Raw genomic sequence first — 288,358 nt, 5'->3', positions numbered from 1 at the left:
TAAATACAAACAGCAGAGAATAGGCATGGGTACTTAGTAACCACTTAAAAATGTGTTTAATGTTATTGTTCTTGTTCTTACTTGTGGTGATGAATAATCTTCAAATTTCCAAACCTTTATAGTCTCTCCTAGGGCTTCCCTTATGGCTCAGCTGGTAAAGAATCCACCTGTGATGCGAGAGACCTGGGTTAGAGACCTGGGTTCGATCCCTGGGTTGGGAAGATCCCCTGGAGAAGGGAAAGGCTACCCACTCAAGTATTCTGGCCTGGAGAATTCCATGGACTGTATAGTCCATGGGGTCACCAAGAGTCAGACATGACTGAACCACTTTCACTTTCACATAGCCTCTCCTAGTGCAGAAGCAAAAGTCAAAAGTCCTCTCTTTGAAAAAATTAGAGGCATGTATCTTTGGAAAACAAGAAATCCTTCCAGGGTCACAAGTAACAAAGAATAAGTTGTGCCTAGATGTTGTATCAGAGAGTAAGAAAACACTCAGAGATGAGGATGTGCCAATGGACACAGAAGCCAGCCTGAAGAGGCTCCTGCGGCCAAATCTGGGGGGATAAGTATCAAAATAAATAACAATAGTAACAGATTGTGCTGTGTATGCTCTGTGCTCAGACCTTCAGTTGCGTCTGACTTTTTGTGACCCCATGGACTGTAGCCCACCAGGCCCCTCTGTCCCTGGAATTTTACAGGCAAAATTACTGGAGTGGATTGCCATTTCCTCCTCCAGGGATCTTCCTGATCCAGGGATTGAACCCGTGTCTCTTACTATGTCTTCTGCATTGGAAGGTGAATTCTTTACCACTGTGCTACCTGGGCAACCTCAGTAACAGATTATGACTGTTAAATAAATTATTATGACCATAAAATGAACTAGGAATCTGTGAGTGCACATGTATGTTACTAAATAATTAAATGAAGAGAAGAAAAACTCTTCCTTGCAGTTGAATGCCAACTGAGTAACCCCAAAGAAATGACAGAAGTAGAAAAACTTGAATGTGACAAGTCAACATCACATGCTACACATAGGCTACAATAAGAACACAGCATGGCTTTTATGATGTTCTGGTCTACATCCTATATTCTCAGTGTAATCATGAGGAAGTATCAAACCCAAAGGAGGGAAACTTCCCTGGTGGTCCAGTGGCTAAGGCTTCATGTTCCCAGTGCAGGGGGCCTGGGTTTGAGCCATTGTCAGGGAACTAGATCCCACCTGCTGCAACTAAAGATCCCGATCTCAATGAAGCAGCCCTGAATGGTGGCATGAAGCAAGATCTTAATCCCCTGTCCAGGAATTTAACCTGGGTAGCCTGGATGAGCATAGAAGGCAATGGCACCCCACTCCAGTACTCTTGCCTGGAATCTCACATGGATGGAGGAGCCTAGTAGGCTGCAGTCCATGGGGTCATAAAGAGTCGGACACGACTAAGCGACTTCACGTTCACTTTTCACTTTCACGCATTGGAGAAGGACATGACAATCCACTCCAGTGTTCTTGTCTGGAGAATCCCAGGGACAGGGGAGCCTGGTGGGCTGCCATCTATGGGGTCGCACAGAGTCGGGCATGACTGAAGCGACTTAGCAGCAGCAGCAGCAGCTTGGATGAGAACCAGGAATCCTAGCCATCAGACCAGCAAAGGTTAGAGGGCTAGGAGCTATTTTTCCCTGGATCTTTTCCCCCAGTGAAAAATGCGTTTGTCGTGGAGGCAGAAACTGCAAATGCAAGCATGAAGTGTATTATTAGAGACAAAGCACAAGAGGGAGCGCAAAGAGAGAAATGGTTTTTGCCATGGGACAGAAAGTAACAAGGCAGAGATGCGCATCCAGAGAGTAAGGGTGTGGGCACCCCCTAGTGAGGAGGGATGCAGTAAAGAGGTGGTTACATCATTTACATAGTTCAGTTCTTCCCGGTTTTGTCTTCCTTCAGGTCAATTATCCGGATTTTTTTCCCACACCTGACCTACCCTACATGGATGTACAGGCACTCTTCAGCCAAGATGGATCTCCAAGTGAAGGCTTCTGAGAGGAGGACTCATTATGACCTGGCATTACCCCTTGACCTTTGACCCGCAAGAAGCATTTCTGTGATTCATAGTGTCTCCCTTGTCTAAAAGGGGGGGGGGGGGGAAGCAGAGATCCCTTAATCCTTTACTCAAAGAGGGCTTTGCCCTTCTTTGTCATTGCCATGACTGTTACCTTGACTATTGCCATGACTATTATCTTAAGGTGTTTACAAGAGACAAAGACTGGTTATTTACCCTGTCTCTGTTGCTATTTCTATTTCGGAGGGCAAACAGGAGGCTGACTATCCTAGGAGTCCACCTATCTCTTGTCTCAGAAAATGCTAATGGTTGTAAGTTCCAGGCAGAAGCCCACTTCTTCATGCCCCATGAAATGCAAGCAGGAGGCCAGTTGCAAATGTCTAACCTGGAGCCCATCTATCTCTTGCCTCAGTCCTGCTCACCACAAGAAAGATAGAAGATCTCATGTGCCACAACTAAGACCTAAAGCAGCCAAATAAGTAAGAATTAAAAAAAAACCCAAAGGATGTACTTTCTATACAATGACTGGCCCACAATCTCAAAGACTGTCAAGGTTGTTATTTCAGATTGAAGGAGATTAAAGAATCATGGCAAATGGATGAAAAGCAGTATCTCCTCTTGGCTCCTTTTATATAAAGAGTCTGACAAAGGTTATATAAGAGTTCTTTGTGTTTTCCTTGCAAATTTTCTGTAAGTCTGAAATTATTTCAAAAGAGAAAAAAAAAAAAAGGACAGCTATCAGGAATACTATGTAGCCATTAAAAATGTTCAGTATTGACACTGAAAGTACGATCATCAACAATGAAATAGATAAACGGGACTTCATCAAAATTTAAAACTTTGGTGCTTGATAGTGAGGACACTATCAAGAAAAAGACAACTCAGAAAATAGGAGAAAATATTTGGAAAACATATATCTGATAACAGATTCATATCCAGAATATAGACAGGACTCTTACAATTACACACCCACACACCCACCCACCCACACACACACAAAGAAAGACAACCCAGTTAAAACATGGACAACAGTTAAAAAAAAGAGAGAGAGAGAAATACTTTGGCATAAATTTAATAAAATAAATCCATAATCCATGTGAGAAAAAGTATAAAGCAGTGGTGGAAGACATCAAGGGAAAAGCTAGAAAAATGGAGAGATAGTCCATATACACGGATAAGAAGACTAAATAAGGAAGATGTCAGTTTTTCCTAACTTGCTCTTTAGATTCAATGCAATCCCAATCAAAACGCCAGGAAGTTATTTTGTGGATATTTTCAAACTGATTCTAAAGTTGGTATGAAGTAGCAAAACAATGAGAATAGCCAACACAGTTCTGAAGCAGAAGAACAAAATCAGAGAGTGGACACTACCTGATTTCAAGACTTACTAGAAAGCTACAGTAATCAAGGCAATGTGATATTGGTGAATAAAGAGATAAATAGATCAAAGGAACAGAATAAAAGTCCAGAAATAGACTTACATCAATATGTATAGTCAATTGATCTTTGACAAGGAGCAAAAGGAATAAAATGGAGAAAAAATAATGTCTTTTTAACAAATGGTGCTGGAACAACCAGACAGCCATATGCAAATCATCTTTATCATCATCGTCATCATTATCATTTGGATATAGAGTTCATACCCATCACAAAAATTAACTCAAAATGGATTATAGACCTAAATGTAAAATGAAAAACTATAAAATTCTTAGATAATATAGAAGACCTAACCTCAATGACTTCTGCTATGATGAAGACTTAACATTTTTTTAAATGTTTATTATTTATTAACTGGCCATACCATGAGGCTGGCGGGATCTTAGTTCCTCAACCAGGCATTGAACCTGGGTCCGTGGCAGTGAAGTCTTACCACTGGACCACCAGGGAATTCCATGATGAAAACTCTTTAGATCAAACACCAGAGGCACAATCCATAAAATAAATCTGTACTGGACTTCATTAAACTTAAAAACTTTTGCTCAGCAAAAGACACTGCCAAGCAGATGCACAGACACACCACAGAGTTGGAGAAATTATTTACAAAACGCATTTTTTTTGTTTTTTTACTTTTTAAAAGTTTATTTATTTTTTAATTGAAGGATAGTTGCTTTACAGAATTTTGTTGCTTTCTGTCAAAACTTAACATGAATCAGCTATAGGTACACATACATCTCCTTCCTTTTGAACCTCCCTCCCATCTCCCTCCCCATCCCACCCGTCTAGGTTGATACACAGCCCCTGTTTGAGTTTCCTGAGACATACAGTAAATTCCTATTGTCTATATATTTTACATATGGTAATGTAAGTTTCCATGTTACTCTCTCCATACATCTCACCTGCTCTTTCCCTCTCCCCATGTCTGCAGAGAATAAGTTCTTTCTCTATGTCTGTTTCAGAGAAGGAAATGACAACCGACTCCAGTACTCTTGCCTGGAAAATTCCATGGATGGAGGAGCCTGGTAGGCTGTGGTCCATGGGGCAGCTAAGAGTTGGACATGACTGAGTGACTTCACTTTCATTTTTCACTTTCATGCATTGGAGAAGGAAATGGCAACCCACTCCAGTGTTCTTGCCTGGAGAATCCCAGGGACGGGGGAGCCTGGTGGGCTGCGGTCTATGGGGTCGCAGAGTTGGACACGACTGAAGTGACTTAGCAGTAGCAGCTATGTCTGTTTGTCCATTGCTGCCCTGTAAATAAATTTTTCAGTACCATTTTTCTAGATTCTGTATATATGTGTTAGAATATGATATTTATTTTTCTCTTTCTGTCTTCACTTCACTCTGTATAATAGGCTCTAGGTTCATCCACCTCGTTAGAACTGACTCAAATGCATTCCTTTTTATGGCTGAGTAATATTCCATTGTGTATACATACCATGATTTCTTTATCTATTCATCTGTCAATGGACATCTAGGTTGCTTCCATGTTCTAGCTATTGTAAATAGTGCTGCAGTGAACAGTGAGATACTTGTGTCTTTTTCGATTTTTATTTCCTCAGGGTATATGCCTAGGAGTAGGATTGCTGGGTCATATGGTGGTTTTATTCCTAGTTTTTTAAGGAATCTCCATACCATCTTCCATAGTGGCTGTATCAACTTACATTCCCACCAACAGTGCAAGCAAAACACATATTTGATATAGGATTGTTAATCTAAATATAAAAGAACTCTTAAAAAGAAACAATAAGAAAACAAATCAGAGAATGGGCAAAAAATCTGGACATCTTACCAAAGAAGATCTGTGGATGGCAAATAAGCAAATGAAAAAAATGTTCAATATCATATATCATTAGGAAGCTAGGTTAAAGCAATAAGAAGATACCACCACACGCCTTTTAGAAAGGCAAATTTCTAAAATACTTACAAAATCAAAGGCTGGTAAGTGTGTGGAACAACAGGAAATCTCATTCATTCATTGCTGGCTAAGATGCAAAGTGGTGTAGCTACTTGGAAGGCAGTTTCTGGCGGTTTCTTACAAAACATATTCGTACAATATGATCCAGCAATCATGCTCCTCAATATTTACCCAAGTGAGTTGGAACTTATGTTCCCACAGAACACATGGAGGAAACGTAATTGCATATTGCTAAATGAAAGAAGCCAATCTGAAAATTCTATACAGTATGCTGTATGATTCCTGCTATAAGACATTCTGGAAAAGGTAAAACTACAGAGACAGTTAAAATGTCAGTGATTGCCAAGGGTTAGAGGGGAAGCAAGGATGAATAGGAAGAGCAAAGAGGATTTTTAGGGCAGTGAAACTGTCATGTAAGAGACTGTAATGGTGGATGTGTCATTATATATTTGTTAAACTCAAAGAATGTACAACACCTAAAAGTGAACCCTAGTGTAAACTATGGACTTTGGTTAATGATGTGTCAATATCCGTTCATCTTTTGTAACAAATGTTCCACTCTCATGGGGAATGTTGATAATGAGAGAGGCTATGGATGTGTGAGGGCAGGGGCTATATGAGAAATCTCTGTACCTTCCACTCAATTTTGCCGTGAACCTTAAAAAAAAGTCTGTTTAAAAAATAAGAACATTTGTGTCTAAGTAGTAAGAAAATGACTGTTCATTTTTATGTCTGCTAACATATATTGAGAGCTACTGTGTGCCAGGCATTGTGCTAAATGCTTTACATGTATTACTTCACTGAATTCTCACATTAAATCTTGTGTTTTTCCACCTTTGCAAAATTTCTTCAATAAATATATTACTTCTATAATGAGAAAACTTTCTTTGTAAACATATATGTACTTAATAGATCCTATTAAGGTGAAGGTCTTCAGATTGGTGAAGATCCTAGGATTTAGTTGCTGTGAAATTTAGTTCAAAGGATTGAGGATATTTTCCTTGGAAATGGGAACTTAAGAGTGAGTGATGATGGCTATCTTCACATATTCTGAAAACAGTCAGTTGGAAAAGGAATTGGACTCTGTCTTCATAGCTTCAAAAAGTGAACTAGAACTGCTGAGCGAAAAATCCCACAAAAGCAATTTAGGGCTTTGTATAAGGATGCTTTTCCAGAAAATTCTATCCAAAAAAGTAATTCATCTAATCGGTGATTGTATATGGATTTATGCAACTAGAAAAAGTTTGGAGGAGTAGGAGGAGCCTGAAGTCATTTTCAACTCTGAAATTAGGTCTTTATTTATATTTAATGAAGATTAATCAGAAAGAAGAGCCAAGGTCTACTCTTTTTTTATTGTTGTTAAGAGGATGCAATTCTGTGTGAACCATGGAAAAAATAGTGTGGTGTCTGGGCAAGCAAAGAATAATTGTGAAACTTACAAATTGCTTCAATGCAATTTTAATACTGTTACCAGGAAAGAAGGACCATTAATAGTACAAGGGGAAAAAGGCCTATTTATGTAGCATTTAGAAAGATGACAGAATACAAGACTGATTTGCATCTTTATTCATTCCCTCCTTCAGGTCCAGTCTGTCTGCACACCCCCGCCTCCTTCTCCCGCCTCCCTTCCTCCTTCAGTTTTTCCCACTTTCCTTATCATCATCTTTTACATTGTTGACATTCTCTTGCCATGAGACTCAACTCTATCCTTCTGGGCAGCACCGGTAAGCCACAGCTCAGAACGGCTTTATTTTGTAACGCAGAGACTTCTACGGGGTTAAGTTTGTTGAGCAACAGATCTACCCAAGATTCTGTTTCACGGTCAACCTTTTACTGTGGGATACCAGCCTCCCACTCCTGAATCATAGGCTCTCACACAATAGGAGTCGTTGAAGCCCTCTGTCCCCAGGTCTGGTGGCTGGGAAACCCGGCAAAACCGCGGCCCGCGCAGGGCACCTTCAGCTCCGAGGGAGGGACCCGGCCGGCGAGCCAGCCCCAGGGCGCCGGCGCCCACCCAGCGCGGCGCTCCAGGACCTTCTAGGGGCTTCTCGACTTTTCCTCAGTTAGCCAGGGTAGGGGGGGTGCTCCATCAGCTCCAGTATTCCTCAGCACTGTTTCTCTGCCAGTTTCTTCACTCTTACCTTCAGCATCAGCCCCCTGCTCACTCCGACCCCCCAGAGGCCCCCACCCCGGCCGTGACCCCGAGGAGCCTCTCCTCGCTGGGACTCCTGAGGACAGGGTCCTGCGCTGGGTCCCCAGAGAGTCTTCCCCCTTCGCCCCCCTCCTGGGCACCCGGGCGAAGGGCAGCGGGGGAGCCCGGGAAGGGGAGCGGGAAGAGGGGACCGGGAAGGGCGCGGGGCCAGGCGGGAGGAGAGGAGCAGAGGCCAGACAGGGGCTCTCGGTTTCCCGGGGTCTGATTGGAGGTTGGCCCGATGAGTCGGAGCTGGGGGCGCGCCCATCTCCGCTGGCTCCTGCGAGAGCCGCCCGCTCGGCCCCTCCCCGGAGCCGCTTTGTCCCGGGTGACGGCGGCGGAGGTTGCGGCGAGCAGCGGGCGGGAGGCAGAGACCCGCCGACCCGCGGAGCCGGAGCCCGAGCCCGGGAGGCGGGGCGCGCCGCGCACGGCCCCACGCCCAGGCCCGCGGGCACCGCGCCCGTCCCCGCGCGCGCTCGGCCCGGCCGCCAGGTGAGCAGCCGCGCTGCGCCCGCAGTCGCCGGCCCCGCCGACCGACCGACCGCCCAGCCGTCGCCTCCGCCTCCGCCGGCGCATCGCGGACGCCCAGCAGGTCGGTTATGTAACGGCGCCGGCCGGCTCGCCCCGGCACCCTGTCCTGTCCTGTCCTGCCCGGGGCTGCGCGCGGCACCGGGGCCGGACCGGGGTGGGGGGACCGCGGCGGGGGGCGGCCGAGCGCGATCGGGGTCGGGGGCTGGGCCGGGTGCGGTGGCCGTGGCGGTGCGGTTGGGGGTGGTCTGCGGATCCAGTGCTCGGCCCTGGAGGCGGCCGTGGGGACCGAGGTCCCTCGACCCCCTCTAGAGGGCGCGGGTCTCTAGGAGCCCCTTCCCCATTCCTCGTGGCCCAAAGGTTCGCCTTTCTAATAGCAGCAGCAGGTGCATGAATTGGCGGAGCGAGAGTGACGCCTGTGGTCTCCGGGACCGAGATTTGGAGAAGGGATGAGGGGAGGTGGTCAGATCGCAGAGAGCGAACGGGAAATCGGAGCCTCTTTTCCCAGCACTTAAAGGAAAGGGCTGGGGAGGGAAAGGTGCTTTGAGGCGCAGCGGGCTGGGAATTGTCCTGCCTGGGATTAGCGGGCTTGGGTCATCTAAAAATAACTTCAAGTTTGAAAAGTGAAATAGAAGGGAGCACAGCGTGCCGAGTTCCTCCTGACTGTGGGATGCTTCGCTCTAGAAGTCACCGGAGGGAAAACAGGCAAACCCCAGCCGCCTGATCCCTCTCCTGCCTCCCGGTCTCACTGGTTTCCAGGGTGTCTCGGTTTGACTTTTAGTTAATGATTTATTCTCCAAGGCACTGCTGTCTTTCTCTCATCCCAAAATGAATTACAGCAGACTGCATGCTTTGAATCTTTCCTGTTTCCTACATTAGGGTAGAAATGTTTAGTGGACATTTAATGAGTCTGCTGCCAAAGCTTTTTTTTTTTTTTTTTTAAGTATCCTTTTAGTAAAAACAAAAGTTTCTGAGCTCCCTTTAACCTATGTCCCACAATTGGAGAGGGAAGATGCTAGAGCATTCCAGTCCACCTTTCTCTCTTCCCTAAGTCAGAATCCCACCTGTCTTGCAGAGGCGAGGCTTTAGGAAAGCTAGTATATTTTTTAATAACACAGCTCAATTTTTAACACCTATAACATCAGCAGGAAACACAGAACAAATATATCGCAAGCACAGGGAAACACTTGCTAACTGGCCAGCTCCATTCCAGGAACACTGTGAAGTAAGAAAAGCCTAGAAGCTAGAAAGGATCAAGAAGCAGATAAGCACTGACTGTGGACCAAGGCAGAGGAGTGAACGTTTGGCTGCTTTTCAGTCTCCGCATTGATTTTCTTTAGCCTTAGAGCTATTATCTTAAGTACAATCAGTGTGTTGCATTAGTCTAAAATGTGAGTTGCTCTTTGCTTTCAAATCCGCTGCAAACCAAATCAGCATTTATTGAGCACCTACTACTTGAGTCCAGTTCCTAGCGTTTTATGAGGGAACATGTCCTCAACTAAAGTCACAAGATTCCAGGAGCTTTCAGAATGCCTTGTTTGCAGCTGCTGCAGAACCAAAGGAAGTCTGGGAGGAGGTGGCACTCTCCAGCGAGGAAGGGTTAACAAGCATAAGTGGGAACTTGGGAGTTCTGTCATTTGCAAGTACACATCACACTCTTTTAAAAATTACTTGCATAATCGTTTGCATTAGTCATATATATTATAGAAATTAGCTTTATTGAGATCAACTTTGTTAGTTTGCTGAGGTCTCATTTTCCCATTCCTTTTATTTTCTGTGCCATCCACTCAGTTTATTCAGCAGTTAATTTAAGTACTGGGTGCTATGTAGTCCATGTGTGTGTGTGTGTGTGTGTGTGTATATACATACACACACATATATACGCGCGCATGCGCGCGCACGCTCAGTCATGTCCGACTCTTTGTGACTGCATGGACTATAGCCCGCCAGGCTCCTCTGTCCATGGGATTTTTCAGGTAAGAATACTGGAGTGAGTTGCCATTTCCTACTCCAGGGAATCCTATCCCACCTGCCCCACCAACCCCACAGGGATTGAATTCCCATCTCCTGTCTCCTTCATTAGCAGGAAGATTCTTCACCACTGTGCCACCTGGGAAGCCCATGTGCTAGAGGCTAAAAAAATGAGGCCTTTCTTTCAGAAATCAATCTATCAGAAAGGATAAGAAAATAAGTGATCATCATAGTGAGTGTTTAGTGGAGATAGGAACAAGCTCAGTGAGAGTCCAGGAAAGGAAGGGTGCAGGGAGTCCGAAAGAGCTTGCAGAGAAGTTCATGTTCAGACCGGATCTCGGTAGAGAAGGAGCTAGGTGTTCCACATTAAAGGAAAGGTCACATTCAAAGAACTGGTAGGTGTTCTGCAATGAAGAGGTGGCAGAAGTGTTTGGGAGGAGGTGTTTTGGTGAGCCTGGGCTATGAATATACCTTGCAGAGGAGGAGAAGCCATGCAGCTTTTATGGGAGAAATGATTTGATCTAATTTGTCTTGCAAAAGTGACTTCGGAGGTGGCAAGTAGGTGGGGTTGCAAAGAAGAATGAGCTCAGATTTTAGACCATTGGAGCAGTCCAGACAAAATAAAATAAGTACAATTAATTGTGCCTGAACCAGGTAGAATGGGGACGGAGAAGAGAGAACTACAAAAAGCCATTTCAGAGTGAGAATCACTGGCTTTAGGTCACCAAGTGGCTGGTGATGGGGAAGGAGAGGCTTAGATGTTTAGATGGATGGTCAGACTTTTCACTGAGATGGGAAGTCAAGGACAAAGATTAGGTTTGAGAAAGATGTGAAATTTTAAGTGAAACTTTTCTTCTAAGATTAGGAACAAGACAAGGATGCCCACTCTTGCCTCTTTTCTTTAGTACAGTACTGGAAGTCCTAGTCAGAGCATTTAGGCAAGGGAAAAAAGGCATTCAAATCAGAAAAGAAGAACTAAAACTGTCTCTGCTTGCAAATTACATGACATTACATGTTGAAAACCCTAAAGACTCTACTCAAAAAACTGTTAGAACTAATAAGCAGATTCAGTAAAGTTGCAGGGTATAAAATCAATGCACAGACATCAGTTGCATTTCTATATACTAACGTAATGAACTATCAGAAAGAGAAATTAAGAAAGCAATCCCATTTTGTAATTGCATCCAAAAAATGAAATGCCTGGGCATAAATTTAATCAAGGAGGTGAAAGATATATTCCCTGAAAACTATAAGACAATAATGAAAGAAGCTGAGGAAGACACAAATAAGTGTGATGAGGAGGTGGAGAAAAGGGTACCCTGGTGCACTGCTGGTGGGAATGTAAATTGGTGCAGCCATTATGGAAAACAGTCCTCAAAAAATTAAAAATAGAACTGCCACATTATCCAGCAATCCCATTTTGTGTTATTCATCCAAAGAAAATGAAAATAGTAATTTGTAAAGATAGCTGCACTTCCATGTTCTTGACAGCATGATTTATATGAACCAAGATATGGAAATAACTTAAATACCTGTTGATGGATGAGTGGAAGAGGAAAATGTGGTGTGTGTGTGTGTGTGTGTGTGTATATAGAAATGACTTCATATATATATATGTATATATATATATATATATATACACACACAGTAGAATATTACTCAGACATAAAAAAGATACCCTGCCATTTGCAACAACATGGGTTCACCTTGAGGGCATTGTTAATGCTTGAGGGCCAAGTGAATAAGTCAGAGACAGTTAAGTACTGTATGATCTCATATGTAGAGTCTGAAAAAACCAAACTCATGAAAAATACAGAGAATAGATCATTGGTTGCCAGAGGTAGAGGACAGAGGATGGGCAGAATGGGTGAAGGTAGTCAAAAGGTACAAACTTCTGGTTACAAGACCCATATGTTCTGGGAGTGTAATGTTCAGCATGGTGACTACAGTTAACAGTACTGTATATTTGAAAGTTACTGAGAAAGTAGATCTTACAAGTTCTCGTTATAAGGAAAAAATTTATTCCTATGTAAGGTGATGGATGTCAACTAAACTTACTGTGGTGATTATTTCACAATATATACATATATCAAATCATTTGGTATATACCTAAAACTAATACAATGTTTTATGTTAATTATATCTCAATAAAACTGGTAGAAGAAAGGAAGTACAGTTGATCCTTGAACAATGCAAATTCGAACTGTGATTAGAGATCACAAAATGTGGAACCAGAAGATCTGGGGTTGGAGTCCCAGCCCTGTCCAAACCATTTCAGCTTCCTGCCCTTGGGTGAGTCATTTATCAGTTCCTTTGTTTTTGAGGCAGATATAGCAGTACTCGGATTTTCCACTTGGAGGTGGGTGAGTGGGGCAGCATAAACCCCTGCGTTGTACGGAGGTCAACTGTAAACGAGAAAGAGTGATTTTGAAAAGGGTGGGAGATTCTAACTCTGAATATACAAATAAAAATACTCTGGCAGGCAGTTTTATGTTCAGAGTTAGTTTCTTCATTCCTGGTGCTAGCCTCCACTCGTCCAGCTTACCTTCATTCCTAAGACTGGCTGTGCTGCTGCTAAATCGCTTTAGTCGTGTCCGACTCTGTGCGACCCCTTAGACGGCAGCCCACCAGGCTCCCCCATCCCTGGGATTCTCCAGGCAAGAACACTGGAGTGGGTTGCCATTTCCTTCCCCAATGCATGAAAGTGAAAAGTGAAAGTGAAGTTGCTCAGTCGTGTCTGACTCTTCGAGACCCCATGGACTGCAGCCTACCAGGCTCCTCCGTCCCTGGGATTCTCCAGGCAAGAGTACTGGAGTGGGGTGCCATTGCCTTCTCCAAGACTGGCTAGTGCTGCCTTTGGAGAAGAGGAAGATGAATTTGATAGCAGGAAGTTGTTGCCACCTTCTTACCCCAGAATGAAAGTATTAGCTGTCAATTATCTGAAATTGCCAGGTGGTGCTAGTGACAAAGAACCTGCCTGTCAATGCAGGAGACATAAGAGATGTGGATTGGATCCCTGGGTTGGGAAGATTCCCTGGAGGAGGGCATGGGAACTCACTCCAGTATTCTTGCTTGGAGAATATCATGGACAGAGGAGCCTGGTGGGCTCCAGTCCTGTGGCTACAGGCCATAGGATCGCAGAGTCAGACATGACTGAAATGACTTAGCATACACTCATCTGAAATTATCTGTAGTAGCGATAAGAGTAATAATTTTAATGATAGTAATAATATCTAACATTTATTCAGAGCTTACAAATGCCAAGCACAAGAAAGTGGAGCTGCACATGGATTATCATGTTTGATCCTCATGGTAACCCTATGCTGCTGCTGCTAAGTCACATCAGTCGTGTCCGACTCTGTGTGACCCCATAGACAGCAGCCCACCAGGCTCCTCTGTCCCTGGGATTCTCCAGGCAAGAACACTGGAGTGGGTTGCCATTTCCTTCTCCAGTGCATGAAAGTGAAAAGTGAAAGTGAAGTCGCTCAATTGTGTCCGACTCTTAGCAACCCCATGGACTGCAGCCTACCAGGCTTCTCCGTCCATGGGATTCTCTAGGCAAGAGTACTGGAGTGGGTCACCAGTGCCTTCTCCGGTAACTGTATAAGGCAGACACTATTGTGATTCTCATATGATGGATAAGGGACCCAAGGCAAAGAGAGGATACCTTATCCAGTTTACACAGATTGTGAGAAGGGCACCCAGAGTTCAAGTTTGGGCAGTCTGAGTAGCCAGTATGAATTAATAATATTGAACTCATTCCTCTTTAGCCTACAATGTATATTTTTATCCCATGTTTGAGTGTTTGTGACTGATGCCACAAAAGAGAACAGGACTGAGTGAGAAGTTCTGGCTCTCATCTGGGCCCGGCACCTAATTTGTGGGGTGACCTCTGCAAAGTCCCATCCCCTCTCAAGCTTTAGTTTTTTAAATCTGTGTAGTCATGGGGGAAAAGATTGACCAGATGATCTCTAAAGAGTCTCCGCCTTCTGAAGTCCTGCCATCTGTGTCTCACATTTATACTATTAGAGTTGTAGATTTGGGTTAAGATCATGCTCGCCTCGTCCCTTTCAGAATAGAAACAGGACCTATTCCTGGTCTAAGAGGATGAACTCAAGTGATGGCCTGTTCATAGCAGCTTGATGGGAACTATAGTGTCCACAGTGCCAGAGCTGATGGGGGTGTCTGAGGTTGGGAGAACCCAGTTCAGGCAGGGGAAACCCAGGCTGGCACGGAAGTGGAGGAATCTCCACAGTCACTGGCCAGTTTATTTGAGACATGTCACTTAAGTTCTGTGAGATTCCATTTCCTTATCTCTGAATAATGGGGGCGATGAATACCTGTGTTGTAAGGGTGTTTGTTGTAAGGCGTGAAACAGGCTACGTGGAGCGGACACTGCGCACGAGGCTGTCCATCTGAAGATGCTCAGTGAGTTGGGCGGGGGGCAGTGTTCCTTACACCTCACTTCCAGGATAACAAACGTGCAGAAAAGGGAGGTACAGTGTTTCCAAAGATAAGCTCCTCTTACTTTGCAGTTTAATTGGAGGAGGAAATGGCAACCCACTCCAGTATTCTTGCCTGAAAAATCCCATGGACAGAGGAGCCTGGTGGGCTATAGCCCATGGGGTCGCAAAGAGTTGGACACGACTGAACATGCACTTCACAGTTTTGCTAAGGGCCACTTCTTAGTGATCACCATTTATTTCTCTGTCTCTTAGAAAGTAATAATATATGTATTATTACTTTTGGGACTATGGAAACACACAGAGTGTTAAATACCTTTCAAAATATGGATCTCGAGTTCATTGATAAATTACCCTCTTAGATATGAAATGTCAACATTCCACAACACAAAGTTTTAAGCTCATCTTTTGTCAGATAAATAGGCCAAAATTGCTGTGAAGAAGTAGTATTGCTTAGGGTTAGTGACCCTGGATTCCACAATTGTGGCACCGCACGTACGGGAGACAGAGTGACTTCCTACCCAGTGTTTGTGTGCATGCGGTGCTTCTGAGAAGCTTCATGAAGAATTTTCTGTCTTTGCTTTAAAAAATGTTCACTCTTCTGGAGCTTTTATGCTACAAACGGCCAGGTGTCACGTTGTGGGTAAAATTAATTAAGCGAGTTGCGGATTCTTTTCAAAAGGGAGAAGCAGCCTTAGACTCAACTGAAGCTGTTCTGAAGTCCCTTAAAGCATATATGTGTGATTATGAATGATACTTTCTAGAAGTTAAAGACAAGTTTCCAAAAAGAGCTCAAACTTATGGCAGTTCAGAAGGCCCATGGAAAGTGTTTTCTGTAGTCAGGATGGGAAGGGACTTAATTTTCATGTCTGGTTTCCCCATCTCCACTCACTTTGAAGCAGGGATGAAACAAGGGGATTCCTGAGCTTTGGAATGTACGCAGAAGAAGATGGTAGAGTGGAAGCTGTTGAACAAAAGACTTCTTTGGTTTGAGAGCTGTACCCTAGTTTCTGTTACTGTTGCCTTAGTTCTTCGTGGGAGTCACAGCTTTATGTCTCACCTGATTGAGATATGCCCAATACTAAATATTGTAAGTTCTGTGAGGGCGTGGACCATGCTTTTATACTCCTCTTAGGGTGTTAGGAACAGAATATAAAAAGCATGGACTTGGCATGAAACAGCCTGACTTCCCAGCCTAGCGCTGTCACTTCCCAGCTATGTAACCTTGAGCTTCCCATTGACCTAACAGTCACAGGAGCTGGCATTTGCTGAATGCTGCCCCTGTTCCAAACATGATTCTAAGCAGTCTGCATATGTTATCTCATTTGATCCTTACAACGACTCCCCCACGTGAGTAGTAGCATCACTATTTACAGAGGAGCACGCTTTGAGGATCAGGGGCCATGAGCCACTCAGTGCTTGGACTCTGAGTTGCAATTTTCTTATCGGTACAATTAGGATAATAATCCTTGATCTCCCAGGCTTGCAGAGTCGTGAGGGTGAAATGCTATGAATCTTCCAAGGTGCACTGAGACACGGAGTTCTCTGCACCATTGTTAAGGGTGATTGTCACAGTAGGGACCTCCTAAGAGCTCAGATACAGTCGGGCCTGATATATTAATAGCACCAGGTCTGTGAGAGGAAGGAAGTTCACTCTATATAAAATGCTTTTATAGAATGCATTTTTCATAGTTATAAGGTGTTAGTTATAAGGTGTTAGTTTCAGATGTACTTCAACGTGATACAGTTATACTTATATATTTGTATATATATATTTTTTCAGATTATTTTTCCCTATAGGTTATTAAAAAATAGTTTCCTCTTTTTATAAATGGCTTTATTGAGATATAATTCACATACCATACATTTACTCATTTAACTTGTACAATTCAATGTTTTTAGTATATTTACAAGTTGTGCAGTCACCACTGTAATCTAATCTTAGAGCATTTTCACCCTCTCAAGAAGAAACGCTGTACCCATTAGAGTGATTCCTCATCTCTCTTCATTCCATGACAAGCACTAATTCATTTTCTGTAACTCTATATTTCCCCATTCTGAACATTTCATATAAATTCCATTTCATGTGTATTCTAGAATCATACAGTATATGGCGTTTTGTGACTGGACTGTCTTTTTTTTTTACTTTTTATTTTATATTGGAGTAGAGCTGGTTAGCAATGTTGTGATAGTTTCAGGTGGGCAGGGAAGGGACTCAGCCATGAATATATTAATACATGTATCCGTTTTCCTCCAAACTCCCCTCCCATCCAGTCTGCCATATAACATTGAGCAGAGTTCCCTGTGCTATACAGTAGTCCTTGTTTATCTATTTTATATATAATAATGTGTGTGTATTATTCACAAACTCCTAATTACTCCACCCTTCCCCCTGGGGTAACCCAGGTAAGTTTGTTTTCTGTGTCTGTGAGTCTCTTCCGTTTTGTACATAAGTTCACTTGTATCCCTTTTTTAGATTCCACATGTAAGTGACATCATATGATATTTTTCTTAGAATGTGTTAAGAAAACTGCATTTCCTTCCCCTAGGCTTTGGTAGTCTTATTATGATGCCGTATCTTTCAAGGGTAACTGGCTTGTTGTCAGTACCAAGACTCAACCAGGCTGGACCAGGAGAAGGCTGATCAGGCCATGGAACTGAGTCCTGCTGGTGAAGGGGGCGTGGAGAACATGGTTCAGAGAGAGAGGAGGCTGCCAGAGGGGTGTTTCTGTATAAACAAGGAAGGCTGAAAGTCAAAGACAAGGTCAAGGGAGGCATAGGCATGCTGTGGAGGGCAGGAAGTCATCACCGGGTTTACATCAAGTTTACGTCAAGTGTGAGTGACAAGTGGTACTTGGCATCTGCTCTAAAAAGCTAGAGATATTTCCCAGTGTCTGCTGGAGTCTGTCCACTCAGAGGAAAACCAGGGACCCTGCGCCTTGACTCTTCAAAGTAATTCCTTTTTCTCAGACCTGAGTGTGTGTGTGCGCGTATGCTCAGTCGTGTGTGACTCTTTGCAGCCCCATGGACTGTAGCCTGCCAGGCTTCTCTGCCCATGGAATTTCCCAGGCAAGAATATTGGAGTGGGATGCCATTTCCTGGCTCCAGGGGATCTTCCCGACCCAGAGATCAAACCCACATCTCTTGCATCTCCTGCATCGGCAGGCAGATTCTTCACCACTGTGCCACCTGGGAAGCCCCTCAGATGTATGTGCTTTCTGTAAAATTCTCAGAAGACATAGAATGGTATCAGTTCAGTTCAGTTCAGTCGCTCAGTCATGTCCGACTCTTTGTGACCCTGTGAACCACAGCACGCCAGGCCTCCCTGTCCATCACCAACTCCCAGAGTTCACCCAAACCCATGTCCATTGAGTCGGTGATGCCATCCAACCATCTCATCCTCTTTTGTCCCCTTCTCCTCCTGCCCTCAATCTTTCCTAGCATCAGGGTCTTTTCAAATGAGTGAGCTCTTAGCATCAGGTGGCCAAAGTATTGGAGTTTCAGCTTCAACATCAGTCCTTCCAATGAACACCCAGGACTGATCTGCCTTAGGATGGACTGATTGGATTTCCTTGCAGTCCAAGGGACTCTCAAGAGTCTTCTCCAACACCACAGTTCAAAGCATCAATTCTTGGTGCTCAGCTTTCTTTATAGTCCCAACTCTTACATCCATACATGACCACTGGAAAAACCATAGCCTTGATTAGACGGACCTTTGTAGACAAAGTAATATCTCTGCTTTTTAATATGCTCTCTAGGTTGGTCATAACTTTCCTTCCAAGGAGTAAGTGTCTTTTAATTTCATGGCTGCAATCACCATCTGCAGTGATTTTGGAGACCCCCAAAATAAAGTCAGCCACTGTTTCCACTGTTTCCCCATCTATTTACCATGAAGTGATGGGACCGGATGCCATGATCTTAGTTTTCTGAATGTTGAGCTTTAAGCCACCTTTTCCACTCTCCTCTTTCACTTTCCTCAAGAGGCTCTTTACTTCTTCTTTGCTTTCTGCCATAAGGGTGGTGTCATCTGCATATCTGAGTATTGATATTTCTCCCGGCAATCTTGATTCTAGCTTGTGCTTCTTCCAGCCCAGCATTTTTCATGATGTACTCTGCACATAAGTTTTTTTTTTTTTTTTAGTTGGAGGCTAATTACTTCACAACATTTCAGTGGGTTTTGTCATACATTGATATGAATCAGCCATAGAGTTACACGTATTCCCCATCCCAATCCCCCCTCCCACCTCCCTCTCCACCCGATTCCTCTGGGTCTTCCCAGTGCACCAGGCCCGAGCACTTGTCTCATGCATCCCACCTGGGCTGATGATCTGTTTCACCATAGATAATATACATGCTGTTCTTTCGAAACATCCCACCCTCACCTTCACCCACAGAGTTCAAAAGTCTGTTCTGTACTTCTGTGTCTCTTTTTCTGTTTTGCATATAGGGTTATCGTTACCATCTTTCTAAATTCCATATATATGTGTTAGTATGCTGTAATGTTCTTTATCTTTCTGGCTTACTTCACTCTGTATAATGGGCTCCAGTTTCATCCATCTCATTAGAACTGATTCAAATGAATTCTTTTTAATGGCTGAGTAATATTCCATGGTGTATATGTACCACAGCTTCCTTATCCATTCATCTGCTGATGGGCATCTACACATAAGTTAAATAAGCAGGGTGACAATATAGAGCCTTGATGTACTTCTTTTCCTATTTGGAACCAGTCTGTTCCATGTGCAGTTCTAACTGATGCTTCCTGACCTGCATATAGATTTCTCAAGAGACAGATCAGGTGGTCTGGTATTCCCATCTCCTTCAGAATTTTCCACAGTTTATTGTGATCCACACAGTCAAAGGCTTTGGCATAGTCAGTAAAGCAGAAATAGATGTTTTTCTGAAGCTCTCTTGCTTTTTTGATGATCCAACGGGTGTTGGCAATTTGATCTCTGGTTCCTCTGCCTTTTCTAAAACTTGCTTGAACATCTGAAAGTTCACAGTTCACGTATTGCTGAAGCCTGGCTTGGAGAATTTTGAGCATTACTTTACTAGCATGTGAAATGAGTGCAACTGTGTGGTAGTTTGAGCATTCTTTGGCATTGCCTTTCGTTGGGATTGGAATGAAAACTGACCTTTTCCAGTTCTGTGGTCACTGCTGAGTTTTCCAAATTTGCTGACATATTGAGTGAAGCACTTTCACAGCATCATCTTTTAGGATTTGAAATAGCTCAACTGGAATTCCACCACCTCCACTAGCTTTGTTCGTAGTGATGCTTCCTAAGGCCCACTTGACTTCACATTCCAGGATGTCTGGCTCTAGGTGAGTTTGAGTGATCACACCATTGTGATTATCTGGGTCATGAAGATCTTTTTTGTACAGTTCTTCTGTGTATTCTTGCCGCCTCTTCTTAATATCTTTTGCTTCTATTAGATCCATACCATTTCTGTCCTTTATTGAGCCCATCTTTGCATGACATGTTGCCTTGGTATCCTCAATTTTCTTGAAGAGATCTCTAGTCTTTCCTATTCTATTGTTTTCCTCTATTTCTTTGCACTGATCGCTGAGGAAGGCTTTCTTATCCCTCCTGGCTATTCTTTGGAACTCTGCATTCGAATGGTATAACAAGAGAAAATTAAAATCGCACGTGTTACCATGAGCAAATGATCATTACTACTCACATTTTGGTGGATTTGTTTTCAGTGTTTGTGATAGACATGTTTTCATGAAGTCGAGTTCATACAGTACATAGAGTTTTGCATCCTGTGCATTTCATCACACATTTTAAACAACTTTTCACGTCAACTGTGAGCACTGTTTTCAGTAGCTGCACAACAATCCCATGGGTGACGTCACCAAATCTATTTACTTTCTTCCCTGTAACATTTAGGTGGTTCCCAGTTATCCAGAATGTCATAAATAATACTTTGGTGAACATTTCTGATCATCATTTATTTCTGTATTTTGGATCATTTGCTCAAGCTAGAGGGTTAGAAGTAGAATTATTGGCTCAAATAGATGGACCTTCTTAAGGTTTTCTCTGAATTTTGATGTTGCTTTTCATTGTTTTTCCAGGAGGTTGTACTAGGTATCTGTCCCACAAGCAATGCATGAGAATTCAGTTCTCACCTCTGCCCTGCTTGTCAGCACTCTTTCTGTTGAAGATAAGGGATGGCTGGTATTTGTGCTTTCCAAAGATGACCCCTACTGCTTAACCAGGGCTTTAAAGAGGTTGGATTTTCTTTGTGGGAGTCGAGGATGGTGGGTAACATCTGGTAGATTTCACATGCTTGAGTGTTTGTAGGTGTGTTGACTTGAATGGATTTCTTTCTTTCCTGGTGGTTCTGTTATCAAGGGCCTGGCATGTGGATATGTGTGTGTGTGTGTGTCTTGTTGGACCACTAAAGTTGACTTAAACTAAGTATAATTAAGCAAACTTTGCTTAAGTGGGAACTAGTTCAGTCTGCCTTTCAAATCCTGAAAAATTAACAGTAAATCAGTTCAGTTCAGTTCAGTTCAGTTGCTCAGTCGTGTTTGACTCTTTGCGACCCCATGGACTGCAGCACGCCAAGCCTCCCTGTCCATCACCAACTCCTGGAGTTTACTCAAACTCATGTGCATTGAGTCGGTGATGCCATCCAACCATCTCATCCTCTGTTGTCCCCTTTTCCTCCTGCCTTCAATCTTTCCCAGCATCAGGGTCACGTGAGTCAGTTCTTTGCATCAGGTGGCCAAAGTATTGGAGTTTGAGCTTTAGTATCAGTCCTTCCAGTGAATATTCAGGACTGATTTCCTTTAGGATGGACTGGCTGGATCTCCTTGAAGTCCAAGTGACTCTCAAGAGTCTTCTCCAACACCACAATTCAAAAGCATCAATTAAAAAAAAAAGCATCAATTCTTAGCACTCAGCTTTCTTTATAGTCCAACTCTCACATCCATACATGACTACTGGAAAAACCATAGCCTTAACTATGTTGGTAAAGTAATGTCTCTGCTTTTTAATATGCTGTCTAGGTTGGTCAGAACTTTTCTTCCAGGGAGCAAGTGTCTTTTAATTTCATGGCTGCAGTCACCATCTGCAGTGATTTTGGAGCCCCCAAAAATAAAGTCTCTCACTGTTTCCACTGTTCCCCCCTCTATTTGCTATGAAGTGATGGGATCAGATGTCATGATCTTAGTTTTGTAATTGGTGAATTTTAAATCAACTTTTTCACTCTCTTTCACTTTCATCAAGAGGTTCTTTAGTTCTTCTTCCCTTTCTGCCATAGGGGTGGTGTCATCTGCATATCTGAGGTTATTGATATTTCTCCCGGCAATCTTGATTCCATCCTGTGCTTCATCCAGTCCAGCATTTCTCATGATGTACTCTGCATACACGTTAAATAAGCGGGTAACAGTATACAGCCTTGACATACTCCTTTCCCGATTTGGAACCAGTCAGTTCCTTGTGCAGTTCTAACTGTTGCTTCTTGACCTGCATACAGATTTCTCAGGAGGCAGGTCAGGTGGTCTGGTATTCCCATCTCTGTAACAATTTTTCACAGTTTGTTGTGATCTACAGTAAATAGACATGCTTATTTGCATTAGTTCTATTGTAGCTTTCGTTCATTTTCACTGGTTCCCTTCTACTGTTGGCAGGACCTTTGGGGCAAGCTCCAGACAGGTGTTTTTTCTCTTTTTTTCCACTTCCATGAAATGAGATACTAGGCAGAGTAAATCATTTTGAAGAAATAACAAGAGTAATCAGTTGTAATCTCTTAAAAAGTTAATTAAATGGTCATTATGCTAGGATTTTAATTTTATGACTAATCAAATTAAAGTAAAGTTGCTCTTTGCAACCCCATGGACTGTAGCCTACCAGGCTCCTCCGTCCATGGGATTTTCCAGGCAAGAGTATTGGAGTGGGTTGCCATTTCCTTCTCCAGGGGATCTTCCTGACCCAGGGATCAAACCCTGGTCTCCCACACTGCAGGCAGACACTTTACCAAAGCCTCTGCATTCATTTTAAGGCTTCTATCAGCTCTGCTGATTATATTGACTAGTTTACTGAGCTAAACAGTCAATTTGAATTATTTTTCCCCATAACATTATCTGAAAGACAGGCTAAATTAATATAACTTATTTTTTATTTTGACTTCTGTAGCTATTCAAGATAAAAGCCAAGAGATGGGATCTGGCCAGGACAAAACAAAGTCCAGTTTATACTCCTGTTTTGAGGTTTAATCCTTTGTACTGAAAGAAAGTATTTGATTACAGATATTATTCTATGAATTTTGGAATGGAGGATGGTAAATACAGATACATTAATGGTAGTTCAAACAAAATTTTATTTGTTCAAGAACAGAGTCTCAGCCTTGACAAGGCAAGTGAAAGCAAAATGCTAATTCATGAATATGTTAATTTTTTCCTGCTGTGGGCATTAATGATATTCATTTTATCTTTTCTGATGTACAATCAACTATTTATAAAAAGGTTAAATTTTGGTCAGGGAGGATATTCAGCAACTTACATACCATAAATGTGTTTATTTGGGGTTCTTTATTTTCTTATTTTTCTGTTTCTTAGTGATCTCTATTCCACACACAGCTGTTGTTTAGCATTAAACTTCAAAATTTGACAAGGTGACATTTAGGTGCAGCTCTGGATTGAAATATTTGCTTGGTCAGCTTTTCAGGGCATACCTTCTGACCTTGTGTCCAAGAACCGCAGCTCACCTGGGGGTTCTTTTTCCTTTTTTTTCTTTTTCTGAAGTGTAGTTGATTTGCAATATTGAGTTGTTTTAGGTGTACAGCAAAGTGATTCGGTTATACATACATATATATGCATATAAATATTCTTTTTCAGATTCTTTTTCATTATGATTTATTACAAGATACTGCGTGTAGTTTCCTGTGATACCCAGTAAGGTCTCTGTTATTTTATCTATTTTAGGTATAGTAGTGTGTGTCCTCAGGGATTCTTGGCTTATAACCTGAACCTTGGTTTGGTTCTGCCTCCTAAGATATCATGGTTGGGGAGAGGGGATCTCCTCATTCTGGTTCACAAACAACCACACTGAGATGTCCAGTATCATTCTGGAAGGTCAGGAAAGTTTACCCAGTCCCTGACGATGATTTGCAAAGGTTGTGCTGGGTGGAGGTGAGATAAATGATAAACCTGAACAGCCCCCCTCTGCTCCCCTAGAACTAAGTTGCTTGATTCCAGCCTGCAACTACTTCTTTGAGGCTTTCCTTGAAGCTGGAAACAGGCCATGAAGACCCTGAGGATGGCTCTAGGTTATGTGCTAGTGAAATCATTAATAGTATACAAGGGACAGGAGACAGGCAACGGTGGCACTTTGGGAGAACCCAGCTGCATGGTTTTGCCTGGGGGCTCTGCTTCTTCCAGGTCATTTTTATTAACCTAAATACCTCCCTGGAGGCCACAGACAAGCACTGAAGGCAATGACCCTGTAATGTTCATAAAATGACCTTCACGGTCTCCACCTGTGGGAATCTCCACATGGCGTGGTTCCTCATGAGGAACTTTTCAGTTTCTTTAGAATTGTTTTTAAAATCTCATGTTTAACCAAGGCTTTGTCTTGGATGAGAAGGACCAGATACCATGTTTTCAGTACTTCTCACCTTTAATTTAACCCCTTCATCCCAGATCAACCATTACAAGGTCCTTATGACCACACCTGGCTGTTGTCTTACAATTCAAGCCCACGTGTGATACTCTCAGAAGGTTATTTTATCCGAATGAAATCAGAAGTACCTTAGGGGGTATCCAATCCTAGGGCTTTATATGGTTGTATAAATTTCAAGGGCATATAGAAAGAAGGTCCAAGAATAATAAAGATTCAGTTCAGTTCAGTCGCTCAGTCGTGTCCGACTCCTTGCGACCCCATGAACCTCAGCACGCCAGGCCTCCCGGTCCATCACCAACTCCTGGAGTCCACCAAACCCATAGAGATGTTTATCTAACTGATATTTGGGGCTGTTTTCAGTGTATCTGAGGGCTTGACATGGTGGGTTTCCCAAATGATCATGGCAGCAGCCTTCCTGCTTTGTCCCCACTCCCTGACCCCATCCATCAGGAGCTCTATTTGGATTACTCTACTTCTAGAGGAGTGATTCCAGATCTTGGCAGAGTCCTCACTCTGACTCAGTTCAGGAACTTTTCCATTTAGAATCTGTCCCTAAATTCTTTTCAGACACCTTCATTGCATTGACCCCAAGGTGTTGAAAAGCTAAAGTAATACTTCTTCCTTCCAAAAGAATGGAAAATCAGATAAACGTAAAGTTATTCTCCCTCCTACCAAAAAAGAGGAGCTATGTTCAGACAGGAGAACATAAACACTTAGCTAAAGGATAATACTTTTAATATTAAAAAAAAGAGAAACTAGTAGTCCTTTGAGGTCATCCAGGTGTAAGAACATCTAGTAGACATGGTTCATTATCTGGTCGGGTGAGAGATCACCTCTGACATAATGGTTTTGGCCAGATGATTTTTGTTCAGTTTGAATTATTCATTTTTTGATCAAACCAGTTCTTTTAGTAATTTTCCAAGTTATCCATAAAATGATGTCTGCTGTTGCTTTTGGGCTTCAGATATTTGTATATATATTCTGAGATATTTGCATGAAGCATTTTTCAGATCCTAGTCATCGCTGAAGCAAACCATTCCTATATTGTTTTCTCATCCTAGGATTGGCGATGGTTTATTTATTTATTTTTTTTGACGATGGTTTATTTTTAAGACATTATGCTAATAGCATGATGAGCTTATTCCTCTTACATTGTAGAGTTTCTGTCAGTCTTGTCTGTTGTCAATCATGTGAGTGTAAATGCTGCCAAATATATGCATTTCTCTTCCTAACTGCAAATTGACTTTTTTATGGCCACTTACTAGAGCACCCCAGGAGAGCAATAATAATGATTGAGCCATCACTGCTAGAGACCAGATATCATTTCTTCAGTTTCCTATTCTAATAAATAATGAACTGCCAAGTTGTTTATCGATAAATCAAATGTCTCTGTAATATTAATAAATACAAGCTAAAAGCAGTTGCATACAATTTACAGATATAAGATGTTTTAGAAATTCTAGACATGATAATCCATCATGTCTTTTACAAATGAGGACTAGTTTACAAATGAGGACTAGTTTAGAGCACATGGCAACTATGTAAAATTATAATTGGACCTTCTCTTGTCTCTGCTTCTTAAAGTTCTAGCCTTCCTTCCACCAGGAAGGAAGAAATTTTCTTCTATCCTTCTAGTTTCTTCTGGTTGGTCTAAGAATTAAATGGACATGAGATGGACTAATAGGAGAAAAACACAAGGTTAGTATATTGTGCACATGGGAGAGACCGAGGAAGAGTCTGGCCCAAACAGCTGAAACCCTCACCATCAGCTGAAGACGAAAGAGGATGTTGGGAGTAGTGACTGGGGACCTCAGAAGGGAGGAAGGCAATTCACAGAGAGAGGGGAAAACAGATGTTTGGTAAACAAATGTTTTCTGGGCCAGCTGGATTCAACGTGACACAGAGTGGACTCTGATTTTTAAAAGTTTCCCCCACCCTGCTTAGCCCAGATATTTAACTTGCAGATATTTCTGGTGATGGTCTATTCCTGTAATAGGCCCTCTATCTTAATTCTTCAGGCAATTAAAGAGAAGGTCAGAGTTTCTTCCTGAGCCTTTTAGGCCTTACTTGTTTTCACCTGGAAATAGCCTCCAGGCCAAAGAGGTGTTTTTGAGAGAGGAGACATTTGGGGGTGGCAAGTATTGTCCCCTTGCACTTCAAGTTCTGTCTTTTCTGGATTCCCTCCATCCCTGAGCCCTCAAAAGAGCCATCACTCCTGTTTTAAAGGAAACTTTTTATTTTATATTGGGATATAGCTGATTAACAGTGTTTTGATGGTTTCAGGTGGACAGCAGAGGGTCTCATCCATACATGTTCATGTATCCATTCTCCCGCAAACTCCCTTTCCATCCGGGCAGCTACGTAATATTGAGCAGAGTTCCCTGTGCTATACACTACGTCCTTATTGCATCACTCTTTTTTTTTTGTTTAATCTGTTTTTGTGGCACATACATAGTCTAACCTTTGTAGCTCATTCACGCATGTATCGATTCATTCATTCATTAGTTCGTTCATTCATTCATTCCTTCTATGAACTAGGTGTGGTGCTATCCTCTGGGGTATAGAAACCAGCAGAACATAGTCCCTGTCTTCAGTGAAGCTTAGAGTTTAAACTTTAAGCTGTTGTTTTATTTACGTACCTTTCCTCTGGATGGGTAAGTACCCTGCAGGTGAAGACCATGTTGTGACCACCACACCTGCAGTCATTACAAGGGCTTGCCTATGGTGGGCACCCACTTAGTGATGATATGAACCAATCACTGAATCCATCCTGAATCATTCAGAAGCACGGGATTGAGGATTGAATATCTTCAAATGTTTTAAGAGCCTTTCACCTCCGGCCACAATTGCTAACTGTAAAAACAAGTAACTCCACAAGTTTGACTCCTTTCACCTTGTCCAAAGGCTGCTGCTTCTCAGAATCCTATCCAGTGCCACATCCGAATTACAGACGAAAGCATGAACGTGAGTGGTAACAGTGGACCGAACATCCACTGGCAGTCATGGAGGAAAGGCTTCTGCCTCCAACTCAGATTGTTCTGAAATGCATCTGTTTTGGTACAGTGGAGCATCCTTCCCTCTTTTTGTGGAGCTTGGAGGTCAAGTAAGTAAGCAGGAGTGATTGTGGCTGATCATTGAGCACCTACGAAGCACCAGGCATTGGGCCAAGCAGCTTCCGCATATTATCATACAGTCTTCTCAACACCCTGGTGAGGTAGGTTCCATTTTGAATCCCTGTTTATCTATGTGAGGAGACTAAGTCTCAGGGAATTTCAGAAACTTGTCTAAGGCCTTACAGGCAAGCAATGACAGAGCCAGGACCTAGCAATGTTCTATGTCCCCCCGCCACTCCTTGTCAAAGTGGGATTCATAGGGTCATTTGTGGGAGAGGGACTTAGGACTTCTGAATGGTACCATTTAAATTGTGTGGGTTTTTTTCCAGTGAAAAAATAATCTGAAGTAATATTAGCATCTTCTGGATCTTCCAGATGACCACCTTATCATGATGCCATGCCATTTTGGTACCTGAATTTGTGCTTTTTATTTACAATCCAGTTGGTGCCAACACTACTTCAGTTGCTGTGAGCTTACAGGAATGAACTGGTGGACTTATTATGTAATTTGCCTTCAGTGAAGGCCCCGTGATCATCCAGTAATGTTTAATGTTGCTGTGAACGAAGCATCGGGGAGGAGGGTCCTACTGCAAGGTGGGGGGATGGTGCGGGGAACATTCTGAACTCTGAACACCTGCCCTGGAGTTTTCCATACCAGAATCATAATGGGAAAGGGAGGGTTATGTTTAGCAAAACATCATCATCTCAATATTAAGTCATTGGTGTTAGTTTGCATTGGATTGGTTTTTAAATTTTTTCATATTTGGTTAGAGCATTAAGTTGCAGTTTGGAGGTTTTAGATGAGTTGAAACTGTAAGAACTCAGCTGTATGTTTGTACATATTTAAGCATCATTACAATGAAAATCATTTAAGTTAAATTTGGAAGGAAGGCAGGGTGATATTTTTTCCTGAAAAATGTGGTCCTACATTTTTCAAATCTGAGCCAAATTGAATGCCTCTATACTACATGATGAAAACTTTCTCCTCAAAAAAATGCTCCCCCACCCACTGGGGGTCTGGCTTGTGTAAGTCTTTCTTTTGGAATCATGCATTGACATTTCCTTTCAACATGAAAATAGTGTCTGGGAGGGTTGAGGACTGACATTGAGAAAAACTCTCCATTGCTATGGTTCTCCTGGGACGGGCTTTGTCAATCAAGGTGCCTTTGGATTCTTTGTCGCTATAGGTCCTGACTGATGACTGACAGTTGTACATATCACCCATGGTTCATAATCGTTTTCTTATTGCCACCATCCATTTTTGTGAATTGGGCTAGGAAGTGGTACCAGCCTGGCATAGGTAGAGAAGATAATGACAACGTAATGGGATTTTAAAAGCTTCTGGCTTGCAAGATGTCCGAGTCTGTCCAAAATGACTACATCGGTTACCACTTTGGGTAAAGAAAAGGAAAGTCTTGTTAAATGCAGACAGTCAGAGAGGAGGTAATATATGACAGTGTATTTATCCTTAGCACTTTAGTATTGCTATGGATGAATTCCTAGTAAGATTTTGGAGCATTGGAACAAAGGACAATGAGTTTTGATGCTAAGAGAGGAGAGGATAATTTCATAGCTGTGGGAATGCAGTGCAGCTTATGGGCTAAGGTCTGGGAAGCCTCGATATCAAGGCTACATATGAACAGTGCAAACTTTGAGTAACCTTGGGTTGCCTTTAAAAGAGGGGGCATTTTTTTCTGTGTACAAATCACCATCTTTCTCTTATTTAAAGTTTTAATAAAATTTCCCTGTTTTTAAAAAAATGTGTAGAAAAGTGTCTAACACATCAAAATGCCCAATTAGTGTTTGTTGTCATTTTTCAACACTATCTTTATTAGCATTCCCTGACATTCCTAATAGTGCAGAGAGAGCAATGCAGTGGGCACAGTGGGATCAGAGAGAGCAATGCAGTGGGCACAGTGGGATCAGAGGAGCCTGGCTTGTGTCCTGGATTGGCTCTGATTTTCCCATGAGAGACAGGACCTTTCCTGAGCCCCTTTGACCTCAGCTTCCTAGTTTTCATTAAGGTATTGGGCAGAATGATCCCCAAGGTTCCTGCCAGCTCTTTCTTCCTTTGTCCATTCTAGTCTTTGCTACAGATCATCAGAGCATCCTTAGAGTCTGTTTTTCATTAATGATAATGACCATTGGTTATCATTATTATTCTTTTCTTTCTTTTTTATTATTATTCTTTAGATCAAGTTTCAGGGGAATCTTCATTTTGGTCCTGATTGTGCTATTCTATTATAGCTATGAGACCTTGGGCATGTCATTGAATGTCTGAGCCTCAGTTTTCTGCTCTGCAAAATGGGAATTAGGGTAACTGCCTTTTGATCTCATAAGGTTGTATGGGGTCAGATGGCATAATAGCTTTGGAGATAATAGATGGAAAACATTTTCAGCCTCACATACCAGTGCTTTCCTATTGTTTACTCTCTGCTTATTTAGCTCATCTTCTTGTTTCTTCTTTTTTATACTTTGAAAAGGAGTTCATGAGAACCCCTGTTAGAGAAAAACTGAAAAGAGAAAAGAGAAAGAAGACTCTTTTCGGGGATTCACGATATCCCCATTTGACTCTGAAAGCCATGATGGCAGACACCCTGGTTGTTCACTTTGCTGTGTTTTGTTCAGCACATAGTATATGTGCTCTATTCTCTATTTCTTTGTTGAATGAATAAGCATGACTCTTGGCCGTGTTGGCTCATGGAATCTAGTAGCTATTCTGCTTTGCATAGCAGCAGAAGCAACAGTCCTTACTGGGTGCTGGAAAGCATAGCATTTCAACTGCTCTCTTTTCATGTCATTGTAAAAATTAGCCAGAGACTTCCCTGGAGATCCAGTGGTTAAGACTCTGCCTTCCAATGCAGAGGATGAGGATTCCATCCCTGATGGGTTAACTAAGATCCCACATGCCACAGGGCAACCAAACCTGCAGGCCGCATTTACTGAGCTTACCTGCTCTAGAGCCCTCATGATGCAACCAGTGAAGCCTGAGCACTGCAACAAAAACCCAGCACGGCCAAAAAAATAAATAAATAAATGAAAATCAAACAAAATACAGCAAGAGTGGAGGCAGAGAATTGATTATGGAAAAGTAAATTTGAAGTTGCAATAACTGAAGCTTGTCTGAATCACAGTTGTTCTGCCTGTTTGGGCTTCCCTGGTGGCTTGGACAGTGAAGAATCTGCCTGCAGTGTGGAAGACCCGGGTTTAATCCCTGGATTGGGAAGATCCCCTGGAGGAGGGTATGGCAACCCTCTCCAGTATTCTTGCCTGGAGAATCCCATGGACAGAGGAGCCTGGTGGGCTATAGTCCATGAGGTTACAAAGAGTTGGATACGACTGAGTGACTAACACTTTCCTTTTTCCTTTTTTTTTTTTTTTGTTAACTAAGGCCTTGAAAATCATCCTTAACTTCTCTTCTAGTGAATGACACTGGGGAAGTGCGGGGAGGACCAGCTAATCTACCAGCAACCTGATCTCATCTCCTTTCAAAAAAAAACCAAAACACTTCCATCCCACCTGACCCCAGCCCAGAGGACTCAACCATTCACTGCCCACTTGAAGTTAAAAATAACCCACTCATGTTTATTGTCAAGAAATTAATCAGCCTGGGCAGAACATGACATTTCGATGACAGAAGCGTGCTGAAATGAGTACTTTTGGACATGGGCACAGAGATGCCTGTCTGGGGTTCTGTACATGCCTGCCATGTCCTATCCTTCACTTCTGTTGTACTAGTGGTGGGGGTAACAGAGGTTACAAGGTTTCTCCCCTCCTTAACTAGTAAGAGTCCTGAGAAAGCATCCTCCACCCTGTGCAGAAGGACCTCCCCGCTGACCTGATTTTCAGGTGATCAGATATGGACAGGGGGTTCCTGAGTCTCCTCTCAGGTGTGTGCCAGGCACTAAGGGTGAAGTATAAGCCCAAACTGCGTTCCCTCTGTGGTCAGATGAGACTACTCCCTGTTGGAACATGGACTGAGGCGTAGATAAAAGAAATATTTAGATTGAACCTCCTTAGGAGTTAGTGATGCTGGGTGCAAAGGGGTCAGGGGCTACGGGCAGAGCAGCACCCTGTTCCCAGGCAGCTTCTGAGGTTACTCAGCTCCAAACGAGGCAGATGCTGGGCAGGGCTATCTGAAGATCTTCTGAAAATTGCTTTAGCATCAACCTCAATAAAATAAAAGGTTTTCAGATATGTACCTGGACTAAGGGGAAACATTTCCAAAGCTTCTGGGAGATTCTCAGGTGGAAAAACAGCAAGGTCATTTTAATCTGGAACTTGCCAGAAATGGGACAATGTCACAAAACACCTCAACACATCCTTGGAAATCACCAACAGTGATTAAAAAGAACCCCTGCTTTACAAAAAATGTTTTGAAACCATAAGACAGATATGTTCACCTAGAGAAAAATAAGCCTTTCCCCTAAGGATGCAGCTAGGCTTTGCATATCTCTTCTTTTGTTTTTTAATTTTTATTTGTTTGTTTATTTTTGGCTGCGCTGAGTCTTCCTCGTTGCATGCAGGCTTTCCGTAGTTGTGGCGAGTGGGGACTACTCTCTAGTTGCAGTGCACAAGCTTCTCATTGCACTTCTTTTATTACAGAGCACAGGCTCCAGAGTGTGGTCTCAGCAGTGTGGTGCACGGGCTTAATGGTTCCATGCATGTGGAATCTTCCCAGATCAGGGATCAAACCCGTGTCCTCTGCATTGGCCGGTGGATTCTTATCCACTGGGTCACGAGAGAAGTCCTGCATATCCCTTCTTAAAAGAAGATCTACACCTTCAGCTGTCAGCGTTCTTTCCCAGTGACTCACTCCTTATTCCTTTAACTTTACCTTCTCTCTGCTCTCCTTTTGCCAACTACTCTTTTGAAGGTCATGGAATCCCCAATCTGGAAACCAAAGTTACTGTGTAGTCTCCAGCCTCCCCCAACTTTTACATGGCACAGATGCCAGTGACCACCCTTCCTTGCCTGAAAACCCACTCCCCTTGCCTCTATGATGAGGTTTTTCTTCTGATTCTCCTCCTTATTCATCCCTGTCCCTTTCTCACTTTCCAAACCTGTCATCACTTCCTGCATGGGTCAACTCAGTCTGGTACCCAGGGACCAGAGCCAGTGACTTAAACAATAAAAATTTATTTCTCAAAGTGCTGGAGGCTGAGAAGTCCAGCATCAAAGTGCCAGTCGATGTGTTTCCTGGTGAGGACTCTTTCTGCCTGTAGACCACTGTCTTGTTATGTTGTCACATGAGCTCCTTGGGCCTGTGTGAGGTATTATAAGGCCAATAATCCTATAAGACTGGGGTCCACCCTTTAAACCTCAGTTACCATTAATTACTCTCTCAAAGGGCTTCCCAGGTGGCTCAGTGGTAAAGAACCCACTTGCCAATGCAGGAGATGCAAGAGCCGCAGTTTCAATCCCTGGGTCGGGAGCTCCATCTCCAGATACACAGTGGAGCCTTGTATTTGACCAGGAAAACACAATTTGGTCCACAGCACTTCTTGCGGAACCCTGTTGGCAAGGTTCTTACCAACCTACCTACGTGGTGTTCCTGCTGCATAACCCTCTCACTCATAGCTGAGCGGCTTGGGAATTTGGACTGAATTTCTGATGATCACACTCTGCTGCTCCAATAGCACTCCTCACCCCTGCCTTTTCGTCCTCACTGGAAGCAGATTGATGTCTTGGAAAAGTGCACGACAATATGGCTCTCGCCCTCCCCACCAGGTGTCACTCTGGACTCCTGTCGTTTTCTAAACACCGTTCCCTGTGGCTCCTTCCTCCATGTACTGCACCCCACACCCTCCCCGTTGCCCCTCTAAATGCAGGCTGCTTCCCGCTCCCATCCATTCTCCAGTACTGCTGGCTTCCCACAGTTCTGCCTGACTCCTCTCTCCAGCCGGAGCCTTCCTCCCCTGAGTCCCCCTGCTCACCTTTTCTGCCACCCACCTCACTGATTCCTCCGTCTGGAGCCTGTGTGTCCCTGTGTAATTGTAATCTTGGTGCCCCTCCTCTGCCACCTGCTCAGAAGTGGGTCTTTCTGCCCAGCTGGGCATCAGTCATTGAAGTAGCGTCACGGTGGTTTGCACAGAGCAGACTCTCAATACATAACTTCAAAGTAGGAATCTGCAAGCTTCTATGTAATGCTCAAAGGTTGAAATATTATCTCTGTTTTGTAAATACATCCTCACTCTTTTCATGATGAGTGATGTCAAGAGTACCCTGAAAGGATGAAATTGCAGAAGAAAATGGTTTAATCTTCATGGATCTGTTAAATAAATTATTCAGACCTGAAATGGTAGCCAGCAGTCTTTCATTATCCACTATAGAAATATTTCAGTGATTGATCTGACAATGATCAGCTTAAAAAAAATTCCAAGTTAGTTTTGGATAACAGCATGTGGTTTCCTCTGTGAAGGCACCTCTGAGGCCAGAGATTGCCCGGGCTTCCATTGTGCCTGCACTGCCATCACCAGCCTTTATGTTCTGTTGTTATTAATGTTTGGCTCCTGGTGGTGAGGGGCAGAGTTCAGCCCATTAGGATCCTAAGGTTTGGTTGATGATTTATAAGTTACTGTTTATTATCAAAAAGAGTAAGAGGAAGGAAAAAATAGCCTAGGCTGCCGGTTAGACAGTTCAGTTTACTAGACATTTATTGAGTGCCTGTTGTATGCTGGATATTGAGATGGAGTTGTGTGTGTGTAATATAATCTTTGTTATTCTTACAGACATAGAAAACAAACTAATGATTATCAAAGGAGAAAGAGGGGAGAGATAAACTGGGAGTTTGGATTAATAGAGACACACTACCACATATAAAATAGATAAACAGCAAAGACCTACTCTACAGTACACGGAGCTATATTCAGTATCTTGTAATAACATAGAAAAGAATCTGAAAAACAAAGTACATATGCATGTATATGTTTATAGAACTGAACTGTGTTGCCGTACACCTGAAACTAACCCAACGTTGTAAATCAACTATGCTTCCATTTTAAAAATATCTTTCAAAAAATCCTTGTTATTGAGAAGCTAGAGAGGATGGTCATAAATCGATCATTATGGACAGCCAGTTGCCATAAGACATTGTCTATAGCAAAAGGGAAGAGAGGAAAGCATGGATATGCTTTATGAGTCTGCAGATTCACAGAACACACATGTGTATGTGCATTCTAAAAATGTTCTTTAGAAACAGACAAGTGTTCATGCAAATAACTAATCAAACTCCCCTCAAACACGACTCCTAAGAATTCAGAGCCTGGGAAACTACATTATTATTTAAGCAAGAAAGCATGACCATCTGAAAGGCAGGAGATACTTCTGAGGCCATAGCCCTCATAGGCTAGTCCTATGGATGCTTTCTCCCTCCCTGAGTTTCCACAAGCCAATCTGGGTGTAGCTCTACCCTGGGCTAAATCCCCATGTCTTGTTATTTCAGAAAAAGCCCAGTCCTCCTGAACCTTCCTTCTCATGTCAGTTGATTGGTTAGTCTCCTCATTTGGAACAACCCTCTTTATTCCTTCTTCTTTCAAGGAGACTTACATGTTATGGAGGGGATTAAGACCAAGGTTGATTATGATTTTTTTTTAACTACTTTTTGGTTATTTATTTATTTATTTATTTTGGTGGTGCCACACAGTATGCAGGATCTTAGTTTTCCAACCAGAGATCGAAACCCTCCCACCCCCTGCCCCCGACAGTGGCAGCACTGTATCTTAACCATTGGACCGCCAGAGGAAAGGCTGATTTTTTATTTCCGCTTCCCTTTAAGAAGTTCTAGTGAGTCTCTGCTAGGTATCAGGTGCTATGCTGGGGTCTAGAGATACAGTGTGAACTAGATACAGCCAAGTATTTACAGACTTAATTGGGAAGAAGACAGTTAACCAACTACAGTGTAGCAAGATAAAGACTATGATGGAGAAATACAGCTTGATGGGGGATTTATCTTGGAGTGAAACATTTTCAATAATCTTGTTTTTTCCCTGGCTGAGCACTGGAAATTGAGATGGGGAAAGGGTCACAGAGATATGTGACAGTGGTTACACTGACACAGAATTTGCAAACGGACTATTGCTGCGCTTGCTTATTCTTGCCAGCTGCATGCTACAGAACACCACTTCCTTAAAAAAAAAATTGCCTTTTTAAAATATTTATTATTTTGATTTATTTGTTTGGCTTTGTCCTGTCTTAGTTGCGGCATGTGGGGTCTTCAGTCTTTACTGCAGCACTCCGTATCTTTTAGTTGCAGCATGTGGAATCTACTTCCTCAACCAAGAATTGAACCCAGGCCCCCTGCATTGGGAGCGGAGAGTCTTAGACCACCACAGGGAAGTCCCCAGAACACCACTTTTAAAGGAAGTCCTGATATATCCATCTTTAGGATTTATATGTGTGCTTTTATGTAAGGAGTCAGTCTGCCTCCTTTTAAATCTACGTTTCTCTTGAGTCATTTGGAATTTGGAAGGTATTTTCTCAGAGAAACCTCATAAATTATGACCAGATCCCCAGGCTTGCCCAAAAGGCTGTTATATGCATGATGTACTTGAGATAAAGTACTAGATTTCTGCTTTGAGAGATCTTAGAAACTGTTTATGTTACTGTGGGGAAATGTTCAGCATTCCAGATTGGAAAATAAGCCAGAAAACTTTCCCCCTTGTAGCCTTCATGGGGAGAACAAGATTTTCTTTTCTCTATGCGCCTCCTTCCTTCCTGGAAGAATTCCCCAGGTCCAGGTCCCTGGGACATGGGATGGGGGATCCAGTGGATGTAGGGGCTAGCAGGGGGTAAGAGGGGTGTGGGTAAGGTTGTTGATTTTTAATGAAGATTCCCAGTACATTTAAAGTACATGTATCATTTCATTGAATCCTTACAACACACCCATGAGATGTTACCTTTGCTCTGAAATGCTGCTGAGATCCAGGGCTGAGACCTTGCACCTCTTCTCCTACTAAACTCCCTTATTCAGCCCCATTGATTTAAATATTATCTGTGACATAACCCTCTCCCACAAACTCTGAACTCAGAGGACATACTGCTCATCACTTAGATGAATAGTAGGAATCTCCAACTTAACCTGTCCTAAACTGTACTTTTCATTTTCTCTCTCCAAACCTGCCCTTTCCATAGCCTCCTCCATCTTTGTCAATGGCAGCTTTCTGCTTCTAGGTACTGAGACCTAGGTACTCAAAACCTCGGCATTATCTTCAAATCCTCCCCAGCGCCATATCCAGTTCATCAGCAAAATGCTGCTGGTACGTTAAAAATCTCCAGACTCCTATTGCTTCTCACCCTTCCACCTGCCACCTCTCTGGTCTCCATCCTTATCACCTCTGCCTGAGCTGTTGCCAACTGTTTCCTAATTAGTCTCCTCCTTTCACTTTTGGTCGACTCCCCAAATAGCAGCCAGGGAACATTATTTTAAAACAGAGGTCAGTTTATGAAACTTCTCCATTAGAAATCCTCCTGCGGCTTATCATCTCAGAGCAAAAAGCAAAACCTTCTCTGTAGCCTGTGAGGCGCTGTGTGTCCTGGCCTCCTGCTTTCCCTCTGAGTTCATTCTCCCCCCCCCCCCCCCCACCCCTTCCCTTCCTATCACACTTCAGCCACTGTTGGTTTTTTTTTTGTTTTTTTTTTTCCTGCCAGTTGTCTTTTTTTTTTTTTTCCTAAAACCTGTTAAGTCTTTCCCCTGATATCTACAGAGCTCACTCCCTTTTTCTTTGTCACAGATATATTTCTGAGTCTCCTCTCTAAAGTATACAAAATAACAAATGTCCTATACTGCAGTCCCATTGCATAGATTTTAATAGACTGCTAGGTACTCTGAAGGGTGGCTGTGCTCACTGGTACACAGTGGTGACAACGGCAAGAACAAAGGAACAAAGACTGTGTGTGTTGTACCAGACTTCACCCTCCCCACATCAAAGCCAAGGCCAGACCATGTCGAAGTGGTCAGTTAGACTTGCTTTCTTTCCCCCTCATATTATGCACTTCCCATATCTCTCCTAGTGGAGAGAAGGGAAAAAAAGAGAGTTGTCCAGATTTATGTAACAAATGTTCTTGAGTATCTACTGTGTGACTGACACCATCATCTGAAAGGTAGAATGAAGTAGCTACATAAAAAGACAAATAGCAACAGTCTCTCAGAAAGACAGATTGGCCTCAAATACTAATTTTCATCCTTTGTACTGCCCCATTCCTGGTACTGAATCAGGTTTTGGGAACCCAGTCATAAATACTTGTCTTTGATATCTTAATAAGAAGCTTTCGTTTTGTTGGCTGATTTTTCCAGTTAAACATATGGAATGGTGCTGGGTTTGGTTAGAGGGGGCTTCCCTGATAGCTCAGTTGGTAAAGAACCCACCAGCAATACAGGAGACCCCGGTTCAATTCCTGGGTCAGGAAGATTTGCTGGAGAAGGGATAGGCTACCCACTCCAGTACCTTGGGCTTCCCTTGTGTCTCAGCTGGTAAAGAATCCGCCTGCAATGTGGGAGACCTGGGTGGGGAAGATCCCCTGGAGAAGGGAACAGCTACCCACTCCAGTATTCTGGCCTGGAGAATTCCAGGTTGAATTCCAGGAGAATTCTGTGGTTGGATAGCATTACCGACTCAATGGACATGAGCGTGAGCAAGCTCCAGGAGTTGGTGATGGACAGAGAAGCCTGGTGTGCTGCAGTCCATGGAGTCGCAAAGAGTTGGACACAACTGAGCAACTGAACTGAACTGAACTGAACTTGGCTAGAGGAGCAGGAAGAAGGGGCTCAAGTTTTCTCCTCTGATGTAAAGAGCTTCCAGTGTCCTGTTGGAACGACACTGGGCAGGCCTCTCTCACTGTTCTGGTTGTACTTGTCAGGAGCCTGTAGCCTGAAATGGTGAAGGCGCCGTCTTGATTATCATGGTACCCACCATGAAGGTTCAGCTCATTAAAGTTACAAGTGTTTCCATCTAGTCTTTTGGTCAAGTAGAGGGATTATATACATACACTGTCCTCACATTTCATTTCAAGCATGGTCTTTGGAGTAAGGCAGTGTAGAAGCTGGGAAAGGTGGTCACCCATTCTTAAAAGGTCTATTAGTGATTAAGCTCACTTGGCTGCTATTACTTGATTCCTCCACTGGCTCAGTCTGTCTCCCATGACCTTCTGGAGCTTTTCCCCAGAAACCTTCCTACCAACCAAGTTCTGTTCTCACGAGCCTGGCCCCTGGTTGGTTGTTGGAAGACAGAGAGATAAGGTGAGCTGGCCCCTCAGAACAACTGGTCCCAGTTGCAGCTGACCAGAAAGGACTTTCATAAAGGTTTCAGCTTGTTTTTTTTTGTTTTTTTTTTTTGCAAAGCTTGAATCTGGGTCAGGTCTTTCTTGTAAACAACACATGGCACCAGAAGTGAGGAACTAATTATGGATCGTCCGGAATTGTGACTTTCTGACAGTGTGGAGGAAGACTGCCCAGCCTGTGTTGGCGTCTCAGTTGGTGGCCTGGGATAAACAGGCTGCGGGCAGGCAGCTCCATCTAGAGAGGAAGAGGTGTGCTCTTGTTCCCCACGATGCACACGTGCAATCTGCATTTGATCCTTTAGGAACCTAACAGGTACTGTGATGACTGTGATTGTAAGCTTGAGAGAGGGAAGTGGCGGAGAGAAGGGGGTGTTGGGGGAGGGAGGGAGGGAAGGAAGGAGGGAGAAAAAGAAAACATCTGCAACCACAGGAAATAAAAAGAAGGGAAGGATTTAAAAAGTGACTTGGTACCGTCAGGACAATGACTTACTTTCAGACCAAGAGTGAACTGGTGAATTGCGCCAGCAATGAAAAGGGAGGGGGAGAACCGTCATCCTTCTGGATTTAACACAGCAGGAGACCAATGAAAATCTGAGACTCGGGAAGTCACTAAGTTGAGAAAATGGTAGTGAAAGATGAGCAGGGCTCTGCAGCATCTATTAGGAGAGAGAGGGGGGACAAGAGATGGAGAGAGAGAACAGCAGTGGCTGTGGGTCGCGGTAGTGATGTTTCATTGCTTTTGTCTTGTGGACCGGGAGCCGTGCTGGGCACAGACTATTACAGACAGAAGCAAGGATGCTCACCATATGGGAGGTGATGTAAAAACATGAATAAATGGGTTCGCTTTGCCAAATGTTGTCAATAACAACACATGTGCAGACAGGAGGCAGAAAGGAGAGGCTGAGTGGCCCTCCCAGGGTGGAAGATGCTTTGCTAGTGGTGGGGAAATCAGTAAGGGCAGAGAGCTTCCTGGGAAGGAACCCCGGAGCCTGTGGTTAAGCACCGATGGCATTTTTATCCAAGTTGGAAAATGGTGTTCAAAGGAAAGAGAATGGCAGGTAAAACTCAGGCAGGGAACATGGATTAGTCAGCCAAGTTCGGGGGCTGAGAAACTGAAGAAAAGTTCTTCATCTTGGTCCGAAGTTATGTCAGACTCTGGACTTACTGCACAATATGCCTTTCTTTGGAAGTAAACAGTTATCTGAGAGAGATGAAGATGTGAAAGTGTGATGACCGTGAGAATAATGTGTGCCAGTCAGCGTCAGCAGATGCTAACATCTCCTGAGTGATTACTGTCGCAGAACTCTGGTCCCGATATGGGCCCACGAGGATCTCATTTGGGCCTCTCCATTATCCTGAATCATAGCTATGAAAAATGAAACTAACTTGCCTAAAATCACCAAGGAAAATAGCGGCAGAAGGCGGATTCAGACCCCAGCACCAGGGACCACTGCCCCGCTGTGGTCACTCAGCACTGGGACTTGATTGCCTGGATTAGAATCCGGGTGTGTTTGACTTTAGAGTTCCTTTGGGCTTCCTGCTGGCTCAGTGATAAAGAACTCTCCTGCCAATGCAAGAGATGCAGGTTCGATCCCTAGGTGGGAAAGGTCCCCTGGAGAAGAAAATGGCAACCCACTCCATGGCAGTATTCTTGCCTGGGAAATCCCATGGACAGAGGAACCTGGTGGGCTTCAGTCCATGGGGTCGAAAGAGTCTGACACAATTTAGCGACTAAACAACAAGAGTTCCTTTAATCCATATAACAACCCTATGAAGTCAGTACCATGATGGCCCTCACGTTGCATACGCTGCTCAGAGATGTTCAGTAACATGTCCAATGTCCTGCAGCCAGGAAGTGGTTGTACCAGGATTCAGATCCAATGAAGCAATCCCAAAGTCTACACTTCATCTCTCTACAGGGAAAAAGACTGATGACTCTAGGAAAGAGAGGAAGAGATCCTGTGTCATATGAGAGAACTAAGATGGCCCATACTAATCATAGTTAATAATTATCGAGCACTGACTTTTTGTCCCATTGCCCTAAATGCCTTATTGGGTTTGTTGTTAAGTTCTCAAACAGCACTCTAAGGCATAAATGCTCCTGTTTTCCATATGTCAGGGGTGAAGACATTGAATACAGAGGGATTCAGTAATTGCCTACTGTTAGACAGCGGGTATTTTGGGGAGCTGAGAGTCAAAGGCAGGACTCCTGAATTCCATTCAACTCAAGAAATATCAAGGGACTTCCCTGGTGGTCCAGGGGTTAAGAATCTGCCTGCCAGTGCAGAAGACATAGGTTCATAACTGGCCTGGGAAGATTCCACATGCCTCGGGACAACTAAGCCCATGTGCCACAGCTACTGAGCCCATGTGCCTAGGGCCCATGCTCTGCAACAAGGGAAGCTACTGCAAGGAGAAGCCTGGGCACCACAGCTAGAGAGGAGCCCCTGCGTGCTGCAACTAGAGAAAGCCTACGCGTAGCAACAAAGACCCCAAAAGCACAAAGAAATGTCAGAGGTTACCTTCCAGAGTAAGGTCTTCTTTAGCAGCAACAGGAGTTATGGGTGGAAAAGATGCAACCCTTGTCCTCAGTGGAGAGCGGAAGATAAAACTAGGTGAGGTGCAACAAGGTGTCATGAGGGGTACAGACATGGGATAGATTAAGGGGGTCACCGAGGGGTGGCCTTGACTGCTGCAGGTGGGCTCACAGTGGGTGTGAAGGCGGTAGCCCCAGGTGTGAATTTCAGGATGAGCGAGATGTCAGTAGGAGGTGCTGGGGGCCAGCACTAAGGCAGAGAAGCAAGGAAAACTTGAGTGTGTTGGTCAGGACCACACAGCTGTCCATATTTTGATACAGATAAAGGAAGCCCAGCATCACTGCTGTTGTCGTTATTATTATTGTCCTTGTTGACAGAGCTGGAGGCTGATGCCTTGACTTAAGACTTTTTTTTCTCACACTGACAAGAGAGTAAGATCCATCTGGGCAGGAAGACAGTCATCTTCTTGCAGGTGTCCGAGTCTGCTGGGTGGAAAAATCCTTTTTATTGAGTTTACTAGATCTTAGGGAGTTATGGAAGATTTTTAACATTGTGGTGACATGAACACTGAGCTATATTTGAGGGAAAAATTTCCATAGGATATGCTGGGTACTGAGATAGGTTTACTAATCTTTCTTCCTAGTCCCTTTGTGTGTGTGAGTTGCTCAGTCGTGTCTGACTCTTTGCGACCCCATGGACTGTAGCCCACCAGGTCTTTTTATATTTGTATTAAAAAGAGCTTACAATCATGCTGATTGTTATCTGCTAATCTAATTAGAGACAGTGTCACCTGCCTTCTTGGACTCCTAGTGAGTTCTGAGCTGCTCTCCATACCCCACCCCTCCCCTGGCAGCTTTCCTGTCTGGCTTTCCTTTCTTACTAGAATGTCTGAATAACCCAGACCCTTCTTGGCTGTATTTTCCTGAGGGTGCAGCCTCTTTAACTCTCTGCCCTTTCGCCCCAGTCCACTAGGTCCCATCTGAAAACAGAAGGGGAAAGATGACATCTTACTTTGGTTACCATAGTAACCTTCACCTGCCTTGAGGCTCCCTTTAGAAGCGGCATCCTTCTGTGAAGTTCTTTTGCATATAATTACTTGGCTCCTCTGGAGGCTTGGGGCTTCCTTTAAGCTTCTTCTTAGAGCCAGGATGAGAGGGTGATCATCTGCCTCTGTCCTGGGCTCAGGAATACCTCTTCCACAGCGGGGCAGGCATCAGTCTGGGAACAGAGCTGCTGGTTCCCCTTTCTGTCTTTTTGCTTTTAAGAAAAAGGCCATCAGAAATGGTGATTCTGTGACATTATACATTTTTAGAATGAGTTTTACTGAAATGAACCCATCATACTTCTAGACTGCCACTCAGTTAAGAAGACCATGTTTGATTTCTTCTCTTGGTCCCAAGTAAAGAGACAGAGAGCCTCCGTCCATCCACCCTGTGCCCCAGAGGCTGACCCAGGTACTTCACATCCCAGCTCCCTTGCTCTTTGGTTCCCAGTTGAGTTTCGCCAAGGCAAGATGCCAGTGGGTCAGAGAAAGAGCAAGATGGGAACACTGACTTCCCCCACACCCTGTCTCTGGTGGCACTGAGGACTGGCTGTACCCCCAAACCAAGGTCTGCTGGGTGCCCTTTCCACTCAGCCCTCTGCATCCTGGTTCTGGAAACCACTCCGCTCGTCTCCCCTCTTACTGCCTAGGAATGGCGCTAGCCCAGGCTTTTGCACTCTCTTTCGTGGTTTCCCTAGAGCCTGCCCACACCTTTGTCAGCAGCTCCTTTATCAAATTCTTTTCAAATTCTTGAGCATGCCATCTGTTTTCCGCTGGGGCCTTGACTGATGTGATGATAGAACCTCTTCTCTTTTGGGTGAGTGCTTGTTTGTTTCAACAAATCTCTGGTTTATTGTAGGGTATTCTTTATAGAAACAGATTTTCTGGTCTTTAAGAGCAACCTTCTCATCCACAGTCGCTCAGCTGTGTCTGACTCTTTTGCGACCCCATGGACTGTAACCCACCATGCTCCTCTGTCCCATGGAGGAGGGACTTCCCAGGCAAGAATTACTGGCGTGGGTTGTCATTTCCTTCTCCAGAGGATCTTCCCGAGCGAGGGACTGAACTTGCGTCTCCTGTGTCTCCTGCATTGGCAGGCAGTTTTTTTTACCACTATAGACCTGGGAAGCCCCCTCACCCTTGTACCCTTCATTAAAGGCAATGTTTCCTTCCCTGACTCTTTTCCTTTGCTGAAAGCCTGTTTGGAACACATTTTCTGGATGATGTCAATAAGGGCTGCAGAAATGGAATACAAAATTCCATTAACTGCCTGTCCCATCTGACCCTGGGCAAATGTGATGGTTTTCCTTCCCTTTTTGTTTTGTCCATTGGAAAAATATACAGAAAAAAAAAAAGAAAAATATACAGAATTTGCAGGTGGTCTTGGGAGACCATGGACATTAAAACCCTGAAGGTGTAAAGATGTTAGGATGGGTGGGTTTGTAGTCCTGGATTCTGTTGTTGAATCCAATGCAAAAGGAGATGGTGGCAACAGCTTGCTTTTTTAAAAAACTTCATAAAAAATGTATAAGAAGCTGCTTCCTTGGGGACTTGAATTAATTGAATTATTGTCCTGTGGGAGCTTCACGTGGAACAGTGGTCCCAGAAGGTGTCCTAAACGGAGCCAGGAGTGAGGAATGTGGATAATTTCTTTTGAAAAACCGCGAGTTGAACACTGCGTGCTCCTCATTCTTTTAAGACTGATCCCAAATGGGATCAAGAATAGCATGAGGTTCACACCACTCAGTGGGTGTGAAGATTCTGCGACTGAATTAAATAGGCTCCATTATATTTCAGAAAGAGCTCGAATGGGTTTCTCTGGAGCACAGCCTAAGAATATCCTGTCTCTCCTTTGTAGCCCAGGATGGCTGGGATGGTTTGTTGTTGCTAATATTATACTTCAATCTCTCTATAAGATGGACAAAAATGAGCACAAGGCCTACCTTGTCCCCTAGAGGCTCTAACTAGGCATCAAACGGACCTTACCCATAAGGCCAGGCAAAAGCTGAAAGCTGATGATACATCATAAAATGATTATCCTTATTCATGTAAGTTGTTTTCTAATAAGCTTATTTTGTCCCAGGTATCATTAAAGATCATTTAACTTTAGAGCTAAAGGGGTTTTGAACACCGTAAAACTTATATGTCGAGGTTTCTTTTTTAAATTTTTAAAAAATTTGTTTGATGTGTTTTATGTTTTGATTTTTTTGGTCATGAGGCATGTGGGATCTTAGCTCTCCTACCAGGAATTGAACCTTGCGTTGGAAGGTGGTCTTAACCCCTGGATCTCCAGGGAAGTCCCTAGGTTGAAGTTTTTATTCTTTACAAAAATTGAATTGGATTTATTTACCCTTATCTTTGGGGTTTCCCAGGTGATGCTAGTGGTAAAGAACCCGCCTGCCAGTGCAGGAGATGTAAGAGGCATGAGTTCAGTCTCTGGGTCAGTAAGATCCCCTGGTGGAGGGCATGGCAACCCACTCCAGTATTCTGGCCTGGAAATTCCCATGGACAGAGGAGCCTATGGTCCTTGGGTCGCAAAGAGTCAGACACAACTAAAGTGCTATAGTATGCACAAACCCTTATATTCAACTGAAAAATAGCTGTAAGCATTTCTTTCTAGTATTTATTAATGCAACATTACATTCTTAGTTTTGATCACTAATATTCAAGCTGACATGATCATCTTTAACTTCTTCCAAAGTAACATATCTCCCCTAATCCATTTACTTGTTTTTCCGTGAAAACTGAATTTAAAATCAGAATGAATTATTCATTAATCATTTCCATTTATCCTGTTTCCTGAATGTAGCCTTCTCAGCTGGCTATAACATGGAACCAAGGCACACTTTTTCCTATTCATTGCCCTTGTTGCAAAACGCTTTACTTTCCTGTTCTTCATTTAAAAAACCAGATGAGTCGAATCCTTAATATTCTTTTGTCTAAGGCAAAATAAACTTAAGGGTTTCCTTTTGAGTATGTTTTACTCATTTTACTCCCTTGGTAAATAATTATTTCCTTTTTTTTTTTTAAGTCCATGCTTTCTAGTTTGAATAAACTGGAAGACAAAAAATTTAGGCAGGTTTGTTATGAGCATCAGATAAAGGTTTCAGCCCTGAAGAAAATATTTGTTGAAGGTCATATATAAGGTCTCCTTTCTTGAGCACCTTTAAGCCTGGAGATAAACAGAAACTCTTTTCTTGTGTATTTTCTTCCAGTCATGTGTGTGCGCTTAGTCGCTCAGTCGTGTCCAGCTCTTTGTGACCCTCTGGACTGTAGCCTGCCAAGCTCCTCTGTCCATGAGGTTCTCCAGGCAAGTATAGTGGAGTGGATTGCCATTTCCTTCTCTAGGGGATCTTGCCAACTAGGGATCAAACCCAGGTCTCCTGCATTGCAGGTGGATTCTTTACAGTCTGAGCCACCAAGGAAACCCTCTTCCAGTCATGGAAAGATAAAATTGTCAAGGTGAGGAGGGACCTTCAAAAGAAGTGTCAGCCAGACACCTCCCTGGTCCTTGTGCTAGCTTACGGTGAGCGGTGTTGGATTCATGATCTTCGAAGAAGAAGGTCTGACTTCGGGACCAGTGACCAGGCTTGCTCACTCAAGAGCTTTTGTATAGCAGAGTTTTATTAAAATGACAAGGGACAGAGAAAGCTTTTGACATAGACCTCATAAGGGGGACGGAGAACCCCCCTTGCTAGTGTCAGCAAGCTGTTTTATATCTGTTAGAAAGCCGTTAATCAGATAAGAGAGACCCCTCAAGGCTGACGGAGTTTCACCAGGCCTCTCTCCCACAATATGCATTTTTTAAAAAGTAATTTATTTATTTTAATTGGAGGCTAATTACTTTACAGTATTGTGGTGGTTTTTGCGATGTATTCACATGAATCCGCCACGGGTGTACCTGTGTCCCCATCCTGAACCCCCCTCCCCCCTCCCTCCCCATCCCATCCCTCAGGGTCATCCCAGTGCACCAGCCCCGAGCATCCTGTCTCATGCATCAAACCTGGACTGGCGACCTGTTTCACATATGGTAATATACATGTTTCAATGCTATTCTCTCACATCATCCCACCCTCGCCTTCTCCCACAGAGTCCAAAAGTCTGTTCTTTACATCTGTGTCTCTTTTGCTGTCTTGGCATATAGGGTCATCGTTACCATCTTTCTAAATTCCATATGTATGTATTATTATATTGTATTGGTGTTTTTCTTTCTGACTTACTTCACTCTGTATAATAGGCTGCAGTTTCATCCATCTCATTAGAACTGATTCAAATGCATTCTTTTTAATAGCTGAGTAATATTCCATTGAGTATATGTACCACAGCTTTCTCATCCATTCATCTGCTGATGGGCATCTAGGTTGCTTCCATGTCCTGGCCATTGTGAACAGTGCTGCGATGAGCACTGGGGTGCACGTGTCTCTTTCAATTCTGGACAATATGCATTTTTGAGATAGGATGGCACGAGATGTGTCATCCCCCAGCCATATGAGTACTGGTTTGTTGAGCTATTATTAGCCCAAAGTTTGAGAAAAGAAAAAAATTAGTCTTAGGTGGAACCATTTTGAAGAAAGGCAAATTCCAAAGCAAACACATAGTTTCATTAGCATAGCTTAAGAAAAGCATTTCCATAAAGAAACCTCCTTTTAATTTTGTATGGAGAAGGAAAAAAAAAATCTGACACTAGTAGTTTGTTTCCTCCTGCCGCTTAAGGGAAAGATAAAAAATGTCTGACACTTGCAGCCTATTTCCTCCGTTTGGAGACCCCTGGCCTTCCTGCCTGTTACGCTCTCACTTGGATTTTCTCCGTGACACCTCACGAGATAGATGAGGATTCTCTGTGGGGCTTATTCATTGGCTGTTGCTGGGACAGGGTGCTCACTTAGACATGAGGCAAGACATTTCTGTTGTAACCTGAATTGTTCAAAGATCCATGGCTCCTTTTATTAAATTGAATTCTTTCCCTCTGGTTTGACTTCTACTTTCTTAGTGCCATGCACAAAAAAATAACATTTCTTCTTTCAGAGTTTCAAGGTAACTGATGTTACTCAAAAATTCTTGCCTGCGCTTTACTGTGCTGTGCGTCCCTGAGATCCTGTTTCTTAGAGGACATGACTTTTGACCCCTCCGTAAGATGGAATAATTTCCGTTGGAAAAATCTCCAGTTTTTCTGTCCTGAGTAGTACCCAGAATCAAAAGTGTTGGTTTCTCCATGTTGAGAGAACTCAAAATGATATTATCAGAACTTCCCTGGTGGTCTAGTGGTTGGGAGTCCGTCCGCCTGCCAGTACAGGGGACACGGGTTCGATCCCTGGTCTGGAAAAATCCTACATGCCGTGGGGCAGCTAAGCCTGTGGACCACAGTTACTGAGCCCGCGTGCCTAGAGCCCAGCTTCCACAACAAGAGAAGCCACCACAATGAGAAACCTGTGCACCACAGTGAAGAATAGCCCCCACTCGCCGCAACTAGAGAAAGCCGACTGCAGCAACAAAGACCCAGTGTGGCCAAAATGAAGTATACGAAAATAAAAAATTCAAAAAGTGATATTATCACCCCGCCACCCCTTCCAAGATGGCGTTAGCCTTTTTCATAGATCAGACATCACACTATTAATCGGGTGATTTTACTTGACAGTGAAGCCAGCGTGAGCATCTCAGTGGATACTTATTTTTATTTTTCTTGCACTGGCTCTCTGCTGCATTCATGTGCTTATTTGTGATTTCCCTTTCCTTCTATCCAGTTTAAGACTTTCTAGATCAGAACTCATATGGGCAAAATGCATGGCTCCCCAGTCTCATGAGCTATGCCCCATTCCTAGAAAGGTGGGGTTTTTTAGGATTCTATAATTCAGAAATCTGCCTCTCATGCTTATTGATAACACTGTGACAATGATATCCAACAGAATCAGATATCTCTTTGAGTTCTCTTCCCCGGTATATATTAATTATACCATATTTTTTTTCATTTATTTTTATTAGTTGGAGGCTAATTACTTTACAGTGGTGATCAGGATGGGGAACACATGTTAATTATACCATATTTTTTAAAAAAATGTTAGGAATGAAAAGTGGGAGTTTTAGAAAGATTAATTCCTTGAGTAGAAACCCAATAATGTCTAGACCATCTAAGTTTATTGGAGAGAGAGGCTATATTCACTTATTTATGCCACAAATATTTATTCAGTTGCTACTTTGATGCTGAACAGGTATCTTAAGTGTCCAGTGGCTCGTCTTCATGGTAGGAACCATACTGTCTTCATTTCAGTACTCAATGTCTATTTGATAAGTTCTATCATGAAATCATTTTCACAGTATAGCAAAGTAATGAAATCATTGAAAACTTGTCTCTCTCCAGGTTTCCTCTTCCAATGAAATGAATGGAATTCAATCACTTGTATTCTCGTTGTTACTTACTTTTCAATAAACAGTTCTTTTTGCTATTGGTGGTGTTTGGGGGATGGGCAGGGTTGTTTTTTTTTTTAATTTTTAATTACTTGCTTTTGCCTTATAAATATCCTTCCTTTCTAATGGCTCTCCAACCACACTATAGCAAATATTCAGGGACATCCCTACTTGTTTCTCATTTTAGTGACATGAGCTTAATGTCATGGACATTCACTAAAGTCTGAAGCTTGTATACACCCTTAATAGTGATAGGTGGCTGCCTCTGTAGTGCCAGTTCCTCTGCTGCCGATGACCTATGTATAGGAATAAATAACTTTAATCCACGTGTTATTTTGGAGGTTTCAAAAGACATCCACTTGCTTCCTCTCATTTGCTGTTCACAGTAGACAAGGCCACGCTTTTTCTCCATTTTGCCAACATGGAAACCACAGCCCCAAAAGCATACAGCTTACAGTGGGACCAGAACACAAGCAGATCCCTGAGGCTCTTTCCAGTATTTCATGAAGATGACTCTTCTCTGCATCTAAAGAAGGTTTGAGGTTCTCCAGGGGGAGACTTTATATTTTAAAAATGAATAGTGGTTTGTCTTTTCCACAGGCATGTAATGATGGAAGCACATCCTTTCTAAATGTCAAACAACAGAAGAATGGTTAAATAAATTATGACAGATCTATACACTGGGATCCTATGTGGCTATTAAAATTAATGTTTGCAGAGAATATGTAATGATACAGGGGACTGCTTCTGGCCATGTTGGTGTGGGATACTAAACAGCAAGCTCTCGATTTGGTTTCAAAATTATACATAACAAAAATGGTGGGTCTAAATATACCAAAATACTAGCAGAGTTTCTGCATAGTAGGATTATGGTTTACTTTTATTTTCTTTTTATATTCACCTCTGATTTTTTCACTTTTTCTTCAGTGAACTCATGTAATCAAAAAACATACATGTTATCTTAATTATACTCCACAGATTTTTAATTTTAGCTAGAGGAATTCTTTGAGTGGTTCTTGTTACATCTCATTTTTAAAGTTACATTGGAAATGAGTGGGTTAATCTTTGTTAGTAGTTTATATATTTGAAATGAATAATGAATTATTAGTATATATGTATGTGTGTGTATATTTTTTAAAATTTTAATTAGAGAACAGTTGCTTAACGATGTTATGTTGGTTTCTGCTGTGCAAAATAATGAGTCATCCATAAGTATACCTATTAAGTATACCCCACCCCATCCCACCCAGTGTATATATTTTAAGTTGGTCATTGTAATGCATTTGCTGATCTGTTATCTCCTGACAGCGAGTCCTTTTCCCATAATTCATTAATTCAGTCAAACATTATTTGAGGGCTTTCTAGATGTACCAGCCTGAAGATATCTTGGGTGAAGGCTGTTCAGTCTCTGCTCTCAAGAAATACCAGCCTGGTTGGAGAGACAGTAATCACAGTGTAGAATGAGCCGTGAGAGGGCTACACTGGTACTTAGGGCCTGCAGAGGAAGGATGCTAAATTCACGGGTGCTGGGGGAGGTCAGGGAGCCCTCTCGGAAGAGACGCCTTTTGAGCTGAAAGCAGCTGTTCTCTTTTGGATGACCAATCTCAGATTAGAAATAATGACAACATAAGTAAATCTTCTTAAGCTGTGTAGGCAATTGTGGCTGGAGTTCTTTTTAATTACCAGCATCCCTGTTTCTTTCTGTTTATGTGAGTTTGCTAAAGGTTAGTAGCAACACCAAAGCATAATAGTTTTCCTTTGCAGTGATCGCAATAATGTGCTTTTATAGTATTTCCTAGTATTATACATATCCTTTTATGAGTGACTTAAATAATGACTTGATCACTTGTGTTCATTCCTATTTCATTCCTCAGCCTCTTCCTACTTGGCTGAGGAAGGCAGAGAGAGGTTTTTGTTCCTGTTTTATAAGTATAAATGGAGTCATAGAATGATCAATTGACTTCTCCAAATTATAAGGTGAGCAGGTAATGGAACTGGAAAGAGAAACCAGAGTTTCTTTGTTCAGAGCTCTGACTTTAAAAATATTTCCCCTTGTAAGTAGGATAGGTTGTTTGCCAAAAATGCATTCACCTTTTAAATCTTTACTGAAAGTAATGAGCTTAAAATAAAGTCTCATGAAGGTAATCGTATTGTTACAGCTTAGAACAGAAGTTAAGGCTATTTGAGTAGATTAAAATGAGTCCTGAGTGAGGCTTAATATTTGGTCTATTTAATTAATTTGTTCAGCAGTGGATTTTAATTTTCTTTGAAAAAAAGTATAATTGAAACATTCTCAGACCCTTTCGAGAACATTATGGGATCCATTGAGATTAATTTAAAAAATGTTAACTAAGAAGGACGGACTAAAAAATGAGATCAGGATTGACAATATCTATATTTCATGATACTGGATGATTATAACTTTATTATCAGAAGATTTTCTTTTGATCCATTGATGTGAATACAGCGGACCCTTGAACAACACAGGTTGGAACTGTACAAGTCCACTTATCTGTCCACTTATTTTTTTTCACTAAATATGTACTATAGGATCTGGGGTTGATTGAATCTACAGATGTGAAATTCTGTACAAGGAGAACTGACTCTAAAGTTACACTTGAATTTTCTACTGTGTGGTTGGTTGGTGCCCCCCCACCCCACCCTTGTTCGAAGGTAACCTGTAAAACTGTCTGAATGTTCTTAGTAATTATTTTTACTGTTAAAATAATTGTGTTGTTCAGTTGCTCAGTCTTGTTAGTACTCTAATAATAAATGAAAGTTAATATGCATATTACACTGTAATATATTACAGATATTCAGAAAACATCTGAGGCAATAGTATAAATGAATATGAAGGGAAATAAACACTATAAAGTATTTTGTTGATTTTTTCTTCTAATTACAAATATTCATGTATTTTGGATTCATTATGAAATAAAATAAAGCTTAAATCATGTATCATATTTTTATTGAAAATAAGTATTTGATTGATTTAAATACAGAAAATGTTGCATTAATTGGGGTTTTGAGAAATTTAGAATACCAGAATAGTTCTATTATATTTTATACAGAATGACAGTTTTATTTTTCACAGTTGTAGTGATCTGATTTTTGAATTATTACTTCAAATTCTTTAAATTTTGTCTCCTGTTCCTAACCAACTCTAAGAATTTATCTGTAATGCATCTTTTATATTGCCATCAAGCACTGGGATGCCATTTGGACTTTTTTCCTAGGAAAAATGAAAACAAAAAACAACCTCATCACAATACTACAGAGTTCAAGAAAGATATAAGTGCGTGCTCAGTTGTGTCTGACTCTGCGATCCCATGGGCTGTAGCCCACCAGGCTCCCCTGTGCATTGAATTTTCCAGGCCAAGAATACTGCAGTTAGTTGCTATTTCCTCCTCCAGGGGATCTTCCCAACCCAGGGATTGAACCCGAGTCTCCTGCACTGGTGGGCAGATTCTTTACCACTGCGCCATGAGATATAGAAACCCATATTTGCCTGGGGATCTAGAATTTGTGTCTTAACTAAACTGGGTGAGGATGGAGTGACATTTTGCAGTACTGCCTTCCTGTATTTCATCCTGAGGTTCTGCATTGCTGGGACTGGGGAAAATGGAGGCTGATTCTGTAGCCACATCGTAACTACCAGGAAGTCATACCTGGGTACCCATGGGCAAGTTATTTCACCTTTAATTAGTGATGTTTGAACAGAATATGATGACAGGCATGAAAATAGATCCAAAATAAAAATGTAGATAACTGTCATTGAAGTATACAGGAAGGCTGATAAAATCTATTGGATTATGTATCAAAAATTGGGAAAACTCTCCCAACTGGCTGCAGTTGGGTAAAATTTTGAGTGTAAGGGGTGCTGAGATAATAGAATGAGGATGGAGCACAGATAGATGAGATTAAAACTGGAAAGCTTCGTATTTGGGATGCTGAGGGAGAACAACCTGTATACCATGGATTAGTTAGGATCGTACTGATTTTTTTTTTAATTTGTGTGTTTATTTTACTTTAGCTTTACTGTGTCTTCGTTGCTGTGCGAGGGCTTTCTTAGTTGTGGTGGGCAGGGCCTGCTGTCTCATTGTGGCAGCTTCTCTGGTTGCGGAGCTCGGGCGCTGGCGTGCATGGGCTCAGCAGTTACGGCGAGTGGGTTTAGTTGCCCCTCGGCATGTGGAATCTTCCTGGACCAGGGATCAAACCCAAGTCCCCTGCATTGGCCGGTGGATTCTCAACCACTGGACCTCCAGGGAAGCCCAGGACTGATTTTTTAAGATCTGGTGTTCACAAATGTCTTAACGTAATTATCCTAGGCAGAAGAAGGTATCTGTGAGTGCGTGTGTGTGTGTGTGTGTGTGTGTGTGTATCCGCTTTGTGAAAAAATGGTTAACCATTAGAGTTATCCTGATCAGGATTCAGGTGGTCATGAAATAGATTGTACTTCCTTAAATGTACACTTGTACTAATTTTGATCTGCTTCATTTCTGTGGTATTGGAGAGTGAATTCTAGTGTGCCAAACTCCCTGAATTTGAAGCCTGGTCATGCCATTTTCTCATGGACCCTGTCAAAGTTACTTAATTGTTCCTCAGTTTTCCACTCTGTAAAATGGGGATATATGGGTACCAACCTCACAGACTGTGGTGGAGAGTCAGTAGGTCAGTTAAGGCATGTAAATCATTTAGAATAATTCCTGGAATTCAAGAAATGATAAGCATTAGTAGTTATGGTTGTGGTATTGTATTCATCATGTAACTTATCAAAGCACTTTGTGATTTGCATTTTTGTTTTGAGTCCATTTGATTCTCCTAAGGAAGCAAGGCTCAGGGAACCTAGGTAATTTTCCTAGGTCTCCAGTCCAGTAAACACTGGACATCTGAGCTAGTATCTCTAGCCTCAAATTCCAATCCTGCTCAAGTGGGGCTTTTTCCCATAGCAGGGACTGGATTCTTGCCCAGAAACAAATTTGTCTGGGAAGTTGTAACTTAGAGATCAAGGGGAAAATATGAAGAGCCCCAGCCTCTTCTCCTAATCATACTCTGCTCTGCCCCAGACACTCCAGCTATAAGGGATCAAATCCTATTCTAACTCGCGCCCATCTCTGTATCCTCAGGAATGAGGGGAGATTCTTACTTCATTGGGATGAGGAGCCTGGGGCAGCAGGGCCACATCCCGGAAGATGGAGGACTCTTCTTGCTCTGCTGCATAGACAGAGACTGGGCCGTGACTCAGAGTTTCACGGAGGAGGCCTTCCAAGCCATCACGGACTTCACCGACCTCCCCAACTCACTCTTTGCGTGTAACGTCCACCAGTCGGTGTTTGAAGGGGAAGAGAGCAAGGTAAGAAGACTTTCTGCTCCTGAAATCGAAGGAAATGCAGCATCAGTCCCTCAGTACTCCTGTTGCTCCCTTGTGGTTGAGGTTTGGAAGTTTTTGAAAATGCTTACTTGGTGTGCCTCTTGGCATGCATAGCAAGAGCAGAAAAGCCTGTTCTATTATCAGTTGACGTTGAAGGTACACATGACAAGACTCTATGAGAGATTCCATTGAATCAGATCTCATTGTCTGCAACTCAGAGGTCTGTCCAACAGCAAAAAAAAAAAAAAAAAAAAGATTTTAGAAATAGTGACTGCAGGAGATACACCCTTGGTTTAGGAAGCAGATGTTGTTAAAAAAAAAAAAAAAGTTTTAGTTTCCCATATTATTCAGCCCCAGGCTTAATTTGCCTTTCCCCGAAGCCAAGCCCTCTTTCACCCCTACTCTTCCTGCAGTTTGATGGCTTCTTAGATTGGCTTCTTAAATTGGGCCCCAAGTCTTGCAGCATTTATTAGAAAGGGAAATTGGTTGATCATCTGAGTCTTACTTTGCTTGCTGATACCGCAGTAGGTAGAATTGTTTTGGGTGTGTTGTAAGAATTTGCTTGAAAATGCATAACCCTTTGATTTGAAATAATTAGGGAATGAGGTTGTCTATGAAAGGCATTTTTTAGAAAATGAAGCTTCTGTTTTAAGAGCAAATTTGATTCAGTGGAGGTATTCTTGGGAGTCAGGATAAATATTCCTTTCAGAAGTCTTTGTAAAGTTCACTTCGGTTTTCTCTGACCTTTTAAGAGAGTCTGAATGGATCAAAACTTATCTTGTGAATGTGGAATTCTAGTTGTAAATATGTACTTTTAGGCTATGTTGTAAATCATGGCCAATATTTTGGGGGGAGGAAAGGGTCTTTTTTCTGAATTAAAGTATGATTCTGTGTTAGATTAAGGGTAGGATTTATGATTGCTGTTTCATAAACTTGAGTTGTTTTTGCCAACTGCTGAAGTCCAATCTCTGTTGCCTGAACACAGTTACTGGAAGTTTTTGTTCTGGATTTTATTGGTTTTGTAAGCAATCCTGATAGCTCAGAGAATTAAGAATTATTTCAAGCCATATAAAGATAGTTTTATAATGATATTATTTTATAGTTGAGCAGTTGAAATGATGAGCTAAAAACAGCCTGAAGTCCAGGGAATTATATGTGATTAGAATATCCAGAGCTATAATCACCAGACTATTTGAAGCAAGAAAATGGCATATATCCTCTTTGAAAGAAACTACAAATTTTGCTCTTGACTTATAACCAGGTTATAACACAGATCATAGTTTATTCAGAGCAGGTCATCGCCCCCTGAAATCTACCTGACATTAACTATGAAACAAAGTTCTGTATTTTCTTGTTCCATCATCTATTTAAGTATCAACAATCATAAGGATTTTCCTTAGAGGTTTAATGAGGGTTTTGACTCTTTCCTGATAAAACATTTCTTGATTGGTTGAAACAAAAAAGATTTAGGAAAGAGCCAATCTCATTCAAAGGCTCAAGAATGGCTGATCAGCCGAACCAGAATTGGTTACATAGAAAGATGGAGGCTTGGGGAGAGTTCACGGGAATCTGCCCACATCTATTTTGATATTCTGATCTGTGATTGAATAATGGATTACTAAATATTCTCATTTAATGTTTATATGAAGTTGGTACGCCACAGTTTAACAAATAGGATTGGGCTTTAAAATGACCTTGCTAAAATATTGAGGTGAAATCAATATGATATAGTTCCATGGAATAAGTTTCAAATGATGTAGCTCACATTTTTATAGCTAAGGAGGCGAATTTTCTAATTGGCCAATATCTACTTAATTAAACTTACTAAATGAGACAGAAGTCTTCCACTTTGCTGCAATTTTTATAGCCCCTATTCATGAAGAGTCTCTGGGACGTCAAATAATCTGATCCAGATTCAGTTTTTGTTTAATTATATGATCAGAGTTTGGGGTGACAAAGCAAGATAATCAGATACCAAATAAATGGATAATAGAGGCATGATCACTGCAACTCTATTAATAAATAGAAAATAAAATATTTGAGGAGCCTCATGTCTCCCAATTTTACTGCCACATGTTTTCCTTCTCATTCTAGACTTTTCTGTTCTTCTCTTTACCTCTGCTTTTTCATCCACTGTCTTAACAAAACTCACTTGTCCTGTACGTCATTCTCTCAGAATATCCTTCCCACCGTGTTTAAAGTTCATGAATCTGAGCCAGGAATTCTTAATGATGGTAATCTTTTCCAAAGGATGGACATTGGGGGTACTGTTGGTGGAGATAATTTTAGGTAGAGGAAAAACAGTCAAGAAAGCTTTCTAGCACTTGTATCTGCCTGTGGGTAAGGCTAGCCATGGGGATTATCTAAATTATTTGGCTTTGGGAAAATGCCTTCAGGAGCCTGCAGTTATCAGAGAGATAAGACATCAGAAATGATGCTCGGTTTTCATCTCAGAGATCCAAGTGGGTAGGTGTTAAGTTGTTTTGGTGAAGTTCTTTCTTTTTTGGCAAGCCTACTCTTTTAAAAGGATTTTTTTTTTAAATGTGGACCATTTTTTAGAAGTCTTTATTGAATTTGCTACAATATTACTTCTGTTTTTATGTTTTGGTTTCTGGCCATGAGGCATGTGGGGTCTTAGCTCCCTGACCAGGGATCAAACTTACATCCTCTGCATTGAAAGGTGAAATCTTAACCACTGGACCACCAGGGAAGTCCCAGAATATCTACTTTTGATTCATTGTTTCTTGATTCATATCAAGAAAACAAGTTTAGCTTGTTTTAACAAGTTTAGCTTGTTTGCTGTGATTATTATAAAGCATACATTTTAATTTCCTTAGCTTGGTGGGAATTAAGGCTTTTGCTTTCTATTATGATTAAGTCTTGGCAGTAATCTCTATTTTCCCATTTGTCAGAGACACTTTTCCTAAGCCTTTTTCCTTTTTGAGATAGTTTAGAAACTACTGACTTGGCCCGCTCTTAATATAAGTAACACCATAGGAGATGATCTTCTGGTTATGTTTGTTTCTGCTTATCAGCGTGATACATATTCTGATATGCTCATTTCTGCCAACCGATTTAAATTCTAAGTTCTGACATCTACAGAACATTTTTCTTTTCAAACAGCTTCATGAGGCCATGATGTTGACTCCAATTTTCTGTTAGGCAGAATTCTGTGAGATTGTATTTTGATTTGCTGCTTCTGCGAGAAGCGAGCGCATACTTCAGTGTGGTTCGTTGTGGTCCAGATGGTTGGGATTTGTTTATATAACACAAAGGAGAACCAGAGCTGGAGGAAATTGGCATCTGAAACCAATAAATGCAGATTGCTGTTTGCATGCTACAGCTTGCAGCATAAATATTTTTGTATCAAACACATTTAGAACTGGGATCGTCACAGCAGGCAATACCTAAAAGTTATCAGGAGTCGTTCACCTTTGGCATTTCCCCCTGGCTTGCCTTTCTGGATCCAACCGGGCTGCACCAGACAGAGGAGGCTGGAAGGGCACCCTGCGGGCTGCTCTGCGTCTGCACTCAAGATAGATAAGGCTCTGCTCCATGGGATGTTGGCACTCATTGCAACAGTGCGCTAACCATCATAAAATTCTTAGCCAGATTCAGTTTATTAAGGAGAAACCTGAAAGGTGAGTTGTTATTGGCCTCCAAAAATTTTGAATTCATTTAGTTCAGTAACAATAATAATAATAGTAGCAATAGAAACCCTAACATAGCGTGTAGCAAGGGGCTTGGTACTCTTCTGAGCCCCGGCTTTCCAGGTGTTAAGCCTGTTAATCGCCATGACAACCCTAGGAGGGTGGTGTCTTTCTGCCTCCTGGGCACATGGTGGGGTTGTGTTCCCTGTACCACTCTGGCTAGTTGTACCCCGTGTTAAGCAGAACTGGTCTGTGCCACTTCCGCATGAGACCTTTAATTACCGGGGTTGGAAGACTCTTCTTTTCACTCCACTCCGGTGATTGGCACTGTGCCAGGTGAGGCTAGTCAGGCAGCCTGGCTTGTGGACCGAGGACAAGGATGACCCAGAGCAGGGTCCTGGGTGACCTGTGGTAGACATGCAGAGGGACAGCGTCAACAGGAAAAACCTTTGTTGCTTGAAGCCACTGAGGTTTGGGGATTTGTTGTTAGACTATCACTGAGTCCAGCTAGGTTGATACTGTGTATATGATGATACCCATTTTTCAGATGAGGGCCCCGAAGCACAGAGAGCTTGTCCACAATTTCACAGCTGGAGTGGCAGAGCAAGAATTCAAACCTACAGAGTCTGTGCTGTTAAATGTTATGTGACTGCCTCTTCATACACAAATATTTATTGAAAACAGGTACGATGCTTGGCTTTGGGGATGCAGTGGTGCACAAGACAACACAGACTCATTGAACTTCAAGTCTGCCGAAGAAAACAAATAAGAAAACAAACATAATAAATCTAGTGATGCTAAAATCAAAAGAGCATTTAATACGTATTTTCAACTGTACTCACTGCCCTATATACGCATGCGTGCACACGCACACAGGATTTTCTTGTTGTTTTTGTTATGTTTTGTTTTGCTTTTTAAATAAACGGGCATTTCTGCCAACCACTTAAAGACGATATCCTACCAGAAAAGGCATAAGATCAGAGGCCTGGTGCTATGGCTCTTAGGCTTCTTGCTTCTCATAAATGGAGCATCTCAGTGCCTTGGGGGTGGCTGGAGTGATTCTAGGTTCAAAGATACATATCTTTCATTCAACATCACCACTAATAGAATACACCAGCTCCTTCTAGAGCTCAACTGAGGACACAGTGACCTAGTCAACACTGGCAGCGTTATGAGGTCACCCTCGAGGATTATGGAAGGTGAATCTGTTGACTTGCAATTTTTATTTGATTCCCCACATAGGATTTGCTTTTAGTCTGTAAGGGGATGTATATGTTCCCATTGTACTTTACAGCTGCAGGCCCATGATCTCTTTATCTGCTATACCCAAATTTGAAAAGCTCTGGAAATTGAGACTTCATAATCCATTTTAAGACAAAACCTCACTTGACCTAAATCATTCAGAATCTAACCAGGATTGATGAGAAGCTTCTTCTAGTGTGAATATTCATCCATCTCATTGCAAAAATATTCCTGTCTTTAACCAACAGGGACTGCCCCAGACTTGATGGATCATTACATAATGTGAGGCATGCATGCCACATTGTGTTCTAAATTCCTTAATTCTGAATTCCAAACATAGCAGGTCCTAAGAATTTCAGAGAGTGAGTTGTGGACCTGTAAACTATATAAAAATGCACCCACAGCCCATGTTCACCATGAAGAATGAATGTATCACTGGAATCTGGAATGTCATAAACAAGGGCAATTAAATATTTTTTTCCCATGATGAGATGCTTGTGTTGATTAGAGATAAAGGGTATACTGAAGACAGAGTGGGCTCATTCAGTTGGCATGCGTGTGTGCTAAGTCGCTTCAGTCGTATCTGACTCTTTGTGACCTTATGGACTATAGCCCGCCAGACTCCTCTGTCCGTTGGGTTCTCCAGGCAAGAATACTGGAGTGGGTTGCCATGCCTTCCTTCAGGGGATCTTCCCCACCCAGAGATTGAACCTATGTGTCTTATGTCTCCTGCATTGGCAGGCAGGTTCTTTACCATAAGCGCTGCCTGGGAAGCCCTTGTTTAGTTTAATAATAGTAATAATGATAATAGTAATGGCAGCAGTTGGAGCAAGGTGCTGGATACCCTTCAGAGTGTTTTTTAGACATTAAGCCCTTTAATTTCCATGACAACCCTGGCATGGATGCTGCATGGGTGACCTTACTGAGTCAAACTCTGACAGTCTCTGAATCTCCTTCTTTGAATCTCTGCAGTTGAAAGCTCTGACTTTGACCTGTAGTCACTACTCATCCTGCCCTCGTCCTTTTACCTGGTCCCTGACTCATGATCTGTTCTCGGTTGAGACAAAAGACTCCTGGTCCATCAGGGAGATAGACATTGTTCCACGCTCATGGTTTTCTTAACTCAGAGGAGCTTCTGTTGTAAAATATTTATGCTTCTCCCACATATTTTGCTTCTCTTCATTTGGATTTTTCCTCTCTATACTCTGAAGTTCTAGAAGGCAGTCAAAATTTATATTTTTCCTCGTTGTATTTCCATCACCTTGCTGGATCTCAGGTATCATAGATGCTCAGTCAGTATTGAGTTGGATCTCCACTTCAGTGGTGACTAAATGAAGGTACAAATTAGCCAGGATCGGCTCATTAATTAGAGAAACAGCAAAGAGTTGAGTGAGACCTCTGAATGTTTAAGTCTAGTTCATTATCCACCATACGTTGGGAAACATCAGTTCTAGAAATAAAGTTGGCCATTCATAGCACAACATTCAAGTCAAGACATGTAAGACAAAGAGATCTCAAGTGATTTCATAGCAAGATGCAAATTAAATGTCAGTACATTGAGTCCATATCACTCCTATAGTTAAGGTATGACACATATGAATAAACCTGTTTTGTCAGTTTGTAGCTACATGGTATTTTAAGTTTTTAGAAGCAACTGACCTATTTAGTGGGCTTCCCAGGTGGCAGTAGCGGTGAAGAACTCATCTGCCAATGCAGGAGACACAGGAGACATGAGTTTGATCCCTGAGTAGGGAAGATCCCCCAGAGGAGGGCTTCTTGGAGAATTCTCCAGTATTGCCTGGAGAATCCCATGGACAGAGGAGCCTGGCAGGTTCCAGTCCATAGGTCTCAAAGAGTCGGAAACGACTGAAATGACTTAGCATGCATGCAGCCTGACCTATTTAGTAAGCCAAGAGAGTAAAAAAATCTTAAATACGTTTATTTCCATAATGACTCCTAGAAAAGAAAAGGGAGAAATAAGAAAAGAGAAAAAGCAGCAAGGAAAGAAGAAATCCAGTGCTTTAGAAGACCATGGGAAACTTGTTACAGGGATTGTTTAAAGCTGATTGAGAAAAAAAAAAAAAAAACGCTCATGCTAAGGATATGTAGCAAAGGATGAACAATTGGATAATAATTTACCGTAGTTTGTGTTGCTGAATATAGCTTGAAAGAAATTAAGTAAACTGTTGTGACCTAAGGGTGGGGAAGGGATAACCGAGCATTAATTTTAAATATTAAAGTAAAAACTGTTATATTAAATACCAGATATTCAAGGAATATTTTGGAGTCTCACCATTTCTCTTGTGTCAGCCTTGGTGATGTTGACAGATTTGTTTGTTGTTTTCAAGAATGTTTAAATTGTAAAAAGGCAGTGCCTATCATTGTACTCAATACATTACTTCTGTTTTTTCCCTGGAGGAGGACTGGGAGCCATAATTAGTCACCGCTAATCACTTGGGGACACCTGCCAGATGAGAGCCCAGCATGGGCCAGATTTGAAAGCTGTCGCAGGACACTCCCTGGAACCGTAACCTTTCTTGAAGTGACTAAAATATTCCAGAGGCATATTTAGTGGCTTGCTTTCCCACAGCACTGAGTGACCCCCCTGGGGCTCAGGCGCCTGACAAGCCACTCGAAATGCCCCACTTAACAGCCTGGAAATAATTGAGGCAGTGGGAAGAATTAGGCCCGATGCACAGAGAGTTGAGAGTATTTGGTTTCTGTACCAAGCGGGGTGAGTGTGTATTCCTGATGCCACCCGGGGAAAAATGGCTGCCATGTTCTGATGAGACTGGGATCCTATTAAACAGGGACTTGGCGCTTTCTCCCCCTTTTGGAAAAAAGAAGGTACTTGGAACCCAGTGCACATGGCTTTCATCAGAGCTACTGATAGCCTGTTCAGTGACTCTGTGACTTGTTCGATGGGCAAACGCCATCTCAGGGTACACCGCCTGTGGCCAGGCAGGCAAATTTGTGAAAATGCTCTGTTGATGGGGTCGAAAAAGACCTGAGCAGCTGTGGGTGGCTGGGCAGGTGGTGGGCAGGCTGGATTCCATCCTCCTCCACTGTCTTCCTGGACCCGAAGCCCTTGAGAAATGCACAAACAGCTCACCCGTCACAGCAGTGCATGCGTCCCAAGTCGCTTCAGTTGTATCTCTTGGCAACCCCGTGGACTGTAGCCTTCCAGGCTCCTCTGTCCATGGGATTCTCCAGGCAAGAATACTGGAGTGGGTTGCCATGCCCTCCTCCAGGGGATCTTCCCTATCCAGGGATTGAACCCGTGTCTCTTACGTCTCCTGCATTGGCAGGTGGCTTCTTTACCACCAGCGCCACCTGGGAAGCCCTCATCACAGTGGTCCCAGTCTAATAAGATCATCGTCAATTATTTACAGTTTAAGAGGAATTATAGGGGTTTCCCTGGCAGTCCAGTGGTTAAGAATCTGTGCTTCCACTGCAGGGGGCGAGGGTTCCTTCCCTGCCTGGGAAGCTGAGATCCTGCATGCCACACTGCCCAAAACTCAAAAACAAAAAGGATCTACAAATTCAAGGGTAACAATTGCATTCTTTTGCCTCAGAACATTCCTTTTTTAAGAGGTGGTTTTGGAGACGGAGGCCAGGGAAGGGAGGGGGAAGAATAAGATTTATTTATAATTATTTTTCCTTGTACTCACCAGCAAAAGTTGGCCTGGGTTTCACCTGGCCTTTCTTGGCTTTTTTGACTCTGGTCCCAGCTTGGTGGTCATGAAATTCTCAGCCAACTTAGAGATAACCAGAGGAAGTCACAGAGTTTGGACATGAACTTTATAGCTCTGCTAAGGTATCCTTCACAGCAGGCCTGACATTTAAGCTCAATGGATGAGATCAGTGTGATGGATATCAATTCACGTGATACTTTCTCTATGAGACTGGGGGTCATTAGGGTGCTGCTTACATTTGTATTTCATTATTATTTGCTCAATCATACTCCTTTATATAGAATATATAGAATCATAATGTGTAGCTTGTGTTTTTTTAAAATTTGATCAATTTCTAGTAATATTTCAATAATGTTGTATTTTACTGGGAATGTTGTATTTTACAGCATAACCATCATTTTAAACATAAAACCCAGCATCTCTATCAGTGATTTGAAGGGGAGACCCATTGAAGTGATACCTGACATACTTAAGATTTTTCATCAAATGTGTTGAACTATCATATCTTATACATCGTTCAAAATCTACAGTTTCCCGCCAGGTTTGTAGCTATTATGAGCTCCAGGCTATTTAGTTTATTATTAATGCATAGAGTACACCTCGTTATGGATTGTCTAATCCAACTAGATGATTGTTGTCTTTTTTTTATTTTTTAAAAAATTAAGCAAAACTTGTTTTAGCTGTGCTGGGCCTCTGTTGCGGCTCTCTCTAGCTGTGGGGCTGTTTTCTAGTTGCAGTCTGCAGGCTTCTCATTGTGATGGCTCCCTTGTTGCAAAGCAAAGGCTCCAGGGCCCGTGTGCGTCGGTAGCTGCGGTGTGTGGACTCGGTGGTTGTGGCTCACTGGGGCTTAGTTGCCCCACGGCTTGTGGAATCTTCCCGGACCAGGGATTGAACCTGTGTCTTCTGCATTGGCAGGCAGATTCTTAACCCCTGGGCCACCTGGAAAGTCTGATTGTAAGTATCTTGAGGACAGCAGAGCCAGCTCCTCATTTTTCTGTATCCTACGCTGTCCAGCTCTGGACCTAACACAGGCCCTGACAGGGAGGCGGGAGGGCCAGTGAGACTGGGACTGGGTTCAGACGCACTGGAGTCCAAATCCTGCCTCATCTGCATCCTACCTATGTGATCTTGATCAGTTTAGCTTCTTTGAGCCTCAGTTCCCTCTTTGATGAGATGGGTTCACTGTACCTTCATTCTTGGTTTGTTATGTGATTAAACAAGGTGACGTGGCTTGAGGAGGTGGCTCTAGACTAGATCTTTTTGGTAAACATTGGTCTCTTCTTCCCCACCCAGGTAAACCTGGGACTATCTCTGCTTCCAGGAAGGAAGCGCTTTTCTAAAAACATGTAAACCTAGATGAAAGAAAGGTTTCATTTACCCAGCTCTTTGTAGAGTCCTAATGATGTTTTGTTTTGTATCATAGACTTCGATGTCGAGAAAATTAATCTCAATTTTTGCCACAAGAAAGCTGTTTTTGCATTTGTGGTAGGACACATGTAATGTGTGAACCCATATCAGGTGGTGCGTTTCATTTAGAATACAGTGCCAAGAAAACTCTGTTGACTCTGAGGAACTAATATTTTTCTCATTAGGAGAATTATGTAATTTATATAATACTTACTTTTATGTAACTTATATAAATCTTAATTTATGTAAGTTACATAAGTCTTCCCAAGGAGCTCAAAATAAAAATTATTACTCAGGCATAGCCACTCTGTTTTTTCTTACTGGTCTTGATATTATTTTTCTCTTGTATTAACCTGTTTGTATGTGTAATGTAAAGCATTTTTCTGACTTCTAATCAAATTTTATTCATATTTTACGTTCGTATGTCTTATGAAACAATCATCTTTCAACATGTAAAGGAGGCTGGTTGGGAATCACTAAGGTTTATTTTGCAGATACTTGAAATTCCACTATGAACTGAAGAAAAAAGCCACTAAATGGGTGGATTATGTATTTTTAGAATAACACACACACGTGCACATTTTTTTGCTGTAACTCACATTGTTTGGAAGAACAGTTTTTAAACATCTTCAAGGGAGAAATGAGACTTAGCCATCACAATTAATAGCAGCATCTTCCACAGCACATGGACCTGTGTGTTTTTAGAAAACCACCTGATCACATAACTTTTTTAAGTTTGACTCTTAAAGCTAATTGTTATGCTACTGTTAATCTGTGGGAAAATGAACACGTATAAGCCGTTTGCGGATATATGTATTTAAGTTTGTCCTATACTAGTCTGCTTTTGAATCCTAAAGTCCTAGAGCCAAACTATTTCACAGGAAGTTGCTTCAGTTTCCAGGCTGGAGATTTTTCTTCTTTCCTTCAAATAGACCATTTTCCTCCTCAGTATTGTGTTCTCTCCTGTTGCAAAACTTGGAACAGAAGTCCACTTACAATGAATCACTGTGTCAGTGAAGTGCAAGGCGTTGCGAGGAGTACAGAAGAGGAAGGAGCTTAGCTCTTCAAATAGCCTCTTTTGAAAATTTCAGAGAAAGGAGAGTCTCAGGGTCAGAAATTTGGCACTGATAACTCGCTTTCATTACTTCTTTTTTCCTGCAGATGGTCTCGCTGTACACATGGGCGGGTGTGGCCATGGTGATTTATTTATTTATTTTTGCATATATATTTAAAACAATTTTTTTTTGCTTTTCATTTTGTATTGAGTTATAGCCAGCTGATTAGCAATGTTGTGATAGTTTCAGGCATACAGCACAGTGACTCATACATATACATATACACATACATGTGTGTACATACACACATACACACATATGTACATACACATATACACATACATGTGTGCACATACACATACATGTTTGTACATATACATGTACACATACATGTATGCACATATACATATACACGTACATGTGTATACACACACGTACACATGTGTACATGTACACACGTGTACATATACATATACACGTGCATACATATACATGTACACATACACGTGTGTACATATACATGTACACATACATGTGTGTACATATACATGTATCCATCCTCCCCCAAACTCCCCTCTCATCCAGGCTACCACGGAACGTTGAGCAGAGTTCCCTGTCTATACAGTAGGACCTTGCTGGTTATCCATTTTAAATACAGCAGAGTGTACATGTTGATCCCAAACTCCCTGACTATCTCTTCTCCCCATTCTTCCTCCAGCCAACCATAAGTTCGTTCTCTTAAGCCTGTAAGGCTGTTTCTGCTTTGCATTCATAAATAAGTTCATCTGTGTCATTTCTTTCTAGATTCCATGTGTAAGGGATGGCATCCAGCATGTCTCCCTCTGAGTCTAACTCACTTCACTCAGCATGACAGGGCCATGGTGGTTTAGGAAAAAGAGGAGAAAGGGGCTCTCCACTGGGTTTCCCCAGCCGGCCTCTGCCCTGCTGTCTGTCGACAGCCCCTGGCTCCAGTGGGGCTGACAGGCGTCTCTGAGTTCACATGTCTGAGCAAGTAGGGTCCCTTTCAAAGGGCTCCATTTTTGGCATCACCGATAGTACATTCTCTGCAGTGTTTTGAATAGTGCAAAGCCTTTGTAGTTAGGGTGGATTTGAGGTTGTGGAAACAAGTCCCTCAGAGCTGTGTACAGTGAGTGATTCCGGTGGGTAACCCACTCGAGTGAAAACATTTTTATTTAAAAACAACATGTACAAAGCACCAGAATGAGGAATAGCTACAGACTCATAGGAATGACTCTCTTCTGGAGCTTGGGACTCTTGGGAATTTCAGAAACGCATAACAAAGGCATGGCTGCAGCAGGGTCCCCTTTTTGAAAAAGAAACACTCTTGATTTTGAAGGCCGCATGAGAAAGGAACGTAAAGTATATCTTTGGTAACTTTTATATTGATTATATGTTAGAATGATGGTATTTTGGGTATATTCAGTTAAAGTATATTATTAATCTTAAAAGAAAAGGAAACAGCTGCACAGGTAAAACCTAGTGTATTGAATAAGATGCAGAGTTGTTTCCTTATGCCTGTTTATAACACCCCTGGCCCTGACTGTCAAACCCCTGTCTCTCAATTTGTGGAACAGAGCAAGCATCACAAAGAGAGATTGGCTCAGTGGTGTAAGGACCGTTTTATCCGCAAGTATCTCCTGCAGTGTCCTGGAGTCTTTTGGAATGTGAAGGCTATTTTCTGATCAAGAATTCCCTTTTAGGAACTTCCTTGGTGGTCCAGTGGTTAAGAATCTGCCTGACAATACAGGGGATGCGGGTTCAATTCCTGGTCTGGAAAGATCGCACATGCCATGGGGCAACTAAGCCCATGCTCCACCACCACTGGGCCATGCTCTAGAATCTGTGCTCTGTAACCAGAGAAGGCACCACAGTGAGAAGCCTGCGCACCACAGCGAGAGAGTAGCCCCCGCTCACCGCAACCAGAGAAAGCCCACACGGCAGTGAAGACCCGGAGCAGCCCGAAAAGAGCTCCCTTTTTAATGAACATACCCTCAGGAGATACTAAATTCTAAGATATCCTTAGGGCTTCCCTCATAGCTCAGTTGGTAAAGAATCTGCCTGCAATGCAGGAGACCCCGGTTGGATTCCTGGGTTGGGAACATCTGCTGGAGAAGGGAAAGGCTGCCTGCTCTAGTATTCTTGGGTTTCCCTGTGGCTCAGTTGGTAAAAAATCTGCTTGAAAATGCAGGAGACCCCAGTTCAATTCCGGAGTCGGGAAGATCCCCTGGAGAAGGGAAAGGCTGCCCACTCCAGTATTCTGGCCTGAAGAAATTCCATGGACTGTCTAGTCCATGGGGTTGCAAAGAGTCAGACATGACTGAGCAACTTTCACTTTTCACTTTCAAGATATCCTTAAGATATACCCTACAATATCCTATGTTACCTAATCTTCAAACCCAGGGCAGGCCGGTGACCCATGAATATGCCAGCAAGTACTGCCTTAAGCAATCCACTCCATCCATCCATTGATTATTTAACAATTATTGAAGACCTACTGTGTCCCCAGTATTGCTCATAGTCTTGGGAGAACAAAGACTGGGTGAGACGCAAGCCTCACGTCACCTGCTGTTGACTGGGGTCTGGTAATTAGAGGACAAGTTGTCTGGAGTAAGAGGTTGAGGTGGAAGCAGGATGTTATAGGAGCCCCGGAATAGGCCACCTCAGAGGGGAAGAGAAGGCTCTGGAACTTCTGGGGTATGTTTCTATATCTTGTTTTGAGCTCTGCCTTGCCCAGCATCTCCAAATGGACCCACCCTCTGCCATGGAGCGTGCTGGCCGCAGTGACTTGAGGACAGTGTCCTTGGGAGCGTGCTGGCCGCAGTGACTTGAGGACAGTGTCCTTGGGACCCGCCTCTTGAGTCATCAGCATTGTTGTCCTGTCCCACGGGGCCTGTTTGGACAGGACCGTTGATAATTGACCTGGAGAAAGAAATGACAACCCACTCCAGTGTTCTTGCCTGGGAAATCCCATGGATGGAGGAGCCTGGTGGGCTGCAATCCATGGGGTTGCAAAAGAGTCGGACACGACTTAGTGACTTAACAACAACAGCTGATGAGTGAGGGTGGCAGAGGGGAAGAACTGACTTTGACTTTGGCAGGAGCTTCCTCTTCTCCAAGTTCATCCAGCCCTGGAGACAGGCATGGCTGGATGGCCGCATGGATGGAACATTCTGTGACCCACCTGTCCCCGTTTTCTCCTCCAGTGTGCAAAATATTTTCCTTCCTCCTAAGAGGAACTGTGAGCTTACTTATTTTAAAAACTGCAACCTGCGAGGAGAGAGGGTGTTCTCTGACAACATTACATCATTGAAGCCTCTAGGTGTTGAGTCATCATTATTTTTAGGCAGCTCCACGCTTTTTTTGGTTGTTCTAAGAATAGCCCCTGTGTCTGGACTCTACAGAAAGTCACCTCAATACCAATCCTGTCACCGCTCCACAGTGGCAATGGAATGCTTTCTGGATTTCCAGATCCAGGGCACACATTTTAGAATTTTGCCTCCAAAACATTCTGCCCTTTTAGGTGTTCTGTAGTCAACGTGATAACTTTGTCGGATGCTATGACTTGCATTTGGTCACACTTGTGTCAAACATATTTACTGTAAAACAGCAGCATGAACAACAGAGTAAAAAGCATTTGCTCCTCAAATGCTCCTTCTCGTCTCCAACTCAGTGTCCATTTGGTTTGTGAAGACCTTCATCAGTGACGTCACTCAGTTTTTCAACATTTCAAGACCTTTACTTGCCTTCTGTTTTATGGATTAAGTGACTTGAGACCCCTCACAGGCGGGGGACTGCTACTTTTGGCATCTCTGTGGGATCAACTGAAGGAGGCCAAAGTAAATGTTATGCTAGGTTGTTAAACTAAATAAGCATATAAATTGTCAACCATATTGCAACTTGATGACAGGGCAATAAAATGGACTGAGCCAGCCCAGAAATGGAATTTTGTGGGTCAATATAGAGGCTGGTTTTCTCATTGCTTATTGCAGAGCATATGCCCAGATATGATCAATTTATTTTATGTGGCATTTCGAAGCCCATAAGAGCACTAACAGCTCATGAGCCAAGCCAAATGCTGTTCTAACTGTAGCATCAAGGGAAGCAGCTGCTTGGAATACAGTGAGACAGTTATTTGATGTTGCATTATAGTGTATCTTTTGCTCTGGAGGGTGTGGGAGGGTCATCTCATGACCTGGGTCGAAGTGTGACTGAAAGGACCAGTGCATGATACGGGCTCTCTGGCGAGTGCAAGCCGGGAAGACCGGCCTGCGTTTTGAGCTATAGGTGCTTGAACAGAGTTGGATCTGCTTTTATTGTTTCAGAGCTCAAACCTCTTCCCCTCCCGGTCATTTTTGTTGTTCAGTCGCTAAGTCACATCCTTTTCTTTATGACCCCATGGACTGCAGCCAGGCTTCCCTGTCCTTCATTATCTCCTGAAGTTTGCTCAGACTCATGTCCATTGAATCAGTTCATCCCATCTCTCTAACTGGGGAAATGCTGTATAGTATCATTGTGACTAAGAGAGCAGCCTCTGGCATCTATCAGTCCAGATCCCAAACCCAGATCCACTTCTGATTCCTGTGTGCCTGTGGCAATTTATTTCATCTTTCCAAACAGCAGTATCTTCACCAACAAAACAACATCAAGTCATAGTATTTATCTCATAGGTTGCTGTCAGAATGTAAGTGGTATAATCCAGGATGCTTTGAATTGCAAATGCTCGCTAGTAACAATTTCTGCTCATTGGTCCAATCTTCTGCACTGTGCATCATTTACAACTCATAGCACTCTTTAGATTTCCTTGCCCGTGGTTGTTGCCTAACTCATCAAAGAGAAGTGTACTGGTCAGCCTTGTTGTCTGTTCTTGTTACCCTCAGGAGAACTTCTAAATCAAGATGGTAATGGGGAGACCAGATGACCACCTTTTGAAATCTGAACAAATAGTTCATTCATAGGAACCAGCCTGGAGGAAAGCCCATGTACTATCTCCTCTGTATACAATGTCTTCAACAGGCATACATTTCTATCCTGCACCAATTAATTGCCATTCTTATGTCCTCATCCCCCAAGGCTCACTAGAAAGCTTCATTTTCTTTACTGTTGGATGTAAAGTTAAAAAGATTAGATGTAGTCATCTGGAATTTGCATTTATATATGGCAGTGAGAAATGTGGTGTGTATTGGGCTTGATGTTACAGTTTAAATAACATCCTTAGAAGTTTTCTGAAAAAAGAAGTCAGTTTTGTCTCATGATTTTCTCTTCCATTTGGTCTATCTTTTCATCAGTTTCCAGAGAAAACTGGATTGGTCAAGTAGTTGGTGAGCAATTACAGTCATTTCAAATTTTAATTTCAAGAAGCTAAAGTATATTGAATACAAGATATTTTTTCTTTTGCTGGTGTTTTATCCCTGCTTGGTGCCAATTTTGAGTATGTGTTCATTGCAGTTGGGTCCAATTACTTTAGAAAGGATTAACATTTACATTAGAAAGAGAAGGTAAATGAGAACAGAGCCTTTTAAAGGCTGAATATGGTGTTTTTTTCATAATCATTAAGTACATTAAGAGTTTTGCTTAGAAGACTCTCCACTTAATCCAAGCATATTTTTCTAAAGAAAATAGTACAGGAAACATCATAACAAAGTAGATGAATGAAAATTGTTGTTTCTTTGGAAAAGAAACATCATTGCTAAAAGGATTTGAATTAGTATGAATGACTTTGTTATACTTAAGAAACTGATTTGAAGAAAAAATACTTCTTTGGAAAATCCTCTCTAATGGGTGTAGAAAGAATGATAGTTAATGCCATTGATGGTAACCTTTTAAAATTTCCTTTAACACAAGTTTTAACACAAGTTATCATTCATGTAATACTAATTATTGGTTGGCACAAAGTGTGAGGATTTGTATTCTGATCTGTACAGAAATGTCATCATTAATAAATAATGCATTCCAACAGCATACTTAATTGTCAGAGGTTTCATTGCCAGGAATAGGATTAATATGGGAGGCCTAGAGCCTCTTGTGGCCTGATGTAGTTGAAGGTTTCTCCACTTTGGCACTATTGGTATTTTGGACTGGTCATTCTTTGTTGCAGGGGCTTCCCTGTGCATTCTAGGATGTTGAGTCCCATCCTTGGACTCTACTCGCTAGATGCCAGTACATCCCTGCTAGCTGTGACAACCAGAAGTGTCCTCAGACATTGCCAAATGTCCCCTTGGGGACAGCGTCACCCTGGTTGGTTGTTCCTAACCACAGACTAGCAGCCTGGGAATTTCTCAATACCCATTCTAGGATCTCATCTTATTGGATAAGAATCTTTTGTATGGGTTCCTAGGAGCAACAGATTGTGGTTATAAAGAAATTCATAGCTTTTGAGGAAGCACACAAAATAAGTAGTACCAGGTGATACAGTTAAGACATTCATAAGCTGATACAAAGTCTGGCTAATGGACGGACCTAGGGAGTGTCATATTGAGTGAAGTAAGCCAGAGAGAGAAGGAGAAATATCATATGACATCCTTTATATGTGGAATTTAAAAAGAAATGATACATGATCTTGCTTACAAAATAGAAAGAGATTCACAGACTTACTTATGGTTGCCAGGGTCAAGGGATAGTTAGGGACTTTGGGAAGGTCATGTACACACTGCTATATTTAAAATGGATAGCCAACAAAGACCTATTGTATAGCACATAGCACTCTGCTCAATGTTATGTGCCATTCTGGATGGGAGGTGGGGTTTGGGGAGAATGGATACATGTATATGTAGTACTGAGCCCCTTTGCTGTCCTCTATTGCAGCGTTGTTAATTGGCTATACCCCAATACAAAAAAAAAATTTAAAGTTAAAGGAAATATTTATGAAAATGTATCTACTTCATTATAACATGCATTTCAAAGAAAATATATAAATCTTTTAACATAGCCTATAACATGTAAAACAGAAAAGTATAGAATAATGAAATATCAATAAACATATATTAAATGATAAAAAAAAATAAAGTTAAAGGAAAAAAGCAGTCTAGTTAAAGCTTGTAAGTATAGTTCCTAAACTGTCTTGAAGAACAGTTAGTAATTCACTAGTTGAAAAGTAGGGTATCAGGGTAACTGAGAATTTTTACTGTAAACCTTCTGTCTGTCACACCTTTGTTTCTGTTTGATCTTCTATATATCTAATTTTTGAACAAAATTGCCATAATCCTGATCTATAAATGTATAGAGGTAGCTTATAATTTATAACAGTGAATAAATATCAGAGTTTCCTCTTCTGTTTTAATTGGAAATGACAGAAATTTTCAGGTACCCTAAAAGTAGAAGTTCCTTCTAATACTACCTAGGCCTTTCATTGTGGGCTGGGGGAAACCAATGGAAATTCTGGGGTGTGGGCTTTTTTCCTTTCTAGCTCAAGCTTTTGAATAAATATTGGGTGAAAATAAAAGGACCAGTTAATAAGTGGTTTGTTGTTTTTATTTACAGGAGGACTTCAGTATTTGTACTTCTTGTGGATTTAGAGAATAGTTTTAATAATGTCACCCAAGTCACTTTGATCATCTCTAGGAACCTGAAGAAAGTAGGGAAATCAGTAGGCCATTCCGGTATGACCTAAATCAAATCCCTTATGATTATACAGTGGAGGTGATGAATAGATTCAAGGGGTTAGGTCTAGTAGACAGATTGCCTGTAACATTGTACAGGAGGCAGTGACCAAAAACTGTTCCCTGAAAAAAGAAATGCAAGAAGGTAAGGTGGCTGTCTGAGGAGGCTTTACAAATAGCTGAGGAAAGAAGAGGAGCAAAAGGAAAAGGAGCAAGGGAAAGATACACCCAACTGAGTGCAGATTCCAGAGAAGAGCAAGGAGAGATAGGAGGCCTTCTTAAGTGAACAATGCAGAGAAATAGAGGGAAACAATAGACTGGGAAAGACTTTAGATCTCTAATTATTTCAGGATACAATCTACTTCTGCTTCAATGACTATGCTAAAGACTTTGACTGTGTGGATCACAAAAAATTGTGGAAAATTCTTAAAGAGATGAGGATACCAGACCACCTTAGCTGCCTCCTGAAAAACCTGTGTGCAGGTTAGCAAGCAATAGTTAGAACTGGACATGGAACAACGGCCCGTTTCAAAATTGGGAAAGGAGTACATTAAGGCTGTATTTGTCACCCTGCTTACTTAACTTATATTCAGAGTACTTCATGTGAAATGCCAGACTGGATGAATTGCAAACTGGTATCAAGATTGCCGGGACAAAAAATATCAACAACCTCAGATATGCAGATGACACCACCCTAGCAGCAGAAAGCAAAGAGGGAACTAAAGAGCTTCTTGATGAAAGTGAAAGAGGAGAGTGAAAAAGCTGGCTTAAAACTCAACATTCAAAAAACAAAGATCATGGCATACAGTCCCATCACTTCATGGCCAGTAGATGGGGAAAACTGGAAACAGTAAGAGACTTTATTTTCTTGGGCTCCAAAAACACTACAGACAGTGACTACAGGCTTGAAATTAAAAGACGCTTGCTCCTTGGAAGTAGAGCTACGACAAACCTGGACAACATATTAAAAAGCAGAGACATCACTCTGCTGACCAAGGTCTGTATAGTCACAGCTGTGGTTTTTCCAGTAGTCACATGTGGATGTGAAAGTTGGACCATAAAGAAGGCTGAGCACTGAAGAATTGATGGTTTTGAACTGTGGCATTGGAGAAGACTCTTGAGAGTCCCTTGGACTGCATATTCATTGAATATTCATTGGAAGTCCTGAATATTCATTGGAAGGACTGATGCTGAAGCTCCAATACTTTGGTCACCTGATGGCATGAGCCAACTCATCGATACTCATTGATGCTGAAGACTGAAGCTCATTGATGGAAAGACTGAAGGCAAAAGAAGGGGGGCCACAGAGGATGAGATGGTTAGATAGCATCACTGACTTGATGGACATGAGTTTGAGCAAACTCCGGAGATAGTGGAGGACAGAGGAGCCTTGAGTGCTACAGTCCATGGGGTTGCAAAGAGTTGGAGGTGACTTAGCAACTGAACAACGATAGGAACCTAACACCTGAGAGCACCATAGAGGCATATTTGTGCTAGCATTCATGGTGGTTGAGTGCTAACCAGACCAAAAAATCTCTGAGATTTTTTTTTCCCCTGAGTCAATTTATTGATATGTGGTAAACAATAATTTTGGCATAAAGCTATTATTTTTCTCTAGAGAATGAATTTCATTAGCATTAAAAGAGGTAGTTTGTTTTTTTAAAAATAAGGATCTTCCATGATATCTAAGGGCTTCCCTGGTGGCTCAGTGGTAAAGAATCCACCTGCCAATTCAGGAGATGCAGGTTCAATCCCTGCATCAGGAAGCTCCCCTGGAGAAGGAAACGGCAACCCGCTCCAATATTCTTGCCTGGGAAATCCTGTGGATAGAGGAGCCTGGCAGGCTATAGTCCATGGGGTCGCAAAAGAGTTTGACACGACTTTGTGACTAAACAACAGCATGATATCTAAAATTTAACCAGGAAAAAAAAAAACACACTATATATATACATATAGGCTTCCTAGATGGTGCTGGTGGTAGAGAAACACCCTACAATGGAGAAGAGGTAAGAAACGTGGACAGAGCAGCCTGGTGGGCTATGGTCCATAGGGTTGCAAAGAGTAGGAGATGACTGAAGCAACTTAGCTTGCACATATATATATATACACATATATATGTATAATGTATATGTATATATACATATGCTTTATATGTATTTTGTATGTATAAAGGCTTTTATATTTTATATATGTTATAGAAAATACATTTAAGCACACACATATATAAATCAAAACATATTTTTATTCACCTGTATGTGTGTGCTTAAATATATATATTTATACACACATACAAGCTGGGGAGACAATCAAAGAGAAACAAACTGTTTAGCAGTTGCTCGAACTTTCCAGCTGAAAGTTCCTCCCGTAGTCCCTCCTGCTTCCATATTCTGTTTCTTCCTGCACTCATTAATTATTTACGCCAGCCATACTCTTCTGTGCCAGAGATCATTTTCCTGATTGATGGCACCTGGGGCCCTCCACACAAAAGTATTTTAAAGGCTGTATCGGGAAAGATGATTTTTTTCTTTTTTCTCCTCCCTCAATTTTTAATAACCCTTAGATTCTACAGCTAATAGCCTCCCTCAGTTCCCCGTTTGTTGATTCCTACTTCATGTTCTTGGAAGAAATGTGCTGGGAATGTGCTATTTCCTGTCTCTTTGAAGATAGCAACCTTTTCTTTCTCAGCCAGTAGAAATATTGATAAAAGTGAAACCACGCCTAGTAGGTGATGGGGGTTGCAAATACAGACTCCCCACAAGAAGGCAAGTTTTAAACAAAATTAAGGGGACCAGGGGGAGTGAATTAAACTAAAAATATGAGTGCATTTTCACTTTTATCTTCCTCTTATCTCCTTTCTGCCCCACCCCAGACATTTTGTCTAAGTCTTTAATTGCCATCTGCACCCTAATTCATCACTGTTAAAATGCCATCCCTAGTCTAAACTGCCTCTCTGAGCTAGGGATCTGACCTCTCCTATTGGTCGCTCGGGATGTGAAAACTTGGTGTGTTCAAAACTTAACTGTTGCTCTTTCCTGCTACCCGGGTTCCCCTCCACGGTTCCCTGTTCTCCTGGACCAAACCTTCTGCACCCAGTTCCTCAAGTCAGAGCCTCTTCTCTCCTTCACCCTCATCATCCTTAACTAATCCCGATGCTCTTACTTCGTGGGCTTCTTTCTTATTTGATTGTTTCCTTTTATCCCTGGTCCAAGCTTTAGCCACCTCTCACCGGGATGATCATAGGTGTCTCTGTCTCCTACTCGTCCTCTACTCTGGCTGCTGCTATTTCACTTTATAGACGGAATTGTTGTGCTTTTGGTTTCAAAGCTCAAATCTGATATGTGTAAAGGTTCCCCATTTCTTTGAGGACAGAGAGATTATCCTTTATTTCCTAGTCTTCTGAGCCTGGCCCTCAAGACTCATCCACCTCAAAGCTTTTCCCGCACATGGTAGTCCCCTGGGCTCGCTGCCTCCAGCCACATTCTCCAGTCTCTTCTTCTCGATCTGGGAACAAGTTATGTCCCCAGTGCCTTTGAAAGTGCTGTCGCCTCTGCTAGCATCTATCATAGACACCCCATCCTTCTCCCACTATGCCGTTCCCAGACCTCATGAATCCTTGTCTTATACACCTTCATAGCATATTGTTTCTTTTCTTCAAAGTGCTTCTCTCACCATAAATGATATGTCATTTCCATGATTATTAACTAAAATCTAGGGTCCATGAGAGCAGGAACCTGTCTGCCTTCCTTGGCATTTTTAAGTAATTAGCAAAGTGCCCAGACTGTACATTTGCTGAAGAAATGAATTTGTTATACCTTTTGTAGAAATACATACATACATACATATATACATATGTATGTGGTTATATATGGTTATATGGTTATATATGGTTATATATGGTTATATGGTTATATATGGTTATATGGTTATATATGGTTATATATGTGTGGTTATATATGAGTCCCTCTAGATCCTACTTGTACTAATAGAAACATTTCACATGAAACTGATCTATTTCTTTCAGAAATTAAAACTTGGTCACTCTCAAGATATTTTCCTTCTCTGGTATCATAACTAAGGAAACCCTTGAAGAGTTTGGTGCTGTCTGCAGAGGACTTGCCCTGAGTTATTTCATTTGACCCTAAATAGCAAAGATGTGAGTTACAGCGTGTGGAGCACTGCAGTGGTTTGCCAATATGCACACAGATCTATTCATGATCAGAGCTTGAACCGTGTCTTTTAGCTCCAAGTCCGGATGCCTCTGTGGTGCTTAGTTGCCCCCTAAGCAGCAAGTTCAGGGTGTACCCCATAGAAGTGTTTTTGCAGTTGTATTCATTTATCATTTGCATGCTGTGTTCTCCTGTATTGAATGGGATGCTCCACATGCAGTCCCATAATGCAGTGGTCCCTGACCTTTTTGGCACCTGGGACCAGTTTCATGGAAGACAGTTTTTCCATGGACCCAGAAGGTGGGGGGAATGGTTTTGAGATGATTCAAGCTCATTACATTTATTGTGTACTTTATTTCTATTATTATTATTACATTATCTCCACCCCAGATCATGAGGCATTAGATCTTGGAGGTCAGAGACCCCTGCCATAATGGATCTTGGTTTCCATAGTCTTGGATCATCATTTTTTCCTCTACTACTCACACTGTGGTTTGCTTTTTAAAATAATTATAAATCTAATTTATACTCTAGTATTAGATTCTATTTAATTGATTGCCTGATATCATCTCTGAAGCTGGGAGTATCTGCCTTTACCATCTAAATATTTGTGTTCTTATTGACTTAAACGTGACACCTTGACCACATGGATTTATCTTTTCTTATTTTTGCTAGTAAAGACATAGTAGGATAGACTCTACATGATGGAGGAGAATGGAAATAAAAAAACCACCTGTCAAGAGATTTTAGCACATTTTGAGAAGAAAGTACATGGAAGAATGATACCTGAGTTGGTAGCATGGAGAGAGCTGTGAGCTCAGGTGCTGGCAGTGGGGAGAACCTATGAAACCAACTAGCCCACAGGACTTCTGAGCATTCTGGGCTCTGAAACACCAGCTCAGGGAAGGAAATAGGTGAACCGCATTGGCTGGAAAGGGGCACAGAGTGTAGGTTCATTTCCCGCTGTCCTGGGTCTGAAACAGCTTGGTGATTACTTTCCAGGCCAGCGATTGAAAATTCTCTCAAAATTCAAAGCCATTGCTCCAGAGAAAATTGCAGGCAGAATGTTTAATTATTCAATCAAAAAATAATTATTGAGCTCCAACTATGTTCTAGTCATTTATTCCAGGCACTACGAACAGGACAGATTAACTATCCCATCATTCATGGAGCTTATCTCCTAGTAGAGAGAGAGAAAATTAACACATAAAGAAATAACAACTAAGACAGCAAAACTAAACATTAAGTAATACAATTGATAAAAGGTAAAAGAAATCTAATTTTCAAGGGGTATAAATGCCAGAAGGTGACATTGGATCATTTTGTGCCATTTTCATCTTTGATGAGGGAGTAAATATCTTCCCCAGTACCACTTCCCCTCCCCCTACCCCCAGGGGACTTTGATCTTTGTCTCATTGGCCAGCACTGTTAGATGCAAAGGAGGCTGAGGAAGCCTCTATCAAAGAGGAATGGGATGGATGTGCCAGGCTTACTCCTAGCAAGATTCACCTTCCAGCTGAATTGGGACCAGAGTAAAGTGGGATTCTTTTTGTCCAGAGAGAAAAAAGGAATGACTTCTGTGGAATCAACTGACAGTGTCTGTCACAAACTTATGTCTGACCTGCCTGCAGTTTTCAATTGTCCTTTTGTTGGTTTCTTTCACTTCTCTTGAGAATCCAAAGCCTGCTGTTGATCATATGATCAGTACAGATACATTGTTTTCAAGACCATGTATCTCTGGAAGCTGGGTAAAAGAAGCATTTAGAATTCTCTTTGTTATGTTCATCTGATGGGTATGCCGTCATTTATTTATTCAGTACGGATGTTTATCCAGTCCTGATGTGCACCAGGCCCTTGGGAAACAACTTAAAAATAATTGTTAATGTTTGTTGAGCTCTTATTATGTGCCTGGCACTATTTTAATTATTTTACAGATATGAACTCACTTAACTTTAACAACAAGGCAATGCAGAAGGTACTACTATCAATGCTCACTTACCGGTGAGAAATTGAGGCATGGGTTCAGTAACCATCCACGGTCAAGTATGGGTGTGGACCTAGAGAATCTGGTTCTAATGCCCACGCATACAACCACTGAGCTGGTCTACTGAGAGGAAAAGTAGCTAGTCTGTGGAATGCCGAATGAGCACAGCAATAGATGGTTATGTGATTTTTAAAAAGGAATTAGCTATATAATTTTCTGTGGTTATCCATTTAATTTCCCTGAGATTTTGGTTTACATGGTTCATTTAGTCAGTCTTTAAATATTGTCTAAGCATTAATCAAGCCTTCTTATTTCTGGATTTCTAAATTCAAGTTATTCAAAACAGTTCTAGTTATTTCAAAGGCTCAGAAAACCATCCTAGTGATAGAGTCCCTCTTCGTCCCCCTCTATAGGGTGACTTTTTTCTTCTATAATATTCCCTGTGATCCTACATGGAAAGGGCATTCTTATCTCCGTTCTATTGAAAGCAGTGAAGTAACTCTCACAAGGTCACATAGCTAATAAATGGAATCAAAAGGTTTGCTGCCTCAAACCCTGTGCTGCACTTTTTACAAGTGTGCTAGAGCTCAAATCCCACCTGGCCACCAATTAACTGAGTGACCTTGAGCAAGTTATCCAATAGTTCTGTGCCTGTTTCATCATTTGGAAAATGTATATAAGAATAACTAAAGATGAGGATTAAATGAGATGATTTGTATGAAGTACAGAGAACGTGACCTGTTATGTAGTAGGTGCTCAATAAAACATACCTGCTGGTGTGTGTGTTTTCCTTTTCCCTTCTGGTATGCTTATTGGGGGCATTTGTGTTGAGAAGCGATTTTAGTTTTTCATCCTACAGTCCTAAAGCTCTAGAGCCCCATATGAAGAAAGAGTTAGTCACTCAGTCCTGTCCGACTCTTTGCAGACCCCGGAGACTGTAGCCCACCAGGCTTCTCTGTCCATGGGATTCTCCAGGCAAGAATACTGGAGTGGGTTGCCATACCCTCTTCTAGGGGATCTTCCTGACCTGGGGGTCGAACTCAGGTATCCCATGTTGCAGGCAGATTCTTTACCATCTCAGCTACCAGGGAAGCCCCAATATACCTTTTCAGATTTGCATAGCCAGCTTCTCTTTGACTCAACATTGTCTGTGAACCACAGAGGGTCAGCTGCCTATTGTCCTATGTAGATTAATTAAAGTGGTTAGTACTAAAAGTAGTGAAATAGGGTGTCTTTTTAAAATCTGCCTGATGACGAAAAGATTACAATTGGCAAAAAAAGCCCTGTTGTCTTTATTATAGAAACCTTTATTTTATAGGAATATTGCAGATAAAACTTAGAGAAGTTCCTTTAAGTGTAGTGAACCACTGAGAAATGTTTAACATATAATCCTTATTAAAGAAGTAAATTTTAAGTCATAAAGATGGCTGAGCTTCTGAGATCAATAATTAAGGTTTTGAAAGTTGCCTGTTTTTTTTTAAAGGTAAGTAGACACTTAATAGTACAATTCAAGAAACTAATCACAGGAATTCATTCTTTATGCTGTTCAAATTATAATCTAATTTTTCAGCTTCTGATTGGAGAGAAATAAGCAGAGGACATCAGCAGACAGGGAAAAGTATATATATATATATATATATATATGTGTGTATGTGTGTGTGTGTGTGTGTGTGTGTGTAATTTTTTAAGCTGTTGCCAGTGTAACTGTATTTTCATGAGCTCAGTAGCTCTTAAAGTATAGTCTGAGAAACCCCTGGTGGTTGCCAAATTTCTTTCAGGGTCATTATATCTATATCTATGTATCTATATCTCTATCTATAAATCACTTTGCTAGACACCTTGTATAGCATCATTGTAATTCAACTATATTTCAGTAAAAAACCAAGACACTGAAATATTTATAGACTGTTTACTGTGTTCTAATCCTATGAAGATGTAATACTATATGAGATATATGAATATCTCCTTATGATGTCTATAATATTCCCAGCAGCCTTGAGCTCTCCATTCTGTCTTCATGCTTCAGAAGTAAAGTTACTCGGCCCAAGTCACACAGCTAGCCATGGCCGTGAAAGGACTGACCGCAGGTGTGCTAACTTTATTTCCTTCTCTCTGCCCCTCAAAACTCTTCTGTATTCCTCCTGGCTCCGGGCAGGTGAGCATGCAAAGGCTGTGACAGGTATCACTCATCCAAGGAATTCAGCCTAGACAGGTCAACAGAAAGAAGAAAGAAGACAACAAGGAATTCTAGGTGTAGGCAGCAGGCAGGATCTGTGTCCAAGTCAGGTCAGAAGAAGGCACTGGAAGGGCTTCCCAGCTGGCACTAGTGGTAAAGAACCTGCCTGCCAACCCAGGAGACACAGGAGATGTGAGTTCGAACCCTGATTCGGGAAGATCCCCTGGAGGAGGAAATGGCAACCCACTCCAGTATTCTTGCCTGAAGAATCCCATGGACAGAGGAGCCTGGGGTCACAAAGAGTCAGACTTGACTGACGTGACTTAGCAGCAGCAGCAGAAATGGATTGATAAACTGTGTCCATGAGAAAGGCAGCCCATTCCCTGGCTTCTTTTATTCTCTTTGCTGGTGAGGCAGGGCAACTGAGTGGTCAAGAAGGGAGGGCTCGAGCTGGCCTGTTCAGAGTTAGGTCCTGGTTCCTTCCCCCGGGGTGGCACAGCCTTTGGAAAGTGGCTTAGGCTTCCTGTACTTTAGCTTTCGATGTCAACTGAGTGTGATAATATTCCCACCTACCTCATAGGATTGTTTAGATTACACGAATTTAGAAAATAAGCCCTTCAGACAGTCCCCTGCCCTTGGTATATTCTAAGTACATCTATGTAAGTACAAGCAATTTACAACTGATGATTACCTGGGACTCATAAATGTTGATTGGGAACAAAACTGGTGAATCTAGGTCCCAGCAGAATGAGGGGCAGGGCTGCTGGGGTGATGGTGCTAAGTGGTTAGCACACAGCCTCTGGAACCAGACTTTGGCTTCTTAATGGGTCTGTGAGCCTGGATTACTACCTAACCTATCTGCACTTTAGCTTGTTCCTCTGTAAAATAGAAAAGATAAAGAGTGCTCACCTTAATCAATTAAGAAAAGCAGTGAGTTCATGAATATAAGCTGCTTAAGATGAGGGCCTGGACCACAGTAAGTACTCGACCGAGTTCATACTATAAAATCAAACTGTGCCTTCAGTGATTGGAGAACAAAAGTTCAGTCTCAAAAATCAGTGGGAAAAAAAAAAATCAGTGGAAAAAGTGACAAAAATCGTAGCGCTTTGACAACAAACTTTTAAATAGGGTCTTTCAGCATAATAAAAACAATGAGGAAGTGGGGCTTCCATAATTTGCACACAGATGGATAGAAAATGTATGAAATGAAGTGAAGTGAGAGTCTCTCAGTCCTGGCCAGCTCTTTGAGACCCCGTGGACTATACAGTCCATGGAATTCTCCAGGCAAGAATACTGGAGTGGGTAGCTAGCTCTTCGCTTCTCCAGGGGATCTTCCCAACCCAGGAGGTGAACTGGGGTTCCTGCATTGCAGGCGGATTCTTTACCAGCTGAGCTACCAGGGAAGCCCAGAAAATGTATAAAAAAGGCAAAGTTCTGTGTACAGATTCTTGAGAGAAAAAGCCAGTTTTCTTTAGCTGAAGGCCCCTCTGTGTCTCAGGAAGGGGACAGGGCTGGCCCAGGATGTGGCGAGGAGGTTGGACCTTCAGAAGGTAGGAAGGTCCCTTTTCCATTGTGTCTTTTTTCCTTTCTTTGTTGCTTTTTTTCTTCCTCCATCCTCCACCATATTGAAAAGCATAACATCACATCCTTAGGACTGGAGTCTGGAAACCTGAGTTTTGTGCCTGATCTGCTGTCAACCAATAGTGGGACCTGGAAGAAGCCACTTGATCCCTTGGGACCTCAGTCCCCTCATCTGAAAACAAGAAGGCCAAATTAAGTTATTTTTAAAGACTTTTCTTAGGCTGATCCTGGGAATTCATTTAAGCTCCCCAGGAATCCAAATGGTCAAGCACAAATGCTAAGGCCCACTCCATCAGCCAGGCACCAGATCTCCGAAAGGAACCATCTGGAGAGCCCCAGGAGCAAAGAACCCTGACCTCCTGGCCTGGCAGCCCTGGGAGGGCAGCCCAAGGTGAGTGTACAGGGTCCCGAGTACCGCACACTAAACCAGAAGGCGATTATCTGAACACCGGCATCATTCCCCATGAGAGCATCCTGCATCCTCTTCGCCTCCTCATCAGTACCTCATTCTGTGATTCATCGTGTTTTAAAATTAGCTTCTTAATCCCTTTAATATTTTCAACGACTCTGTCTGGAGAAAGGCACCCAGCCGGCACTTAGCTTCATGCAGCCTTTTTACAGCAAATAAATACCAAGAATAGTCTGCCTGCACACCCCTGGCTTCTTCACTAAATCAGTGCCTTTACTCATTGCTCTTATTTTTGTTCTTGGTGAAATAAACCTGCACTTTCGTCAAGAAGCTTGGCTTTGAGATTCTGTGGTTCATTCTGCTTTTAAAAAAAGAATTTCATTTATTTATTAATTTTGGCTGTGCTGGGTCCTCGCTGCTGCACAGGCTTTTCTCTAGTCGTGGGGAGTGGGGGTTGCTCTCTAGTTGTGCACAGGCTTCTTGTCATGGCTTTTCTTGTTGTGGAGCATGGGCTCTGGCGCGTGGGCTCAGCAGTAGTGGTGTATGGGCTTAGTTGCTCTGCAACATGTAGAATCTTCCCACATCAGGGATTGAACCTGTTTCTCCTGCACTGGCGGGCAGATTCTTTACCACCGAGTCACCTGTTCATTGGAACAGGTGAAGCCTCTGTTCATTCTTTATCCTCACTCACTGAGATGGCAATAGATTTTACACCTTTGCTTGAAATATATCCTCTTTTGTTAGTGACAGCAGCCTTTTCCCAGGGGCCTCTGACTTCTTTTCTCTTTACCCACATTTCTTTCTTCTCGACTCCCTATGCATGTCCTGCCCTGAGCACTCACATCTTCTTTCTAAACATTCTTTCTGGAAATTGTCTCTGCTAACAGTGTCGTATCCCCTTTAAGCAGGTGACTTCCCAGTCTTGTATTTTGATAGGTAGATGTGGTTTTCATCAGCTAGTTACTTCTATCATTCACTAGACATTGACTGAGCATCTTGAATGGTGTCCGGTGTTGATGCTAAGGATGTAAATATGGTTGGCTTTTCTTTACTTCCAGCAATCCACATGGAGTCTTTCTGAAGTGACAGACACATAGTCTGATAAAGCCAACCCAGTGTGACAAGTGCTAGGACAGAGTACTTATTAAAAAAGATAAGCTGCTCTTGGAACACAGAGAAATGAGTTAACTAAATCTCTGAGGGCTATCAAAGAAAGGTTTCCCAGGTGAGAGGACATGGGAGCTAGGTCTTGAAGTTTGAGTAGGAGTTCGTGAGTGGTGACCTAAGTTTCCTCTGTTGTATTTGTTCTGATCTTACTGTCGCCTGAAACTCAGCATGCCAAAAGTCAAATTCTCCATCTTAGTCCCTAAATTATATCACACACTTGACTTTCCTATTTCATTATTCCTGCAGTCATCCAGGGAATACATTTTAGGGATTTTTGTCTCTTTTCTCTCTGCTGCTCTACTGCCTGAGGTCAGTCTGCCTGAGGTTGTTTTCATCTGTCTTTGAAATCATTGTCATACCAATTCTTAGTACCACTTTTTCTGGATTTTGTCACTCACCTATTCAAAAATAATGGCAAACTGACATTTGTTCAGTGCTTCAGCTGTGAAGTGTTTTTGTTAATGTGTAACCCCATGAACTGTAGCCTGCCAGGCTCCTCTGTCATGGGCTTCTCCAGGCAAGAATACTGGAGTGGATTGCCATTTCCTCCTCCAGGGGATCTTCCCAACTCAGGGACTGAACCCGTGTCTCTTACATCTCCTGTATTGGCAGGTGGGTTCTTTACCTCTAGCGCCACCTGAGAAGCCCCTTTTCTTTGTTATCTTCTTCTCAAAACAGCCTGGTGAAATAAATACTGTGCTCTTTTGAATCTCTCTGAAATATACACCCAGTATTCTGTGAGCTCCTGGAAAGCAGAGATGGATGACATTCTGTTTATGTCAGCATTTTTAGTGCCTCCTACACTGCTGATTCCTCAGCAAGGTTCAATAAATATTGTATTAGGTATCTCTTCCTCCCTAGTGTCTGCACATCTTTATGTGCCCAATAAAAATTATTTGATCAGAAGACATTGAAATTGGATCATAAAAAAGACAGCCTCCCCCTTACTGCAGGGCTGGTGCTGTGCCTCCACGCACTGCTCAGTGATCAGAGAACCACCTTCTGATGCCGTGACGGCCACAGCCGCAGAATTCTTGAACTTCACGCTCTCTCAGGGATTTTGAACATTCATTGCTTTGTAGACACAAAACCACTCCATGTAAATCGCTTTCCTTAGTTATGCCACCAAAGACCCCATGTACATAATGGTTTGTTTGTATTGTTCTTAACATCAGACTCAATTTAATTGCCTTACATGGCTTTCAGTGATGCTCTGTGATATCACAGACCTAGAGAGTCTGTTTAAACACTTTGGTCTCTCTTGTTTGTTCAAAAATGGTGGGGGGTGGAGTCCTGTGGCTTACAATCTGTGCTCTTCATTTGCATGTCTTATCTCCTGAATTTACAAGAAAACATAATATAAAATAAACCATTTGCAATATTAATGAGTAAGGTAATTTAAATCTGAATCTGTAAGAATTTGAAATGTTTAAACCTGACAACACAGGTAGCCAAATAGTCTCCTCTGGTCTGACATGGACTAATTTATAAAAAGAGTAAATGACTTTCTGGGGGTTGTTATTGTTCTTATGAAATGATAGAACGTAGTAGATCCTGCCTCCTAAAGGCAGTTGACTGACATGAATCAAAACTCTATTTAGAAATGTGCTTGACTTCGCAATAACAGTTTATGTTCTTTCTCAGCCAAAATGCTTTGAACACAGATTTCAAAATGCTTTGAAAGAAATTCAGGCATTCTTTCCAAGAGCTCCTGCTGCCATCTGCTGGTTTTTATGATTCAGCCGCAAACTGCTCGATGGAAAATGGATGAAAGGGTTTGGTAATAACCTGTAAGGGAAGAGAATCTGAAGATTAATATACATAATATGTGTATATATATACGTATATATATATCTTCATAAAAAAAAAGCCAAAAAAGAAAAAAAAAAGTAACAGCCAAGAACGAAAGATTATTTTTTTCAGGAAAAAAATCATTTTGTAATTTCATTGTGTTTTTAAAAAAATAGAAGTGAATACTAAAATGAGATTAGATTACAACTACTTAGGGGGAAAAATGACCTTCTTTTTTTTTAATAGAATCTTGACATAAATATAAAATAAAAAAGAAATTTACCCTGGGTCCCAGGGCTTCCGTTAGTGGAGTAAGATTGTATGAAGCTGGAATATATGCGATGTGAAGCGACTCCAAAATCAGGTTCCAGAATCACTGTGTGCAGATGAGGGGACGTTAGACGTTAGACTGGTAAGTGGTAGGGGGAAGGAGCGAGGTAATGGGAGATGGAGTGTGGAAAAGTCAGAGCCTCAGTGATTGGAGGACAGGGTGAAATAGAAGAATTGTTGGAAAGGTTAGAGAGAGGGGTGCTTGAAATGTCTGCTTTAAAAACTCAGGCTGTTTTTTTTCTGATCTAGTCACAATAGTGGACCTTCATCAGCTATAGTATTTAAGATATTTTGTTGAGGTACTGTTAAGTTGCTTTATCATAACTTTCTTGAAGCAGGGATAATAAAGATAATGATAATAAATTGTCTCACAGATTTTCCATGTCACATGACATCCAGAAGAGCAGGATTTGGGGACGGAGCACTGACCTTAGCCTCAGACCAAGCTCAGCATTCAGACAGCTGGATGTGAGTTTCAGATCATTCACTGAACAGCTGCATGAACCTCCGTCTTCTCCTCGGTGAAAAGGACTTGAGAGTTTGCTCCGTGCGGGGTTGTAAGAGTTAATCGTGTCTGTGCCTGGCTCTTAGCACTTGAGAGCTTTATTTTTATTCCAGTATCATTAAACCTTCAATACAGATACTTAGGAAAGAGTTATAGCTTGTTGCTCTGAACTAACGCTATCCCAGGGAAAATCGAATATGTTGGATTATGACAATGATATATGTATATAAGGAATCAGAGAAAACAGATGGATGTGTATTTTGCCTCAGCTCCCGTGATCTTTTGGGGAACAACAGACTCCAGAAAATAGCCAGAAAGATTAGTGGTCACTGAATAAGAGCTTCTTTCCTTGCAGGATTTACCATAAATGAACAGCTTCTTTCTCTCTGCCCAAATTGATAGGTCCCTCTGACAGTTTTATAGAACTAAATTTTAATATGAGTTCATTTTCACCATCTTTCTTCATCATTTTGTTTCTCTCTTGCCTTTTTAATCAGGGGGATTTGAAACAAATCGCAGATCTTAAAGGAGAAATTTTGTTTGAGGGCTCTTTGAGTGAAGATATGTAAATTAAGTAGAAGGAAATGGCAACCCATTCCAGTATTCTGGCCTGGAGAATCTCAGAGACAGAGGAGCCTGCCCGGCTACAGTCCATAGGGACGCAAAGAGTCAGCAAAGACTGAGAAACTGGGCATGCATGCATGCATGCAAATTAAACCAACAGTGAGACAGTGCTTTTGTCTCTCCAGTGGGTCAAGTGAGTGAAAGAAAATGGTGATACTCAACGGGGCGGGGTGTGTGTGTGTAGTGAATCCTTGCTTGAAGATTTTAAATTGGTACAGTCTTTCTGAAAAACCATTTGGTAATATAGCAAGTCATAAAGAATACCCATGTGTTTTGACAGAGCCCTTTCCATCTAAACATATATTCTAAAGAAACTCTCAGTACTGGGCAAAGATTTAGAAATAAATATATTCATGATGATGAAAATAGCAAATAAGGGGGAAATAAACAAAAGTTTAGCAGTAGGAGAATAGTTTGAAAATGATGGTACTTCCTACAATGGTAAATGCTGTAAGATTGAATTAAAAAAAATAAAAGATATAAAACTGAAGGTTTTGCATGATCCCAATTCTATAAATGATAAGCACAGAAAATTTTATGGAAATAAATCCATCACAACATAAACCATTTTTATTTCAGTGCAGGAGAAAATCAGATGATTTTCATGTTGTTCTCTTTTAAAAAATCTTTATACATATTCCAATTACTTACCACAGCAACATACTAATATTACTTTATAGTAAAAATAAAACATTGAAAGATGTTGGACTTATTGAGAAAAAGGTACAGTACAATGCTAGATCACTTTTCAACCCTTCCTTGTGCTTCCAACAGTCAGATTTCTGCCATCCCTTTTCTATTGAAATTGCTCTTTTAGAGATTGTTGGTGCCTGAAATTGTCAACTCCATGGGCATCTTCTCAGCCCTCAGTTTACTTAATTTCTTAATACATTTTGCACAGTTTATTTGCCTGTTGGGCTTCCCTCGTGGCTCAGCTGGTAAAGAATCTGCCTGCAATGTGGGACACCTGGATTTGATCCCTGGGTTGGGAAGATCCCCTGGAGAAGGGAACTGCTACCCACTCCAGTTCGCTTGGTATCGCTAATTTTCTTGAAGAGATCTCTAGTCTTTGCCATTCTGTTGTTTTCCTGTTTCTTTGCCCTGATCACTGAGGAAGGCTTTCTTATCGCTCCTTGCTATTCTTTGGAACTCTGCATTCGGATGAGTATGTTTTTCCTTTTCTCCTTTCCCTTTAGCTTCTTTTCTTTTCTCAGCTATTTGTAAGGCCTCCTCAGACAACCATTTTTCCTTTTTGCATTTCTTTTTCTTGGGAATGGTCTTGATCTCTGCCTCCTGTACAATGTCACGAACCTGCATCTGTAGTTCTTCAGGCATCTGTCTATCAGATGTAACCCCTTGAATCTATTTGTCACTTCCACTGTATAATCATAAAGGATTTGATTTAGGTCATATCTGAGTGGTCTCGTGGTTTTCCCTACTTCAATATGAGTCTGAATTTGGCAATAAGGAGTTCATGTTCTGAGCCAGAGTCAGCTCCCAGTGTTGTTTTTGCTGACTGTATAGAGACTTTCCATCTTCACCTGCAAAGAATATAATCAATCTGATTTTGGTATTGACCATCTGGTGATGTCCATGTGAAAAGTCATCTTTTGTGTTATTGGAAGGGGGTGTTTGCTATGACTAGTACATTCTCTTGGCAAAACTCTGTTAGCCTTTGCCCTACTTCATTTTGTACTCCAAGGTCAGGTTTGCCTGTTACTCCAGGTATCTCTTGACTTCCTATTTTTTCATTCCAGTCCCCTATGATGAAAAGGACATCTTTTTGGGGGTGTTAGTTCTATAAAGTTTTGTAGATCTTCCTAGAACCATTCAGCTTCTTCAGCATTAGTGGTTGGTGCATAGACTTGGATTACTATGGAAACTAGATACTATACTAGATATTAATGCTAGAGAGTAATGTAATGGAAACAATGACAGACTTTATTTTCTTGGGCTCCAAAATCACTGCAGATGGTGACTGCAATCATCTGCTTGCTCCTTGGAAGAAAAGCTGTGACCAACCTAGACAGCATATTAAAAAGCAGAGACATTACTTTGTCAACAAAGGTCTGTCTAGTCAAAGCTGTGGTTTTTCTAATAGTCATGTATAGATGTGACAGTTGGACTATAAAGAAAGCTGAGCACCAAAGAATTGATGCTTTTGAACTGTGGTGTTGGAGAAGACTCTTGAGAGTCCCTTGGACTACAAGGAGATCAAACCAGTCAATTCTAAAGGAAATCAGTCCTGAATATTCATTGGAAGGACTGATGATGAAGCTGAAGCTCCAGTTCTTTGGCTACCTGATTCGAAGAACTGACTCATTGGAAAAGACCCAGATGCTGGGCAAGATTGAAGGCAGGAGGAGAAAGGGATGACAGGATGAGATGGTTGGATGGTATCACTGACTCAATGGACATGAGTTTGAGCAAGCTCCAGGAATTGATGATGGACAGGGAAGTCTGGGGTGCTGCAGTCTATGGGGTCGCAAAGAGTCAGACACGACTGAGCGACTGATCTGAACTGAACTGAACCCACTCCAGTATTCTGGCCTGGAGAATTCCATGGGGCCACAAAGAGTCAGACACGGCTGAGTGACTTTCACTTTCACTATTCATTTTTTAATACTAGCTTTATTTAGAGGTAATTCACCTTTTGAACATGTACCATCACTTGCTTGTTCTTGGAACACTCTTTTTAAATTGCTATGTCTGTGCACTACCCTGGTTTATTCATTCATTTTTGGGGTCATTGGGAGCCATCAATGTGCGAGGCACTAGTTCCCCTTAACTGTACTCTCCCAGTCCTTTTTTGTCTCCTTTGCTGGGTCCTCTTCTTCTGTCCAGCTCTGAAAGGTCAGCATCCTTAAAGCTCTCTTTGTCTCAACATTGTCCCTGATGGCCGGTCTGTGTAGATGCTCTCAACTCTCCTCAGCCCAGTGTCTCTCCTGAATCTCTTCACCCATGTGTACCATTAACACCCGAAACAGGTCCACAGATGAAATCTCTCCACGTTCCTTGCCACCTGCTTCTGTATTTCTAGGGTGTCCCAGTCCTGCAAGTCAATCATGATCAAAGTTCTAGAGACGCATTTGGTCCAGTTGTTTCCTCTTATTACCTCCTCGTCTATTTCTGTACCGCTCAAGCCATTTCTGTAACCAATGCCCTGGTCCCACCCTCATTGCCTCAGTATCTCCTGAGTAGACGGTGCAGTTGCCTTTGGGAATCCTGTCTCTATCCTCCACACTGTCAGCAGTGTCATCTTCCTAGTGGTAGTCCTGGTTATGGCCCTCTTCTGCTTCAAAACCTTTCTACAGAATAAAGCTCAAGCTGCTTGGCTCAGTAATCAAAAACTTACTTGACCAGGTCTCAAACTACTCCTCCAGGCCCACCATAGAGCCCTGTGACCCTCCTACAGTCCAACCAGATTTGAGGATCCATGACCCTGGACACATCCTGTTCATTTTCCCATCATGGTGCACTTATTCTCATCATTCTCTTTCTCCTCCATTTCTGCTGATTAAAATATAGGCCATTTTCCAAGACCAGTTCAAATGGTCTAGCTTCTACGAAGTCCTCTGTCATTTCCCTAACATTTCCCACCTTTACACTCCCATAGGCATTTATCTGGAAACACCAAGTACTTACCATGTACGCTCTACAAGGCCTTTGCAATTTGTCCATTTGTATTTATCTGCCATTTATACTAATAGCAGCCATTGAGCCTTCTTTATTTTTGTATAATTCATGACTCTAGCATAGGACACTATGCAAAATGGGCACTTAATGAATGTATTTAGCATTGAAAAGGAATTCAGCATCCTAGTGTTTTAATCTCTAATATGGTTTCTAATACACAGAATTCAGGGCCTCCACTGATTGGCAGATTACTTCCACCTCCCTGCCACTCCTTAATCTCTAGATGTTTTTAAATATAAGCAAGCACTCCATTACTTAACTACCGAGGACTGAGTGGTTGGCTTCAAGGTCTTAAGATCAGAATCAAACTGATGGAGAAAAAACTGTAGGACTGATCACCAAGCTTTGCTTTTGTCCATTTCTGATTCCAACCTACCAGTGAATCCTGTAGCATTTCTGTTATTAAATGAAGCCTCATTTTCACTCTGCCAGGGGTTGATCTACCCAGTTTAGTGAGCAGATGTAGTTCAGAGCACTGCTCTGTAACCCTAAAGAGACTTTAATTCCCAGGATCCTCTCGTGGTAGCATCCTCAGCAGGTGTCAAAGAGAAAGAGAGGGTTCATTTGTTGCTCACCTCTGTATATCCCCAAGTTAAAAAAAAAACACCCAATATATATGAAATTGCACTCATACTGTTGATTCATTCCAATGGTTTCCTTCAGTGAAATCTTCCAATTTAGCTAATCCACAAGTCACAGAGGACTTGTAACTGCTCTACAAAACTGGAAGGAATTTCTCATCTAAAAATCTTAGCAGGAAATCCATCTTTCAATAGAATTGCTCACATTTCCTAGTTTAATTAGCCTAATTAATGTATTTGAGTACTGACTAATTATTATCATGTTTCCAAGTTGTGGTCTGTTATTTAAAGCACACACATGCACGCATGCGCACGCGCACACACACACACACTTCTGCTTGTCTTTTCATCCAGTTTGTCTCTGAGTTTTTTGTTTGTTTGTTTGTTTTTTGTCTCTGAGTTTTGATTCAGTGCTGCCTCTCTCCTCATGGGGGGAATTATTTTTTTTAACATAATAAAGTTTTTGTTTCTCTTTTTCTATTTCTCTGTTCTGCCAGTATCAGTGAAAGTGCTTTTCTTTACTAGAAGTTAAATCTTTAATACCGCCTCTTTTATTCATTGCATCTCAGTAAAGCCACCATTTTGGTTAAAGAGAAAAAAATCCTTTCTTTTATGAAGAAAAAGGGTTAAGAGTAAGCATGTTTGTGTGTGTGCACGCCCTCAGTCTTGTCCAACTCTTTGTGACCCCTGGACTGTAGCCCACCAGGCTCCTCTGTCCTTGAAATTCTCCAGGCAAGAATATTGGAGTGGGTAGCCATTCTCTCCTCCAGGAGGTCTTCCTGACCCAGCGATCAAACCTGGGTCTTCTGCATTGAAGGCAGATTCTTTATCATCTGAGCCACCAGGGAAGCCCTGAAGAGGAGGAGAAGCATCCCAAAGTCAGTGTGCAGAAACAGCTCCTCTAGGAATCCCGTCTCTTGCTCCCTGCTTTTGTGGGCACTCAGGATCTGGTCTCCGGGTTCTCCGTGTTATTCTATAGGCAGTAACCATAAGAAGTGGCAGCTATGAGACTAACAAGAAAAGACAGAAAGACTGCAGATACTCCAGGAACATGGATTAAAGGAGAATAGTAACCTGTGGTCACATAATATAGATCTATTGCACCTAGAACATCAGCTGAGGTGGCCGGGCAGGGGCAGGTCCCTGAGTGGGGCTTCTTACCTAAACTGTGTCATTTCCAGGATGCCAAGGATGATGCCCTTGTTCTGTGGGAGGACCAGAGGCCCCTGTGATGCCCTTCTGCCTCCTCTGCTCTTACTGCCTCTCTGAGGCCAGACCTGCCATTGCTCCCAGGTTGATGGATTCGTTCACATGTTTGTTGAACACTCAGTGTGTGACAGGCACTGTGCCAGGCATGGGGGGAGGCGGTGCTTCTGCCTCCATCCCTGCCCAGCTCTGCCCCTCCTTCAGGGCACCCAGCCACTCCCACCTTTCAGACAGCTCTGTTTGCTTCAGTGTCTAACATTTTTCCAGCATAAAAATATGCCCAAGCAGACACCATAACCTAGGTCACCGATTGGTTTAGGTAGGTGGCTGTTCCTGGCCCGTATTGATCAACATTTTCTTGTGACAACCTTTTCATTTGGCTGTGTGGAGCCCATTGATTGGTTGATTGATGCCAGCATTTTGCTCACAGCAGACGTTTAGCTGGATGCACACAGGCAGAGGGAGGAGGACTCTGCCTTTGCTTTCTGAATTTAACTCTATAAAAGACAGCCATTATTCCATGTGACTCCTAACTACAGATCTTTTGAACGCTGAAGGATGAGTTGACTCTTAGTCTAAAGAACAAGGGCCCAAGAGAAGGGGATATATGTATTCTTATGTCTGATTCATGTTGTGTAGCAGAAATCAACACAACATTGTAAAGCAATCATCATCCAACTAAAATAAGTAAGGAAAAATAAATAAGAAAAAAAAAAAGAACAAGGGCAGACCCAGTAGATAACTGCACAGGCTTTGAGGGTAGACTTGGCTTGAAAACCTAGCTCTGCCACTTCATAACTGTCTAACCTTACGAAATTCCTTAGTATCTCTGACCCTTGGTCTTCCATGTGTCAAATGCCAAGAGTGTTAGAATATAGGAAAAATACATGGGATAAGTGTTCAGTAAATAGTAGCTAACATTAAAATAAGAAATAAACATTCTTTGATATCCTTATTTAAATATTGAAAGGTCACTAAGAATTCTTTAAACAGACCATATGATTCATGGGTGAACAGAATTATAACAAATTCTTCTCAGTGTTTCTTAGAAATTTGGGGGCACCTTCATGTGAGTGAGGACTTCACTGAATATCCCATTCAGCTCCTGGCTGATGCTTTCCTGAAGGGATGTTTGGGCCACCTTGAGTCAATGGCACAGATACTCCTTACTCCGTTTTCTAACTCCTTCCAGCCCTTCCACGCCCAGCCTTTGTAGAACAATGCAGATCCATGACTTTCCTGACAACCCACCAGATTCCTCCTGAATCTTAGACTCAGCCGATGACTTTGCCACTTGAAAACTTAAGATTACACGTGGTGGAGAAAGATGTCAGCCAGAAGATAATAGAATTATATCCTATTTTGTTATATGGGTCAAGGCCTTGATCCTGGAGACGGTCTATTACATTAAAAGTCTGCCTTACTAAAACAAAGTAACAACAAGCAATGGAAGCTATATTCTTTGCAAATTCACTGGAAAGTTTAAAACTTGCTGTTAGTTGGCATTACCTGTGTTTCTTTGGCCATTACATCAGGGTATAAGCTGTTAGACTGTTTCTAAATGTTAAAATCTCTCATAGAAATACATTCTTCAGTTAGCCCCTTGGAAAGGTCCTGGAGGCAGCTTTGCCATACAGGGTAACCTTAGACTCATTATTTGAAATCCAACCCTTAGTCCCATCATTTGTTGAATGATCAATGCCAGAAACATGTTAATAGCAGAGAATGAGAGCTCTGATAGCTTCTAGGATCTCCCGTTCACCTGGCATTTACTCTGAACTTTTTGTTATTGTGGTAAAATATGTATAAACATAAAATTTACTATCTCAACCACTTTAAAATGTATTAAGTACATTCATGTTGTTCAACCATCACCACTCTCCATCTCCAGAATTTTTTCATCTTCCCAAACTGAAACTTCATACCCATTGAAACTAACTCCCCATTCCCCTTCCTTCCCCACCAGCCTCTAGCTTTTACTTCCTGTCTCTGTGAATTTGATTCCTCCAGGTCCCTCATATATATATGGGATCATACAGTATTTGTCCTTTTCTGTTTGACTTATTTCACTTAACATGATGCTCTCAAGATCCATCCATGTTGTAGTGTATGTCAAAATTTCCTTCTTTTTAAGGCTGAATAGCATTTCATGGTATGCATACACCATATTTTGTTTTTCCATTCATCCATCCTTAATGGAAAATATTCTTTGTGTCCTTCTGAAGGACCACAGACTTTTCTCAGTGCTTGATGTTCGAAGTAGGTGTCGTCAGAAGGTTAAAATATTTGTTCAAGATTACACACGAAGAAGTGGAGTTGCTGATGAGCAAACTCAGCCCTGTGCGTTCCCTCCTACTGCTGGCTTCCTGCGTGCACCAACCACCTTTCAATTAGTGTAAGGATTCCAAACATCGTGGGTATAAAAGAACTTTGAAAACCCCAAGTTGAGAAAATCTTAAGATCATATCACCCTGGTCAACACTGCATATTTTCCAACTAATATTAATTACTGTGCTTTTGAATTATTCAAAGATTTGCCCTAGAAGTAGGATTTTTCATAAAATAAGAAAATTGTAATTCCCACAGGCTGCTCTTATAAATCTGCTTCTCATCTGGAACCTCACCTCTGCTGGGCATCTGGGAAATAATTTGGATATTGTAGTGACAGGCCAAAGGATGCCCATTATAAGAGCTGAAATTGTTAGTCACTCAGTCGTGTCTGAGTCTTTGCAACCCCATTGACTGTAGTCCACCAGGCTCCTCTGTCCATGATATTCTCAAGGCAAGGATACCAGAATGGGTTGTCATTCCTTCTCCAGAGATCTTCCCAACCCAGAAGTTGAACCCAGGTCTCCCGCATTACAGGTAGATTATTTATCATCTCTAAGCTGGTCTGTTATTTCTTGGGCATGCCTTTTTGCCTGGTGGCCAGAAGGTGGCGACATACCACGTGCTGTTTCCTACTCTTCAGTTCAGTTCAGTTCAGTCCAGTCGCTCAGTCGTGTCCAACTCTCTGCCACCCCATGAATCGCAGCATGCCAGACCTCCCTGTCCATCACCAACTCCCAGAGTCCACCCAAACCCATGTCCATCGAGTCGGTGATACCATCCAGCCATCTCATCCTCTGTCGTCCCCTTCTCCTCCTGCCCCCAATCCTTCCCAGCATCAGGGTCTTTTCCAATGAGTCAACTCTTCGCATGAGGTGGCCAAAGTACTGGAGTTTCAGCTTCAGCATCAGTCCTTCCAATGAACACCCAGCACTGCTCTCCTTCAGGATGGACTGGTTGGATCTCCTTGCAGTCCAAGGGACTCTCAAGAGTCTTCTCCAACACCACAGTTCAAAAGCATCAATTCTTCGGCGCTCAGCTTTCTTCACCGTCCAATTCTCACATCCATTCATGACTACTGGAAAAACCATAGCCTTGACTAAATGCACCTTTGTTGGCAAAGTAATGTCTCTGCTTTTAAATATGCTGTCTAGGTTGGTCATAACTTCCCTTCCAAGGAGTAAGCATCTTTTAATTTCATGGCTGCTACTCTTCAGAAATCTCACCAAATCGTCTTCCTCTTGTCAACTTCAAATATGCCACTGAAAATGAGGTCTGGTATTGATATATTTCACGTTAACTGGTAGCTCAAAACTTTGTCAAAAGTATTTTACGAACTTGTACATAGAGGAAAAATGTTTAAAGAACGTACGAGAGAGTGAAATGTTGGCATGAAAGTCGCTGAGTCGTGTCTGACTCTTTGCGACCCCATGGACTGTACCATGGAATTCTCTAGGCCAGAATACTGGAGTGGATAGCCTTTCACTTCTCCAGGGGATCTTCCCAAGCCAGGGATCAAGCCCAGGTCTTCCACATTACAGGCGGATTCTTAACCAGCTGAGCCACAAGCGAAGCCCAAGAATACTAGAGTGGGTAGCCTGTCCCTTCTCTAGTGGATCTTCCCAACCCAGGAATCAAACTAGGGTCTCTTGCATTGCAGGTGGATTCTTTACCAACTGAGCTATCAGAGAAGCCCCAAAATGTTGGCATGGTTATTAATCATTAATAAGCCCTTGAAAGGTGAATAATAGTGTAAGCACAAATTCAGTTTAAATTTCTTATTTTTCTTATTTCATTCTATAACACTTCTGTACCTACAAAATATAATCTTTAGTTATTGTATTCATATCTGCTTGGAGAATTGTATACTAAATAAAGTGAATATGTAGGACTCTGGGGTTGCATGAGAACCTTAAAAAATCATTTTTGACTATTTTTTTTCTGTACATGAAATTCCTAATATTTATGCACAATGCTCCTAAAGACTCCGAGACAACTTTTTCTTTCAAGTAAATTAGTATATGAGCTTCCATGGGGGCTCAGTGATAAAGAATCCGCCTGTCAGTGCAGGAAGTGAGGGTTCAATCCCTGGGTCCGGAAGATTCCCTGGAGAAGGAAATGGCAACCCACTCCAGTATTCTTGCCTGGGAAATCCCATGGACAGAGGAGCCTGGCGGGCTACAGTCTATGGGATCGCAAAACAGTTCGACATGGCTTAGAGACTAAACAACAACAAAACTTAGCATATAAAGAACCTATTTGATAGCATAGTTAAAAAGGCATCCAAGTGGCAAATGATCTCGGTTTGGATTTTCAGTTTGATATATCCCTCTAAAATTCATGGAACCTGGAATGTGTCCCAGAACCCGGGATTTTATGTGATGATTGGCCCTTTCTTATCGTCTTGACTCCTTGCATATCAGTAGAAGTGAACATGATACAGGCATTCTTTTTTAACTTAATCATTCATTCATTTATTTATTCAACAAGCAAGTATTAAGTGTGCACTGTCATAGCACAACTCAATGCTATAATAGCAATAATAAATGCGTTTGCATGGTGGTCCTGCCAAAGAGGAGAAATTAAATATTTGGATTAGCATCAGCGTTAAATGCTTTCCTGACCGTTTCATATTCCTTATTTCATATTCCTTGTTATCTGGTTGTTCAAAGTGGCTGAATCTCCCCGTCGGGTAGAGCATCGAGGCAGGGGAGCCAAGGAGTTGATTTCCTGCTCTGCATGGGCTGGCAGCCTTGCTCTGTCTGGCTGGCACGACCTGTACTCTAATCTTAGCCGCTGCCCTAGGAGACCTAGGAGTAGCAGTCAGCATCAATCTGTCACCATCACTGGAAATAGGAGACATTCAGATTATACATGCTGTCCTCCAGCTGAATCTTCTGTATGTGGAGGGCAGCACACCCAGGAAACTCCCCTCCCCCCCCCTTTTTTTTTTTTACAGTAGAGGGAGGCCAAGCTGAACTGCTTAGCTAATTAGTCACCATCTTCCATGGCAGGACAAAGAGAACCCAGGTTGCAGGCTGAGCCAGCTGGTCCTGTCTGCAGTGGGCTGCGGAAGAGCCTGCAGGCATCACGGCTGTTTAGCCCCGGATTGGAGGGCTCTAAACATATAAACAGGTAGCTGGAAAAAATATGGAGAGCAGAGAGGTGAGAGCTGCCTGCAGGGAAGTGATAGGAACACTGTCAAACAGCTTTGGAAAACTACCTTTTCAAGGGAGCTGACGGAGGCCACTGAGAAAACAAAAAAATATTCATGGTTCCAGAAGGACTCTGACCAGAAAAATCCTCAGAAGTTATTTTATAAACAGCTCCCCTCCTGAGAGAATAATAATCATGGATGCTTGAAAATATCAATCTCAACATACTGATGACTTGGAAAAATCAAAGCTGCTCCTTTCCAGATGGGCAGTTTCAGGGTTGGCATGTACGATTCCATTTTAACCTCCAATTTCTCATTCTGTTTATACTCCTTTGGGCAAGGTTTCACTTTTTGTGGAGTCTTCCATCAATCTTTTTCTGTATCTTTTTTTCCATCTCTTTTAGGAAGGATGCTTCTAAATGTCTGCCCCTCTATAGGATTATGTAATCTCACCCTTACTTTTTATTTAGTACTGGTGAGTTACCCATTCATCTGAAATTCTCAGGAATCACATGAGGAGGAGCCTTTGGAATCTCAGCATCTCTGTAGGCCAGTGGCTCTAAGCCTTGGCTGTATCCTGCTCACCGGACAGCTTATTAAAACACAGATCACTGGGCCTCACCCCCTAGGGATTCTGCTTCCATACCTTTGCCAAGGGGCCTGATCATTTGCCTGTCTAACTGGTTCCCAAGTGATGCAGATTCTGATGCTGCTGGTCCAGGGACCACATTTTGAGGACCTGTAGATCATAGGTATGGCTTTCCAAACTTGGTTGTACATAAAATCACCTGAATAACTCACAACAAATACAAGTATCTTGACATTGGCACAAAATAGGACATTGACACAGATGAAATAAGAATAACATGACACTAACAATCTCGCAATGGATTCACTTCCCCTAACCCCACCTATATTTTTTAAAATCCTCATCCTTCTAGCCCACCCTCCATGATGCAGTTGCCTACAACAAAAGGAGCTCTTTAATGTTTCTGAGCACTCAGAGTATTGCATTTTCCCCTGTTCTTGCTGTTGTTTGAACATGAAGTTTTTAAAGATAAGGGTTTTGCCTGAGACTTCTTCAAATTCTTTTTGGCAGCTTACAGAAAATATTTTACAGTGTTTAAATCCTCACTTTCTTGCTTTCTCATAATAAATTAAGAGTCTGTTTCCACTAAGATCTTTATTGCTGAGTGGTTGCTGCCTGTATGGGAAAGGTGTCTTTTTAAGAATCACAGTACACACTGCTATTGACTCTTGCCTGTGTCAACCTTGCGCCTAATTTTGTGTCGATTTCATCACCCTGAGGATACTGAAAGGGAGCTGTCTCTGTGTTGTGTTTCTGGGTGTGTCTATAACTCCTTCAGTTCCTCCTCCCCCTGATCCCTAGGCCAGTCTGTGGCTCCCCTTACCAGACAGCATCGGCTGTTGAGGTAAAGAGTCAGTGAGCGCCTTCCAGCACTGGGATGCAATTTAGTTCTAGTTCTTGGCTCTAGGAGCTCAGATATGGAGGTTTAAGGGTCGATTTTGGAGGTCTCTGCCCCCTTTATTAGACAATGACCTACGTTCAGGGACCTAATTTGTGGATATTTGTGGCTGAATCCCCTGGGGCACCTAATTGTATACCTAATTTCCAGCCACAATAGTGTAATTGTTATTTTGGAGGAAACTGTCCACTAATTGTCTAGTTTTTTAAAATAAAAGTAATGGGAACGGAGCATAAACTGTCAGGGATGAAAGTGGCCTTATTTTTATCTATAATTTCATTTATTTATTTACTTTTGGCTGCTCTGGGTCACTGCTGCATGCAGGCTTAGTTGCTCAGTGGTGTGTGAGATCTCCCCTGACCAGACATCGAACCTGTGTCCCCCACATTGGCAGGGGGATTCTTAACCACTGGACCACCAGGGAAGTCCATGATGTGGGCCATTTTTAAAGTCTTTATTGAATTTGTTACGATATTGCTTCTGTTGTTTACACTGTTTGTTTTTTGGGTTTTTTTGGCTGAGAGGCATGTGAGATCTTTAGCTCCCAGAGGAGGAATTGAACCCTCAGTTCCTGCATTGGAAGGCGAAATATTAACCATTGGACCACCAGGGAAGTCCCTAAAGTGCCATTATCAACCCTGAAAATTCCCCAATCTCTTGTAGCCAAGCCATTCAGGGCCCTAGCCTATGTAAATAGAAAATGTGTCTTTCAGAGTGTTCATGGTCAAATGTTATGTTAAAGCAAAGAGTTTGCTAAAAGCAGAGCGGGCACTGAAACCTATTCTCTCTGCGAATTATACATTTGTAAGAGCTCAAAGAAAGAGTTGACAGAAACATTTGCTTTAAATTTCTCTAAAACTTTAACAGCTGTCCCTGGTCTCCCATCAGAATCAGGAATGCCAGGAAGGCTGAGTGATCAGTGAGGACTGAATGAAAGGTTTATTGCTTTGATAAATGTATCTGAAGCCTAAAAAAGAAATGAAAACAGACACAGAAATATCTGGCAGTATTTAATGAGATTTGGAGGAATGGCTTTAGTTGAGAAAATTAGATAATATATCTGTTTTTCACGTTGAATCTGCATGGAGACCCTTTCATCCAAATTCCCCAAGCCAGTTAGAAGATGGTAGCATGAATCTTGACGGATGACAATTTATTGACATGCCATCTTTTATTGCAAAAAGATGTACATTCAGCTATTGTGTAATCTCTGCAATATACTCATTAAAACATAATTCTTCAGAAGACAGAATTGTTCAAACTTTGGAAAAGTACTTTAATCTTGGGATGTAGAAAAGGAAGTGAGAACTGTGGTACAGCCTTATGTGGGTTATTAGCTTTTTTGACAGATTTCATGGGGAAGCTGATACAGCACTGTGATAAGCAATCTGATTACTGTCATATAATTCAGATTTTCTGGGATCTCCCCTCCATTTATCTCCCAGGTTAACCTTTGTCTAACTTAGCAACATTTAGCATCCAACAAAGTGTGTGTGTATTATGTTTAGGAAGGAACTGGCAGGTACAAAATCAGTGTATCTGTTGCACACACATAGAACTACGTCTTAAAAATGTATTGTAGGGACTTCCCAGTGACTAAGACTCTGTTCTCCCAGTGGAGGGGACCCCTGGTCAGGGAACCTGACCACCTGCTGGGCTAAGTGTTCGCATGCTATAACTAAAAGAAGATCTTGCAACAAAGACCTGGCCCCGGCAAATAAATAAATATTTTCAAAAAAGCATTTTGAAGGTTCCCTTATTTTGTAGGTTCTACTACATTTCTAGAATACCTTTTAGTTCAACCCATATTTAAGAATTGTGTATCAAGGTAGTCAAGGACTCTTGACCTGGCTGGAGGGGAAATGACTAAACCTGAGCAAAAGATATCAACACACACTAAGTTAATCAGTGTTTTAAAAGTGTGTGTGTTTGTTTTATGGTATTTAATTTGTCGATTTGTTTTGACCTTAGATGAAAGCAAGAGGTGTAGGGAGTTTTGTGCTTGTTTCATTTTGTGTTATACTTATTTAAGTTGCTGTTGTTAAAAATGCTAAGTATTTGATGAACCTGCTTGCAGGGTAGAGAACAGACTTGTGGACACAGCGGGGGAAGGAAAGCCTGGGATGAATTGAGAGAGTAGCATTGAAACATGTATATTACCGTTTGTAAAACAGATAGCCAGTGGGAACTTCCTGTGTGACGCAGCGAGCTCAAGCCAGTGCTCTGTGAAGAGGGAGGGGAAGTACGTAATCCTGGGGCTGATTCCTGTTAATATATGGCAGAAACCAACATAATATTGTAAGGCAATTATCCTCCAATTAAAAATAAATTTAGATTAAAAAAATAGTCCTCACTAAAGTTGAGTCACTGACGTCAGGTGGATGGATGTCAGGATGTGTGTGTGTGTGTGTGTGTGTGTGTGTGTTAGTCAGTCGTGTCCAACTCTTTGTGACCCCACAGACTGTAAACCACCAGGTTCCCCTGTCGATGGGATTTTCCAGGCAAGAATACTGGACTGAATAGCCATTCCCTTCTCCAGGGCATATTCCTGACCCAGGGATCAAAGCCAGGTCTCTTGCATTGCAGGCAAATTCTTTACTGTCTGAGCCACCATGGATGCCCCCTCAGGGTGGACGGGGTATTCCATCCTGAATGTAACACACACACACACACACACACACACACACACACACACGATTGCATGCCGAGGGTGAGCTCTTTTGAGTTTGACTTGCCTGATGTTCTCCAGGACTTTCTCTGCAAGCCCCAGTTTGTGCAGTGGGCTGTGATGTTTACTAGCTACAAATGTGTCACCTGTTACAGTGGACCCTGTTTCTTTTCTCATTAGTCTGTAAGATTTAGAGGAATAGTGCTTTCAACCTTGCAGACATAAAAAGAAATGCAGGTATGGGCATTGCCATCTTTGATACACTGTGATCATCCAGAAGACCCAGAACAAGTCGATATTACTATGGTAAGTTTCTCATCTTGATGAAAGCACCTCGTTAAACATTCTCATAGCAGTAGTCTTGGACCACTATGAATAGGTCTTTGAAACTTCATTCATTGCCACAGTTTCGAAGCACGGGTCTCTAAAGAACTAGGTTTAACATACGCATTGGTTCCTCATTTTGCGTTTATGACAAATGTAATAAATATTTCCTGTAGACATTTTAGAAAATTGAGGCAATTTGAAAGAAGAATATGAACATTATTCATAATGCCATCACACAGAAAACTACATTTAATTATCTGTTCTTTCCCTCTGCAAATGCATAGGTATATATATTGATCTACACCCCGTTAATTTTTTTTTTTTTTTGCTTAGCAAAACATTGAGGGCAGTTTTCCAAATTACTAAGAATTCCTTGACAAAAACATTTTTAAAATTCGTTTTCTTGGAGAACAGTTGCTTTACAGAGTTGCATTGGTTTCTCCCGTACAACAACGTGAATTAGCTGTAAGTATATATACACGCCGCCTCTCCCTCGAACCTCTCTCCCACCCCGTCCCCACTGCAGCCCTCTGGGGTGGTCACAGAGCCTAGAGTGTTGAGCTCAGCCCTCACAAGTTGAACTGCCTGTGTTATACATCAGCTTCCCACTAGCTATCTATTTTACACATGGTAATGTAAATGTTGACAGTAACATTTTGATTGCCTTCAATTTGTCAATTGCAAGTGTCTGTCAAAATGTACTTAATAAGTCACCTATTCTGAATATTTAGATTGTTTCCAGTTTTCTGCCGTCAAAAGCTATGTTGTGATCAATGTGTTTGTTCCCAAATTCTGGTGCTCATAGATGCCTCTATTTACCTGTAGGATATTTTCCTAGTATTAGAACTCTTTTTTTTTTTTTTTTTGCAGAGAGAATGCAAAATTTTAAAGATTTTTGCACTTGCTAATTTTATGAATCAAACATGTTAGAATAAATAAAGATGTGGTGGATGAAGAGTTAAAAATAACTGATAGCTGGATGAGGACACACAGTTTAGGCGATCTTCAAAACCTACTTGTTCATTATTGTCTGCTTTTGGGTAGGGAGAGTAACTCGAAATGGAAAGTTTTTAATATTGTTGTACATTAGCTTGTTTACATAGAAAGCATCTATTATTATGTTAAATGAATTAATACACGATCTTTTTGAAATAATTATTGACTCAGAAGATTGCAAAAATAGCAGAGAGAGGCTCTGTGTACCCTTCTGCCAGCTTTCCCCAAAGGTAGCATCTTACTCAACTGTGACACATGGTCAAAACCAGGAGATTGACATTGGGATTATTCTATTAAGAAGATTACAGAGTTTACTCAGATTTCACTAATTTTTACGTACACTTGCTGTGTGTGAGTGTGTCTATTTGTAGTTCCTTGAAATCTTATCACATGTGGAAATCTGTGTACCCACCACAGTCACTGCGAGGGAATTCTCTGATTGATCCTTTAGAATCATCCCTTCCCATTCCCCAACACCCGGCAACCACTGGTCTATTCCCCATCTCTATAATTTTGTCAGTTTTAGAATGCTGCATAAATGGAGTCATACTTGGGCATTTATCATGAAACACAGTAGCTTAAATAAGTCTAGAAAGTATATCCTAGGTTACTGTTGACCATTTGGCTATCAGGGTTGTTGTCACGGGGATCAGAAGGGAGAGATAGCTCTTGGAAATGATTAAAACAAACAAAAATGCCTGAAAGTTGGAAACGTATTCTATTCACTTCAGTATCTCTAGTATCATGGGTGATATTCATTATGTGTAACAGCCTGTATGGAACAGTGACTGACCAGTCAGAACAGACACCAGCTGTAAATGATCAGCACGGCTCTGCCCATGGGCACAGCTGTGTCTCCACCCTGCCTAGGACGTGGTACTGCTGCTGCTGCTAAGTCACTTCAGTCGTGTCCGACTCTGTGCCACCCCATAGATGGCAGCCCACCAGGCTCCCCTGTCCCTGGGATTCTCCAGGCAAGAATACTGGAGTGGGTTGCCATTTCCTTCTCCAATGCGTGAAAGTGAAGAGTGAAAGTGAAGTCGCTCAGTTGTGTCCGACTCTTAGCGACCCCATGGACTGCAGCCTACCAGGCTCCTCCGTCCATAGGATTCTCCAAGCTAGAGTACTGGAGTGGGGTGCCATTGCCTTCTTCGAGTACGTGGTACAGTGCCTGGCAAATGGTAAGTCTTAGTCAACTCAGCATGCTGTAACAAAAATACTATATGCTTGGCGACTTGGACAACAAAGATTTATTTCTCACAGCTTTGGAGGCTGAGAAGTCCAAAATCAAGGTGCTAGCTCACCGGTGTCTGGTGAGGCCCCACTTTCTGGTCTGCAGGCTGCATGGTCTTGCTGTGTCCTCACGTGGCAGAGGGCAAGCGAGAAAGCAGACTCTTGTGTCTTTGCTTATAAAGATGCTAATCCCAGTCGTGAGGGCTCCCACACTCATGACCTAATTATCTCACAAATAGCCTCCCTCCTAATATTATCTGGTTGGAGGTTCAGGTTTCAAAGTATGAATTTGAGGGGAGGGACAGTAACATTGAGTTATTTCAAGGTGCCAAACAGATGTATGTTTGAATGAATGAGGAACATCCACACGCCTTTATGGATCCTCTCGCCCTCATCCCTGAGTCTGCCGCTCTTCCGGGTGGTATTCTCACACTCCAGCCAGATTAGGCTGTAGATCTTTCATAGCTCTGAAAGTCATTGTACCAAACCCTGAGGCAGTAACCCTCAGTGTTACGCACTAGAATAAAGAAATCCAATCTATGCTGGGTCCTCCTGCTTCCGTGGACCTTAAATTCACTTTTCTGTTGTCAAGAAAAATGATTCAAGAAATATGACCAAGATCCAGACAAGAAAAATAGAAAAAGAATGTGGAATTCAATCAGAGAACAAAGACATTCATTGAATCCAATTGAGGGATAAAAGAAGTCTGTGGCAACTTGATTAAAGGTGCAGAATTTCCTCCATCAAGATGAGATGATGAAAGGTTTGCATGAGCTTATAATAAAAATTAGGTGAAGGTGTAACTTCAGATATATTCTAGAAAGTGTGTGGTATGCAGAGTTGTGAAACTGAACTCCAGCTGGAAGAACTGGGCACAGGGTCCCTGCTGATACAGCACACAGTTCTCAACAGTTATGAAAAAATCAGCTTGTTCACCTGGAGATTCAGCTTTGAAAGACATGACACCCAGATCTGTGTCTTGGTATTGAACGTGACAGATGAATAAGTGTGTCCTGAGTCTCTGGCCTAGGGAACGTGGCGTACCTGCTAGAGTAAAACTTTCCTCCTAAATTAGGAAGATGACCTTACAGCCCGTGGAAGATGTTAAAGGAAGCAGAGAGATGATGAAATGAGCCAACCTTCATACCCTTAATGCTTTTGTGTAAGTTTAGGAATGCATCTTGTCACCATTAATTTTATTTGTGGTTATTTGTTGTTAAAGGTTTTTGAAACAGTCTGACATATCAGAGTTATTTTACAAACTCACCTTGAGAGTTTTTATTTGGTGTGTGTAGTTAATGTTAGATGTGTTATTTTTATTTTGAGAGGAGTAAAAGAATTTGGTTGCATTTGTAAATTGGTTTTGAATATTTGAGAGAAGCATGTGACACAGCTGATCATCCCTTCCTTGTCAAAACACATCCTTCACCTAGTTCTTGGGATTCTGCTTCACTCATGGCCTCTTCTTGATCCCTTGCTATTTCCTCTTCCTGTTCCCAAGTTCAAGTTCAAGTGCCTGGGACTCAGCCTTGCACCCATCTTCCCTTCTCTCCCTAATCTCAACTCACCTCATGGTTTTGAACACCACAGAAGTATGGATGGCTCCAGAATGCACGTATCTGGCTGGATCTCTGTCCTGAACTCCCGACTCAGATCTTCATCTGCTGCCTGACATCTCTCCCTGGCATCAAAGCGTCTGGAACTTTACCTCTCAAAGTCAAACTCATGATTTATCGCCGCCACCACCCCATCACACCCCAGTGACCTATTTCTCTCAGGGCTTTCCCATCTCAGGAACTAGCAGCTCTTCCTTCTAGTTGCTCAGGCCAGAAGTCTTGTCATCATCTAGGACTCTTCTTCTTGCAAAATACATCCGGTCTATCTATAAATTCATTTAGTGCTGCTTCCAAATAAATTGGAGGAGGATATGGCAACCTACTCCAGTATTCTTGCCTGAAAAATCCCATGGACAGAGGAGCCTGGCAGGTCACAATCCATGAGGTCACCAAGAGTTGGACACGACTGTGCACACGTACACACCAAATAAATAATTCCTACCATTCTCACCATCTCCACTATCTTCCACCCTGGTCAGACCAAGCCTCCATCACTTCTCACCTGGATCAGTGTAGCTGTCAAGAAACTGGTCTTCCTTCCTTGCCCCGATCCCTGCATGGCCATGAGAACCCCCCCAGAGACTCCCAGCGCATCAAGGATAAAAGAGAAAAAAAAAAAAAAGCCTTACAGTACCTGCAAGGCTCCAGGTGACCTTTTGATAGAGAAAATTTAAAAGAAAAGGAAAAATAAAGGGCGTGAATAAAAGTATAGCAGTATCTGAATCAGTGAAGAACTTCCATTTATTGATTCAGATCCTGAAGAATCACTTAGATGTAACCCAGGCCTATAATTAGAAATCTGCAATGTGAGTCCAAGTGTCTTGACTTCTGGAGCAGATTTTTTTTTTATCCTCTAGACTGTTGAGTAATTATATTGCTCTGTGCTTTTATTCCTCTAGCGAACCCAGCCACATTTTAAATGAACAAGTCATAGATGTGGTATTGGCACAGGGAGTCAGGAAAAGTAACATAGGGCTTCCTCAGCATATTTGAGTTTATGCAAATGCCAAATCATAGGCGCTCCACTGATGTCCCTCTGTTAAGACCTGTTTATAAAGACCTTATTTCAGCACCTTTTTGTCTAGATTTACTGCTGCTGAAGAACAGAGTACTTAAATTCCATGGTGCTCAGCACTTGCCAAGGACTTAAATCTGATCGCTGTTCACAACATCCCAATATCACATCCTTACCAAGCAAGAGAAGCATCAGCTATTCTTAGAACAACTCGTTCTTTTGAACAGACACTGCTGGGCATTGTCACAAAGCATGAGCTCCGGATGGTTGACGGACAGTTCAGATTTCAGACATCAGTCATCTTGTATGTCACTTGAGCCTTCAGACTTGAAGTCACAGGCCTAAGGACATAGCATCCAGACATATCCTATTGCCTGCTAAAGAAACAGAGCAAGATCTGTTGTGATGTCAGAGGTTCTCATTTATTCTAAAAATTTGCTGGGAATGTTGGTCCCATTGGAGGTGGCAGGCAGTGTTGGGAGGAGGTACCATTGACGGGCTCAGAAAGCAAATAGAGGAACTTCCCTAAGGGTCCAGTGGCTAAGACTCTGTGCTCCTAATGCAGGGGGCCCAGGTTCGATCCCTGATCAAGGAATCCAACATGTTGCAACTAAGAGCTGACACAGCCAGATAGACAAATAAATAAATATTAAAACAAGAAAGCAAGCAGATGGGAGAGAAAATGGAAGTGGTTCCAAGTAGCAGGAGAAGTAGTACGTTGTCTGGCATCTGGTGGAGAAGCCTGGATGTGCCAGAGAGAGTGTGCAGAGGAAGTCAGAAGTCAGAGCCTTGGAAAATGAAAACTACAGGAGGAAACCAGAAAACCATCCTTTGAGTAGCGAACTGTGACACTTGTCTATGTCCCTGGCAATAGGGGCCAGTGTTCAAGGATTTATGCTAAACAAGGCAATCGATTCCTTTGTGGGAAATTAGAGTATTTAGGAAAAAGCTGTGTGCTGACATGATAAGAAAGGCCCCCCATCTCTTTGCGGGCAGGAGGGCTGACAAAAAGTGGGACCAGCTATTGGTTTTATGAGCACATACTGCAGGCCACTGAGTGTCTGCACTGTGCTTCGTTTGCCTTATCTCAGTGATTTCTTTCAGCACCGAGAGTGGATAAGATTATTCCCCAATCACAGGAGTAAAAACTGAGGTTCAGGGACGTTAAATAACTTTCCCATCACTAGTTTGAACCTTGACTTTAAATTCATAAACATCAACTCCAAAACCCCATGCTAAAACAATATACTAGATTTTGACAATGTGTAAACATATTGGGAAGAATGTAAAGGTCATCTGGTTCTGTTTTCAGATTCCAGCCTCTGGATTACTTCAGGCTGCTGAGAAAATTTTTGATGGTCTGTTGCAAAAATTAGGAAAGTAAGGCCAAGGTTATGAAATTTTAATGGAGTCAAATTTGCTTAGCTTAGAAAACCTTTTTGTTCTGATGTCGTGTCATTCTTTCCTTTGTAGGTCCCTGAAAATTGACCTGTCTTTAATGAAAATATTTTAATAATGGTAGGATTTTTGTTAATGTACTTAGAAACATAAAAATTTGGCAACCTCATGTTGCCACTTACCATGTTTTTTCAATTGTATTGGTCTGAGAAATCCAAAGTTCATGGGACCAGTGACCCAGTTTTCTCTGCTACTCAGCAATTCTCCACAAGAGACTTAAAAGATAGCCAACTAAGTTTTGTTTTTAAGTTCACTACTTTTTTTTTTTTTTTTTTACAAAGTCCTTGCTCTGTTGGGAAAAAGATCCTCCTTTCTTTGAATTACAATCTGTCTTCATCTAATCAATGGTACAACAAAGAGTAAGAATATGCTATAAGATTTGAAGGCCACATGTGAGAGCAGACACCACGTACAGTTCCATCCTTCCTGTATTAGAAACGATGATGGGTTGAGTAATATTCCATTGTACATATGTACTACATCTTCTTTATCCATTCATCAATGGATGGTGGTGGTGGGCTTGTAGACTGTTTCCATGTCCTGGCTATTGTAAATAGTGCGGCAGTGAACCCTGGGGTCCATTGTGTCTTTTTGAGTTATGATTTTCTCAGAGTATATGCCCAGTGAAGTAAGTCAGAAAGAAGAAAACAAATATCATTGTTTAACACATAAATATGAAATCTAGAAAAATGGTATAGATGAACCTATCTGCAGGGCAGGAAGAGAGGCACAGACATAGAGAACTGACTTGAGGACACGTTGGGGGAAGGAGAGGGTGGGACAAATGGAAAGAGTAGCATCGACATACACACACTGCCACGTGTGGAACAACTAGCTAGTGGGGGGGAGCTTCTGAATAACACAGGGAGCTCAGTTTGATGCTCTGTGATGACCTAGAGGGCTGGGATGAGGGGAATGGGGGAGGCTCAAAAGGGCTGGGATATGTGCATCCATATGGCTGATTCATGATGTTGTACACAAAAACTAACACAACTTTATAAAGCAATTATACGCCAATAATTTTTTTAATGAAATAAAAAAAGAATGTATGCTGGGGAATTCCCTGGCTGCCCAGTGGTTAAGACTCTGTGCTTCCACTGCAGGGGTCACGGGTTTGATCTCTGGTCAGGGAAGTAAGATCAATGCTGCTGCTGCTGCTGCTAAGTCGCTTCAGTCGTGTCTGACTCTGTGTGACCCCATAGACGGCAGCCCACCAGGCTCCCCCGTCCCTGGGATGCTCCAGGCAAGAACACTGGAGTGGATAAGATCAATGAGGCTCAAGCAAAAAAAAAGAAAGAAATTATTCTGTTTGCTTGCCTATTGACTGTCTTCCCTGCCCTCCATTAAGTGTCAGCTTCATGAGAGCAGAGACCTTTCCACAGCATCTAGGACAGTGCCTGGCACAGAAGTGGCCAGTCAATATTTGAAAAAAATGGGTACTTTGTCAATACAGACATTCAATAAATATTTGCTCAGTTTGGAAAGGCTAATTCATCTACTTGATATTCATTCAAATATTTGAATATTTGAAGTTAGCTTTCATGTTCCAAATATGTCTTTCTTTTCTAACATTAAGAATTATCAGTCCCAATAGAAAGCCCAGAGATAAATCCACGAACCTATGGACACCTTATCTTTGACAAAGGAGGCAAGAATATACAATGGAAAAAAGACAACCTCTTTTACAAGTGGTGCTGGGAAAACTGGTCAACCACTTGTAAAAGAATGAAACTATAATACTTTCTAACACCATATATAAAAATAAACTCAAAATGGATTAAAGATCTAAATGTAAGACCAGAAACTATAAAACTCCTAGAGGAGAACATAGGCAAAACACTCTCCGACATGAATCACAGCAGGATCCTCTATGACCCACCTCCCAGAATATTGGAAATAAAAGCAAAAATAAACAAATGGGACCTAATTAAACTTAAAAGCTTTTGCACAACAAAGGAAACTATAAGCAAGGTGAAAAGATAGCCCTCAGATTGGGAGAAAATAATAGCAAACAAAGCAACAGACAAAGGATTAATCTCAAAAATATACAAGCAACTCCTGCAGCTCAATTCCAGAAAAATAAATGACCCAATCAAAAAATGGGCCAAAGAACTAAACAGACATTTCTCCAAAGAAGACATACAGATGGCTAACAAACACATGAAAAGATGCTCAACATCACCCATTATCAGAGAAATGCAAATCAAAACCACAATGAGGTACCATTACACACCAGTCAGGATGGCTGCTGTCCAAAAGTCTACAAGCAATAAATGCTGGAGAGGGTGTGGAGAAAAGGAAACCCTCTTACACTGTTGGTGGGAATGCAAACTAGTACAGCCGCTATGGAGAACAGTGTGGAGATTTCTTAAAAAACTGGAATTAGAACTGCCATATGACCCAGTAATGCCACTTCTGGGCATACACACTGAGGAAACCAGATCTGAAAGAGACACGTGCACCCCAGTGTTCATCGCAGCACTGTTTATAATAGCCAGGACATGGAAGCAACCTAGCTGCCCATCAGCAGATGAATGGATAAGGAAGCTGTGGTACATATACACCATGGAATATTACTCAGCCATTAAAAAGAATTCATTTGAATCAGTTCTAATGAGATGGATGAAACTGGAGCCCATTATACAGATTGAAGTAAGCCAGAAAGATAAAGACCAATACAGTATACTAACGCATATATATGGAATTTAGAAAGATGGTAACGATAACCCTATATGCAAAACAGAAAAAGAGACACAGATGTACAGAACAGACTTTTGGACTCTGTGGGAGAAGGCAAGGGTGGGATGTTTCAAGAAAACAGCATCGAAACATGTATATTATCTAGGGTGAAACAGATCACCAGCCCAGGCTGGATGCATGAGACAAGTGCTCGGGCCTGGTGCACTGGGAAGACCCAGAGGAATCTGGTGGAGAGGGAAGTGGGAGGGGGATCGGGATGGGGAATACATGTAAATCCATGGCTCATTCATGTCAATGTATGGCAAAAACCACTACAATATTGTAAAGTAATTAGCCTCCAACTAATAAAAAAAAAAAAAAGAATTATCAGTCCCTTGAGTTGCTTGCCCTGTGATAGGGTTTTCAGACTCTTGCTGGTGATCTGTCTTTTGCACCAACTCAAGAGCGTACATGAAGTTCCTAAAGCGTTGTCCTAAAAACTGAAGACAAGACAGACACCATGGGACTTGGCCAAGGCCAGCTCCAGAAGGTCTGTTCCCTCTCTGAATCTCATTATGTGGCCTAAGTGTTCATTTTTTTTTCCCATTTATTTATTTATTTTTAATTTTTTTTTTATTAGTTGGAGGCTAATTACTTCACAACATTTCAGTGGGTTTTGTCATACATTGATATGAATCAGCCATAGATTTACACGTATTCCCCATCCCGATCCCCCCTCCCACCTCCCTCTCCACCCGATTCCTCTGGGTCTTCCCAGTGCACCAGGCCCGAGCACTTGTCTCATGCATCCCACCTGGGCTGGTGTTTCATATGGTCACCTATAAAGCTTGTAGTTGATGACATCCTCTAAGTCTTGGGAAAGTGAACTTCTCTAATTCTTAAGTCTTTCTTGCATTATTCCTTTTTTAAAAAAAAATTTACTGGAGTACAGTTGCTTTGTAATGTTGTGTTTCTACCGTACAGCACAGTGAATCATATATATATGTGATATATGTGTGTGTGTATATATATATATATATATCTCCTCTCTTTTTGGATTTTCTTCCCATTTAGGCTACCGCAGGGCATTGGATAGAGTTCCTCGAGCCAAGCAGTTGGTTCTCATTAGTTATTTGTTATACACAGTAGTATATATGTCAATTCCCATCACCCAGTTCATCCCACCACCCCCTTTCCCTCCGTGGTGTCCACATGTTTGCTCTCTTCATCTGTGTCTCTGTTTCTCCTTTAAAGATAGATGAGGCCAAATCTTCACCATTTGACAAAACCTAACATTTACACCCTTTATATCTCATTGTGAGTTTTGGCCTACTGAGATCTTTACATCTTGGTCTTTCTTTTATTCATTCATTCAGCCAATAACCCCTGAGAACCCATGGCCTGACAGCCCGTCTCCAAAGCTGCCTCCCCTCTGCCTTTGTGCTACTGTTGATTTGTCATCGTCCTGACCTGCTACAACCCCAGAGTTGACGTCTTCTAATAAGGCACACTCCTGTGATTGGTAGTTCACAGTTATAAACCCTCCACCTTCCATTGTCATCTGGCCCTCCCTGGATCTTAGGATAGAATCAGAGATGGTTTTGTTAGCTCTCGATCTCAGGATTTTAACTGTGGCCTTGGGAACAGAGCAAACTGTCCACGAAAAGGATGAGACAGATGGTGACCTACTCGACCGCTCATGTCAGCCTCCTCTGCAAGGATGCTCACCTTATAATATACATGCTTAATGCAGAATCAGGTCGTAGAAAGCAAACTTACGGTTATCAAAAGGGAAAGATGGGGGGTAGGGTGAGGGATAAATTAGGAATTCGGGAATAGCATATACACACTACTGCTTATACAATAGAGAAACAACAAGACCGACTATATAGCGCAGGGAATTTTACTCAGTATTTTGTAATAACATTTATGGGAAAGGAATCTGAAAAAGAATATATACGTATGCATGTGTAGATATGTGAATCACTTTATTGTACGCCTGAAACTAACACTACATTGTAAATCAACTATACTTCAATTTTAAAAAAATGAAGAAAAATAACCAAAAGGCAGAATCAGGCCCCATCGCCCTTCCCAGATGCCCTGGACTGAGCCATCTCTGGTCTCACCCCCCGCCCTAGCCCAGCCTCTCAGCTTCAGGGAAGCTGCTGTGCTTTTTGAGATCTCGTTCTGTGCCAGACTCTCCGAGGACCTCAATCGATCCTCGCAACAGCCCATAAAGTATAGGTACTGTTATCATCACCGTTTCACAAATGAGGGAACAGAGGCTCAGAGCAGTCCTGTCACTCATCCAAGGATGAGCGTGGAGGAGACGGAGCTGGTGACGCCCCAGCCTGCCCAACTCCACAGAGCACACCTCTGCCTCTGACCCAGGGGCCGTGGGGTCCAGGCCTGGCTGGCTTTTGCCTCAGCATCTTCACACGGGGCTGCCCTGAAACCCTCTTATCCCTCCACCATGCTTTTGGCCACCGTGACACCCAGATTCTCCACTGGGGACTTCACATACATTTCTCACTCAGCCTCCTACAAGGGAGCTCTTGTTACCAGTGTTTGCATATCAGGAAATGGAGAGTCATTTTCCCAAGATCAATATGCTGTCACTCTCACGGCTCCAGGAACCAATTTTACTCTCTTTTCATCTTCCTGCGTCTTAGTTCTCTATTCCAAGTATTCCCCAACACTGCTTATGGCATCCTGTGTTCTAGCGATCCTCACAGAAATGGGATTAACATGACTCAACTGGACTCTGTAAAGCGGTGGAACTTCATGATCATCACATTTTTTGGTCTGAATTTTATTCTATTTATTTCTTCGCTGTGTTGTGTGGCATGGGGGACGTTAGTTCTTCGTTCAACCAGGGATTGAACCTGCACCCCCTGCAGTGGAAGCACCGAGTCTTAACCACTGGACCACCAGGGAAGCCCCTTGACTTTTAATTGTAGCAGGTCAGTAACTGACAGAAATGCATTATGAAAAACAATTAAAAAGAAGATAGGAAAATTCCAAATGTTATCCCATAGAGAGCCAACCTATAGTTGTGTTTAGGCAAAGCAAAGTGAAAAGAACCTGTCTTGTGAAAGGACCACGAGAGCAGGGGGATTATCTTCTTTCAGGGTATCTCATACTCCATTTGTCAGTAACTTGTTGACTGCTGACAATTTTGAACAAAGTTGTCAAGTGGACTGGGTTTCCCAGATGGCACCAATGTTAAAGAACCCATCTGCCAATGCAGGAGACATAAAAGACACGGGTTCCATCCCTGGGTTGGGAAGATCTCCTGGAGGAGGGCATGGCAATCCACTTGCCTGGAGAATCCCGTGGACAGAGGAGTCTGGCAGGCTAAAGTCTATGGGGTCGCAAAGAGTCGGACACAGGTGAGCAACTTATCACACACCCACGTCCAGTGGATTGAAACAATTTCACAACGTTACAGAATCTGTGGCACAGAGTTTATCTTTACTGTCCTCGGTTCGTTTCTCGATTCTTCCACCTCGAGAAGATCATTCTCTGGTATCAGCAGCCTTGCAAATCTCCTCTGGTTCCCCAGTGATCGTAATAAAAATAAAGGCTTTTTATTATGTGAGAGAAGAATTTTACCATGCTGGTAAAATTTGCCTCTCCTCCAAGATCGTCTGACACGGTAGTGACAGTTAGAGGTTGTTTGGCAATCCCGGTGCCCATCTGGAGCATCGCTCCATCAGAACTTGGCAATGTAGTTGAAGACATGAGCCTCGGTCTCAGTGGAGACAGTGAGGCGGGGAATAGGGATGGGTCCTTAGCAGCCTCGGGAAGGTGATAAAACCACTTTATCTTCCTTGTGTTCACAAGCCACATAGAATCTCCAGCTTCGGAACAGCTTTATAGCAAGACAGCCAACACTAACCGTGCACCTATAGAGTCCTGGGCTAGGTACCGAAGTGCGAAGATGAGGAGCAGGTGCTCCAGCCCTGGAGGAGCTGATGGTAGACCAGCAGGTAGGCTGGTACCCAGGCAGATCATTTCAGCATCATCGGTCTTATGGGAGGCAAATGGGCTGGATGCCGTGTGAGTGCTGAGGAAGGCCTTGAGATTCGGGGACACTTCCTGAAGGAGGTAATTCCTGACTTGAGTCTGAAATAATAAATTAAAGGAGGAAGAGACCATTCCAGTGAGAGTGAACAGCATGGAGAAAACTGCAGAGGCCTGAAACATCCCATTAAGCATGTGCTTATTCATTCAGTCATGTCCGACTCTTCACGACCCCATGGACTGTAACCCACCAGGCTCCTCTGTCCATGGAATTTTCCAGGCAGGAATACTGGAATGAGTTGCCATTTCCTTCTCCAGGGGATCTTCTTGAGCCAAGGATTGAACCTGCATTGCAGGCAGATTCTTTACTGTCTGAGCCACTAGAGGAACCCCAGTGATTTTTCCTTTCACTTCTATTTATAGTCTGCCTCATTCCACTGTGTGTGTGTGGGCTCAGTCACTCAGTTGTGTCCAACTCTTTGTGACCCCACAGACTATAGCCTGCCAGGTTCCTCTGTCCATGGAATTTTCCAGGCAGGAATACTGGAGTGAGTTGCCATGTCCTACTCCGGGGGATCTTCCTGACCCAGGGATCAAACCTATGTTTCTTGCATCTTCGTTGGCAGGTGGATTGTTTATCACCCATTAAGCACAGGTAGCTACAGAACTCTTCTATCATCTGAGTGCAGAGGAGGAACCAGGAGAGATGGAGATGACCCTGGAGAAGTTCAGGGAAAGCATTGCTTGCCATCTTCCCATGGGATCCAGATTTTATCTTGTGGCCACAGGGAATCTTTCCAACTTTTTTTTTTTCTTTTAAATATTGTTAGGCAGTATTTGCCTAACCTTCATCCTCTGGCTTTTTGTTCTCCATTTCCTCAAATAATTTCCTGCCTCTAGAATTTTGATTCATTTGCAAGTCTTCATAAGTTTTGCATTTCTGCTTCCCTGTACCAATTGAATTCTGCTTTTTCCTGCTTGGATATTGTTTATAGTGACAGAAAAGATGCACATGAGGAGCAAGGTGTTGGAGCCTCTTTTATTAAATGCAGTTCCTTGGCATTGTGTAGGATGTGGCTTATTCTCAGATTGGGTGCCCAGTTATTTCTGGGGAGTTGGGTCTCTCTTCTATATTTTCCTTGGGTTGGAATTGTTCTCCTGTGTTCAAGTATACATCAAAAAAATTTGAAGCCAAGTAGTTGGTAGAAAAACACTAGAGGAATTTTGTTTACGATTTTTAAAAATGTTTTACCAAGGAAAATTCCACATATGTACAAAGTAAACAGAATATGTATGTGAACCCCTGGTAACCTTCATCCAGCTTCAACAGCCATCAGCATCGTGCCAATCTTATTTCATCCGTAACTCCACCCACGCTTCACTAGATGATTTTTTCAGTGCTTTATTCGCAAGGTAAAATTACATATTGGTACATTGTACTAGTGTATATTTATTGAAAAAAACCCACATACAAGCGTATCCTCACAGTTCAAACCCATGTTGTTCAAGCGTCATTCGTAATAGATTCTTTGTACGGTGTGAACACTGCTGGTCACTGAGTGGGTCAGTGTCTGCCCTGGTAGCTTGAGGTCGGTGAGCAAATTACCCTGCAAACCCAAGTCTGCTATCTAGTGGCCATAGAGCGTAATTTCATGCTGGACCTCAAGGGGAAAGATTTCTTTTACACAGGCTGTTTTTTCCTAACGTTTCCAGGAGGCAATTGTAATGAAATATCTGCTTTCCATTTCCATACACATAGTGTCATGTTCATCTACAACTGGAATTTATTTTGGCATAATATTCTAGACAACTTTCCGTGTAGTCTCATTTTACTTAAACCCAGGAATCTTATAAAAACACAGGGTGACTATAGCATATCTTAAACCAAATCATGCCCTTGTGCACTTTTATTAATAGAACCATTGTAGATAAGCAATGTGATTTTTCTAAACTCACCTGGAGGGTTTTTTTTTGCTGTGTTGGCACCATTTACGCATATGCAGTTGTATTTGCTTGAGTTCAGGGGAGTACAAATTGTTTTCGTTCTTTTGGCAACTGTGATCTTCTGCTCAAGGGGGAATATTTCTTTCCCACCATAGCTTACTGAGGGGTCCAGGACTCAGTAGACTGTGGTTTCCATTACTTCTAGAGAGGAGCTGGAGAATGGAAATCCCATTTTGATTGGGAACTCTTGCTACGTGGGAGGTACTATTCTAGGTAGTGGTCTAGGTATTTAACAAAGAATATATATCATTTGGGGATTAACATATACACACTACTATATATAAAATAGATAATCAACAATGGCCTACTGTATAGCACAAGGAACTATACTCAATATCTTGTAGTAAACTGTAATGGGAAAGAGTCTGAAAAAGTATATATATGTAGTATATATACATATAAGTATATACTAGATATATGAATATATATATGTATATATATATATGGGCTTTCCAGGTGGTGCTAGTGGTAAAGAACCCACCTGCCAATGCAGGAGATGTAAGAGAGGCTTGTTCAATTCCTGGGTTGGGAAAAACCCCTGGAGGAGAGCATGGCAATCCGCTCCAGCATTCTTGCCTGGAGAATTACTATGGACCAGGGAGCCTGGTGGGCCATAGTCCATAGTGTTGCAAAGAGTTGGACACAACTGAAGCGGCTTAGCATACACACATATGCCTTATATGTATAAGAATCTATCTATATATATATATCTCTTATATATTGTTATATCTATATAAGAATCTATATATATCAGTAAGAATCTATGGAATATATATTTATATATGTGTGTATGTGTATATATATATACGTATATGTATATATATATATATATATATATACAACTGAGTCACTTTGCTATACACCTGAAACTAACACAACATTGTAAATCAACTATATTTTAATTAAAAAAAGAATATCATTTAATACACCCAGTCACCTTTTAAGAAAGGGATGATTGCTATTTCCAGTTTACAGGTTGGTCAGTCAGAGCGTGGAGAAGTTAAATGAATTATCCTGGATGTGAATAACTACTGCAAGGCGATCTGATGCCCTACAGTCCCTATCCTTAAACACCTCACTATAGTGCCTCCCACATGAGCAGATAAGAATTGGAAATTATATGTTAGAAAACATAAGCTCATGCCTCTGGTAGGCTATTTACCTCACTGGATAGTTGCTTCAGCCAAGTGGCCCTTGAAAACATGACTTTGACAGGTCAGATGAAGTGTGCCCAAAAGAACTTGGATAGGACAACTGTATGCTGTCACCTCTGATTCAAGATGAACAGGTAGGAACAGGATGTATTGACCTTGATTGGATTTAATTACTGGAATGTGGCCACAGCAGAGAGAGGAATTTCTGTATGCACTGAGCTTCCTAATAGTCATAGTAGACATCACTGGAAACTCACGGCAAATAAAGCTCTTTGCCTGTAAAAGAGAACGGAAATATCCTGTACAATTACTGTATAAATGCTCGATACCCCAAAACACAGTTCAACTTGTACTTCTGTTCCCCACCTGGGTTTGTAGACGGGACACAAATTCATGTTCATTCTTACTGGTTTCATGCATTATTAGCTGGCTCTCAGTTTATAGAGTCTAATTCCAGGAACTGGAGGAAAGCAACAGATAAGAGAACCAAACTAGAAGAACAGTCTTAACAGCTGGAAATTGATGCCCAGAGAGGTTAAGGGGCTTGCCCAAGGTCACACAGTCCACTAGTAGTTGAGCTGGAATGAGAATTCTGGTTTCTAGAGTCTCCATTCAGAAGAATTTTATTTGTACTACTTGCCATTCTGGATTATTCTTTCTGCTGTTCACAGCACAGAAATCCCAGCAGCAGAATACATCATTTGCCTCTCAACATTGTCTGAACTCTTTTAGGGAATGGGATGGAGCAAGACATAGGAAAATGCATTCATATATATATGTACTTCATTGACTATTTCAATATTTTCAACATTCCCATGTTTTAATGTGAAATAATTGAAAATATGACTCCAGGTCTCCTAGAGACAAGAAATCTGAGGGTAGATAATATTGTGTACTCACAATAGTTTTTATAGTGTTTTTCCAGGCACAGAAGTACCACTTTACATGTTTATTTACTTACTCATATTATATAGCATTGATCTGCGAATCAACTTCTCCTCCATTTAATAATGATGTTATTTTATTCTTATTTAAAACAACTAATATTGTAGTACCCAATGGATAAAGCATTTTTCCAGGCATTATCTCTTTACACCTTCATAGCAATCCTACTAAACAAAAAGGACAGGAGGACTGAATCCCCATTTTGCAGATCGAAAATCAAATTACGAAAGGATTACATGTCACAGCTGATTAACCAGACTCAGTTCACTTTACTCCTACATCAGTGTTCATGCTCAGCCTCTCCAGCTCTGGTTCTCTCCTGCAGAGAGTTTCAGAATCCTCTGAAAGGCTTGTTAAGCACCAGCGGCTGGGTTCTGCCTTCAGAGTTGGTGGTTTAGTAAATCTGGGGTGGGGGCCCAGGAATCTGCATTTCTGACAGGTCCCCAGGCAATGCTGGACTGGGGAACATGCTTGGAGAACTGCAGCTCTAGAGCTTTGCCATAACATTTTTGAACATTTGGCAGATAATCAATCCCTTCTCTGTGATACTGAAAGTCGAAAGACTCTGAAAGCTAAACGTTTTCCCCTGAAGGTTGGTGCAATCTCATTTGGCAGCAAAGCCCGACCTGAACTGAGGTGAGGCTATTTATATTCTTTCTTTATCCCCTGGTGTGACAGTATATACTGTTTGCTGCAGAAACGTTAATGCGTTGGATTACCGGGGTGCCCCAGACCTTTCTGGGCGGTGTTCCATAGCAGACACACTATAATTCCTTTTAGAATCTGAAAAACCCTGAAATTCAAAACATATTTAGTGCCGAAGATTTCAGATAAGGGACTGTACATTTGTGCTCACCTGACAAAATGGATTGTACTCTTTGCTTTTAATGTCGCAAAAATGCCATTTTTAGATAGCCACAAAAGGCTACACACTTCAACTCAGTATATACCTTTTGAGACATCTTTTTGGAAAGGTGTTTCAAAAGCGTCTGTCCTTTAGAAAAGCTGCAGCCTGCTGATCTGTAAGGAAAATGGTTAGGTAGTCCTTCCCCCAGTCACCTGGGAAAAACCCAAGGTCATGGTGATCTGAAATGGATATGTCCTGAAGCTTAATTATATTTATAGGAACACCATCAATAAGGACAGTGATGCTTTGGACCAGACTCACTCTGAAGCTTTGGTTTTCTACCTGGGAATGGGATGCTGTGAAGGCTGCAGGTTTGGGTGAGGAGGAAGGAGAGGAGGGCTCAGTCATTTTATTTAATAATGAGTCAGGCTGAAATCATGAGACAGTTATTCAGATCTCCCAAACATCATTTCATTTAAATGAGAATGCTTCTTAGAGCTATTACAAAACCATAAAAAGCATATTCATCAGGAAACACCAACATGGATTGTAACTGGATTATATGAAATTGCCTGAGCTAAAATGAGTTACAGAGCAAAAAATAGTTTAAACCCTCACAATTCATTTATCTGGAGCTTGGAGTTTTGTCTTCCATTCCCAGAATCATCGGGATTTGTGGCCACTGAACGGAGGTAGGTGTGGTCCCCTAGCTGTGCTTTCTGGAACCCCCCTCTTTCCCACACAATGCCCTACAACCCCAGAGTTCATAATTTTCAGAGACTGACAATCAGAGATTGTCCAGAGAGCACTGTGCCTAGAAGCAGTCACTGTCTCCCTCCCAGGAACAAAGTGACTCTTTGCTACCTGTGTTTCTGGCTTTTTTTCCTATTTATTTTTAAGAGGTTTTTTTTTTTTTTTTGGGCTGTGCCACGAGGCTTGTGGAATAGTAATTCATGGACCAGAAACAGAACCTATGCCCCCTGCAGTGGAAATGTAGAATCTTAACCACTTGGATAGCCAGGGAAAACATACCTATGTTTCTGGCCCAGCAGGGTCCTTGCCCCTGTAAGATCTGCCCTCTTGGACACTTAATTCTCTGGGTCTATATTTCTCATTCATCTACTTTTCTATTTTCTAGATCCATGTACACTCTTTGATGAGTGTCAGGACTGAATTGATTGATTGGTCTCCATTTGTCCACTGTCCTCTGGGAGCCCTACTTTGTACATCAGGCCACCAATTCAAATGGTTTGACTCTCTGAGCACTTTAGTTGCAGAACCTTCTAGATGGACCCAAAGAGCAATCTCTCTAGTTTTCCAAAAAGAGTAACTTTCCACTCTGTCAACACTATAGGCCAGTTATAATAGGTCACTGAATGTCTCCCCAAGAGGAATACCAGTTTTGTTCTTAAGAAACTTCTATTCTGGATTTGGTTTCTTCATTTGGAGATAAGGTTTCAGATATCCGAGCTGAGCTTCATTTAGCAGAGATGCTGCAGCCTTGATCTGTGCACTGCAGAACCCCTTGGCATCCTGGACCATGTGAGTGACTGGTGCCCTGAGGCTTCTGCAGTGTACAACCTGCACAACCACATATGGCGGCTCTTTTTAGTGTCTCATACTTCATGAATTAGGATTCCAAGGAAGGGACTTCCCTGGTGGTCCATTGGTTAGGACTTCATGCTTCCACTACAGAGGGTCGGTTTGATCCCATGGACAGAGGAGCCTGGTGGGCTATGGTCCATGGGGTCACAAAGAGTCGGCCATGACTAGCATGCATGGGGAAACTAAGATCCAGCATGTCAAAATAAATAAACAAATTTCAGTTCTCCTTTAAAAAAAGATATTCCAAGATGACAGGACTCATTAGGGGATCAAGTCCATACGTCCCAAGACCTGTGCAATTTACATAAATCCCAGGATATAAATACTTCTGTAAAGCCTGCATGTCTGTTTGGACAAGATCACCATCAGAAGACCAGGTTTCAAGCTCCGGAGGTAGATAGACTATGGTAATAATAGCACCTGCTGTTGTTGTTTCCAATGGCTTAGGCTCTGGGCCAGGTATTCATCAGCTTTGCTAGAGCTGTCAAAGCTGAGTGATGTTTATTCAGTTGTCTTTTATCCCATTCCATTTCCTCCCTGTATTTACTCACTCCAAAGAAGCCATTTATAAATGACCAGCCTTGACTGTTTATAAACAAATCAGAAAACCCATGGCATCTGGGGATATTAGCGAATGAATGGCCATCGGCTTAGTTGCAAGAAATCAATCATCATGTGTTTATTTAGTGCCTAAGTTGAGCAGGATGCTGTGGGGATACAGACATCAGAGGCACAGCTGACGTCTTCTGAGTTCTCGTGCATTACCCATGTGGGGATTCTTTTAACCTTTTAAGTTTATGAGGTCACTCTTAATATCTCTATTTTGTAGATGAGGAAGGTGAAGCATAGACTGGGTAGAGTAATCCAAGGTCATAGGATTAATAAGTGACCACATGTAGATTTGAACCTAAGGCTTTCTGTTCTTCAATTTGTCATTATCACCTTGATTTATTTGCATATATTGAAGAATACTTGCATCCCTGGGATAAATCCCACTTGATCATGGTATATGATCCCTTTAATGTGTTGTTAGGTTTGGCTTGCTAATATTTTGTTGAGGATTTTTGCCTCTATGTTCATCGGTGATACTGGCTTGTAATTTTCTCTTTTTGTGATATTTGTCTGGTTTTGGTATCAAGGTGATGGTGGCCCCGTGGAATGAGTTTGGGAGTATTCCACTCTGCAATTTTTTGGAAAAGTCAACTCAACACTTTCTGATTCCAAATTTTGCCCTCTGAACCAGTATCCTCTACTGTTTTCCCCTTTCTGACATCACAGGCTCTTCAGTTTATAGCCCCATCTTTATAACTCATATCCTAACAGACTGATGGGACTTCAGATAAAGGGACTGCAAATGCTTTATAACAAGCAGGAAGTAAGTTCCTTATTTAGGCCGACCATATAGTATTGATGGCACAATTGGGAATGACCTCAAGAGGAACTCAGCCCCATTAGCTAACTTCAGCCAGAAAAAGACAGCTAGGCCCTTGGCTTTGATGGTCTCCTTCAGTTAGTTAATAATAAATAACTGTACATGAAGTTCCTTGTTCTTTGACTCAGGGCTCCACTTCACAGCTGACTCACCCTGCTGGTTCCATAGGGAATTATGCTCCTCTGAGTTAGTCATGGAAGAAAACATTATGGAAGTTTTCCTACTGCCAGAATGGGGCACTGTTCACATCTGAGTGTCTTCCAAGCTAAAGTCATTTCCTCCCGGTTCTTTGGAGGAGATCTCTAGGGTCTTAATTAAGCCCTTGAACCAGTGCCTGGGGAGTAGCCAGTCTTCCATTTGAGCAGTCTGGTGACTTTGTGGGTACATTCCCCTGAGCTTCCAGCTGGGGACATGTCAACCCCTCCATTCTTCGGGAGAGAATGTGGTTCTACTTTCCTCTCATTTAGATGCCAGCCCTGGCCAGACATATAGTGTGGGGCCTCCAACCTATGAAACCTGGGTCTATGACCTTGAGGGAAAAAGCATTAGGAAGGATAGGCTGGAGGACATGGGCCCCCCGCTCTGCCTTAGGTATATTCTAAGTTCCGTCTTTGTTTCAAGATAGAGTTCCAGAAGGCAGAATCGTGGGACCATTTCTCCTTGTGGAATTGCTTTTGCATTTCCCAAGTTGTTTGGAGATGCAGCCTTATGGAAATCACATCTTTCTTCTACAGTGTTAATTATCATGGAGGACAGAATCCAGCCTGCCACCAAAATGCTCTACACAGATTTCCACACAAGCAGCTGCTTTCCTAACTTAATGGCAAGGGGAAGAAAAAAAAAGAAACAAAATGTTGCTTCTCTTGAAGAGATGGTCTGCTTCCTGCATTCAGATTGCATCTTGTAACTATCATCTTTGCCTTTTAACACCGAGACCCAGAGCCCATTTCTCAGTGATGCCTTTAATCCTTGTGATCTGCTCTGGTCAACTTTTATGGTCTTAGCACTCTAGTTTGATTTCATTATCAATACTCTACATTGATTTTGGAAAGTGTCAGGGGACAGATTTTTATCATTAAACGTTTGCTGAGTGTCAGCTCTGCAAGAGTCATTGTGTGGTAGAAGGCTGAGTGTGTGACGTTCAACAGAGGATCACAAAAAATGACCTTGGACTTGAAAATAATGGCATCCGGCACTGACTATATTTGTACATACGTGCTGTGTGTGTGGTGCTTAGTCATTCAGTCGAGTCCAACTCTTTGCGACCCCATGGACTGTAGTCTGCCAGGCACCTCTGTCCATGGAGATTCTCCAGGCAAGAATACTGGAGTGGATTGCCATGCCCTTCTCCAGGGGATCTTCCCAACCCAGGGATCGAACCTGGGTCTCCAGCATTGCAGACGGATTCTTTACCAATTGAGCCACCAGGGAAGCCCTGTATATATGTATGTTTGTTTATTTGTATTAGGCTATTTGAAATACTAGAAAATATAAAAACTATTATGTATTTAAGAGCTGAGTGATACCTTTGAAAGGTTAAACTAATAGTATGAGATAAAATATGATGATGTAGAGAAAGGGGCAAGTGGGGAGGCCTGAGATGGATTCCAAGAAGATGTTTAGCATGAAAAACCAGTGGTAGAGGGCATGTGTTGTTTAGTCGCTAAGTCACTTAGATGTCGACCCACTCCACTATTCTTTCCTGGAAAATCCCACGGACAGAGAAGCCTGGCAGGCTACAGTCCATGGGGGGGGGGGGGGGGGGCGTCACGAAGAGGCAGACATGACTGAGAACAACAAACACGCCATGTTTAATTAGTCATGAAAATAAGGGAAAGTGTGGAGACAAATGCAGTGATACATTTTCCCTTGCTCAAGGACTAGTCCTGTGTGAAAAATAAAATACCAACCAAATAAAAGCAGGAGATTCTCAGGTTTTAATGTTCCTTGACCCAGCAGCTTTACTTTAGCTTACCTGCCGACAAGCCAGTTGCCTATCAAACAACAGTACTAAATTCATAGTGATTTCTTAGGAACTCCAAGAGAGGAGTCTTCATGAAATAACACTGAATTGTCTACTGACCTCACTTTTGCTCCCTGCTAAGGTGTGTTGATGACAGAGTAACCACTGGCCCAGCAGAGGGAGACCTGGATCCTGACCCCAGCTCCTGGAATCTCCAGGAACGTAATGAGAGATACAAAGAGCTCTTCCTCTGGGACTCATCTTTTAATGACCTCAATATCTCTCATGTGTCTTCCAGATCTGAAATACCATTTTGTTTTTGCTTTCCTTGTCAGCTCAGATCACTTATCTTGCAGAATCCTTGGTGGCAAATGTTATTTTCCTTATTTTACAAATGAAAACACCTAGATTTCCAATAGTTCCGGGACCCAGTAATGATAGCCTATGGTGAACAGTGTCAGATTCTTGATCTCCGAAGAGGATTTAGCTTCCGGACCAGGAACCAGGCTTGATCATTCAAGAGCTTTTGTGTAGCGGAGTTTAATTAAAGTATAAAAAGGGACAGAGAATGCTTCTGACATAGACATCAGAAGGGGGATAGACATCAGAGAGTGCCCCACTGGCTAGTCTTTAGCAAGGGAGTTATATACTTTAAAAATTAGTTATTGCAATAAATCAAAAGAATGTCTCAAGGGTGTTAAGATCTTACTAGACCCACTCCGACGGTTTACATTTTAGGATAATAGGACTAGAACTTGACAATACAAAGATTTTACCAGACCCACTCCCATAATATACATTCTAAGATATCAGGATTAGTCAGAAGGTTTTCAGGAATGAGAAACTGTCCTCAAGCAGGATACATTGTTGTTATATAATCCTCAGTACAGAGTTTAAACTGAGTTGTTTGTTGTGTAATCATCAGTTCCGGACTTAATTCTTTAAGACTAAGGAATGCAGAGGAAAAAAAACAAAGACGTCTGTCCTTTTCTCCTCCTTGAGAATTCCAGACCCCTATCTCCTCCTGGAGAGCCTCAGACCCCTTTCTCTTCCTTGGGGACCCCGGACTTCTTATCAACCTGCCTAAGAACTGACTCAGTAAGACATTAAAGCTACAAGCTATTATACATAGCTTTAAAGCTACATTAAAGCCATTCATCTTCTGACAGCAGCAGTTGGCATAGCTTTTGAGGGGTTGCTTTCATGGTTGGCGAATGACCAGGCAAAGTCTTGGGCAGCAGTCACTTCCAAACTGGAAGGACTCCACCTGTAAGTGTGACCAGACCAATTCCTTTTCCTCATTTTGCAGATGCCGATATCCAAGAGCTATTAACAAGGGAACTTTCTGGGTTGATCGTATCTCAAATAATTCCGAGCACTTAGCCATTTATATGATGATGGCTTCTAGACAGCTTGCCGAAGAAAAAGAATCTTTTAGGATTTCTGACTTTACAGAACAACTGGAGAGAAGATAAGACAATTCTGATGTGGTTTTGCTTTATGTCCACCGTAGTGTGAGGGTTGCAGAGGGACATACATGTTTAATCTTGGACAACGTGCTTTATCTCCAAGCTTCAATTTCCTCGTCTACTACTTGATGAAATACTACCTTGCTCAGAATTGTTGCAGTGTTGGAAGTAAATGTTGAATGCCCAGCACAGAGCCTGGTACAAATGAAGAGCTCAGTAAATGTTGGTTGGTGCTCTTGTGCTGATGACCCTGTGGTTCCATCCCCTCTGTTTTGCATCTCTAGTTCCAAGTGACTGCTAAGAAATATGATTATTATAATCATGCACTACTCTTCAGCACTATCTTTTGCATGGATAATAAGAAACACCCTTGGGCATGCTGCCTGGGAGAGAATTCTTCCTTTGGTTATATTCCATAGAGTTCCCGTAAGTTAATTTTCAATTAGAGTTGGAAGAGCTCTCTGCGGTTACCTAGTCCATCCTGGTTCTGGGCCATGCCTATGATGGTTCAGTACATTTGGTTTCTATTCAACACATGTTTACTGAAGCTCTGTGCTCTGTTCCCTGTTTATGAAATCCAAGCCATCAAAACTAGATCTCAGTGATGATGGACCAAAATGCTATTTACGCAGCAACACGTGGTCCTAAAAGGAGGAACTTTGCACCTGCCAATATTATTGGACACTGGTTATCTGCCATCTCCTCTCCTTTTCCTCCTAAGAAAGAACCCCATTTTTTTAGGCATATCCACTATTCCCTCATTCAGTCCATGTAGCTGAGGAGATGCTGACCCCAATTTGATCTCCATCCTAAGTCTGATGAGTTTAAGAGCAATCCTATCCTGATTGGCAGTGGTTGGCTCACCAGTAGACATCCAGGCTTCAAGGTATGTCAACAAAACAATCTACATGTTATTTAAACCAATTTGAGTTGGGCTTTCTATGGTTCAAAGTCGAAAGTGTTCTGAACCACCCATTTAACATGAATCAGTTCTATTTGGAAATGTTAAAGCTTCTGATTTAGCTTTTCTTTAAAAAAATTTTTTTTCTTTCAATTTATTTGACTGCACCAGATCTTAGTTATGGCACTTGAGATCTCTAGTTGTGGCAAAAGAACCATTAGTTGTGGCATGTGGGAGGTAGTACCCCAACCAGTGAGTCTTAGCCACTGGACCACCAGAAAGTCCCCTTGACTTAGCTTGTTTATTCCTTTCACAAGTTGCCCTTGATATTGAGTGGTAATTGGCTGTCAAGTAGAACTGGCCTGGAAATGGCATGGGATAGACTGATCAAAGCCTATACATTCATGTTGATGTGTGGCAGAGGCCAACACAATATTGTAAAGCAATTATCCTCCAATGAAAAAGAAAAGAAAAGCCTATGACACACTCACAGGCAAGGCCAAAAGAGTGATGCTTACATTTCAGAAGTGTCAAAGGATAGGTATTAAGTGATGGAACATAAAATCTTATATAATTTGAGTAGAAAAAATGATACAGTTTGTTGGTAGGCAATTCTTCTGCTCCTCCTCACCCTTCTCCCTTACCCCAGAGGAGACAGAGCTGATTGGTAGATTGGTGGGGGAGTGGATAGAAAATGCTTAGCTTAGTTCATCATTTTTGTCTTCCTCTTGAGGTTGGGTATGCCCGAAGGAAGCAGGAATTCTTTTCCATCCTCCATGTTTTGAGCCTCACCTGGACACACTCACTGAGGAAAGGTCTGCCCTGGACCAGTTTGTTTGTAATTAATGAGGACGTCTGGCCAGTCCCCCTGGGGCTCTTCCTCGATGACATAGCTTACACTTAGCCAGCACCTGGAATGAATAAGTGTGGGATTTTGGCCATCATTTTTATTTGCTTATTTTGTTGCCAAGATTGTTTAGAACCAAGGTTATTTTTTTGGAGCCCCCCACCCCGCAACAGAGCTGATTCTCATGATGCATAGGGACTTGTCAGAAATCATCACCTGGGGTAAAAACACTGAAAGAACCATGCCTCACTAATTAAAATGGTAGAGCTGGTCCCAGCTTACACATTTTCTTCTTCTATCCTTAGTTAACATGAGTTCTTAGCCATTTGGGTCTTTAGTCCTTTCAAATTTACAGATGCTCTCCCCAGAAAAAGCCACAAACACACCATTTTCATACCATGTCAGGGTACGCAGATATCCCCCTCCAAATCTCCCCTGGGACCCTTGTGTATCCTTACATCTCAGGTTAAGATCCTGAGTTAAGTCCTTAGAAGGTAGCTCACCGAAATAGATATAAATTGGAAAAGAAAGAAATCTGTTTAAAAAAAAAGTGTGATGATGCAGGCAACATATAATGGCACCCGGGAATGCACATTCAACGTGGAGAGTGAACTGCATGTTGGAGCTGGACACTCTCTGAGTGACAGAATCATCTAGAACAGTGGTCCCCAACCTTTCTGCATCAGAGACCAGTTTTGCGGAAGGGGTATGGTTTTGGGATGTGCATTTCATTTCTATTCTTATTATGTCACCTCCACCTCAGATCATCAGGCATTAGATCCTGGTATATGGGGGCCCTTGTCCTAAAAGGTTTAAACAAAGAGACTTTAATGAAGAGACTGCCCAATGAAGAATATTATGATAACTGGCTGGGGGTTGAAGTACTCAGAGGCTGGCAATGGTGGGGATGTGTTAATCACCTTCACGGTCAAGGAAACAAAGAGAAGAAACATTACTAGGCCTAGCAGAGCTCAAATTAAGTCTACCAGGGAGAAGCTGTGCCACGTGAGAAGGCAAACATGCCCCCTGACTCTTTCTATGGCTCACCCCTGACCTCCTGCTGGGGCCTCTCATTGGCCGACCTCAATGGGAAGCCAGGAGATAAGGGAGCAGGGGTGTGCCTTCCATGGGAGCAACTTCCTAGTCACAGAGCAGGGCCAAGAAGAGTGGAGAAGGAAGAGAGGAGGGGAACAGAGGATAACCAGGATAGAGCATCAGACGAAACTAAGGAGACAGGCAGAACTGGGAGTCTGAGTGATACACATGGGTGCTGGGGAGGCACTGACAGGCCTTGGTCTCTGTATATAGACTAGGATTGTACTGAGGACCAAGTCCAGGAGGAAGGTCATGTGAGTGTAGAAGAACAAAGCCCTAAGAGGTCTTTTACAGAAAAAAAAAAATTGCCCCCTGCTGCTCTAGTCCAAAAGATAAACAACTCTTAAATTATAAATCTGGATACTATGTTTAATTTAGAGCAGAGAGTCTAGAAAAGTTTCCTAGAGCTGGTTGAACTTAAAGAGGACTTTAAGTGAATGCACCCAAGATTCATTTGTTTTTAATTATCGTTTGCCTCATACATGCATTTCAAAATGCTCGGATTAATTGCCAGCTATGTAAATAAACATTAGAAATTAGAACATACCCAGAAAAGAGGAGAAGAAAAACACTGTTAGCCTACATGTAGTTTATTTTTATGATCTTTTAATCTGAGATTATGTGTATTTCCAAAGTAAGAAAAAATTAAATCAGCAAGAGGAATCCCCATACTTAGTTTAAAAGATGATGTGTCAAATAGGTCATCTGTTACTGTTGATAAGAGATCCATCAGTATGGGGAAAAAATAAAAGAAAGCCTCTCCCTCTTGACTGAAAATAATGGGTCAGAATAATTAAGTGATTTAACTTGATCTTGAACTGACATTTCAAATTCATCTTAACCTGCCAAGCCTTTGAAGTTCCACAGTGGCATCATTTTAATGCCGGGGCTTTCAAGAGCTTTCTAAGTAGGTCAGCATCTCATGTAATCTTCGGGCTGTGACTAGATATTTAGGATATTTGTTGGGAAGAGCAGGTGTTCTTTTGAACTTTCTCCTTTTAAAAACCCACAATAATTCCATTTGATGGTGTGATTTGACAAGCCTAGAGGTATCAATGGCTGGTGAAGAAAAATAACCAAATAAAACACACACCTGATGGTACAGTCAGTCAAGGCTTTTCTTAAGTCATTGCTTAAACTATGTCGATAATAATTTACACATGGCGATGGTGACTTCTCTCCAGCTGAGCCTCCTTTGTGTTATAGACACAAGCCCCCTGGCATGTTACATTTAAATTTGCATGTAATTCTATAAAGATTGGACCAGTATAGGTATGTCCAAGATAATTAAAAAAAGAAACTCTTGTAGGAGGTGGGAAGGTGGGCTACAAAGAAGGAATTGAATAGAAAAGTGGTAGTTAGAAGATGGCCAATGGTCTTTGGGATTTATGCCAGGTGGGGCCCAAAAGAAATGGCCTCTTCCCAGCCTGTCAGGAAGATATCTGGATATCCTGAATTTTAGATGGAGAACCATTTCGAAAATCTTAATCTTCTCAAAGTTCAGAAGATATGAAAGTGGAATCTACTTCAAGCTAAGGATGCAAGTCGCCAATGGTGGGAGCTGGTATTATTTAAAACATGCCAATAGATAACCTGCATTCTCAGATTCCTTAAAATGTCATCAAGTAGCTATTTTCTCATGCAGCAACTGGCTAAGTGAGCTTTATCTGATGATTCATGTTGGTAGAAGGGAAATGAAGAACAAACAAATATGTGGAGAAAGTGGAGAATTTAAACCTGTAAAATGAAATCTTAAATATTTAGAAAAGGAACGAGATGAGAGACCATTAGATGAAACTGACTGTTTCTTGCTCAGGGTCCGAGTTTGTTTTTGTTTTTTTCATGTGCCTTATAGTAAAAGTGAAAGAAATGCCCAGGATTCTTATTCATATTTCAGTGAACCATTGAGACTGGTCTGGTGAATTGGCTGGTTTTGCATGAGTCCCTCTGGCTGGAAGGAAGGTGCCTTCTGGGAAGAGATAGGAAAGGTAGCCCCTCTGCTATGATGATGGTCCACAAGCTCAGCTCTGGCCACTCAGCTTTAGGCACTGATGAAGCTTTTTTAATGAAGAGTGTTCCATTAAACACACACACACACACACGCACACACACACACACAGAGGCAGTACTTAGGAAGAGGGACCTTCTCCTTTTATTAAGCATTCAACCAGTACTGGGACTTCCATGGCGATCCAATGGTTAAGAATCTGCCTTGTAATGCAGGGGATGTGGGTTCAATCCCTGGCCAGGGAACTAAGATCCCACATGCCATGGGGCAACTAAGCCTGTCAGTCACAACTAGAGAGCCCACGTGCTGCTACTACTGCGCCTGCGTGCAGTAACTAGAGAGTCTGTGCCCTGCAATGAACGATCCTGCATGAGGCAACAAAGATCCCACATGCTGCAACTAAGACCCAACACAGCCAAATAAATAAATAAATTTAAAGAATTCAACCAGTACTAAGTATCTATGATGCTGAAGCTGAAGCTCCAATACTTTGGCCACCTGATGCCAAGAGCCAACTCATTAGAAAAGACCCTGATGCTGGGAAAGAATGAAAGCAAGAGAAGGTGGTGACAGAGGATGAGATGGTTGAATGGCATCACCGACTCAATGGACATGAGTTTGAGCAAACTCGGGGAGATGGTGAAGGACAGGAAAGCCTGGCGTGCTGCAGTCCATGGGGTTGCAAAGAGTTGGACACAGCTTAGCAACTGCACAACAACAACGACAGCAAAGTATCTATTATGTGCTTAACTGGGCAGGTAAAAACTCCTGCCTTCATGTAGATTATATGCTAATGGAAGAAGTCAGTGTAAGGGAGGAAAAAAAATTTCCTCTGCTTTTCTGAGTTCTTGGCTGAGACCCCTGTAATAAAAGACAGATTAACAAGAGAAAAACACTTTTAAATTGAGAAAGACAAGCAGAAGTCTATTAACCTGGGTACCTCATGTATACAGGAAAAATTATAAACTCCCTTGAGACCACTCAAGTCACCACCTTAAATAGCAGCTTGGGCTAAAGACAAAGGAAGGATGTTGGCCTGGGCTGGCTGATTATGGTATGTTACCAGGAAAAGCACAATAAACAAGGCTGAAGTTGTGAGGCAGACTGAAGTCAGTGCCTTCTCCATTGATTAGATTTTCTTGTCATTTAGAGTCATCCTTCTCTTCCTGGTCCAGAGAGGGAGACACTTATAAACAGAGATTTCCTTTATTAATGTAAATTTCCCTTGCGAAAGGGTAACCTCTACTGTCTGTCGAGATTCTCCTGTATCTGCTGTTTCTCAAAAAACAATCAGCTCAAAATAACCCTTATGCCAGAGAGGCATATTGTGGGGGTGATATATTCTGCTAGCCTTCACTGGACAAGACGTAAGATAATTAAACTATCTACTCTGTTAGACTGGTAAATGGAGAAAAGGAGGACAGAGTGATAGGAAATGACAGGTAGGAGTAAAGGTTGCAGTTTTAGGAAGGATGGCCAGGGAAGGCTTCGCTGAGAAGGTGACAATTGAGTAAAGACCTGAAGGAGATGGGGGAACACTGCATGTTGGTACCTGGAGAAGGAGTGGTCTGGGTGTTACTGAAAGGTGTGGGGTCTGGCTGCTCACTGCCCAAAAGCCAGAATCAGGCCAGGTTGGTGAAAAGGAAAGCTTCCTTTATTTCAGATGCCAGCAACTGGAGGAAGGGCATGGGGAGAGCAGCTATCTGTCCAAAGACCAACTCCCCCTTGCCCTGACAGTCAATGGGAAAGAGCTTTTATAGACAGAAGGAGGGGCTACACGCAGACATGGAACAGTCAGTCTGGTCATTGGTGGTCTGACCAGCTACCACTTAGGTACAGTTAATCTTCAGATCTGGGCTTCTCTGGTGGGTCAGCTGGTAAAGAATCCACTTGCAATGCAGGAGACCCCAGTTTGATCCCTGAGTTGGGAAGATCCCCTGGAGGAGGGCATGGCAACCCACTCCAGTATTCTTGCCTGGAGAATCCCCGTGGGCAGAGGAGCCTGGCAGGCTGCAGTTCACGGGGTCACGAACAGTCGGACACGACTGAGCGACTAAGTATAGCAGAGCAGAGCCATCTTCAGCTCCTCTCTCCGTTTGTTCCCATTTCTTTGAGGCCAGTTCTTGGGATTGTGACAGCTTATGTCGTGGGTGAAGTCTGATCATCATGTGATTAGCGTCTTCCACCTGGTGTTCTAGTGTCTGTAAGACAGCTCACAGATATGGCTCAGAATATCATCTATAACCCTTTAAAAGGAACTAAAGGTCCTTGACTATGCTTGATGACTACATTATTATTATTTGGTCTCCTTTGACTGTTTTCCTTTGTTCCTGCGTTTCTCACTTCTCTGATAAACTTATCCTCTGATTTAAGTCTTCCATAGACGAGAGGCAGGGTGAGGACACGGGGCGGGATCCGAGGACCATAGGGTTGTGCTCCATTTCACGGGCAGAGGAAACTGGCTGATGTGTGCCCACCAGCTTCAAAGAACACGAGGAGGCTTGTGTGGCTGTAGCAGTGAAAGTAAGCCGGTGAGTTATATGAGATGAGGCCATTTCTTCCTGGATCCCATCAGGATCAGGATCAGGATGGCCTGGAGGCCATCAGTCCTCCCTGGCCGCCCCCCCCCAGGTTAGGAGTTTGGAGGTCTCTTGGTGATAGCACCCCTGGCAGGATCATCAGAACCCCAGGCTGTGTTATCAGCAGCAGGTGCTGCATTGAAAAGGTGTCACATAGCATCTCAGACGGGAGGTGCCCTCCAGCTGGGCCAGAGGAAAAGAGAAGGCACACAGCATGTTGCGGAGACCACAGGGGAGTTTGGGGAGACAGCCCTTAGGGTCTCAAGCCAAGTTCAGTGTGTTAGGGAACCAAGCTTGGGCCCACTCCCCCACCCCCAAGCCCCGACCCTGTGCAGCAAAGCCAACCTACCGACGTGGAGCTGTAGTGAAGGCCGCCGCTGCTGCTGCTAAGTCGCTTCAGTCGTGTCCGACTCTGTGCGACCCCATCGACGGCAGCCCACCAGGCTCCCCCGTCCCTGGGATTCTCCAGGCAAGAACACTGGAGTGGGTTGCCACTTCCTTCTCCAGTGCATGAAAGTGAAAAGGGAAAGGGAAGTCACCCAGTCATGTTCGACTCTTCGCGACCCCATGGACTGCAGCCTACCAGGCTCTTCCGTCCATGGGCTTCTCCAGGCAAGAGTATTGGAGTGGGGTGCCATTGCCTTCTCCGGTAGTGAAGGAAAGTATAGCGTTTATATTTGCAAGCCACCAAGCATGAGCTCATTCATTTCTGTGGTATTGGGGGTGAGCTGCTTGATGACTGCATAACTAAATAGAAGAAATAAATTATGGATTATACCCATTCTTTCAGCTATTAATAAATTCCTATTAATATGTTTTTAGAACTTTCTTTTTACTTCTCTCTCTCTTTTTTTTTTTTTACTTACTATCCTAATTTCTTACTGTGAGTATAATTTAGCTTTTTTGGTTTTAATGAAAAGTGTGTTTCTAAATGACATTTATTTAGTGGGAAAATTGTAAGGTTAGAAATGAGGTGTTTGTTTCTCTTCAGAGTCCTAAAGTACCATACGTGATACTGTGGCTGGTACTCAGCTAAGTTATGCCCTGCATGCGTGGCAGAACCTTGAAATACAATTTATGATACACACAAGAAAAGAAAACCAAGTGAAACAGCACATTCAGATGTGGGTAATATTCTTCACCATTTGAGTTCCTGGTGGCTTCTCTACTTCTGATCAAGTCGAGGTGGTGGTTTTCATAGTAATGTGAGTTTCTGACTAATTCCCACTCAATGCTACTGGATTTCTTTTTCTTAGAGAATTAATTATTCTGTTCTTTCAAAAGGCATAATTACCATCACATGCTATTGAATAGGAGGCCAACTCCTGAAAGAGTGTCTATTTTTAAAATTAGCTTGATAATTTCTGCATTACACAATACAGGAACCAAGTGTAATAAACAGTAGTTCAAAATCAGCACCTCCTCAAGGCCTCCCACCCTGATGGAAGAAGAGTGGGCTAAAGCAGGCTCTACTGGTTTATCCATGGGTCTGTATGAGAGCAGGATGCTGTGGGTACATTTCGGCATAAAGAATTATATTCTTCATTAGCAACGAAAATGTATACAGAGGAGAAAATTCCTGCAAAGTGACTTTCTTCTCCCTGTGATCATTAAGAAAATGTCAACTGGTTCTGTGTGTCTCATTATCATGCCTTTGCTTAAGTTATTTGGACTTTCCCCCTGCAATCCAAGTTACAGTGGGATGGGGAGAAAATACAAAATGAAAACATAGAGCCATGACATAACCAAATTGCTAGCTTGATGCAGGCTCTAATAAAGGAAACAGCCTCCTGCAGGATGAGTTTGTGGTGAGGTAAGCTTACCAACTCTTTGAGGATTTGTGTGGTTCGTCATCCTATTGATTCACATTTCCTTAAGGTGAATGTACAGTTTACCTTATAAGGAAAGGGAGCTCACATAGCATTTTTGATTGCAGAAAATTCTGGTTCATTGATAGCATTTTCTCTAAAATAAATCTGCATTGCTTGGATTCACTCCTTTTGAGCAGGAAAGAAAAAAAAAAAAAAAACTTATCAGTAACTTTTTTTTCCCATATAAGTATAAAGTCTCTCATCACTTAGATTCCTAAAATGGGATGATACATTCATGGCTGTATTGTCAGTACCCGAAGTTGGCAAACATCACTTCTGAACCATGGTGCTGTTTGATACCGGACCTCAGAATCTTTCTCAACACACCAATCCATATGAATTCATCAGGTTCGGTTTGTGAGATCAAACAATTTTTCAAATTCAAGTCTTGAATAAATATGTAAGTTTTCCATCCCTTTTTAAAATACTGTGTTATATATTCTTTCCTTTGACAGGAAATTCCTTTTAATGTTTATTTAATTAGTTTGGCTGAGTGAGGTCTTAGTTGCAGCATGTAGGATCTAGATCCCTGACCAGGGATCAAACCCAGGCCCTCTGCATTGGAAGCATGGAGTTTTAGCCACTGGATCCCCAGAGAAATCCCCCCATCCCTTTTTTTTGATGTTTTTTCTGTCTCTTAAAACTATCTCTGCTGAAATCCCTAAACCATAATGATAAGTGTTAAAAAAGTTCAGATAAAAATATATAAGTTCTCAGTATCTAATTCAGCTGAAGAAAAATGACCAGGATTACCATAAACCTCTCTTCGGGTTCCAACAGTGTCTCCAGTCTTTCTAATCTCTGGGATAAAACCTTTAGCAGCAAGGAATTCATAATGACAAACATCTTGGCATCATGTCTGCCAAGAAAATTTCAGTTAATCCAAATGTCAACAAAACTAGGTGTCACTTCATCACTCCCCTCTAAAAATGACACTTTGTTCTTGTATAAAGCATGCTATAAAAAGTCTTAATTGATCAAACTTAAGATCCTCCTCTTTCCTTAGGTGGACATGTAATTTTGTTTAACTATAATCCAGACTTATGCTCAGGCTCCTTGGTAAGGTCAAGAGCCCAGGGCAACATCAGCATAACTTCTAAATGGCTTGTCCAATTGTTATTTTCAGATCATAACAATGATCATAATTCAAACAGTATACTATACCCGACTAGTTTTTTTTTCCTTTAATAAATGTTGTTTGATTTCATTTTTTTTGCGTTTCATCTGGATTTGTGGCATCATGGAAACTGAGTGTGAATTTCAAGTTGGGGTAGCCCGGGTGAACACTGCCTAGCTCTCTATTTCTTAATTAAAAGTCCAGCTTGTCAAATAGCTTTCTTTTTGTTTATATGCCCACATTCTCTGCCCATGTCTGACTACTCCCTTGGCTTCTTGTCCACAGAGATTTCAGTTCATTTCACTTTGATTTCCAGTCTTGTTACAGGCGGCTCTGTTTTCTCTTGCCCTTCCCCCAGGACAGCTCCCTCTGTCACTTCTTATATGCTGGGCCTGCTGTGCAGCCAAATTGATTTCCACTTTGCCATGTCAGGGCTGCAATCCATATGGAAATTCTGGAAAATACTAGCATTAGTTTGGAGCAAGATGGTGTCTAAAATCACTTTGTGATTTAAGAAGCAGTCAGAGGTTTTGACATCAACCACCGTTGCTGTATATAAATCAATCATTTTTTCTGAAAATCCAAGTTAAGTTTTATACGTACATGAGGGTAGGGGCAAGGCCTGTGGTTATGTCATCACTCTTCAAACACCATTGTATAAAATTAATGACAAATTGTAAACATACATTAGAAGCATATATAAGAATGTGCTTCTTCCTCTATTATCATCAATAGGTAAGCCACTTTTCAGGATCCTTCCCCAGGGTAGCCAAGTGAAGATTCTTTAGATTGAACCAATGCAAATTTTGGTACATGTACTTGTTTGGGACCAAGCAGATGGTTGATTGATGCTTTAAAAGCAAAATGTTAACCAACTGTTTGTCTATCTTGTAAACCCAGCCCCTGCTTTTGTTTATCCTCTGTTTCTTAAACCAAGGAAGTCTTCTTCGAAGTAGTTCTTTGGCAAACTTTTGTCTCCCTCTTTTGTTTACATAAAGCTCTCTTTAAACTCACATCTCCTAAGACCTTTATATGAAAAATATGGTTCTTGTACCAGCAGCATCTGCATCACCTGGGGGCTGGTTTGAAAATGCAGAATCAGAGATCCCACCCTGGAGTCTGCATTTTTACCAGGTTTCCACACCCCACTCCCTAGCCCCCCTCCCAGGATTCCTGTCACACAGAGGTTTGAGAAACACTAAATAAGGAGTTTTTCAGTAGCAATTTTCCAGGACCTCTGAGTGGCTGAAAGAAAGAGATGGGATATATGTAAAATGAGGGCCAAGAGATAGAGCAGAAAGTGCTTGGGCTTTGAAGTCAGACTGCCCAGATTCAAATCTTGGCTCTTGTTCATTTGTATCCTCTTTTTTTTTTTTTTTTTGATTCCACGTATAAGTGATATCTTATATTTGTTTTTCTCTCGCTTCACTTAGTATGGCAATCTCTAGGTCCATTCATGTTGCTGCAAATGACATAGGGAACTCCACTCAATACTCTGTAATAGTCTGTATGGGGAAAGAATCTAAAAAAAAAAAAAGAGTGGATGCATGTATTAATATATGTGTAAGTGATTCACTTTACCGTACACCTGAAACTAACACAAAATTAGAAATCAATTATACTCCAATAAAATTTTCTTTCAAAAATCTTGGCTCTACTTCCTGGGCGATCTGGGAACTCAGACAAGTAATCTGTGATCTCTGAGCCTTGGCTCTAGCATCTGTATTTTGTAACTCCTCTTATCGCACTATTTTTTTGTGAGGATGAAACGAGATGTGTTCATGTCAGTGGGATACACTCATCCACAGCTGATGCTGAATACATGTTGATTTCATCCTCCATCGCCTGTCATGTGCCTCTTCCCCACTCTTTATTTATTTTTTTTCCAGTGGGTTTTGTCATACATTGATATGAATCAGCCATAGATTTACATGTATTCCCCATCCCGATCCCCCCTCCCACCTCCCTCTCCACCCGATTCCTCTGGGTCTTCCCAGTGCACCAGGCCCGAGCACTTGTCTCATGCATCCAGCCTGGGCTAGTGATCTGTTTCACCATAGATAGTATACATGCTGTTCTTTCAAAACATCCCACCCTCACCTTCTCCCACAGAGTTCAAAAGTCTGTTCTGTACTTCTGTGTCTCTTTTTCTGTTTTGCATATAAGGTTATCGTTACCATCTTTCTAAATTCCATATATATATGTGTTAGTATGCTGTAATGTTCTTTATCTTTCTGGCTTACTTCACTCTGTATAGTGGGCTCCAGTTTCATCCATCTCATTAGAACTGATTCAAATGAATTCTTTTTAATGGCTGAGTAATATTCCATGGTGTATATGTACCACAGCTTCCTTATCCATTCATCTGCTGATGGGCAGCTAGGTTGCTTCCATGTCCTGGCTATTATAAACAGTGCTGCGATGAACATTGGGGTGCACGTGTCTCTTTCAGATCTGGTTTCCTCAGTGTGTATGCCCAGAAGTGGGATTGCTGGGTCATATGGCCATTCTATTTCCAGTTTTTTAAGAAATCTCCACACTGTTTTCCATAGTGGCTGTACTAGTTTGCATTCCCACCAACAGTGTAAGAGGGTTTCCTTTTCTCCACACCCTCTCCAGCATTTATTGCTTGTAGACTTTTGGATAGCAGCCATCCTGACTGGCGTGTAATGGTACCTCATTGTGGTTTTGATTTGCATTTCTCTGATAATGAGTGATGTTGAGCATCTTTTCATGTGTTTGTTAGCCATCTGTATGTCTTCTTTGGAGAAATGTCTGTTTAGTTCTTTGGCCCATTTTTTGATTGGGTCATTTATTTTTCTGGATCTTCCCCACTCTTGATAGTTTTGTCTTTTGAAAGCATCTCCAGTCATTCAGCGCAATGGTTATACACTTTTATGTGTTGGGCCTGGCATAAATATGTCTCAGTATATGTGTTCAGAAAAATAATATCACAAATAACCTAATTCATCAAATGTGAATGGTTGAAGGATTGTAAGCGAATACACTGGAGAGTTCTGACAGAATGAAATTATTGATGAAGTCAGCACTTGCTTCAACATCCTTCCTTCCTGTGTGGACTGACAGATAGCCAAATGTTGATGAGGATGAAATATGTCTCTGTTATCTTCTCATGTCTCAGGCCATCACCCTCTTTGCATTTCAGTGCTCAATCGGTGTTTCTATATCAACCTTAGTCATCCGGAAGCTGCCTGTGGATCTGATCCTGGCTGCCCTGTGCAATTTTTCCTCCAAGAAAAGTTTCTTATCCTGGGTTCTGTTCTCTGTACTGTTGAAACTGGGTGCTCGTTATGTTTTAGAGCTGTGATTTCCAAAATGTGATCCCGGGACCAGAAGTAGCATCACTTGAGAACTTGTTCAGTCACTAAATTGTGTTTGACTCTTTGTGACCCCATGGACTGCAGCTTACCAGGCTTCCCTGTCCTTCACTGTCTCCTAGAGTTTGCTCAAACTCATATCCATTGAGTTGGTGATGCCATCTGACCACCTCATCCTTTGTCACCCTCTTCTCCTCCTGCCCTCAATCTTTCCCAACATCAGGGTCTTTTCCAATGAATTGGCTGTTTGCATCAGATGGCCAAAGTACTAGAGCTTAAGCTTCATCATCAGTCCCCCCAATGAATATTGAGGGTTGATTTCCTTTCAGATTGACTGGTTTGCTCTCCTTGCAGTCCAAGGGACTCTCCACAGTCTTCTGCAGCACCACAGTTCAAAAGCATCAATTCTTTGGTGCTCAGTCTTCTTTATGGTTCAACTCTCACATCCATACATGATTACTGGAAAAACCATAGCTTTGACTATATGGATCTTTGTCAGCAAAGTAATGTCTCTGCTTTTTATTATATGGTCTAGGTTTGTCAGTTTGAGAGCATGTTAGAAATGTACATTCTTGCAGCCTAGCCTAGAACTACTGAATCAGAAGGTTTGGGGGTGGAACGCAGAAGTCTGTGTTTCTCCAGACCCTCCATGTGATTCTAACATGCTCCATTTGGGGAACCAGCTGCATTAGAATGAGCTGTAGAATTCTAGAAGGGGAAGGGACTGCAGGACTGTAAACACAGCAGGATTACCTGCCATAGTGATCCCCTAGTCAGCACTTAGCTATGTGATTCGCTTCTCTGGCTGCTTGTGCAAGTCACCTGGCAGCTTTAAACAATACTAATTACTTGGGTATTACCCTCTGATGATTCTGATTTAATTGGCCTGGAGTATAGCTGGGGCACTGAGATTCTGTTTCATCTCCTAGGCAGTCCTCATGTACAGCCCCATCTGGGAACACAGATGGAGACCACCACCGCTGACGGTGGATTCAACTCACCTGGGGGGCCAAACAATACCTGTTATCCCCAGACCTTACTCCAGACTGATTGAAACCAGATCTTGTGGGGCCTGGACATTTGTTGGTCGTATAAAGGGCCTCTTCTCTAATACACAGAGGAAGTTGAGAATTACTCATTAAGTTTAATGCCTTGACTTATAGATGAGGAAATGTGAAAAACTCCTCCCCCAAGTTCTATGCTCAGGCTTCAGTGTCTGCTAATGTTCCCACTGCTCTGGGCACTCCCATTCTAGTTGGAGACATCTCAGTTAAGGCTGGAGGAGAAGGTCAGTGATGGGGCAATCCCAGGTTTTTTGATCTGCTCTTGGGGACCCCTGGAGGCCTTGGGCTTCCCCCTAGAGGGGGATGGCTTCCTCTCCTCCCCCACCATCCTTGCTTCAAACAAGCCGCCACAGAGAGCTCTTCTGAAGTGTGCCCGTGGCAGTTAATGGAGCTGCAGCCCCCCACACACTGTACAGTCATTATGGAAACCTATTTTTCTTTGACTTGATAAATTCCGTTTTACTCCCGAGGATTTGCAAAAGTAAGGGCAAGGATTTCTGCAGCAGGATCGAATATGGCTTTCAAATGCCACAGCCATCATTCCTAGGACCACAAGAATGATTTTGCCTAGATAAATGTCATCCTAGACCTAGGGCATCACCAGGATTACGACGTTATTGAATTTTCCATCTGTACCTCTGATCTGCATGTTGTAAAAATAAACTAAAGATTTTATACAAAAATTAGTTCTGGGGTGACTGGATAGATTTTTCCAGTCCACATTAGGCTGATGCATCCTCTGGTGAGAGAAAGGAAAGATAATACCTTGGCTGGGAGTCGGGAGGGACTCCAAGACCTCCCCTGCATCTCTTCCTGCCCTCGACAAGGTGAAAACTAGACTACTTTATTTATTTATTTAAACATTCTCCTTCTATTTATTTATTCTTTTGGCTGAGCCACACAGCATGTGGGATCTTAGCTTCCTGAGCAGAGATCAAACCCAAACTCCCTGCAGTGGGAGCGCAGAGTCTTAACCACTGGACCACTAGGGAAGTCCCCCCAAACTAAACTACCTTATTTTTTTTTCTGTATTTGTACTTTTAAAATGGTGTTATTGTTAGTGGTGTAAAATGAGCATAATGTACAATTTACTGTCTTATTTTGTGTGGTGGTGATGGTTTAGTTAGTCGCTAAGTTGTGTCTGACTCTTGCGACCCCATGGACTGCAACCTGCCAGGCTCCACTGTCCATGGGATTCTCTGGACAAGAATACTGGAGTGGGTTGCCATTTCTTCTCCAGGGGATCTTCCTGACCCAAGGATTGAACCCAGGTCTCCTGCATTGCAGGCAGATTCTTTACCAACTGAGCTACGAGGAGTCATTAAGGAAGTACATTTTAAGTGCATTAAATGCACTAATATTGCTGTTCAGTCATCATCACTACCCATCTTCAAAACTCTCTTCATCTTGTAAAATGAGCACTGTAGACCCATTAATCAATAACTTCCCATTGTCCCCTCCTCCCAGTCCCTGGGCTTCCTTGGTGGCTCAGCTGGTAAAGAATCCACCTGCAGTGTGGGAGACCTGGGTTCAATCCCTGGATTGGGAAGATCCCCTGGAGAAGGGAAAGTCTACCCACTCCAGGATTCTGGCCTGGAGAATTACGTGGACTATGTAGTCCATGGGGTCTCAAAGAGTCGGACTCGACTGAGCGACTTTCACTTTCACTTTTCCAGCCCCTGGCAAACACCATTCTACTTTCTGACTCTGTGAATTTGACTATGCCAGTACCTCCTATGATTGGAATTGCACAAGGCTTGTGCAAAACTAAACTACTTTAAACTCTTGTCCTCTCCTCTCCTCTTCTTTCCGTTGTTTTCCGAGCATTCTGGAATTCTTGTTCCTAACACCTGCCTGAAGTTTAGTACACTAGTTAAGAAGTCCTTGTGAACAATTAAAAAGGTCCTAGCTTCAACACGTACTTACCTGTGTGACCTTGACCATGCCAGCCACTCTGGGCTTCTACAACCCTGGGCTAAACCAGGGACAAAACTAGTACCTCCATCAAGGGGTTCCTGAGAGGATTAAATAGTTACTATGGGTTTTAAAGCACTCAGTGCCTGGCATGCAATAAGCAATATTCATAAATGTTTTATGTTTTAGTCCCATTATATATTTACAATCCCTAATGAAATGTCACTCACCAGTAACTAGCTCCTTAACTAAGGCCTAATTTCCATTCAGTAAATTTTATCTTGGTGACTCTTTTATGAACTGTCTGCAAATTTCCTCATAAATTTTAAGGGCATAACCAGAGAGAATACTTCTTTAGAGTCTGATTAATGTCTCTTCTGGTGAGGAACCTCAGACTTAGCCTTCTGAACTCCATTTAGTTGCCAGGAGTGTTGTCTTTAGCTAGGATGACCAATCATTTGGTTTTCCCCAAGACTGAGGGGAAAATCAGAGATTGAGGGAGTTCCAGAATGCTGGACTTCCGGTGTTAATATTGGGATGGACCCAGGCACATAGGATGAGTTTTCATTCTCTTCATCTGGGCCCTCATGTCCTGGCAGTGTTGGCTGAATCTGACAGCCCCCTCAACTCATTCCTTAATCCCAAGGTACCCACATCCCTGCCTGTAACCAGCCTGCATAGCAAGAGAAGGTCAAGTTCATCACAGCAGAATTACAAGAACTGAATGGATGAAAACTGACCTTGGAAAGTAGATGCCGGGGAGACTAGAATGTTTTATTTAATTATCTAGCTGTTGACCTTGGGTGTGTCCCTTAACACCTCTGAGTTTCAATTTTCTAATTTGGTAAAATATCTATAATATAATATGCGTCTCTCAGGGAAGTTGAAAAGACTGGTCTGGACAATGCATGGTGAAGTGAGATCCAACCTTCGGTGAGTGTTCACTGCAGGGAGGCCGGTGCTGGGTGTGAAAACCAAGCCTTAGGTTAGAATCCTATTTCTCCCATTTGTTCTTCCATGGATCTTTGGCAAATTCTCTTCACTTTTGGAGCCTCACTTTTCTCATCAATGACAGTAGGAATCTCAGCATCTCCCTTGCAAAGCATATCAGAGATCCACACCTGCACAGGATCTCATCCATGGTGTCTCTTCATCCATAATTGCATGGAGTGCATCTTTATCTAAGAGGGGGGTCTTCCAGGAAATTTATGGGGTGCTGGAAAAGAGTTTTATCTTGGACAAATATCGGAATCATTTAAGGAAACAAACAAACAAACAAAAAATACCACCATCTGGGCTTTGTACTCCAGCCTAGTAAAATGAAGATCTCAAGAGCGGGGGTGGTCCTGGGATCACATTTTTCAGTTTCCACTGGGCTAGAGGGTGGGCATGACCATGGGCAGGCAGTCCATTGGATCCATGGAAGTCCGTGGGGTCACAAAGAGTCAGATAGGACTTAGCAACTAAACAGCAGCCACAAGGGCAGACATACAGCTGATCCAGAGATTAGGAACAAGAGAGGACAGCTGCCACGGGTCCCACAAGGAGATTAGAAGAAATAGGAATCAAACCTGGACTTGTCTATTTGTCAAGTCAGTTTACTGAGCTGGCAGGGGTGTGAATAGAAGGCTAAGTCTGATCCTTCTTGCCACACATCCCACTTCCTCACTTAGTCTCTGACTTCCTAGCTCAGCTTCCAAGAACACGGCATGAGGTAGGATCCCCACATGAGCCTTTCCTGGCCCACAGGATGATTCATGTCTGAGTCGTTAGGACAGATGTTCTGAAACTGCTCTGCAAGCCTCCTCTTTCTAAGGAAGCTCTTTGGAGGTGGTAGGTTGGGGGTGATTTGGCCAGCTTGGGCAGTAAGGAAGGGCTCCACCAGCCCAAATGAAGCAGCACCATGGCCCCTTGGCCACTGACGCCAAGCCTAGAAATAGGAGTGTTACTTCCTCATTTTGATTTTGGAGCTATTCAATTATTTTTATTTTTTCCCATTTTGCTTTATATTTATTTATTATTGGAGTATGAATGCTTTCCCTTGTTGTGTTAGTTTCTGCTGCACAGCAAAGTGAACCAAGCTATATGTATTCATACACGCCCTCCTCTCTAGCCTCCCTCCGCCCCAGCCCCACCCCCGTCCTACCCCTCTCGATCATCACAGAGCGCGGAGCTGAGGTCTCTGTGCAGCTTCCCTCTTGCTATCTATTTTACACATGATAGTGTATTTATGTCAAACCTAATCTTCCAATTCACTTTCTTAACATTCCTCTAGAGATCACGCCAGGCTTTACTGATCTATGAGTCGCTGCTCAACCTCTTTTTATTTCTCTGCCTCCTTGGCTCTCTTGAAAGTACCTGATGAGATTCTTAGGTTACTTAGTGAACAATGGAAATAGTAAGATCAAAGGTTTCCCAAAGCTGAGTTCATGACTGGCTGTTCTCTGACACTGAGTTTTGCGTGATGTAGTTATCTAGCTGGGGAGAATCAGTGGTTTTAAAAGTGTTTTAAGTTGAAGCATATGAACTGAGTGAGCTTGGGTTTAGTCGTGACCTCCTGGAGGGGAAAGGGTCATGGACATCATTGCATCTTAACTTATAGAAGAGGACGTCCGGGGCTACAGTAGGGAAGCTATTGGCTTGGTTGACTTGGGAGTCAGAGCCTCATTCTCGGAGCCCATCATCCTATAGCCTCTAGTATAAGGCTTCTGGAACTTGAGGATCTGTGAACCACTTGTTTCTCCACCTTTTTACAGAAGGAGAGACTCTAGTTCTTGTCACATCCTCAAAGTGCTGTTTGACCCAAAATAGATAAATAACCAGTGGTCTAGCCCTTTGCAATATAAGAGGTTTAAAAATTCATTCATAGTGGTTAGTAGCCATATTTGTGGCATATTAAAAAGACAATAATTACATTATATGCCAATTCTACAAGTCATAAAACATTCCTTAGTTTTGTTTGGGGCCAGGAGAGGGCTATCTCATCCCCAAGTACTAAAACATCTAAGAAATCAAAGCACAGAATTCAGTGAAAGCTTCAAGAAGATTTTGAATAATCCATCATTTCAGATTTCTGTCTCTATTTTTGCTTTTTTAAAAGGACACCATGCTTCATTTGCTCATATTTTCCAAAACTTATTTAAGGTTATTTAAAGACAAAAAAACCCACCGGGCTGTAGCTTGATCGTTTTCTCTTCCATCATGCTACCTGTTTCTGGTGGTAGAACTCTACTGACGCTCCTGCTACGAGACACACTCCCTGGGAGGGTGGCTGTGATGAGATCTTTAGGGAAACTGCAGCCTTCACCTGGTCATTCTAGCCTCAGAGGGACAGCACTCAGCCACGTGGTTGGCCAGATTGGGAAGCGCCACAGTGCAGCAGCATCTCATGGGAGTTTATCAGAAATGTGGGAATTTCAGGTCTGCTCCAGAACTCCTCAACCAGAATCTGCATTTTTACAAGATCCACAGATGAATTTGGGCACAATGAAATCTGAGAAGCACCTCTGTCTATGGTGCAGGGCCGAAGTTCGATGCGTGAAGCAGAGCCCTCAAAGCTGGTGCACTGGGACAGCCCAGAGGGATGGGGTGGGGAGGGTGGTGGGAGGGGGATTTAGGACGAGGGGACACATGTACACCTATGGCTGATTCATGTCAATGTATGGCAAAAACCACAATATTGTACAGTAATTAGCCCCCAGTTAAAATAAATAATTTTTTTTATAAAGAGAAAAAATATATAAAGGATCCATCATAAAGTGTCTACAAATAACAAATGCTGGAGAAAGTATGGAGAAAAGGGAACCCTTCTGCACAACAGTGCAGGTTAGAATGTAAATTGGTTAGAATGTAAATTGGTGCACCCACTATGGAGAACAGTTTGGAGGTTCCTCAAAAATTGAAAAATAAAGTTGTCATATAAGTCAATGATCCCACTCCCTGGCATGTATCTGGAGCGAACTGTAATTAAAAAAGATACATGCTCCCCTGTATTCATAGCAACACTGTTCACAGTTGCCAAGACATAGAAACAACTTGCATGTCCATCAGTGGATGAGTGGGTAAAGAAGATGTGGTACATATATACAACAGAATACTACTCAGCCATAGAAAGAATGAAATAATGCCATTTGCAGCTGCATGGAAGAACTTAGAAATGATCATACTAAGTGAAGTAAGTCAGACAGAGAAAGACAAATACCATATGATATCACTTATATGTAGAATCTAAAAATAGGACATAAGTGAATTTATTCATGAAACAAAAATAGACTCGCAGACATGAACAGACTTGTGATTGCCAAGGGGGAGGGCTGGGGGGATGGATCGGGAGTTTGAGATTAATAGATACAAACTATTATATAGAGAGTAGATAAGCAATAAGATCCTACTGTGTAGCGCAGGGAACTGTATTCAATATCCTGTGATAAATGATAACAGAAAAGAATATGAAAGAGGATGTAATATGTGTACCACTGAATCACTTTGCTATACTGCAGAAATTAACACAACATTGTAAATCAATTATACTTCAATAAATAAATTTAAAAAAATAGTAGACCTGCTCCCATGTGGTCTAATGGCCAGTCACTGTCCTTAGGCTTCTTTGATGACTGATGTTGGTGTTGACTGTAGGTTATGATAATGTATGTTCAGTAGGTACGAAGTTTTCAAGAATTTCTTTCAAATTACGTACCTGTCAAATCATATATGTGGACACACAAGTGGCAGTTATTACTGTCGAAAAAGAATTTCTCTTTCTTTTTCCTTTTTCCATTTTTACTTAATTCCTCTGGAGCAGTCTTTCTTTCTATAAAGTTGTACATTCTTTCTTTTTCCCAGTGTTTCTTTTCTGTCTGCATATGGATGTATGGAGGGGATTTTCTATTTTGTATTGTCTTAATACTGCTGTGCAGATTGCTTTTAGCCAGTGGTGAATGGGAACTATGAGTGATTTAGTCCTTTAAGAAACCTCTGTGGATTTCCTGACATGTAGACCACTCATGCTGACAAGTTGCTTCAGGGATTAAAATGGACTCTATTTTGTCAATAAAGGCTGCACTGCCCTAATGATGGATTTCCCTCATTTAAGGATTTTTCTCATTTTTCCCCAATATTTCTTTTCAGTCTGCATGCATATGGATGTATGGACGGGATTTTCTATTTTGTAATATTTTAATAACTAATATCACTTAGGGATGACACACAAGACCAGACTGTAGAGTTTTAGATTGAGAAATAAATTTATTACTATTAATCTTCATTTCAGACTGATGTATAAGTTAAGTCGTTTGCCTTTTTTATAAGGATGTTTAGGGAGACAGACTCTGGTTATGCACTGTAAAAGTTTTGAAGTTCAAGTATACCCACTTAACAACAAAAGGACAGTCTTTTATTTATTTAGTTGTGGGAAAAGTATTTGTATTTGTATTTACAAAAGTAATTAAGTCTTTGTGCCATAATGACATGTTGTATTCCAGCCACTCTGAACAATTGCTAGGAAATTTGTAGGGTTGGCCAATGTTCATTCAAAACAATTTAGGAATTATTTACAAAGTTAACATTCTACCTGCAACATATGTATAATCTTTCCCCTGAGAAATCTCTGTGGGTTTCCTAGAATATTAGAAAGCTTACGATAAATATTTTGTTCAGCAGTTGAAATGTGCTTTATCACTATTAAAATAGTAAGCAATGTGTTAGGAGAGTCTAAAAGATTTAAACACTGAGCAAATAGTTGGAAAAGATTAGTGTCTATCTTGGCTTCCCTGATAGCTCAGCTGGTGAAGAATCCACCTGCAATGCAGGAGACTCCAGTTCGATTCCTGGGTCAGGAAGATCCGCTGGAGAAGGGATAGGCTACCCATTCCAGTATTCTTAGGCTTCCCTGGTGTCTCAGATGGTAAATGAATCTGCCTCCAATGTGACTATCTGGGATTACCTGGTAGCTCAGCTGGTAAAGAATCTGCCTGCAATGCAGGAGACCCTGGTTCGATTCCTGGATCAGGAACAACCCACTCTCATATTCTTGCCTGGAGAATCCCCGTGGACAAGAGGAGGCTGGCAGGGTACAGTTCATGGGGTCTCAAAGAGTCAGACATGACTGAACAACTAAGCATACAGCACAGTGACTATCTACTTAGACCTTACTTGGCCATCACATGTGGAGATTTAAAAAAGACAGATTCCAGAATCCCACCCCCAGAGCTTCTGGTTTAATTGTGCTAGTGTATGGCCTGTGCATCAGCATTTTTTAGCTTCTTATTTTGAAATAATCATAGGTTCACAGGAAGTTGCAAAGATAATATAGAGAGATCCCTTGCACCCTGCACCCAGATTTCCCCAGTGGTAACATCTCACATAACAGTGGTCCAAGACCAATGCCAAGAAAGTAACATTGGAATTGCAATGTTAATAAAAGACCAGGAGCCTTATTTAGATTTCAACAGTTTGAAGATCAGGACTTTAAAGCTTCCCAGGTGATTCTCTTAAATAGCTAGCATAGCACACCTCTGCCCTGAGTGCCATTTAAGGTCAGTTCCAACCATAAGTCTGTGATTTGCACGCACACACACACACACACACACACAAAATATATACATATATATTTGCATAAGTGCAAATGTAGACCACACTCACAATACATATTCTAAATTGTTAAAACATTTAATAACAGATTACAGAGTAAAAGGGACTGACATTTAGAAGCAAACTGCCAAAAAAGTGCAGTTCACAATCGAACAAAATATATCCTGGTTTAGAGCCTATGTCAAACAGAAGATGTCTACCCTACCTGAGAAAGTAAACAAGGGTTTAGGACTCTCAGAATTAAAGTCTATGTGAGGAATGAGAAGAAAATCCCATGTGTTTGGAAAATGGTATTTATAGATCCAATTTTAGTGTTAAAATCCGGTAACATGGTAAGAGGCTTCTGATGTACATAATTATGTATATAAAATTCCCATTTATCATGTTCTCAATGCATGGAAAAGGCTCCTATTCTCTGTAAATAAATGAATGTTTTTTCCTCTGCAGCCTGGGAAATTAAATATTGTCCTGGGCAAGTTTCCATCCTTTTTCTTTTCAACAAGAGTTGGAATAGGTCTTAATCAGTTAAGCAGTGGGAGTAATGAATAAACCTCACATCTCATCCTGGTGTCTACTCTCAGGTATGAACTAGGAGGTTAAATAGGGACATTTATAACCACAGCAAGCTCTAAGCCAAACCTGAGTCAGGGGATAGACCTTACCCTCACCTTATACAAAAGGAGATTTTCCCTTTATTTGGGGTAAAGCTTCATTGAGGTGATGCAGAACCTTGCCATGGGATCTGGGATGTATTTGCTAAGTTTTGTCTGTGCAGGACTTGTCAGATTCCACCTGCTCCCACCCCTAGCTGCACTGTCTGTTTTTTCCTGGTGTTGCAGGAGTCTTTCAGAATCCTACCCCGAGAAGCAGAATATGGCCAAAGTTTTGGCTGATTCCTGTCTTCACAAGCCTCCCTCGGAGACCTTTCTGCATGTCTTCTTCTTTTTCAGGGTCCCTCTCTGCCCCTGACCCCTCCAAGGTTCTCTATGTCCCCAGGTTACCCTGATGACTTCCCTGTTCCTGGCCCTTAGCCTGGAGCTCCCAGAGGAATTTTACTTGGATAAGTTCCATGAAGTTACATAGTACAATGACTGTTTGAGTCAGAGGTTTGAGAATATTCTGTCTCCCTAATATTTCGGGAGAGGCTTGGTTTGGAATGGCATTCATAGGAGCTTGGGGAGGCCTGCATAAAACCCTAGAGAGACTGCAGTGGAGCCTTCTATGCTTCAGCGAATGGGAGAGGCTGATGGGGGCTTTAGATCCAGATTGTGTAATTTATTGCCCTGGTCTTCAGCCCCCGAGCTCAGTCCTGGGAGCAGAGGGAGGGTGGGGGGTGGATGGCCTCCTCTTTCTTCTAGCTGTTGGTCCATCAGTTTTCTTTTTTTAAGATTTTTTTTTTTATATGCACCATTTTCAAAGTCTTTATTGAATTTGTTACAATATTGTTTCTGGTATTTATTTATTTTGCAAGATATGTGAGATCTTAGCTTCCTGACCAGGGATCGAACTCACATTCCCCGCATTAGAAGGCAAAGTCTTAACTACTAGATGGCCAGGGAAGCCCTGATCCATCAGTTTTTCCTTTAAGCTGTAGATTTGCAACACCTAGATAAAGTCACTGGAACATGCTGGTTATAGTAGATCAGCTGAATCAAGACCTCAGGATTTTAGATTTCTATGAACAGAAAGGGTGATTGGCCAATTACTGTGGTTTCAGACATCCCAGTAGGGGCATACTCCAGAATTCCTGTCCCACGCTGGAGAATGCCTTAGTGGTAAACCCTAATGCCCACTTTGATGTCTGTAGCTTATGGGCTTCCCTCGCGGCTCAGTGGTAAACAATCCGCCTGCTGATACAGGAGATGCAGGTTAGATCTCTGGGTCGGGAAGATCCCCTGGAGAAGGAAATAGCAACCCACTGCAGTCTTCTTGTGTGGGAAATCCCATGAACAGAGGAGCCTGGCAGGCCACAGTCCATGGGGTCGCAAGAGTCAGACATGACTGAGCCACTAAACAACAACCATGGCTTATCTTGAAGGGGTCCTTTTGAAATCCAGCTATTCTGAGATGGGTTAAACCACGTGAAAGGTAAAAGCCATGCAGTCACAGTGTAATGGAAAGTGTCTGACCCCTTCTAGAAGGCAGTATTCGATAGGAGGAGGAGATAAGGAACAAAGAGCATCCCAGGTGTACTGTACTGAGTTCCTGAGGACCCCAGAAGGGGAGTCTGGAAGAACGGTTGCCACAGAAAAATGTCACCTATCCTTCCAGTCAGCCCTTCCTGGCTTCTCACCTGCCTCACCCTAATTATTATTTCAAAATAAGATCACTGCACTGTCAGCTCTCTGGACCATCTAGGACTGCATGCAGGTGTATTTTGTGTTGTTCATCCATCATCATGAAAGGTATTTATTATCTGAGTCCCGCTGAATCACTGATTTTCCTGTCCATGAGCTGGCCTATTTCACCAGCTTGGCAGTGTGTGCTGTTTACTAGGGGAGCTATTACATTTCTCACCTGTGTGTCTGGTGAGAGCTGCAGCTAGGAGATAAAACCTCTTGGGGTATGCAGCATCGGTACGTGAGAGATTTTCAAGGGCATGGCTCCCTTCAAATGCCTGCTCGGGAATCACAGATTAGGATCAAAATCAAAGGCCACTGTAGCTTCCCTGATGGGTTTCAGCACTCTGCCATAACAAGACATGCTCCAGGCTTGAAATGTTTTGACTAGAAAGCTAGATCATTAGCAGTTTCTACACGCTGAATTAAAACTCAGATAGCATCAAGAAAATGCTGGAAAGGGAAAGCTTTGACTGAGAATTGTCAAGTGCCAGAAGGATTTGCGGCTTCCCTGGTGGCTCAGATCCACACAGTCAAAGGCTTTGGAATAGTCAATAAAGCAGAAATAGATGTTTTTCTGGAACCCTCTTGCTTTTTTGATGATCCAGCAGATGTTGGCAATTTGATCTCTGGTTCCTCTGCCTTTTCTAAAACCAGCTTGAACATCGGAAGTTCACGGTTCACGTATTGCTGAAGCCTGACTTGGAGCATTTTGAACATTACTTTGCTAGCATGTGAGATGAGTGCAATTGTGCGGAAGTTTGAGCATTCTTTGGCATTGCCTTTCTTAGGGATTGAAATGAAAACTGATCTTTCCCAGTCCCATGGCCACTGCTGAGTTTTCCAGATTTGCTGGCATATTCCATGGGGTTGCAAAGCGTTGGACATGACCGAGAGACGAAACTGAACTGAACTGAACTGGTGGCTCAGAAAGTAAAGAATCTGCCTGCAATGCAGGAGGTCTGGGTTCTATCTCTGGGACTTGAAGGTCTAGCACTGGAAAAAACTGATGAAAGCTGGCAAGGGTGTACAAAGAGAGCTTTGGGGCCAAACATAGGTGGGTTAAATCCTGGCCCCACTCACCAGCTAAGTGACTCTGGGAAGGTTGTTGACCATCTCTATTTTATTCAGTAACTTCACTGCTAAGAATTAATCCTATGGATATAGTGATACCAGGTAGGATGTTTGTGTGTTAACTCTTTGGAGCTCCCTGACGACTCTAAGAGATGAGACTATTGCTGTCCAGAGGATACCAAGGCGCAGAGAGGATGATCCCCCACCCCAAGGGTGAGTTAGCACTCTCATGAGAGGCAGCCTGACCCATGGTCACCTGGATGGACTCCAAACTTTCTTGGGTTCAACTCCCAACTCTGCTATTAACCAGCTGAGCAAAGGGCTAGAATTGTGCCTGCTCCTTGAAGACTGCCATGTAGCATGTTACTCCGAGGAAAGCAAAATCTTCCCTCTTATTATTAACACCTGCCGTGTCTGCTGATTTCAATAATTTCTGATTTCAAAAACGAGAGCCATTCAACTCAATTCCTAAAGCAGTAGTGACTCCTGGGTATCCTTTTTGGTGATTTTATTCAGCCAGTAGCTTGCCTCAGCGTGTAAAGAATTAGATCAGTTTTCCAATGCTATTCTTGGGAGATAGAACCCAAGGGCCCAGAAATAAATATGATTTATACCAAATGGCTCTCCTCAAATGCTGTGTCTCTGGGATCACTCATTCTCCTCCCACTGTAGAGCTGATGGGTTTATGTGCCCCACTCCCAGGAGGACCTGCCTTCATCATGAAACAACCTTCTACATCTCAAATGCTCTCCAAACATCTCTGGTCAGCCTGCTTACCTGCTTACAAACTGAGTAAAGTCTTTCAACATCAACCATTGCTCTGAAATAGAATCTAGAAGTAGAGATGCACATTATAATCAACAATTCTTGGTGTTTAATATCAGGTTTTTCTCCAGTTTCTAGCTTTTTCTTACTTGCATTCATTCATTCAACAAATATTTATTGAGAAGCTGCTATGTGACTGCCACACATTGTTGAATTAGATGTTGGGAATACAGTAGTGACTGCGACCAACAGTGTTCCTGCCCTCAAAGATCTTGTATTGTAATGGGAAGCCAATAAAAAAGTAAATATATGATGTGGTCAGTGGCAATAAGGGCTGTTGAGAAACATAAAGAAGGGGAAGGTATTAGGGGATGGGAGATGCTATTTCAGATAAGATGGTAAGGAAAGGCCAACCTGATATTTGAAGAGAGGCCTGACTAAACCGAGGGAGGGAGGCATGTGAGGTTCTAGGGGAAGAGCCTCTCAAAAAGGAAGCAGTCATGCAAAGGCCCTGGGGCAGCAATAGGTTTGCTGGGTTAAAGCAACAACAAGAACAGCTTAAGGGCTGGGATGCAGTAAAGATACAGAAGAGCAATGGAAAACCAGGTCATATGGGTCCAGGACCAGATGCAGTAAGTTCTCATAACCTGTGATGAAGATTCTGAATCTCGGTCTCAATGTGATCGGGCACCACTGGGAGTTGAGAGTCGGGAATGGCATGAACTCATTGCCTTTCCAAAAGGTAGATCATTTGGCTTCTGGGTGGGAATAGATTGTCTCAGGACTTGAAGGGAAGCTAGGAGATGAGTTAGGAGGTGCTGGCCTTTGTCCAGATGAGCAAAGACTGTGGTTAGAGCCAGGGTGATATGAGTGGAAGAGGCAAGAAGGGACAGACTTGAGAGAGACTCCAAAGGTTCAGTGGGCAAGATCTGCATGTGGGTTGGATGTGGATGAGAGAGAAGGAGAGGGGTCAAGAAGGACTCACTCCAGAGTGAGCGGTGCTGACCTTCTCTGAGATGGACATTTGTTTATTTACTTGCAACCAGGAATCCTCATTCTGTCTTTTTCTCCTCTTAGGGGTGACTGTCCTAGTCCTTTGCACATAGTCAATACACACAATAAAGCTACGAAACCAGTAAATATAATGCCTAAGATGTTTATTAGTGAGTCCATAACGCTAAAGTTTACTATTTGTAAATTTGCTATATTGTTTGGGTAAAGGGGCTCATTTTCTGGCTGAATTTTCCTATTGTGAAACAGGATTCATCCTATTTGCCTTTGTCATGTAAATACAGTGTCATATACCTACCTAAGAGTGGGACTATGGGCAGGGTCCTCAGTTCTCTGTTTTCTGTAGTAAGCAAGAAAAAACAGTGAAACTAATATGGGGTGAATGTCTTCCTGAGGTGTCATTTCATATCAGCCTCTCAGACTTGGAAGGTTTGCCATCCCCACACCCGGCTACTTTATTGGCAGAGAGTGTTAATTAAGTGTGCTTTCTTGGAAGATCTGGAAAATGCCTTAAAATCTTTCTCAATGTAGCCCTTCCAGTTGGCATTTCTACCTGATCTAATCCGATCTGCTCATCTAACTATTGAGGAAATTAAAGCCCAGAGACAGTGAATGACTTGCTGTTGTGCACCCTTGCAGGTGGGGTCAACACCAAAGTGTCAGCCTGAACTCTGATTCCCAGGCCCATGTGCTTCCCAGCATATAATGACAGAATGATAAGAGGCTTTATGTGGGGAAGGTCAGAGAGGACAGGAGGAAGCTTATGGGCTTGTGAAGGGCAGAGGGTGGGGCTTCAGAGTACAGGGGGAGGCAGGAAAGACCCTCAAAACAGTTTCAGAGTAGAAAGGGGTCCAAGAGCCCACTGCCCTGAAGAGGAAAAGCCAGCTGTCATCTAGGGCTCTTGTTTAGCTCTCTGTCTGAAAGTGAAAGTGGCTCAGTCATTTCCGACTCTTTGCGACCCATAGACTGTAGCCCACCAGGCTCCTCTGTCCATGGAATTCTCCAGGCAAGAACACTGGAGTGATTAGCCGTTCCCTTCTCCAGGGGATCTTCCTGACCCAGGGATCAAACCCAGGTCTCCTGCACTGTAGGCACATTCTTGACTGTCTGAGCCAGCAGGCATTACCTCTCTGTCTACTGAAGGACAAAGAACGTATCTATTAGCCTCTTGGATGCAATCAAATCATGGAGGATGTGATTCAACATACTAATCCTGGCATGGAACGTGAGTTTTCTTTTGTGCCTTTTATTAAATTCTTGCAGAATTAAAAAGCACTCTCTCGTCGCCTGCTGAATCTGGCTTCAATCACCTTAGATCAACCACAAAGTGGCTATGTAATTTCGTCAACACGGAAAGTGACACAAAGATTATGTCAGTTGTTTTACTTTATGTGCTATCACTGGAAACCCACTCTTCATGGCTGAAAGTGATGGATGCTTTGATTTAAATCACAATATAGTATTCTACTCAAGTCTTCCTCATAGCCCAGCTATCTTCTCCAGACTTTACACGATAAAATGTCTCGTTTGTTTATTGTCACATAGGCTTGATTTACTCATTAATGTGTCAAGAAAGAAATTCGCCTGTTGTTATTTGGAAATGTTTCTATTAAACAGATATTTATTACTGAGACAACCCAAATTTTGGGTGCGAGAATAATCTTTAAGTTGAACCTTCCATTGGGTGAAACTTGACTGGTTTTCATTTTAGGGGGCCTGAATTCTTTAATAGACTATTAAGCCTTTATATGCAGCTGACAATACTGATTTCAATGACTGTCTTAATTTGAGGTTTTAGTGAATTGGAATATTTTTGACAATACAGAAGGTATTATTAAAACTTAGATAGAAGAAATTTCTTTATAAAATATGCAGAAGTTACTTTTTCCTTATTTTTTTTGTTGAGATTGTTAACAGTGTGCTTTTAAACATAATTTTAGATACTTTACATTTGAACTCAAGATGTAAATCAGATTCATTCCTTGGGGTCACAGTTTGAAGAGCAGTGATTAAATCTGAAGAATTTTCATATAGCTATTGTGTGTTAGTCACTCAGTCGTGCCTGACTCTTTGCGACCCCACAGACTGCAGCCCACCAGGCTCCTCTGTCCATGAGATTTTCCAGGCAAGGATCCTGGAGTGGGTCACCATTTCCTTCTCCAGGGGGTCTTCCCAACCCAGGGATTGAACTCGGGTCTTCTCCGCTGCAGGCAGATTCTTTACCGACTGAGCTATAAGGTTGGTGCAAAAGTAATTGCTGTTTTGCGTGGTTGAACTTTGCCATTTGATATTAGAAAACATTCTCAAATACATGTGGTTATGTTATACATCATCTCACTTCTTCTTATTTTTTTTTTTTTTTTTTGCTGATAACATTACTTGCTGTGTATTTTATATAAATTTTAGACTATGGAAATGATGTTAGACAAAAGGCAAATTTCAGTGATTTTCTTACTCGAGTTCAAGATGGGTTGTAAACTGGTGGACACACCTTGCAACATCAGCAACGCATTTGGCCCAGGAACTGCTCACGAATGGACAGTGCAGTAGTGGTGATTGAAGAAGTTTTGCCATGGAGACGAGAGCCTTGAAGATGAGGAGCATAGTGGCTAACCATCACAAGTTGGCCAACTGAGAAAAGCATCATCAAAGCTGATCCTTTTACAGCTACCCAAGAAGTTGCTGAAGAACTCTGTGTCAACCATTCATTCACTGTTTGAAGCTAACTGGAAAGGTGAAAAAGCTCAATCAGTGGGTGCCTCATGAGCTGACCACAAATCAAAAAAATCGTCGTTTTGAAGTATCATCTTCTCTTTTTCTATGCGACAACAACCAACCATTCTCGATCAGATTGTGACGTGTGATGAAAAGGATTTTATATCACAACTGATGATGACAAGCTCAGTGGTTGGACCGAGAAGAGGGACCACAGCGCTTCCCAAAGCCAAACTTGCACCACAAAAAGGTCATGGTCACTGTTTGGTGGTCTGCTGCCTGTCTGATCCACTACATTTTCTTAATTCTGGTGAAACCATTACATCTGAGAAGTATGCTCAGCAAATCAATGAGATGCACCAAAAACTACAATGCCTGCAGCCAGTATTGGTCGACAGAATGGGCCCAATTCTCCATGACAACATCTGACTGCATGTCTCACAACCAACATTTCAAAAGTTGAACGAATCGAGCTACGAAGTCTTGCCCCATCCACCATATTCACCTGACCTCTCACCAACAGACTACCACTTCTTTAAGCACCTGGACTACTTTCTGCAGGGAAAACGCTTCCACAACGAACAGGAGGCAGAAGTTGCTTTCCAAGAGTTTGTAAGATCCCAAAGCACGGATTTTTACACTATTGGAATAAACAAACAATTCTCATTGGCAAAGATGTTCTGATTGCAATGGTTCCTCTTTTGATTAATAAAGATGTGTTTGAGCCTAGTTATAATGTTTTTAATTCAGGGTCCAAAACCACAATTACATTTGCACCAACATAATAATAACAATGTCATCTGCTCATATCGTGACCCAAAGTGAAAGGCATGGTGTTGGGAGAAGGGAGATGCAGATTTCAGATTTAATTTTGTCACTAACCTGATACATGACCTCTTGTACATTATACATTTCTACCCAGGAAAAGAGCTCAAATTTCCCATCTGTAAAATACAGGTATGAAAGTGAAAGTGTTAGTCGCTCAGTCGTGTCCGACTCTTTGCAACCTCATGGACTATAGCCCACCAGGCTCCTCTATCCATGGGATTCTCCAGGCAAGAATACTGGAGTGAGTTGCCATTCCCTTCTCCAGGAGATATTCCCAACTGAGGGATCAAACCTGGGTCTCCCTCACTGCAAGCAGATTCTTTACCATCTGAGCCACCAGGGAAGCCTGCAAAATACAGGCAGAGGACTGATTAATTTTGAAGATTCTTCAGTGAATTATCATTCTGTGAAATACAGTGTTAGGTTATCCAAATTTGTCTTTATACAACAGATTAGGTTTTTTCTCATATTGAATTATTATTTCATTCTGTATTATCAATATTAGTTTGTCACATTATTATCATTTATCCTATTATTAAAGTGACACATTCACATTGCAGATGATTTGGAAAATACAACAAACAAGCAAACCAAAAAACCCTCAAAAATTACTGGTCCCTCCAATCCAGAGTTAAGCACTGCTAATATTTTATTGTATTTCTTTTCAGGCTTTTAATATGTAAGCATGTTACATGTACTAGTGGGACCAGACTACATTTTTTTTTTACTTATATCTTCCCTGTGGTATTAATTCCTTTGAGAACTTATTTTTAATAGATACATAATGTCTTATACTATAGATTTATCATAATTTATTTAACTAGTCCCTAATAGTTCAACAGATGCCTTTCACTGTTATAACACATGCTATAACATGTGCACATAAATATTTATCTATATCTCTGATGATTTATTTGAAGAGATTTCTAAACAAATTACCAGTGAAAGAGTATGTATATTTATTAATATCTTTAACAAATCTTGGCATTAGAACTGTGTGGCCCTCATCAAACAAGTTGGCAAGTATTCCATCCTTCTCTATTCTCTGAAAGATTTTGTGTAAAATTTGTGCTTATTTTATTAATTTTATTTGTTGTTTCAACATTGGCATTTATCATTTTGTGTTTCTCTCAAGCAAGGCTTTATCTGTATCCTACAAATGTTGATATATTGTTTCATCATCAGTTGGCTTAAGTATTTTTAAAATTTTCCTTTAGGTTACTGCTTTGACTGAGGATTATTCAGAAGAGTGTTATTTCCAAATACTTAGGAGTTTCTAGATGTCTTATTTTTATTGACCTCTAATTTAAATTTAATTGCAGTGAAAGAACGTGTTCTTCATCAGTGGTTATCAAAATTTTGGATATCAACATGGTTACACTCTTAAAATTTATTGAAGACCCAAAGAGCTCTTGTTTATGTGGGTTGCATCTACATATATTTACCATATTAAAAATCAAAGCTGGGATGTTTCTTCTAATTTCTTAAATAATTTAAAAAATAGCATTTTTAAATGTATTTTATTGAACTATAGTTGATTTGCAATGTTGTACTACTTTTCTGCTGTATAGCAAGTTAATTGAATTCTAAATACACATATATATAAATCTACATTCTTAAAAATAACATTTTAATGTAAATAACATTTTTTACTGAAAAACAACCGAATTTCCCAAAGCAGAAAAAAAGTAATGAACAGAATGAGATTGCTTTATATTTTTTCAGACCTCTTTGATGTCTGAAAACAACTGTATTTTCATATTTACTTCCTCATTCAATCTGTTGTGATGTCAGAAGTCATTCAGCCTCTGGAAAATTCCACTGTGCACTCCTGAGTGAATAGAATGAAAAAGGCAAATAATGTCCTAATATTTTGAAAATACTCTTGACCTTATGGCACTCCTAAAATGATCTCCAGGATGCTATGGACCTGGATGTTTTGAGAACCTCTGATCTACATGAATTTGAGCCTTTTGAATTTATTGAGACTTATTTTACAATCTAGTGTGTGGTCTGTCATGGCAAATGTTCTGTGTTCATCTGAAAAGAATGCATTCGGCAGCTGCTGGGTACAGTGTTCTATAAATGTCAATTAGGTCAAACTGGTTTGTAGAGTTGTTCTGATGTTCTTTCTTTATTTATTTATGTGCCTGAACCTCATGGCATGTGGGATCTTAGTTCCCCAATATCAAACATTAGCCCCCTGCAGGGGAAGCCTGGAGTCTTAACCAATGACCATCAGGGAAGTCCCCCAATGTCCTTAATTATTACTAACTTTTTAATTGTTCCTATCAGTTTCTGAGAAGGAGGTATTAAAATATCCAACTGTGATTGTAGATCTATATTTTTCCCTTTAGTTTTGTCAAATTCTGCTTCATGTGTTTTTAGTTTTTGATATTGTGTTCACATCTGAGATTGTCATGTTGATTTTAAAATTATAACATATATAATCTTATCTCTGGTAATTCTTTTTATCCTAAAGACAAAAAGATGTGACATTAATTGAGACCTATTTTACAGTCTAGTGTGTGGTCTGTCATGGCAGATGTTCTGTGTGCATCTGAAAAGTATGCATTCTGCAGCTGCTGGGTACAGTGTTCTATGATATTACTATAGATGCACCAGCAGGAAGTTTCTTATGCTTACTGTTTGCATGGTTTCTATTTTTCTAATCTTTTACTTTTAATAAGTTTGTCCAGGTGATGCTAGTGGTAAAGAATCTGCCTGCCGATGCAGGAGATGCAAAAGACATGGGTTCAGTCCCTGGGTCGGGAAGATCCCTGGGGTAGGAAATGGCAATCTACTCCAGTATTCTTGTCTGGAAAATTTCATGGACTGAGGAGCCTGGTGGGTACACTCCATGGGATCGTAAGGAGTCAGTCAGACATAACTGAGCACACACACACACACACACACACACACGCATATAGAGAGTGAGAGAGAAAGTCTTCCTTTCTTGCCTTTTATCTAATCTGATAATTTCTGTCTTTTAATTAAAGTGTTTACAATCCATTTACATTTAAAGTAACTATCAATATGGTTGGGTTTTAGTCTACCATCTTGGCATTTGTTTTCTATTTGATCCATCTGGATTATGTTTGTCTGTTCCTCTTTTTCTGCCTTCTCTTGGGTAAATCAATTATTTTTTTAGTATTCCATTTGATTCCCTTCTGTGGACTTTTTAGCTAGTCTTCTTCGTGTTACTTCTAACAGTTACTTTAGTCTGGAGACTGCAATATGCATCTTGAATATATGACAATCTACCTTCAACTAATATTCTACAACTTAAAAGTAAGAACATCACAACAATCTGATTTCTTTCTCCCCTACCCAATCTTTGTGCTTTTACTGTCACATATTTAACTTTTACCTATGCTATGGACCCCACAATCTGTTATTGTTATTTTATGTTAAATAATTAATATTCTTTTAAAGAATTTCAAAATAAATGTAGTAAGAATGTCTTGTATGTTTATCTACAAATTTATCCTTTCTAGTGTCCTTGGTCTATTTCTGCCATTCTTAGTTTCTACTGGGGGTTATTTCCCCTCAGGAGAAAGAATTTTTTTATCACTTCTAATAGTTCAGATATGCAGTAAATGGATTTTTTTGTGCTTTTTCTGTTGAATATGGTTTTTATTTTGTCTTCGCATTGTTTAACAACCTTATGGGGCAAAAATTATATACCATAACTTCATCCGTTTTTAACCGTACAATTCAATAGTTATTAGTAAACTTTCAGAATTGTACAAGCATCACCATAATTCAGTTTTAGAATGTTTCCATCCCCTCAAAAAGTTTTTTATGCCCATTTGCAGGCAACTCTCTTTTTCACCCACACCTGCAGGCAAACATCAATCTACTTTTTTGGCCATTTCATATAAATGGAATCATATATAATATGATCTTTTGTTTCTTTTCATTTAGCATAATGTTCATGAGGTTTATCTATGTTACAACATGTCAGTGGTTTATTCCTTTTTAAGCATTTTAATGTATGAATATATATTTTGATTTTCCATTTGCCAGTTAATTGTATTGTTTCCACTTGGGGCCTAGTATAATAACAGTACTATGAGCATTTTTATACAAGTCTTCATGTCAACATAGGTCTTCATTTTTCCTGAGTAGCTACCAAGTAGTGGGATTACTGGGTCTTATTTTAATTGTATGTTTAACTTCTTAAGACACTATCAAACTGTTTTCCCAAGTGCCTGCACTATTTTACATTCTCAGAAGCAACAGAGAAGGATTTGCTTTCATATTTGAAAGCTGTTTTTGCTGGATATCGAAGTCTTGGTTGATAGTTTGTTGTTTTTCTTTCTTCGCGGTTTTTCTTCTTCTTTCTATCACGACCAGTGTGAGCGTGTGTGTGCTCAGTTGCATAGTCACGTCCAGCTCTTTGTGGCCCCGTGGACTGTAACCCGCCAGATTTCTCTGCCCATGAAATTTTCCAGGCAAGAATATTGCAGTAGGGGGCCCATTTCCTACTCCAGGGGATCGTCCCGATCCAGGGATTGAAACTGTATGTCTTGCGTCACCTATATTGGCAGGGAATTCTTTACCACTAGTGCCACCTGGGAAGCCCAATTTTGGCATTATTGTTTCACAGAAGAAATCAGTCTTAATTCCTATTCTTGTAATATCTCTTTTTCCTTTTCCTGCTTTTAATGCCTTCTCTTTAATTTTGAATTTTAGGAATTTATCTATGATATGTCCAGCTTTGGTCTTCTTAGGGTTTAATGAACTTCTTGAATTTATACATTGACGTTTTAGTTGATTTGGAGAAAATCTCAGCCATTATCTAGTTACAGGGCTTCCCAGGTGGCTCAGATAGTAAAGAAACCATGTATAATGGAGGAGACATGGGTTTGATCCCTGAGTTGGGAAGATCTCCTGGAAAAGGGAATGACTATGTTTATTCTACATTATCCTTTCTCCTACTTTGGGGACTCTAATTCTGCATCTGTTAAAGTATATTATCCCACAGATCTCTTTTGCCTTATTTTCGTTTTTGTCTGGATAAAGTAGTGACTTTACTGACTTACTCTTTGTCTGGGGCTCTTTGGTATTCTAACCCATTATTCCAGCCCTCATAAAACCATAAAAGTTTGCTAGGAACCCATCTGGTTCCTCCTTTCACCTGTCTGTAGTGAATTCTTCTTTCTCTCACTATTACTCGAAAGGTAAAAACAGACATGCCTCTCTTCTCTCATGAGAAGAGCTTTTTGCTATATGGAATTTAGTTCACTTAGTTTTCTTTTTCCTCAGTTCTCTTAGGGGTTTTTAAAAATCTGTGATTGTGTAGTTCATATTCTTTTTGAGAGACTAGCCTAATGGTTTCCTGCAACTTTCTACCTTTAACCAGAATGGAAGTTTCTATGTGCTTCATTTATTTTTTAAAGCCTCCTTCATTTCAGAAAGATGATTCCCAGTTATATTTTCACCAACGGCATATTGAAAACTCCATGTATGACAAAAATAATAACACTAGAATTTCAAATGCATGTCCCAGAGTCATGCTTCATGAAAACTTCCTCTTTGATAAATTTACCTATGATTCTACTATTAGAAATCTGCATTTTTCTCCATCTCTACATACCATGTATCCCAGAGACATAGCACAAAGAAAACTGTTCCCAATGCACATTTTTTACAACTTTTTATTTTATATTAGAGTGTAACTGATTGACAATGCTGTGATGGCTTCAGGTGAACAGTGAAGGGACACAGCGGTACATATACATGTATCCATTCTCCTCCAAACCCCCCTCCCATCCAGGCAGCCCCATAGCATTGAACAGAGTTCCTTGTGCTTTACAGTAGGTCCTTGTTGATTGTCCATTTTAAACGTAAAGTGTGCATTTTAAAATTCTTTTGAATAGTATTTGTCCTGAGACTCTTTCTCCTTACCTATTTTGATGAAGTAGTATGGCTTGCCTGAAAAGTAACCTGAAAATCTCTTCCCCCTTGTTGCCTTGAGCCTAGAGAAAATCCTCTATTGCCAGCTTCTTAGTTTCTCTCCCCTTGACTCTCCAGCTCTTTGAAAACACTCAAATGATATATGGTTGTCAAAGAAAGAGTTTGATTTCTCAGAACTTTGGAGATTTCCAAAGGTATTGCCTTGCCCAACAGACACACCCCACCCAAAGCCCAATCTAGGTGGTACAAATGTGGATAATCAGCCTGCCATCTGATACTAGAAACTTCCCTTTTGTGCATTTCCACGTGGCATCTTTTTTTTTCTACTCCAACATTTTAAGAGATTTCTTAAAAGTTTGTAACTGGGGTATGGTTGCTTTACAATGTTGTGTTGGTTTCTGCCATACAACAGTGTGAACCAGTCATAATTATGTATGTATCCCCTCGCTTTTGAGCCTCCCTCACCCCTCTAGGTCACAGAGCACCATGCTGGGTTCCCTGTGCCATATAGCAGCTTCCCACTAATTCTCTATATGTACATGATAGTGTACATACACCAGTGCTACAGTTCTCAGTTTATCCTTCTCTCTGTGTGTCTACAATTCCATTCTCTATGTCTGCATCTCCATTTCTTCCCTGCAGATAGGTTCACCAGTACCATTTTTCTAGATTCCATATATATGCGTTAATAGGCAATATGTGTTTTTCTCTTTCTGACTTACTTCACTCTGTATAACAGGCTCTGGGTACATCCACTTCACTACAGCTGACTCAAATTTGATCTTCTCTATGACCGAGTAATATTCCATTGTATTCCACATGGCTTCTTAACTCTCTTTGCCTTCCTCTGTCCTAGCTTCCTCTGTCAGGTCTTAATTGCTACATTCAGGATGTTTGATCTTCATTCTGCATGTGAACTGTTAGTTGCAGCATGTGATATCTAGTTCCCTGACCAGGGATCAAACTCAAGATTCCTGCATTGGGAGCATGGAGTCTTAACTACTGGATCACCAAGGAAGTCCCTGACCTAGCTTTTGACTTACCAAAACCTCTTCTTGAAGAGGGAGGGAAAATAAAAGAAATACAGGTTGTGAAGGAAGACTTACTTTTTCATATGCCTTCCTTCTTAGGCTGGCCCTAGAGCGGTTAGAAATACAGAGAATCTTCTTAAAATACAGGCATTAGCAGTCTGTAGCCTGCCAAAATCCTGTGATGTAATCATAATGTCCTTCTAGTTATTTCTAATTTATGTTTCTTACACATAACCCTGATGATTTATTTATTTGAAATCTCACCGATCGTAATCAGCATGTATGACTAATTTGGCTATTTTTTAAAATTATGAATTTTCACCAGGAAACCTTTTCTGATCTTATTCATTTGATCTTCTCTGCTTTTCAGCTCTTCTCAAGTTCCATTTATTGCCTTGGTCTCTGTCTTGACATAGACTAACCATGATGGATCAAATAACAATGTGATTACCTGCTCATTTGCTAATTTAAGACATTCAAATTCAATTTAAAATGAAAGATTTTCCACATTTCAGGATTAAATCATCTTACTTCTGGTCGTATCCCCGTTTGGTATTCAATTCTGTTTAAAATTGGATTTCGCATTCTCAGCGCATACTTCAACATGGACACATACACGCACACAGGCTGTATTAGTTAAAGTAATGCTGACTTTTCTAGCCAATATGCTCTCAAGTCTTAGGGGCTTGCAGGAAGAGAGGTTTGTTTCCAACTCATGTAAAACCCCATTGGCAGTGTGATGGGGAAGAGGATGAAGGAAATAGGAGTGTGATCCATGCAGTCATTCAGAGACCTAAGCTAATAAAGACTCCATCATCTTCAATGCCAAAGATCAAGTTGAAGACAAGAAATGAGTTCAGCTGGAGGTTCTTATGGGCCAGACCTGTAAGTGGCATTCATCCTGTTCCCATTCCATTGGACAGAACTCAGGCAGACTGGAAATCGTAGCCCCAGTTGGGAAACCACTTTCCATAAACAGTTCTGTATTGTGGAAGGAACACAAGGCTCAGTGGACTTTCGGCCATCTCTCCTTATATACATATGTATGTCTGAGGCTTCTGGTCTTCCCAGGTAGTGCTAGTGGTAAAGAACAGTGCAGGAGACTTAAGAGACACCGGTTCAATCCCTGGGTTAGGAAGATCCCCTCGAGGAGGAAGTGGCAACCTTCGCCATTATTATTGCCTGGAGAATCCCATGGACAGAGGAGCCTGGTATGCTACAGTCCATAGGGTTGCAAAAAGTCAGACATGACTGAAGCGACTCAATATATATCATATATGTCTGAGGCTTCATGGCTATGCTTCTTATTAGTTCTTCCAGTTTACATCTCTAGAACTCTCAAAACCTGATGAGTGGTGGGGTAGGAAACTTTATGCTAAGCACCAAAGACTAAAGCTGACAGAGCCGCTACTCAGATAGATGACTCAACAATAACCCATTCATGAAAAGAAGTGGGGGTGGCCTCAGCTCATCTTGTCTTTTGTTCATACATTCTTTCATTCACTGATCAGACATCGTCTTGATTGCACGCATTATGCCTGGCAACGTGCTAAGTGCTGAGGACACAATAAAACATTTAAACCCTACAGGGAGACAAGAGCTATAATGGATTTATGTGCATTATGTATGTGGAAGTAATATGCATTATTTTAGTGGAGAAAGCTTGCCCTCTACTAACATAGTGCTAAAAATTCCCATCACAAGGTCTCAGAAGCCTATTTGTCCATTAGATTTCCAACATTCCCTTACTAGAATCCCTTGCCTATTTGCTGCCCCGGTTCCAACTTTAAGCTCAGCTCTCATGACTTTCCAGGCGGCCCTAGTGGTAAAGAACCCGCCTGCCAGTGTAGAAGACTTAAGAGACATGGGGTTCAGTCCCTAGGTCAGGAAGATCTCCTAGAGAAGGAAATGGCAACCACCTTCAGTACTCTTGCCTGGAGAATCCCATGGGCAGAAGAGCCTGGCGGGCTACAGCCCATAAGGTGCACAGCGTCGGGCATGACTGAAGTGACTTAGCACACAGAACACACAGACGGGACGACAGAGGATGAGATGGTTGGATGGCATCACTGGCTCGATGGACATGAGTTTGAGTAAGCCCTAGGAGTTGGTGTGGACAGGGGAACCTGGCGTGCTGCAGTCCATGGGGTCACAACGAGTCAGACACGAATGAGCGGCTGAGCTGACTGACACACTCATAGAGAGAATATAATTTTTCTTAGTAGAAAATTTTCCCTGGCCACAAATTTTCGGCAGGATGAATTCAATGGTAGTAAAATTAGAGACAGAAAGAGCCAAGAAGCTACCGTTGTAGCCTCCACTGGGTCACTATTCCTATGGAATAAAGTTTAAATTTCTACCAGTAACTCACAAAGCTCTTCATGGTCAGGCCCCTGCATAGCAGTCTAGCTGCATTTTCCATGGCTCCCCACCTTTAATCCCTAACTCCAGCTGCAATTTCATGGGCAGCAATCCTTGGGCCACTCACTGTCTTACCTTACCGCATCAGCCCAAGCCCCTACCTATGCTTAAAATGTCATCTCCCTACTTGTCTGCCTGTCTGGATAACTAGAAAACTGCTTATTTTTCAAAGTTTAGCAAAACATTCCTTCCTCAGGGAAAGCTTTTCTAGTGCCTGTTGCGTATGGCAAACTTATACTTCTCCTGTGCTCATGTCATACCTTGTATCAACATCATCTATAGAAATACATCACATCATCATATCATGTATCGTATCATGTCAGTCATATTGTGATCCTTTCCTCCCTTTACAACGGACCTCCTCGAGGAAAAGGATGATAACTTGCCATCTTTCTATGGCCAGTGCCTCTCTGTGTCCTGGGTCCATAGTATATTCACTAGCCATTGGATGGATGGATGGATGAGGATGAATGGATGGGCAAATGACTTCCTCATTATGAAACGGTACCTATTGTGAAGTTTAAATGCCATAATGCTCGTGAATTTTTGCAGAGTGACTCCACAAGTTTTGTCCTAAGTTAGTGACGGTGTAATGGGATGATAAATTTCAAGTTTCAACTGAGATGTGATAACACAGGAAATATGACATTTTGCACAGAGGTAGGTATCACACCAATATGTGGATTTTCAAAGCAGGAGGCAGGAAACTAGTTAGACTGCTCTGAAGTCTGAAAGGAGGGATTGATAGGGAGAAGCAAGTGGAGATGGAAAGGTGGTTCTGTGAGCAGGTTTTCTTAAGAGAATGCCATCCTGGGACTCCTGCTGTTACCTCAAGAGGGAGGGTTAGAGGCTGGCAGCTCCCTCACCTCACGTCTAATCAGGGTTCCCGTGGGACAGTTCAGAGACCTGAAAATGTGTCTCCTGATGAGTGACTCCCACCTTGGAGTCATCTGTTATGCTAGGGCTGTGTGTGTGTGTATGTGTGTGAGAGAGAGCACTGGGACTTTTTTGATTGTTAGTGACAGAAACAATATCTGAATTAGTTTGGGGAAAACAGGGAGGCATGGGCTGGGATAATGTTAGGATATGGAACATCACCAAGGGAAGAGCTGGCTGAGGAGATCCATGGAAGGACAGGTGCCCCGGGCTTCGGGAACAGCTGGAAGCCAGGGCTCCAATGCTTCTAAGACTTCCTCCACTTTTTCTTTCAGTTTCTGTCTGAAAGTGACTTTATGGTGAAAAGAGGAGGGCCAGATACAGCCCTGAGCTTCTGTCACTGCAGGGGAGTTTCTACCAGCCTCATGGGTATATCCTGAGGACAAAAAGAGCGGGGGGAAATCTTAAATTTTTCCTAGTGATTATTGTGATTCTGAAGCTGCTGTGTGTTGTAGTATGGAATAAGGCACATGAGTAATTCCATGACTGGTAAGAAACAAGATATTTGATGTGGAAGAGAGAGGATACAGATGTGAGATTTAAAAATTCTGGATTTGATTTTGAATTATCAGCCTGAACTCATGATGCATGTCATCTTTAAAACATATTATGGACATGAATTTCAGCAAAGTCCAGGAGATAGGGAAGGACAGGGAAGCCTCACTGTCCATGGGGTAGCAAAGAGTTGGGTAAAACTTAGCAGCTGAATAGCAACAACAACAACACATTCAACTGTACTTCAATTAAAAAATAAGTTTTAAGAAGTTTAAAAGTAAGACCTTATTATTTAAAAAGTAAACAAATAAAACACATTATATATTTTCTAGCTCAGGCCACTAAGAAGTCTTCTAAATAATAACTGACTCAGTGCAAAGAACATCTCAAAGTCTACAGATTATGATCTTGAAATATGTTGAAATACTAAATGAAACTGAGAAAGAAATGGCTGACTCCTTATCTGGGGCAGGAAATGGACAGGATGAGTCTGGAACATCTTGTCCTGCCAGATGGTGAGGTAACCCTCAAAGACGACTGAGATTGTGTCAAAAGGACACAGAAGCCACCCTGATTATATTCTCACCAGCAATTTAAGCATCAATAAGATAAAAGGACAGTGGATTTAAACCCATCAAGTCTGTTTAGTCTACGAGTTCATGATGATGCTTAATAAAGTAAAAAATGTTCAGTGGTCTTCTTTGAAGGATAATGGGAAGCAAGTCGTTAAAAAAAAAAAGCTAGTTAATAAAGGAAAAGAATCAAGTGCGTATCTTGTCTGTCTTACAAAACACAAATGCAGGATAAGTCCATGGTAGATGGGAAGTAGTTCCTTGTGATGGAAGTATTCCATGAGTGAATGAAGTGAAAGTGTTAGTCCCTCAGTGGGTCCAACCCTTTGGGACCTCATGGACTGTAGCCCACCAGGCTCCTCTGTCCATGGGGTTCTCTAGGCAAGAGTACTGGAGTGGGTAGCTATTTCCTTCTCCAGGGAATCTTCCTGATACAGGGATTGAACCTGGGCCTCCACATTGCAGGCAGATTCTTTACCATCTGAGCCACCGGGGAAGTCCTGAGGGAATACCATCATTCTGAAACTTCTAATGAAAGAGTGAATCTAGGCATTGAGCATAAATGATTGCTAATGCCACAAAAAGAGATGGTCAGACATTACCTATCCACTAATTACACCAATTACCTACCCACCAAGTACACAACACTATCCATGAAGGAGTCTTGCCAACCCAAATCTATCAAGGCTCAGGATCTAATTAATGGGACCAACAGGTAAAAGAGAAACCAGTCAATCCTAAAGGAAATCAACCCTGAATATTCATCGGAAGGATTGATACTAAAGCTGAAGCTCCAGCACTTTGGCCACCTGATGCAAAGAGTCAGTTCACTGGAAAAGACTGTGATGCTGAGAAAGACCGAAGGCAAAAGGAGAAAGAGGCAGCAGAGGATGAGATGGTTGGACAGCATCACCAACTCAATGGACATGAATTTGAGCTAACTCCAGGAGATAGTGAAGGACAGGGGAGCCTGGCATGCTGCAGTCCATGGGATCGAGAAGAATCAGACACAACTTAGCAACTGAACAACAGCAACAAATGTGGAATTAATCAAGAAAATCCAGACTGGGGAGAATCCTAAAGGACAAATAACATGATTCTATCATCAACAACAGCAAACTGTAAGGAAGGAAAAAGAAGACATGGAGGAGGACTCTACATATTAAGATACGTGAAAGACACAGTAGTTTAGATCCCAATTTAAGTAAGTGGTGAGTGCTGAGTGCATAGGCTCTCAGTCTTGTCAGATTTTTTGGGACCCCGTGGACTGTAGCTTGCCAGGCTCCTCTGTCCATGGAATTATCCCCAAGAATACTGGAGTGGATTGCCATTTCCTTCTCCAGGGGATCTCCCTGACCCAGGGATCAAACCAATGTCTCCTGTGTCTCCTGCATTGCAGGCAGATTCTGTACCCACTGCGCCATCGGGAATTTAAGTAAAGGAAATGTTAAATAAAGGAAGGACTGAAGGAAGGGACAGCAGGATGGGACCAGGGAGTGGGTGGAGAGGAACCAGGAAGGGAAGAGAACACTTGTAGTATCATGAGAGAAATGTGAACCCTAGTAGGACATTTGATGGTACTAAGGAACTAGTCTTGCTTTCTGTGTGTGATAAGTATTGTGATTTCAAAAAATGAGCCCTTGTCTTTTAGAGATAGACGATGAAATGTTTACAATGAAATGATACAATGTCACAATAACAGAGAGCTGAGCTCTCAGGGACAAGGAACACTGGTGCTCAGACTTGAACTTGCCCCAGAATTACCTAGAGGTCTGGTTAAAATGTAGATACTGGTCCAGCCCACCCAATCTTGGATGTGGCTCAAGAATTTGCCTTTCCTCAAACGGAACTCTGCTCAATATTATGTGACAGCCTGGAAGGGAGGGGAGTCTGTGGGAGAATGGATACATGGATATATATGGTTGGGTCCCCGTTGCTATTCATCTGAAGCTATCACAATATTTTTAATTGGCTGTATTGTTGTTGATTTAGTCACTAAGTCATGTCTGACTCTTTTACAACCCCTTGGGCTGTAGTCTCCAGGTTCCTTTGTCCCTGGCATTTTCCAGGTAAGAATACTGGAGTGGGTTGCCATTTCCTCCTCCAGGGATCTTCCTGTCCGAGGGATCAAACCTGAGTGTCCTGCATTGGCAGGCTGATTCTTTACCACGGAGCCCCCAGAGAGGCCCAAAGGAGCTCTAAGGTCAAACAAACCCAGATTCTAATCCAGGCAATCCATTATCAGCTATCCCTCAATACAAATAAAAAATTAAAAAAAAAAAAAGAATTTGCCTTTCTAACAAATTCCCAGGTGCTGTTGATACTCTTGGTCTGGGGACCACTCTCTGCCAGGAAGCAAGGTTGGTCCCAAGCTATTGTTGTGGTTAGGTGGTGGGTATTTGAAAGCTCATCATAGTGTTCTCTCAACTTTTGAATACGTCTGAGTTTTCAACAATAAACATTAAAAGCAAACTCAAGTGAGAAGGATACACAGAGGGATCAAAGCCTCTGACAACCCATAGCTGTGATGGGAATATCTGTGCTCATAAACAAATAAGATTTGGCTGCTGGTTTGGGGATTGGAAGGTCCCCATCTCTTCCTGCCCACTTGGGGCTTAGTACCTCAGCTCGGCTGTCAATCCATGTATCCCCCTGTGAGGCCCTTCCTAACTCCAGATCTGGAGACATGCCTGTGTGTCTGAGTCCTTCTACTTGCCTCTTTAGATTAACTTATTTCTTTATTCACTCACACTTCAGACATTACCGAGAGTACCTAAGTGTCAGGAACTTTTCTAGCCTCTGAGAATACAGCAGAGAACAGAATAAACAAACCCTCTGCTTTTGTGGAGATGACATTTTAGTTGGGGTTGTAGAGAACAAGTCAAGAAATAAGTGAATAGTTTCAGACAGTGGAAAGTGCTATGAATAAAATTAGAAGATGCCAGATAGTGTTTGAGTGTGTGTGTGTGTGCGTGTGCACGTGTGCATGCATGCTCACACACATGCATGCACACACGGACACACATATTTTTATTTAGGTGATCAGGGAGGACTTCCCCAAGGAGATGACCTCTGAGCTGAGATGAGCATGGTAAGAAGGAGCCAGCCATGCAGAAATCTGGAAATTTTTTTGACAAAGGCAATAGCAAATGCAAAGTCCCTGAGATCCGAAAGAGCTTGGCTTTTTTTTTTTTTTTAATCCAAAGAAGACCAGTTAATCTAGGATGTGGAGAGGACAGGGAGAAATGATGGGCTGAGATGGGAAAGCAGACAAGAGCCAGGATTCATAGGACCTTGTAGCCATAGCCCAGTGCTTATATACAGGCTGCCAGTCATCCCTCAGCCATCAAAAATACCTTCTATCTAGAGAAATAGGGCACAACTTTAACAGGGAAGTGCCCTAGGGATTCTGATCTATAGGAAAGTGTTTTGTGTAAACAGTTGAATAGTGCAATATAGCCAATTTGTTGAACCAACCTATTAAAAATCCAATAATTTTATTTCAAAATCACTACTTGCTCTCAATGCCTATAATTTCGCCCTAAAAACACTATTTACTCAATATAAAATTTGATCTCCTATAATACTGAGCTGGCTAAAAAGTTCATTCATTTTTTCCTGCAGCAACCTATGGACAAACCTGAATGAACTTTTTGGCCAACCTAATATTACCCATCATGCAGATTCCTCTATGACAGGTAATACTATAAGTTACCAGTCATTTCATGCTAACAGAAATGAATTGAGAACTGTGTCCTTGAAAAGATATTTTAAAAGAGGAAAGTATAAAGTTAGTGGACTCAGGAGTACAAGAAAGCGTCTCCAGGAAAGAAGCAAACTGAAAAGGAGAAACTGAAGTTGCATCAGAAAAAAATACCTATTTTTTTTTTTAAATATTTTTAATTTATTGTTTATTTTTGGCTGTGCTGGGTCTTGGTTGCTGTGCAGGCTTTTCTCTGGTTGCAGAGAACAGGGGCTTCTCATTTGGTGGCTTCTCCTGTTGCAGAGCACAGGTGCGAGGGTACGCAGGCTTGTTTAGGCTCAGCAGCTGCATCGCATGGGCTTTGCTGTTCCACGGCCTCTGATATCTTTCTGGACCGGGGATCGAACCTGTGCCCCCTGCATTGACAGGTAAAACAGTTTTACCACCGAGCTGCCAGGGAAGCCTCTAAAATACCTATTTTACAATTTGAGGTGAGGCTTTATTTCCTGGAGAGACTAATGTCCTCCTGCCAAGATGTGTCAGAGCAAGGCTCTTTCTCTTAAATGACACGTTTAACCTTTATGTGTATGCTCAGTTGCTCAGCCGTGTCCGACTCTTTGTGACCCCATGGACTGTAGCCTGCCAAGCTCCTCTGTCCATAGGATTTTTCCAAGAATATTAGAAGGGATTGCCATTTAGTCCTCCAGGGGATCTTCCCAACTCAGGGATCGAGCTGGTGTTCCTCTTGCATCTCCTGCTTTGGCAGATGGATTCTTTACCACTGAGCCACCAGGAAAGCCCCGAGCAACCTTTGTAGCTCTTCCCTAAACAGAAAGTGTGAAATAATTCACAAAAACCCTGTAAGTGAGCAGAGAGATGGTTGTAATGGGTCGTCCCTACTGCCTTGTTGCTCTTTGATCAGCTGTGGACCTGTGCGCTAGACTTAACCTTTGAATTGTAGGCCTCTCTTGTTGCAGAGCACAGATTCCAGGGTACATGGGCTTCAGTAGTTGCAGCACATGGCTTCAGTAGTTGGGGTGCATGGGCTTAGCTGCTCTGCCATATGTGGGATCTTCCTGGACCACAGATGGAGTTGGTGTGCCCTGCGTTGCATGGTGGACTCTTAACTGTTGGACCACCAGGGGAGTCCCTGTATTTTGCCTTTGCTCTGGATATTTCTAGTCTGCACTCCCTGCCTGGGGGGGCCCTCCTCACCCCTTCTCTGTCTGACAGACTTTTACCTGTGTTTGAAGATCAGAAGTCAAGTCCTGCTCCTTGAGGCTCATCTGCCCCAGGTCCCTTCAGCATCCCTTGCTCTTTCCCCAGTGCTCCCACCAAGGGCCATCTGCCCATCCTTTGCCACTGCCACCATTGCTGTGTTGTATAGGTGTTAGTCTCCATGTCTTCTCCCCTGGACTTTAAGCCCCTTGAGGATCGTGAATTTTACTTAGTCATCATTTTAGAGGTATCTCATCATTTTGTCCTCAGGGCAGCTGGTAGAGCTCTGTACATAGTCATTACTCAGAAACTGTTAGTTGAATTATCTGTTTTCATAATTTCATACTCCCCACAGTGCCCTAGACAACACAGTAAGTACTGTACACACACATGTACACACACACACACACACAGAGTTAAATCAGTCTACATATTTCTATTGGTGAGCTGATTTCATTAATCACATGGACCACAGCCTTGTCTAGCTCAATGAAATCATGAGCCATGCCATGCAGGGCCACCCAAGATGGATGGATCATGGTGGAGAATTCTGACAAAATGTGGTCCACTGGAGAAGGTAATGGCAAACCACTTCAGTATTCTTGCCTTGAGAATCCCATGAACAGCATGAAAAGGCAAAAAGATAGAGGACACTGAAAGGTGAACTCCCCAGGTGAGTAGGTGCCCAATATGCTACTGGAGAGGAGTGGAGAAATACCTCCAGAAAGAATGAAGAGACAGACCCAAAACAAAAACAACACCTGTGGATGTGACTGGTGATGGAAGTAAAGTCTGATGCTGTAAAGAGCAATATTGCATAGGAAACTAGAACGTTAGGTCCATGAATCAAGGCAAATTGGAAGTGGTCAGACAGGAGATGGAAAGAGTAAACATCAACATTTTAGGAGTCAGTGAACTGAAATGGACTGGAATGGGCAAATTTAACTCAGATGACCATTATATCTACTACTGTGGGCAGGAATTCCTTAGAAGAAATGGAGGAGCCATCATAGTCAACAAAAGAGTCTGAAATTCAGTACATGGATGCAATCTCAAAAACGACAGAAGGATCTCTGTCCATTGCCAAGGCAAACATTCAATATCACAGTAATCCAAGTCTATGTCCCAACCAGTAACACTGAAGAAGTTGAAGTTGAACAGTTCTATGAAGATCTACAAGACCTGCTAGAACTAACACCCAAAAACGATGTCCTTTTCATTATAGGGGACTGGGATGCAAATGTAGGAAGTCAAGAGATACCTGGAGTAACAGGCAAATCTGGCCTTGGAGTACAAAACAAAGCAGGTCAAAGGCTAACAGAGTTTTGCCAACAGAACACACTGGTCATAGCAAACACCCTCTTCCAACAACACAAGAGACATGAACATCACCAGATGGTCAATACCAAAATCAGACTGATTATTTTCTTTGCAGCCAAAGATGGAGAAGCTCTATACAGTCAGCATAAACAGGACTGGGAGCTGACTGTGGCTCAGGTCATGAACTCCTTATTGCCAAATTCAGACTTAAATTGAAGAAAGTAGGCAAATCTACTAGGCCATTCAGGTATGACCCAAATCAAATCCTTATGATTATACAGTGGAAGTGACAAATAGATTCAAGGGATTAGATCTGATAGAGTGCCTGAAGAAATATGGATGGAGGTACGTGACATTGTCAGGATGCAGTGATCAAGACCATCCCCAAGAAAAAGAAATGCAAAAAGGCAAAATGTTTGTCTGAGGAGGCCTTACAAATAGCTGAGAAAAGAAGAGAAGCTAAGGCGAAGGAGAAAACAAAAGATATACCCATTTGAATACAGAGTTTCAAAGAATAGCAAGGAGAGAGATAAGAAAGCCGTCCTCAGTGACCAATGCAAGGAAATAGAGGAAAATAATAGAATGGGAAAGACTAGAGATCTCCTCAAGAAAACTAGTGATACCAAAGGAACATTTCATGCAAAGATGGGCACAATAAAAGACAGAATGGTATGAAAAACTAAGCAGACGATATTAAGAAGAGGTGGCAAGAATACACAGAAGAGCTATACACAGAAGATCTTCATGACCCAGATAACCATCATGGTATGATCACTCACCTAGAGCCAGATGTCCTGGAATGCAAAGTCAAGTGGACCTTAGGAAGCATCACTATGAAGAAAGCTAGTGGAGGTGATGGAATTCCAGTTGAGCTATTTCAAAGATGAAAAGATGATGATGTGCTAAAAGATGATGCTGTGAAAGTGCTGCACTCAATATGCCAGCAAATTTGGAAAGCTCAGCAGTGGCCACAGGACTGGAAAAGATCAGTTTTCATTCCAATCCCAAAGAAAAGCAACGCCAAAGATTGTTCAAACTACCACACAATTGCACTCATCTCACATGCTAGCAAAATAATGCTCAAAATTCTCCAAGCCAGGCTTCAATAGTATGTGAACTATGAATTTCCAGATGTTCAAGCTGGATGTAGAAAAGGCAGAGGAACCAGAGATCAAATTGCCAACATCCATTGGATCATCGAAAAAGCACGAGAGTTCCAGAAAAACTTCTGCTTTATTGACTATGCCAAAGCCTTTGACTGTGTGGATCACAACAAACTATGGAAAATTCTTAAAGAGATAGGAACACCAGACCACCTGACCTGCCTCCTGAGAAATCTGTATGCAGGTCAAGAAGCTACAGTTAGAACTGTACATGGAACAACAGACTGGTTCCAAATTGGGAAAGGAGTATGTCAAGGCTGTATATTGTCACCCTGCTTATTTAACTTATATGCAGAGTACATCATGTGAAATGCCAGGCTGGATGAAGCACAAGCTGAAATCAAGATTGCTGGGAGAAATATCAATCACCTCAGATATGCAGATGACACCACCCTTATGGCAGAAAGCAAAGAAGAACTAACAAGCCTCTTGATGAAAGTGAAAGAGGAGAGTGAAAAATTTGGCTTAAGACTCAACATTCAGAAAACTAAGATTGTGGCATCCGGTCCCATCACTTCATGGCAAATAGATGGGGAAACAATGGAAACAGTGAGAGACTTAATTTTCTTGGGCTCCAAAATCACTGCAGATGGTGACTACAGCCGTGAAATTAAAAGACGCTTGCTCCTTGGAAGGAAAACTATGATCAACATGACAGCATATTAAAAAGCAGAGACATTACCTTACCAACAATGGTCCGTCTAGTCAAAGCTATGGTTTTTCCAGTAGTCATGTATGGATGTGAGAGTTGGACTATAAAGAAAGCTGAGTACTGAAGAATTGGTGCTTTTGAACTGTGATGTTGGAGAAGACTCTTGAGAGTCCCTTGGTTTGCAAGGAGATCCAACCAGTCAATCCTAAAGGAAATCAGTCCTGAATATTCATTGGAAGGACTGATGTTGAAGCTGAAACTCCAATACTTTGGCCACCTGGTGCGAAGAGCTGACTCATTGGAAAAGACCTTGATGCTCGGAGGGATTGGGGGCAGGAGGAGAAGGGGACGACAGAGGGTGAGATGGTTGGATGGCATCACTGTCTCGATGGACATGAGTTTGAGCAAGCTCCGGGAGTTGGTGATGGACTGTGAAGCCTGGTGTGCTGCAATCCATGGGATTGCAAAGAGTCAGACACGACTGAGCAACTGAACTGAACTGAGCTGAGCTGATTAGACTCACTTTCTTTTGCTTTCATTAGACTCACATGTAACCCAAAATGAGGATCAACCAGAAAACTTCTATGCCTTCAGTCTAAAAGGTCACCTTTCTCATCTGCCTGCAAAATGTGGCCACTTTGTCCAGTCTTGGGTTAGAAAGGCACCAATCTGTTACAGATCGTGACCTCTGATAGCCACAGAAGATGCACCTGCACTCTACTGGGCATAGATCCTGCCAGAATGTCAGTTCATTCTACCAGTATTTTTATAACCAATGATAAAATGAAAACGATTTGGGTATTTTTTTTTTTTTTCCTTTGCTCACTTCTGCTGTGAAGGCTGTTCCCGTTTGGTTTGTTCTTACATTAAACAATTACTGCCTTCTCATGCCAGACACTCGGCTAAAGTCTCAAGATATAAAGATGAATTATCCCCAACCCTGCCCTTCAGGGGTTCACAATCAGGAAAAGAGACCGAAAAAGCCATTGGACAAGTTCAAAGTCTCGGGCAAAATCAAGCCCTGAGGTTCTGACAATGACCCACATCAGTGCGTTTGCCTGTTAGACTCTGCCATCTGTCCCTGCACGAGACGTTTGCTGGAACTCCTTCCCACTTTGGGTTTGAATGACCTTGGCAACAGCCTGAAATCCAGAGCTTCGAGGGGTGCTTTTAGAGTTCCTGGTCTGCACTTAATGTGCTTCAAATAGACATTCACAAACCTCTAATTATCTCCTCTTACCAGGCTGCCTAAAGGACTGACGCCCAGCTCTCTTAGTCACTCCAAGAATGGATTTCTATTTAGCCCGTGCCCACCCGAGATGCTTTAGGGTGCCCAGAACATGTGTGTCCTCTCTGAGAGGCACAGGGCAATTAACAGAAGCCAAGCAATTTGCAAAATGCCTCAACTTCCTGCTCCTTTCTGAGGCAGAGAAATTGTCACACCTTAACCTCAGCAGGCTCATAGGCAGAATAATTCCCCCACCCACCCCCACCCCAAACAGAGTCTCTGGTGTCAGATGTCCGCCCCCCCCCCACCATGCCCCACCCTGGCTTTTTGCAAACATAAGCACTCGGCTGAAACAACAGCTATGACTCAGTTCCTAGCGAGCTGCTGCCTGAATTGATTTAGTCTGAGTTCAGATTTAGCACATAATCATGTTCAATTTGCTCCACTGCACTGCCTAGAGATAAAAAGGCTGGGGGAAAAAAAATAGCTCCAGCTTGTGTCAGTCCTTGTGGTGATGTCATTGCCATCAGAGAGCCGGCGGCTCTTACTCTGCCCTGCTGCCTGAGCCGCGGCGGGCTGCGTGTGTGCGCGCAGCCGAGTGGGTTCAGGTGCCCGGCTCGGCCATCCCCAGGGCAGGGCAGCGCCCGGCCGGCCCCGGCACCAGCTACCTGGAAGGTTCTTCCCAGCCCGCAGGACTCCGAGGCTGCCTAACTCTTTCTTGTCAATTCCGGAGGGGGAATGCCAGCCCCTAGCATGGACTGTGATGTTTCCACTCTGGTTGCTTGCGTGGTGGATGTGGAGGTCTTCACCAACCAGGAGGTTAAGGTACGCACCTGCAGTCTTTATTTCATTGTTGCTGGTTGCCGAAGCTGCCAGCAGCCTTGTTAGCTAAAGGGAACAGGACTTTGATTCGTAGTTTTCAGCTCAGGATCTGCGCTAGAAATGCATGGGGTGAGTGCCTGGCTCTGTTAATTAGAATAAGTTAGAAGAGAGACCAGCGCATTCATTTTGCATGTGATAAGGTTTGAAAAATCATTGTCTGTGTATTCTTGCCTTTCCTATTAGGCGATCCCCAGTCAGTCCTTTTCACAGTAGACATGTTTTCATAGTCTCCGTGTCAGTAAGAATTTGCTAGTGCTTAGTGTTTTGAGGGGTTTTAAATCAATGACTCAATGAAGAAAGCGCATATAATAATCACCGTACCCAGGACACCCCGATCATTGGACCTTAACCCCTTCAATGAAATGTCCCTTATGTAGGCCATGATGTGCAAATTGAACAAAAGCTCTTCTTCTAAAGACAGCAGTTTCAATTCCCAGCTCTCAGAAAATCAAAGTTGGAAAAGAGCTGTCTAAATTTCCTTTGTCAGGCAGAAGCAGCAAGTCATTTCCCCTGAACAGTTTTCCATAAAGAAAGTTCAGGCATAAATAAATTTTGCATCTTGAGATGTAGTATCCCAGGGCGCTGGTCCTCACTGAGTGTCTGCAGCAATTGTTTGATTGTCGTGGGTAATTGTCTCCTGATGACACACGTTCTCTTTCCTTTTGCCCCTTTGGGTTTGTGTTCTGAAAAAGGTGCCATGCTTGCGGAATGGGAATTTCGATTTCTTCTCTCATACTGAAAATAAGATCTAGCAGAAGCTTCTTATTTAAGCAGTTCACACACACAAGCAAAAGGGCAGTTGCTCATTGTGTGACAGAAGGAAGGAAAGGGGAATCACACTGCAGGATCGTTTCCCACCCTCCCCTTAGTCTTGACTTAAAGTAAGACCCGGAATTCTTTGTTTTGGGGTGTGCAAGATGACGCTCTGGTGCTTCCCAGGTGGGAATGTGTGTGTCCACTAGCATAACGCATGGCTCTGTCATTCAAGATTGCGGTTTTGAACACTCTTTTGAACTGGATTCAAGAATCTGGTTTGTTGTTTCTGCATATTTTAAATGTGTGGCCCTGTGTTTACCAATTCTTACGGCAGTGCTGTAAAGTGTCCACCACCTGTCATACTGAGGTTCAGAAAATTAGAATGGAATGGATGGGTGCTGCCTACAGCCGCGTCCACAGTGGAAATATGCGTGTAGAGACAGTCCTGCTGGTCACACCTGCTGTATACATTCCAGAAGGGAGCAGTTCGCAAAGCCCCTCCAGTTTAAAACCTGTTTAAAGTACATGGGTAACTGGGTAAAAGCCGTCTCTGCACACCAGCTGGAATAGAATTGTGCGTACCTAAAGTAAAACTTTACAATGCCCTTCTATTCTTAACAGTTCGCGTTTAATTACATGCTTGTCCTGTGAAAATCTAGACTTTTTTGGTCCACGAAATAATGGTGAGAAAATATTTCTCAGGGAACTGCTGTCTGCCAGGCACTATGTTCATACAGAAAGGAGTATAAAATACGCTTATATGACGTAGGTATTTGTAATATAGACATAGAAAGAACCATTTGCCCAATATTTATCCTTTTAAATCATTATTCCATATTTTATTTTTTATTGAAATATAGTTGATTTGCAATGTTTCTGGTGTGCAGCAAACTGATTCAGTTATATGTTTATATATATGTGTGTGTTAGTCACTTAGTCATGTCCGATTTTTTGCAACCCCATGGACTGTAACCTGCCAGGCTCCTCTGTCCATGGAATTCTCCAGGCAAGAATACTGGAGTGGGTAGTCATTCCCTTCTCCAGAAGATCTTCTGGACCCAGGGATTGAACCCAGGTCTCCTGCATTGCAGGCAGATTCTTTACCATCTGAGCCCCTAGGGAAGCCTATATACATATACATATATATATATATGTTCTTTTTTCAGATTCTTTTTGATTATAGATTATTATAAGATGTTAAATACAATTCCCTGTGCTATACACTAAGTTCTTGCTATTTATCTATTTTATATATGGGAGTGGGTCTATTAATTCTGAACTTCTAATTTGTACTCCCATCCCCTTTCCTCTCTGGTTAATAATAAGTTTGTTTTCTACGTCTGTGAGTCTATTTCTGTTTTGTAAATAAGTTCATTTGTATCATTTTTTAAAGATTCTACATATGAGTGATATCATATGGTGTTTGTCTTTCTCTGTCTGACTTACTTCACTTAGTATGATTATCCCTAGTTCCATCCGTGTTGTTGCAGACATGCCCAATATTTCTTAAAGGCGGAGTATTTTATGGAATTCTGGGGACACAAAATTCTTACAGATGATTGTACTGGAGTGGTTGGGATGGCGCCATAGAGCAAGTGGTACTTAACTTGAAGATGGGTAGATTTTGATACAGGAAGAGGGAGGGCATGGAGACGGGAAGGCATCTATTTGCAGTCAGGTGAGTCAATGCATTTAACTGCAGTAGGATCTCTGTGAGAGACGGAAGGGAAACAGGGGGAGGAGGGGTGGGATGATGAAGCCTCTCACATTTTCCATAAGATGATGAAGCCTTCACACTTTCCATAAGAAATGTGTGGGGTTTTCTGAGAAGACTCCCACCAGAAAGGTGCATTATATGTCCTTCCTGCTAAATATTGGTAACTTGGAATCGTCATGGATTTGTTTCTTTGGAACAAGGTTCTGAATCCTTCTGTGCTTTAGTTTTCTTATCTGTGACATGTTAATCATCATTCCTACTTCTTTGGCTTGATGGGAGGATTAAAGAAAATTATACATGTAAAACAGTTAACACAGTGCCTGACATATTTCATGTTCAATACATGTTAGCTGTTGCCATCATAGTCATGATCATCTGTTCAGACATTCTCTAAAGGTAGTAAGTTACTTCTGCCAGTTTACTGGAATGTCCTATCTCCAGCTGAGTTTACAATGACAGTCCAGGATACAGAATGCATTTTCCTTCCCATCCCCCCAGACACACACATACACACACACACACACACACACACACACACACACACACACACACAACCTGGTAACTTAGCCATTTAATCATTTGAAATGAGACAGTAATCAAGCAAAATTAAGATAGGCCAAAGAGGTTGGTTGAGAAAACCTATATGTTCCTTGTTCAAAAGTGAGCATGGCTTAGTGGCATGAAGAGAGGTTCAGATGTCAAATTCTAGTACCAAAATTTCACCAAAGGTAAACTTCATTAATCATCTCTTCCAGATTCACAGTGGAGCCGGGAGTTTCTTTCTTCTAAACCTTTAATATTCCTTGTCGGAGAAAGGGGAGGCACCCTAGGTGAGGGTTTGTCTCACCTACCTGCATCCAACTTGCTTGATCTCAGGCTTTTCTGCCTTTTGCAGACTCTCCCTTTCTACCTGGAACCCCCGTGGAAAAGAAACCACACCAGGGTTATGCAATCAAGCAGCCTCTCTTTGCAAATGCAGTGATTTATTTGAGGGGGCAGAGGCAAACGCAAATGCAGTGACTTACAGCAATTCAGGAAACCTAATCTTCCATGGGGGAATCTCAGCTGGTTGCACTGGGGGCCCTTAAGGCTCCCATCTCCTAAATTTTGCCAAAGCTGCTGGGGCAGTAATACCAAACAGATGAGGAAATAAGGCAAATGCACCCCCATATTTGTCTTTCTCCGGAAATCCCACTGGTAGTGTTGAGAACTTAGCTGTCTGATGGCAAAAGGCTGCTCAGAAAGATAAAGAAACTCAAAACTCTCAATAGGAGGAAAATGACATGGTGAGCTGTAGAGTTTGCTTGTGTATGTTGTGTGTGTCTGTCTTTGTGTGTGTCTGTGTGTTCATGCCTGCCTGTGTGTCTGTGTGTATGTTTGTACGTGTATCTGTGTGTCTCTGTGTGTGTGTCTGCCTTTATGTGTCTGTATGTGTCTCTGGGGTCTGTGTGTTTGTATTGATGTGTGTCTGTATATGTCTGTGTTTGTGTCTGTTTGTGTTTGTGTGTGTCTGTGAGTATCTGTTAGTTCATGCATCTGTGTGTGTGTGTCTGTGTGTACGCAGGTGAACAGGGTTGATTTTCTTGAGTGTTCTTATATTCTGAAAATAGTCCTCCCTACCCCCACCCTTCAACAAGGAGCCAAACTCGGGGAAATGAAAGATCCAAGATGGGTAATGAAATTTTTGTTTCACTTTAGTCCAGTGGTTCTTCAATCTGATTACACATTGGTATCCCCTTGGAGAGCTTTTAAAATATTGACAAGGATCAGGTCCCACGCCCAGGATTTCTAACTTGGCTGGTCGGAATGGAGCTGGGCATAGATGATCATCTCTAAAGTCAGTATCTTGTGTGTCCTAGACACAGGGAGGTACAGGCAAAGTCAGTCCAATATCATCTAGAATAACCTCTGCTTAAACACCTTGATCCACTCCCCTAAGCAAAGCCTTAATGGATGCAGTTTCAGAAGCAACATTTCTGATGGCTTAGAGACTTTACCTGTACCCACTGCCCCTTCCCTGCAGTGAGAGCTTCCCACACAGAAAGAGGGTGGATGCCTCCTCTCTGGGCTGGAGGGCTCCTCATTCAAGTCCAGGGGTCCAGTCCTGACTCCACAGGCATCCATACAGGAGACAGGGGCTCATGAAATTTCTTTCTGTTTCTTAGGACAGGCGGGAAGCATGGCAGGTCTTATAAGAAGATCAGAAGTTTCAAAGACCCCTGGAGCTGGAGATTTAGATGCAAACTATTTATACTAGACAAGCAACAAGGTCCTACAGTATAGCACAGGGAATGGTATCCAATCTCCTGGAATAAACCATAAAGAAAAGAAGAGTTAAAAAGGGACTTCTCTGGTGGTTCAGTGGTTAGGACTTTGCGCTTCCACTGCAGGGGGCACAGGTTTGATCCCTGGTCCGGGGTTTAGAATCCCACATGCCCCACGGTGAAGAAACTCAGTAACTAAATAATATTTCTTGCACCATTAAAAAAAAAGAAAAGAAAAAATAATACAAAAATCCATGATTAATAAAATATAAAAGTTTAAAAAAAAGAATATATATACATGTATATATAGGTATGTATAACTGAGCCACTGTTGTACAACAGAGATGGGCATAACATTGTAAATAGGCTACACTTCAATAAAAAAATAAAAAACGTATGTTTAGTGCATTTAACTCCTGACCAGGGGATACTCTAAGTACTGGGAGATGGACAAGACAACCATTCCAGCCCTCAGAGAATGCACATGCTAATCCAGGAGTCAGACAGCAAACTAGTAAACAAATAAGTGTATACTATAATTTCCTAGGGGGCACTAGTGGTAAAGAAGCCGCCTGCCAATGCTGGTAGATAGAAGAGACGCGGGTTCGATCCTGGTGTTGGGAAGATCCCCTGCAGGAGGGCGTGGCAACCCAGTCCTGTATTCTTGCCTGGAGAATCCCGTGGATAGAGGAGCCTGTCGGTCTATAGTCCACGGTGTTGCAGAGAGTCGGACACAGCTGAAGTGACTTAGCATACAGCACGCATGTAATTTCAGGCAGTGATGAGGGTTTTGAAGAAAGATGGAGCAGAGTGAGGAGGTGAATTGCTGGAAGGGAGTTTGCACTGGAGGCCCTTCAAGTTCCTATTTCTGAAACTTTGCCAGGACTGCTAGATCAATAGTCCCTCAAAGAGGAGGAAATCAGGCAAATGCGTTTCACCATATTTCTCTCTCCAAAAATTCCATTGACCACTTTTGAATGGGTGGCCAGTAGAAGCATTTCTGGCCAGGTGGCAGTTTCTTAAATGTCATTATTCTAGTGTCATTCAGGAATCTGAAATGAGTGAAAGGGCCATGTGTCGATCTGAGGGAAAAGCATGCCAGCAGTGGGACCAGTAGAGGCAAAGAGAGGCTACGTTATCTGATGTGTTCTTACCCAGGCCTCCCTTTAACCTGTGTCCACCATTCATTCATTCAGGGACCCACTGAGGCTGTCAAGGTCTCATATCATGATTTTTAGTTTGTTCATGCTGCTCCTTTTTGAAGTTGTGCTCATGTTATGTTTTAAGCGTGGTGGTTCTCTTGGAAGAGGGGGACATAGAAGCAGAAATTTGTTCTCAGAGTAATAATTCTTCATACCCTTGAAAACCTAGGATTGCTGTAGGACTTTTCCTTCCCATCTAAAAGTCCAGGGCCTTTCCAAGGTGACTCAAAAGTCCTACTTTCTCTCCTCTGCTTTTGAGAATCTCCCTGTATCCTCCCAATCCATGCAACCCTTGAACAAGTCTCTTAACCTTTCTGGACACACAGGAATGATGCTGAGAAAAATGCTTGATACTTTTTGAATTTCATTTACTTTTTTCACACGAAAGTATATGACTGACTCATAGTCTGTGTCATGCTGTTGTGTGAGTTATGAAAAGAAAAAGCCAGCACATCTTGGCCACTTAGTACATTGAAATCTATTTGTCATTTGAACCAGTGAAAATTGCATGACTCGTTTTGTTTGGCAGGATGCACAGGAAGAGAATGATGGAGCAGAGTTGGTATGATATGCTTTGCCCTCTGTTTTGGGAGGAGACAAGTGATACAAATGAAAATGTGGGTACTGGGGGGTATCGCGGGATTGATCTGGCAGAGAAGCTTGTGGGTATTTGTTAGGAGAGCTTGCTCGTCAAGCTTCACACCTGTTTCTTATGCTTTGCAAATACAGTGCTGGGCAGAGGACCCGGCTGCAGGCAACCTTTTTGGTTCTGTAGAGCTCTAAAGCTCTCTCAGAATCTTCAAAAACCATGGTGTTCACTCAGCAGCTTAGAAGAATTTTGAGTTGTGTACGATTTCATTCTCAAACATTGAAGCCCTCTGGAGTTATATGTGGTAAATTTTAGGAACCAAATGTTAAGTTGACAGAAACTGTCATTGCTCAATGGCTGGAATTTTATTTTTTTTAATTGGAGTGTGATTGCTTTGCGATGTTGTGTCCACTGTACAACAGTGTGACTTAGTAATCTGTATGCATATATTGTGCTCCATTGTGAGCCTCCCTCGCACACCACTTCCCCCCAGAATTTCAAATAATATTTATTTCACGTTACATCTCCAGACCATCTTTAATTTCTAAAAACCAAAAGGGAATGTGTAGGGAAGATGTGGTGTGGAGGAGGGGATGGCTTTCCCATAGCAGATTCTGACCCTCACAACAAAAGCATGTTTGTCCTCTGATAACGAAAAGGACTAGAACTGAGGCCATTTTGGAAATAAATGTGTTCATGTAAAACTGAATGTTAGACAGTAACCCTAAAAATTACCTGAAACTTAATATGTTTAAATGTGTACTGTAGAGTATTATCTCACCTCTCAAGAAAGTAGCAAACACCTTTCAGAGTGGGAAGAAGGGATTTTGTACAAGTGACAGATGCTCCCTGAGAAGGTTAGCAGGCAGATTTCGCAGCCACCTGTCACGTCAGGGAAAGGCAGGGAACAGTATTCAACTAATGACATGGTAAAGCGGGAAAGCCAACTGATAACGTGCCTCTCTATTTAGAGTCTTTTAACTGTGGGAAAGTAATTCAGACCTTGACAGTTGCTACCTCTGAGTGTCAGATTTATTCGAAGCAATAACAAGAAAACAGTGGCTTCATTAATGTTATTCTCCTAAAGAAGCAGATTTTAATATAAAACTCAGTGAGTACCCTTTGCAACCTTAGTGATTCTGAATACAGCTATCAACAATTTATAATAGCCTGTTTTAGTTCTTTCTGATGAAACTTAAAATTGACAAATAGAAAAGAAAATGATGCCTGAAACATTTATTATCACTGGGTATGCTTAGGTTGTAAGCTGAAATGGCATCACAGCTTTGCAGTGAATAACCCAGCTTTCCAGGGAGGTCATAAACCCTCTAGACCACGCCTGGCCTAGAATTTCTTTATGTAATGGGAAAACTTCTTTATGTAAAGGGAATGTATTCCTTCCAAGCTCTAAATCTCAGCTCATTCCAAGGTACTAGTTCAAAAAAGATTGAGAGATAATTTAATGAGGACTTCAAACAGGGAAAAAGAAGTTGTGAACTCTCCACTCTATCTAGAATGGAGAATTTATCTTAAAACTGTTTGAGAATAAAATATCCACCAAGTTAAGACCTGCCCTAGAAAATACTCACTGGATGTGCCTTTGTATTCCTCTTTTGGGTAAATGTATCTCTAGGGGGGGAAATATACACCTGTACATACACACGTGTACACACACTCATGAAAATGTTTTGCATGTGTGTGTATGTGCATGCTCAGTCGCTTCCGTCGTGTCTGACTCTTTGTGACCCCATGGACTATAGCCCACCAGGCTCCTCTGTTTTTGGGGTTCTTCAGGCAAGAATACTGCAGTGGGTTGCTGTGCCCTTCTCCAAGGGATCTTCCCAACCCAGGGATCGGACCCATGTCTCTTACATCTGCTGCATTGGCAGGAGGGTTCTTTACCACTTGTGCCAGCTGGGAAGCCCCACTGCATCTGTATACTATATATCAATATATATATTTTCCTTAACCATGGAAGATTTCTTTCTCTTCTTCTCTGGCCTGTCTAACCAGTTATTGGAAACTGTGAGCTCCTAACCATGTCAGGGACTTGAGAACCCAGAGAAGGTTCCTGGTCAAAAGTTGAACAGAAATCTCAACAATTGCTAAACAATTCCCCCAACGTGGAGTGCGATTAGGGTGGGGACAGGAAGAAAGTAATGACCTTTTCATTTTATTGTTATATACCAAAGAAATGTTTACATCCTTACAGTCCAGAAGCACAATTACTCTCCAGAATCTAATATACAAGTTCTAAACTATGAATTTTTAAAAAATATTTGCAAAAAGATCTCTACCCTTCACTTCCAGAAAGATAACTTTAACAAATTTATCCTTCTCTGTTCGGACTTCAGACCAGCTTTCATTCCCCCTCCAAATAACATCTTTACTAATATTCTACTTGTCCCAACAATAAGATAGCTTGCTATTTAGTTGTAACATATTTTTCCTGCATCTCTAGTGGTTCTAAAGTAATATGTGAGCAGTCTTTAAGTTGTACCCCAAAGACTTGATGGGCAGGGGAAAATTTACTAAGTTAAGCATTAAACCACCCCACATGATGGCAATGTAACCCCCCAGAGATAGTAATTTTCATGGTTCAGTATTTTATGTTGTCAAGATAAGCAATTTTAAAAACTCTAACAACTCTTCTCCTTCACTAAATACTTCTGAGTACATGGCACATATTACGATACTCCTTAGTATCCCCATAATAGCATGAGGTATCCATTTTTCTGTTTTAAACAGGTTTCTGGACAGAGAAGTTAAATTTTTGCATAAGATCACACAGCTATTAGGGTCTGCCCAGGGGGCTCAGTGGTAAAGAACCCACCTGCCAAAGCAGGAGACACAGGTTCGATCCCTGGTTCAGTAAGATCCCCTGGAGAAGGAAATGGCAACTCACTCCAGTATTCTTGCCTGGAAAATCCCATGAACAGAGGAGCCTGGTGGGGTAAAGTCCATCGGGTCCCTACGCATAGAATACGACTTAGCAATTAAACAGCGATAACAGCAGTTGTTAATTAGTAGAACTGGGTCTTGAACTGTGGTTTGCTTCATTCTTTCTCCTGCCAAAATATCCATAAGGATTAACAAGCCATTCATTGATTATTCGGGGGGAGGAAAGATGGACATCTTAGAGGATAAGACTTTGAACTCATAGGTAGTATTTCCTCTAGTGTTCAAAATACTGTTTTTGTCTTCTGTTACTTATCTGAATTGGGAGTACCACTTTTACATAAATCAGTAGTGGACATCACTTACTTTTCTCAATAAATCTAACACAGTGGCAGTTCGTGGCATAGCCTGTGTTTTGGATTTCATTTGAAAATCTGTTTCAGAAACTAATAATGCCATCTAGTTGGTAGGAAAAAAAGTGCTGGAAAATCCAGGGGCTCACCAATAGATGGATAATAACTGATATGACAGCTCCGCCACCTCTTTCTAGATGTCAGTGAACACTTTCCAGGACTGGGTGAAGGGTGATCTCTGAAGAATTGTAGAACAGCAGTGGTGAAAGTTTTGATTGCAATGATATTATTTTATTTTTAGAAAAGGCTTTCAAATTATTACAACGGTCAGCTTTCTCACTGGAGATCTCCAAGGTTAAACAAGAGCGCATGATTCGTCAAGGGAATTTTGGACTAGGTTTTAGTGCACAACACTAAACAAGATCTCTTGGTATATAATTATAGCCTGCATCAATAGTACAGCTCAGAGAATTGATTTCTTCTTATGTGACTTCACTGTCCCCCTAGGTATTGACTAAGAAAAACCACCTCAGGCCACCTTACTGGAATAGGGTGCGTAAGCAATGAGCCAACTTAAAAATAGCAACAGCGTATTGAGCACTTACCATTTATCAGGCCTGGACAAAGTGCTTTGATTCATTCATTCATCAACTATGTGGTGAGTGCCTTCTATTTTCAAAACCTCACAGGAGGCTCTGGAGATATAGAGGGTAACAGTCCTGTTGGCTGCAAAAGCCTGTGCTCTGTCGTTATGCAGTGTTGGCCTTTTTTCCACGCAGTTTCATTTTTCCCAGACAGGATGATGCTGTTTTGACTTATAGAGAGGCCTCCTTTGCTAACGGAGGGCACACAAGAAGGAAGCAAGCCCAGTCTCCAAGTCAGACGTCCTGGTTGGAATTCTCTGTTTGGCCCCTTGGCTGCTTACTGTGTAGCCCTGAGCAGAGAGCCTTACCGCTCCATGCCTCAGTTTCCTCAATTATCAAAGGAAGAAAACAGTGCTTACCTCATAGGTTGGCAGGGAGGATTAAGGCCATTTGAATGTACAAAATACTTAACACGGGATCTAGCAGACAGCACGTGTACTGGTAATGACGTCAGCCTTTATCATCATCATCTTCATCTGCATTAGTAGTTGTAAACTTCTTATACAGAGTTTTGAGTTTTCTTCCCAAGACCCTTCTCCCTAACTGGCCCTACTACAGCAAATTCTTTCCTGCAGTTTTCAGCTTTGCCCAGAGGAAGCAGTGCCCTATCTCAACCTCATACTGAGGTCGCAGAGCCACAGTGGGAAGCAGCTGGTTCAGCAGGGGCATGAGGACTCACAGACCCACACAGTTAGCCTGGATTTCCAGACTCAAGGCCAGTTTTAACAAGCGTTCTGAAAGCAGTGTCTGCGGCGGAATGCAGAGGCTTTAAGGCAAGATGCCTATTAAGAAAAAGAGAAGTTGAGCTCAGAACCCATTTCTTCAAATCATATTTAAACACCTCTCTTTGAGCTGTGCTGCGCTCAGTCATGTTTGACTCTCTGTAACCCGAAGGACTGAGCCCACCAGGCTCCTCTTGTCCATGGAATTTTCCAGGCAAGAATACTGGAGTTGATTGCCATTTCCTACTCCAGGGGATCTTCCTGACCCAGGGATCAAACCCACATCTCCTGCATTGACAAATGGATTCTTTACTACTGTGCCACCTTCAAATGGGATGGTAGACTAGCTTCATCATAGCTATGCTAAACTACAATTGAAATACTTCCAATGCTGACTTTTACTTCCCATTTCTACTTTAAAACTGTGGTGATAGGTGGAAATTTAATTAATTAACCAAGCTAAGCTCAATTTCTCTTTTGCTTAATAGGCCTTTTGCCCTAGAAACTCTGTATTCTGCCATGTACCTCTGACTGCTTATTATCTTGTATCATAGAACTAGTAAACAGTTCCGTGATACTTCAAACCAAAGAAAATAATAACTAAGCTACAAGCCCTGCTATTCATTGCCTGGATGAAGAAGCAGTAGATCTGAATTATTAATGAAATGAATAGTAGATGATCTATTTTATATTCTTACTTTATAGGAAAGTGTTCTATACTTTGCAGTGCTCAGCAAAATAATATTCTATATTTAAGTAACAATTAGCATATGATTAACCACAGTCAACATTTATGTAAACCTCAGCAGACTTGAACCCTCTTTCAATGAATGCATCTTCATGCCACGCTTCTCTTTTTTTATTATTTTTAAACTATTTTTTGATGCCACCCTTCTGATTAGGTGGGAAATATTATTCTTTCAACGAGCAGTTCAGGTTAGAAGTGTTCTCCAAACTATGTGCTCAATCTGTAGATGCAAATTTGCTCCATGTTAATTCACATTCCTTTTTTATCAATTTATTTTACTGTAAGATAGTTGATTTGCAATATTGTATTAATTTCTGCTATATTGTGAAGTAATTCAGTCATCCATATATGCATTCTTTTTCATCTTCTTTTCCGTCATGGCCGTTCACAGAACACTGAATACAGTTCCCTGTGCTATACAGTAGGACCTTGTTGTTTATCCATTCTGTACGTAATAGTTTGCTTCCACCAACCCCAAACCTCCAGTCCATCCCTCCCCTACTGTCCTCCCCCTCAGCAGCCACAAGTCTGTTCTCTGTGTCTGTGAGTCTGTTTCTGATTCTTAGATTAATTCTTTTCTGTCATATTTTATATTCCACATATAGTTACTTCACATTCTCATTTCATATTTCTTGGAGGCAGAACCAAGAAGCAACTTGGTACGATGGTATAGTGGAAAGAGGCTTGGTCTTTGGAGACAGAAGAACCTGAATTCATGCTGTCTCTTATTTATGACTTTCTTGCATTTTAAAAAAAAAGATACAGGTTTAGGTTAAGGGCTAATAAATTATTGCTGATGCCTGTGTTTAGTATGAGTGAGACATCTCATCCATTCATTTGACATTTAACAAATATGGTGGAGTGCTTGGTAGGTAGTAGGCACCGCTTCAGTACTTGTAAGTTCAGGGGTGGAGGCATGCCTCCTGCCATTGAGGAGTTCACAGCTGATGGAGGAGAAGGTAAGAAATAGACACATAGAACTCAGAAAAGGCTGTGGTTTGAGTAAGCCCAATACACTGTGGAAACCTCTAGGAGGGAGGTCTGGATTGAAATGGAAAGGTTTCCCCAAGGAGGTAATTCTTGAGTTACACCTTTAAAGATTAGGTAGGTGTTCAACAGGTGAAGAAAAGATGGACGTAGAAGAGGGGCTCCTTGCAAAAGAGAGGAGCCCCCACCAAAGCAGAAATGCCAGGAGAATGGTGACTCCTAGGAAGTAGAGCCCTGGGTGGGGGCTGGATTATACAGATGCCGGGCCCATGTTGTGAAGGAATTTGAACCGTATGCTCGAGACCAATCCAATGGGCCATGGGAAGCATCTTAAACACGAGCACAATTCTCCACCCGGTCTGACACAAGATCCTTGCTTGTTGAGGTGTGTCTGTGGCTGCACCCAGGCTGATGCTGCAGAGACTGACATGGAGAAGGGTCCTGCCAGCCAGAGGGAATGAGAATCTGCAGAGTCCGAGCGTCCTTGAATTCTGTTGCTTATCTTTTGTTATTCCCCTGTCTTGTCTTTTTAAGGAGGAAAGAGGTCAAAGACAAAAGCAACTGCTTGAGGATGTCATTGGGTTGCCATTCAACAAGCCTGGGAGGGGAAGGGCAGATGTTAGTGCTACACCCAGGATATTCAGGATTGCATTCAATTCAGCAGGCATGTATTGATTGTCTTCTAGGGCTGGGGGTCAAAAATCAGGAATCCCAACCCTGGTCCTTGTCCTGCGAATCATTTGATCTGTGGGCACGGGAAGCTGATTGAGAATAACAGGCAAATGTCTTTTATTCAAGTATGCCCTGTTGCCTCTTCCCATTTCTAACAACTTGGAAATAGAAATGCGGTGATGTTAAACATTGGACCTAGACTTTTCTGGGTTCTTCCTGAGAGCAAATACCCATGCAGGAAAAAAAAAAAAAAGCCCTCTATATAATTGCTAAAATGTGTTCCTAGGGGATAAAATCCCCCAAGTTTGGCAAATACAAATCAGAGGGAAAGAAGAGTTTGGAATCACCTAGTGGTCCAGTGGTTAGGACTCTGTGTTTTCACTGCCAAGGGCCCAGGTTCAATTCCTGGTCAGGGAACTAAGATCCCAAAAGCTGTGCAGTGCTGCAAAAAAAAAAAAAAAGAGAGAGAGAGAGAATTTTGATGCCATCTCCTTTTAGTTGACTGTTGCCATCATGCCAGTGGTCTTGCACCAGTACAATAGTCTATATTTAGTAGATGCTGAATAAAAATTAGATGAGAGAATGCAGTAATGGTGCCTTATTTTGTTGCTGGCCTTGTTTTAGGCAGCAAAATGGAGGAAGGAGGAGGAACCTCTCTGCCTGTCAGGAAAGAATTTGCAGGTATCATTTCCTCTCAGATTCAGCCGAACAAAACCTGGGTACGTGGACACATCTGGATGAAACAGAGGCTGAGAATATCACGGTGATCCAGGTGGCCCTGTGCCCAGAAAAATCAGAATAAGCAAAGGAGAAAGGTGGATATGGAAGGACACGTAGCAATTTCTAGTGCAAGTGACGCATGGACGCTTTAAATAAATGACTTGAGAGCTCAAGTGGCAGGATTCACCTATGTTGAATGACAGCCCAGAAGGAGGCCATGATCCTCAAAGCAGTCTTTGGAGAAGCTTGTCGAGTTCCATGAAAGAGTGAAGCTTTGATCTGGGGTTTGACAGGCATGGCAGGTACCAGTAGGCTCTCACTGACATGGCTGCTCCTTCCTAGGTCCGCTGATGAGGTTGGCCCCGGCAGGCAGCCTCTCCCGTCCTGTCTCCACGACTTGGCACTTGCCCTTCTTCCATGCTGACGGAATATCCCACACACCTCCCTGCTTTATGTACGGCTGCTCTCCACTTGAATTGTTCCGTCTGTTTGCAGAGAGGTCTTTATCAACAGATGGCAAGGCCATCTCTAAAGAGATCCAGAGTATCATTCAGATCCTGTGCAGTCACTGGGTAGGGCTGGCATTACGTTGAATAAGGTAGCAAGCTTCTGCCCCTGTAGGTACTAATAACGCATCTCCAGCCTTCCTCTGCCCTTCATAGATGCAACGGAGTCTGTGGTGCAGCCATGGCTTTGGGGAAACAGAAGGAGTTCTGAACCACGAGGCAGAAGGCCTGGGTGTAGGTCCTCGGGGCACTCAAGAAATTTATTCTCTCTGGCCGACCATTGGAATGAAAGATCCCTAGATGACCAGTGGGCACCATGCAGAGGGGAGACCAGCCTGGGCTGGACCTCTAACCTTGGCAGTTAACTCATTTTGCAGTTGTGGAAAGTTTTCTTTATCTCTGAGTCATGGTTTTCTCATCTGTAGGGTAGATATAATAATACTACTTCTCAGGCTTTTGGAAATGGAATAAGAATGTACTTAAAGAATGAAGGCACTTAATAAATGGCTATTTTCTTTCATCTGCAAACACTGATAATAAAAATACTTTAAATTCGACTGAGTCCAATAGTGAGATTTAGCTTTATTAAAAGTACAGTTAAAAAAAAAATACAGTGATTCTGCTGTATTGAAGATCACATTATTCGATCCATCTACAAAATTATGTCATTTTTCTGAAATCCAAACAATTTTCTGAGTATAGGGCATATCCATTGTAGCTAAAAAAAAAAAAAAGAAAGAAAGAAAGGAAAAAAAAAAAGCCAAGTCTTTCAAGGCTGCAAGGAAAAAAAAAGATAACTCAGGTCAAATTCTCCCATGAGGTCACTAATATTAATGATAATCAATTGCTTCCTTTCTTTCAATACTGTGACAAAAGAAAAAAAATGTTAACAGCAGCTGTTATTTGCCAGTACTGAGAAGAGAGAAGCAGGCAGAGATCATATGTTAAATCAGCTAAGAGATGTCTTTGGAGGAACTTTCAATTAGTCTTTATTCTTTTTTTTTTTTTTTTAACAATTTTGGAAAATAAACTGTGTTGGACCAGAACAGTATGTGCCCCGCCACCCCCCCCCCCCCCGATTCAATGCTCCTTCTAATTTGTGTTATAGAATAGAAGCTCTGAGCACAAACATTTTATAATGACTTCCTGATGATATTCTGGCCCCAGATTCTTTCTTGTGGATGCAAGGGAAATAAACTCAAAAAGTACTTTAAGCTCTTAAATTCTGAATGAGCACAATATAATCAACCCTGAATGCTTCAACTTTCCCTTGAACCTCCTGCATGATCCACCTACACAGTTATTCCAAGAAATTATCATCATTACCCAGGCTTGGAATCTGGAAATATCTTTACTCATCAGCCCCTTTTATAGACCTCCCATGAAAGCAAAAGCAGATCTTTCAACTCTTTTTCTACTTAATCCAAGTTCAAGGCTATTTGTAAGTACCTAATCTGAATGGCGCACCACATAATCTCCAAAGGATAGAAAAAGCTCAAAACCCTACAGTCTAGCAGGACTGACTAGTCTAAATGCCAAGAGAAAGATGCAAATTTAGTAACATGGGGCTTCCAGGAAGAATGATTACACTGGGCTAGCTTCATCAGGGCTAGCTTCATCTAAAACGTAAGGTTTTATATCACAAGTTGCAAAATGGCCACCTGTGAGCCAGATCCTCAGATGGGTTTTATTTGTTCTGTACAGTGTTGTTTTGATAAACTGAATTCCTTGTTGCTTAGCCTTTAAAGTTTGGGGAGGTTTCATATTTAAAGTCTATATCCTTCTTCTCTTAAGAGATTGGCAGAGCTGGCATCACTGGTTCACCCTTCCTTCCAGTTACAACAGGCTCAAGAGATTGCCCTTGTCAACAGAACAAGCATGCTTCATTTCCCACCACTCTCTATTGCCCTGCGCTTGCCCACTCCAAGTCTAGACATGGAGAAGTGGAGGACAATGCTGTAAAGTGAGGAGTGAGAATAGTCCTGTGGATGCCCTTGAGCACCAACCAAAGTCTTGTCATTAATACCATAAACCATGGGAACCATCAGAGTGTTAAGAGCCATCATTTAGGATGATCAGAGTGCCCCAGGTGTCCAGTCTAGAAGGGAAAAAGAAGAAAGGTGGGGGGAAGGCAGGGAAATCTGATAGGAAGTTGTTATCATTCCTTAAAGCCCATATCTCCATTTTTAATTTATTTATTTTATTTTTAGCTGTGCTGGGTCTTCATTACTGGGAGGGCTTTTCTCTAGTTGAGGCAAGCGGGGACTACTTTTCAGCTATGGTGTGTGGGCCCCTCTTTGTAGTGGCTTCTCTTGTTGCAGAGCATGGGCCCTAGGGTATACCAGCTTCAGTAGTTGTGGCTCCCCGGCTCGAAAGCACAGGCTCAGTGGTTGTGCCACGCAAGCTTAGTTACCCCGAGGCATGAGGGATCTTCTCAGCCCAGGAGGATCCATGTTCCCAATCCATGTTCCCAGCGCTGGCAGGCAGGAAGTCCCATCTCTCCACTTCTGATGCCTCTTTCTTAATCCTACATGGAAGTTCTGTAGACTGAACTGGAAAGAACACTGGACTGTAAGTCAGAAAACGGGGCTCCGGTTACAGGTCTGCCCTTTCTATCCAGCACAGTACATGGGCAAGACTTGGGCTTTCTAGACCTCCCTTTGCTCATGGTGAAATGGCCATGAGGGTAACATTGACCTCCCAGGATGATGGTGGGGATTAAGCATGACAATATTTTGGACGGTCTTCATGAACTATGTTACCACTCCCTCCTGACTTCATTTCTGCAAATTTCTCCATGTCAGCAGGCTCACCCCCATCTGTTTCTTATCGATCAGCTTTGACTTTATTCAAGCTCAGATTCCCCCTGAGCCTCTTATTTTTGTCTTCTTAATTGGGGCTTAACGTCAGGATTTCAGGGTGGAAAGAACTGGAGGGACAATGAAGGGCCCCCTACTTGCTGTAGCCAACTCCCCTCTAGCCTTCCTTGAATCCCTCCAGGGACGGGGCCCTCACACCTTACTATGACTATTCATTTTTTTACTGAAACCCTGTCATTTCAACCCATTTGTTCTAGCAAACAGAGCAAATCTGCTGTTTCTTTGCCAGAAAAATTCTCTTGTTCTTGGAAGATGGTTATGCAGTCATCTCCCATACTACTGGATCTTCCTCTTCAGGTGAAATTTACAGTTTCAAGTCCCCCCTCCCAGCCTGAAGTTCTACCCAACTTACACCATCTTTCCATACCAGCTGCTTGTCGCCTCCCTCCCCTCCTTATCCAGCTGTCATGCACTTAGGACCTTCGGTCTCATTTCACCCTGGATTATGCATAAAAAAAGCACCCATAAATTGCATTGAGCCGCTTCAGCTGCATGCAACAAATTCTGGTAAATTCTCTTTTCATATTTATTCTGTTATAAATATTTTCTAATTTTCCTTGTTATGGCTTCTTGGATACACCTGTCATTTAAAAGTGAACATTTAGTTTCTAAATACATGAGGCTTTTTAAGTATCTTTGATATTAATTTTTCATTTTGATATTAATTTCTCATTTAAATGCTTTCTTCTCTGCAATCACCTCCTGTATTTTTTCAGTCTTCTAACTATTGAGGTTTTCAATGGCTAAGTCAAAGATCTCCCTTGGTAAATGTCACACTGCACTTGATAATATGTGGGTTATTTTCAAACATATTTTGATATTGATTTCTAGCATAACTCCACAGTGATAAGAGAACAGACTCTGTGATTTCAGTACCTTTAGACCATGAAATTTTGCACCTTGTTTTATGTCCCTGAATATGTTCCTGTGCCTCCTAGTTTATAGTCTGTGGGAACTTGAATAGAATTTGTATTCTACTGTCATGTGAAAATTGTATAAATCTTGATTATGTTGAATTGGTTCATGGTGCTTTTCAGGTCTACTATATCCTTCTAACTTTTCTTTATATTCATTCTATTAACTTTTGAGAGTTTGGTAGTGAAACTCCAACTAAAGATCTTAATTTAACTACTTAAAAAATAATTGTAATACGTTCTACCTGCTATGCAGTTTGATCCCTAGGTCAGGAAGATCCTCTGGAGAAGGGAATGGCAACCCACTCCAGTATTCTTGCCTGGAGAATTCCATGGACGGAAGAGCCTGGCAGGTTCCTGTCCATGGGGTCCCAAAGAGTAGGACACGGTTGAGCGACTTTCACTTTCACGTTTCATGGTGGAGCTATATGTAACTTTGTTCTGTATTTTCCAAGTCTCCTGTGAATGTGTCATCATAGTTTTGGCTTCCGTCTATGGGGTTGCACAGAGTAGGACATGACTGAAGCCACTTAGCAGCAGCATCATAATTTTAAAAAGAAAAAAAAAAAACAACACCCTTAGCCCACCCCCACCTGCAACCACATTTGCCTCTCTCTCCCTTAATTCCAACTTCCCAGATTCCATGCTGTACACTAGGCTATTTGTCTAAGATAAGAGTTGATGATCTGCAGGGTCATTGATGGAGCCCTATTTAGCTATACTCATACTGTTGAACGTTTTTGAGTGCTTAAGACAGGCCAGCCCCTGTTCTTAAGTGTATGTTCCATGTCATCTCATTGAATCTTCAGACTCCCATGGAAAGTCAGTACCTAGAGAGTGTGTGAGGATAAGGTTAGGGAGGCATGCGGTCAAGGTGGTATTCAAGAATAACAAACCTCTTTCCCTCTTTCACGGCTGGGGAGAGGGAGGCTTTGCAGATGAACAGCTCAAGTGCAGGGCTGGGATCAAACCCAGGCAGTCTGGCTCGGAGTCTGTGTGTCTCATCATTGCCCCAGGCCTCCTCTCAGCAACTTTGTCTAATGCCTGTTTCTGAGTGTCCTTTCATTCGTTTATTTGTTGCATAATTACTTTAGGGCTTTCACAGGATTTAATAGAAAGTTGTAATTACCGTAATCATTACTGTAATGCATGAAAGCTTCTTTCTTTCCTCCTGCTTCTTTCAATTAAAGTCTATAAAGCCATAGGCTGGCCACTACCACCTTCAGGAAGGTTTCTACTAGAGGATATTAGATGATGATCCCAAGACAGGTAGATAGATATATTCAAGCCCTAAGCATTGCAATGCATTTCCCCATCTCTTCTCATCCCCCTTTTATGCTCTATTTTTGTTCATAGCACTTATTTTATAATATATGATGTAATTCACTTATTTATTTTTTAAAATATCTGTCTCCTTTTGCTAGAATGTAAACTCCATGAGGGCAAAAATGTGTTTTATCTACTGCTGCATCCTCAGCTTGGCCCAGAATAGGAACCCAGTAAATAGATGCTGGATGAAAGATACAGCAACAAGGAAGTCCATTATCTTTTGAGCACGGGCCTTTGACCTTGGAGGTTTGTTATTCTTGACCACCTTGACCACATGCCTCCCTCACCTTGTCCTAGCATACTCTCCAGTTAACGTCCGCTAAGCCTCAGCTCAGCAGGGCTTAGATTTCCGCCAGAGCCTTAGCTGTTCCTTGAGGCGCACACGCCCCTCCTCTGTGCTTTCTTGACACCCTGTCTTTGTCTCTGTCATTGTCCTTCCTGCTTTGCATTCCAGTAGCCCCCGCTTGCAGACAGAGCTCTCCTCACTACCCTAAGCTCCTCTCTCATTCATGTTTGTTTCCCGGCACTCAACACAGTGCCTGGCGTAGAGTTGGTGCTCAACAAATAGTTGATTGGTGAATTTGGACTTCCCTGGAGGCCCAGGGGTTAAGAATCTACCTTGCAATGCAGAGGACGTGGGTTCAGTCCCTGATTGGGGAACTAAGATCCCACACGCCTCAGAGCAACTAAATGTGCAAGCGCCACAAGTGGAGGGTCCTGTGCCACCACGAGAGATCTCTCATGATGCAAGGAAAATCCCCCGTGCCACAACTAAGACCCAACACAGCCAAAGAAATACATGTGTGTGTGTGTGTTAGGCACTCAGTCACGTCTGACTCTTTGCAACCCCATGGACTGTAGCTCACCAGACTCCTCTAGCCATGGAATTCTCCAGACAAGAATACTGGAGTGAGTAGCCATTCCCTTCTGCAGGGGATCTTCCCAACCCAGGGATCAAACCCCGGTCTTCTGCATTGCAGGCAGATTCTTTACCGTCTGAGCAACCAGGGAAGCCCAAATGTGTGTGTGTGTGTGTTTAATTGATGAATGAAAAATACTCTTTTTTCAAAATGGAGCTTTGGAATCACAAGGGCAGGCACAAACTAGCTCTGAGTGTATTTAAGAACCAGAACTTGGTTGTTCTGGTATTTACTGGTATTTAGCTCATATTTACTGAGTGCACATTTTATGCTAGGTCCTGTTCTAGTAATAGGGGACGTCAGCAAACAAAACAGAAAGGCCCACTATGAAATATTCTAGTGGGAGGGGAGAGAGAAGATCATGGGTATGATGAATAAGTGAGTTAGAGTATGTTGGGAGAGAGAACGTGCTAGAGAGGAAAGGTAGAAGCAGGCCAGGACCAGGGGGTTAGGAGTGGGGGCAGAAGGTGGAATTATCGATAGGACGGTCAGGAAAAGTTCAGTTTTCAAAGGTCTTCCTACCAAAGAGAAGACTGCAGAAGCCTTCCAGAAACATGTACTGCTTTCCTACAGTGGGCAAGGCGCTCCATGGAAGCCTGAGAATTCCAAAATAGAGCTCAGACACTGGTGAAAAGACTGCCATATCAACCAGAGCATGATAAATGCGAGCGTCCGGAAATAAAATGGGACACCAGCAGGTTCTGTGAATAGAACACACTGGCTTTCAAAATGCCATGTAGATATCACCCTGGCCAGTGTCATCCCCTCTCTCCCTGTTCCTTGCTACATTGCCTCATAGCCTGTAAAATTGCCTGCAGTGCTGGGATGATAACTCTGAAATGTGTCCATTCATTTGGAAGAGTTATGAAGTGTAGTTCGCTAGGGTCGTAAGATCCTGGAGGGTGTCGGGGATGTGTTGATCTAGAAGTGGTGGTTTGCCTGCTCCACCGTAGTAACACACACCAGCGCTGCTGAGCTGGAGTTTCTGGAGGAGAAAGGCCTGGGTGGGCCAGGAAGAAGTTAGATTGCAGTTGAACCATCTGTTGACACTTCTCATCACTGGGCTCTTTGAACATGGAAAAAAGCCAGACTTGGAGCCAAATTTATGCTGGTTCATGAGCTAATCATGACCCCCTCAGATGTCATGCTACTGTTGACACACTCCTCGCCACATCTGCTTTCATCACATGACCTTTCACACATAACAGCCCGACTCTAGAGCATGCTGGCTCCTTCCACAGCACTTTCATGGCTGCCTCTGGTGGGACCGGTAAAGGCTCCTTCTTGCCCACCTTAGCAGCACATCCTGAGCACCTCGGCCACCAGGAGTGGTGCCAGGCCTTCATGGCCGATAAGGCCTCCGATTGGGAGCAAGACTACGCCCTGGTTATGAGAGCCAATGTCCAGTTCCCATTTCTAGAACAGTCAGTTTTTTCCTCTGTTTCTCATCGATTGAATTGTTTTCACTGAGTTCAGTGCCTTGATTAGCTCATGAACCAGCATAAATTTGGATCCCAGTCCTGGACCCTGTCCAACAGCTGTCTGAGGAAAAACGTTTTCAGCTCTCCAGCTAACAGAGAATCCTGTTGATTCTCGAATAAATTACCCATGGAGCTGACGTGTGCTGCTGATTGGAAGAATTTAATTCATAATGGTCATTTTCCTATGAAAGGTCTGAGTCTTGCTTGGAAGTTGCAGAAGGGTAAAACTGATTCACGTTTGAAATCTAATGAAGGAGATCAATGAAGTGGAAGTCTTGTTCGGCGCCCTCTTAGCCTGGGTTCCCTCAAAAGTAGAGCCTGAAACAAAGTTTAAGTGCAGATACTTGCTTCACTGGTGAATGGACCCGAGGAGCAGGTGTGGGGGTGCTGCAGGAAGGGGGATCCCTTCTTGGGCCCTAGGGTGGCCTCTTATCTAACAATTGGAAATCAGTTGTCTGAGGTGACACATGAGCCGACAAAGCTAGAGAATTTATTGGGAAGGGCCACCTGGGTGGAGAGCAGTCGGGTAAGGGAGCCCAGGAGAACTGCTCTGCCACGTGGCTGCCTCGGGTTTTATGGGGATGGGATTAGTTTCCGGGTGTTCTCTGGCCAATGACTCTGACTCAGGGTCCTTCCTGGTGGGGCACTCATTGCTAAGCCAAGATGGGTGCCGGCAAGATTCTGGGAGGTGGAAGGACAGGTGGCGTCTCCTTTTGACCTTTCCCGAACCTTCCGGTTAGTGGTGGCTTATTAGTCCCGTGTTCCTTACCCAGACCTCCTGTCATAAAATAACTCATGCAGATGGTCACCATGGCGCCCAGCCAGGGTGGGTGGTCTCCGTCAGGGTGCTTCCCCTAACAGAAGCAGGTGGAGGGAGGCCGGGAAGGAGGAGGAGCCCGTGCAGAGATGGGTCATGGGAACCCAGCCCCAGTAATGGCTACTGGTTGCTGGATTCCATGGAAAGCTCGAGCAGCTGTATGAAATACAGGACAGAAATGTCTGTCCAGGGAAAGAGAAGGAGAAGCCTCTACCTACTGGCTTCCAGCAACCACGGGCCAAAGTTTCTCTCCAAAGATTATTACCTCCTCAACCTTCAGGGCTATATATGCATGAATATCAAGCAGGTTCTTGGGGTGCCTGCCTCTGTGTAGCCTGAGGAGCTTCAGATGGAGTGAGACAGACTCTGAGGTGAAGCAAGGTCCTCCGGCTGCAAACTGCAGGAAGCTGATCAGAAGCCACACAGAAATGATCACTGCAACAGGAGGTGGAGTAAGAGGTGTCATATTAAACACCAGCAAACAAAACAAGTGACAGTAAATCTTCGTCGTGATTGATAACCGAGTCATCCTTTGTACAAAAACTCCTTTCTTGGAGACAGTAAGGTCCAGATTTACCTGTGCTTGTTGTTGGTCAGTCACTAAGTCGTGTCCCTGTGGATTGCAGCACGCCAGGCTTCCCTGTGCTCCACTATCTCCTGGACTTTGCTCAGATTCATGTCCATTGAATCAGCGATGCTATCTAACCATCTCATTCTCTGCTGCCCTCTTCTCCTTTTGCCTTCAATGTTTCCCAACATGAGACCCAAGTAAGGTTTCACTGAAACCCAAGTAGGGTCCTATGGAACCCTCCTGGGTACAAATCCTTTCCGTGTCCATCACCTGCCCTCTTTCTTGTTTGCCGGAAATAGGCTACATTCAGCCTCCTTGACCTTCCCTGAGTTCCAAAGGGCAGATTCAATCAGTTGCTCTTCAAGGAAGGGAGGGAATGCAGAAACAAAGGAGGAGCAGTCAAAAAACAATAGTGCCGCCTTGGGACAGAGTCCTGGTTCCTCCTTAAGGAATAGACATGTGACACCCTTGAGTTCTTCTGCAGGAATCACGGTGCCCCACCCAGGCAGAGAATGATTCTTCAGGCACAAGAATCCTGGAGCACCACCCTGTTGCCTCACCACCAACCAATCAGAAGCGAGGCACTAGGAGTATCCAATAAAAGCACTGGATGCTTCGGACTGTTTAACTCGTTATAGTCTACCTTGTGTCAGGAAAGGCACACAGTTGTTTGCATACCGTCCATTTGTGCAGGACTCTGCGGGGATCCCTATGCTAAACCTGGTCAGGTGACTGCTGCTTGTAGCAAAAGCATAGGGATGGTATCAGTAAAACGTTTGATATACACCAGATTTGTTTGATGGCTGCTACTGACATTTTCTTCCAAGAAAAATTCCCCTCACCAACTCCAACTATAAGCCCTTAATTACTGCTTCCCCACCACGCACTGCTAAAGAATCCTATAAATTTCCACCCACTTTGGCACCCCTGCGCTTTTTCCCTTTTGACCTCTTAACACATTTCACATTTCCTTACCTGTGCCTGGGGCAAAAAAAAAGCTTAATCATCCTCATTTTTCCAAACCTGTCAAATACACAACTTTTAATGGCTTCTGAGCTTCCAGAGTTTCAAGAGGCAAGATTTGAAGTAGACAAAGATTCCTCAATGAGGCACAAAAAGCACTAACCGTAATTAAAAGATGGATATATTGAACCACTAAAAGTTGAGAACTCATCGTTTTTCAAAAAACACCACTCAGAGAATAAAAAGGCAAGCCATAGATTGATAGAAGATACTCACCATCCACATGTCTAACAAGGGCTTCCCAGTGACACTAGTGGTGAAGGACCCGCCTGCCAGTGCAGGAGACATAAGAGACCTGAGTTTAACCCCTGGGTCAGGAAGATCCCCTGGAGGAGGGCATGGCAACCCACTCAAGTATTTCTGCCTGGAGAATCCCATGGACAGAGGATCCCTGGCAGGCCACAGTCCATAGAGTCACAAAGAGTAAGTCACAAAGTGACTTAGCACGTCTGACAAAGAGCCCAATTCCAATGTATATCAAGACATCCTAGATACTAGTAAGAGAAAGACAAACAACCCCAATAAAAAATCTGCAAAACACTTGAATAGACATTTCAAAAAAGAAGATATCCAGAAAGATGATTCATCAGGGAAAGGCAAATTAAAACCACCGTGAGGTACCGTTACACAGCCAACGGAGTGGCTAAAAGCAAAACTGTGGTCAATGACAAGGGCTGGCAAGAACGAGGATCAGCTGGAACTCCCATACGCTGCTGGGGGACACATTATTACAGTGCTCTGGGAAACTGCAGTGTTTTCCAGAGCTAAATATGTGTCTACCCGATGATCTAGTAATTCTACTTCCCAAGAGAAATGAGTGCCTGTGTTCACTGGAAAACATGCACAAGAATGTTTCTATTAGCGTTATTCATAAAGGTCCCAAAGGGGGAAAATACTCCAGTGTTCACCCTGGAGAATGGATGAATAAGTTTAAATATAGTCACACAACGAAATGCCGAACAGCAATATAACAAAAATAAGTTGCTATATGCAACATGGGTGAATCTCACAATTATAATGTAGGGTAAAAAAAAAAACCCACATATTTTTGAAGTGTTTATTTTTATTTTTTTTAATTTATTTTTGTTTTTGGCTGCACCGTGTGGCATGCGGGATCTTAGTTCCCTGACAAGGGATTGAACTTATGCCCTTTGCATGAGGAGCGTGCAGTCTTAACCACTGGACTGCCAGGAAAGTCCCAAGAAGACAGATTTTAAAGTACATATATATAGTTGTGAGATTCATCCATGTTGCCTATAGTAACTTATTTTTTTATATTGCTATGTAGCAACGGAATGCTATACAGCATATTATTATGTATTGATGAATTTCACAGTTATAATGTAAGATAAAAAAGACAGATTTTAAAGTGCATATTTATTACAACATTTGCATAAAGTTTAGGGAGAGGCAAAACTAATCTACAGTGATAGATGTTAGGATAGTGGTTATCCCCGGGGAATGGGGAAGGTGGTTATTATCTGAAAAAGTACAGAATGAAGCCTTCTAATGCTGAGAACATTCTGTATATGAAGCTGGATGATTGTTATATTGATGGTTCTTATATTATAAAAATTAATTGAACTGGACACTTAAGATTGTGCATTTTATATATGTAGATTGTTGTTTAGTTTCTCAGTCATGTCTCATTCTTTGGAACCCCATGGACTGTAGCATGCCAAGCTTCTCTGTCCATGGAACTCTCCAGGCAAAAGCACTGGAGTGGGTTGTCATTTCCTTCCCCTGGGGATCTTCCCAACCCAGGGATTGAACCCACGTCTCCTGCATTGGCAGTGGATTCTTTACCACTGAGCCAAAAGGGAAGCCTGATGTATATTACACCTCAATAAAAATAAATTAAGAAGGGGCAAGGTTGAGGACAGAAAATTCATGATGCCATTTACCAGGAAAGTCTCTAAGATCTCATTGTTCAATGGAAAAGGAGAGAGCACCATAATGAATTGGAAATTATTGGATAAGGTATAGATTCAAGAAAGCAGATCTTCAGATTTTAATCTTTACTAATTAGCCATATAATCCTTAAAAGTAACCTCCTTAGGCCTTAGTTTATCAATCTCTAAAATGGCTACTTTCAAGGATACCTTGTGTCCTCCCAAGTAACATGATTTCAGTGACTGCCTCTCACCTATGGCTCGGATGAAGATACATGTCTTGTGTTGAGGGGCTTTCCCAGGTGGCACTAGTGGTAAAGAGCTTGCCTGCCAATGCAGGAGACATAGGAGTGTGGGTTTGATCCCTGGATTGAGAGGATCCCCTGGAGGAAGGCATGGCAACCCACTCCAGTATTCTTTCCTGGAGAATCCCGTGGACAGAGGGGCCTGGCAGGCTACAGTCGTAGGGTCGCAAAGAGTTGACTTAGCACACCCACATGTCTTGTGTTGGTTCTGCTCTGATGAATTACACTGAGGACTACAGGGCCCCCAGGTGAAGAGGGGATAGGGCATGGAAGTCTACACATTTTATTTGGAACTCTGGCATGCAAGTTTTCATAATCACCACCCCTGCAGTGAACTCAGCCAGTCAGTCACTACGGTTCCTGTACCACCGTCATAGGATCATGAGTTTTATCTCCCACTTTCATCATCTCTAATCATGGCAAGAAAAAAAAAAAAATAAACAACCTACTTTCTACAGTACAGAGCAGTGGTCAGTATGACACTTCACCAGTCAGCCTCACCTGGTTGTGAAGCCCAGCTTGAACACTTACTGTCTCCATGACCTTAGGTCACAAATGCCCCTGAGCCTCAATTTTTCTCATCTTATTTTACAACAGGGTGGTCACCACCGATTCAGAGTTGTTGCTGTCAGGTTTCAATGAGATAAAGTATGTCAGAACTCGTAATACATGCCTCTCTCATAGCCGCATTCCATAAAGTGTAGCCACTATTCTTATTCTAGCTAGTGCCTGCTGTGCACACCATCAATGCCTAAGTTTCTGTTGACACCACATTTCATTATAAAATAGCTTCTTAATTCCATAAAGTAGTGAAACATGAAAGAACTTTAGAAATGATCTTGTTAACACCAAGGATTGGCAAAGGTCTTTGCAGGTTGCAAACAGTAGTTGCTGAAAAGATAGCTTGAGCAAAAGGGCAACTGATTGAAAGGACGCAGGAACATCTCAGACAATCCCAGGGAAAACTAAACAAGACAGCAGGATGGCAGGGATCAGGACCACTTGTGGGCGCCAGGGTCTCTATCCACAGTTAATGTCACTCAGCTCTGATGTTGCCAAACAGGACCCAATGCATCATTCAGTATCTAATGCAGCAGTCATACTTTACCTGGCCAAGAGAGGACCCTAGGCTTTTGCCCCTCAAACCTGCTCCTCCGACAGTCTTCCCCTTTCAGGAAATTGTGCTATCAGCCATCCAGTCACTTTGGCCACAAGCATGGCAGTCTTCCTTGACTCTTTTCTTCCCATACCTTCCATATCAACACATTCTTTTTTTTTAATGTTTACTTACTTATGTTAAGTCTTTATTGAATTTGTTACAATATTGTCTCTGTTTTATGCCTTGCGTTTTTGGGCACCAGGCATGTGGAATTTTAGCTCTCCATCCAGGGATCTAACCTGCACCCCCCTATGCTTGAAGGCGTAGTCTTAACCACTGGACCACCAGGACAGCCCCCAGGAAATTCTATTAGTTGCACCTCCAACTCCATTTCCTACCCCTATGGTGTAACCTTAGTCCCATCACCTTCCTCTGGACATTGGAGTCGTTTCCTAACAGGTCTCTTGCTTCCACTCTTGCTCTCCTGTAATCCAGCCTCTACCCCTGTCTTTAGATCCCTCGGCCTGAGAGGTCTTTTCAAATCACAAGCTGGGTCATGTGGCTCTATCTGTGCACAGAACCTTGCAGGGGCTCCTTGCTGCACTTGGAATACATCGCAAATGCATCCCCAGGGGCCCCAAGGCCCTGTGTGCTTTGATTTGTTTGTCTATAGGATCTCTACTTGCTCACTCCCTTATTCATTATGCTTCCAGCCACACTGGCCTTCTTTCTGTTTCCACTGAGAATGATCTTCCCTAGATTTTCTGCGTGATTGGATCCTTTTAATCACCTCCCCAGAGAAGTTTTTCTCACCATCCAGCTTGCAATAGCTGCTCCTTTCCTCAGCCACTCCTTGTCACTGAGCCATTGTTATATTTTCTCCATCACATGGGATCAAATATTTCCTTATTTGTGTGTTTGCTGTCTGTATCTCCTGATAGAATGCAGTCTCTAAGAGGATAACATCTCGATAAGTCTTGTTTGACAGAAACTAAAAGAATGACCGTAGTAGGCACTCGGTAGATACTTGTTGAATGAATGAATGAGTGAAGGAATGAATGTGTGAATGAATGAATGAATCAGTGCATTAAATGGGTTGTAAAATGTCAAATGCTAGAGAGGATCTAATTATGCCAGCTTGGGGGATAGAGCATCTACCCTGAATCATTCACGTCTGGCCAAAGTCCCTGATCACAGGCATGGCCACCTGGAGGCCCATCCCTGTGTATTTTTGCAGTCCCACAGCCATTCTAAAAGGGCCTAGACCTCATTCTACAGGCATAGACAGTGAGACCCAGAGTGAATAAGGGACTTTCTCAATTATTGAATCCTGTCATCTTCTATGGTAGCAGAATGTGCTTAATCTGTTCTTGCTGAGACATCTCTATATCTCTGTCTTTTAAAACCAATGGTGTTAACTACATGTTGATAAATATTTCCCTTCATCTACACCTACTCTATTTTAACACTGGTGTTGAAATTCGCATTTCCTCCTACAAGAAAGAAATATGGCCCAGATTTTCATTGTGGGACAAGATGTTTCATCTTTCCCACGCCAGGTTTTTTGTTTTGTCTTTTTCTTTTTTGGGCACTTCTGATTTTTTTTTTAATGATAATAGAGGCTTGCTGTCCCTTTAGTTGCTGAAATCTTAGTTTAGATAGCTATCTATTTTGTCTTGTTTTGTTTTAATTAAGGCGTAGCACTAGCTGGCAGATTCTGAAAATAGGATCCTATTTTAGTTTCTTGTTTTAGCTAAATGAAATCTTTAGAGTGTGGTCATTTAATAGTGAAGTATGTGCCTAATCAGTGACAGGAATCCAAATTTTTTTTCCAGCTCGTTAAAATTCATTTATAGCTTTCAGTCTAACATTCCTGTTCACAATTATTCTATCTTATTTGAGCTCCATCCAAAGAAATAAATGCTATAGCATATTCTTTCAAAGGGTAAAATAAAAAGGTGTTAATAAATTTGATATAGTAGCTATAGAGTATATGAAGCAAAGTATTAAGTAAGATTAATTCGGTTTTATTTCTTAGTCTTTTTTTCATAGAACTTAACTGTGAGTTCTTCAGTAGGGAGATAAAGCATTAGAGACAGAGATAAGAAGTTTAGGTATGAATGCAATTATTATATATTTAAAATTTTTATATATTCATTTCCATGATAATAAAACTTTAATATAGCCACTTCAGCTGTTTTTATTAGTGTTTGCACATTACATCTTTTTCCATCCTTTGACCCTAAACCTATATATGCCATTATGTATAAAATGGACTTTTTGTCAATGGCAGATACTTGGGTGTTGCTTTTTTAATCAGTCTAATAATCTTTTTATTTTAATTTGTTTTTTAGATCATTTACATTTAATGCGATTATTGGTATGATTGGATTAAAGTCTACTACATTTCTTGTTGTTTTCTGTTTGTTCCACCTGTTTTTACTCCCCTTGTCCTCATCTCCTGACTGCTTTTGAATTAGTTGAGCACTTTTTATCATTTCACTTTATCTCAACTATTGGCTTCCTTTAATCTCCTTTTAAAAAATTTTGCTAATTGTCCTAGAGCTTACTCTATTTTTTTGTTGTTGCTCAGTCACTAACTCATGTCTGACTCTTTGCAACCCCATGGACTGCAGCACGCCAGGCCTCCCTGTCCATCACCATCTTCCAGAGTTTGCCCAAGTTCATGTCCATTGAATCAATGATACTATCCAACCATCACGTCCTCTGCTGCCCTTTTCTCCTTTTGCCTTCTATATACAATATAAAGTTTTAATTAGCTTATATAAGATGTAAGCCTATATAAGCCTTTAATTAGCCTATATAAGATAAAAATTTTAGTAGATTCTTGATCATTGGTATGATCACTTTGTAATCAATTGACTATTAAAACTGTCTTTCAGCTTCCATGTTTATATTTTTCTTAATTATATTTAGGAGAAGGCAACCCACTCCAGTACTCTCACCTGGAAAATCCCATGGACGGAGGAGCCTGGTAGGCTGCAGTCCGTGGGGTCTCTGAGAGTCATACACAGCTGAGAAACTTCCCTTTCCCTTTTCCCTTTCCTGCATTGGAGAAGAAAATGGCAACCCGCTCCAGCGTTCTTGCCTGGAGAATCCCAGGGACGGCGGAGCCTGGCGGGCTGCCTTCTATGGGGTCGCACAGAGTCAGACACAACTGAAGCGACTTAGCAGCAGCAGCAGCAATTATATTTATAGTAATAATAATAAATAGCAATCACTGAGTACTTACTATGTACTGGACACTATTGTGAGAACTTGTGTAATTATTGATTGACTTGATCCCCTCAGTTGCCCAGTGTGGATAGGTCCTCCACACTGTATAATCTCCATTGTACACTGTATCTCCATTGTACAAATGTGGAAAATGAGGTAGACAGAAGGCAATACTGCTTTTATTTTAGGAGAAAAGAGTAGTAGGATTTAATCTATAAGAAGAGGGAGGGGAATGAAGGCTTTTAGTTGCTCAAATTTTCATACCAGAAAAGAAGAAAAGCTGTGTTCTCAGGATAGGATGTCTATGGTGTGACCCACTGTCACAGTTCTGTAGAGGTGGCAGCATCCCATTAAGGTGTGAAACACTGCCAACTTGAACTACACTGTTTTTGTAATTTGTGTCCAACGTGAACATTTGTATGTTTTTAAAAATAGTTTTTATAACAGCTTTAAGAATAAGGTGTTTAGGAACTTCTCTGGTGGGCCAGTGGTTGAAAGTTTGCCTTCCCGTGCAGGGGGTGTGTGTTCCATTTCTGGTCTGGGAGCGAAGATCCCACATGCTTCCCAGCCAGAAAGATAGAACATAAACAAATAAGCAATACTGTAACAAATTCCATAAAGTCTTAAAAGAATAAGGTGTTTATACCCAATTCTACAATCGTACATACTTAAATAACACTAAAATAAAAATCATTGAAATCATCATGGGAGATCCTTGAGAATTTTTCCTTGTGTGTGTTAGGTTGGTGCAAAAGTAATTGCTCTTTTGCACTGCTGAAATTTGCTGTTTAATATCAGGATGCATTCTTAGATAAATGTGGTTATGTTATAATCATTTTAGTGTGCATTTCTCGCTTTATGTGTTTTGCTAATGACTTACTACTTGCTGTATATTTTACATTAATTTTAGTCTACGGAAATGATATTAGACAAAAAGCAAATTTGAGTGATTTTCTGATTCAAGTTCAAAATGAGTTCTAAAGCAGCAGAGACAACTCGCATTATCAACAATGCATTTGGCCCAGAAACTGCTAATGAATGTACAGTGCAGTGGGGCAAGAAATTTGCAAAAGAGACAAGAGCCTTGAAGATGAAGAGCACAGTGACCGGCCATTTGAAATTGACAATGACCAATTGAGAGTAATCATCGAAGCTGATCCTCTTACAACTACACAAGTTGCTAAAGAAATCAACATCCCCCATTCTGCAGTCGTTCAGCATTTGAAGAAAATTGAAAAGGTGGAAAAGCATGATAAGTGGGTGCCTCATGAGCTGACCACAAATCAGAAGAAAAAAGATCTTCATTTTGAAATGTCTTCTCTTATTCTGCACAGTAATGAACCATTTTTTGGTTGGATTGTGACTTGCAAAGAAAATTGAATTTATACGACAGCCAGCAACCTCCAGCTCAGTGATTGGGCCGAGAAGAAGCTCCAGAGCACTTCCCAAAGCCAAACTTGCACCACAGAAAGGTCATGGTCACTGTTTGGTGGTCTGCTGTCGGTACTGACCCACTTCTGAATCCTGCTAAAACCATTACATCTGAGAAGTATGCTCGGCAAATCAATGAGGTGCATTGAAAATGGCAACACCTGCAGCTGGCATTGGTCAACAGAAAGGGCCCAATTCTTCTCTGTGACAGCACCCCACCTCACGTCGTACAACCAGTGCTTCAAAAATTGAACGAATTGGGCTACAAAGTTTCCCCTCATCTGCCATATTCACCTGAGCGCTCACCATCTGACAACTTCTTCAAGCATCTCAACCACTTTTTGCAGGTGAAATGCTTCCACAGCCAGCAGGAGGCAGAAGATGCTTTCCAAGAGTTCATCAAATCCCAAGGCCCGGATTTTTCAACTACGGGAATAAACAAGCTTATTTCTCATTGGCAAAAAAATGTGTTGATTGTAATGGTTCCTATTTTAATTAATAAAGATGTGTTTGAGCCTAGTTGTAATGATTTAAAATTCACAGTCCAAAACCACAATTATGTTTGCACCAACCTGATGTATCTATGGACTCTTTGGTTCAAAGAATCACTGATCTTGTGAATGTGAGAATAATGTGTTCTATACGTCTGTTGATGGGAAATCCTAGCGCTTCTTAGCGTTTGTCCTCAGCATGATTTGGGGTTTGGCTGAATCTTCCTGTCTGGACTGTCAATAAGAACTCAGACTTTGGGTTGGTTAGCACACCTACCTTCTATGAGATGTGAAAGACAGGAGCTGATTCACTAACCGCCCCCACCCTTTCATCATTCTGAGGTGAGGGAGGTGGACTCTGATTATTCCCTTCTGAGAGTAGCCTCATTCTTCTTCATTCCCTCTCGGGTGACAGGAGGCTGCCTCTTCTCATCTCCGAGGCCTGGCAGAGCCCACGCTGAGCCAATCAGTGTCTGCAGAACCTTTGCACTGAAATTCTTTCTTGCAAAATTGGCTGCGCCAGCAGGGTGCCCGCTGCAGTGAGAGGGTGCCAGCCCTGCAGAGTCGCACAAGTTCAGGACCAGGGCCTTAAAACATAATAAAGGGACAGTACAAGTAGCACTGAGGCTTTATCACAAAGTTCTCTTGAAGAGAGTTCAAAAATAAGAAAAAAAACTTTGGAGAGTTTTCACCGTAGGGAAAGAAAATGAAGAAGGAATTTAGAGTACTTGTGGTAAGTACATCAGAGCATGAAGGAAGTAGACAGGATTTGACCCCTTCAGGGCCTGGCTTTGCATCTTCTCTATGTGACTGGTTACCTATTAAAAGCAGAAGCTGGTAGTAGGGAAGATTTATAGGAGATGCATTTTTTTTAACTTATTATATGAGATGATCATTCATAATTATATACTATTATATATAAACTAAGGGCTTTCCTGGTGGTTCAGATGGTAGAAGAATCTGCCTACAATTCAGGAAACTCGGGTTCGATCCCTGGGTAGGAAGATCTCCTGGAGAAGGAAGTGGCAACCCACTCCAGATTTCTTACCTGGAGAAGTCTATGGACAGAGGAGCCTGGCGGGCTACAGTCTGGGGTTGCAAAGAGTCGGACATGACTGTTACTTATATATTATAATGTGTATTATAGAATTCATATAAATTATATAACATAATTTAGGTAACTAACCATAATAAATTATGAAATTCAATTAGCTACAAAGAGTTGTGTATTGAATAAATGCAATCTTAGGAAAGAAAAGAAAAACAAGCATCTATTTGTTTATTAAGTATATTCAGTCAGATAGGATCCACTAAGGATTAATTAAACTCTCTGCCTATGTAATTATTTTTCAGTGAGAAGGGGACATGTGATCCCAAAATATGCTATCAGAGAAAGCAACCAGAGGTATCCCCAGGTTACTTTGTTGAAGTCTTTATTACATTCCTACAAACGGCCCGCTAACATTTTTTTGACTCAGGAATCTGATATTGTCCATATTCCATGAATGGTTCAGTGTATTTGGACTGCATACATCTTAAGCAAACTCATAAAAGATAGACATGTAAATCAAAAGGCCATTTCTCTAATCACCTCCCAAAGGCTCTACCTCCTAATACCATCACATTGGTCATTAGGTTTAAAAATATGAATTTGGGAGTTGGGAGGGAGGCAGAAATATTTGGACTACAGCTTTCTATTATCTAAGAATCCTTCTGTATTGTTTTAGACCATTTGAGGTTTAATTAAATTACATGCTAAAATAAAAAATAATAATTAAAGGTCTAAAAGGGAAACTGACAAAATTTTGCTGTGCAGTTTGGATAAGACCATAAAACCAATCATTCCCAAGAAACTGTCAAAAGGATAGCATAATGAAACAACCCTAAATCAATTAATTATATGGGGGAACCAAGATTCAGTTTTTAAATGCATTTGTCTTGGGGAAAATTGAAATAATAACTGCATGTCTATAATTCACTTGATCAGTTTGCTTAATGATTTGGAGACCAACCAATCTTTCAAGTGTAGAGTCAGCCAAGTTTGTCAGTGTATATAACCTCACTTCTTGGTAGCTTTTAGGCACTACCCTTTTATCTTCCCTTCCTAACAGAACAGGAAAGAACTGGGTTGGCATTATACCAGTTGCCTGATGGACTAATCACAATTTCATATAAAAGGATTGTTGATGGGGCAGTTCCAGGAGGCATTTGCATTTTAAGTCTTTTAATTCCAGTTTTTGAGTACAAGAAATTTTAGGCATCAATAAGCATAGGAAAGATAAGAGCTGTTTGTGTTGAATACTGTCTGCTCATTTGTGCCTCTGAATCTTTGGAAATACTAGTCTGTCTGCTTAAAGCAACCCTTCATCACTACACATTCCCTCCCCATTCACTAGTGATTCCTAGTAGATAAAGCAAATGCATATGCCACCAAGTAAGAAGGGTTCCTTTTTAGGCATGCATAGGGCACCTCCATAGGGTCACAAAGAATAGGACAGGACTGAAGTGACTTAGCACCCATGCAGGGCACAGCAAAGCCAGGGACAGATGTGTCCTTGGAAGACATTGATGACAGGAGTTCTAGCAAAGTAAGGCTACAGAATTGCAGAACACTTGTGGTTATGAAATGGAATGATTCGTTCTAAGTACAGGTGACCTTGCCTATGGGGGAAACAATTTAAGGTGCATTTTTTGTGAACTGTTTTTAGTGATCAAGAAAAAGGGACAAGCTGTTGTTTAGGTTCCCTCTTGAAGCACTCACAACTCTGAGCTTTCAAGTCAGAGTTGAAGTCAAAGCCCTGGGGTGCCTGGAGGGGAAGATCTCCAAAGCTGGTGGCCCCAGGTTCCACTGGCTCTGTTGACATCTGCCCTTCGATCATTGGCCCCATGTTGATCCCTACCTCACACCACTTTGTAACTCAGCATGATGAAGACACATTCATTTCTTCTCACTTTCTCACTCCTTCTTCCCTTCCTCCCACCCTACTTGCTTTTGAAAGTATGTGATTCCAATAGGAACAGATAACTGAAAATTAACGAGGATTGGAAGAATCTATGTTGTTTTTACAAAGGATGGATGTCTCAGGATGCATCTTAAAGGGTGGGTATTTAATACTTTCTCAGATCCCCTAATTCTTGAAGATTGAAACAGCATATTGTTTTTCCCAAATAAACTCCAGTGAAGAATCATTTCATCAGCTCTTCTGAGACAGAGTTGCAGGAATACAGTAAACCAGGAGTAGCTAACACTGAAATGATGTGGGCTATAGATGTCACTTGGCCGCCAGCTCCCTACCTAGATGGCTCATTCAGCCTCCGCCATGTACCAGCCTTGTGTCACTCATGACTCAGGCTCCTCCCTCAGCAAAATTTCAGTAGCTGCATGTCCTAGAGCTTCAGGGTCATTCAGCAGTAGTCAGAACTCAAATGTCAGATTCTCCTTTGCCAAGGGTCTGATGTGGCCATACCTGTGAATGCTGGTCCATTGAATGTTATTGAAATTAGTTGTTTTCATGCCCTTTACCAATTTTGAAGCCCTTGTTTGTAGATCACTTTCCTTCTAGACATCTGTGACGTTCTCTCTCTCTTCTGGGCCAGGAGGAACAGTTGGAATGACTTTACTGGGCTGGATCATTTACCACTATGGCCCGTGTTCTCCTCTCCCCCCGTTCTTGGCATCATGGTAGCAATGCCCACAGTGCCAGGACTCAATAGCCTTATCCTGGCCTAATGCCCACCTTTGGGTTCTTAAGCCTTTGAACTAAATATCCCAACATATATTATAAATAAATAACAAGTATTTCTTTCACACTTTCATTTATAAAGTGGCAACTGTGGTTAATCCAACCCTCCTTCTTTGTACCTCCAAGCTTTGATCAAGCACCTATTTCAACTCTCCCTAGAGAATTCCAAGTTGAAGTAAAAAATCCTCTGGGATATGGCAGTTAACTTTGGCCTGAGGCTACTTATGATCAAAAGGCTTATGAGCAGCTCCTTCCAAATGCAGTTGTGGTTATTTCAGATTCCAGATCTTTCCTGCACAGACCACAGCTAAACTCTGCTCACCCCAGCCCCATCCCACATGTGCAAGCACCCACACACACAGGCACTAATAACTTACATCTTTTTTTTTTCTGGCTGTGCCATGCAGCATGTGGGATCTTAAGTTCCCTAGCCAGGGAGTGAATCCTCAGCCCCTGTATTGGAAGTTCAGAGCCTTAACCACTGGACCACCAGGGAAGTCCTCTGTCACTGATACCTTAATGGTGGTCTTCTGATCTCTTTTTGCTTCCAGTTATTTGGCAGAAACTCAGGAGGAGATGAAGAGGTGGTATTTAGAGTTCTTAACCCTATACCACCATGTTTTCAGTGAGAAGGGACAGATTCACAGCTCCTGTTCATATTAATTCTATCCCTTTATCCTTTAAAGTTACATATAGTTCAAGCTATTCCTCAATTGTTTTTTAAAAAAAAGGATACTCTGAAGAAGTATTAAATTATTAAATTTAAATTTAATTAAAATTAAATCTAAAGGTTATTAAATTAAATTTTATCAAATGTAAAGGTTATTATTTAATTGTTGACTAATAATTATTAAATAATTATTAATTTTAAATAATTGGATGTTATTATTTAGTTAATAATTTTAAAAATACATACAAGCCTCATTTCCCCATTTTTTTCTAATTCACCTGGCATCTGCAGTGTGATCAGCCATCCCCTGAATTTAGTGTCTGAGTCTGCAGAAAGGTTTCTAAAGTGTGAAAAAAAACAGGCACATAATAGGCATAATAGGTTTGGAGTCAGTCTTTATTATTATGTTACTTATGCTATTAGGGAGGCCCACTTTTTTCCCATTCACTTGAAATTCCACAGTGTTTTTGCAATCGTCAAAATTATATAAAATTACAATAGTAAAGAATTCTTTTAAAACATCATAATTAACTGGGGAAAGGATTCAAATATCTCAGTTGACTAGGCCTACAGAAAACCAAGGTGTTCGGACAATAACCCAAGTGTTGTATTAATGGCAACCTACCATTGAGGTAGGCAAGTATTGAGGACAAAAAGAAAGTGGTCTTGAGACGACACACGCATCTTAGGAGGAGACTCAGAAAACCAGGGTCTTTGACCTTGCCTCTGACTTCCTGTGTTTAAGCGACACTTCCTGTGAGCTGTGGCTGGTATTAGTCAGTACACACTGGTATGTCTCTACCTCCGTGTTTTGGGGTGTTTTTCAATCTCTTTTTTTTTTTTTTTTTCCCATTTATTTTTTTTATTAGTTGGAGGCTAATTACTTTACAATATTGTAGTGGTTTTTGTCATACATTGACATGAATCAGCCATGGATTTACATGTGTTCCCCATCCCGATCCCCCCTCCCACCTCCCTCTCTACCCGATCCCTGTGGGTCTTCCCAGTGCCCCAGCCCTGAGCACTTGTCTCATGCATCCAACCTGGGCTGGTGATCTGTTTCACCCTTGATAGTATACTTCTTTCAATGCTATTTTCTCAGAACTTACCACCCTCGCCTTCTCCCACAGAGTCCCAAAGTCGGTTCTGTACATCTGTGTCTCTTTTTCTGTTTTGCATATAGGGTTATCATTACCATCTTTTTAAATTCCGTATATATGCGTTAGTGTACTGTATTGGTCTTTATCTTTCTGGCTTACTTCACTCTGTATAATAGGCTCATCCATCTCATTAGAACTGATTCATTTGAATTCTTTTTAATGGCTGAGTAATATTCCATGGTGTATATGTACCACAGCTTCCTTATCCATTCGTCTGCTGATGGGCATCTAGGTTGCTTCCATGTCCTGGCAATTGTAAGCAGTGCTGCGATGAACACTGGGGCGCGCGTGTCTCTCTATACAGTGGTGTGTATCTGTTAATCCCAGACTCCTCGTTTATATCCCCCCGACCCCTTTGGTAACCGTAAGCTTGTTTTCTGCATCTGTGATTCTGTTTCTGTTTTATAAATAAACTCATTTGTATCGTTATTTTAAATTCCACATGTGAATCATATCGTATGATATTTGTCATCCTCTCTGTGACTTACTTCACTTAGTAGGATAATCTCTAGGCCCATCCATGTTGCTGCAAATTTCATCATTTCATTCTTTTTATAGCTGAATAATACTCCAGTGTGTTTCTGTACTACATCTTTATCCATTCATCATTGATGGATGTTTAGGTTGCTTCTGTGTCTTGGCTATTGTAAATGGTGCTGTGAACATTGGGCTGCATGTATCTTTTCTGATTCTGTTGTCTTTTCTGGATGTTTGCCCAGGAATGTGATAGCTGGATCTATTTTTAGTTTTTGAGGAACCTTCATGCTGTTTTCCATAGTGGCTGCACTAATTTACATTCCCACCAACAGTGTGGGAGGCTTCCCTTCTCTTCACACCCTCTCCCTGTATCTCTTATTTAAATACTTGTATATCGGTTAGTGGTCAGCCTTTGCCCAAGCCCCCTGCCAGGCCTCTCTGCCTACTTTCCTGGAACTCCCTGGATTTCCCTGTGAGCCAGGGGTATTCTCCAGGCAAGAATACTGAAATGGATTGCCATTCTCTTCTCCAGGGGATCTTCCCGACGCAGGGATCGAGCCCGGGGCTCCCGTATTGCAGGCAGATTCTTCACGTCAGAGCCACCAGGGAAGCCGGTGATCCAGTCACCGAAGGCTTATCAACAGCCCTCCTGTTTGAGCAGTGCTTGTAAGAAAAGTTCCTGAGTATTTTGGACATTGCCTCTGCTCCAGGATTAGCATTTCTTATCTCTGAAATTAAAGTTTAGATTAAATCACCCCTAAGTTTCCTTCTAAAATCTTGAGATTTTATTTTACATGTTTAATATTGAGAGGAAAAGACATGCTTCACTTGGAGCCAGAACTCTGTCTTTGCCCTTGGAATTGGCTGTCAGGAAAGGGTGTGATGCTGTGTTTGCACGGAAGGCCAGGAAGAGCCTCAGGGCAGCTCTCAGCCAAATGGAGCTGTAGGCTTTGGCCCATCAATAACTCCTAGTGTAAAGTTACTTATGGCACCGTCATTTCAGCAGAAGATAGATGGCTCTTTGTGGAGCTCTAGCTCAGTGGCCCACAAAGCAAGCTTTGCTTTCATGCTGTAACTTAGAAATTGAGCACAAACATTTTCAGCAGATGAAGACAGAGGACTTCTCTGCAGAGGAACCTAAGGATTGAAACTGCATCATTTTTTTTCCAACATATTTTGTGACCTGAGTTATCAGTAGCCACCAGAATAGAGCAGTAATCTAAGTTTTCATGTCGCCTATTTGAATGGTTTCTTTTTGATAAGCATATTCAAGCCATTAGGGAAAATGTGAAGTATTTGTTTAAAAAACTCACATCTTGAAATTTTCTCCTTTATACAGTTAAAATTTTTTGATTGGACAGCTCAGGATTCTGCCAGACCCTGGAAAAATAGACATGAGCAAGACTGAATTGGCCCCTGGCCTCAGGGTGCTTCCAGTATATGTGTAACTCAGTGAAAGGAAGATATTATTAAAGATGATAATGGAAGGCAGATTAGTATGGTGGGTTCATATTACAGGCTGTCAGGAAAGACTGCTACTTATTAATTCTGTGACCTTGGGCAAATTATTTACTTAATCTCTCAAAGCCTCAGTCTCCTTATCTCTAAAATGGGGGCAATAATATTTACCTTACTAGTCTATTAATAGAATTAAAAATATGATGCCTTATAAGGTTTTTGGAATATGCCTGACATATAGTAAGTACTAATACATGATATTTCTGATTTTTTTATTTAAAGTATAATTGATTTATAATGATTCAGGTGTACAACAAAGTAATTTGGCTATACACATAAATATATTAATATATATGTGTATATATATATGAATATATGTATTCTTTTTCAGATTCTTTTCCATTATAGGTTATTATAAGATATAGAATACATTTCCCTGTGCTATACAGTAGATTCTGGAAGATCTCTTGGAGGAGGGCATGGCAACCCCTCCAGTAGTCTTGCCTGGAAAATCCCCATGGATAGAGGAGCCTGGCGGGCTGCAAAGAGTCGGACACAACTGAGCGACTAAGCATAGCACAGCACAGTGGGTATCTATTAATCCCAAATTCCCAGTTTATCACATCCTCCCCTTTCCCCTTTGGTAACCATAAGTTTATTTTCTATGTCTGTGAATCTGTTTCTGTTTTGTAAATAAATTCATTTGTATATCCACATATAAGTGACGTCATATGATATCTTTCTTTCTCTGCCTCACTTCACTTAGTATGATAATCTCTAGGTCCATCCAAGTTGCTACAAATGGCATTACTTCATTCTTTTTTTCTGATAGTTAATAAAGTGGAGGAAGATCCACTGGAGAAGGGATAGGCTACCCACTCCAGTATTCTTAGACTTCCCTGGTGGCTCAGCTGGTAAAAGACATCTGCCTACAATGCGGGAAACCTGGGTTCGATCCCTGGGTTGGAAGATCCCCTGGAGAAGGGAATGGCTACCCACTCCAGTATTCTGGCCTGCAGAATTCATGGGGTCGCAAAGAGTCGGACACAACTGAGCAACTTTCACTTTCACTAATAAAGAATAAACAGAAAAATAATAAACCAAAAGCCAAAAAAAGATAAAAGTGTTAGCTTAGTTTTCTCCCTCAGGTTCCTCTTCAAGCACCTGCCAGTTGAAACGGAAAGCTGTTACATCATACCTGGGCTTTCCCTGTCTGGTGAAATAATTTAGATCTCCCTGTTCATTTGTTTTAGGGCTGTGACATTTTTCTGAAGCACCAGAATCTTCTTATCCTTTGAATACACTTTTTGAGAAATCGGTGAAAACCTATAGCTGCGCAGGCATCACTTGGGAAGCTTATGAAAGCACACGTTCCCGGACAGCAATTCCAGGAATCCCTGTTAGTGGCAAACAAGCCAAGTGATTCTTATGCATAAACCAACTGTGGACACACATGTGAGAAACTGCTCTTGAGGGCTGACCTTGCAAACCTCTGCCTGTAAAGTAATGGCAGGCGCTGTAAGCTGGACATGCATCCAGGGCTGGTATTAGCCAGCGCACACCTGCTAAAATATCAAGCTAATTCCCCACTGCCAGGCCTAACTAGCTTTGGAGTCCTTGAGTGCCCTTCTGCTCCTCCTTACCCCCTCCCAACCCGAGCCCCAGCTGCCTGACCTTCCCCCAGGAATCTTCCAACCAACCAGCAACTCAAGAGCCCAGCACAGCCTGGGCTTGTGCTCTGGGGAGGCGGCTGACGTCTGCTCTAGAATGGGGCTGATTAATGAATAGTTTTAACATTGCCCTTGAAAATGACCGATGGTAGGGAAAAGATGGCAGCTCTGTTCCTGAGTGAAACACACACATACGTGCACACACATATATACACACCACATGTATGTACACTTGTGCACACACACCTCCTAAAGGCATTTATTGCTTCCTTGCCACCTTCCTTAGAGTCCTTCAGTGTAATAAATACTCAGCTTCCTTATGAAGGGATGAAAGAACAGGATGACAAAGGCTGTCAACCCACTGGTTATGATGAATGAACTTTTCTGGCCTATTATTTCATAAGGAGCTACAGCCTCTTGGCAGTAGAAGTAATTCTCCAAGGCTCCATTGGAACCAAGAGAATTAGAATGTCTGTTTAAATACAGCCCTGTAAAGGCGGGGGGGGGGGGGGGGCGGGGAAGCCCCTTAATTCTTTACTTTATATCATGTTTAGTGGGTACCAGGGAATACCTGCTCTTTTTCATAGTCTTGTACCCTGAAGTAACTGTATTTACTACATTTATGTCTCTGTCCTCATAGACAAAGCTCCTTTTAACAATTAAGAAGAATTTCCCTGGTGGTCCAGTGGCTAAGACTTCATCTTCCAATGCAGGGTGTGCCGGTTTGATCTTTGGTTGGGGAGCTAAGATTCAACTTGCTTCGTGGCCAAAAAACTGAAGGAAAACATAAAATAGAATCATTATTGTAACAAATTCAATAAAGACTTTAAAAAAAATAGCCCACATTTAAAAAGAACTTAAAATAAATTAAGGGTTGCAAACTAGTGATTGTAACAAAAAGGAAACAGATTCGCAGATACGGAGAACAGATTAGTGGGTACCAGTGGGGAGAAGGGAGGGGAAAAAGCCAGTGGAGGGGTACGGGATTAGGAGGCAGAAACTTTATGTATAAAGTAAGCTACAACAATATATCATACAACATGGGAAACATACATAATATTTTATAATAACTATAAGTGGAGTAGAACCTTTCAAAATTGTGGATCACTATATTGCATACCGGAGAAGGCAATGGCACCCAACTCCCATACTCTTGCCTGGAAAATCCCATGGATGGAGGAGCCTGGTAGGCTGCGGTCCATGGGTTTGCGAAGAGTCAGACACAACTGAGCGACTTCACTTTCACTTTTCACTTTACTTCACTGGAGAAGGAAATGGCACCCCACTCCAGTGTTCTTGCCTGGAGAATCCCAGGGACGGGGGAGCCTGGTAGGCTGTCGTCTATGGGGTCACACAGAGTCGGACACGACTGAAGCGACTTAGCAGCAGCAGCAGCAGCATATTGCATACAGGTAACTTATATAATAATGTACCTCAACTATACTTCAATTAAAAGGTTTTAGGGACTTGTCTGGTGGCCCAGTGGTTGGGACTTTGCCTTCCAATGCAGGGGGTACAGGTACGATCCCTGGTTGAGGAGTTAAGATCCCTCACACCTCAAGGCCGAAAAGTCAGAACATAAAATAGCAGTGATACTGTAATGTAATCAATAAAGATTTTTAAAATCCACATAAAAAATATTTTTTAAAAATTAAAAAAACAGTTAAGCGTTGATATCTTATATAGGTTCCATGTTCTAGTATGCCAGTTCTTTTCTTGAAAATATTAAAAGCACTTCTAATATTTCTTTTTTAAAGAAAATTATTTTCAGGGGATGGTACTTAAGGGACTATATGCCTTTAAACACCCTTAGTTCTGACTTCCCCAATTTAGAATGATTAATCACCTCACCTGTGCTGCCAAGTCCTGCTTATTACAGCACTGGCCAGAGATGTCTGGCCAAGAGCTTCATCTTCCCTGGAATTGTCCTTGATCTTTCAAAGCTTCATGTGGGGTAAAGAGCATTTCACTGGGAAGCCTAAAGCATGGGCTCTGCATCTAGTTCTACCCCTGACCAGCTACATGACCTTGACCAAGACTCAGTCACATTGTGCCTGAATTTCTTCATCACGGAGAATGATGAAACCAAGCTGGAGTATCTGCTGAGTTCTTTTCATGTGCCAGGCACTACGCTCACCACTTTACCTGAACTGTTTCACTCAACAGTCCTTTTTTGAACAGTTACTTTTCATCAGATGCATTTCGTACACTATGTCATTGAATTCTCACAACATCTCTATGAAGAAGCTATTCTTATGATTCCCATTTTGCAGAAGAGAAGACTGAGAGACCACGTTCCTTGAGCAAGGCTCTCCTATAGTAAGTGACAGAGCGAAAATTTGAACTCAGTCCAGTCTGATAACCAAGCCAGTGTTTATAGCCCCATACATACCATACTGGCCCTGATCTGGCTGGCCGTAGAGGACACAGTGGGGGTTAGATGGGTGTAAAGGTTAGTTTGACCAAAGACCTGGATGCAGGAAGGTCTAGAGCAGTGGTTCTCTACCAGGGCAATCCCCCACTCCCCAGGGGCACTCAGCAATGTCTAAACACATGTTTCATAATCATGACTAGAGGATAGTTTTGTATTTAGCAGATAAAAGTCAGGGGTGGTACTGAACACCCTATAATGCACAAGACAGCCCCATGTTAACAAAGAATTATCTGGCTGTGAATGTCCCTAGGTTGAGAAACTGTTCTACTTTGGAATCTCCAAAGGAGACAACTGAACACTCTTTGGGTTTTGCCTAGTTGCTAAAGTACCCACTTACCTCCATTAGGTAATGCATAATTCAAGCTATCAGGACATGGAATAGTGTGGGAATCAACAGGTCTTGCCAGCAAGCAAGACTCTGACTTCTGTTAATCAAATGTGACGCAAGATGGGTTGAATGGAAGAGTTGGAAGATTTTGTGACTCCTAAGGTGTTAAGAAAGCTTAGCACCTATACAAAGGGAAAACAAACAAACAACAATCCCTGGCTGTATGTTAGAATAATCCAGAAAGCTTTTAAAAATACCAAAAAAAAATCTGGTTCAAGTGATCTGGTATGTCCTAAATCATTCCAATGCACAAGCAGGGTTTAGAGTCACTGGCTATATTGCATTAAGGTGAGTGGTTGATGAATAGAACTTAAATAAAACAGCAACTGTAGAGATGAATTGACCCTTAAAAAAAATAAGTATTGCGCAGGGAGCTTAGCTTGCTGCTCTGTGATGACCTAAAGGGGTAGGATAGAGGTGGCAGGGTGGAAAAAAGGATCAGGAGGCAAGGAATATATGTATGCATATAGCTGACTCACTTCATTGTACAGCAGAAATGAGCACAACATTGTAAAGCAATTATATTCCAATAAAAAAAAAAATAAAGATCTGGTACAGTCAGTCAGTCAGTTCAGTCACTCAGTCATGTCTGACTGTTTGTGACCCCGTGGACTGCAGCAGGCCAGGCTACCCTGTCCATCACCAACTCCCAGAGCTTGCTCAAACTCATGTCCATCGAGTCCGTGATGTCATCCAACCATCTCATCCTCTGTTGTCCCCTTCTCCTCCTGCCTTCAGTCTTCCCTAGCATCAGGGTCTTTTCCAATGAGTCAGTTCTTCACATCAGGTGGCCAAAGTATTGGAGTTTCAGCTTCAACATCAGTCCTTCCAATGAATATCCAGGACTGATTTCCTTTAAGATTGACTGGTTGGATCACCTTGCAGTCCATGGGACTCTCAAGAGTCTTCTCCAACACCACAGTTCAAAAGCATCAATTCTTCAGTGCTGAGCTTTCTTTATAGTCTGACTCTCACATCCATACATGACTACTGGAAAAACCATAGCTTTGACTATACAGACCTTTGTTGGCAAAATAATGTCTCTGCTTTTTAATATGCTGTCTAGGTTGGTCATAACTTTTCTTCCAAGGAGCAAGCGTTTTTTAATTTCATGGCTGCAGTCACTATCTGCAGTGATTTTGGAGCCCAAGAATATAAAATCTGTCACTGTTTCCATTGTTTCCCCATCTCTTTGCCATGAAGTGATGTGATCGGATTCCACGATCTTAGTTTTTTGAATGTTGAGTTTTAAGCCAGCTTTTTCACTCTCCTCTTTCACTTTCATCAAGAGGCTCCTTAGTTCTTCTTTGCTTTCTGCCATTAGGGTGGTGTCATCTACATATTTGAAGTTATTGATATTTCTCCCAGCAATCTTGATTCCAGCTTGTGCTTCATCCAGCCTGATGTTTTTCATGATGTACTTTGTATATAAATTAATAAACAGGGTGACAACATACAGCCTTGACATACTCCTTTCCCAATTTGGAACCAGTCCATTGTTCCATGTCCAGTTCTAACTGTTGCCTCTTGACTGGCATACAGATTTCTGAGGAAGCAGGTCAGGTGGTCTGGTATTCCCATCTCTTTAAGAATTTTCCACAGTTTGTTGTGATCCACACAGTCAAAGGCTTTAGCGTAGTCAATGAAGCAGATGTTTTTCCAGAATTCTTTTGCTTTTTCCATGATCCAACGGATTTCGTCAATTTGCTCTCTAGTTCCTCTGCCTTTTCTAAATCCAGCTTGAACATCTGAAAGTTCTCGGTTCACATACTATTGAAGCCTTGCTTGGAGAATTTTGAGCATTACTTTGCTAGCATGTGATATGAGTGCAGTTGTGCAGTAGTTTGAACATTATTTGGCATTGCTTTCCTTCCAGTACAAGGAACATTAAAATACTCAGCCTTCCAGAGATGTTTAACCTGAATTAGATCATGATGACATAAAAGACAAACTTAAGCGGCCTGGTATGCTATAAAACATTTGGCGTGGACATGGACTTCAAAAATGTCCATGCCAAGAACTGAGGAATGGTCCAGACTAAAGAAGCCTAAAGAGAAATGATAACTGATCCAAAACATGGTGTGGGGTTTTCTCTTGCTGTGGAGGACCCTAAGTGAATAATGAGTGAAAACTGAAAGTGGTTTGTGTATTAGAGTATTATATCAATGATCATTTTCTGAGTTTGATAACTGCACACTGGTTATGTGAGAGAATGCTCTTGTTGTTTAGTAATATACATAAAAGTTTTAACACTAAGTCAGGTGATTCAGAAGAAAAGTGTGTGTGTGTGTCTAGGATGGGAGGGACAAGAATAAAGCAAATGTGATAAAATGTTAACACCTGGGGAGTCTGGGTGAAGGATATATGGGAACTCTTTGCACTAGTCTATTCTTGCAACTGTTCCATAAATCTAGAAAGTATGCCAAAATGCAAAGTTAAAATACTCCAAAAGGTGATAGAAAGATTTCTGTTTCTGAAGTCCTTTGGGACTAAGATATGTGTGTATATGTGTGTGTGTGTGTTCTGTCATGTCCGACTCTTTGCGACCCCTTGGACTGTAGCCCACCAGGCTCCTCTGTCCATGGGATTTTTCAGGCAAGAATACTGGAGGGATTGCCATTTCCTACTCCAGGGCATCTTCCTGACTCAGGGATTGAACCCGTGTTTCTTGCAATGGCAGGTGAATACTTTACCACTGAGCCACCTGGGAAGCTGGGACTAAGATACATGTCTGTATTTCATGGTGTCTCAGGTGACATCTTTTATGCAAAGAGGGACTAAATGGAAAAGGACACGAGATGGTCTGAAAGGTCTGAGGTGATCTTTTTTTACAATCAGGGAAATTCCATTGTGAGCTCTAAGCTAGGAGGTCTCCCCAAGGGTCTCCTGATAGAGCCACATCATCTCCTCAGAGAGACTCTTTCTTTGCACATCTAATGTTGAACCAACTTCATCTAAGTCAATGCTGTGGCAACCTAGTCACCCATAGGCTGCACTGCTTTTAGCACTCTGCCCAAGAGAAAGCAGTCCTCCTCTTTTTAAATCCCTTACTCATGAGATGGGGTCAGGGGATAGGAGAAGTGGCAACTCAGGAAGAAAGAAATTGATTAAATAGTCAAATATAACCCTCTAGAACCCTTCCCTCCCTGACACCCACCCGCGCTGCCTGTCCTAGTTGCTTTGGGCTGCTGAAACAAAAATACCACAGGCTGAGTGACTTAAAAACATTTATTTCTCACAGTTTTGGGGGCTGGGAAGTCCAAGGTCAAGGTACAAACAGATTTGGTGTCTGGTGAGAGTTGCAGATCCGTAGATAGCCATCTTTTTGCTGTGTTCTCATATGGAGGAAGGGGTGGGAGAACTCTCTGGAGTCTTCTTTATAAAGGCACTAATCTCATTGATGAGAGCTCCACTCTTAGGACGCAATCACCTTCCAAAGGCCCTCCTTCCTAACACCATCACATTGGGGAATAGTATTTCAACCTATGAATTTTAAAGGGACACATTCAGTTCATCACACTGTTCCATCTATGCCTCCTCTGGCATAAATTTAAAAATATATGGAGAAAAAGGGGGGCTGTTCTTTCTCTATTGACAATAAAACATGTGTATGTGAGTCTCTCAGTCGTGTTTGACTCTTTGTGACCCCGTGGACCGTAGCTCACCAGACTTCTCTATCCATGGAATTCTCCAGGCAAGAATACTTGAGTGAGTTGCCATTTCCTTCTCCAATGATAAACTATTACATATTTTTAAAAGGGATTCGTGATAGATTACATAAAAGGTAATTTTTTTTTTTAAAAAAAGCATTTATTGATCTGATGGCTTCCAGAGGTGGAAACAACTCAGAAATGAAGTTCGTGTTTAGAACCAGAAACTGTAAGGAAACACTTGGAATCCAACTTTTCCATGCTTTGCTTTCTTTATGACTCTATTCTTCAAGACTTCCTCACTGGTCACTGAGAAATAAAACATGAAACACAATTAAAAGCTACTTTCTAGAGAGAAGGTGAAAAAAGTGAATTGGGTGAGCATTTCTGGGCACAGAGTCATTATCTGTTTTGGAGAAAGTGATTTTTTTTTTTAAAACTGTTCTTTGTGATCCACAGGTTGAGTGACCACACATCTCAATTTGTCCAGTCCTCTTAGCACAATTATCAGCACTTCCTATGATCCTGAACAATGTCCCAGTTTGGATGTTAAATTCTGTAGTTGTCTACCTATAGAAAAAGTCATTTCCCCTCCTATGGAAGAATAATTTTTACCAAGAGTGGTATTTCACTCAGAACACTGGACTTCATCATAGAAAAGTTGACCAGATCTGAGTAAATAACCATGTGGAAATCTGAACCCATTTGAGATACACCAGAGATGGATATACAAACAGAAAATAAATACCTTCTACAAAGGAAACAGTAAAAAACTTGAGAAACGGAAAGTCAACTGAACAGGGTAGTTTTGCTGACCTTTCTTTTTTTTTCAACCACCATTCTAAATTGTTTTTCTTTTCCTTTCTTTTTTTTTTTTGATAGAACAAAACTGTTTCCTCTTCGCTCCCCCAGGCAGGGCCTTTCAGTTTTAGCACATTTCGTTTGTGTTCCATTTTCACAAAAGGGCCTGGTTGTACTGATGGTATCAGCTGAAGAACTTCATGAAGCTCCCATCAAGTTTCAGGGGGAGATGGCCCAGGTTTCTGTGAGAGGCTGACATGCACCATCTCTTTAACTTTCAACCTACCTCTGTCCCCATGCAGCTCACAAAATCACGTTCCCACTGGCTGCTCTAGTCAACTCACCTGGGAAGAAAAGGCTCCATCAAGATGAAATAAACTGTAGCTGATGCACAGGCAAAGAGATTACTTAATGCAGCCCAGAGAGCTTTCAGTGCAATATCAACTCCCAGGCTTGAGCTTTGAAAAAGGGTGAATGCCATTTAAATTATTTATGAGTGTTTGGGATGGCTTCTTTCAAACACAAACAGGCTTTCATGTTTCAAGTGTCCCCCAAAGCAGCATTTCATGGGAGAGACTGTGTGTAGCTCATATGATCCAAGAGAGGGACAGTTTGATTGTGACTTGGGTATAAACACATCCTGCCTTTGACTGAGGTCGATGGATCAGTCTCATGGATGCCTCTATTGATGGAGGAACAGCAAATCCTGGGGCCACAGAGCCCCTAGCTGTGCCCACACCTCATATGCTTTGGCCACAGTTGACAGTTGTTTGTCTCTCCTTAAAAATTGTATTATGGTGGATATGTCCTATGACAGGCACTGTTGGACATCCATAACTGAAATCAGTGTATTACAAGCTCTGGTATGAATTTTTAGGGACTCTTTTACAATATATTAAGATATCTAGTAGGGCTTTCCAGGTGGCACTAGTGGTAAAGAATCCGCCTGCCAATGCAGGAGACATGAGAGACATGGGTTCTGTCGCTGAGTTGGGAAGATCCCCTGCAGAAGGGCATGGCAACTCACTCCAGTATTCTTGCCTGGAGAATCCCTTGGACAAAGGAACCTGGTAGGCTACAGTCCATAGGGTCATAAAGAGTCAGACACAACCAAAGCAACTTGGCCCAGCACAGCACACAAAATGTCCAGTGGAATTCTATATATCAAACCTTGACCTTATAATTTTTTCACTTGAAAACTTAGTTTGGGAAAAGAAACCAGCTCACTAAGTTGGAGATGAACTCATAGTGAATGTTCTTCCACTGTTGTTACGTTTGTGGAACATCTTTTATATTTTAGGAAACTCTAATCCGTTACCATTTTGCATGTGTCATTGGCATGGGTAGAGCGTGAGAAAGGAGCCAGGCTCTAAGAGCGAATGTGGGGAAGAGCCTGTGTCTCCATAGCTGTGTAGCCAAATGAGGGTTCTGTGGCCATTCCTTAAGTGCTGTGTCTTCCCTGGCCTCTGACAACCAAATAGCTTTTATTTCTCAGGAATTCCAAAGTAGGTGATGCTTATATCAAGCTAACAAAAAAGCAGTCATGACTGTTAGTGACCAGCTATTAAAAGAATAACAGTGATTATGTGTGCCATCTGATGGCTTAGAGGAGGTCTGTGTTTGTGAGAAGATGATAGAGCCAAGTCCAATCTTGGCAATCTCACCAATTGTTTTGCTTTGTGATTACATTCTTACCATGAGCTCCAGAGGGGAAAGAAGGTCTAGACTTCATGGCCCATAGTCTCAAAGATACCAAAGCAACAGTACCCTTTATTTTTGGTTGCCAAAGTGATATCTACTGTAAAACCCTGGTGTACTGATTGTCAAAATGTAATCTGGGAATTCCCTGCTGGTCCAGTTATTAGGATTCTGCACTTCCATGGCAGGGGGCACAGGTTTGACCCCTAGTCAGGGAATTAAGATTCCCCAAGCCTTGCATTTCAGCCTTAAAAAAAAAATGATCTGAGGAAGGTAGAAATTAAAAAAAAAAAATTAAAAGTAGAAATTTTGAAAAAACAACATGTAATCTTAGCCACTTCTGGCTTTTCTGGTAGTCACTGCAAAGGTTTCTTGGTCAATTCAGATCCCCTGTAAACTGGTGATGAATTGAAAACCCTGCGCATTGTCACAGTCTTGCAATATGGTTGTTGGGAGTGAGGGTGGCCGTGTTTAAATTTAGATAAGCGACATCCACTGCTGTCCTGTCAGGGTGCTGATCCCAGTCATCTGCGTCCATCTTTCCTGGCATGAATTCCCTGATTTCCATCTGCTCCGCTGTGAAAGTCTCTGAGTTTACTCTCGATTCTTCTTGTCCCAGCTACAGAGTGGGTCCTTGAGTCTCCTGCCCTCCCTGCCTGCCTCTGCACTCTTCTTGGAAAAAGCCCCCAAAGCATTGGAAAGTCTTTTGTGACTCTAGAGGAATGGGAAATCCACTGGGGCTGTCTTGGACCCTCTCTGCCTGGACAGCCACATAATTTATTGTTTATTTATTTATCTATTTGTTGTTGCTGTTCAGTCACTCAGTCGTATCTGACTCTTTAGACCCCATGGACTGCAGCTCGCCAGGCTCCCCTGTCCTTCACTATCTCCTGGAGTTTGCTGAAATTCACATCCGTTGGGTCGGTGATGCCATCCAACCATCTTATCCTCTCCTGCCCTCTTCTGCTTTTGTCTTCAATCTTGCCCAGCATCAGGGTCTTTTCTAATGAGTCAGCTCTTCGCATCAGGTGGCCAAAGTATTGGAGCTTCAGCTTCAGCATCAGTCCTTCCAAAAAATATTCACAGTTGATTTCCTTTAGGATGGACTGGTTTATCCACTCTTTGGTTTCTGTACAAAATAGGATATGTGTGGGAGGGATGCTAGGGCCTTGCTGCTTTCCTAGACACCCTTCCCCCCAGGAAATGAGACACAGATGCTGTCTACTGCAGATGTCTAAACACACTTGGGGATTCCAGAATTCTTCCTGCCCACTGGACCCTCTGACCTAGATCAGAGCAGGATGTCAGCTCCCCTACTCTGAGCCCACACCAACCTACCATGTGTTGTTCTTACCAATTCTTTGTCTATAGTCTGGAAAATTTTTATCTCCTTGGACAGAAACAATTGACTCTGCAAATATTCTTTTGAATATTTTATATTAGCATCTGGACCTCAGCTTTTGAACTCAAAAGCTGAGAATGTGACCTCTCTGTTTTTTGCTTCCCCAGTTGAGGGAGTAGATGGTCCACATGTGGCTACCTGAGTAGGGTGATGAGATGCAAAGAAAGAAGCCACCAGTCAATCAGTAAATAAAACCAACATTCCAAATGCTTTGTTTGTATAATCTGAAGTCTGCAGGTTGAACAGCTTCTTGTCTGAACTGAACTCTTGGTTAATCTTGGCATCAGAAACAGGAAGACAGCTAAAATGCTGCTGGGGAGTAAGTGATAAAATAATCACGGCCCACATTTTGCTTGCTGCAAGATCCACAGGAAGCCTCAGTGCTGCGTCTTGTTGAGTCAAAACTCTCGTCATCATCTTTATCATCATTTCGTGCATCCAGCCTTTCACAGAGCTGACAACAGGCCAACATTGCCCAAAGAACCAAATGCATTCATTAGGCTTGGTCACAAAAGAAACACACAACTCATGATTTTTTTTTTTTCTTCTGCCACTCACTTTCTACTCTCTAAAGAGGAGGTGATGGTGACTAGCACAACGACCACAGTACATTTAGAGCGAATGTTCATGTCCTTGATGGACCCAGCCATTCAGCTGTCTGTGTTGATTAATATCATCTCTGCAGTCTGTAAGGAAAAAAAACACCTTAATGTTTATGAGATATTTATGATCCCATTTACATCTGTTGATGTATATAATCTATGCATACGTATATATGGAAGTATATACACAGTGGCTTCCCAGGTGGCTCAGTACCTGCCAATGCAGGAAGTGCAGGAGACGCAGGTTCAATCCCTGGGTTGGGAAGATTCCTTGGAGAAGAGAATGGCAATCCACTCCAGTATTCTTGCCTGGAGAATCCCATAGACAGAGGAGCCTGGCAGGCTAGTCCATAGGGTCACAAAGAGCTGGACACGACTGAGCATACACACATACACACACACACACACACACACACACACACACATTCTGTTGACTCTGTTTCTCTGAAGAATCCTGAAAAATATAGTAGCAAATTACCCGCCCCCCCCAGTTTATTTCTTCATGTGTAAGAGTCAGGAGTCCAGGCAAGGCTTAGCTGAGTCCTCCAGTGCAAGGACTCTCCTGGGGCTTCAGTCACCATGTTCGTTAGAGCTGCGGTTTCCTCTGAGGGCTTGACTGCGGAAGGAAGCTCTTCTAAGCCCACTTAGTATTTGTTTCCAGGATCCAGTTCTTCATAGGCTATTGGACTGAGAGCTTCTGTCCCTCTCTGGCTGTTGGATGGTAGGGTTCTCCACAGAGCAGCTCCTAACATGGCAGCTTGCTTCCTCAGAGCAAGTCGGTGAGGAGAGCTGGAGAGAGAGAATGATGGAAGGCACAACTTTTTGTAAAGCAATCTCAGAAGCGCCATGCCATCACTCTTGCCATTTCTGTTCCTAAAACAAATGCCAGCATCCAGCCTGGCCTCAGGGGAGGGGATCACACAGGGCATGAACACCAGGATGCGAGGATCATTAGAACCACAGGGAAGGGCGCCCGCCCACACTCAGCTGCTCAGTGCCCGTCACAGGTGAGATGACGCTCCGGCTGAGCCCAGAGCCTGTCCTCGGAGGGCCTGGGGGAATTCCCCTGCAGGAATGGACAACCTGAGGATCGCTTGGTGAGCAGAGCAGGGGGAGTTCTCCAGATCATGGTGAGCACATTGCCCCTGAGCAGAGTCCTGGCCAGCATTGTCGCAACCCTCAGAGTCAACGTCCCTCTCCTCCGGAACACCCTGGTTAAACATGGCGGAAACCTGCCCTGTTGACCTTGACTCCATCTTGTATTAGTACTTCCTGGGAACACATTCCTTCTTGATATAGGGGGATGTAAGCAATGTGCTCAGATTCACCTCTTGGCACAAAATGTGGCCACATTCCTTCAAATTCAAGACTCTGGACCCTCATGCTGCCTATTTGGAGGACAGCTTGTTTTCTTCTCAGAGCATTCGTCCTCTGATTCATCCAAGTCTCAGCTGTCCATGAGATCCGTTCTAGTGAGCCTCACCTCAAGTGAAGGGAAGGGTAGGAAAGGTGGCTGGCGCTGGAATTCTCTTCTTGGCGGCACCACTGTTGAAAGTAAGAGGGCGTTTTTTTCGTGGACAGAACAGACACTACGCTCGGTCAGTAGTGGGCAGTGCCTCCTCAGAGCTCAAGAGGGAGTGAGGCTGGGTTATCACCGCGGTCAGTGCCACCAGACATGTGGGAGCCCAGAGAGGCGGCTTTCCCAGTTTCTGCACCTCTGCCTTGGACCCCACCTCACACACAGCCATGGTGTGCCCCGAGTCCCTGGGCATCTGAGTCAGTCCGTTCCCCATGCCAGGACGCCCTCCACAGATACCAGTATCATCCTCATTCACCAGCCAGAACACCTGCATTCCAGCAGAGTTGTAGAGAGAAATGACCAAGGAGAAAATGCCCAGCACAGCGTCTGACGTTGGAAGTACATTATAAATTCCTTGGAATTGAAGCATGAATGAATGAAACAAAAAGATATTTTTTTAAAATATTGATGATTCATGTTATTTCTCTAAAGAGAGTGAAGGAGGTATTCCTTGGTTTATCTGGCTTACCCAATGTCTCTTGGACTGTCAGTCAGATTGAACCACAAGAAAGTGCCAATATTCGATGGGTTTTAACCCTGATAAAATGCAATTCCATGTGCTTCAACCTAATAGAATCTCAGCAAGAAGTCCCTGGTGCACTTTTGGCTCAAAATAACAAGACCGAGAAAATGTTTAACTCCTCTGTCTGCCAAAATGTCTCTGAAATGGCAAGAATGAAATGTAATGAGAAGCAGCAGTCTGAGGCACTGGAAATAGTAGGAAGTGTCAGGAGCATGTCAGAAATCCTTCTGGAAGGCGGCAGGTAGAAGGGACCCCATGGGCAGGGGAGACGTATGCAGGGATGCCTGCGGTGGTCACGGACTTCCAGGGCGCACCCCTCTCTCTGAGCATCATACTGGCTGAGCAGGTGAAACAGTGAGGCTCCGCTGGGCAGCCATCTGGGCTGGGGTGGGGCCCTAGGCTCTCAGCCTCAGCATTTGCTCCCAGGAGAAACCTGTGGGAGAATAATCATTCCATAAAGCATAGAATCCGCCTTACGTGGTTTCTTGAGGGTCGTTGCAATTTCAGGGGACGGCAGAGCTAAGCCCGAGGGAACTTGAGTGACCCTGTGACACAGGTGGCACAATCATCTTGGTGGCTCGTCCTGGGGCCCTGCACTCACGGGACCCCGGCCAGCTTCTGCGTCCTGATGCCAGCCAGGAGCCCTTGAAGTCCTCTGTGTCCTTCCGGCACGCCTGATCCATGCTTTCTCAGTCTCTGGAGTCTTGGCAGCTAGAGGTATCAACCAAGTCCCCAGGAGAGAAGAGCTTTCGGCCAAGGAGAATGAGATGGCTTCCCAGGTGGTGCAGAGGTAAAGAATCTGCCTGCCAATGCGTGAGACAGAGGAGACATGGATCTGACGTCTGGGTTGGGAAGATCCCCTGGAGAAGGAAAGAATAACCCAGTCCGGGATTCTTGCCTGGAAAAGTCCATGTATAAAGGAGCCTGGCAGGCTACAGCCCGTGGTCTCAAAGAGTCAGACGCAACTGAGTGAGCATGCAAACACACACACACAAAGACACACACACACAATAGGGGTCAACCTCACCAAGGCCCCTCCACTAGGGATGGCTCTCATCCAATGACTGCTCCAAGAAATACAAGGTCCTGAATTGGGGATACTTCTGAAAGGCCACCCTGCCCCCTATTATTGCCATATGATCTTTTGAAACCTTTTCTGAGTCTATCAACCTGGTTTGATGGCAAAATGTACACATATCTGACAATGCAGTGACTCAGAGTGTTTGCTGTTTTTGTGGAGGAAGGAGGTATACTCAAAGATGTTTTCCCACATAACAGAAAATTGTACTCCATGAAAGAGGGGGATATATAAAACAGTAGAAATGGCCCAAGGTTGAAATGAAATTTTGTTTTGACCATTGTATACAACAGCTCTAAAACTTAATCAGTTGGAAATGGTCCAGCATTTCAAAGGTTTCTGTGATGAATGACCTAAAGAAGACATTTTATATGATAACACAAATTGTATAATTAGGAACCTGGAAGTACAATTTTTGTGCTGTTACTAATGAAATAAAGGCTTATGTCTCTTCTCTTCAGTAAAAATAGAAAGGCATTTAGAAATTCTAAATGGAAGAAAAATGGAGATAGGGATAATTCTGTGAAACAAGCAAAAATTTGAACAATTGATAAAGTAAATAAAATAGTGCTTTCTATTAATAAAACAACAAATACAGACCCCACAGGTTAGGAAATTGAACCATAAGGAGAGTTAGGAGTGTCATGAATAGTTCTAATCAATTTATTTTATGCTGTTTGTACATACTAGTTGCAGTTACTTCCTTTCCTATGCTGCTATGTTTTTCCCCACCAAGGCTTCCTTTTGTTACTTTTATGTGATATTTTACAAATTTGCAGTTTTCTATGATTTTTCTTAGGGCTTCCCCGGTGGCTCAGTGGTAAGGAATCTGCTTGCAATGCAGGAGACACAGGTTCAACCTCTGGGTCAGAAAGATCCCCTAGAGGAGGTAATGGCAACCCACTCTAGTATTCTTGCCTGGAGAATCCCATGGACAGAGGAGCCTTGCAAGCTATAGTCCGTGGGGTCACAAAGAAACAGACATGACTGAAGTGACTTAGCACACACACACACTTGATTTTTTCAGTAGGCTTGGGTTCTTTCTTAAATTAAATAACAGAGATTTAACATTTTTTGTTTAGATATCAGCATCATCTTCTGATTTTCATAAGACAGATGACTTAGATTTTATACCTTGAAACATAAACCTATTTTTCTTAAGACTTTTCATTTAAAACTTTAGAAGAGTCCTTTAGGAGATTAATATTTCTTGTTTTGGAGAAAACTTTTTTCTGAAAGTCAACAGTTTTTTTAGTTTTCATTAAATCTTTTTTCTGATTAAATAAAATTGATAAATGCAATGCCTTTATTTAATAAAAATGTTAACAGTGATTATCTTTGATAATGGAGTTGTTTTATCCTGTATATCTGTATATATTTTTCCAACTTGTCTACCATGACCATGTTACTTTCTAAAGAGAGTAACAGTTTCCAGTTACAACATGGTTCAGAGACAGAATTTGGCAAACAGTTGTGAATTAGAGACCTCTCATTACCATCACTTGCCTGTAACCTTTAATGAATCACTTAACTTCTCTTGGCCTTGGTTTTATGAAATGGAAAATTGGGGTGAAATTTACACTTGAGTCTTTCTGAAAAATAATTAGCATTGCAGACTTGTTTTTCCTAGGGAATATCTGACTTTCAGTACTGTATCTCTGAATATCTTAAGAGTTTTCAAAGCTGGCATCATTCACAAGGTCAAAATATATCAGGAGATTCTTGATTCTAAATATTGCTGTAATCTCTTTGTTCATGGGACCCTCTAACACAATGCCCCCTCTACCTAATGGGTCTCTTCTTTGTAGTAAGAAAAGAACCCAGTGGGGAAAAAAAGAACAAGTGAAAACAATTCGGTGATTATAAGAACAAAGCCACCAACACGAGTAATTGCTAAGTGTGGTTCTAATAATGTATTAGTTAATACAAAGAAGTGAAAACCACTAATACCCAAGGATGGCACTGGTAATTCCCAGTAGCACAATTACATGTGTCAGTTTACGCACTTAGTCAGGAAGCTCTTAAGTCTCAAATGGTCCAACCTATGTCTTCTAATTGGTTATCAAGCTTTAAAGGGAAACTAATCATCTGAGAATCTGGTTGAAATGCAGATTATGAACCAGTAGGTCTATGGGCTTAGGGCCTGAGATCATGCTTATATGACAATAAGCCCCCAAGGCTGCTTCAGCTGCTGGCTTGTGGTCCATGCGTTGAACTGTCAGGATGATGACGTATAGCACTTAGCATAGTGTCTGCACTCAGGGAGGCCTGCTAAGTGATAGCAATGACTCTTATTGCTTGGAGGTACGAGAATTCCAGCTTTCCATGTGCTCATATGCAGTAGTATTAAGAATTGTGCAGCAACCAGGTTTTTTGTTGAATATCGTCATCCCTCCATATCCATGGGGATTTGGTTCCTTGACCCCATGTATGTCAAAAACCATGAATTCTCAAGTCCCTTGTGTAAAATGGCATAGTGTTTGCACAGAACCTATACAGCCATTCCCTTCTCCAGGGGATTGTCCCAGTCCAGGTATCACACCGAGGCCTCCTGCATTGGAGGCAGATTCTTTGCCACCTGAGCCACCAGGAATTCCAGCCTACACACATCTCCTTGCTGTCTTACGTATAGTTATGTGCCAAGTTATATTCATCCTGACCTCCTCAGTTTGCCACCCTTTCCCCATCCCCTCGCTTCCTCAGTCAATCCTATTTTAGTCAAGGAGTCATACACTTTAGCATCCTACTCATCAGTTCATCCAACCCAATGGAAGTCATTCTTGTTCTTCTTGGAGTCCAGTTTTTCCTTTGACTACTTATAATACCTAATCCAATGTAAATGTTGTGTAACTAGTTATAAATACAATGTAAATGTCATAGATAGTTGCCAGAGCACAGCAAATTCAAGTTTTGCATTTTGGAACTTTCCATAATTGGGTTTTTTTTAATTAATATTATTAGTTCCAATCTTTAGTTGGTTAAATCTGTACATGCAAAACCATGGCTACTGAGGGCCAACTGTATCTAATCTAGAATCCTTTTATAAACTCATTTATAGGTTTTAGTAATTAACCCTTACAAGTTTATTCTGGAACTCTCTCCTAGATTAAAAAAAAATCTAAGGAATATGCATGATTTGTTGTTAAAACCTGCTGAGAAAGCTTGCACATTTGGACAGGATCCGTCCATCAAGAGGGCAGTAGTGTCCTTCTAATGAGCTGAGGACCACCGTTTTGGAGTCAGTGATTCGGAGGACCAGCCAGTTGGTGACTAAATATCCAGGGTGCCCAGGACAGGCCTCAGGTCACAGCCTAACCGATAGCACTCCCCCTCCCAGATTCAACAGCACGTTGTCTAGCGATCCTAGTTACAGTGGACAATGAAGACATGTTACTGACTTCATTCAGCTTTTCTATTTCTTCCCAACCTTTCTACCACATGGGGGAAAAGGAGTTCTCAGTCAAACCCTCCTTCTTGGTTGGCGAAAGTTTTTACCCTAAATCAGGCTTATGTTCAACAATCCTGCACATTTGAATGTAACACACACACAAATGTTATTCTATTTGAAAGAGACATGGTTGTTTCATCATTCATCGCTATAATTCAGTTTGTGGATACTCATCTGAAATGCCCATGTGAAGCTCTCATCCTTTTGATGGGAGAAGCATTTTCTCAGGTTCCAACCATTTTCCCTAGGATTACACAAGAATTCTTCACACTACTGCTGGCCTGTGAAACAGAGAGGAGTAAAACTGACTGAACACAAAAGATGGGTCCGTTTCCTTGGCAGGAAAGGGATGAAGTCGTAGCAACACACCTTCTCTCAGCCATAGGTGGGGCAGCCTGGAGGTTAAGCCTAAGGCTCCAATACCAGGATTAAATCTGCATTCTGTCACTGGCCAGCTGACTAATTAGGCAAATAATTGAATCTCTTTCAGCCCATTTATGCACCCATAAACTGTCTCATAAGTTTATTTTGAGGTTGAAATCTGTTATAATATGGAAAGGTCTTAGGAAGGGCTTGGCACATCAAAAACATTCAACCCTTATCCATCCTTAGCCATCCCTGCAGTCCTTATCTGCTGCCTCATAAGATTCAGCCACTGTGCACAACAGCAATCCTGTTAGCTGCAGTGTTGACTACCACGCTTCAGTTCCAAAAGGCTTTTTTTAGGTGTCTTGTGTCCCAAATTTTTAATGGGTTGAAACAACCATTGTAGTTGGAAATCTCAAGGAATTTGAACATGAGAGATTTCATTTTATGTAAGGTTTTTATAACATGTCTTTATACAAAGCACAGGGAGAACAGAACCTGAATAAGATAGAAGAGGTATATTTGAGAGGAGGAAAAGGAAGACAGAGGAAGACCATTAGGAGCATAACAAACTGTATGTTTTCTTTCTAGATTTAAAGATACAGTCACGAAAACTTGCTCATATCTGCATCTCAAAAGAATGCAAATACCATCTCAATTTCAGGGGAAAAATAAGGATACCATGCTGCCTTTGAAAAGCTTGCTTTGATCATATGCCAAATGGCAAAATGAATGAATTTAATTTGAAATTGCCTATCTTCAGAAAAATGTGATATGGAGCATATTTAGGAGGTAGCCTTTTCATGTAGCATTAAACATACTAAAAATGTCCTCATCAATTATTGACAGCCCAGTATTAACACAGAGGCTTCATTTCAATCTTGAGAATAGAGGACACTGCTTGTTTCTTTATTTTTAATTTTTACAATGTGCTTGTTTCTAGAAGCACGTTTCCTCCCTCTTTCAGCTGCAACACCATGCGGAGTTCTCAAAAGGGACCATTTGCTGGACTGGTGTTGAAGCTGGTGAGCAAGTTGTCCTGTTTGGCTCAGTACGCCTCATGACCTCTAGCTCAGAGTTCAAATGAAATGTATTCAGTGGAGCAGACTGCTAGGAAAATAAATGTCATAAGGAACATGTAAGAACTGATCCTTGAAATAATTTAAAAGAAAACTCCAAAAAAAACTCATTTGTTTTATGTTTTTCTACAATTCTATTAATAATTAATAACAGCTGTGAATGGACAGTAAGGCCATGCCCAGGGAAATGTGGCTTAGCACTATTATGTTTATCCTCTTCTTCCTTGGTGCCCCCCACATCCTTTTTCTTAGAGATGGTATCAGATTAATAGGAATATATAAGTCCTTTGAAAATGCTGCTCTTGCCTGGAACTGAAATCTTCTTTTGAAGTCTCCAACCACCTCATTTCCACACATCAAAATTCTATCCGTCTTTCTTTCTTTAAAAAAATTGTTTTTAAGTTTTTTATTGATTTTGTTTTATTTTTTTTTAATTTTTGTCTGTGCTGGGTCTTCATTGCTGCAAAGGCTTTTCTCTAGTTGTGGCAAGAGGGGGTTACTCTCTAGTTAGGGTGCTTGGACCTCTCATTGTAGTGGCTTGTCTTGTTGTGGAGCACGGGCTCTAGGACACGTGGGCTTCAGTAGTTGTGGCGCCTGGACTCCAAAGCGCAGGCTCAACAGTTGTGACACGTAATTTAGTTGCTCCGTGGCATGTAGGGTCTACCCAGCTCAGGGATCAAACCGATGTCTCCTGCACTGGCAGGCGGATTATTTATCACTGAGCCACCGGGGAAGCGTCTCCATCTTTCATTTACCGTTTCCTCTCTGAAATCTTTCTTGACCTCTTCCTCTTCTCCATGCACACACATGCTCTTTGATGACATGTTATTTTGATAAGAAATTCAGAGCGTTTTAAATAACCAAAGGATTAAACTTAGATGGAGGAAGGCTGTGTCAGGGGAAGAGGTCAAGAAAGACTTCAGAAATGTGTAGAATTTGAAGTGGGCTTCCCTATTACATTTAATGTGGAGGATTTTCATCCATGTGTTCAGTACATATCTGTTGATTTTATTGAAGGTAGCTTTGAAGAGAAGTAAAACCTCACCAAAAGGTAGTGGGTGAGGGAGGGGTGGATGGTTCTATTCACATTGCTTTGTTCATTTCATTATCACATGAGCACTTCCCATAGTGTAGGTACCCTGCATGGTATTATATATAGTTGGCACTCAATAATGAATGTATGAGCAAAGAACACAGAACTAAAGCATGAACCGTTCCTATCCTTGAAGTTCTTATAGTCTAGTTAATGAGAGAGCACTTCCCCTCCCTGACTAGATAACTGTTGTGGCGCACCGTGGGAGGCTGTGTAAACTTCAGTAGAATTCAGGAGGGATTTCTCACATGAGACCCAATCTGGGGTTTGAGAGACAATTTGAAGTTATCTGATGGGGAGGGAATATACAGCATGATAACTATAGCCATCAACACTGCATTGTGTATTTGAAAATTGCTCAGAGAATAAATCTCAAAAGTTCTCATCACAAGAAAAAAAAATGAATAACTATGTGAGGTGATGGGTGGTAACTAAACATATTGAGGCAATCATTTCCAATATATACATCTATCAAATCATATATTGTACACCTTAAACTTATGCATGCATGCACGCTAAATCACTTCAGTCGTTTCTGATTCTTTGCGACCCTGTGGACTATAGCTCTCCAGGCTCTGAACCCATGTCCTGCATTGCAGACTGATTCTTTACTACTGAGCCACCAGGGAAGCCCCACCTTAAACTTACATGATATGTCAACAATATCTCTATACAACTGGAAAAATAATAAAGGCAAAAAAGAGAGAAGTTATCTGATGGAAAACGGTGTCACAGGAAGAAGAGAGAGCAAGTAAGAAACAACTTGGAGATTCAGAAAAGCCTGCCTTTGGGAACCTGTAAGTGGAAGTTTGGCTGGAGTATAGGGGACAGATTAGGGAAAGGGTAGAATGTGAGATGTGTGGGTGATAGCCATTGTATAAAGAGCTTTTCATGCTAAGCCATGCTGTGTTCTAGAAGCTATATGAAGCCACTGAAGGATTTCATGGAAGAGCTATATCATCAGAATTTTTTCTTTCAGAAAGATCTGTCTTGCAGTAGACTTTCAAGATTGATTCCAGGGAGTGTGTGTGCGCATGCTTAGTCGCCCAGTCATGTCTGACTCTTTGTGACTCTTGGGACTGTAACCCACCAGCCTCCTCTCTCCATGGGATTTTTCAGACAAGAATACTAGAGTGGGTTGCCATTTCCTTCTCTAGGGGATCTTCTCATCCCAGGGATTGAACCTGCATCTTTGGTGTCTCTTGCATTGCAGGCAGATTCTTTACCCACTGAGCCATCAGGGAAACCTATTCAAGGGTGACCAGCCTGAAACTAGCAACCATCAGGAGAGCTGTGGTGAGCCAGGGAATTGATGAGGATGCAGAGTAGATGCTGGAAGGTTGTGAGAACACAGGCTGACTGGCGGGGTGAGGGAGAGGGGGAAGACCAGGATGACAGTCAGCTTCCTGGCTTGAGCAACTGAGTGGATGTGGTCTATTAAGAGAAAGGAGAAGCAGATTTCTAGGTCCCCTCTCCTCTGCAAAGAATTTTTAGAGTCATGACCTTTAAGGCATCTATTGAGTATCCCAAAGGAACTGTCCAGGAAAGAGTTGAATATAGGAATTAGGGTCTGGAGATGGGTTTGTTTAAAAGGAAATTGAATCACATTGGGACAGGTGAAAATAGACAGATGGGAATGGCTTAACAAATCTCATATTCATCTGAGCTTCAGACAGGTCCAGTAGGGGCTGGCATCTCTGCGATTTATTGCTCCCTCTCTGAGCCCCAGCCCCTGTGGATGCAGGATCCCCAAAGGGAAAGATTGAAAGCAATTACCCAGTTGATTTCCTCCTTAGAATTATTTAATTTAGCACGCTTTTTTTTTTTTTTAAGGAAACCTTTAAAGCTCAGCAGCCAAGAAAGAAATCTTGATGGTTAATTGGGGCTTTACATTTTAAGTAGATAATAGCATCAATAAAATCATGTTAGTATAATTAGACTTAATTTTATATGAGATATCACTCTGGGCATTCCTGTAATTGCTCTTAATCTTTTAAGGATTAGTCACAGGTACAAGTATAGGTATAAACATAGATAGATAAAGGCATAGATATATTTATATACTTGGATTTAGATATACAGATATTTATACAGCTAGAGCCAGGGGCCAAATATAAACATATAAACAAAGCATTATTTATCTTCATAAAAACTTGAATAAATTTATCATGCTCAGTGATTTAAATATATTAATGTACTTCATGTGTAAAGCAGCCCTATACGGTAGATTCTGCTGTTATCCCATTTTGCAGATAAGAAAATTGAAGTGTTGGGTAAATAAATTGCTTAAGGTTGCACAAATCCTAGACCTGGGATTTGAACTAGGGAGTATGGGTTGGTCTAGAGTCTATTCTAGTAACATGGCTTTATATTTTCTAACGGATAAGTCAATATGTAAGTTAATTAAAATGCAATTTCTGTCCTCCTACATGATTGTCGTTGTGTTAGTTGCTCAGTCGTGTCCGACTTTTTGTGACCTTATGGACTGTAGCCCGCCAGGCTCCTCTGTCCATGGGAGTCTCCAGGCAAGAATTCTAGAGTGGGTTGCCATTCCCTTCTCCAGGGCATCTTTCCGACCCAGGGATTGAACCTGATCTCCTGCGTTGCAGGCAGATTCTTTACTGTCTGAGCCACCAGGAAAGCCCTACATGATTGGGTAAGATATAAAGGGGGTGGTGCAGTTTATCAATGACGCATGCGCAATTAAATCCTGTATCTAATCAGAGCTGAGGACAGCCATGTGCGTTCTTGAAGATTACAGATGAGAGGAGTTACTGGCCCAGAGAAGGATGTAGCAGTCATTAGCTCTCAGCAGATGCCCTGAACCAAGGCAGCCACTGATATTGTAAAATGAAATGTAGCATCTGTAAAAGGACTGTCACATGCTTCCTTCCTTTATACCTGAGTAGAGATGAACAACTTTGGGGCCTGTAACAGAGATCTGTGCTCCTAACCAGACTCTCAGAGGTCTACTTTGCCTGGTCCACTCCCTCTCCATCCCTAGTACAGGTGAGGGTGGTCCTCCCTGCTAGTCCCTACTGCTACAGCTAGGGTTCAGAGACCCCTTGGAGGGCTTACCCGTGTCCTGGGGCTGGAAGGAAGCAAGCAGACATCCACAAATGGTGTCTTGCTTGCACAGCCAGACTGCATAACCCCCTGGTCTCACTGGTGGGGCAGTGAGACCCACTGGAACAAGCCCTGCAATCAGGTGCTGGGAGGGTCTTACCCGGCTGGTGTGGGGCAGTCACTTCTCAAGGGTCCTGGGCACGCAGACAGTGCCAGCTGTAGGCTCCTCTCTTGGCCCCCCATCTAGCACTTGTGTGTGTGCTAGTCACTCAGTTGTGTCCAACTCTTTGCAATCCCATGGACTATAGCCTGCCAAGCGTCTCTGTCCTTGGAATTCTCCAGGCAAGAATACTAGAGTGGGCAGCCATTCCCTTGTAGGTAACCATTCCCTTCTCCAGGGGGTCATCCAGAAACAGGGATCAAACCCTGGTCTCCTGCGTTGCAGGCAGATTCTTTACCATCTGAGCCATCAGGAAAGCCCACTTAGCACCCCTTATTTAGCAGCTGCAGGGCAGGGTCTAGGCAACCCCTTTCCTTGTTCCTTCTCCTCGGGTCTCCATCTTGGGTATATACAAAGTGAATTCAATGCAGCCGGAAAGCAGTCATCTATAATATGAGACACGGGCTGAAACTTTGCAGATTCGATTTTCTTGGCTCTCATCCTGGTGATTCAAACATTTAGGGAAATGAACGTCATCAGCCTAGAGTTACATAAGCATTATACTTGTTTTAGCTGTTCTGCAAACCTAGACTCCTGACTACTTGGTGATGGCCCAGGAGACTTATCATTCTCTTGGTCCTACTTCCTGGGAAATGATTGAAGTTGCAGCTCTAGGGCCCTCATTTGCATGGGTCTCTACCAGGTCCCTGGTAGGGCCCTGCAACCTGTTCCCATGGTTATCTATAGCTTGTAAATTTTGCAAAATTTATTACCTATGAATTTTTTTTGCTCTCATCCCAAAAAACAAATTCCAAGTTGGTGCCTAATTTTGCATTATTTTGCTTCAAGAGGGCTTCCCAAGTTGTATAAACCTCAGGCTGCACAATACTTAGACTCACCCCTGTTCCAAGGTCATTCCAGTTTCTAGCCCTTGTACAGTTTCTTAGTTTTGGAGGTGTTTGGGGAGCTTTGTTTTTCTGGTTCTAAATGCATAGACAGCAGCTTGGAAGCAGAGACACAGAGACTTTCTTAACAAAGAGGAATAAAATGGGGACTTCTCTGGTGGTCCAGTAGTTAAGACTCTGGGCCTCCAGTGCAAGGGATGTGGATTTGATCCCTGGTCAGGAAACTGAGGTCCCACGTGTCAAGTGGCGTAGCCTCAAAATTTTTTTAAAAAGTGGTTGTTGTTCAGTTTTTCAGTCATGTCCAACTCTTTGCAACCCCATGGACTGCAACACGCCAGGCTTCCCTGTCCTTCACCATCTCCTGGAGCTTGCTCAAACTCATGTCCATTGAGTCCATGATGCCATCCAACCATCTCATCCTCTGTCACCCTCTTCTCCTGCCTTCAATCTTTCCTAGCATCAGGGTCCTTTTTCCAATGAGTCAGCTGTTCTCGTCGGTTGGCCAAAGTATTGGAACTTCAGCTTCAGCATCAGTCCTTCCAATGAATATTCAGGGTTGATTTCTTTTAGGGCTGACTGGCTTGATCTCCTTGCTCTCCCGTTTAAAATTAAAAAACAAAAGATGAATGCTCACACGGCAGTGTTATCCAGTCTCTGTGAACTTTAGGGTTGCTGTTGGGAATGAAACAACAGACCAACACAGGCCACAGAAAGCATCCTGCCGAAAGAGGTGATGAATCTATGAGGTTTTAGGACCGAGCAGCTCTTTTGGAGTTTGGATCTGAGTTTTAGATCTTTGTTTCTCACAAGGACTCCATTGAAAAGGGATCAAGGCTTTGTGAACTATCTATTTTTGAGCCTCTATGTGACATGAGGTCTGTCCACTTCTTTTATCAGCAAGGAAGGGTTGAGAGCCTCCTTTTGCAGTGATTTTTTTTTTTTTTATTTTGGTAATATCAGGACCACAAAGGGAACAAAGCATGATTTAACACAAGTCTGCCTGGCCTAAGGAATCCTGACAGGTTAAAATCCAGATGAAAAACAATCCCTCCACGCAGGCCTGGTTATGCCTCTCACATAAGGAGTTTGCATTACAGAAGATTTACAGTAACAGTCCTTTTGACAGGAGGCCCTCCTGAGCAGCCTATAAAATCCAGTATGATCCTTAAACATGGGATTTGCACAGGGCTCATCCGGGGCATCCATTGAGAGGTGATAAACCTAAATGAATTATTTCAGTCTTTGGCAGTTTCTGGGAGGTATTACCTGACAGATGAGAGCCTTGTGGCTTTGAGGGACACTGAATTTCTTATTAAGATAATTTATACCCAAAGGGATCATAAGTGAGAAAATTGAAAAATTACATAAAGGTATAAAAAGCATCGTTTGGAATGCAGATAGAGGCACCATTGCATTTCTCTAGCAGCCACGTTTTCAAGGTCAGGACTGTTCCTCTGGATGGACAAGGAAAGCTGGTTTTCTCCTTCTGGTTTTTCAGACTCCTCACTTGTTTGCACATCATCCATGATATAGCTGTAGTATAAACAACTTGATCTGACTAGCTCTGGTTTTGCTAACTAGCTAGGTGATTCTGCGAAGGTCATTCACTTCTTTGGCTTTCATGTGTTACTCAGGATGATAGTAATTCCAACTCTCCCTCAAAGGGGGCCTTAGTGAGGATTTAATGAGATGACATATTAGATCACATGATATATTAGATAGATCAGATGATATAGTAGATTGTTTATCTACAGGCTGTCTGGTTTAGAATTAAACTGAAGGTAATATTTCAGCATTCTAATAGTTTATAAAATACTTTGGGATTTTGTGTCAACCAATTAAGTAGAATCTATTGATCACTTCCTAAGTCTTGGGGACTCTTAAAGGCTGTTGATTTAAAAAATAATTGCTGCTTCCATTTTGATTGGAAACTATTAACAGACCACCTGCTACTTGATCTGTGTTCTATAATATCTAAGGGCAGCAGATATTATGTAGATATTCTCTGTATCACCAGAGCTTCTGTATGAGAACCATGGGCAGATTTTTTTGCCTGGTTCTTGGGCCAGCCTCAACTTTGCCTTACTGGCCCTGAGAATTGCATAACTGATGAGGATGACTGTATCATGTCAATGTTGAGAAAATTCAGAGGCAAAATGTTGGCCCACCCATGGCAGATAATCAAGATTAGATGAGGAGCTTTTTACTTTTTCTGAAGGGTCCTCCTTTTTGGTTTTATCTTTCTACTCTTATTTTCTTCGTTTTCTCTATCCAATTTCCATTTCATTTTATTTCATTCTTCCATGTCTTTATAAGCCATGTTAGAATCTTTTATAATGTAGGGCACACTTAATAAATAAAGGAGTAATTACAACAGAGATGAAATAAGAAGGTTTAAAAAATTGCTCTGAAATTCTCTGGGCAAAGCAATAAATGGTTCCAGTGGTAGCAATTCATCTACACCTGTCTCAGCACTGTCCAGACCACTCAAGAAAAGCAATTACATTTAAAGTAGAAAATTTTAAATTCCAAACTGTTCATATTTGAAACCATAGTATTATTTGATTTCAAATAAGACCTGAGTTTGCCTTGGGTCTACATTCTCTGTAAGCAGTCCCTTCCACAACTTTCAGGCATACTGCCTGGAATGTCTTTATATGCACCTTGTAGTTCTTGCTATATAAAGAATGAAGCTGATAAATATTGATGAGGGTAAAAATACCAGATTGTTCTTTGGACACCAAGCACCCCAGCCCTGCATGGTCTTAGCAGCTATCGCACCCTTCCTTGCTGGTTATCTCGTCTACCCTACTACGGGTGTACATTACTCAGAATACTCCCCATTGACATAGCACCCTCCCCTGTGTTCTTGTCTCATCCAGCTCCACTCTTCATCCCTGGTCCTTCTTTTCCTACAAACTCCATCTCTTAGCCTCTCTCACTTTCTTCTCTAGAGCTCCTTGTTAATTTTCCTGAGAGTACAATTTGTGCTCTAAAATAACTCCTCAACATCCTCCCCGGTACCCAATCCTAGATTACTCTTGACAACCCGTATTCCCTGGGCATCACTCAAATGGAGGCAGACCAGTCTTTGACCTCTATCATGTAGTCTCGCCAGACCCCTTGTCTTACCTTTTCTGAGGTCCTGTTGTATAGCAGCTCTCAAAGGGTGGTCTGTGCACTCCTGGGAGTTCCCAAGACCATATCCCATGAGGTTAAAACTATTGATATTCCAATAATAATAATGCTAAGACATTATCTGCTTCTTCAGCCACGTTGACACTTACACCCATGGTGCGAAAGCAGATGTGAATAAAACTTCTGGTACTTAGGTTTGAATCAATGCAGTGGCATTGAACTATACTATTAGTACTGGTAGTCTTCACAACTACACACTCAAAGTTTTTATTTAAAAAAGGAAAAGGAGTGCAATAAATAAAAATACCAATTTTACTTCAGAATGTCCTTGATGAAGCCATAAATGTTGTTAGTTTTTATCAATCTTTGTTCGTGAGCACATGCCTTTTCAATAATCTGAATAACAAAATGGGATGTCCATTTAAAGTCATTCTGTGGTATATGAAAATACATTGGGTGACTTGAGAAAATGTTTTAAGATGCTCTAAGCTGTACTTGACTTCCCTAGTGGCTCAGACGGTAAATTGTCTGCCTACAATGCGGGAGACCCAGGTTCAATCCCTGGGTCGGGAAGATCCTCTGGAGAAGGAAATGGCAACCCACTCCAGTACTCTTGCCTGGAAAATCCCATGGACGGAGGAGCCTGGTAGGCTACAGTCCATGGGGTAGCAAAGAGTCGGACACGACTGAGCGAATTCACTTTCACTTTCTTAAGCTGCACTTGGGAGGGATGGATTGGGAGTTTAGGATTAGCAGGTTGCAAACTATTATATGGGCTTCCCCAGTGGCTCAATGGGTAAAGAATCCACCTGCAATGCAAAAGCCCCAGGAGATGCAGGTTCAGTCTCTGGGTTGGGAGGATCCCCTGGAGGAGGAAACGGCAACCCACCCCAGGATTCTTTCCTGAAAAGTTCCATGGACAGAGGAGCCGGGTGGGCTGCTATAGTCCATAGGGTCTCAAAGAGTCAGACATGATTGAAAGATTTGAGCGTAAACAAGAAACTGTAATACATAGGATGGATAAAAAACAAGGTCCTTTTGTATAGCACAGGGAACTGTATTCAATATCCTGAATAAACCATATTGGAAAAGAATATGAAGAAGTATGTATATATATATAACTGAATCACTTTGCTGCCCAGCAAAAATTAACACAACATTGTAAATCAAGTATACTTCAATGAAATAAACTGAAAAATAAAACCACAGTTCTTTAGGATCCTCTATCATTTATTTATGTGTGTGAAGAAGTCCAGAGACTAGAGTTTGAGATCACTGCTATAGAGTTTTATGCAAACCAATGGCTAAAAAGAGATTAACTGTTGAGGAAATGAATTTATTGGGTTTGTGGGGTACCAGGCTGGAAGAAACTGCAGCCAGAGGACAGAAAAATATTACCATGTCCCTAGTGGGAACCTGGGCATCAAAGCCATAGAAGATTTGCTGTAAAAGCAAGTGGAGGACCCCCGGGACTTGCTCTGATCAAGTCACAGCTTTGCCTAAGGATACACTTGGCACCTTCACTGAATTGGATCTGCCTGTCTCCAGTTTGGTCTGGCATCCTGCTGCCTTAGCAAATGAAATGCTTGTCATGTCACTAGTGGAAAAAAATAGAGATGACCAGCAATTCCCAATGCTTGGCCAATTGTCACCCTCAACACTACAAGTTCTCAAAAGGCCTGTGCAGAGTGGACAAGCCAAGTACATGTTAGTTGCTTATTACTATTATCATTGTAGAAATGGTCTCCAGATGGGTCAGTGAAAACCCTGGTCTCTGAGCTCTGGGACACACCCCAGTTCTGGTGGAAGACTTCCTTTGCTGTTTTGGTCTAAGCCCAAAACAAGACATATCAGAGAGCCTTCTGTCACCTCCCATCTCCAGCTTGCTGCCTGGAGCCTTTTTTGGAGAAGTAGTGGAGAAAACAATTATCATCATAACTGACATCTGATATTCATGTCACCCCTGCCCTAAGCCTGAAGCCTGGCCTCCTCCATTCCTTCCTCCTACAGGCTTTTGAGGCCAAACAGCTGAGGTGTGAGGCATAAAGAAGATGTATAAAACAAAAAGCAAAGAATTAGACTCTAAGGAAAAAACACCTCTCCCTCCAAGGCTGGTCTTGACACCTATGCTGAGGTCCTGGTGTTGGGGTGAGGGTAGGGGCAGGATAGGAAGGAAACTCCTAGACTGGAGTGGAAAAAATTAGACCCACAAAGAACACCTACAGATTTTGTCCGAAAAGATAGAGATAAGAGCTTTCAGTTTAATTCCTTCCATTCCTGAAAAGCCTCAAATTAATCAAACTGCCATCTTGGATTTCACCTGGTGAGACTATTTCCTTTTGCGAGGAACCAGAAAACATTTTTATTCACCAGGATCCTTGTTCAGCAAAACACAGTAGTGGGGGGTGGGGAATGCCTTAAAAAAAACCCTGGGGGAGCTTCCCTGCTGGTTCAGTGGTGAAGAATCCACCTGCCAATGCAGGAGACACTGGTTCCATGCCTGGTCCAGGAAAATCCCACACCCTGCTGAGCAACTAAGCCGGTACATCACAACTATTGAGCATGTGCTCTATAGCCCGGAAACGGAAACTGACTGAGCCAAGACCCTGCCGACCAACAAGAGAAGCGACCGCAATAAGAAGCCTGAGCACCGCAATTACAGCGTAGCCCCTGCTCGCTGCAACTAGAGAAGAGCTTGCACATCAATGAAGATACAGCACAGCCAATAAATAGGTCAATAAAATTTTTTAAAACTTTATAAATAAATAAATCTAAAGAAAGCCCCCTGGGACTCGTGACTGAGGCCCCCAGCCTGGGAGTTGGCTCATCCCAAGGCTTGAGAGTGGAGAATAAAAACTACCTAAGGAACAAACAAGGAAAGATTTCTGTTTTGTTCTTGCTAGAGAAAGAGGAGTAAGAACAGAGCCGGAAAAGGGAAGCGAGAACCCCTCAAATATCTCCACAAATGTCATGAGACTGGGGAAAAAAATAAAGCTGTTTTGAAAAGGGGTATAATGGAGTTACATGAAATCATGTGTGTGAAACTTTTGAAAAATGTAAAGCACAATAGAATGTAAAAACTCTTTTATTCAATTTAAAGAATGTGACAAAATGCTTTGAAATAAAGTTTTCCCATTCATGACATTCAAATTCTTTAAAAAAATATTGCTATGGCCACGAAAAAATATTGCTATGGCCACGTTTCAATAAACATCCTTATATCTAAACAAACAAACAAAAAAAGCTAATACATGCATACAAAAAAAAAGAAACATGTGTGTAGTCATGAGTCAAAATGGGAGGAACTGTGGTGGGCCATGGGCTTCCCCCGCGGCTCAGTGATCAAGAGTCCACCTGCAATGCAGGAGTCGCAGGAGACACAGGTTCGATCCCTGGGTTGGGAAGATCCCCAGGAGGAGAGCATGGCAACCCACTCCAGAATTCTTGCCGGGGAAATCCCATGGATAGAGGAGCTCGGTAGGCTACAGTCCACAGGGTCACAAAGAGTGAGACACAACTGAAGTGATTTAGCACAAATGCACACGTGGCCGGCAACACAATGGAGCATCTCAGAAATGGGCAGCAGCCTTTGGAAGGATCACAAGCCTTGGTCTTGAGGGTCTGAGACCAGTTCACTTGGTTGTCGCTCTTCCCACGCAGCCTCGGAGGGCAGTGGTTCTCTCACCCCACATCACCTTGTCGATTCTCTTAGATGTGGTCACACAAGAGCCTGGGGCAGCTTATTGCTCTCCATCTCTTGCTTTTATTAAGGCAGCAACCTCTTCCTCTCCATCTGTCAGGGTAATTACTGATGTAATTGAAAACATCTCTGTATTCTGGTTCTGGCTCTGCCAGCAAGTGCCTGGGTGTCCGTGGGCAGACCCTCATCTCTTCACACCTCAGGGTCCTGATTTGTAAAATGATGGAGTTGAGAAGGGAAAGGCTGAGTTAATTATCTCTTAGGTCCCTTACAAATCCTAGTGCAGTGAATCTTGCCGTATTAATCTTTCATGCATCTTCATTCCTACTTGAACTCACCCTTGTGACAAAATATCTTTTATTGTAGAAATGAAAGAATCAGCAATTTTTTTAAATAGAAGTTATTTCCTTAGTGGCTATTTCTCCATTAAGAACACAGAGTATCTTAACATGCACTGTTTTTGTTTCTCACAATAATCTTTTTTTTGAAGCTAAGAGGAGCCAGATAGATGGTGTTCATATATTTTGTTTAGTTTTCCTTTTATGTCTTTTACCAGTCTTATGGGTGTTCTCTTATTTGTGTCTGCCTGCCTGTCACCTTAGATTATTAGGTCATTGAGAGTTGGAACAAAATGATTCTCACTTCTGTATCCTCCTAAGACTCAGAAACTATCCTTTGTATAAAGTAAGCATTGAATAGATATTTGTTCAGTTGAATTGAAGTTTGTATCAAACCGAAAATTTTAAATTATTGCTTTGTGATAGGTTTGGTGGTGCTGCACAAATAAACTAATTCACAAATCTCAGTTTTTTTGTTTTATTTTTTTCAAATCTCAGTTTTAATACAGTAGAGAGTTCTTTTCCTTTGTTGAGGTGAAGTCAGCTATGTGGGGTGGCATTTGGGAAGAAGGTATTTCTGCTCCACAGAGCCACTCAGGAACGCAGGCTGAGGAAAATCCTATCCTGACTTTCCTACTGTCTAGAGCACATGGCATCTTCAGGGAAAGAGGCTGAAAATTTTCTAAAGGGCTTTCCTGCCTTCTGTACCGATTTCATTGGCCAGAACTAATCACACGGCACTGCCTGACTAGTAGAAGTGTTTGGGGTTGTGTGAACTCTTATATTTTTAGGCAAGAACAGCGTCCTCAAACTTGACGATCACTAGCAATATTGACCACATGATTCACTCAGTAGGTCTAATATTTTGGAGATAGTGGACTCCTTTGGGAACCTTTGACCGTTCTGATACCCGTCCCGGAAACAAACACATCTGTGTTGAAACACTCAACAGAATTGTCAGTTTTTCATGCATTTCCAACCCCATTCACTTCTTTCCTGTGAATCCCTGGACCCAGATTATGAACCCTATGACAGAATCCACAGGCATGTCTAGCACCTGGTAACAGAACAGATGGAAAAAATATGTGACAGTGTTCTGTTTGAATTTTATGTTAGGAAGAGCCTATTTATTTACTTGCTCATTTGTTTTTGTCAGGTCTGGCATCGGACAAGGTATGTGACCAATGGATTTTCCTCTGTGTTTGTTTTTATCAGGAGAAATTTGAGGGTCTGTTCCGGACTTACGATGACTGTGTGACGTTCCAGCTGTTCAAGAGTTTCAGACGTGTGCGAATAAACTTCAGCAATCCCAAGTCTGCAGCCCGAGCCAGGATAGAGCTTCATGAAACCCAATTCAGAGGGAAAAAGTTAAAACTCTACTTTGCCCAGGTAAGATCATTCTTTTCCAGAGTTAATCCATCTGCCCTACGTTGTCTTTTTACCTTTTCAAAATGTAAATGAATCCCTTGCTACTTTCAGATTGCTTTGTAGTCTGTAATTAGTTCACTAAAAAATAAATTTATATCATGATTCCCAGGCAGGGACAACATAGGGGTTTAGAAAACAGGCTCTGAGGGCCCACAACAGCCTTGGTTCTAATCTAAGCAAGTTATATAACCTCACTAGGCCTCAGTTTCCCCATCTGCAAAATGGGGATGATGACATACTCCTTACACTGTCATGAGGATTAAATGACTTATTGTGTGTTAAAGTGCTTAGCATTTTGTAAATAAATGCCCAGTAAAGACCAGCTAATACTTGTAATAAGACTGGGCTCATAACAACTACTGGAGACAGAAATGGTAGTAACTGTTTAATGGGTCCAGGGTTTCCTCTGGAGTAATAAAAATACTTTGAATCTCGATAGGAGTGGTGATTGCACGGCACTGAGCATAGACTAAATGCCACCGAAATTGTTCAGTTTTAAATGGCTTAATTTCAAGTTATGTGAATATCACCTCAATTAAAAGAGAAAGAGAGGAAGGGAGAGAGATAGATGGAAGGAAGGAAAAAGGATATGAAGGAAGGATGGGAAGGAGGGGAGGGACACAAAAGGGAGAGAAAGAAGGGAAGGAAAGGAAAGGTCTGAGGGCCAGCAACATCAGCATCACCTGGGAATTCGTTAGCAATGCAGATTCTCTGACCCTGACCCCATCAACTGACTCAGAAACTCCAGGAGTGGGGGTCAGCCCTCTATCTTAGTAAGCTTCGCAGGACATTCTTATGCAGCTAAAAGCTGAGATCCACTGTTTTAAGAATCAAGTAAGATAACTGAGCCCGTGGTGTGTGGTCAGTAGTCATTATTGTAGCCTGGTTCATTGGTTCATTTGTCACAGGCTAAAGGCCAGGCTCTGCATCCCAGTGGAACAGCACGGCATATCCGAGGCCAAAATGAATAATGCGCCTTCATTTCTCCTGTGTTTGAAAGGTTCAGACTCCAGAGACAGACGGAGACAAACTGCATTTGGCTCCACCACAGCCTGCCAAACAGTTCCTCATCTCACCCCCTGCCTCTCCGCCCGTTGGCTGGCAGCCCATCAGCGATGCCACACCCGTCCTTAACTATGACCTCCTCTATGCCGTGGCCAAACTAGGACCAGGTAAGATCTGTGGCCCTTTCTGGAAATAAACATTTGGCAGCCGCTTAGAAAAGCCGAACAAGATGAACCATCCTAAAATCCTGGCTTCCTTGTGACATCTGCCTTTCTTTTTTTTCTCATAACTTTTTTTAATGTGGATTTATATGTTTATTTTTGGCTGTGCTGGTTCTTGGTTGCTCTGCGGGCTTTTTTGTACTTGTGGTGAAGCAAGGCTACTCTCCAGTTTAGTGGGAGGGCTTCTCATTTCAGCGGCTTCTCCTGTTGCAGAACACAGGCTCTAGGGTGCAAGGGTTTCAGAAGTTCAGCACGTGGGCTCAATAGTTGTGGCTCCCAGACTCTGGAGCACACGCTCAATAGCTGTGGCACACAGGCTTAGTTGCTCCTCAACATGTGGGATCTTCCGGGACCAGGGATCGAACCCATGTGTCTCCTGCATTGGCAGGTGGATTCTTTACCACTGAGCCACCAGGGAAGTCCAACATCTGCCTTCCTAATGAATTTATCTCTGTATGTAGACAGCCAGAGGGATGATGAATGAAAACGCAGCATCAGACTTTGTACCTGTTCAAAAGCAATTCAGGAACTGGCACTGAAATGTCAGTCCCAGCTTCTGGATTGCAGTGCAGATATTTTAAGATTGCAAAACAGGCAAAATGAGCTCTACCAGCTGGCACAAGGCTTCTAGACTGTGCAACCTTGTTTAACTGCTGCCATGGTATGCCCAGGAATCCTTGGCTACAAAACAATCTATCTGCAAAGTGACACCTCTAAGACCCCCAGGGAAGCCAGTCACATTAGCCTCTAACTTTAGAAAAAATCTATGGTCATTTTGTTCTGATGTTGGTACCTGTAGCTCGGATGCTCTCATTTTCACTATGGTGCAGTATTCCATTGGGCAAGTCCATTACCACTAGGTATTCATCCACTCTCCTGCTGATGGCCGTTTAGATGATTTCCAGTTTCTTGCCATTACAATCCAAGTTGCAATTAACATTCTTGTACGTATTTCTTACACAGTTATCCAAAAGCTCGTGTTTTTATACCTAGAAGGGATACTATCCTCAGTTTCAGCTGATGGTGCCACCTTGTACTCCAAAGTAGTTTTCCTATATTATACCAAGAGGGGAAATGGTGGAAAGTGGGTGGGCCACAACCAGGTGGCAGCTGAGCTTTTAAGCACCGAAGATCTGAAAGTAAATAATAGTCATTGTATCTGCTGTCTGTACTGGTGGTTCTCCCAGTGTGAGAGGGGGCTGACTGCACACCCCAGAAATTCTAATTTAACTGATTTGGATCAAATCAAGCATCAGTATTTTTTAAAAAAATCTCCCGAGGTGATTCTGATGTGCAGATGAGTTCAAGAACCATTGGTAGCCAAATGCCAGGGATGATAAATTTATAATAAGTTCTTACAAGTATTTCTTAGATAAGGAAAACATTTGGCATTAGTATCTCTCACCCCAGAAATCTCAAGTTTTAATAACACATATGGGTTTTCATGGTGATTCAGATGGTAAACAGTCTGCCTGCAATGCTGGAGACTAGAGTTTCATCCGTGGGTCAGGAAGATCCCCTGGAAAAGGGAACGGCTACCTACTCCAGTATTCCTGCCTGGAAAATCCCATGGACAGAGGAGCCAAGAGGGCTACAGTCCATGGTGTTTCAAAGAGTAGGACATGACTGACTTTCACTTTCACTTTCACTTTTTAAAAATTGATTGTTGCATACCCTGGAATTTAAGAATCCTGAGTATGAGGGTGACCCACTGTCTTGGTGCCCTCAGACTTAGGGGATTCCTGGGAACTTGTGATGCTAAAACCAAGAAATCCCCAGGCAATTCAGGAAAAGCTGATCATCCTACTGGGTCTTCAGATTGATATGAGGCTGACGTGATGAATAATTACTTCCTGCAAGAGAATTACTGGCTGTCCCATGTGTGGCCTTAAAGTTAGATTACAGCACTTTCAACAGCAGTGTCTTTGGGGAGTTTCTTTGTAATCACTGTCTAGTCACTCAGCTTCTCGGAGCCTTTAAAATAGCTATTGGTTTCTACTACTGAGAAGCAGGGGGTATCTAACTACCAAGATGGGCTGATAAAAGAAGCAGTAATAAGGGAGATGTTTGTGGAATGTGATTTCCTTGAAAGTCTGGTCCACATACAGGAATTCCGAGCGTATACACTCCCATCCCACGACTCTCTCCAAGAATCTGCCTACAGTGCTGGAGACCCGGGTTCAATTCCTGGGTTGGGAAGATCCCCTGGAGAAGGAAATGACAACCCACTCCAGTATTCTTGCCTGGAGAATCCCATGGACAGAGGAGCCTGGCGGGCTACAGTCCATGGGGTCACAAGAGTCAAACACGACTTACTGATTAAACCACCACCACCACTCCCAAGAGAGCCTTGTGTGTGATATGTGCAAATGTTGTAGAGTGTGTGAAATAACTCAGGTCTGCTGAAGTCAAGCCTGTGACCCATTTCCCCCAGTCATTTCAGGATACTTTATTTTTAGTTTAATTTTATTTATTTATTCTTTTTGGCTGTGCTGTCTTTATTGCTGCATGCAGGCTTTCTCTAGTTGCAGTAAGTGGGGACTACTCTCTAGTCATGATGTGTGGGCGTCTCCTTGTGGTGGCTTCTCTTGTTGTGGAGCACGGGCTCTAGGGTACTCGGCTTCAGTAGTTGCAGCCCTGGGCCCTGGAGCACAGGCTCAGTACTTGTGGCACAGGAGCTTAGTTGCCCTCAGCATGTGGGATCTTCCCGGACTAGGGATCGAACCCAAGTCCCCTGCATTGGCAGGTGGATTCTTAACCACTGGACCACCAGAGAAGTCCCACTCAGAACACTTTAAAAGCAGGACCATGAAAGCTGCTGTCCTTCAAGCTGCTGGTTTGACTGCCAAGATTTTAACAACAACACAGTTGAACATCTGTACATCTGTTTTGAATGTCAGCAAACAGAGCTCTACATAGAATCACTGAGGTCTTGGCTAGAGGGCCTGGGGTTCCCAGGTAGCGCTAGTGGTAAAGAATTCTGCCTGCCAATGCAGGAGACTCAAGAGACGCAGGTTCGATCCCTGGGTCAGGAAGATCCCCTGGAGGAGGAAACGGCAACTCACTGCAGCGTTCTTGTCTGGAGAATCCCATGACCAGAGGAGCCTGGCAGGCTACAGTCCATGGGGAGACAAAGAGATGGACATGACTGAGCACCTGAGCACACTTAGAGGACCTAGGGGGTCACTGCCAACTTGCATTTCACAGGAGGGGAGCCTGAGGCCCTGCGAGGGAAGCAGGAAGGACACCAGTGGCAGGACCAGGGCCCCACGGCAGTACTCTTTCTATTTCACTCTCTATAAAGGAGGCCCAGGGTAAGTCAGACTTTCAGATCCCAGCTGGCCTCAGGTCCACTCACTTGGAGCCTGTAATCCAGTAAATTCAAATCATTTTTAATCTAGAGCCAGAAAGAAAATTGATCTATAGCTAATGGTCACAGAACATGATGCAAAGGGAATATAAGGGCAAGTCTCAGACCACCTCACTGGCTCGTGGAGCTGAGTCCCCGGTCTGAGGCCAGCGCCGGGGACCAGTGTAACCTGGGACTGACAGAAGCGGGAGTGGAGGCAGTGGGATCAGGCCTCAGAAGGGCTGCTCACAGGGCATGGTACAGAGGAGCAAGGAAGTAGGAAGAAAGTGACCTTAAAGAGACAGAAAAAAAGAGGGCTTCTTTTTAGAATTGTGAGTAATTTATCAATAGTGTTAAAAATGCATGCCTTTGGCCTTAATTTTATGGCTTAACCTGTGACCGTCACCTTCCCTTTTGTTGTCATTCAGTCGCTCAGTCGTGTCTGACCCTTTGCAACCCCATGGACTACAGCACGCAAGGCTTCCAAGTCCTTCACTATCTCCTGGAATTTGCTCAAACTCATATCCATTGAGTTGATGATGCCATCCAACCATCTCATCTTCTGTCGTCCCCTTCTCCTCCTGCCTTCAATCTTTCCCAGCATCAGATCTCTTCCAACGAGTCCGCTTTTCGCATCAGGTGGCCAAAGTGTTGGCGCTTCAGCTTCAGCCTCAGTCCTTCCAGTGAATATTCAGGGTTGGTTTCCTTTAGGATTGACTGGTTTGATCTCCTTGTAGTCCAAGGGACTCTGAAGAGTCTTCTCCAAGTAAATCTTGGAGTAAATTTACTTCACCAAGTAAATCTACCAGGTTTGAAGTATCCTGCTGTGCAGTCAACACAGACATAGGCTCTGTTAATATCCCCATTTTTCAGATCAGACCACTGAGCAGTAGAGGGGTGAGCGCACTTGCCCATGGTGATGCAGCTAGTTGGAGGCAGAGACAAATGTCCCTGGCTCTTCTGATCACCACTTGACCAGATCCAATGGCCTCTATTAAGCGTAGAGCCCACCCTGGCTGCCTGGGTGGGCTTTAGGCCGTCTCTGCTCTGAGATGGGCAGAACATGTAGCCCAAACCTGCATTGACAGTCACCTCTAACACCATCATAACTTCCAGAAAGGCTGACCCAGGGCCTGATAAGTGTGTAAATGAAGGCCTGTGTGCAGTGTGTGCAAGAGTGAATATGGAGGGTCTCCTGCTCTTTACAGTTGACTGACATCATGTTCTGTAGAACAGCTGCAGTTTGGGTGTCTTCTCTTTATCTTTTTCTCCATTGTTTGTCCGCAGTTTAAGGTTGTTTCTCTTTCATTTCATTATCCACGTGTCCTTTCCCGGTGTCCCTAAGGCTTCTACACTCCACACAGATAAACGATTTATATCCAACAACTGAACTGAAAATCTCACTCAGGTTCTAGTAGAAGCCTGGGCCTCTGGCTGCTGTTTCAGCTACAGTGATGAGAGGAGGACCACACACTGAGTCCCCCGACCCACAGCTCTGCCCCCTCCCCAACCAGGTGCCATGGCCGGGAACTATTTTGGTCCCCTGCCACTTTCCACAAATGCTCACTTCCCCTTCTGGTAATTTTCTATTGTTCATTTTTCTGTCTCCCCTGCTTTTTTCAGGGGAGAATGCATGTTTTATTCATTTTGATATTCCCAGTGCCTGATAGCAGTTTGCACATAGTAGATGCTCTATAAATACTGAATGAATGAATGAATGAATGAGACCTATTACCCACCACCATCTGCCCCTCCCCCTACCCCCAGAGATAATTTCTTCACTGGTAAACTGTTGCTGTTTTATGGCTTTAGCCAGACTGAGTCAGGCAGCACTAAATTAGTGTTTTCTCCACCAAGAGGACTTTCAGCATTTCCATTTAGAAAAAAAAAAAAGGCTTTCATAAAATTCATTTTTAATCCTTAGGCAGAATCATTTCAGTAACAAATTATAAGTCATTCCATGTTAAGGATGACTACCTTAGTTCCAGGAGTAGAGACATAAATTAGAATGCGAGCAAAGCAACTCAAATGATCAAAGGAATGGAGTTTTGCTTCCTTCCGAGGAGTGACTAATGGTGCTAAATTGGTCCAGCTGAGTGACTGAGAAGGGATGCAGAAATACAAGGATGCTGAGGAAAAGTCTAAAGAAAGAGCATCTCAGAGCAGAGGTCTGGAGTCATATGGCCCTCGGGTCCAGGATCACTTTGGCAAACCAGCTGGCTTGTGGAAGCTTTGACACGTGTATTTGCAATGGAAGGCAACAACGTGTTATTTAGACCCTTTCATGGAGAATCAGTGGGAGAGGGAGGACACAGTTCTTGCATCAGACAGGAAGGGGCAAAACGGCACCTTGTTCTTGAAGAAAGGAACACTGGTGACTCTCTTCCAGAGAGGGACAAGTCATGCTCCCCAAGGCTTCTAAAGAGGCTCTTGAAACAAGCATGGTGGGAACAGTACGATCACAAAAGGACCATGATCAAACCCAAGCTTGTGGGTTTCCTTTGAAATCCTTAATGGATTTCGGTGTGAGCCCAGGGCCATGTAACACTGGGGAAGCATCTCTTTGTTCTGTTTGTGTTAGTGAGAATAGGATCATAGTCTGGAAAATAGGAGAGGCACAGTTTCAAACATTTTTAACCACCGTCTCCATGACCATATGTTCTGTTTTTCATCCAGAACAGAAAGTAAGTAAAATAGATAAATTAGGGGGAAAATGTAAACAGAAACTGGCTAAAACTGATATATGGGGCTTACTGTGTGTCAGGCACTGTTCTAAACACCTTACTAAATAGATTATCTCATTTAACATTCGCAGCGACTCTAAGAGAAGGTGTTATAATTCTCCTCATTTATACAGCTGGGGAACGTGAGGCATAGAATGGATAAGTAATTTGCCAAAGGCTACACAGCTTATAAGTTAAAATATGTCCCTCTGCCCCTGGTGAGACACAGAAAGGATTAATGGAGCCAGCACCCTTGCCTTAAGGAGTGCAAAGTTTTTGAAAAACCAGGGCGATCTCTTGAAGAACAAAATTATTTCTCCAGAAGCAATTCCAGATTGTTGCCAAAGGATATTTTAAAAAATACAGGCCAACTTAGACATTTTGTTTCTTTATAATTCATTTCTCTGCTTATTGGCACTTCCCAAAGCATATGCAGGGCCTTGGCTCTTTAAGGCGAGTTTGATGCTCTCCTCTAATGTCAAGCAGGACATGTGGATCAGATTCACCATCCTCTGTTCTTTTTAAAGGACAGGTCTATGTAAAACAGAAGAAGCTTTCTATGCAGATCAAAATTGCAAGATGAGTATCACACCAGTCAGAATAGCCATCATCAAAAAGTCTACAAATAGTTAATGCTGGAGAAGGTGTGGAGAAGGGAACCCTCCTGCACTGTTGGTGAGAATGTAAATCGGTGCAGCCACTATGGAGAACAGTGTGGAGGTTCCTTAAAAAACTAAAAATAGGAGGTTCCCTAAAAAACTAAAAATAGAACTACCGCCTATTCTAGCAATCCCACCCCTAGGCATATATCTGGAAAAGACAAAAACTGTAATTCAGAAAGACACAGGCCTCCAATGTTCATAGCAGCACTATTTACAATAGCCAAGAAACGGAAGCCATCTAAGTGTCTGTCAACAGATGAATGAATGAAAAAGATGTGGTATAGAGATACAAGGGAATATACTCAGCCAGAAAAAAGAATGAAATAATGCCATTTATGGCTCCATAGATGGACTAGAGATTATCATACTAAGTGTAGTCAGACAGAGAAAGACAAATATTATATGATGTCACTTAGACTTGAAATCTAAAAAAATGATACAAATGAGATTACAAAAGAGAAACAGACTCACAGACATTGAAAACAAATTTATGGTTACCAAAAGGGGAAGACTGGAGGAGGGATAAATTAGGAGTTTGGGATTAACAGACACACACTCAGTTCAGTTGCACAGTTGTGTCCGATTCGTTGCAACCCCATGGAAGCACACCAGGCTTCCCTGTCCATCACCAACTCCCGAAGCTTGCTCAAACTCATGTCCATTCAGCTGGTGATGCCATCCAACCATCTCATCCTCTTCTCCTCCTGCCTTCAATCTTTCCCAGCATCAGGGTCTTTTCCGATGAGTCAGTTCTTCACATCAGGTGGCCAGAGTATTAGAATTTCAGCTTCAGCATCAGCCCTTCCAATGAATATTCAGGACTGGTTTCCTTTAGGATTGACTGGTTTGATCTTCCAGTCTATGGGACTCTGAAGAGTCTTCTCCAGCACCACAGTTCAAAAGCATCAATTCTTTGGTGCTCAGCTTTCTTTATAGCTTTTCACATCCATACGTGACCACTGGAAAAACCATAGCTTTGACTAAACGGACCTTTGTTGGCAAAGTAATGTCTCTGTTTTTTAATATGCTGTCTAGGTTGCTCATAGCTTTTTTCCCAAGGAACAAGCACCTTTTGATATCATGGTGCAGTCACCATCTGCAGTGATTTTGGAGCCCAAGAAAATAAAGTCTCTCGCTGTTTCCATTTTTCCCTATCTATTTGCCATGAAGTGATGGGACCAGATGCCATTATCTTAGTTTTCTGAATGTTGAGTTTTAAGCTCTCCTCTTTCACTTTCATCAAGAGGCTCTTTAGTTCTTCTTTGCTTTCTGTCATAAGGGTGGTGTCATCTGCATATATGAAGTTATTGATATTTCTCCCGGCAATCTTGATTCCAGCTTGTGCTTCATCCAGCCTGGCATTTCGCGTGATGGGCTCTGCATATAAGTTAAATAAGCAGAGTATGTGTGTGTAACAGATACACAATACTATGTATAAAATAGATAAACAACAATGACCTACTTAAACCACAGGGGACTATAATCAGTATCTTGTAATAATCTAAAATGGAAAAGATTCTGAAACAGAATATATATATATAAATTAATATAAATTTTATATATATATATATATTAAAATTTATATTAATGTCCCTGGTGAATTTACAGAAGCCCAGAATTTCCCTGGTGGCTCAGATGGTAAAGAATCCACCTGCAATGCAGGTGACCAAGTTTCAATCCCTGGGTCAGGAAGACAGCCTGGAGAAGGAAATGGCTATCCATTCCAGTATTCTTGCCTGGACAGAGGAGCCTGGTAGGCTCCAGTCCATGGGGTTGCAAATGGTCAGACACAACTAAGCACCTAAGCACAGCAGACAGAACATCATTTATCAATGCCCTGGACAAAATAAGATGAGCTTTGTTCTGGTGGAGAATGAATTGGGTATTTTCTGTTGTTTATTTTATAATGCCTATTGTTCCTGACTCCAGAGAGAGTATAGTCCTCTTTTCTTTTTGGATGTGAAACAAAATAGGTCAAACAAAACCCAGCCCAGCAAAACAGTTTATCTGCACTCATCAGCAAAATGGCAAATAGAGATGTCCCTGGCACTAGATGGGTGGTCAGTCAGAGGTGGGATATAAAATGCCAGCCTGTTCTGCTCTCTAGGATGGCTCTGGAAGGTCAAGTTCATTGTCACTGGAAATGCCTGCAGGGAGAGATATGAAAAGTCATTGTGTGGTCCCTTTTTTCCTCCTGCTATTTTTAGCTCTTGTTAGAGAGATCAGTTTTAGTTAACTGCAGAGGAGGGCTTAAAATCGTGCTCGAGTTTCAAGTACACTGGTTATATTTAGATTTTTTTTCCAAATTCTTGTCCATCAAAACATGCCATGGTAAAGCAGTTTTGCTGGTTTGCTTCTGTGTGTACATTGTTTCTCCCCAAAGGGAAAAATAAATGTCATTAATTCATGTCACTTATAAGGAAGAAACATTTTCTATTCCAGGCTCATTGATTCTGAGGTAGCGAAAAATTCCATTTTTAAAATATAGATGAACACCTATATTTGGGGTGCCAGTAGCATGACCATTATATAAGCCCCAGTTCTTGTTCAACAATTCCTGTATTCTGATCACAGACGTGGAAAACAAATAAAACAGCCAGTCCCTGGGCTCCGTTTAGTGCAGTCTCTGCACGTCACCCCCCATGGGAGGGATGCACATTTGTGAGCCAGGGACGTGCACTCCTCATTTACCGCCTCCTTTGGAAGAATTTTCCCTGGGGGGAAAAATATGTTAAAAGGGCTTATCTTCTAAGTCTATATTCCACAATTATCCTCAGTCGTTACTGAGTAGCAATATGAAGTGCTTCCTTATTTCACAGGTAAAACGTGCACGTTGTAGAAAAACAGAAAAGACACAGAACCAAGACTTGAAAGTGGGTGCACATCCATAGCTATTCCCATAGCCAGACCCCTAATCCTGGGAAAGGAGGAACAGGGTGATCACTCCCAGGCCGGGGGACCTCCTGATTCTATGGCCAAGCACACTCTTCTCTTCCCCACATCTGCACTTTGCTCTCATCCCTAGAACCCAAGCCCCACCTCACAGACTCCCGGGTTTCTCTTTACCTTCCCACCTTCTCCCTCTGTGGCTCCCTCTGTCCCTCACCTCTCCCCAGGGTTCCATGCCTTTGTCCCAACCACTGATTCAGGGCCTCCGTCTGTGGTCCACATGAAGTGCCTCCAGGTCCTAAATGACTCAGGAGGGAATGAAGATAAATGGACCCTTAATCCAGTCTTAGAGGAAAACCCAAAGAAGATAAGCAAACTTTCCTTTTTTTTTAACTGAAAGATAGTTGATTTCCAGTATTAATTTCAGGAGAATATCATCATGATTCAGTGTTTTTATAGATTACACTCCATTAAAAGTTATTACAAAATGATGGCTATAATTCCCTGTGCTGTTCAATATATCCTCATGTGCACACTAATTGCTTCGGTCGTCTCCAACCCTGTGTATCCCTATAGACAGTAGCCTTCCAGGCTCCTCTGTCCATGGGATTCTTCAGGCAAGAAAACTGGAGTAGGTTGCCATTCCCTCCTACAGGGGATCCTCCCAACCCAGGGATCGAACCTGCATCTCTTGGCAGGCTGGTTCTCTACCACTAGCACCACCTGCAAGCCCTCAGTATATCCTGATTTCTTATATATTTTATGCATGTAGTTTGCACCTCTTAATCTCCTACCCCTGTATTGCACCCCCTTCCTTCTCCCCACTGGAAACCACTGGTTTGTTCTCAAGATCTGTGAGTCAGTTTTTGTTTTGCTATATATTGTAAATGTATACATTGCCTTATACATTCGTTTTTTCTTGAAGATTCCACACATAAATGATATCATATAGTATTTGTCTTTGACATTTTACTAAGCATAATATTCTCTCTGCCATTGCTCTAAATGGCGGAATTGTTCTATTTTATGGCTGAGTAATATTCATATATATATATGTATGTATATAGCAGCTGCATCTTTTTTATCTGTTAATGGGCATTTGGGTTGCTTCCATATCTTGTCTACTGTAAATAATGCTGTGTGAACATTGGGGTTCATGTATCTTTTTAAACTAGTGTTTTTATTTTTTATTGATAAATATCCAGGAGTGGAATTGCTGGATCTTAGGGTAATCCTATTTTTAGTTTTTTAAGGAACCTCCATAACGTTTTCCATAGCGGATGCACCAATAATGAACACAGGTTCCCTTTTCTTCACATCCTCACCAACATTTGTTATTTGCAAGGCCTTTTGATGATAGCCATTTTAGTGTGAGGCAAACTTTCTTTTACTGAAATGGAGCACCTCTGAGAACAAAACCATGGAATCGTTCTCCTCTCTCCCCTCACTTCCCTCTCCCTCTCTCTCCCTCCACCCCTCCTCCATCTTACCAAAGACCACTTCTGTTCTCCTACCTTGAGAAGGGGCAGGCCTGAGGATGGGGGTGGGTAAGGGAAAAGACCTCAGATCTCTCATGTCAATAATCTTTTCCTAACATGCACTTATTCCAGACCCGTTGAGGCAGGGAGGTGCTGCCCTGATGTCTCTTCTATGCCCTTCTGAACTCATCCCTCAACTTCGCAGGCGATGTCATGCTTTGACACTCAGGGGACCCCCATTGGAGTCCTACCTCCACCACTTATGTGGGGACCTGGAGCAATTTGCTTCCCCCTCTGCACCTCTCCTTCTTTTGATAAATGGTGATAATTTGACAAGTTGCAAGCACATCATGCAGATGGAATAAGTAGTACTTGTAAAGGAGGTAGCCCAGTGCCTGATACGTAGACATTATCGAACTCATGCTGGATGCCATGGTCATTCTTCTCTGAGCAGTACTGTTTAGCAGGACATCCTCAGAGATTCTGGTTTCCTCTGCCTGTGCATGAATTAAGGTATGTACAACACTTGAAACAGAGTCTAACGGGCAGTAAGAACGAGTTGCGTGTCCTTAGTGGTGGTGGTTGTTATTCACATGCATTTGTTCTTGGAACTGCCAGTGAAATACTGGAGTTGGTCTATGCTTTGCTTTATCCCCTCTGCCTCCTAGGCTGAGGGCGTTCTTTGACTGAAGCTGCACAAAGGAAAGAGATCAAATTGCTCTCCAGTGATTAGTCCTGCCCTTGAGTCTACCTACAGAAGTTTTCTCCCAAACTTTAAATATGAGCCCATGGAACCAGAAAGGAATCCGAGAAAAATTTTGCAAAGGACTTTTCTCTCTGATATTTCTTCCTCCCTAGATTTTTTTTTTTTTAAATCCCAAATCCCTCTTTCCACTTCCACTTAGAAGAGTGTTTCTTTCTCCACTCTCAGACTGATCTTGTGAATAGATGACTAGCAAATAGTTGTGAATTGATTTGATTTTGTTTTGGCCACATCCCATGGCCGTCAAATCTCAGTTCCCCGACCAGGGTTAGAACCTGGGCCACGGCAGTGAAAAGGGTGAATTCTCACCACTAGATCACCAGGGAATTCCCATAGCTGTGATTTTTCAAAGTTTCAGTAAATCCCTCTGCCCTGGGTCATGTCCTCTTTGATTTTGTCAGAACTTCCCTAGTGGACCAGTGGTTAAGAGTCTGAACTTCCACTGCAGGGGGTGCAAGTTTCTTCCTTGGTTGGGGAACTAAGATCCTGCATGCCTCATGGCACAGCCAAAAAAAGACAAGATGTAATATGTAGCCGTCAGTCAAGCTCCAACATGAAAAGAGGCATTTTCCATGCTTTAGGATGCTAGTTAAACCTCAGGATATGAGTTTGAATCCCACCTCCATCTTTTATTAGCTATGTGACTTTGAGCAACTTTTTTAACCTCTCTGTGTCTTGGCTTCCTCAACCATAAAATCAGATTGTTGCAAACATCAAATGAGATAATCCATGTGCATCTACATATCCAGCCCTGGACATGGTAAATGCTTAGTATGTGTTACCTGCTTACTGTCACTTGATTTTCAAGCCATATCTTAGTCTACTGAAATGTAAGTGCCTATGTTAAGCTCCTAGCTCAGTGTTTCTCAATGTGATATTTTGGAACAGACCTACACATTGAGTACATTTAGCATCTTTGGGCCTCACCTATTAAATGCCAGTATCCACACTCTACCCAGTCCCTATAACAGTCAAAAAAGAAAAGAAATCCCCACCACATTTACAGACACTATTGAGTGTGGCATATTTGATTGAGAAGCATGCTAATTGCACTATGGTAGTATTTATCGGTGAAAGTCGCTCAGTCATGTCCGGCTCTTTGCGACCCCATGGACTATAGCCTGCCAGGCTCTTCTGTCCATGGAATTCTCCAGACTACTGGACTGGGTAGCCATTCCTAACCACCGGATCACCAGAGAATCCCCTGGGTTTCACTATTAAGGAGCCCTCCGTGACTGTCACTCAGCTCAGCCACCTTCTCAGCTTCAGCCTTTCATCGGAAGCGAAGCTGGCATTACTTGTCTCCCTTATTTCTTATCTAACCCTCAGCGAGTTGTGAAGCAAACAGGGAAGAAGCAGGTGCCAGTTGTTCGTCTAGACTGAATTTTAAGAATGGATGACGGCTTATCAAGGGGAGTGCCGAGAGCATTTGCCGGGGGACCCCTGGACGTGGAGCCAGGCTGTGCTGGGTGCTCGGTGCCACTCTGCAGCCTGGATTAAAAGCCCTTCATATCTGATTAAGAAGAAAACAGAAAATTCCAGGAGTAAATCATTCCAGCCTTGGTCAGGCTGAAGAGACACTGCAAGCCCCCACCCCCTAATATTTTTTTTATTGTAAATTTGGGACTAAAAATAACTGCATGTATGCAGTTAGGGGCATACATGCAGTTATTTTTAGTCCCTACACTTTCTTTGTATTCTGTAGCTGGAGGAGAGAGGTGTGTCCAGGTGCAGGCATGGCAGTCCTGCAGCCAACAGGCCCGGGTCCCAGGCCTGTCTCAGGTGGACTGGGGCCAGGCACCGCCACCTCCACAGGTGACCAGGGAGGGATGATCCAGGGCTTGTGGGCCTCCCCTCACTGCCACATGCTAGCAAGTCCCAACCTAACACTTGAAAGGAAGGGCAATCCAAATGTGAACCCTTTCAAACACATTTCAAATCATGCTGTACCCTTCCCTCAATCTCTGTGTTCAACCCCTCAACAGGCAGCCTGTGAAAATTCCATTTTACTTATCCCCATAGGTCAGGACGGGACTGTGCCTGCTGCTTCCTCTTGAAAAAAAAAAAAAAAATTTACAATAAAAAAATATTAGGGGGTGGGAGCTTGCAGCATCTCTTTAGCCTGTCCAGCTCTTTGCGCCCCCATGGACTGTAGCCCACCAGGCTCCTCTGTCCAGGGGTTTTCCAGGCAAGAATACTGGAGTGGATTGCCATTTCCAATCCATTTCCAATCCAGGGGATCTTCCTGACTCAGAAATCGAACCCACATCTCTTGCATCTCCTGCATTGACAGGCAGATTCTTTACCACTGTACCACCTGGGAATCCCAAAGTTACCATAAGACATGAAAATTAACTCAGTCTATAATTTATAGCCCTTTTATTTTGATAATGTATTACGCTTTGTCTTCAAAGAAGACTCACTGGCAAGGAAGCCCTACCTAGAGTAACTAGCAACTGGCCGAAAACAAAAGAGACAAGATGCAGAAGGAATAAGTAGTCCACTTTAGCTAGAGAACAAATGTTCACTAAAAACATGAGCTGCCATGAAAGAAAATTAAGTTAAAACTAGTCTCTGTTTCAGTAGTTTCTTGTAGAATTTGAAAACAGTAGAATCGTGAGAGGCAGAACTGGAGAGGAGTTATGAGCACCTTCCTTGAAGTCAGGCAGACCTGACCTTGAACCTGACTTTGCCATTCATGACCTGCGTGATCTCAGTGTCCTCCCATATCATCAAGACCTGATGAAACCCCCGTTGCAGAGCTGTTGTAATTAAATCCCCAATTTGTGTGAAGCCCTTAGAGCTGCGGTCTGGCGTTCACAAAGGGCTCAGTGAGAAGCTGCTGCTGTGTTTTGGGCAGATGGCATGTGTCTGTGACGCCTCCTGTGTCCTGGCACCGAGAGCACAGAGAAAATAGGACAGATACCTGCCCTATTCCAGTAGTTTTCAGCTTAGCTGAAAAGTTAAAACTTAGCTATGTTTGTTTTCAGCAATGCCCAAGCCCTCAACAGTTCTGAAGACCTGCATGAGAATTTAACGTGTGACCACGTGCCAGAGAATGATTTTGCATGTGCTTGCTGGAAATTCACAGAGTGTGAATTTCGCAGAGGCGGAAGGTAGAAAACTCTGATCCGTGCCTTTTCTTCTGGCCCTGGCTTCCTTTCCTCCCACAGGGAAAGGACAGTTTGAATACAGACTAGAAGAGGTAAGGATGTGAAGGGCGAGCCTTGACTTGTCCTTGAAAAGACACGCTGGGCTGCTTGGCCGTCCCATGGGTCCCTTGTCACCTCCTGACCCCAGTGGGTCCCCAAGTTGAGTGACGGCACTGACGTCAGCTTTTGTGGTAGAAGAATTAGCTGAAGCCCAAAGGGAGAAAAAGGCCCAAAACAGAACAATTCAATCCAGCAAGACCAAAGCTGTGTCTTTTACTCTGTGGACTACTCTCAGCAGCTGTTGGGCTTTGCTGGATTTTGATAGTAAGAAAGTTTCCAAAAATAGAACAGAGAAATGTCAGCGTTAATGGGGTCACAGCAGTGAAACAGCTCTACGACAAAGCAATCTGACTTTGTTAACTCGACATGAAAGTTACCCTGCACGGGGTGTCTGCTTGTGCCTGATCCCCATCCCAAGTGTGGCCCCAGCACATTGGGTCCAAGAGGCAAGCATCTCCTTGGGAATGGATAAATGCATTGCAACTGGAGGTGTCTCTAAGAGAATGTTCTTTATCCAAGTCAGGGCAAAGAAAGGGTTTCATCAACACCTTCGTTATGTATATTTTACTACTTTTTTTTTTTTTTTTTTTTTGGTCTGAAAGCTAGCTTCTTTCCAACAGACGAGGCAAGGGGGAGCGTCTGGTCGGTCCCCTGGCCAGGGTCCCTGCTGTCACCACCTCACCCCCGGTCCCCCGGTCTCCATCTGCCGTGGCAGATCATTTTTTGTCATCTGTTCATCAGAGGATGAGAGACTGTTGCCCACTTCATCCTTGTATCCATCCATCCGTTGCCGATGAGACTACTGGAGCCACTAGTGTCTCTATGAAAGGCACTGCTTCTCTAAACGTGAGAGCGTTGAAGAAATCCTGTGCAGAAAAACAAGAACCACCTCATCTGATTACTCAGAAATTATTTCTTTCTCTGCCTCTGGTCTAAAGGTGTCTCTCATTCAGATTTGCAAAGTGTCCTGGTTGGGGGTGAGATAAAATTGTAGAAATCCTGGGAACGGTGACCTTCATCCCTGTCCACAGAATCTTGCTGTTCTCCCAGAAACAAAGATGAGACGCCAAAGATGAATGAGTGCTGGTGGCTGGGAGGGGCTGCAGAGCTGATCTGGGATGGCTTCTCCCTTCTACATCCTCAGCATCCCTCTCTCTGTTACCTTCTCCACTCACTGTTACCATTTTCCAACAAAAAAATTAGGATGCAGAGTGGAGGAAGGGAGGGGGAAGCTACTTGCACACCAGCACCCTCCCAGGGCCGCAGCCCCCTGCCTGTCACACCAAACCGTGTAGGAATGGCTACTGACCTGCTGAAACACAGAGAAGCACCTGAGGTTGCTGGGTACCAAAGTAGATTCTGCTGCATCCCAGCTGCAGGTTTGCATCCTCATGCTGGTAGACTCTATTTCCAGCAAACAACCCAGTAAACTGACAGGTGTTTGAAAACCACTTTTCAAAGAAGCCACCACCCAGGTCTGCCCACCTGTCACCCAGAGCCTCTCCTGAAACTCTCAGGTGGAGCCGGCTGCACTGAGCTTCCCCTCCTTAGCTGCATCTGCAGTGGTTCTTCTCCCGTGGGATTTTGATAAAATGGCAAGCTGTTAAAAGAGAATGGAGCAAACACAATGAAATGATCTGTGAGTTGCATCAGTGTGTAGAGCACACCTACATGTATGTGTAGAATACCAACTTTACAGTCGATTACAGGGAAGTTAGTAGACTGTCCATCCCTCTTCCCCAGTGGGGAAGCAAAGCCTCACAGGAGTAACCCACACAGATATCTCCTTCTAGTTCTGTTCCTGTCCCCTGTTTTTGTCACTCTGCTCTCCTGAATCTAAACTGGCCCCGTCATCTCACTGAATCAGAAATGTCAACCTCATTGATGCAACTCTTTCTACCTACAGCTTCACCCAATCTTGACTCTAACCATTGGAGTCTTTATGAGCTGTATTTCTGTGGTTCGGGTTAGTTCTTGCCCCCTCTGCTGCTTGCCAAGTTCCAGGGAAGTGCTGGAAGTGTCACACTTCATTTTTGTGAAATACCCAGTACCTTCATCTAGGATGTCAGTGGGCAGGGGAGTCCAATTATGACTTCTCTGACTCTTACCAGAGAGGGAATGCTCTTAGCAGGGTCTGGCTGTATTCATTTGCTAGGGTTTCCATAACTGGACCACAACCCGAGTGGCTTACACAAGAGCAGTGTGTTGCCTCAGGTCCTGGTGGTTAGGAGTCTGAGATCAAGGTGTCGACAGGGCCATGCTCCCTCTGAAGGTGCTGGAGAAGGATCTGGTCCAGGCTTCTCCTGTAGCTTCTGGTTGTTCTGCAGATGATGGCAACACAACTCCGGTCTTCACGTGGAGTTGTCCTTGGATGAGGCAGGCATCCTAATTTCCCCATTTTATACAGACACTGGTCGTTTTGAAATAGGGCCCACCCTCATTGCCTCATTTTAACTTAGTCATTGGCAAAGACACTATTTCCCAAGAAGGTCGCAGTCATACATACTGGGGGCTAGGACTGCAGCATCTTGGGAGGGGTGGGACGCAGTTCAACCCATCCAGCAGCTGACTCTGAACACTTACATCATTCCCAGCATCACCTTAATGCTTGTGGCATTATCAGTGCTACTCGTTCCCTAATGTCAGCACAAAACTTAAAACTACGCCTTGTAAGCATTCTCTCTTTTCACCATTGATGCTCACCAAGGTGTGCATAGAAGCACAGAAATGCTAGCCTGGTTCTGGCCATCCAAGGGCACTGTCCACTGCAGATCAAGGCTGACAGACCAGGTACCTGGATTGGGCGGTGTCTGGCTTTGATCCTAGAGGGAGGGTGGGACTTTGGAAACCAGGTGAGACTATAGCACATAAAGGGCTTCCCAGGTGGCGCTAGTGGAAAAGAACCTGCCTGCCAGTGCAGGAGATGCAAGAGGCGCGTGTTTGATCCCTGGGTTGGGAAGATCCCCTGGAGAAGGGAATGGCAGTCCACTCCAGTATTCTTGCTTGGAGAATCCCATGGAAAGATGAGCCTGGAGGGCAATAGTCCATGGGGTAGCAAAGAGTTGGACATGAATGAAGCGACTTAGCATGCATGCATAGCAAATAAAAGTAGCTGGTTGGATGGGTGTAAAAACGTGGCTGTCATGACTGATGGGAGATGATGCAGAGTCTTTTGTCCTAGAGTCTAAGAAATGATGACTCGATCCAGTGATATCTGGAGAGCCGCTGACCAGGTGGGTCTCTGGGAGAGATTGCTTCTCGGTGTTTCCCATTCGTGAAGGATGGGAAACGAAGGATAGAATGTCGGAAGAAGATTCAGAAAAGTGTGTCAGCAGTTAAGCTGAGAAGTTAAGAGCGTGCAGATTGATAAGGTCCTTGTCTTTAGATAAGATACTTTAGATAAGATAAGGTACTTGTCTTTAGACCCAGGTCAGCTGTCGCCTCCATGGGGAAGCCTTTCAGAGTTACTTGCTCCTTGCAATTTGGTACCCTTGACTTACATTGCCGCCCTAGCACTTACCATTGCATTTTGCGACCCTTTGTTTCCACGTGCCATCACTGCACTGTGCTCATGTGAAGGACGCCAGTGGTTTTGACTGTGTCTTGTAATGAGCAATGGGTCAGACCATGGGAGATGCTCACCAGATACTTCCTGAAAGCAAACAGGTACAGACAGGAGGTCAGTCGGCTACTAGTGAAGTGACTACAAGAGGAGCCAGTCAAAACTAGACCGATAGACTCTTGGAACGGGAGGGGCCTTAACTATCATCTGATAACCCCATTACCCGGTAACCATGGCAGATCCAAGATGAGTGGGGATCCTACCTTACTCCAGCCTGGGGCAGCTCTTACCTTAGGAAATTGTCTAGAAGGAGGAGAATTTGGAGAACCTTCTCCAAAAGTTGATGGAGTGAAGTGATGGGTTCAAGGTTAGCTGTTAGCAGCCATGCTGGGAAATAGAAGAGAAACAGGTAACTTACAGCCAGGCCCACTGAGTCATCACCCCAAGCCTTCAGACTTGTTATTGCCATTTTGAAGTTTATAGCGGTGGAGGCTGAAGCTTAGAGAGGTGCGGGGGCCTGCCAGGGGCTGTCCAGGTGGCAGCAGGTAGACTTGAGATGGAGACAGATCCACCCCATTCTGCTTTCCGACACCATCTCCCAGCATCTCTCGAGACATGTTAAAATGCCCCCTCGCTTCCTAAACAAACTTCACCAAATAATCAGTTTAGGGTTCCCTCCCGCCTTCTCACCCCCGTTCCACTTGCTTTGCAGGAGAGAAGTATGAGCTGCACGCAGGGACCGAGTCCACCCCCAGCGTCGTCGTGCATGTGTGCGACAGTGACATCGAGGAGGAAGAGGATCCAAAGACATCCCCGAAGCCAAAAATCATCCAGACCCGACGTCCCGGCCCGCCGCCCTCCGTGTCCAACTGAGCTCACCACTCCGCCTCCAAGAGAATATCCGTCTACTCTTCACCATGCTTTTTTTTTTTTTTTCCTCCCTGTTGTTTGTTTGTTAAAAAAAAAAAATAATTGCCTTTAAATCCCTGGGTGTTTGGTTGTTTGAAATTCCTTCGTTGTAATCAAGCCTCTCGGACAAAAGGGCTAGGAAAAGGTGATAAGTTTCCTGATCATATCATACCCACCGAGTATAATCCATTATTTAGGAGGTTCTAGGGAAAAAAAAAAAAGTAGTATTTTCTTATTAAATGGTCAGCACAGCCTATATACCTTCATGCTCTCATGTGGATCCAAGCCGGAGACATCAGTGACAAATAGCTCCTGTGTTGTTTGTGAACCGTTCCAGTCCCAGTTCTGATGTGTGTACGTTGTTTTTTCTTCCTGGCCACTTAAGTAGGACCATAAGTAAACTTGACTTTGATTGCATGAGATTTCCCTATCTGGTCTCCCCAGTCCTCTGCATCCCAACATTCCCAGGACATGCATGATCACCAGCATTTATTTTTGTGATTTGAAGATATACTATAAGTCACCGATTGTCAGCATCCAGTCATGTCCTATCTAGGTTAGCAAAATTATCAGTATCCTCCAGCTTAACAAGTCTGGGTAATTGTCACTCTTTGGAGTCAAAGACTTCATAGCTCTGTGAAAATTTCTGGAGGAAAAACTGAGCTTGGCCCCAAAGATAACCCTCAGTAGATTTTAAACATGATTCCCTTGTCAATCTTTCCCAACCTCCTTGGGGAGGCTTGTCCAGGGTGATAGAGACCGATTTCAGACAAACCTATTTATTACAAAAGTCTCATGGTGTCTGAAGGATTGTTTTTGTTTTTTTCCTTCTCTTTGTATATTTGTACAAATGTTTCAGCTGTGCTTTTAAAAATCTGGATGTTTTTTATTTAGTGATTCTTCAGCCATTAGCTGCTTTAAAACATATGTGCATTGCTTATGAATGCATTCATATATTAATACAGGTAATCTGATAATATTACACTCTATTATGTATAATGCTGAATTTTGAAAGGGCACAAAACTTCTCTTGCCAATATATAAACAGTTAGCCAACATCTTTGCTATCAAGACCAGTTGTTTTTAAATAAAGTGAAGAAGCAAGTGTCAGCTGCAGGCAGTTGGAATGCAGCTAAATCAACATAGCAGCTGCTGAGCATGTTCAAAGGGAAAGATGGATCCATAAATGTGTGTGCAAGTCCTACTCATGCAATGCTCATATTGCTCAAAAACGTATTTGTTTTTGTTACATGTGATTTTTCTATTTCTCTAGCCCAAAGTGCATTACAGAAGATACACCTATAGAACCATTACCTTCTGCTCAATGTGCCAGGCCTCATCTACTCCTGTACGTTCAGTGACTTTCTTTAGATGCAAATGTCAATTACAACGGAGTGGGGAAATACTGTCACTACCCAAGCCTCAGAAAAACACACGAGAACAGTAACACAGCCACCTGATGGAAGGATTGTTGTGGTTTTTGATTAAGGTGTATGCTAGTTTCATCAGAAACTGAAAACATTAGACTGATTACTCAGAAATAAAAGTCCGTTTTACTGTGAATATAGCAATATAGTACTGGATGCAGTACAGGTGAAACTGAGGACAGCGCTGCTTGTAAAATCCTGAGTTTCCATAAGAAAAACGAAGGCTCCTTTGAAAAATAAAATCTGAGGAGTATATAATAAGCAAACGCTTTGACTTTCCTTTGCTGTGGAGGTTTTTGGGTTTTCATGGACAAACAAGATTAGACCTAATAGTGGAGAATGCTGCCCTCTAGTGAAGCAAGCTGAGAACTACAGGCTTCAGCCATTTTTGTGCTGACTCGATCATTTGTGGGTTCTTTGACTTTTTAAACAACTCAGAATTTTCAGAAAAAGGCAGATTCTAGAGAAATCTGGATGAGAGAAACTATTTGGAAATGACTTTTCAGTGTTTCAAAACAGTTCCATCAGACGTTTCCAACCAAATTTAGTCAAAGTTGAAATGACAATTGTGTGTCATCAAAAAATAAAAACTCAGTGGAGTGTATGACCCAGGTGGTTAGTCTTGGCCACACTTATTGCAAAATGTCGATGTTAATCTATCTCAGATCAAGTAATTCTCTCATGAGATTGGGTTTGGGGAGGTGGAGAGAGGTACACATCCCAGGAGAGGGGGAGGAAACAGACTAGACTCCCCTCCAAGCATCGTGAAAGTCAGAATTGCCTCAGTATCCCCCTGACCCACAGGATGCAAGCCTATTCAGCACTATTTTGTTTGAAAAGTTTAACTGTGGAGGGGGAGGGGAAGATTCCCACCAACTGAATCATTTGTGCACGTGTATAGCTCAAAGAGCTTAGATTTCAAATATAACTGGTGAATGACTCTGTCCATGTAGTGTAATTTCTGTGTTGTCTGCCTGAATTGGATCTATCTGATGGTTATTGTGGAAGAGGGAGACTCAGTCTCTAGTCTTTCCAAGACGTTATCAAGAGATGAAAACTCAGCTCTTCCTGAAAGGGGAGGGGGAGGGGGCGTGGGAGGAGGGGAGTGGGCAGAGCTGGTTGGCAGCAGGTCATGAAGGAAGAAGAATTTGAAGGGGTGGGTTGGGCTCTGATAAGGGGTCTGGGAGACACCCCTCTTTATTGTCATAGTTCAGCCAGCTTGACCCTAAGTGTACACAGACTCTTTTAACATAATTCCCACTCTATTTTCTTTAAAATGCTATCTTAGACCTAAAAGTGAAAGTCACACGGTCATGTTGGACTCTTTGCAACCCCATGGACTATACATAGAATTTTCCGTGGAATTCTCCAGGCCAGAGTACTGGAGTGGGTAGCCTTTCCCTTCTCCCGGGGATCTTCCCAACCCAGGGATCAAACCCAGGTCTCCCTCATTGCAGTCAGATTCTTTACCTGCTGACCCACCAGGGGAGCCCGTAATAGACCTGAAGCAGGCGAAAATGTACCACATGGAACACAACAAGCACTATCATAAAATAAAATACGGGTAAAATAAAGGAAATCCTTTATGAGGATTAAAATCATCTGTTCATCAGATTATACCATTAAGAGAGTGAAAAGGAAAGCCTCAGAGTGGGGGAAGATAATTGGTTTAATATTACCTATAATTGTTAAAAAAAAACTCACATCCAAAATGTAAAAAGAACTACAAATCACTTAGGAAAAGAGACAACTCATTTGGTAAGAATGGTTAAAATGCTTAAATAGGTACTTCAAATATACAGGCAATCCACACAAACACCGTATACCTGACATATCCCTACGGCCCTTGAAATGTGTTCAACATCAATTCTCATCAGAAAAGGACCAGTCAGACCCTCAAAGAGGTACACTACACACCTGTCAAAAGGTCTGAAGAAATACAAAGTCATGGTGTCAGTCAAGGCAGAGAGTAACTGGTACCACCACCTTGGAGTACTGTTCAGTAACATTTACCAAGGCTAAACACAGATGGATCCAGGAGGGATTCCACTCCAGCACAGACATTCAGCAGATCTGAGTTCTCACATCCACCAATAGACTCATGTTCACGCAAATTCGTGTGCCCAACACGCAGTGAGGCCAAACAGACTGAGACGTCGGAATCTGGAGCAGAGTGAGGTGTCCTGCAGGGCCAAGCGAGAAGTAGCCTACACCTAAAAAGCCATGAGCTCCCTGAAGGGTTTTGGCAAAGCACCTTTAAAGGCCAGGTGAGACACTCAGAGAATGAACTTAGAGTTGCCAGGGAGGAAGTATGGGGGAAAGAGGGAGTTTGGAACTGACATGTACACACCATTATATTTAAAATGGATAACCAACAAGGACCTACAGTACACACAGGGAACGCTGCTCGCTGTTGCGTGGCAGCCTGGATGGAAGGGGAGTTCGGAGGCAGATGGATATATACATATGTATGGCCTGGTCCTTTTGATGAGCACCTGAAACTATCACAACATTGTTAATTGGCTATACTCCAATACAAAATAAAAAGTTGAAAATAAAAGCCAGGTGAAGGAGGGGGAGTTGCAGGGTCTGTAATCAGCTCCTGCATGATTCTCTGATTGGTTGGTGGTAAGACAGCAGGGTGGTGTCACAGGGGTGAACACTGGGGGTGCTTAGGCTCCAGGAGGCCTGGGGCTATGTGCCCACCATCATCGAGTAGTTAACATCTTCCATTTGGGGGTGGGGGGGCAGCAGAGATTCCTTCTGCAAAAACAACTCAGGAAATGTGCATCAAGTACTATTATCTAGGTGCTTCAGAGACGAACTGAAGCAGAAGACAGGGGAGAAGGTCTGTCCTGGGAAGGCCTCGTGGGGTCCCGCACAGTTAGTTTTGGTTTTGGTTTTCTCTCTTTCCAAGTTGTTTAGAAGACCTTGGTGTGGGAAAGCGGGGGGGACAGAGCAGGTGATGAAGAATGATAAGTCAGTGATGCAGGGAAACCTTCATTTAACTGCGGGTACAGAGAGTCCCTGCCAGAAGCCACCATGCAGAGCTTTGCTGAATGCTTGGCAGGCGTTCCCCTTAAATCTGCAATCTGAGAAAGGGAAATTTCCAAGCAAAAAGTTTTCTGTCCAACTCATTCATCTGCTCCTTTCAAAGAGAGTCTGGTGAAGTGTTGTTGGAGTTGATTCAGGAGTTTTTTAAGTCTCTAAAAGGAAACTGCATCCTAGATTAATCCTATGTGTGTATGTACCCGAGTGCCTTTGGTTTAAGTTGGAAATAGGAAACCCAGAAAAGGCGGAAATGATTGAGATACTTTGTGCTGCCCTCCTTGGCTTTTTTGCGTTATTTTCCATCCTCACCCAGTAACTGAGTGAGAAGACCTGGAGGGCTGGGCAGGAAGGATTGTGCGGCATCTTGGACTAGTTGTAATTATTAATGAAATTATTGTTCCCCCAACAGACTTCGGATTTGCCTGTGGGGTCATTTCATTCTAAAAGCAAGATTTGTAGTTGTTTCTCCAGTGTGGCCAAGGTCAGCCCCTCCTCTGCAGAGCCCATGTCCTGTGCTGCAGGGGGGACTGGGGTGCAACTGGCACGCCAATGCCAGCCCTGGCCCCAGCTGTGGAGTGGCCCCACGGCCAAGTCCCCGAGACTAGCTTCCTGAGTGGGTGAGAGAGTGCCCTGGTGGGTCCATCAGAGCCACATTTGCTCATGAACTCATGGATGGGGAGAAAGGTGCCAAGTTTTGACATAGGATATTTTCCAGTAGCATCCCTGACAAAGGAAGCATGAAAGGTACATTGAACAAGACCACGCAGGTCTCATTGCATCTTCACACTTGACTGATAGTTTGGTTTGTTGGAATGTCTTCTAGAGAGTGAAGGCAGCGCCCCACTGCTCTTCCAGCTTCTAGAAGCTATGGGTCATTCTCATTTATGAATCTTTGATGCAACCTGTATTTCTTCCCTGGGTCCTTGTAGGACTGCTTTGTCCCAACTGTTTAGAAAATTCAGGTACTTGATTCCTCATGGGTCCATTCAATCTAGAAACTCATATTCTTCTATTATGGGTATTTTTCTTGAACAAATTACTTGAAACATCCCTACTCTGTACCTTTTAGGCTTTCTCTTTTACAAGAGCCATTATTGGATCTTAGATCACCTGAAATGATCTTTTCTTTTTCTTTTTTTTCTTTTCTCTCTATCATTTTCTATCTCTTTGCCTGTTTTGTTCCATACTCTGGGAAATTTATTCAACTTTCTCTTTAGCCCTTCTAGTCAATGTTTTCTTCCTGTTAACATGCATTTGATTTTTTTTCATTCCTGGAGTTTTTCTTTCTTCTTGCCACCTGTTCTTATTTCAAGAATACAGTATCTTCTCATCACTCTTGAGATATTTTTTTGCTCATTTCTATCATTTTCTGCATTCTGTTTTCTTCCTGTTTCCTTTTTTTCTTATTTACTTGATAATTCTCTCTCTCTCTTTCTTTCTGTCTCTCTCTTATGTTTGAGCAGTAGTTCTTGATAGGGAAAGATTTTGCCCCCAAGGGGACGCTTTTGTTGTCACAACTGGAGATTTGTGCTACTAGTATGTGATAGCTAGAGACCAAAGATGCTTCCCTGATAGCTCAGGTGGTAAAGAATCCACCTTCAGTGCAGGAGATCCTGGTTCTATTCCTGGGTTGGGAAGATCTGCTAAAGAAGGGGTAGGCTACCCACTCCAGTATTCTTGGGCTTTCCTTATGGCTCAGATGGTAAAGAATCTGCCTGCAATGTGGGAGACCTGGGCTCAATCCTTGGGTTGGAAAGATCCCCTGGAGAAGGGAGAGGCTACCCACTCCAGTATTCTTGCCTGGAGAATTCCATGGACTGTACAGTCCATGGGGTGGCAGAGTTGGATGTGACTGAGAGAATTTCACTTTCACTTTCAAGGATTCTTCTAAGCAAATTACAATGCACAGAAGTAGCCCCAAATAAGAGTGCTAAGGCTGAGTAACTGTGTTAGAAGTTCTCTCCCTGCTCCTGAGATGCTCGGTGCTTTGCTCATATTTTGGGTGAAACGCTGAACATATAATTGGATTGACTGTGTGGTTATAAGTGGAGCTCATTGACTATGAACTTCACTGTAGGTTAACCTGGATGGCAGTTTCACTGCAGGACTTCAGACTCTCTGGGTCTTGTCTCCTTTTTTATAGACAATAGTACTTTATTTTTTATATATTTTTATGTTATCTTGGACTACAGTTGATTTACAATGTTGTGTTAGTTTCAGGTAGACAGCAAAGTTATCCACTTATATATAAACATGTATCTTTTTTTTTCAAATTCTTCTCCTATTTAGTTTATTACAGAATGTTAAGTATAGTTCCTCATGCTATTTGGCAGGTCCTTGTTGGTTATCTATTTTAAATATAGTAGGGTATATGTGTGCAGCCCCCTATTTTTTGGTGTTTAGGAATAATTTAATTACATAATTATGGAGTTCAATACAACACAATAGCCACTTTTCCTATTAGACTTTATTTTTTAAGAATAGTTTGAGATTTACAGAAAAGTCATGAAACAAATCCAGACAGTTTCTATAAATGCTGTTCCCAGCTTTCCCTACCATCAATTGCTTACGTTAAGGTGCATTTGTTATAATTAACGAACCAATATTTAAGGCATTATCATTAACTAAAATTCATAAGGAAAAGCCATCTAATCTCCTGCCTGGAAGGCTGAGGTCTGGGGGCCAGGATTCTAGGAGCAGACAGAGAAAGGCAGTCATTCCATCTGCAAGCTGCCTTTGTGTGGAGGGTGATGCCCACCCCCCCACTGCCAGCCACTCACTCCAGTGGTACCTGGTACCCAAGATGCCCCAAAATTTCTAGTTTCATTTCTTCAAGGAAGAGGAGGCTTAGATGAACAAAGTTAAATAAATAGCCCAAAGCACTGAGCTATGAGCTCAGGCCATCCATGTTCAGAGTGGCACAGTGGCAACAATTAGTCCATACATCACCACTGGACCTGAGAAGTGGTAAAGTGCTGGCAAACATGCTGTATGATTTGACCTCATTTAGTGCCCACGGAACACCAGATGATGCCACAGGTGAAATATCTGACACCGAATAGATGGTAGGGATAAGACCAAGTGGGAAACTCTCCAGGGAATCAGGATGCTTCTATCTGTCCACTCTGCGTCTGTCACCAGCTCGGAGATTTCCTGCGAAGGGCACAGTCTCATCTATGTCTAACGTTTTTTACTGGCCCCAGAAGGGTAGGCGGAACTTTCCAGGAGTACTGTGCTCAGTTAGTGAGAGCTCTGATCTTTGTGAGGCCTCTTGTCGTTCTTTCTTTCTGGAACTGGACAGTGGGAGTTGGCACTGGGTCCCTGGATTCACAGATACCCTCAGTAGAAAGAAGTGTGAAAAATATGGGTTCAGTCTCCGAAAGCTCAGGTAGGTTCGTGGTTGATCTAGGCAGAGCCCCACAGGGAGCAAATCAAGTCATAAATACTAGGGGAAATCATAACAAAAAGTGTACAATGCGAGCTGAGTTATTTGAAGGTTAATGAGTGACTTGACAAGGCTTCGTACTGGGGGTCTGGCTGTAATTTGATGCCACCTCACAACAGTTGTCCTTTTCAGCTTAAATACCACTGGGACATGGCAGCTTAAACACCCAGGACATTCTGGGTCCTGCGGCTGGCTGGGACTCCCAGGATGGCAGCAAAGATTTGAAGAACTTCCTTATAGATGTTGGCACAGTCTGGGAAGATCAGTCTAGGGGAATCCTAACACGGGGACCCATCTTCCCCTTACCTGCTGCTGGAGTCAGCCTGCCTGGCCTACACCTAGACCCTTTGCTTCCTTCCTCGTCCTCCTTTTACCCTTCCAGCACCTTGGAAGATAAACATTTGAGCCTACTCCTATTTGCAGTTTCATTGTAGGCCTTCAAACTCTCTGGGTCTGAAGATAAGAGCCAATCACGAAATGCTCATTTCTTATTCTCTCAGGTGCCTTGTAATGGAGTTTTTTAATGGGAAGATTATTTTTGATTGGAATATAATTGCTTTACAATATTGTGTCACTTTCGGCTGTACAACAACATGAATCAGCTATGCGTGTATGTGTGCTCAGTCACTCACGCAGTTGTGTCCAACTCTTCGTGACCCCATGGATTGTAACCCACCAGGCTCCTCTGTCCATGGGATTTTCCAGGCAAGAATACCGGAGTGGGTTGCCAGGGGATCTTCCCGACCCAGGGATTGAACCGGAGGCTCTTGCGTGTATGCATATATCCCCTCCTTCTTGAGCCTCCCTCCTACTCACCCCCACCCCACCCCTCTAGATCATAACCAATCACTGAGCTGAATTCCCTGTGCTATACACAACTTCCCACTAGCGATCTAATTTATACATGGTAGTGTATATGTGTCAATGTGACTGTCTTAACTCGCCCCACCCTCCCCTCCCTCCACCCCGGGTCCACAATTCTGCTCTCTATGTCTGCATCTCTTCTCCTGTCCTGCAAATAGGTTCCTGGAGTTTTATGAGAACAGGTTTCAAAGTGCGGCCAAAGCTTATGTGAGCTACTTCTATCAATTCTTAAGCAGTCCTGCCATCAAGAAAGCTCTGCCTTTTACCTGGCATGTAACCCTTCTGTTTATTTATGACTGGATTCTCTTACTAAACCTCTGGGAAGGGAAATGGGCACTTTCAATGGTTTTTTTGTGTGTATATTATAGTTGTGTGGTTACATGACTGCTCCATAACCACCACCATCCCCAACACACACATACCCCTCAATAAGCTCCTGGCAAATGTTTTAAGAGCAAGGAACTTGCCTTTTCCTCCTTAGTTTGACCCACAGCACATGATCCCACGCTGAGCATCTATTAGGTGTTCAATAAATCTTAGACGAAGGAATTGGGTGAAAAAAATCAGATGATTTGGAAACCCCAATGATATACACAGATCTTGTAATAAAACCAGAAAGGATTTTATACAAGACAATGTGAAAACTGTCCACACTTAATGAAGAAATAAATACCTGGCTCCTTGACCTATTCTCCCAGACTCCTTGATGCAATCTCAATCAGATGAGAGAAAAAGAGACTTTCATTCATTTACTCAAAAAACATTTACTGAGAACCTACTCTGTTCCAAGCACTGTAATAGGCTTTGGGAAAATGAGGTATCTTGGTGAAAAAGACAATCCAAGTTCCTGCCCTAACTGAGCTTACTTTTTAAGTTATTTAGTGGTTGGAAAGTGTTATGGATGGAATTGTGTCCCCTCCACAATCCATATGTAGAAGCCCTATGTGACTGTATTTAATGGCAGGGGTTTTACAGAGATAATTAATATTTAATAAGGTCAAGAGAATGGGGCCTTAATTTGATAGGACTAGTGTCCTTATAAGAAGAGGAAGACACACCAGAGATCTCTGTCTCTTCCCACACACAGAAAAGGCCACATGAGCCTTTTAAGATGTGGCCAAGTAGATGGCCATTTTTAAGCAAAGAAGAGAGCTCCCACCAGAACTGAACTCTGCTGGCACCTTGACCTGGGAATTTCAGCTTTCATAACTAAGACAAAATAAATTTCCATTGTCTAAGCCACTCAGCTTGTGAGATTTTGTTATGGCAGTCTAGGTTGACTAGCACACAAAGCATCAGCAGTTATGGTGACAAGATAGGAGAGGAGGAAAGGAAGAAAATTGCTCACAGGACAGAAATACTGAATGATTGTGATCATCAATTCAAATTCTTGCTATTTAACAATTTAAGATTACTCTTTGGGACTGGCTTACACTTTGCACTCCCAATGCAGGGGGCCCAGATTCCATCCCTGGTCAGGGAATCAGATCCCACTTGCTGCAGCTGAGTTAGCATCCTGCAACTGAAGATCTCACATGCAGTGATGAAGGTCGAAGATCCTACATGACACAATCGAGAACCAGTGCCAAATAAATAAATACAAATTTTTTAAAAATTGCTCCTATTTTTTAGGGATTCCATAAAGGAAAATCTACTTCCCCTGAGACTTCTCTTGATGATTACCTGGCTTTCTCAGCCCTGTCTAAAGCTTTTAACTATATGGTTATAGTCAGTGTTTCTACCCCCTGAGACTCAGAGCCTCCTTCAAAGCAAGGCTCAGCCTAGTTCATATGCCAGTTGCTGCTGCTGAGAGTCTGGCCTAAATATAGCTGCATCCCTCTTAGGGATTTCTCTTTTCTCCTGTGAACTTCAATTCCCAGTCCTAGTTTTAATTGGACACCCAGGTAATTTATTTCTGTATATGAGCAACCTCTCTGCTGTTTCTCTGAATCACTGAGACAGTCTACCCTCCCTTATCTATTGGAATTAGGTAAGCATGTACTGCAGTCAACTGTGACATGGACTGGTTCCTGCTCTCACAGCTAAACTTGGGGTTTAGCTAAACTTCGGGTGTTTGTATTTGTTATCTATTTCCACTTAATAAGTTACCACGAAGTTAGTGGTGGTTTGAGCAACTCACATGTATGATTTCATTTCTGTGGGTCGAGAATCCAGCTTAGCTACTTCGAGGCTACTCACGAGACTGAGTCCGGTGGTCTCATCTGACAGCTTGACTGGGGAAATATCACATTCAAACTCACTCAGGTTACTGTTAGAATGCTATTCCTAAAGGGCAGCTGGACTGAAGGGCCTCCACAGTCTGCTGGCCGATGTCAGAGACCACTCTCCGTCCCTTGCCACACTGGCCTCTCCAACAAGTCCATTTACTTCAGCCAACCATGAGGGCCAAGGAGGCGAATACAGACTGCTTGAAAGTCATCAGAATGACATCCCATCATCTTTCCCATTGTTCTATTGATCAGGAGTGAGTCACGAAGGTCCAGACTACTCAAGACGGGGTGGTGGAGGGTGGGTGGGATGAATACAGGAGGATGTGGGTGTCATCCAGGTCCACTTTAGAAGCTACCTACCACAGGGCAGGTGAGTGGGAAAGGAGTGAGTCTGAGCCAACAGTCATCTCTGCATTTCTTAAAGACCCCTGGAAGAACTATGGAGTCCTGTCGCAAGATCACAGGTGCAAGGCCTTGCAGCAAGACCACAGAAGAGGAGCCCAGAACCACGGTCACCTCTGAAACTGAC

General features: G+C 42.3%; 1 protein-coding gene across 2 annotated transcripts; it reads left to right on the top strand.

Annotated features, from left to right (window-relative positions):
* Positions 1–53,669: 53,669 nt before the first annotated feature.
* On the top strand, positions 53,670–279,184 carry RCAN2 (regulator of calcineurin 2). 2 transcript variants are annotated; one of them, XM_061146863.1, is made up of 4 exons: positions 53,670–53,909; positions 255,826–255,999; positions 257,039–257,210; positions 276,615–279,184. In XM_061146863.1, exons 1-4 carry the CDS (start codon positions 53,685–53,687, stop codon positions 276,773–276,775), a joined length of 732 nt encoding a protein of 243 aa, XP_061002846.1. In that variant the 5' UTR covers positions 53,670–53,684; the 3' UTR covers positions 276,776–279,184. The 2 variants fall into 2 exon arrangements, with proteins under 2 accessions (XP_061002846.1, XP_061002847.1); XM_061146864.1 differs by lacking the exon at positions 53,670–53,909 and adding an exon at positions 180,483–180,760.
* Positions 279,185–288,358: the final 9,174 nt, after the last annotated feature.

This window comes from Dama dama, chromosome 7 (assembly GCF_033118175.1).
Source record: "Dama dama isolate Ldn47 chromosome 7, ASM3311817v1, whole genome shotgun sequence".
Lineage (NCBI taxonomy): Eukaryota > Metazoa > Chordata > Mammalia > Artiodactyla > Cervidae > Dama > Dama dama.
This window is presented reverse-complemented; position numbering and strand designations above follow the sequence as displayed.

Bases quoted from the DNA above. Each gene is read 5' to 3' on its own strand.
- RCAN2 (XM_061146863.1), top strand. From the start codon at position 53,685: ATGAGGGGAGATTCTTACTTCATTGGGATGAGGAGCCTGGGGCAGCAG. The intron at 53,910-255,825 runs GTAAGAAGACTT...TGTTTTTATCAG, and splicing joins TTGAAGGGGAAGAGAGCAAG to GAGAAATTTGAGGGTCTGTT. The intron at 256,000-257,038 runs GTAAGATCATTC...TGTGTTTGAAAG, and splicing joins TAAAACTCTACTTTGCCCAG to GTTCAGACTCCAGAGACAGA.